Below are 288,358 nucleotides of genomic sequence, written 5' to 3'. Positions count from 1 at the left end.
ATTTTAGTGGAAGCTGATTGAACGGTAGCTTTTCCCTTGTTCTTGAAGCCTGGGGCCTTAGGGGTAAGGGGTTGGTGCTTCTGGGTCAAATTTCCTCCCTTAGGTGGGCCTTGATTCTATTGACCTTGGGCCCGTGGTTAGGCTTGCTGCCCATTACCACGGCGACAATGATTTTTTCGTCGTTTATGGCTACTAAAATTGGTCGCATGCACTTCAGACACGACGTTCGAGCTAGTGGGTCGAGCTTGATGATTTTTTTATCAAAAGATGGTTCTTCTTTTCAGCGAGAAGTAAAACAAAGATCAAATCCGAAAATTTGGTGAACTTATGTGCCCTATATTGTTGCTACAGAACAATATTGGTGGCATGAAAGGTCGAATAGATCTTTTCTAGGAAATCTGATTCGGTTAAGTTCACTTTACAGAACTTAAGCAGTGATCGAATTCTACAAACTTCATAGTTGTATTCATTTACGGACTTGAAGTCTTAGAAGCGTAGATGCTGCCAATCGTGTCTTGCTTCAAGCAAGTAAATGTCTTTCTGGTGATCAAAACTGTCGGCCAGAGTAAGCTAGAGGGTGCGTAGGTCCTCCTCATCGAGATACTCAGTCTGCAGAGCATCATGGATATGTATTCAAATGAAGATCATTGTAGTAGTTTTCTGAGCTTCATCGACCTGTTTGTCGTTGGTAAGTGCCTCGATAGTGGCTCTAATACCCTTTGTTGTAAGATGGAGTTTCACGTCTTGAACCCACTTCATGTAGTTTCTTCCAGATACTTTCAGAGTGGTGAAATCAAGCTTGTTCAAGTTCAACATGTCCCTAAAATGGAGGGTACAACAAAACGTGGTTAGTCATATGGTAATCCATAAACATACATCGTAGAACATTCGAGTTCTATAGACATGTATTGGTTTAATTTAAGCATGAAAGCTACAGGTTTCATGTGATAAGTTTTGAATGAAAACTTCGGGTTCCAAAGGCACTAAATATGAAACTACAGGTTCATTTTAGTTTTATGAATGCTTAGTTCATAAATGAGAGATTCCTGCAAGAACACAGAATGCAATATACTGATTTAAGTGTAGTGGATTTGAGTTGCATCGGGAACTCAAATGTGAGAACTTCGGGACTACAAAAGGATGTCAACGGTTCAAAGTATTTAAATAAATTATTGAATCGTTAATGTCTAAAAGTGATCTTTAGGTCAATAATTTTGGATTAATTATCAGATTAATGGACTACAGGTCACTTTTAATTAATTCAATAGATCGAGACCAAACGGGGTCGATCATGGAAGCAAAATAATGACAAACAGGTCATATTAGCTTCGGTTGGTGAAAAACCAAGTGATAATTAAATTAGAATTAATTAGCGTAAATCAAAGTGCCCAAAAAATGATTTTGGGCATGATTTATAACGCAAAGATGCCAAAAATTGGCATTGGGTAGAAAAAGTATCACGAGAATAGGCCATGTAGTTCGGCTACAAGCTTATTGGGTCACAGGAGGGCTGCAGGCCTCTGGGCTGTGTGGTCTGAGGAGCCCAACATAAAAAAGAAGCTGGTTTGGGCCTAAAAACCATGTATGGGTCAAGTTCAGCCCAAGTTTGGCTTGCGGATTAGTGCGAAGAAGCCCAACCGAAGTTGGGTTTAGGATTTTGGGTCAGGGCAGGTCAAGCCTAACAGTAAAAGGCTGCTAGCCAGTGGGCTGAGACTTGGGCAAAGCCCAACTAGCAACACAGGCTTGTTGCAGGCAGGCCAAGAATGCAGGACCAGGCCCAGCAACACATGAGTTGATGGTGATGAGCCATGAGTGTGAGGGCTGAGCCCAGCAAACGACAATAAGTTGTGCTGGTAGATGGGCTGGGGCTGCATGCCCAATCCAAACCAAACCCAAGCCAAGGAGGCCGGGTAATCTTTGCTCGCTGCAAGCCCAACGGGCTGTAACCATGGGTTAAACGTCAAAATGACATCGTCCTAGTGACGTGCTCGACGCAGTTAGGTTGCAAGCTAGCGCAGAGGTCAACGGCGGTGCCACGGTGGTGGTGCGGCGGCAAGTGGCCTTGGACGACCATTTTCAAGCCGTTTTCCACCCAAACCACGGTGATTTAGCCATAAAAAAAGGTACCATTCTCTTCGTCTCGTCGAGAAGTATGATTTTTTTTAATCACTTGTTTTCGTTGAGTATTGAAGAAGTTATGAACGTTTAACGTTTATCCAGTTTCCGGCGAATTTTCCAGTTTTCCCTCATACCAGTCAACTTTGAGGCTATTTTCCGGTCATTTCCGGCAACCATTAGGCTTCCAAGTAGGTATAATCTTATTCTACACTTTCCTATCTTCATTTTCATATATTATGGGTTGAATTTGGTTTAGAAACGATTGAGTTACAAAGTTTTGAAAATTGCCCAAACTTCCGGCCAAAAGCTCCCGGACACTTAACAGAGTTTTTTAACAAAAATACCAAAATGATGGATGGTGGACAATTTCAAGGACCACTTTTATTGATTTGAAATGTTAGGGACCAAAGTGATGAGTTATGCAAATCTCATGGACCATTTTGGCTATTTAGCCTAAGAATAAAGGATAGAAAACACCCTTGAAACAAATCGTCAAAATCACTCTAAACCAAGGTCTAATCTCCCAAAAGCGCTGTTACCGCCAAAAAGCCCAATTAAGCCTAAATATCACTTTGCCAGCTTTGCGCTCTGGTCTTTTATTTATTTACCATACATTAACGACTTGGCACAAAAATTTAAAACTTTGACACTAACAAGTTGAAAAACTTGTGAATGCCCTCCTATTGATATCATTCCAAAATTCGTCTGTTTGATATTTTTTTACTCAAGAAGAAGTGGCATATCCTACACAATTGTGCTGATTAATTTGTAGGACAGTTGGGCACACAAAGAGAGGACTCACCTTAAAAAGTTGTTCTCTCCCAGCTTAAAAAGTTGTTCTCTCCCTAAATTTCCTTTTTTGCTACTAAATTTTTAATCCTTTTTAACACTTTAGCATTTAATATTATTAATTGCCTTGGTATATGCTTTGCGCAAATGTCTGCTCAAGATTCTTGTTGAAAAAGTTACTTGTAGGTAGTGTCTCATTCCATGTGACTGGAACACACACCTCAACAAGATATGTGGTGTTCCTCATCAATAACCTATGGACACCTGTATTCTTATAACATAACAATTTAATACATTTAAATTTTATTAAAAAACAATCAAAATAAACAAACATGCACTGTTCCTAATAGTCCCATCTCCCCAAAGGCCCCCATCTCCTCCCGACTCTTCACCTCCCCCCATTGTAACCGGAAAAATCTTAAACGGAGGTCGGTGACGGCAAAATCTTAAACCACCCACCTCCATCGTCTCCTGTGATTTCACCTGGGATGCTATTTTTCACAAAGGTTTCCGATTCCATGCCTAATGCCTTGGCTTTTTGCTTCTTTGGGGTTGTATTGTTGCAAGAAAAATTAAGTCCCGAGTTTTCCAACCTGAGTGAGAAACTGCAGTCACTATGATTCAAACCAATTTGAAGCTAAAAATTTGAGGAAGTAAGACGATTCCCCAAAAAAAAAAATCATTATAACAAATGATTCTAAGCAATCTAACTAAATTTTCAGATTTTTGATAATAAAAGTTTAGATCCAAACATAAATTTGAAAACTGTTGTTACTGATGCAAACATCATCCGGACACCTCATGTTGACGATGCACGTATCGATACCACCCAGTTCAATATACATACAGTATCAAAAGAAAGGAATCTCATTTTTTTGTCTTATGACAAAGAATTTCGTTGTTGATGGCCTTGAGTAATTACGAATTAACCTCAGTCGTCTGTCTGTGAGTCCAAAAGCACATTTATAGACACCCGTTTTTTCCCAATTACAATTAAAGAGAAAGTTCCAAGTCATCAATTAGTTTGATGCTTCCACAGAAAAATATTACTACTTGATATAAACAATCTTCACCACAGGACATGGTAAGTATCCTACTCATCCATAAACTTTTACTGACTAGAATGCAGTACAAAACAATGCCATCATACCACTCTAACTTGAAATTTCGAACAATACCAGAGGCACCATTTGGTTTTACAATTTCAAAAAGGTATTGAAATTTCGAAAGGGGAGGGAGGGGTGGGAGCGCAACAATACAACCCCAAAGCAGCAAAAAGCCAAGGCATTAGGCATGGAATCGGAAACCTTTGTGAAAAATGGTGTCCCGAGTGAAATCACAGGAGACGATGGAGGTGGGTGGTTTAAGATTTTGCTGTCATTGACCTCCGTTTAAGATTTTTCCGGTAACAATGGGGGGGAGGAGAAGAGTCGGGCTAAGATGGGGGCCTTTTGGGAGATTGGGACTATTAGGAACAGTGCAGGTTTGTTTATTTTGATTTTTTTAATAAAATTTAAATGTATTAAATTATTATGCTATAAGAATACAGGTGTCCATAGATTATTGGTAAGGAACACTACCTGTCGTACTGAGGTGTGTGTTCCAGTCACATGAAAAAATTTCTCCACTACTTAACTAATAATATTGGCTATACATCATGTCATAAGCTTCTTCATTACTTTCAACTTTCTTGGAACATTAATAAAAATAAGGGGTGAAATCGAGTGTATCCCTTTAGGGGACCTATCATCATGTGGTCGCCTTATTTGGTTTTGGTCAGCAAGCGAAGAATATGTGGTTAAGTTTGACACTCTTTAGGGGAGGGTCTTCTATCCTCTATGGGTAAACCTCATCAATCTCACTACATCAACCCAATTTTTTGGAAACCATTTGGGGCCTCCATGTCTTGCCTAAGATCAAGTTCTTCTTGTGGAGAATTGCTAATAATTGCCTACCAACAATGTCGGGCTTGTTTCAATACGGTGCTCATGCCAATCTAATGTGCCCGTTATGTTCAAACATGCCAGAGACTGTCGAACATTGCATCCTCCTCTATCCGTAGACGAAAGCAGTTTGGTTTGCATCTCATCTTTCAACCGTTTGTTAATGGCACTGTCATCTTATTCTGTTGGCGTCAATGTTGATTGTGCCCGTTTTTATTCCCTTGTTGCTTTCACCTGCTAGGAAATCTGAAAGACTAGATGTCATGCCAACTTCAACGGCTCTAACCCATCCCCCGCTTTCACCGTCTAGAGGGCAACTTCGGCCATGGAGAACTTTTGGTCAGCTAACCCTTATCTAATGCCTACGGACCCTAATGTTTCGTCTCCGTCTCCTACTTGGACTCCTCACACTAACCCCTTGGTGAAAATTAGCTGTGTGATGCGATGAAAGTTAAGCACTCAAATTAAACCCTCTTGTTGTCAAATTGTAGTATAAATGCAAGTAGGGATCGTTCTAAACCGGGGATTAGGAGGGCTTGCTAAAACCTCTAAAATAACTCAAAAACATAAAAACAAAGTTAAACGTTTGAATAGACTCAAAGGACTCAAAACAGGTTCACAAGACTCAAAACAACTTAAAAACACTCAAAACTGCCTAAAAACACAAACTAGGCAGTTTCTGACTCTAACACAACTTTGGACGAAATTTGGGTTTTGACTTGACTCAAAACATTCTAAAACACAAACAAAATAGATTTTAAACACTTTGAAACAAGAAAGTAAAAGGGGGATTTTAGTTTTGATGAATTTGAAACAAACAAATAAGTTATAAAACTAGGCAGATTGTAAAACGAATTTAAGAAATAAGATGATGGATGGATTAGTTAGAGGTCCGTTCTTCACACATGACACACTTGTATATGAATCGATTTCCAATTGCTTTTCAATGAACTATGATGCTCAACACCCCAGATTAACCGTGATGCACAAATTAACCTTTAGATTTTCCTTTACTCATTGAATTTGATGAATGCATGCGACAACCCAAATCATTCTCTAAAAGTTCCCTATATGAATGTATAATAGAGATACAATCAGAGATCATTACGTTCAATGAAAATCATAAGTGTTGACGAGGCAATTATAACTATGAATGCATGATACAATTGCCAAGAATTCAATTAATGCGATTGTGATAAACAACCTTCACTACTCATGAATATAAACTTGTAACAATTAGGTGAAACTCATTTATATTCTAGCATCTAATTCATGCATGAAAACTAAGTATGCATCCTTAATAAACATACAAGAATTAGTTATGAATAAAATAGATAATTGAATTGCAATCACAACTTATCAAATCACAATTGGAAGAAATCAATTCAAATCTCAAGCATGTTCATGGCTTCAAACTTCCCCCTAACTAAATAGGGGTTTAGCCACTCATAATTGCAACAAAATTAGAAAATAACAAAGTAGACATTGAAAGCAAGAACGAAGTACACCTAAAACGCTCCAAAGTTCCAAGCTTGAAACGCCAAGGACCTTTGTTTTCACCACCTTGTTGTAGCACAAGTGTCTAGGATGTGTATGGATATATGGATGGAATGGATTTGCACGACATGGAAAATGGAAATGTATGGAGATGTGTTTGAATGTATGGATGAAATGGAATGGAGCTCAAGGCAAGGGACTTGTGTTTGTGAATGAAGCTCTTTTGATGGATCAAGATTTTTTTTAGGAAGGGGAATGGTGGATGTATTTATAGGCTAAGGAGAGGACCACTTCAATTCCTTGCATGTGCAGTTTGTATGGGTGTGTGATGTCCATGTTTCCCTTTACATTTGCACACACATGACCTCCATTAATTCAGCCACAAAACAAACACATTTTCTGCCCATGTGTGTGTATTTCCTTTGCCCATGTGTGTGTGTTTTTCCTTTGCATTTGCACACACATGTTCTTCATTATTTCAGCCAACAATCCACCCATTTTCTGCCCATGCCAAGCCCTCCATGCTGTGCAGTTTGCATGTGTGTAGCTGTCCATGTTTCTCTTTTGCATGTGTCATGCCTTCTCTTTCTAGCTGTGCATTTCCACTTTCTCCAAAGCCAAATGAGTGTAATCATAACCCCATTTTCTGCTTGAGTGTTGATGACAAAGAAAAACACAAAACAAGTGCCTTTACTTTCTCATTTTATTAGCCAAATCTGCTTAGCCCTTTTCTGAACCTTTCAGTGTTACAATGCCCGTAACTTCTTCTAGAAAGATGATATTAACAATCCGTGAATTGCTCCAGAAAATAGGCATCCGTAGCTTTCCAAGCATATAAGGCTCATTTTCTCATTCATTTTGAGTTGTTCGTAACATGCTTCCAGAGGCAGCTAATCTGCACAGGCAGTTTTGACGAATTTGTTACATAATATCTCACTTGTGCTACTTTTCTTTTCTTTGCTTGATAAATCACACAAAACACAAAAACATAGTAAATAGCTCAAAAATATAAGGAACTAACTAAGAAAAGACAAGTGAATTTTATGTAAAATATATATAAATATGAGCTTATCAAATACCCTCACACTTAGCTTTTGCTAGTCCTCGAGCAAAATAAAGAAAACAAAACACAACCTAAACCTTCCAACGTTTGCCTCAGGGATTTCCAACGCACATGACAAGTTAAAAATCATCATTCCCACATATTTTATTCAACTTAACACTTGAGCACATACTTAATCACAGTACCACTTACTAGTTCACATTTAACCAATTAAAACGATGTTTTGAATGTAGTAACATGCCTTAGAGAATTTACTCAATTCCTTACAAGATATTCTCTATTTTCACACACATTTTCTGACTACACACCCTACACTAGTTATATGTGAGAAGATTGATGTAAACATGAAAACGAACACTCACATATATGTATAACAAAGAGGGCACTTTTCTGGAGTTATTCAACATGTTTAGATATGATCTCATGAATGGAACGCTACTACTTAGATGCGAGAATCAGTGACACCATATGCTCATACCAATTTCAAACTCCACAAATTGAAACACATAACACTCAAGATAGAAGTCAAGGGTTGTAACGGGGCTTGGGGTATTGGCTAATAAAGAAAGGATAGGAATAACAAATGTTAGGAATAACAAATGTTCTTAAAGCGATAGCAAGCAAAGCAATGAAATAGACACTTTGGAATTCACTTTAGAATGCAGAATCAACTTTTAAATACAAAGGAAAGATTCATGCAACACTTAGGGCTCTTTTTCACAACTTTTCTTCTTTTCATTCTATTTTCCACGAATGTTTTTTTTTTCTTTTTCTTTTCTACCCATGCCTTATTAAGGACTTTGGTACACACACACACACAAGAATCACTTCCCCCACACTTGTTTTTCTGCAAAAGTTCAACAAAAGGAATTCCTTCTAGATTACGTTTTACTATGCTTCAAGAACAAGGGTATGGATGGTCCTAATCTAGGCTAGGTGAGGATATTGTGGGTTAACAAAGAACATAGGCTACACAAGGCTCAACGGGGTTAAACTTAAACACCTAATGAAATAGGGCACGGCAATTTGGCTGTGGTGGTCACTACACAACTTCATCTTGAATATGTATTATGCAAATCAATAACATGCTTTGAATGAAATAGGCATGAGTTCTAGCATTTGGAACTAACTGATGAAACACCTTCTAAGTAGCAACCAAGCAAAGAATAATGAGATCATGCAACGACTTTAGAAAACAATGATGCACAGACTATTAACTCTCCAAATAAACGTTTAGGCTCAAGTCTCACAAGGTTGTAGCGTACATTTAAGTTCCTTCTTTCAAGCATGTTACAAAACTGATTTTTCCTTTATGATTGCATGTGAATTCATAAATTATAACCACAACCAAGCATACACCAAAGAGTAAATCAAATTTTCATCCATGTTTATAACTCTCTTTAAAAGTCATGCAATTAAAAACCAAATCCTCATCATTGTATTGGAAGGTACCCTAAGACACAAATAAACATACAAAAACAACTCTTTTGGGTTTTTCAAAACAATTTTTCAAATTTTTATGAGATTTTCGGATTTTTATGTCAAAACACACAGAAACACTACAAAACAGCATAAAAACACTTAAAACAGCAAGGAATAACATTAAAAGTAATGGGTGATAAACTCCTACGAATTTCATGCAAAACAATGGTTACCCTCCCCCACACTTAAATCAAACATTGTCCTCAATGTTTCAAGCATAAACTCACACAAACAAACAACGAATAAACATGACAAGTATGGCAAAGTAAAAATTAGACAAAGTAGAGTTTAAGAACGCAAATCTGGTTTTGGATATAGACGATCTTGTTATCTTTCCACAGCTTTGATCTCGAACTGGTTTGGAATTCTGAGCGAGGAATATGAGAGTTCCTTGGTTTCAAATCAGACTCCTTCTGCTGGGTTGATTTGATTGTGCAGTCTGCATTCTTCTCTGCTTGTTTCTTCTGCATGGTGGGTAGGCACGAGGTAGAGATGTTGGTCTGTTTCTTTCTTCAATCTTTCCAAGTGCCCACCTCTTGCTTTCTCCTTGTCCCTAGCTGAGGATGAATTGGTAAATTGTCTCCACATGCTTCGAGGTATCATTTTCACTTCCCTTATCTGTTCCCCAAGCAAATGTGGTAAACAAAGAGGAAGCATAAAATGATGAAGATGAGTACTCGAGAGCAAGGCTAGGTAAGCAATCAGGAAAGGGTTCCAGGCAGTCGGTTCCAGATCGGAAGATTGATACCAAGTGCTGGCTGATTGCTCTCTTTCTCCTTGTCCCAAAACAACGACAAGGAGAAGGACAGGGAGAAAGCATGATATGAGATACTCTTGCTTTCAACCTTCATGATATGAAATACTTTTGCTTTGGATGAGTTGTTTGCAGAGGTACCCCAAGGAATAAGGAACACTGGGTGACTCGAAAGGGTTTGTTGGAAAGGCATTCTCGGATAAGAAGAAGGGTTATGTATGTTTGCCTTGCAATGGAGGGTGAAAGGTGACATTTATAGGAATTAATAACCGGTACTATTCTTTCACTCTTGTCAGCAACCGTTGGATGATTTAATAGTGAACTTCACGTGTTTTCTACTTCACAAGAGATCTTCGACAGATTGCCCGTAATTTCCGCAAGGCTGAATGTGCATGTGACAAGCGCTGACACGTCTGGAAAAGCAAGTGCCTCTTCGATATCTGGAATCGGCGCTTCGACAAACTGCCCGTGATTTCTGCAAAGTTGACTCTGCATGTGACAAATGCTGACACGTCTGGAAAAGCAAATGCCTCTCCGATTTCTGAGCTTGCCTCTTCGATCTCTGAAATCCCGTCGAGTGCAGAGGTTGCATGTGACAAGTGCGGACAAATCTGGAAAAGAAGATTGGTCGTGGTTTCTGAGCAAGCCCAGCTTTTGAGAAAGCTAGCGCCTCTTTGATTTTTGAGTTAGCCTCTTCGATTTCTAAGCTCGCCTCTTCGATCTCTGAAATCCCATCGTGTGCTAATTTTTATAAAGGTACGCATGACGTTCAAAGAACACTTGAATTTCTGCCTGTAAAAACTCATTTCTTGCACTTCTACGATCTTGACTTGTCCGACCTCTTCTTTCTTTAACACCTCTGAAAATGTCTGGCCCATCCGACTGTCGTTTTGACTTGAACCTTGGTGAAGAGGCAGTCCCGTCTTCTCCAGACAACATATGGCGCCCATCCTTTATATCCCCTACTGGTCCCCTTACCGTTGGAGATTCGGTGATGAAGAATGATATGACAGCTGCGGTGGTGGTCAAGAACCTTGTCACTCCCAAAGATAACAGACTACTTGCCAAACGGTCTGATGAGTTGGCTGTTAAGGATTTTCTGGCTCTCAGTGTGCAGTGCGCAGGTTCCATGTCTAATATGGCCCAACGCCTATTTGCCTGAACCCGTCAAGTTGAATCATTGGCGGCTGAAGTGATGAGTCTTAAGCAGGAGATTAGAGGGCTTAAGCATGAGAATAAACAGTTGCACAGGCTCGCACATAACTATGCTACAAACATGAAGAGGAAGATTGACCAGATGCAGGAATCTGATGGTCAGATTTTACTTGATCATCAGAGGTTTGTGGGTTTGTTCCAACAGCATTTGCCTTCGTCTTCTGGGGTTGTACCGCGTAATGAAGTTCCAAATGATCAACCTTCGATGCCTCTTCCTTCTGGGGCTCCGCCGACTGCTGAGGCTCCGCCGACTACTAAGACTTCTCCTAAACAGCCTTTGTGAAGACTCCCTCTTGTATTTATCTGCTTAATGTTCCTTTCTTTTTTATGAATGTAAAAATACCTTACATAACTATCAGTGTTTCAAAAAAAAAAAAAAACCCACACCAAAAACAATTAAACAATCAACAAATAAAAATAACAATCATGGCAAAATAAAACTACAGAAAAGGGGAAGGTTTTTAGAAATGCAAAACTGATTGTGGAGCAATTCAAAAATCTTCCTTATTTGAATACATGGGTTGCCTCCCAAGAAGCGCTTGCTTTAACGTCTTCCAGCCAGATGAAACTTCCTTCTAAACTTGGATAGGGCCCATAGCATGGAATTGATCCTTGAATGGACGGTGATACTTGACGTAATCCGGCAATGGTTTAAATTCTAGTGTAGGTGCCTGAATCATCAAAACCAGCAAGTTAGTATATAATAAAATTGAAGTTGGAGAAGATGGCTTACTTGCTTGCTCCAACACAACCTCAATTACGAACACCACATCTTTGAAGGTTGCAAGGATATGGGACTTGGCCAGATTTGGTGTTTTGAGAGTTATGACTTGTCCCGTGTCATAAAATCCAACTTCTTTGGGAATTTTCGTGTCTCAAGTGTATCTTCTTTGATGAATTCTAGACATTCCCCATCCACTTCTTGCTTTTGATTCTTTGGAAAGGTTTTGAAGATGCCTTTCTCACCCTCTTCTTCCTTGGATTGCATGATCCTGCAAGGAATAAGGACATTTGGTGAAACGGGGTCAAGACAAATTGAATTTAGGCTTACCTTGGTTGTAGTGGACGGCATAAATGGCATATGGGGTTACGGCAAAGGTGGTTCTTCCCTTGCCATAGCCTTGTTATTCTCCTCTTCTTCGATCAGTAGTTGTTCATCCATGTTTTGGCTTGGTTTGGATGTCTTGGGTTCACCTCCAACCTCCATAGCACTTCCCAAAGTGATAGCATCATGGATTTCAAAATCTTCCTTCAAATTTTCAATAGTTGAGTTGGAGAGTTCACTTTGCTCTTGAATTTGTGCCATGAACTCCATAATCTGCCTAATTTGCTTCTCCAATTCTCCCGTCTTCTTGGCTTGATTTTGCATTTCTTTGTTTCCATTTTCTACTTCCTGGTTCAAAGAGGTGAGTAACTTATTAAACATATCATTATCCAAAAACGTACCTGAATTGAATTGGGCAGATTGTTGTGGTGGCTGCATAGGTCTTGAATAGAATTCCTCTTCTTGCTGCCAATACCCATCTTTTTAGAATTGTTGAGGTTCTCCCCACATGTAATCTGAATAATCTCTCCAATCCGAATTGTAAGCGTTGGAAAACATGTTGTCCCATGATTGGCTATGGCCTTGATAACCCCAAGCATCTTCATTCGCAGCGAATTGAGAACATTGATGAGTTGGATATCCTTGCCCATAGGACATACCTTCTGTAGGGACACTTTGTATTGTGGTCATTTTGGCATCTTGTGACAATTGAGAAGTAAGTTTCGCCAATTGAGCTTGAATGGTAGCAAAATCCATGTCTTACTTCTCTAGTACCTGAAATCAAGGAAACAAAACTAAATCAAATATCATAAGTAAAAATAAAAGACACAAATAGAAACAAAGTCAGTAACTAAAACAAAAGACATGAAAAAGAAACAATGGGGGATTAGCAAAGTTGCTAATCCCCAGCAACGGCGCCAAAATTTGATGCGATGAAAGTTAAGCACTCAAATTAAACCCTCTTATTGTCAAATTGTATTATAAATGCAAGTATGGATCGTTCTAAACCGGGGATTATGAGGGCTTGCTAAAACCTCTAAACTAACTCAAAAACATAAAAACAAAGTTAAACGTTTGAATAGACTCAAAGGACTCAAAACAAGTTCACAAGACTCAAACAACTTAAAAACACTCAAAACTGTAAAACACAAACTAGGAAGTTTTTTACTCTAACACAACTTTGGACGAAATTTGGGTTTTGACTTGACTCAAAACATTCTAAAACACAAACAAACTAGATTTTAAACACTTTGAAACAAGAAAGTAAAGGAGGGATTTTAGTTTTCATGAATTTGAAACAAACAAATAAGTTAAAAAACTAGGCAGATTATAAAACGAATTTAAGAAATAAGATGATGGATGGATTAGTTAGAGGTCCGTTCTTCACACATGACACACTTGTATATGAATCGATTTCCAATTGCTTTTCAATGAACTATGATGCTCAACACCCCAGATTAACCGTGATGCACAAATTAACCCTCAGATTTTCCTTTACTCATTGAATTGGATGAATGCATGTGACAACCCAAATCATTCTCTAAAAGTCCCCTATATGAATGTATAATAGAGATACAATCAGAGATCATTACATTCAATGAAATCATAAGTGTTGACAAGGCAATTATAACTATGAATGCATGATACAATTGCCAAGAATTCAATTAACGCGATTGTGATAAACAACCTTCACTACTCATGAATATAAACTTGTAACGATTAGGTGAAACTCATTTATATTCTAGCATCTAATTCATGCATGAAAACTAAGTATGCATCCTTAATAAACATACAAGAATTAGTTATGAATAAAATAGATAATTGAATTGCAATCACAACTTATCAAATCATAATTGGAAGAAAGCAATTCAAATCTCAAGCATGTTCATGGCTTCAAACTTCCCCCTAACTAAATAGGGGTTTAGCCACTCATAATTGCAACAAAATTAGAAAATAACAAAGTAGACATTGAAAGCAAGAACGAAGTACACCTAAAACGCTCCAAAGTTCCAAGCTTGAAACGCCAAGGACCTTTGTTTTCACCACCTTGTTGTAGCACAAGTGTCTAGGATGTGTATGGATATATGGATGGAATGGATTTGCACAACATGGAAAATGGAAATGTATGGAGATGTGTTTGAATGTATGGATGAAATGGAATGGAGCTTAAGGCAAGGGACTTTTGTTTGTGAATGAAGCTTTTTTGATGGATCAAGATTTTTTTTAGGAAGGGGAATGGTGGATGTATTTATAGGCTAAGGAGAGGACCACTTCAATTCCTTGCATGTGCAATTTGTATGGGTGTGTGATGTCCATGTTTCCTTTTACATTTGCACACACATGACCTCCATCATTTCAGCCACAAAACAAACACATTTTCTGCCCATGTATGTGTATTTCCTTTGCCCATGTGTGTGTGTTTTTCCTTTGCATTTGCACACACATGTTCTTTATTATTTCAGCCAACAACCCACCCATTTTCTGCCCATGCCAAGCCCTCCATGTTGTGCAGTTTGCATGTGTGTAGCTGTCCATGTTGCTCTTTTGCATGTGTCATGCCTTCTCTTTCTAGCTGTGCATTTCCACTTGCTCCAAAGCCAAATGAGTGCAATCATAACCCCATTTGCTACTGAGTGTTGATGACAAAGCAAAACACAAAACAAGTGCCTTTACTTTCTCATTTTATTAGCCAAATCTGCTTAGCCCTTTTCTGAACCTTTCAGTGTTACAATGCCCGTAACTTCTTCTAGAAATATGATATTAACAATCCGTGAATTGCTCCAGAAATAGTTTTCCAAGCATATAAGGCTCATTTTCGCATTCATTCTGAGCTATTCGTAACATGCTTCCAAAGGCAGCTAATCTGCACAGGCAGTTTTGACAAATTTGTTACATAATATCTCACTTGTGCTACTTTTCTTTTCTTTGCTTGATAAATCACACAAAACACAAAAACATAGTAAATAGCTCAAATATATAAGGAACTAACTAAGAAAAGACAAGTGAATTTTATGTAAAATATATATAAATATGAGCTTATCACTGTGATGCATCCAGGATCAAGGAAACGGGCTTTGCGGGTCTTGGGGTCATCATTCGTGACGCCACAGGTTCGTTGATGGCTGGGAACTATGGAAATGGATTATCCTTCTTGGCGCTCCAGGCGGAGACCATGGCCGTTGTTTTGGCAGTGTAGACGACCATATGAAATAATATGATGAATGCAATTTTTGAGTCTAACTCTACTACTCTGGTAGCTTGTATAAAGGGTGATAAACAGAAGGCAAACATATCTATCTTTCTCCTCCTACACAAAATTTGGAATCTTCGTCACCACTTTCGCTCTTTCAAGTGGCGTTGGGTTTCTAGACAAGTGAATTCTGTTGAATTATAAGTTATGAGCTAATAGAATAAGTTTTTATGTTTTCAAATGGTGTATCCACTTGTACTCAGAATGCCAAGTGTAAAGGTTTTGTTTTGTAAAAAGCCATGAGAGCCATGTGAATTTCTTATGTTTTGATTACTTGTTAGATGTATGGCTGTGATATAATCTGAGAGTGAGAATAGATCCAACAGTCCCTAATAGTTTCTTTTTTTCTTATCTCACGACTTATATGAGAAATAAGATAAGAGAGATCAGAAATCAAAAGGAGTATCTCTACAACTTGTAGAGAGTGAGTAGAAACCATTTTCCAATACAAGAATAATCGCTGTTTTGATTCAATCTAACATGGCCTCAGAGCCAGGTTGCGATTAGAACTGGGCATGCATAGTGAATTCGAACATCAACGGCGCTGAGTTTTATGGGTTCGCACAAGCTCGCAATGGCTGGATCTGGAAGTGCTGAAGTGATGACTTCGATTTTCTCCAATGAGAACTATGAGTTCTGGAGAATCAAAATGGTCACCATTTTCAAGTCAAGTGGACTATGGAATCTGTTGGAAAAAGGGATTACGACTCCCGATTCGAAGAAGACGAAGGCGAAGACTGATGAAGATACAGACTCTGATGGTGACGATGATGAGAAAATGGCTGCAATCTTCATGAAAGATGCAAAAGCCCTCGACATCATTCAAAGCGTAGTCTCCAATCAGATCTTCCCTCGAATAGCAAACACAGACTCAGCAAAAGTGGTGTGGGATTTGTTATATGGTGAATATCATGGTGGAGATCAGGTAAGGTCTGTGAAACTCCAAAATCTTAGATGAGAATTTGAATACACTAGAATGCGTGATGATGAATCCTTGTCTAGGTATCTTACTCGTTTAAATGATCTAATTAATCAAATGAAGATGTTTGGTGAAACTCTCTCAAATGAAAGATTAGTACAGAAGTTCTTAATTAGTCTCACTAAGATGTATGAATCTTTATGTTTAGTGATAGAAAACACCAAATGTTTGGAATATGTTGAGCTGCAAGAGGTACTAGCTATATTGAAGAGTCAAGAGCAGAGGTTTGATTTGCACTCATTTGATGCTACTGATAAAGCATTTTCTTGTTTTACTATTAATCCAAAAGGACATAATTGAGGGTATGTTCAGTCTAGTTCATTTAAGCCACAGAGAAATTATAATCAGAAGGGTAAGAAGTGAGACTCAAAACCCAAGTTTCAACAAAAGCCATTTGTTAATGCTACACATAATGTTACTTCTGCTCAAATCATGAGTCAAGAAGGTACAAAACCTCAGTGCAAGGTGTGCTCCAAATTTCATTATGGTGAATGTAGGTATAAAGGGAAATCTAAGTGTTATAATTGTGATAGATTTGGGCACTGGGCCAAAGAATGTACTGTTGGAAAAGCTGTTTAGAAAGCAAACTGTGCAAATCAAATGGAAGTGACGAGAAACCTATTCTATGCAAATTGTGTTGTGGCTGAATCAAAAATTAATGGAGAATGGTATATTAACAGTGGATACAGCAGAGAAGTCATGTACTTACCTGGTTTAAAGGAGAATCTACTAAGTGTGGGACAAATGGATGAGCACGGATATTATCTTGTGTTTGGTGGAAGTATTGTACTGTTTTTTATGGTCCTTCTCTGGAATGTTAAATTATCAATGTGAAAATGAAAGGAAATAGGTGCTATCCTCTATCTCTTAGGTCCGAGAACTAACTTATGTTGAAGAGTAGTTTTGTTCACTGTACTTGGACTTGGCACAAAAGATTAGGCCATTTAAGTTTTGGTGGAATTAAACAGTTGAAGGATAAAGACATGGTTCATGGTCTACCATATCTAGAAGAGTATGATAGAGTCTGTGAAGGTTGTCAATATGGTAAACAACACAGAGAAAGCTTTCCTAGTGGTCAAGCACAAAGAGCAGGTGCTCCACTCGAATTAGTTCATGTTGATCTATGTGGGCCAATGAGAAATGAATCCACTGGAGGAAACAAGTATTTTATGCTGCTTGTGGATGATGCAACAAGAATGATTTAGGTATACTTTCTTAGATATAAATCTGATGTTTTCTCTTACTTCAAGAAGTTCAGAGCAATGACTGAGTTGTAAACTGGTTTAAAGGTGAAATGTCTGAGGAGTGACAGAGGAGGGGAGTTCATATATGCTGAATTCAATCAGTTCTGTGATACAGAAGGCATTCAAAGGCAACTCTCTCTTGCATACACTCCACAGAAAAATGGAGTGGTGGAGAGGAAAAATAAAAATATGGTTGAAATGGCCAAGTCTATGCTACATGATAAAAGGATGCCTTACTATATGTGGGCAGAGGCTGTACATACTGCAATTTATATTCTGAATCGATGTCCTACCAAATCTCTTGACAACATAACCCCCTTTGAAGCTTACAGTGGAAGGAAACCGGGTATTGCTCATTTGAAGGTTTTTTGCTCAGTTTGCTATGTGCACACTCCATCTGAGCTAAGGCGTAAACTAGAAGCTCAAAGTCTGAAGGGAGTTTTTGTTAGTTATGCAAAGTGTGAGAAATGGTATAGAGTTTTTAATACACTCTCTAAAAGGATAATATTATCAAGAGATGTTGTGCTTGATGAAGATTCAAGTTGGAACTAGCAAGGAAACACAGAGAAACATGCGATTATGCCTAACTATGAATGGTAGTCTATTGAGATACCAAGAAGTGAGTACACAGAAGATGAGACTCAAGTCTCAGATACCTTGTCACCTAGTAGTTTGAGAGAAAGTCCAAGTGATACTGATGACACTCAGATTACTCCACAAGTACAGTCGAGTGAGTCTTCTAGCAAATCAAGTGAAGGTGTGAGAGGCTCACAAGTTTTTTATCATACTCCATTGAAATGGAGAAACTTGGATGACGTACTTGCTCAATGCAATTTATGCATTATGGAACCTGAGAAGTATGAAGATGTTGCTGAGGATGAGTCTTGGATGAAAGCCATGAAAGATAAGCTCTCCATGATTGAGAAAAATACAACCTGGAAACTGGTAAACAGACCATCAAATAAGCCTATAATTGGAGTTAAATGGGTGTTTAAGACCAAACTCAATCTTGATTGAACTGTGCAAAAGAACAAGGCAATGCTTATTGCAAAGGGATATGCTCAGAAACCAGGAATAGACTACAATGAGACTTTTGCCCCTGTTGCTAGGTTGGATACAATTAGAACTCTTATTGCTTTGGCTGCACAAAAGAGTTGGAAACTATATCAGCTTGATGTAAAATCTGCCTTTCTGAATGGTGTTTTGGAAGAAGAGGTATATGTAGAACAACCTAATGGATTTGTGATCACATGGAAAGAAGACAAAGTGTATAAACTTCATAAAGCTCTCTATGGTCTCAAACAGGCACCTAGAGCCTGGTATGGAGAGATTGACACTTACCTCGCACAATGTGGTTTTATGAAGAGTCTTAGTGAGGCTACTCTCTACACCAAAGCAATGGGAGATGAAATTTTGATTGTTTCAATTTATGTGGATGACATAGTGTATACAGGAAATAGCAATGATCTGTTGAAAGAATTCAAGGAGGATATGATGGTCAAGTATGAAATGATTGATTTGGGTCTTCTTCATCATTTTCTTGGCATGGGAATTATTCAAACTCACTATAGTATTTTTATTCACCAAAGAAAGTATGATGCTTCTCTGTTGAATAAATTTGGTCTAAGTGAGTGCAAATCTGTATTCACACCTCTTGTCCCATCAGATAAGTTGTGTAAAAATAATGGTAGTGGATCAGCAAGTGAGGAACAATATAGAATAATTATGGGAAACTTGCTATATCTTACTACCACTCAACCAGATATAATGTATGTTGCCAGTCCCCTTGATATGTTCATGCACAGTCCCACAAATAAGCATTTTGGTATTGCTAAAAAAGTGCTAAGATACATTAAAGGCAACCTGGATTATGGCATGGAGTATGTAAAGGGAAAGAATGCAATGCTAATTGGGTTTTGTGATAGTGATTGGGGAAGATCAGTTGATGACAGTAAAAGCAATTCTGGATATGCTTTCTCTTTTGGTAGTGGGGTGTTTTCATGGGCTTCAGTGAAACAAAATTGTGTAGTTCTCTCCACTGCAGAAGCTGAGTATATCAGTGCTTCTGAGGCAACTGCTCAAGCTATTTGGCTTAGGTTTGTCCTTGAAGACTTTGGTGAATTACAAACCGAAGCAACCCCAGTGCACTGTGACAATACAGCTGTAATCGCAATCACTAATAATCCGGTATTTCATCAGAAAACCAAACACATTGACAGAAGGTATCACTTCATCAAGGATGCACTACAATAAGGGGTAATTGACTTAGTGTATTGTCCAAAAAATGAGCAAGTTGCAGACATCTTCACTAAAGCCCTAACCAAGGATCGGTTCAACTATCTCAGAGATATGCTCGATGTGAAATCAACTCAAAACTTAAAGGGGAGTGTTGAATTATAAGTTATGAGCTGATAAAATAAGTTTTTATGTTTTCAAATGGTGTATCCACTTGTGCTTAGAATGCCAAGTGTAAAGGTTTTGTTTTGTAAAAGGCCATGAGAGCCATGTGAATTTCTTATGTTTTGATTACTTGTTAGATGTGTGGCTGTGATCGAATCTGAGAGTGAGAATAGATCCAACATTCCTTAATAGTTTTTGTTTCCTTATCTCACGACTTGTGTGAGAAAGAAGATAAGAGAGATATCAGAAATCAAAAGGAGTATCTCTACAACTTGTAGAGAGTGAGTAGAAACCATTTTCCAATTTCATCATCTTCTTCGAATCCATTCAATACAAGAATAATCACTGTTTTGATTCAATGCAGAACCTTTTATTTCTAGCGTAACAACGGTGGAACGTAACAAAATATTACTGTCGTGTAACATAAGGGCAGGGGGTACGGTAAACTCAGCCAAACTATGACACCCAAGGGGCCGGACGCGCACAATCCTATCCTATCCGAGTCCGAGTTTACCCCTTGCACTTCGGACAGCCGTCCGTAGCATCATAAGGAGGACCCCCCTTTCGAGGTAAAAAAACGGTACATAGGAGGCTGGTCTTTCTCAACGTGGCGTGGTGTATAGCACGCAAAACCTTTCGATACAAGAAGGGGCCGTTCACATGAAAGAAGAGAAGAAAGAAAGGAGTGATTCTCTTCTTTCTCTTTCTTGAGGGGGAAAGAGAAATAGGGTCTTATGGAGGGAGGGGGGGAAAGGATTGGGCCTACCTATCCCGATAGGACCTCATAAAGGAACGGGAGCTGTTGAGAGGTTCCATATTGCCGAGCCGAAGGGCAGCACTTCTGTACGTGATCGTAGTATGTCACGTCGTCTCGTCCCCGCAGCATTGAAGAGTACCTATGCACTATTTCCGGTTCACTGATAAGGAAGATAGAGTTGGGGTGGGGGTCTACGATGTGATACTCAAGTATGACCCGGGGAGATACATGCTAACTATGGGTAGGAAGCAGGAACCATTATGTAAATAATTTTAGGGAGTTACGGATCTCTTATACTACCATCGATCGACAGAACGGAACGACTAGAAAAAGAAGTGAAGTTAGAAAGCCGTATGATAGGCGGTAACTATCTTGTACGGTTCGGGGGGTAATCGGCGTACTCCGATCAGTGGGGGAGAATTTTTGGCTCTATCGAACATACAGGGAATTGGAGGTAGCATTCTACCGATGTTAAGTCATGGACTGGTTCCTTCAGCCCTTTTTCTATGTGTTGGTGTTCTATATGACCGACATAAGACTCGACTTGTTAGATATTACGGAGGTTCAGTGAGCACCATGCCGAATCTCTCTACCATTTCCTTCTCTTCCACTTTGGCCAATATGAGTTCACCCGGTACTAGCAGCTTTATCGGGGAATTTCCCATCTTAGTAGGAGCTTTCCAAAGAAATAGCTTAGTAGCCACATTAGCAGCGCTTGGGATGATTTTAGGCGCGGCGTATTCCCTTTGGCTATATAATCGTTTGGTTTCTGGAAATTTAAAAGCCGATTTCCTCCATAAATTCTCCGATCCAAATGGCAGAGAAGTTTCTATATTTATACCCTTTCTTGTTGGAGGGGCGACCGTCCGTTGAACTACCAAAGAAAAAAGGGTAAACCAATGTGATCATGACATTGTAGGTGCTTGCGATGGGACGGATGCGACTTCCCTCAGTTGGTTTGGGTGGCATGGCCCGTTGCAGAAGTCCCCCCTTTTATTCTGCTGCCGATTGGGTTGCCTCGCATTGTAATAGAGGGATGTGTTCGGAAGTATGGGTCCCCAGACCCCCATCCGCTCTAATTCATATCCTATCCATTGACAGTATTCCATGTCACCACTAGAGTAGTTAATTGATTCTGGGGTCCTATTGGTGGTGACTGGAGCTGCGCTCCTAGTCTTCTTTTTCCATCCTTAGGCCCTCGGCCTCCCCTATCTATTTCTTGCTGGGTACCTCCTACTTTCTATTGCAAATCATTCTCGTCAACAACAAAAAAAAAAAGAAGAGATATATACATGTAAATAATCTCTACATTATTTTCTATTAGTAAGTTTTGAGGAAGGATTGTCTCCATGAAGGATACTATACATTGTAATCTTGAAACTCTCCTGGAAGGGTAGGTTAAAATCTATCGTTCACATTTCTACACATACGTAAAAAAAGTTAAGACTCTATCATAAAATTAATTGGTGATATAAGAAGTAGTTCAACTACTTAAAAACACATATAAAGTCATTTTTCTCTACTGTGAGATTCATATCCTAAAAATAGTACATTTTAGCAGCCCTCATACTCAACAAATATTAGGTGACTGTTATGTCTATTTTCGTCTTTATACAAAATTGTACTACTTTTACATTCAAAATGCATTTTTTCCATTGATTTGTTACTCACAACACTTTTCAAAATAAAGTTTATCAAATACTCAACTGTTTTATTTTACAAATGATTATTCTCAATGCATAACAAAAGCCTTCTTTTTTTTTTTAAATAGCACAACAATTCCAAACTAGCATTACATCTAATACATACAGAATATTATAATGAAAACAACATTTATTTTTCACTCTGTCGTGATAAACAAAACCGGATCTACGTCAAATGGAGAAGAAAATAATGTGCTAGGCTCATGTGTTGATGCCGAACCAACATCCCAAACCTGGTTTACTCGAGTTTGGACATCAAAATCTTTCACTGACAATTGAATTCCCTGCAGCTCCACTTCTACCTCTTTCATAGTAGGACGCTTTTTTCCATTCAAATTCAAGCAACGTCTTGCAAGATTAGCAACTACGATGATCTCTTCCTTCCTGGCATCTTTCAGAACTCGGGCATCAAGAATATCGAACAAACGATTCTCGTCCATGGAAAGAAGAGAATAATGTGATAGGCGGGTCCAAATAACCGAATGTTCCATTTACCTGTGTCATGGTACGTAAGGTGTGTTTTGTCAATGGCGACAGATCGTGATGTCCCAAAGTCTGCCACATTGGCTCTGTATTTTGTAAGTTGTGAGTGTCAAAGAACATGTGCTTACTGTTTCTTGACATACAGTAACTTGGTCAATCCGAGTTAATGGTTGAGAAAATTATGGAGCCTTATTTGGTTAGGTTTAGGAGTCCTTATTTAGTGCAATTAATTATGAAAACCTTATTTAGTTGACAAAGAGTTTGTTACCATTTAGGACTATAATGAAATCCTAATTGGTATGGAATATCCCTTTAATCAGTTAATAGGCCGGATTAAAGGGATGAGCGTCTATATATTAGGAGGTCCCTGCACTCACAGCATCATCCTATTCTAGTGCAAAACCCTATTTTTGTGCACAAGGAATCTCGGCTGCTAGAGTGTAGAAGTTCCTCCTTGAAACCCTAGCAGTCATGGCTTCTTCTTCTTCCTCCACTTCGGAAGATAAGTTTATTTCCCTTTTAATTGTTTGATTGGTTTATTGTAGTTATATTTGTTTTATCTGTGATTCTAGTAACTTGTTGATTTTCAGATTACATCTTACATGTGGTATCAGAGCCTCTCAACTCGCCTAGAATTCAGAATTTCGATCATGGTTGGTTTTGAATATATTGATACAAATCTGCTAGGGAATTTGCAAAGCTTGGGGGTTCGGATTATTGGTAATGAGTTTGAACAAATTCTTAACAAATTAAAGGCATAATTATTTGTTGTTTTGTTTAAATGTCTTTTACTTGTGGATCCTGAGGCTTCCGCTTAATCTTAGAATATTTTTGTAATTGCTTTTCTAACTACAGTTTTGCGGCATGAATCACAAAGATTCATGGCAAAATTTATATTGTGAATGACTGTTGACCAACATGTTCAATTAACTTTATGATTTAGATGTCAAGTTACATCATACGACATATTTATACATAAGATGTATGGTGGGTGAAAGATACATTATTCCAAAGATTTTGTAGATTTTAGTATTCCTTTTCTATCACATGATATCTCCGATGGAGTAAATTTGTTTGGTTGAAGGATCAGAGAGCTCTAGTATGCTGCCATGGTTCATTACCCATGCACTAGGGTTTATGCATTGAGCTTGAACCCCATTATGAAAAGCTTGCTGCCAAGTCTTGCATAATGAATTATTTGCCATGCTTTATTATGGGTTGAGCTTTACGAGATTTGCATATCTTGCTTTAATTTGATTGGTAGTGTTAGTGTTGGGTTTCCTAGGGCTCGCCCAAAACCCTAGTGAGCATATCCCGTTCAAAGGTGAGAATAAATTTTGACCCAACGGAAGTAAAATTAGTAAGTTTGCTCATATTTTTTGTTGTTGTCTAAAGCAACCTTTTGAAATTATTTTGAGTTGATGGATTGAATTAACCTTATGGATACTGACTTCGTGGGTGAGCCATTGTATAGGATTTTCATGATTTAAAATTCTGAATTTGGATACCATGACACTAACATGTTTTATGCAGGCACACATGTTCATTCATAGCTTAGATGAATGTGTGAACTCATTCTGCAGGAATTAGAAAGGTTTGAGATCCCTTTCAATTCTCAAATCTTGCGTCGCAAGGAGCTTGATCTATATACACATATTAATGCCGTGGCCATTTTGGTGTCACTTTTAAATTGTTTTCTATCTTAAAAGGAGATTTTGATATATCACAATGGACATGCTAAATGTTGTTTTAAAAGAAAAATGAAATTTTAGTAAAGTTATGAAAACAAGACTAGCTATGTTCATGCAGTTTAGCATACCTTGCAATTTGTTCTATTTTAGTCTCTGATTTTGATAGATTTTTCATAACTCCAAATTTTATGAAATTTGATCATGTCATAATATCAAATGGATTGTAGACGTTGGTATTTTTTTCACGTTTCTAGACAAGAAATGGATTTATGGTAAATTTTTAAGTTTGATACCATATTGCTGGAATTCTGCAGACTTCCGCAGAATAGTCTGCTTGTGATATTATTTTGACATATCTATGTGACTCATAAATTCATGAAATTTTAGTATGATATACATTGAGATATTTATTTCAAATCTGGAAATTTTGAAGATCATTGGTTTGAAAAAGAATTATTGGTGAATTTTTAATCTCGGGACTGTCCTGCAGAATGTATGCGGTTTCTGCAGCAAATTCCATTTCGATTTTATTTTAACCCACTTTTAAAATCGAAAAAATCATGGAATTTTGGGTAACAATAAATTTACATGTCTACTTTATTTCTGAAAATTTTCATACACATTGGAGGAAGATTGAAGTTTTGGTGAATTATTTAGACTCGGGTATGTTTTGCAGAATTTCTGTTGTTTCAGCAGCACAACTTATTTCAAATTTGTTTTTAGTACACTTGTAAAATCTCAAAAATTATGAAATTTTGGGAAATAACAGATTTTTATGTTTACTTTATGTCTGAAAATTCTGATCCAAATCAGTTGAACAATGAATATTTGGTGAATTTGTAATCTCAGGTATGTACTGAACATTTTCTGCTGTTTCTGCAGCACCTCTCTTTTCGAATTCATTTTTGGCTCACTTATAAGATTTTAAAAAAATCATGAAATTTTGCAAAATAGTAGTCATATATGTCTAGTTCATACCAAAAAAAAAAATATTTTCATGACAATCTAAAGAGAATTGAGTGTTTGGTGAATTTGCACACTAAAATAGTACTGAATTTTTTTGGTACTTCAAAACTAGTTTTGTTATGTGATATTGTTTCACTGATTTGTGCACATCTATTGGTACCGGTTATTATACAAGTTTATGGTTCCAATATGTCCTTATTTTATGCAAATTATCAACACTAATGAATTTTATAGACAACACTGATTAAATTTTGATTTAAAGATGTATTGGTTTGTTTTGCTTAAACCAATGTTTTGTTTGGTCATCAATTCTGATTATGATGATAATTGTCTTTTGAGAGAAAATTGGAAAGTGGCATCAGTTTACTAATTGATCATTTTGGTCCCTATCGAACAACTGAATAACCATGTTTCCTCTTTCGAGAACTCTATTGTTCAATGTCAACAACGACATACTTTTGTGTCTGATTGAATCTTTTGAGAATCATTGAATATCCAACAAAACGGTTATTTAATACTGTTCTAAAGGATTATTCTGAAAAATCAGAATTCTAATTTATATGGTGAATACTTTGTCCCAATGGGAATTTCAGGAAATCACTCACCAATTATAAATTAGTATTATAGCAAATCATAAAGTACTTCTAACATATTTTCATCTGGCCAAAGCTGTTAAAGCTATATGTATTTTGTGTATTTTATGTTTTGGCTAGCTATGCAGGTATTTTCTTTGCATGATTAGTTTCTGCCCAAAGGTGTAACAATCATGCAATTTGGAGTTGGTTCGATCCTCCACAACTCACTACTTCCATGATGAATCTTGCAGAATCAAGAATGAGTAGGTAAATTTGCCAATCTTTTTCCTTAATTTTCTGTGAGTTCTAAATTGGATTAAAATTATTATTAAAAAAATTGATGTTGTTGAGATATCTATGTGTTTACTTTAATCGACTTTGTTTTAGAATTAAAACATAAATTTTGAGTTTGGATTCTCTTATTAGGTTTCATTTTAATTTATGATCTAATATTTAACACATATGTGGGTCTTCTCTCATACACTAAAATAAATTTTGTAGCCATTGGTTTATCTAATCACTTGTCACTTTTAGATCAATTAATAATGTTGAGATATTGTTCCTTATATAAGCCTAATTTTGATACATATAGATTGGTTTATTATGTCCAAACCAACTATTTTGTGACTCAACAAATTTATTTAAGAATTTTTTTTTTTGTGTTTTGAGCATATTAAAGATTGTAAATTGGTTTTATTTAAATTATGATTAAATCTGAAATTGTGGTAGAGCTTGGGAAATACTGCTGCAATTTTGCATACCTTGCAACGTGTCCTATTTGATTACCATTTTGATAGATTTTCTAACTCCAAACTTTGTAAAAATTTGTCATCTTATATTATATAATGGATCGTGTATACTATCTTTATTTATTCAACTAGCCTATATTTTGTTATATGAAAACCACTTTCTCTAGTGTTTAATCTTGCAATTTTGAGTGTTTGCCCAAGTGGGAGAAATAATGTATTATGGGCTTCACACTCATCAATTTTGCATGCTTTTAATGATCATAGTTTTGGTAGATAAAACGTACATTATCATACTTGTTTATATTTTATTTGTTACATATGCAACTAATCTTGTAGGAAATTCAAGAAGGGTTAATGAGTATATTCTGCTCAAAAGTGTTTTACTTATTAATTCTTATATGTTGTTCAAGAAATTGGACTTGTGATTTATATGTTATTGATGAATAATTAATCTGCTCAAAAGTGTTTTCTTATTCAGTACAAATATAAATCAATGTATAGTGAAACATGAAATTGACAAGATTGCATATACTTCATCTGCTCAAAAGTGTTGAAGTTATATATGTTTGCCCTTGTATTTTGTGTTTTAGCTATGCAAACCTAATATAATTAGTTTCTGTCCAAAGATGATTATAGAATTATATGCTTTTGATGCAATCAGAAAACGTTCCGTTAAAGTTTTCTATTTCTGTCAAATGTTAGATGAACAAAACGGACCAAATGATTTTGTATAGTTTTTCAGTCACAATAGTCACTTCCCTACAGATATCTGGAATAAAGATGTTGAGCTCACAAATTTTATGTTTTAGATCCCATGACTAATGTCTTGCTAATGGGAGTATTGGAAAGGTATCTATTTCATTTTGTAGACATTTACAAAGTTTTTTTTTACTCTCTTAATCAGTGGGAGTAATATAATTTTGTCTCTTTTAATAAGTGGGAGTAAGAGATTACCTTTTGTGTTTAAAATTTGAAGTGTTAGTGGCTGATATTTTAAGAGTTTTTGTTTAAGTTTTGTTCATAAGTTTAATAAGAGGTCCTAATTTTGTAAATAGTATGTTATATTTTACTTGTCCTCTTATCATATTATAAATTGACAGAAAATATGAGCCATGCTTGCATGAGGCTCAGTTCAGGAGTTGATCTTTTGCTTATCAACCTGAATTTAATGAATGATGTCAAGCAACATTGTGCTCGTAATTTGATATTCGTGGTAATAGAGTAAACATGTAGAAGCAATTACATGTTATTTTCTATAATCCAATATTTAAACTACTAGTGACAAGTTGTTAAAGGTATAGTTGCAAATTTTGTGGGACTCAGTGATCACCTACCACTTAGCCAAATAAGGATCATGTTCTTGGACACTCAAGTGGGAGAATGTAAGTTGTGAGTGTCAAAGAACATGTGCTTACTGTTTCTTGACATACAGTAACTTGGTCAATCCGAGTTAATGGTTGAGAAAATTATGGAGCCTTATTTGGTTAGGTTTAGGAGTCCTTATTTAGTGCAATTAATTATGAAAACCTTATTTAGTTGACAAGGAGTTTGTTACCATTTAGGACTATAATGAAATCCTAATTGATATGGAATATCCCTTTAATCAGTTAATAGGCCGGATTAAAGGGATGAGCGTCTATATATTAGGAGGTCCCTGCACTCACAGCATCATCCTATTCTAGTGCAAAACCCTATTTTTGTGCACAAGGAATCTCGGCTGCTAGAGTGTAGAAGTTCCTCCTTGAAACCCTAGCAGTCATGGCTTCTTCTTCTTCCTCCACTTCGGAAAATAAGTTTATTTCCCTTTTAATTGTTTGATTGGTTTATTGTAGTTATATTTGTTTTATCTGTGATTCTAGTAACTTGTTGATTTTCAGATTACATCTTACATATTTATCATCCAACAGTATGTTCGAAGAGGTATATAGGACAGGAAACTGCCGAGTGTAAGTATGATAGTGCTCCTGCAACTTCGGTTGCAACTTGTAACCACATTTCCCATGTAAGAGGAAACTCCTCATTTTGGTACTGAATATAATGGGAGTGTTCCATTGTGTATAAACTCGTAAACCAAAAGGGGTACTTCAGTCTCCAAACAGCAACCCATTAATTTAACCACGTTCTTTTGAATAACTTGTGACAGAATGACAATTTCATTTGTCTCACTTCGTCTCCACTAACTACACTTTTCGACTTCTTGACAGCAACGATTTTCCCATTTGCTAACATTCCTTTGTATACGGTACCTTGGCCTCCCTGACCAAGAATTCTCTCTACACTGAAATGGTCCGTGGCGTTTTCTATCTGCTCTGCACTGAACAATTTATTTTTATCAACGTTAGCTTAACCGGGGTAAAGTAGGAGTAGCCGAAATTGTAGGAAATATGAGAGAAAATCGGCTCCGGTGATTTTGAACATGTGCAAAGAAGGCCGACTGACGCTCCGGTTCGAAGATGTGACTACGGGACAGAGGTTCAGGGCCGAAGGGGTAGAGGAAGACCTAGGACAACTTTGGAAGAGACTCTAAGAAAAGACTTAGAGTACTTGGATCTAACGGAGGACATGACACAAAACCGAGCGCAATGGCGTTCTAGGATTCATATAGCCGACCCCACTTAGTGGGAAAAGGCTTTGTTGTTGTTGTTGTTGTTGTTGTTGTAGCTTAACCGGAAGATAATTGCTGCCCCAACATTCGTTTAGAAAACTTCTGCTTGCGGTTGGTGTCTTTCCTTTTCATTTTGACTTTGTGCGACCACCATGCTCCAATGTGTATAAACAGTAGGCCAACAATGCAGTTGGTAACTGATAGCTCAATTGGAAGAAAAAATTAAATTGGACAGATATTATTGTTCCTTCTTATATATAATCTAAGTAATGCAGGGATGGGTTGAAACAAAAAAAGTTGTGTAATGGAGGAACAACACTGGAAATGCTAATACCAGCTGCCATAAAAACAGGTTATCTTTGTTTTTGGATTTGAAGAGAGCAACACTGTACCTATGACGGCCACATTAACCCGTGATGGTCGTGCAGGTGAAGGGCATTCAAACGACACAACCGTATATTGTTACAAATGTTGCCGAAACCGCATCTATTTGGATCTTTGCATTCATCAATATCTGCATTTCAATGATAGAGAAACATAAAACATCGATTGTCACTAACTTTTTTTGGCATGATGTGGATTTTAGGTTGACAATGATCATTTTAGAGATAGTGTCTATGAATTGATTCGTGATAATTAGGTGGTTAATATTTGAAGGATGACTACCCAAAATATTCGAAGGATGACTACTTAGAATATTTGAAGAAGAATTTAAGCATTGTTTCTTATATTATCGTTTTATTAAATAACTGTATAATGAGAAGAAAAAGTCTTAGACTCGTAACCCTAGAGTAGAGTATAATATATGACTAATAACTAAGTAAACCAACAATTTAATTAATCAATACCAATAATCATATAAGTTATCCAATAAAAAAAAATTCAATTAATCAATATTACTTATCGTATAAATTATTCAATAATCAATAATTCAATTCATCAATAATTAAGAATTCAGATCATCAATAATCAACGATTCTATTCATCAATTCATATCAATAAAATTATGTTTTTTTCAATTAAAATTTAGGGTAAAAGACTATTTACTATCATCATGTTTCGTTGTTTTCAACATTTAGTACATTAAGTTTTTTTCGTATACCTAAAGTGTAAATTTTAGGACAGTCTCATACATCCGTTGGTCAAACTGTTAAATCTACCGTTAATTGTGACGTGGCGCCCATGTGGACAATGGCTGGGCGCCACGTGTCATCCACATTTTTTTTTTCCTTCTTCTTTCTTCGCCCATGAGCGGTAGGTCTCGGGTTCGAGACTTGGGAGCAGCCTCTCCATAAATGGGGGTAAAGCTAGCCGACATTCACCTCTCCCAGACCCTGCGTAAAGCGGGAGCCTTGTGCACTGGGTACGACCTTTTTTTTTTTTTTCTTCTTCTTCCTCCTTCTTCTTCCTTCTTCTTCCTCCGACTACAACTTTTTTTTTTTCTTCCTCCTTCTCCTTCTTCCTTCCCTTCTTCCTTTTTCTTCCTTCTTCTTCTTCTTCTTATTCTTCTTCTTCTTCTTCCTCGGAATCTAGGGAAGATGAAGGTTTTTTTTTTCTTCTTCCTCCTTCTTCCTCCTTCTTCCTTCCTCTGCTTCTTCTTCTTCTTCCTTCGAATCTGGGTTGCAAATTCGTTTTTTTTTTCTTCTTTCTTCTTCTTCCTCCTTCTTCCTCCAACTGCAACTTTTTTTTTCTTCCTCTTTCTTCTCCTTCTTCCTTCTTCCTTCTTCCTTCTCCTTCTTCTTCTTCTTCTTCTTCTTCCTCCGAATTTGGGGAAGATGAAGGTTTTTTTTTTCCTTCTTCTTCCTTCTCCTTCCTACTTCTTCTTTCTTCTTCTTCTTCCTCCAAATCTGGATTGCAAATTCGGTTTTTTTTTCTTCTTCTTCTTCTTTCTTCTTCTTCCTCCTTCCTCATTCTTCTTCTTCCTCCAACTGCAACTTTTTTTTTCTTCCTCCTTCTTCTCCTTCTTCTCCTTCTTCCTTCCTCATTCCTTCCCCTTCTTCTCCTTCTGCCTTCTTCTTCTTCTTCTTCTTCCTCCGATTCTGGGGAAAATGAAGGGTTTTTTTTCTTTTCTTCTTCCTCCTTCTTCCTCCTTCTTCCTTCTCCTTCCTCCTTCTTCCTTCCTCTCCGACTACAACTTTTTTTTTTCTTCTTCCTCCTTCTCCTTCTTCCTTCCCCTTCTTCTCCTTCTTCCTTCTTCTTCCTTCTTCTTCTCCTTCTTCCTTCTTCTTCCTTCTTCTTCTTCTTCTTCTTCTTCTTCTTCTTCCTCCGAATCTCTTCTTCTTCTTCTTCCGACTACAACTTCTTTTTTTCTTCTTCTTCTTTCCCCTTCTTCTCCTTCTTCCTTCTTCTTCCTTCTCCTTCTTCTTCTTCTTCTTCCTCCGAATCTAGGGAAGATGAATGTTTTTTTTAATATATATATAATTTTTTTATTTTATAAATAATTTATTTTTAATTTCCACATGGATGACATGACATGTGGCGCTCAGTCATTGTCCACATGGCGCCACATCACAGTTAACGGGAGAATTAACAGTTTGACTAACGGACATATGAGATTGTCCCAAAATTTACACTTTATATATGATTCTGAGACGAAAAAAACTTGATATACTAAATGTTGAAAACCACGAAACATGAGGGTATTAAACAGTCTTTTACCCTTTATAAGTTTTTTTTTTTTTTGTTATTTTTATTCAAATTTAAGATTTTTTTCATTAAAGTTTAAGTCTTTTCATTAAATAAAGTTATAACATGATTTTTTGTTAAAATAAACTTAGCCCAAATCATTTTCATGAAAATTTCCTTAAGAGAATTAATTGTGTTTTAAAAATCATGGATCAAAAACCTTAGGAAGCAGGTGAGATCACACTTTTAAAAAGAGCGCTGTTTTTTGGGAGGAGGCGGAGTGAATAGTGCGCATTAATGAAACTTTCTAAACGACAACTCTACCCTCCTTTCTTTCCCTATTGCCTTCGTTCCTTGTCCCCGTGAAACGAGTTAGCCCTAATTTTGCACCATTCACAGCTCGCACCCTTGTCTCCAGCTAGCTCTCTCCCTCCCAACTTGTAGACAAAGCAGCAGAAATCTCTTGTATTATAACAATGTAGAAATTTTTGGGAGTGATGGGAGTGCACACCTCAGCAATGTAGGTGGTGTCCCCTTCCAATCCAATAACGCCATATGTCCCACTAAAGCCAAATAATTTTATCTTTTATAGAATAATCAATAAATGAATTTTTTTTATTTAAAAATAAATAAACCTCATTCTCCAGGCCCTTCCCCAACCTTCTAATCATTACCCTCCAATTCCTCTCAGCCCCCGACATCCACCATCGTCGCTCGGTGTTCTGGCCCACCGTGTCATCATCCCCTAATCATCCCACCTTTCTCCTGGTGATCAAGAACCGACGTCTTCAAATCATGATGATGAAGCAACATGATAGAAGAAGATGATGGTGCCAAATTGAGATTTTAGCGGTGTGATGGAGGCTGGAGCTTTCGTGGGTGTTCATGGTGGTGGGCATGACATGGTTGTTGGGTGAACGAAAGAAATTTTGGTGCAAGTGCTGGTGACCCCTTAGTCGGAAAATGCTTGGTTTCCTGTCTGCCATACCCAGACGGCAGAGGAAGATGGAAGAGAGAGAGGCACCGGTACTAATTTAATTAAATATTAAGTTTTTTAATTGCTTTAAAGGTGGGCCAGACTGTTGGTGTAAATTCCACCTTAAATGCACAGATGTCAAGACCTAATTGGTGAAACTTCAAGTTAGCAAGAGTTCCTGTCACCCCCAAAAATATCTCATAACAATGGCTACATAGGTCGAATCCGATTTTCTTGACTCAGACTTTGCATTTATTAGCCTTCAAATCTCCAATACCCTTGGTACCAGAGATTTTATTGATGAATGAGAGAAACAAGTTACCCCTGATTAGAGGGAATATAAATTTAAAATCCATGAATCCTGAACCCTAAACAAAACCTAAACCCCTGAAGGGCTTGAACTTTCAAAGGAAGCACAATGTTTGGGTCCGGTCGTTTATTTGGCGTGACAAGAGGGAGGTTTGTTTTGTTGGTCAAAGGGAAGAGAGATTTTTCAATATACTTGGAACATAAGTCGATGCGTACATCAATTACGTGTCATATTACAAATGAAAGGCATTGAATAATATAATCTTATCTCTATTTATATTATGACACGTGGTGTACTAGTTTATATTTTATGTACATGAAAAAGAATCTCTCTAGAAGGAGGTCACCAGGGATGGATGCAAACCTCTTCTTCCAGTTGATTATTTAAGAGGCGGCCGCAATAATTCTATATTATGTAGGTAAACTGTTGTGCTGATTAATTTGTAGGACAGTTGGGCACACAGAGAGGAATCACCTAAAAATGCTTCAGTATATTTAATCCTTTTTAACACTTTAGCATTTAATATTGTTAATTGCTTCAGTGTATGCTTTGTGCACATGACTGCCATGGATTCTTGTTGAAATAGTTACTTGTAGGCAGTGTCTCATAAGCCACTACTTGATTAATAATATTGGATAAGACATTATGTCCTAAGCTTTTTCATTACTTTCCACTTTCTTAGAACATTACAAAAATAAGGGGTGAATGGAAAGAGATACATACGGGTAAATAATCTATGCATTATTTTCTATTAGTAAGTTTTAAGGAAGGATTGTCTCCATGAAGGATACAATACACTGTAATCTTGAAACTCTCTTGGAACGGTAAGTGAAAATGGATTTGGATCCTCTCTTGAGCTCAAGGGGTTGAGCCTCCTGAGTAAAAAACACAGGCCGTTGGATTTTGATTCAACGACTACAATTATTATAACTTTTGGAGGGGCTCCTGTTTGTAGCCGTTGGTCCGTGTTCTTTGCTCAGGATGCTTAGCCCCCTGAGCTCATGATAGGATCCAAATCCAATGAAAATCTATCATTCACGTTTTTATACATGAGAAAGTTAAGATTCTATTATAAAATTAAAGGAAAACTAATGAAAATGGCTTGAAAACTTTGAGTTTTAATAATAAGGACAAAATAAAGGGTAAAGTGAATAATACTAGGATTGACTTTTTAGTGTAAAAATGTGGTTTTTCATTAAAGTGAACAGTACCGGGTGCTTTTCGTTAAAGTTCCCTAAAATTAATTGGCGATATGGAGAGTAGCTTAATTACTTAAAAACATAAATAAAATCATTTCTTCTCCAATATGAGATTCATACCCTAAAAATAAGTACATTTTAACAGCCCTAACTCACTACTTTTTTTTTTTTTTGAACAAAAGCAGCCCTAAACACTTTTCAAAATAAAGTTTATCAAATCCTCAACTGTTTTATTTTACACATGACTATTCTCAAAGCATAACAGAAACATTTTTTTTTAAGGGTAATGCTAGGAAGATTTGTAAATAGTACAACAATCTCATACTAGCCCTACATCTAATACACAGATCGCAATAAAAACATTTATTTTTCACTCTGTCCTGATAAACAAAAGCTGCTCCTCATCAAATGGTGAAGAAAATAATGTGCTAGGTTCATGGGTCGATGCCGAATCAACATCCCAAACCTCGTTCATTCGAGTCTGGACATGATCAACGTCAAAATTTTGTTGGACATCAAAATCTTTCACTGGCAATTGAATTCCCTGCAGCTCCACTTCTACTTCTTTCATGGTAGGACGCTTTTTTCCATTCAAATTCAAGCAACGTTTTGCAAGATCAGCAACTACCATGATCTCTTCCTTCCTGGCATCTTTCACAACTCGGGCATCAAGAATATCGAACAAACGATTCTCATCCATGGAAAGAAGAAAATAATGTGATAGGCTCATGGGTTCTTGTGACTCTGTCTTAAAAATTGGTTTTTTTCCTGTCAATAGCTCAACAAGGACCACTCCATAGCTATAAACGTCACTCTTGTCCGTAAATTGGCTAGTCTGAAAGTACTCCGGGTCCAAATAACCGAATGTTCCATTTACCTGTGTCATGGTAAGGTGTGTTTTGTCAATGGCGACAGATCTTGATGTCCCAAAGTCTGCCACTTTGGCTCTGTATTTATCATCCAACAGTATGTTCGAAGACTTGATGTCTCGGTGGTAAATAGGACGGGAAACTGCCGAGTGTAAGTATGATAGTGCTCCTGCAACTTCGGTTGCAACTCGTAACCGCCTTTCCCATGTAAGAGGAAACTCCTCATTCTGGTGCTGAATATAATGAGAGAGTGTTCCATTGTGTATAAACTCGTAAACCAAAAGGGGTACTTCAGTCTCCAAACAGCAACCCATTAATTTAACCACATTCTTTTGAATAACTTGTGACAGAATGACAATTTCATTGATGAATTGTCTCACTTCGTCCCCACTAACTACACTTTTCGACTTCTTCACAGCAACGATCTTCCCATTTGCTAACATTCCTTTGTATACGGTACCTTGGCCTCCCTGACCAAGAATTCTCTCTTCACTGAAATGGTCCGTGGCTTTTTCCAACTCCTCTGCACTGAACAATTTAATATTATCAACGTTAGCTTCACCGGAAGATAGTTGCTGCTCCAACAAGAAACCGCCATTTTGTTTAAAAAACTTCCGCTTGCGGTTGATGTCTTTCCTTTTCATTATGACTTTGTGCGACCGCCATGCTCCAATGTGTATAAACAGTAGGCCAACAATGCAGCTGATAACTGAATAGCTCCATTGGAAGAAAAAAAATTGGTCAGATACATTGTTCCTTCTCATATATAATCTAATTAATGCAGGGATTGTTTGAGACAAAAAAAAAAAAAAGTTGTGTAATATTGGAGGAGCAAACACAAGAAATGCTAATACCAGCTGCCATAATCATAGGTTATCTTGTTTTTGGATTTGAAGAGAGCAACACCGTACCTATAATGGGCACATTAAACCGTGATAGGCATTTAAACGACCGAAACGGATGTTTCCATTCATCGATATCTGCATTTCAGAGACAGAGGAACATAAAAAGTTCAATGGGGATGTAAAATGCATATAATTTCAAATGAAAGCCTCAACGAGGTGTTTCTTGTCCGGAAGGTCCGACCCAAAGTTCACCAAAAAAAATCATCCTGATGCGTAATATTCACCGGAAAATTGTTACGGACTCTTTGTCGCATTCCCTTTCATTTATAACATCAAATTCAAATTATGATTCCAAGGGTAATTTCATTTCAAAAAGAATTTCATACAAAATGAAAATTGAAAACTATTACCGAACAACTCTCAAATACTATTCAATGTTCTTGCTATTTTAAAGGTGACAACATATACCAAACATTAAACTTCCTGCTTTTTTTAAATTTAAAAACAAAAACTGAAATAAAAATCAAATAGAACCTTAGGGCTGGCTATCTTTTGGTGAGGAATTTTTGAGTCCCAAGGAATTGAGGCCAAATTAGTGAAGAATGAATCACAAAATATTGGATTGAGGGGATTAAAAATGCTATTCATGAGTATTACAAAGGCATGTGAGAGGGATTTACAAATCCTAACGGGAAGGAAATCCATCCTCCATGCTTTTATAATAATCATGAAGGGCATTTCTAATCCCTCTTATCTAACATTTTGAGGTTCGTCTCTTACTAATTTAACATCAATAATCTCTTGGGTCTTGGAAATCCCGCACCCAAACATAGCCTAGATGTCTAGAAAGTAGAAAAGAAAAGAAGTTTGTACGTCGTTTTGAAGTTTGAATAAAATGATAGCTAGACATGTACCTTGACATCCATCAACGACGTAGGGGTTTCCTTCAAGGCCGTTTCCGCAGTAGCAAATGTTGTTACTTGCGCAGACCGTGCCCGGGTTAGCATCCCAAAAGGTTGTTGATGTTGTTCCAAATATCTCCGATTCCGTATATTGACTCCAGTTCCATTCGAGCACTCCAGGGACGCCTACCAAATTAGTATAGTTAAGACCAGTCACCACCCCAAATGCTTCGTCTGCCAAGAATGCATACTGGCAACTTCCGGATCCAGAGGTGGTATCACTCGCCTTCAAGAGACCTTTCACTTCTTGAAAGCTAGTGTTGAAGTTTGTAAGATTGCCGGGAATGGTGGTCTGGCAGCAGTTAATACCATTGCAGGTATCAGGCTCATTTAATTGTTCAAGTAAACTACCCTTGTCACCACAAATCGACAAGCACCCTCCAACAGTCGAGCCATTCATCAACTCCATCCAGGTAATTCCACCACAGCTCACTGAAAAGAACCTGTTCCATTTCGAGAACACGAACGGGCTTCCTGTCAAGTTGGGTGCTTGCTCTGCAAGTGTCCTGTTAGTTCCGCAATCACCAAAGAAGGTAATCGGGTTTCTGACACTTAGTGTGCCATCCATAGATAACTCCAGCACTTCAAGTTGTTTCAGACTGGGATGGTTCAAGCGAGGTATGGGTCTGCGAGGGGAATTATATGTGGAATTGTCACAGGTTATTTCGAACCATGCGTTCATGAAACAATCTGCTCCGATTCCAAAAGGATATGGGATACTTATCGTATCATTACCACAATGTGCTGGACAATTTGGCTTTGCTAAACTGGGCTGCGAGGCTACTGCTGGTATTGCACTGCTCAAAGACCACAAAAACAGCGTAATTTGAATTAGAAACTGCACAACCTCCATTTTTTTTCTGCTTGTTCTTCCTCTTCTCTTCTTTACCTTCCTATATATTGAGCCGTGCCGTGTATAGTGAAGCTTGGAATAAACAAACCGCGTGATAAGACCAGTCGCAACCTTCTAGATCTAGAGAACTAGTTTTTCTACACCCATCGAAGTCGTTGGAGTCATTTGAGAAAAGAATAAGCTTGTCATTATTTTCATTGAAATGGTAAACGAGGAAATATGTTAACTGAAGACTTGACGCAAAATCAAGCAGTGGCAATTTCTTACATCCGATCTCATTTAGTAGGATAAGACTTTGTTGTTTAGTAGATGAGGAAATATGACACGTGCGTAAAAATAGCAGTAGAAATTAAGGTGGTGCGGGCTTGGTGAAGCTATACTTGACTAATTAATACATGATTAGTAGTCGTCTTTACAGTCAACACTCTAACTTTGAAAATTCTAAAAAGACCGATTCATAAGATGTTTGATACTGCCTCGACTATAAATGCTAAACAGAGACCATCTAGTTGCACCATATTTTGTAGACCACAGAATGTGACGGTTAATGATTAGACTCCTTTAATGACTTAGCGTTAAACCAGTAAACTAGTTTCAGCCATAAACATATATATATATATATATATAACTTAAATGAAACCTACCTCATGATTCTCGATATAGTAATTGAACTTGACCAGTCTGATTCATGATATGCTTTCGACTTCAATAAATAATAAATTACAGGACAAGATAGCATACAAAGTGCCATCGGACTCGGACATCAAACTCTTACAGTACGTGTGTTGTTCTACATGTTGCAGCGGTAGTTTCAGAAACAAGGTTCCTTCCTACTATAATTTACAGTATATAATTATACGCTGACATGCAAGCTTCAAATAGACTTTGCCTAAGCAGTACATCTCACTGACCACATAAAAGGGTAAAACAATGCTACCGATCCTTTAAAGAAAACACTACCAGCATAGTTGAACACTCACCATTCGCTGGCAATTTGATTAATTTTCCATTTTTAGCAAAGCATTGGCGTTTAGTAGTCGAGTGATCCCAAAGATGCAATCCCATTCCTTGAGTTTCTCAAGTCCTGTCGACCCACGTAGTCAACAGTGGTGTTGCTACCATTGGAAAGCTTATTGTTTGGGACAGAAGCCACACTGTTGAGGCCTTCCTTTCCCATTTGTTGCACTTCCAGAGGCGAGAGTATCTTGATGTAATACACATTGTTCACAAACTCCCTGAAGATAAACAAAGAATCATTATACCTCCAGCGAATCATGACAAGAATAGTTTCAAAACTCCAGAAGCCAATTGTCATGTAGAAATGCACAATAGTGACTTAAAATCTTGAAAAGGTGAGAAAATAGTCAAAGATTTTAGATGATGTAAACAAGTCCTAGGACACTTTGAACCTTGAAGCATTGGTCTAGCATTTATCGTTGTTGCTCTCTACAAATTGACATACAGCATAAAATCTTAATAGTAGCTGCTTTACTTTAAAACTTCGCATTCGCAAAGTGATTCGGCATGAAACATTTTACAAACTATCAGTAATGATTGAAACTCGTGGGAAGCTCAACCTGTAGGACTGCTTATGCAAACAGGCAAGAGTGTACAATAATTGACAAATACGAGAAAAATCTTGACAATTTGGGACTTACTGCCAAGGGTCGTCACCAAGGAGAAGAACATCATTCTCCCTGTCAACAAATACAAGCTGCCAGCCTGATCTCTGAGGGTCCTTCAGTTGGCCTTCAAGGCCAAACATACGTGCGAGCTCACTGCGCAGATCATCATAGCTGCTGAATTTAGAAATATCCAGTGACCTCCCAAAGGACCCTGACTTGTGAACCTGTCAAATTGCACCATTTTAATATGTAAAAAAAAAAAAAACAAGAGCAATCAATGACAGGTGCTGGTTTTGAAAAAGCAAACACTGATCATGAAGCATTTGCCTTGCCAAATACAATCACCGACAATGGTCCATACATCAGACCATCATGTTAAAGATAAATATGCTTAACTTACACAATTATCTCATCTTACCTTCACAAAGGTTCCAGTTGGATTTACTTGGTCCACATTTTCTGAAGACTGCAAGAAACCTGATTCATCTACACAACTTGATGTAGTCATGTCCGAATTAAGTGGAAAATCATTGCCGGTGCCACTGGCATAATTGGAAGCACCAAAGCACTAGACTCTACTCAGTTTCAGCGTTTGTTGTCCAAGCTTGGATTAATCAATCCCCTTGATCCAGCTTGAGAGGGTGTATTGAAACCGGTTTGTATGGATGGGTTGTATGTATGAGTTGTCATCCTCACTTTAGCTAAGTCATAGGCTAAAGTCACTTTCCATAGCTTGTCATTCACCTTACATCAACCTCACTTTCCATAGCTTGTCATTCAACTTACATCAACCTTTCCATAGCTTGTCATTCACCTTACACCAACCTTTCCATAGCTTGTCATTCACCTTACATCAACCTTTCTTAGTTGATTGTAAAAGCTTCTTTACTTGTAATTTGGTTTTTGCTTTTCCACTTGTTAGGGCAGATTTTAAGGATTGCGTTTGTGTAATTATCCTACAATCTATTGTAGCTTTCTTTTGGCTCTCTGTAAGAGTTGCCTTCACTCTCTTGTAACATTCATAATGAAATATACAACAAATATTGAAACCAAAACTCAACATAAACAAAAGCGGATCTACATCAAATGGAGAAGAAAATAATGTGCTAGGCTCATGTGTTGATACCGAACCAACATCCCAAACCTGGTTTACTCGAGTTTGGACATAATCAACGTCAAAATTTTAGTGGACATCAAAATCTTTCACTGACAATCGAATTCCCTGCAGCTCCACTTCTACTTCTTTCATAGTAGGAAGCTTTTTTCCATTCAAATTCAAGCAACGTCTTGCAAGATTAGCAACTACGATGATCTCTTCCTTCCGGGCATCTTTCACAACTCGGGCATCAAGAATATCGAACAAACGATTCTCGTCCATGGAAAGAAGAGAATAATGTGATAGGCGGGTCCAAATAACCGAATGTGATGGTAAGGTGTGTTTTGTCAATGGCGACAGATCGTGATGTCCCAAAGTCTGCCACATCGGCTCTGTATTTATCATCCAACAGTATGTTCGAAGAGGTAAATAGGACAGGAAACTGCCGAGTGTAAGTATGATAGTGCTCCTGCAACTTCGGTTGCAACTCGTAACCACATTTCCCATGTAAGAGGAAACTCCTCATTTTGGTGCTGAATATAATGAGAGTGTTCCATTGTGTATAAACTCGTAAACCAAAAGGGGTACTTCAGTCTCCAAACAGCAACCCATTAATTTAACCACGTTCTTTTGAATAACTTGTGACAGAATGACAATTTCATTCACGAATTGTCTCACTTCGTCTCCACTAACTACACTTTTCGACTTCTTGACAGCAACGATTTTCCCATTTGCTAACATTCCTTTGTATACGGTACCTTGGCCTCCCTGACCAAGAATTCTCTCTACACTGAAATGCTCCGTGGCGTTTTCTATCTCCTCTGCACTGAACAATTTATTTTTATCAACGTTAGCTTAGCCGGAAGATAATTGCTGCCCCAACATTCGTTTAGAAAACTTCTGCTTGCGGTTGGTGTCTTTCCTCTTCATTTTGACTTTGTGCGACCACCATGCTCCAATGTGTATAAACAGTAGGCCAAAAAAGCAGTTGGTAACTGATAGCTCAATTGGAAGAAAAAATTAAATTGGACAGATATTATTGTTCCTTGTTATATATAATCTAAGTAATGCAGTGATGGGTTGAAACAAAAAAAGTTGTGTAATGGAGGAACAACACTGGAAATGCTAATACCAGCTGCCATAAAAACAGGTTATCTTTGATTTTGGATTTGAAGAGAGCAACACTGGATTTGAAGAGAGCAACACTGTACCTATGACGGCCACATTAACCCGTGATGGTCGTGCAGGTGAAGGGCATTCAAACGACACAACCGTATATTATTACAAATGTTGCCAAAACTGCATCTATTTGGATCTTTGCATTCATCAATATCTGCATTTCAATGACAGAGAAACATAAAACATCGATTGTCACTAACTTTTTTTGGCATGACGTGGATTTTAGGTTGACAATGATCATTTTGGAGATAGTGTCTATGAATTGATTCGCGATAATTAGATGGTTAATATTTGAAGGATGACTACCCAAATTATTCAAAGGATTACTACTTGGAATATTTGAAGAATAATTTAAGCATTGTTTCTTATAGTATCGTTTTATTAAATAACTGTATAATGAGAAAAAAAAGTCTTAGACTCTTAATCCTAGAGTAGAGTATAATATATGATTAATAACTAAGTAAACCAACAATTTAATTAATCAATACCAATAATCATATAAGTTATCCAATAAAAAAAATTTCAATTATGTTGTAAACATTCCTAGTTTAAGTATGATTGTGTAAATCCTAGATAAGATTTGATTCTAGTTATCCTTTCCTATTACAACTTGTATTACTTGGAGGAGAAGGAATATCTTCTCTCCCTTTACTACTATAAATAAAGGCACAATGTAGGAGGGATAACAACACACACATTCCCCTACAATTCTACAAACACACATCTCTCTCCTCTCTCTCTCTGCCGCCGGCCCTAGTCCCTCTGTCAGATAAAATAGACCACAACACGTTATCAGCACGCTCTTCACGCTGTGCTTAGAAGAATTTAAAGAGAATTTATTCGTCTACAATCAGGGGAGTATTACGTTTCAATTATTTTTAATTGATTAAATCTTGATTTTATTGAATTCATATATTGTTATTGATTCAATTTATTTTTCTTCTTATGTTGAACGTGATACAAGCTTGAAGATGAAAGCCGAAATTGAAGAAATAATTTTTCTGCATCAAACCAGTTCATCTATATCATCACGCAATCAGGTTCTTTCTAAACAACGGCTTTTAACTCGATATTTTGCAAGCCCTGATAGCATGAACATTCACCATGATGCATGACCCAACTTTACGTTTTACGTATTTTAGATTCTACGTAAATTGTGTATGCTTCATAATCAAAATTGCTACAATTATGTGAATTTGATATTTGTCATGAATTGAATCTTACATATGTACATGCATTGAAACTATTATTTGCATATGCATCAACGTAAATATGTGATTCATTAAAATTATACATGCATATAATATAATTGAATACAAAAAAAAAAAAAAAAAAAAAAAAAAAACGAAAAAAAGATAAAAAATTTAGGGCTGCACACAGCAGCCCATTCCCCTCTTCTCACCCCGTGGGCCTGTAATTCCACCCGAGGGTTCTTGGCTTATACTTTTAGGCCCCGAGATTTTATTATTTAATATTTTTTTAAATATGGGTGTTTATATTTTCACCCACACTTTAATTTGGCCCCGAAGACCAAAAATAAATTAATTCACTTATCATTATACAATATTTCTACATATATTCTTTGCATATTTGTTTGCATATATATTTGTGTTTGCCTGCAGGAATATATGAACCTGAAGTTCATAATTACTTTGAAACCCGAAGTTTCTTCTAAACATGCCTTGTTAGAAAACCCGAAGTTTTCACTTAAATATATCACCCATGAAAACCCGAAGTTTTTCATGCAAAATTAAACCAATACATGTCTATTAGAACCTGTATGTTCTACTCCTATGTGAATGGATTGATTTTTCTCCATTACACTAACCACATCTTGTTCATCCATTTTGTGATAGGAACATGTCGAATTTGAACAAACTCGACTTCACCGCTTTGGAGGTTTCTGGAAGGAACTACCTCAAGTGGGTTCAAGATGTGAAGCTCCACCTCACTGCAAAGAACTTGCGTCCTGCTATTGAAGAAGCAACAGATAAACCTGTTGGCGAGGCTGAAAAAGCCACTGCTATGATCTTCATCCGAAGACATATTCATGACGCTCTGCAAACTGAGTACCTTGCTGAGGAGGATCCACGTGCATTATGGGTCGCTTTGGCTGATCGTTTCGATCACCAAAAGGACATATTCTTGCCTGAAGCAAGACACGACTGGCAGCACTTGCGCTTCCAAGACTTTAAGTCTGTGAATGAATATAATTCTGAAGTTTGTCGAATCCGATCACTTCTCAAGTTTTGCAATGAAACTTTGACTGAAGAGGATCTCCTGGAGAAGACCTACTCGACCTTCTCTGCTTCTAATATTGTCCTGCAGCAACAATATAGAGCTCAGAAGTTCACTAAGTTCTCGGATTTGATCTCTGTTTTACTTCTTGCTGAAAAGCAGAACCAGCTGTTGATGAAGAATCATCAAGCTCGACCTACTGGGGCTACTGCTGTGCCTGAAGCACATTATAGCACTAATCAGCACCCAAAACGCCAAAAGAGGCGTGGTAAGGGCGGCTAGAAGCCATCCCACCAAGGTCAACAGAGCCAAGGCCCATCCAAGGGAGGAAACAAAGCCCAGAAGCGCCCAAACCTCGCTCCCAAGGCCCCGAACTTCAAGAATAAGGGCAAAGCACCTGCCACAATGAATGACGATATGTGATATCGTTGTGGTTCCAAGGACCATTGGTCCCGTATTTGCCGTGCTCCCAAGAAGGTTGTGGATGCATATCATTCTCGTCGTACGAAGTTTGAATCAAACTTCCTGCAAGTGGACGAACCGGAGACTACAAAGATGGAGGTTTCTAATTTTCAGGAGGATACCACTCCTATGGAAGATTAGAATCTTAGGCATAGACTTATTTTTCAGTTAAAATAAGACAATTGGGGCCGAATTCCACCTTGTGGCCGAACCCCACCTTGTTTTTTGGTTGATTTTGAACAATTTTCCTTTATGTTTTGGATTATTAGTTGGCGATTTATTTTGGATATTAAGTTTTTAATCCTTGAAAAAATGAAATTAGTTTGAATTGATACTTGTTTTTATAAACTTTTATGCATGTGACCAATTCAAATTAATTTTTCATTCTAGGTATGACTAGTGGGAAAGTTAGTTGTCTGGCAGATAGTGCAACCACGCATACTGTTTTGCGTGAACGCATCTATTTCACTAACTTCGTACCTAAGAATGCACCTCTGACAACCCTCTCAGGCCCATCCAACCTGATCGAAGGATACGGTAAGGCACGTATAATGTTGTCCAATGGTACAATCTTGACCATTGCTGAGGCACTCTATTCTCCACGTTCCGGAAGAACGTTACTAAGTTTCAAGGACATTAGAGATAACAATTACCACGCTGAAACCACGTAGAAAACGGAGTTGAATTTCTGTGCGTAACTTCCTACGAATATGGCCAGAAGCGTATTCTAGAGAAGATGGAGCGTAACCCGAGTGGTCTATATACTACGACCATACGCCCCATAGAATGCCACTATGTGGCCGGCCCTACCACAGGGACCGCGCACGAAATTACACTTTGGCATGATCGTTTGGGACATCCTGGACGAATAGCGATGCGCCGTATCCTCAAAACTTCACACGGGCATCCACTAACCCGAAGCTTAGGTTCGATCCATGAAATTGCATGTCAAACATGTTCTATGGGAAAGCTTATTACTAAGCCTTCTTATGACAAGATTCGTTCGAATCCTCCCATTTTTCTACAACGGATTCAAGGGGACATTTGTGGACCGATTCAACCTCCCTGCGGACCATTTAGATATTTTATGGTTTTGGTTGACGCTTCTACACGTTGGTCACACGTGTGCTTGTTGTCCACAAGGAACGCTGCATTCTCCAAACTGTTGGCTCAGGTTATCAAGCTCAGGGCTCACACCCAGAAGCGTGTTGTCCACAACGTCAAAATTTTGTTGGACATCAAAATCTTTCACTGGCAATTGAATTCCCTGCAGCTCCACTTCTACTTCTTTCATGGTAGGACGCTTTTTTCCATTCAAATTCAAGCAACGTTTTGCAAGATCAGCAACTACCATGATCTCTTCCTTCCTGGCATCCTTCACAACTCGGGCATCAAGAATATCGAACAAACGATTCTCGTCCATGGAAAGAAGAAAATAATGTGATAGGCTCATGGGTTCTTGTGACTCTGTCTTAAAAATTGGTTTTTTTCCTGTCAATAGCTCAACAAGGACCACTCCATAGCTATAAACGTCACTCTTGTCCGTAAATTGGCTAGTCTGAAAGTACTCCGGGTCCAAATAACCGAATGTTCCATTTACCTGTGTCATGGTAAGGTGTGTTTTGTCAATGGCGACAGATCTTGATGTCCCAAAGTCTGCCACTTTGGCTCTGTATTTATCATCCAACAGTATGTTCGAAGACTTGATGTCTCGGTGGTAAATAGGACGGGAAACTGCCGAGTGTAAGTATGATAGTGCTCCTGCAACTTCGGTTGCAACTCGTAACCGCCTTTCCCATGTAAGAGGAAACTCCTCATTCTGGTGCTGAATATAATGAGAGAGTGTTCCATTGTGTATAAACTCGTAAACCAAAAGGGGTACTTCAGTCTCCAAACAGCAACCCATTAATTTAACCACATTCTTTTGAATAACTTGTGACAGAATGACAATTTCATTGATGAATTGTCTCACTTCGTCCCCACTAACTACACTTTTCGACTTCTTCACAGCAACGATCTTCCCATTCGCTAACATTCCTTTGTATACGGTACCTTGGCCTCCCTGACCAAGAATTCTCTCTACACTGAAATGGTCCGTGGCTTTTTCCAACTCCTCGGCACTGAACAATTTAATATTATCAACGTTAGCTTCACCGGAAGATAGTTGCTGCTCCAACAAGAAACCGCCATTTTGTTTAAAAAACTTCCGCTTGCGGTTGATGTCTTTCCTTTTCATTATGACTTTGTGCGACCACCATGCTCCAATGTGTATAAACAGTAGGCCAACAATGCAGCTCATAACTGAATAGCTCAATTGGAATAAAAAAAAAAATTGGTCAGATACATTGTTCCTTCTCATATATAATCTAATCAATGCAGCGATGGTTTGAAACAAAAAAAGTTGTGTAATATTGGAGGAGCAAAAAAAGTTGTTTTTGGATTTGAATTGAAGAGAGTAACACTGTACCTATAATGGCCACATTAGCCCGTGATAGGCATTTAAACGACCAAATCCGATGTTTGCATTCATCAATTTCTGCATTTCAGAGACAGAGGAACATAAAAAGTTCAATGGGGATGTAAAATGCATATAATTTCAAATGAAAGCCTCAACGAGGTGTTTCTTGTCCGGAAGGTCCGACCCAAAGTTCACCAAAAAAAATCATCCTGATGCGTAATATTCACCGGAAAATTGTTACGGACTCTTTGTCGCATTCCCTTTCATTTATAACATCAAATTCAAATTATGATTCCAAGGGTAATTTCATTTCAAAAAGAATTTCATACAAAATGAAAATTGAAAACTATTACCGAACAACTCTCAAATACTATTCAATGTTCTTGCTATTTTAAAGGTGACAACATATACCAAACATTAAACTTCCTGCTTTTTTTAAATTTAAAAACAAAAACTGAAATAAAAATCAAATAGAACCTTAGGGCTGGCTATCTTTTGGTGAGGAATTTTTGAGTCCCAAGGAATTGAGGCCAAATTAGTGAAGAATGAATCACAAAATATTGGATTGAGGGGATTAAAAATGCTATTCATGAGTATTACAAAGGCATGTGAGAGGGATTTACAAATCCTAACGGGAAGGAAATCCATCCTCCATGCTTTTATAATAATCATGAAGGGCATTTCTAATCCCTCTTATCTAACATTTTGAGGTTCGTCTCTTACTAATTTAACATCAATAATCTCTTGGGTCTTGGAAATCCCGCACCCAAACATAGCCTAGATGTCTAGAAAGTAGAAAAGAAAAGAAGTTTGTACGTCGTTTTGAAGTTTGAATAAAATGATAGCTAGACATGTACCTTGACATCCATCAACGACGTAGGGGTTTCCTTCAAGGCCGTTTCCGCAGGAGCAACTGTTGTTACTTGCGCAGACCGTGCCCGAGTTAGCATCCCGAAAGGTTGTTGATGCTGTTCCAAATATCTCCGATTCCGTATATTGACTCCAGTTCCATTCGAGCACTCCAGGGACGCCTACCAAATGAATATAGTCAAGACCAGTCACCATCCCAAATGCTTCGTCTGTCAAGAATGCATACTTGCAACTTCCGGATCCAGAGGTGGAATCACTCGCGTTCAAGAGACCTTTCACTTCTTGAAAGCTAGTGTTGAAGTTTGTAAGATTGCCGGGAATGGTGGTCTGGCAGCAGTTAATACCATTGCAGTTATCAGGCTCATCAAATTGTTCAAGTAAACTACCCTTATCACCACAAATCGACAAGCAACCTCCAACACTCGAGCCATTCATCAACTTCATCAAGGCAATTCCACCACAGCCCACTGAAACGAGCCTGTTCCTTTTCGAGAACACGAACGGGCTTCCTGTCAAGTTGGGTGCTTGCTCTGCAAGTGTCCTGTTAGTTCCGCAATCACCAAAGAAGGTAATCGGGTTTCTGACACTTAGTGTGCCATTCATAGATAACTCCAGCACTTCAAGTTGTTTCAGACTGGGATGGTTCAAGCGAGGTATGGGTCTGCGAGGGGAATTATATGTGGAATTGTCACAGGTTATTTCGAACCATGCGTTCATGAAACAATCTGCTCCGATTCCAAAAGGATATGGGATACTTATCGTATCATTACCACAATGTGCTGGACAATTTGGCTTTGCTAAACTGGGCTGCGAGGCTACTGCTGGTATTGCACTGCTCAAAGACCACAAAAACAGCGTAATTTGAATTAGAAACTGCACAACCTCCATTTTTTTTTCTGCTTGTTCTTCCTCTTCTCTTCTTTACCTTCCTATATATTGAGCCGTGCCGTGTATAGTGAAGCTTGGAATAAACAAACCGCGTGATAAGACAAAGTCTCAACCTTTTAGATCCAGAGGCCAGGTATTTCTACACCCACCGAAGTCGTTGGAGTCATTTGAGAAAACAATAAGCTTGTCATTATTTTGAATGACATGGTAAACGAGGAAACATGCTAACCGAAGACTTGACGCAAAATTGAGCATAATGACGGTTTTTTACATCCAATCTCATTTAGTAGGATAAGATTTTGTTGTTTAGTAGATGAGGAAATATGACACGTGCATAAAAATAACAGTAGAAATTAAGATATACTTAATTGATTTGTCCACACAAGGATATATTCGTACACGACAATTATATTAGCAGCTATACTTGACTAATTGATACATGATTAGTAGTCGTCTTTACGGTCAACTCTTTAACTTTGAAAATTCTAAAAAGACCGATTCATAAGATGTTTGATACCACCTCAACTATGGACTGGTTTGGTATTGCTATGTTTTGAAAAAAAACTGTTGTGAGAATAAGCGATTGTGCTGTGAGAATAAACGGCTGTGAAAAAAATCAACAGTGTTTGATAAACTTTTTTGTAAAAGTGCTTTTGAAAAAAAAGCAGTCTGATAGTAGATATTTTCATTAAAGGAACACTGTAGCTCCGTGTGCTTTGAAAAAAAAACCAGTTTTCCAAAGCTGCAAATAACAGCTTCAGCTTTTTCCTTTGATTTTAGTTTATTCTCACAGCAACTTCCAAAATAAGCCATTTTTTTTCAGTCTTAAAACCCTCACAGCTTTTTTTCAAATGTGCTTTTTTTTTAAGCACCTCACTCCCAAATCATCCCTATAAATGCTAAACAGAGACCATATAGTTGCATCATATTTTGTAAACCACAGAATGTGACAGTTGATGATTAGACTCCTTTAATGACTTGGCGTTAAACCAATAAACTAGTTTCGGCCATAAACATACACACACACACACGTGTATATATATATATATATAACTTAAATGAAACCTACCTCATGATTCTCAATATAGTAATTGAACTTGACCAGTCTGATTCATGATATGCTTTCGACTTCAATAAATAATAAATTACAGGACAAGATAGCATACAAAGTGCCATCGGACTCGGACATCAAACTCTTAACAGTACGTGTGTTGTTCTACCTGTTGCAGCGGTAGTTTCAGAAACAAGGTTCCTTCCTACTATAATTTACAGTATATAATTATAAGCTGACATGCAAGCTTCAAATAGACTTTGCCTAAGCAGTACATCTCACTGACCACATAAAAGGGTAAAACAATGCTACCGATCCTTTAAAGAAAACACTACCAGCATAGTTGAACACTCACCATTCGCTGGCAATTTGATTAATTTTCCATTTCTAGCAAAGCATTGGCGTTTAGTAGTCGAGTGATCCCAAAGATGCAATCCCATTCCTTGAGTTTCTCAAGTCCTGTCGACCCACGTAGTCAACAGTGGTGTTGCTACCATTGGAAAGCTTATTGTTTGGGACAGAAGCCACACTGTTGAGGCCTTCCTTTCCCATTTGTTGCACTTCCAGAGGCGAGAGTATCTTGATGTAATACACATTGTTCACAAACTCCCTGAAGATAAACAAAGAATCATTATACCTCCAGCGAATCATGACAAGAATAGTTTCAAAACTCCAGAAGCCAATTGTCATGTAGAAATGCACAATAGTGACTTAAAATCTCAAAAAGGTGAGAAAATAGTCAAAGATTTTAGATGATGTAAACAAGTCCTAGGACACTTTGAACCTTGAAGCATTGGTCTAACATTTATCGTTGTTGCTCTCTACAAATTGACATACAGCATAAAATCTTAATACTAGCTGCTTTACATTAAAACTTCGCATTCGCACAGTGATTCGGCATGAAACATTTTACAAACTATCACTAATGATTGAAACTCGTGGGAAGCTCAACCTTTAGGACTGCTTATGCAAACAGGCAAGAGTGTACAATAATTGACAAATACAAGAAAAATCATGACAATTTGGGACTTACTGCCAAGGGTCGTCACCAAGGAGAAGAACATCATTCTCCCTGTCAACAAATACAAGCTGCCAGCCTGATCTCTGAGGGTCCTTCAGTTGGCCTTCAAGGCCAAACATACGTGCGAGCTCACTGCGCAGATCATCATAGCTGCTGAATTTAGAAATATCCAGTGACCTCCCAAAGGACCCTGACTTGTGAACCTGTCAAATTGCACCATTTTAACATGTAAAAAAAAACAAGAGCAATCAATGACAAGTGCTAGTTTTGAAAAAGCAAACACTGATCATGAAGCATTTGCCTTGCCAAATACAATCGCCGACAATGGTCCATACATCAGACCATCATGTTAAAGATAAATATGCTTGTAAACAACTTTCACAATTATCTCATCTTACCTTCACAAAGGTTCCAGTTGGATTTACTTGGTCCACATTTTCTGAAGACTGCAAGAAACCTGATTCATCTACACAACTTGATGTAGTCATGTCCGAATTTAGTGGAAAATCATTGCCTGTGCCACTGGCATAATTGGAAGCACCAAAGGGCACGGACACTGAATCATTTCCATTGCCAATATTTCTCAGGTTTGGAATCCCATTATGCAGCATAAGAGATGATGAATCAATGTTCACCCCAAACAAAAGATTGCTTTGGGGATCAGTACCGCCTTGGAATGCGGAGTATTCTCTACCAGGAAATGGAGGCAAGGCAGTGATCTCAGAGAAACTTGACTGTGGTGTTCTCAACTGTTCCACCTGTGGAAGTACACATTGAGCAGCTCCAGATGATAACTGCGGTTCACCGGTGGTCTGCTTAGCTAACAAGGAAGAAGAAATTGCAGAGTTGGATCCGCTTAAGTTAAGTAAGTGGGATGTTCCATCCTGTGATAGCGAACCTAACATACTATGTACAGGGGGAACATCAGATGAAGGTATAGGATTTCCAACAGGGTCAGGAAAGCTCTGCTGCTGAGGTTGCGAAGAGATAGACTGCATAGATGCAGACTGGGATGGAGTGATTGAGGCAAAATTAGGAAGAGCAGACATAGCATTCGGGATCTGATGCTGAACAGACAATTGGTGCATATGACGGGATTGTTGAAGCTGATGTTGCTGCTGCTGCTGCTGTTGCTGATTCAGCTGCTGTTGTTGCAGCTGCTGATGATGATGCTGATGCAGCTGCTGCTGCTGCAGCTGCTGTTGCCTCTGATCACTATAGGGATGGTAACGCTGCGACTGTTGTTGCAAGACCTGAGCCTGAGCTGGAGCTTGGCTTTCTTGAAAGCTCTCAAGATAAGCATTTTGAGGCTGAGACTGAGGCAAGACCTGTCTTTGAAGCACAGCAGCTGCCCCATTAGAAACACTTGAAGATTGCTGGAAGGGCAGAAGAGACTGTGAAGAACATTTTGAAGAATCAACTGCCCTCATTTCTTGAAGTGCAGCGGCTGCCATTGCTTGGTATACATCGGGTTGTAGACCTGCCATAGACGCATCAAGCCTTGGTTGCATCCAAGGAGAAACTCCAAATCCCTGGAAGTTCAAAGATTGCATCCCCTGATCTCCGAGCCCTCCTTGCAGCCACATCAGTGGAGAATTAATGCCCATATCACCATCTTTTAGACCTGAAATGAAATACCACTAAGTATCTGAGGGGGGAAAAGAAACAAAACAATTTGAGAAAAGACACCAAGCACTCTTCAAGCAAAAAAACAAAGATACCGTGGAAAGAGGGAACGCCTGATGCCCATGGTCGCTTTAGTCTGAGGGGGAATGGAGATGGATACATTGGGAACGTTGTTAGTGGTTCAATCTCCCACAATGATACCCTTGGCTGCCTCTCCCCAGCAGTGGATTCATCCCAGCCAACCTGCATTAGCAGAAAACACGTTTATGGAAGTTTGAAAAAGTTGGAAAAAAACTGGCCCCACCTCAAAAAAAAATTGTCAAACTTATAATAAAAAAATAGTGGAATTCTAATAAACATCAAAATCAGCAAATGCTCTCAACAAACCTTCACAGAGCGCCAATGGGAATTTGGCCAGCGAACAGAATCTAAGTCACTGATGCCAGTTATTGTACCCATGTATCTGAAGGAAAACAAACAAAATAAATAAGAAAGGTCAATAACCTACATAATACAAGTATGAATAACCAGTTAATTAAATGTGAACCATAAACTACATATTGAAATCGAACTACGAAGATAACATAACCTACCGACGGACACTAGACTCTTCTGTCTCAAACAGCATCCTAAATCGCATGCCCACAGAAACCCGAGTATGATAGACAGCTTTAACATACTTGGCCAGGGGTATCACAAATTCAGACGGACTAGCCCTGCGTTGTAAGAAAATTGAGGAATAAGATGTAAATAGTAGTATTTACAATCTGGAGAAGTTGCAGATACTCACCTTGGATTATAAAAAATAGTAAAGCGACTATTTGTTGCAGCTGCATGAGCTGCAGCAGCAAGAAGACCAATGTGCATGCTGTCACTTGACAAAACTGATGAGGGCATGACAGTCTGTGGACGATTTGCTCGCCGAATACCTAAGAGCAACTGATTCTTTTCATTCCTGATTGAAGACAACATATCAGTGATGAGAAAAATGATTACAACAATCCTTCACATAATAAATACAACCACCATCACCCCTCCAATAACAGAATAACAGTTTAAAATTACCAGATAAAGAGGACCGAATCACCAGCAACAAGTCGTTTAGCACTAACGAACACGCTCCATCCTGTCGTGAGAAGGTGCCTCTTGGGCTGGCCTGCACAATAACATGGAAAAATGCAATTAGAAGCCATAATTACGTGTTCAGAATTCCAGACAGTATAAATTGGAAAATAAGAAATAAATAAGAGAAACTAGGTAAAGAAAGTAGAAACAATGCGATCAAGATCTTTGAAATTCTTGCCTTCAACCATGACAAGGGCAATTAGAAACAGAAAGTTCTAACATCATTGGTCAATAAGTTCTAAAGTCACTATTCCTCTGACCGAGCTTAATGTCACTATTCCTCCGACCAAAACAAAATAAGCTCTAAAGTCACTATTCCTCTGACCAAAATAAAAATCTCACTGGTCCTACCCATCAATTTCCTTGGACTATTATGTGCCCCGCTGATTTGCTAGATCGACAAGTATGGAGGAAAGAGGGATACTTCAAGTCAATATTTATTTTCCACATCTTCATTGGGTGTATATGCAATTAGTATTGCAGGTTGGTTCATTTTATAGATTTCCAGTGATACAATCATATGACATGGATACAGCTGATGCCAGTAAATAAAAAAATTTCTCCAAAATTTTCATTTTTGACATTTAGAACCAAGGAGTGTCTGAACTATGACGTACCACTGCTCTCAGTTACCTTACTTTGGCATCTAAGCTAGAGCAGGTAACTGAAGAATGATAAGTGAAAAACGATAAAAGATAATAACGGCAGATAAAAAAGAGAAATCTAAAGTAATTCATACTCACCTCGAAATATATGTCTGAATTTCCATTCATTATCATGTAGATCCCTTGCAATTAGTTCCTGGGCAGGGGGTTGCTGCGAGTAATCCTGAGGAACAGTAAAAGTAAAATGAACAAAACCAAGTTTACGATATGAAAATATAAAGAATCGAAAAGTGATGATCAAATGAGTTGAAGAAAAGGACACCTACAAGAGGAGGAAAGACTTTTTCAGCTGCACGGCGGGGAACTGAGAATCCTCCATGCGTGCTAGTATCACTTGCAGTCAAAGTTTTACAAAAATAGTTGGTTGGCTGTTTGTTGGCAGCACCCAACTCTGCAGGCAGTAGGTATACATCTTTTTGCTCTTGCTACAAAATAGTTTATGTCAGGACATGAAAATTACTTGACTCACAAATCAAAATTTAAAAACAGCCAAGTGCATTACCGGATTTAATGGTTGTAGGGTCATTTGAGCATATACTTCATCCGTCTCCACATCTGCCTGTACCATAGAAAATTAAAATTTCAAGGAGCAGCCTAGGAAATTGGTACAGAGAAGATGCAATTAGGCTGACACTTACGTGCATTGTCACATTGTGTAGCTGACAAATTAGTTGTGGAGGCAAGTTGGGGTAATTGGGAAAGTGGGCATCCACTTCTTTGTTGGTTGATGCAGCAACCTGTATAAGAAATACCAAGAATTAAAAACAAAAAATGAATTCATTCTGTAAAGTTAGTGTTCAGGACGAAATGATTAGTTAGACATTAGACGAGATGATTAGTTAGATATTAAACATTTCAGCTGTTTAAGCAAAAGTGTACTAAAAAAATTATGGACTCTATTATAGTAATTGAGGTAATGATTTGTATAAAATGCTTAATACAAATGGGATGCCCAACATCAAACAAAAACGAAGCAAATACCTGAAGAAAAAAACTGTAACTCGTCCTTTATTTATTTATCTATTTATTTTTGTATAGGAGTAAACCATCCTTTACAAATGAAAATATACATTTGATTAAACAACATGCTGACATTCATATGTATAGTAATTTTATTATCCAGATTCCAGACCACAAGAATAATTACTCAATTTAAGATCTGCTTTCAATAATCAAGACACAGGGAGACACAAACACAGAGTTGACACCCATTTCAAACTTATTAGACAAAAACTAAACAATGTTAACAAGAGGCTAAGAGCTCGTTTGGACGTGCTTTTAAAATGACTAAAAGCGCTTTTGGTGAAAATGTTTTTGGAACCAATCCTTAGTAAAAATGCAAGTAAATTCTGGAAAAGCACTTAGAGTGCTTCCTGGAAGAAGCACATAACTAGTGCTTCTTGCAGAAAGCACTTTAAGTGCTTTTGGAACCAAAAAACATTTTCTCTAAAAGCACTTTCAATCATTTTAAAAGCACATCCAAACGAGTCCTAAGTCCCTAAATCAACAAACAAACGTCCCTATTCTACAAACTGCAAACCAAACAATTGTTTTCTGCAAATACCATTCAGAAAGCAAAAGAAAAATTCAACAATTAGTGAGATAATGATGCAGTTGCCGACCTGCTCGCTGTGGCCCTGTGGAAAGTAGACTACACGACTTCCAAGAAGAGGCAGAGACACTAGAGGCCCAGCACACGCATGCCATAGCTCAGAATTCAAACATTTCATCTCCCCTGCACACAGGTTCTATGCTTGTGTGAGTATGCATGACATAAACATCCATATAATCAAAATCCTAACCGCTGAAGATAGAAATGAAAGCCTAGGTTTAGTGTTAAAGGAATGTTGTTAATTCTTTTACAGGAACAAAACTTCCATTCCGTACCCCTTCAAGCATTATGCGCAGTTAAGATAATTAAGATAATTGTACAATTACGCCTCGTTTAAAATCACCAAACTTAATTTCTCAAACACACAAGTAATGCATGCATAGAATGTCACTTTCTTTACCCTGAAATAACTACCTAATTAAGAAATGCACAGGTGAAATAAATACAGACTAGGTCTGTTCAATGACCTCATAAAGATTCCCTAAAACGTAGGGTCAATAACTTTAGACAAAATCCCAACCAAAAATAGCATAAAATCATGCAGGACAATGCCTCGGAGTGAAATAACAAACGCTTTGACAAAAATATTAAATTTCAGACGAAAAAAAATGGAAATAACCAAATAAAGGGAAAAAATGCAAACCTTCCTGAAGCTGATGGTTAAACCCCGGAGATGATGACGAAGACGAAAGCCTCATGGTTCGAAAAGCCGAAAACACAGCCTCCTTTCACCGCCTGCTGAAACCCAACTCAAAGATTCAAGTACCGGTCCAATCTTACTTCTTATTAACACCCATTACTGAGCCCCTTCGCCACTATCTCATCAAATGCTGAGAAAAAATGCCCACCCCCACCCCAAAATAAAACCAGAAGATTTAAACTACCCTTTTGGGAAAATCTCACCCAAAGCCAGTGCCAATACAAAACACAACTCCCGTCACCCTCATACGCCCCAGATCTTATTTACCCTACAAAAACCCTCCACATTTACTCTAATTGCAACCCTAAACCCTAACTCTCACCTCCAAAGCTCAGAAATTTATCGACTTTAGCAAGCTCCAGAGAAACCCTAGACAACCCAGATCTCAGAAATTGAAGAGCAACTTAGCAAGTGAAGTAAAACAGAGAATTGGGGAACTCTTACTGAGCTGAGAGCGACATTTTCAGAAGCTCCGATTTGACTGCCGAAAGAGATGAACTTTGAGCTTGAGAGAGCTTGTTTGCTCTTGCTTGTGAAGCTGCTGATGAGAGAGAAAGAGTTGGAGGTCAGAGAGAGAGAGAGAGAGAGAGAGCTTATTGGTCTTCGTTGAGGGCGTGTTTGGTCTACGATCAATTAATACAGTGGTAATTATTGCTGGTGGGGTAATGTAATGTTCATAGGGATGGCTGTCAGAAAAAGCAAATGGAAACAGGACCAAAAATCTAACCCCACTATCCTTTCCTGTTTTATCATGGCATTTTCCCCCTTTTTACATTCTTGCTCACAATACATATGTCGTGACTAAACTCTTGGTTCGATATCAAGCGTGGAGATTAAATGAACGTGCTTTTAGTGTTTTACTTAACTCATAATATTAGATTCAACAGTGGCTATAGGCATGGTCTGCTTGATTTTAGAATTTTTTGAACAGTGGGAATAAATAAGAGTTGTAATCAGCTAGAGATCTGGGAAGTGATCCGATTCTGGAATTCTAACCAGAATAAAAATTGTGAACGAAGGCCTTGATAGTGAGTGGAGGGTTGGATTAGGAATAATAGTGGGTGAAAAAATATTATCTTTATTTTTTAACTTTTTTTAACCGATGATATTATAATGTAATGAAAAAATAAGACATTACAATAGATCTAATAATCCTCTAAAATAATAAACAGCAAATCCTTAATCATCTAGTGACACAAGTGAATACCCATCTTGCCCAATTCCAAACAATTCTTTCTCTTTTTGCCTCATTTGGAAATAGCCAGTCTTTTTCATGTCAACTTTTTGGAAGAAAAAAAATTATTGGGGGAGAAAGATGATTAGGTTATCATTTGGTTGTCCATATGAATTTAATAAATGGGATTACATTTATAGGGAGGCCACTTATCTCCTATTGTTTTCTCCACAAAAGCATTGATCCAACTTCTATAAATATTGGTTAGGGAGGGCTTAATTTGTGCTTGGATTGAGTTTAAATGCTTACAAATTAATATAACTTCTCCTTGTGTGCCCACAAGAGGCAATTTCCTTTAAAAAGGTGTTCTGAAATAATAAAAATGGTTGTGATGGTTGCTGGTAATAGTTCAATGTGTCATCTGTCAGGTACTTGAAACCTTAGTTGTCAATTCAATCCTAGCTGCCACAAGTTAATGTTTGAAAGACTTCTTGTATTTTGCTACCAAATTATATGTCCTTGTTTTGGTACATATCGCTTCAACGTGATCTTTGGTTAAGCTCATTTTTTGTGTGAAAATTACGTTTTAGTCGTAAAAATTGTTTAGGAAGTTATGTCTTTTGCAAGGAATACGTGTATAATGAGAGTTTATCACTTAAGTGTAGGTAGGCTTTTCTCACTGTGTGCAAGTTCAACGATACCTATACCCTAAAGAATTTCTCTTAAATTATAAGAGATTTGACACTGCCTTATGTACTACAATATAATATGATTCTAAGAGAGATCTGCGACAGATATTTAAAAGAAAATTATTTTATTAACAAGTAGCTTGGAATAAACTAAGTATAGCATGGCTCTCCCGTGAGAACCATATCTTGACCACATTCAACAAAAGCTATGTGTGGCCATTTGAGAATATAGAAGCATTGATCCCCCATGCTTTTTGCTTTATTTTAAAGGAAAACTAATTAAAAGGACATTGAAAACTTTAAGTTTTAACGATAAGGACAAAATAAATGGTAAAATGAATAGTACCATGTTTGATTTTTTAGTGTAAAAATATGGTTTTTCGTTAAAGTGAATAGTATCGCGAACTTTTCGTTAAAACTCCCTTATTTTAACTCAATCTGTGGCCTTGGTTTCAAATTAACAATGTGCAACACCCCCCCCCCCCAAAAAGTTTAGCAATAAAAAAACCAGCGATACCAACATAATAAAAAATTATCTTCCTTACGGCTGCCGTCATAAATGACACATCACGCGTTGATTACATAATTAAACGTTTATGACGCATTAATTACATGATCATACAATTTTATATTTGGGTGGGAGGGGGGGAGTTGTTAATACAATGCAAAAGCTAATTACTCACTCGTTGCAATTACCATTCTTAGAAATGAAAAACGAGTGGGACATTACAATTTACAGAACGCAATCAATCGCGAGTTCTTCCTTAATGTTTGAGTAGCGAATTACCATTTCCTTGATGCACTCGCAAGCTTCATGCTTTTGTATGTGGTTTGAGTCAGCCATGTAAGATCTTTCACACCATGGCAACATTCTACCAGGCGGGCTACTTGTGCCATGGGTGAAATATGGAATGCATGAACTTACAGTCACTGCTTCCACGCAAAGGACCTTGGCTTTCCCGAGTTCGACCAAGGCCAACATGACCAGCGCCACCACCACCACCGCTATAGCAACACCCTTCATTTTTTAGGGTTTTTGAGATCGATTAAGAGCATTTCCAAATGAGATGTCAAAAGATAAATGTCAAATGTTAATTTGATGGTTGACGTGGCAATGTCAGATTTTCTCTACTTCCAATTGATATGTTTTTTTTTTTTTTGTTATAAATGATAATTGTATGACCCATTTTAAAAAGAAATCAATTAAAATAAATTTCAAAGATTTATCATTGGTGCATTAATGGGACCCACACAATAAATAATTAAAAATGATTTGACATCACCTTTTCTCAGAGCATCTCCAAAAAAGATGTCAAAATGTTCAAATCAACAATAACGGTAACAAAAAACAGTATTAATGTTTTCCAACCGAGAAGCCAAATCTGATATGACATGACATGGATTGACATCTCTCTCCCTTGCTGCCAAATTTGACAGCACCTTCAAAAAAAATTTAATTAATTATTAAATTCTTTTTATTAATTTTTTATTGGTTTAAAGTATTATCCTTTTGTTTCTTTTCATTCCCAATGCAAAGAAAATACATATGAATCATTATTTTATATTTAAAATTTGACATATCGGTTGGAGACCAAAATTTTAAAAGATGTCAAAATGCCATGTATACCTCCAAATTTAAATTTTAGGTTTAAAATTTGACATCTCCTTTGGAGATTGTCTCATATGTCAATCCACATAGGATTGACATATCGGTTAAAGTTTGCTCTTACCTTCAAATTTGATTACATGACATTTCACTTAGGATTTAACATCTTTGGAGATGGTCTTAAGTACTCTAGTGTTGACCCTAATCCTGAGCTTCAATTGTTAATGTACGGGAGCTTCTAGTTGTGGTTTTGGCAGGTCGGTTTGAGGTGTATTTATAGTTGGTAATGGTCCTGTTTATCTTCGTCTTTGCTCCCTAGGCTTTCGGGGAAGCTCTCTGTTTGTTGTTTGGTCTGCTGCCCTTCTGTTTCTATGAATTGTTCTTTCAACCAAAAAAAAAAAAAAAAAGGCGGATGTCTTCAATTGGTGCGATTTTGGGAGCGCATTGCATGCTCTCTAGCTACTTCTTACTTGAATCCATATCTCAAAACAATGAATCACAATTTAGGCTTTTAAAGTATGTGGACCGTTTTCCACTACTTGCCAATGTTAGGGAAAACAAGAAAACTTCCCAGTGTGTCCCAAAACAAGTTCGTCACAAGTTGTAACAAAATTATACATGGAATGCAATGCATGATACATTGATTTGATGATTTTTTCAGGCTTAAATTCACTTTCATCGGTAAAGTGTTTGTATGTGCAGGTGATATGGGACAGTCTAAATATTGGTCATATATATACAGAGTCTTTAAAGTAGTTGGTTTGAATCATTAAAGTTCAATAACAACAACTAAACTCTATTTTTTCAAAACATGAGAATTTCTTCGTTTAAAAGCTATGTGTCTAAATATAGAGTGAGTTATCCAACAGACAACTAAGAGTTCTTTATTTTATTAAATACAATGTTATCTCGTACATAACAAGTAGGTTGAATAAACTAGTAGGCATAGCATGGCTCTCTAGTGAGAACCATAACTTGACGACATTCAACCAAAAGCTAGCCAATGCAGCCGTTGAAGAAGATAGCAGCAACATCCCCCATGCTTCTCTCTCTTTATTTCAACTCAATCTGTAGCCTTCATTTCACTCAATACTGTTCGTACAAAACCAAAAAACATTAGCAGTAGCAAGCACGTGATGATCACACGTCGAAACACGTAGCACGTCCTAATCACATGGCCAGGCGGATTATACAACAATTGTTAGGAAGAATTTTTCAATACAGCACATGAATTACTTACTTGTTGCAGTCGACGCTCCTAGAAATTGGAACGTTGATCTGAACTCGGCATGCCGCGGGAAGGCCAGCCGCAGCAGCTTCCTTAATGTCTTGGTTTTGATTCGCTGCGTCCATGAGGCATTGGCAGGCTGTACGCCTATCTTCGGTGGTTTGAGTGAGCTGTCTCAGACCCGAAACACCACTGCAACATGCCACAGGAGGGGTGCCAGAGCCGCTGGTAAGATATTGAAGGCAAGGAGTCACAGATGACAATGCTTGTTGGCAAGTGACCGTGGCATGCCCCGGTTCAACCAAGACCAACATGGCCAGCACCACCACCACTGCCGCTATAACGACGCCCTTCATTTTTCGTACTTTTGATTTTCGAGATCGATTAATGAAGTGCTCGAGTGTTTAGTTACCTTAATCGTGAGCTTAAATTGTTAATGTAGGTTTTGGTATGTAGGGTTTGAGGGGTATTTATAGCTGCCAAAGGAGGATATGATCCAAAACGATGACGGGATTTTTGGTGTGAAGATCAGAAGCCGTTAAGGAATGAACTTGTGCTTTTCTTGCTCTGATATGGGAAGGTTGAGCATCCTTTGCATGCTTTCTACATCTTCACTGTGTTAGGCTTTTCATGCATGCCATGGTCGCTACAATTTTCTTCGAAAAAGAGAGTAGATTTGGTTTTATTGACAAGTGTTAAACAAATTGTTTATTATCCATATTATCATTAAGTAAGAGCATGTTTAAGATTGCTTTTGAAAAATGACTAAAATTGTTTTCTGACCATCAAAACACTCTGTTTTATAAATAAACTTTCTTGACAAAATACTTAAAAGTACGTAGGCGTCATAGAAGCACTTTCTAATCAAGTGTTGTCAGATGCTTAATAAAAAAGATTAGGATTCTCTCCCCTCCTCTTTCCATCCCCTTCTCTCACAATCTCTATTTTGTCTTTCTCATTCTATAAAAAATTAATATAAGATGTTGACGTGACTTAACCGTAATCATTCAAATAGGAGGGGAGGGAAGAGGAGGGAAAAAAAGAGAGCAGAGAATCCTTCTCCTAATCAAGAAGCATATGCCAAGTACTCTCTCAGAAAAACTTGCATTTTTAATGAAAATTTCAATATGCTTCTAATAAAAGCACTTTCAACAAAAGCGTACAAAAGCAATCTCAACCAACCCTAAACACTATCTGCCGAATCAGAATGTATAGAATGCGATTTTCAAACCGAATAGTTAAGGAAATTTAAAGATTTTATTGTGTTTTCGTGTACGTGGTCAGCTTTTAATTACAGAACAAGGAGTCTGCTAACCCAATGATGGGCAGGCTTTGCATTTGTATTATAAAAGCGTGATGTTAGGAAGACCATATTTCGAAAATAACATTTGAATCATCTCTCTAATTAAATAAGGCCCGCCAAACAAGTCGTTCCTACCGCTATTAGGAGACAAAAAATTGAACAAACAACAAAAACACACGAGGAGCTTTTGCTTCACTTGCAATCATTTTCTTTACTTCAGTATTAACAGTGATACTTTTACATCAAAAACCTAATTCTATGCAGATAAAAAAATTGATAAACACTTCTTAACCCCGAAAAAATATTGATGATGATTTCATTTGCAATTTTGATCTGCTTGTTTCTCTTTCACTTCGTTGTGATCCTTTCGACTATACAATTCATAGACTGTAAAACAACGACAGTCACCTCTTGAAGGCTTCCTTCAGAGATTCTTTCATGCAAAAATTCCACGCTAGCAATGCTGCTCCAACTGCAGGCTCAACCTGATGGTTGATTTACGAAAACAAATACCGCAGAATTGTAAGTAAAATGTTAGAAATTCAACAAGATAAAATGCGTATTACAGAAACAATTGTCATCTACTAGCTGAAAGTTGTTCCTTCCGCAGACTTCTTGTGTGTTATCGATTTTTCATGTACTCTCTAGTTATCAGTTTGATGAAGCTGCTTTAACGTTTTATTCAAAGGAAAGCGTAGAATTCAGCGAGAAGGAAGCCCGACACTGGGGACTACTCAAGAAGCCATCAACCGATAGTAGTTGGCTCACCATTTAAACCTTATTTGCTGAAAATGTAAAAAGTTGATTGAAGTAAGGCACAAGATGTGTTTACCTTAGGCCTAATTGGAACTGCCCCTGGGTAGCCCTTGGAGATGCATTTGATGACTTCCGTTCCTATATCCCACCTTTTGTTTGCTTCAAGAACACCACCAACCATGACGAGCGGAAAAGAATCTTTTCCCTCTGCATTCAATTTTAATCCAAAAAAAATGAAATTAGCATGCACGGTAGGGACTGCCTACCAATCAATTATTACTTGCAAATACATAAACTCCTTGAGTCTGATATGTATAAAGAATATCCCTCATGAACTCTGCAATAATAAAACCCCATATGCACAAGGAATGGGCATAGAACAAAGGCATTAAACTTAAAAATTAAATAGGACAGAAAGACATGACCATACAGCTGCCACACCATCGTACTTCAGAAAAAAACATTGCATGTTAAGATGGAAGGTCGACTAGGCGTACTTTCAATAAGCCATACCACTGCTACTGGGATGCAATAGAGCACAAGAGAGAGGGAACATAACACCTATAGGTGTCAATCAACTATAATGACAGTTAAACCCATAAAGTGAATCGAATCAAGGCCCTACACACTCAATAATCATAATAGAGGCCATGGGAAAAAAATGTTTTGCTCCCAGTATGCACTGTATTAATCCTTTTCTTTTCTGCAACGGGGTATTTAAATAGTATCACTACCCTACCACTAAATGATTAATGTTCTTTGAGGTCATGCTTAACCTCACGAGTCATGGCTTATTATGCATCAAAGAAATCCAAGAAAGATTTTCAAACAACAACCAAGCCTATCCCACTAAGTGGGGTCAGCTGCCAAGAAAGGTTTTCCTATAAAAATTTGAAGTTATTTGTTCAGTATGTCACACCTGGACCACACAAGCCAAGTCTTTGAACAACAGCTTTCACACTCAACCCTAACTCCTGGACTGAATCAAACAGAATCTTATTCGCAACTTCATCACCAGCCTCTGCACAAGAAACAACAACTGGAACAAGTGCTGCAATGCGAGCCCATGATGGGTCTGCATACGTCCACCTAAAATCCAATAGAAAATTATAGTTGTTATCTGATACCCCATACAATCAAACCCCTGGTACTCATTTGTATCAACATATATTGTATTTTACGTTTCAGATGTACGACTGACTTCTCAACTCATTTTTCTCAAGAAGGTTTGCAGAGACATACATAAAACACCAAAATTCCTTTTAAATAAATGTATTTCTATCAAGTATGCATGACAAGTGCAAACAAAAAATACACATAATTGCATTTTCAAGAGACTGTCCAATTTTTTAAAATGATTTTAAGGCAGTGATTGGCCATATAGATTGGTATCCAAACATTTAGGGGTGTAAGTATTGTTATCTAACAAGATCAGTCTCAAAATATGAAATGATTGTACTTCAATGGAACTGGAAAACTTTTATCATATACATTTAGACGAGATTTTAGCTACAATGAGTGGAAACCGTCTCACATATTTGCATCACATAACCAGGACCATTCAAGGTATGGAACAAACCTTGCCGTCTATTTTCGCCAAAACTGTGTAAAAGTTTTGCTGCAGGACAGTAAGATCTGAAAATGACAACTAGTAACTTCACCCATGTATGTGATGCTGACATTTATAAGTTTCAGATAGATACCCGATGAGTTCATCTGGAGAAGAAAGACCAAGCTCCTCTAAAATACTAGATGTAAGCTTTGTATCTGGACCACGACCATCATTGGCCCTTACCACAGCGGTTAATGCCTGTGCAGCTATACCGTATCCACTACAAGTAACAAAATATTACCTTCAATAAAACTGCTGGAAAGAGAAAGGGTGTGGAGAACAAGACACCTTTATCCTTATTGATCACATCCTAATTGCTATCAACTATAGAAATTCTGGTTAAAACTGATAAGTGTATTTAGCATATCTGCCTGATTTACATACGGCCATGACAACATATAATAAACATAATAGGATGAGCATAATGATAACAAAATGATGAGCAGGAAAGGGAAAGATGAAAAATGAAAAACGGAAAGAGCTATATGACAGTTCAAACTAAGCATTAAGTCCGAATATGATCAAAAAGTCAGATAAGGACCAAAAGGTTCCCGCTTTAACTTCCCCATTAATTGCTTTCTTCTCACGACCCTGGTATATTTCTATATGCTTCACGGTTAGGATGGTTCAAGCAACAAGGTATCCTCTATAAAGTGGATAAAGCATTAACCATGCTATCCCCTATAATTTTTATAAATTAGGAGCATCCTGAGGGAGAGAATGAGATAGAGAAGAAATAAGAACAAAGCAACAAGGTTATACCTTCCCCAATCACCTAAGGTAGGACCTGCACCGGCTGCCCGAGCTTCTCTACCGTCTTCTGTGAACCCGTACGCAATGGTCCCCGTGCCAGCAATTAGAACACACCCATGAAGCTTCCCCAAAGTCCCACAAGCTAGAGCAGCAACAGCATCATTCTGAACATACAACCTCACATGGCTGGGAAATATATCCCTGTTCACACCAAGAAAAATCAAACCCTTAGTACCAAACAACATTAATTCGACATTGATATGTGTCAAAAACCTGAAAGGGCCAAAAGGGTCCGATGAAGAAACCAATTGGAAAGCACACAAATGGGAACAATGTAGGAAATGTTATACACTGGAAAGTGTTACCTCAGCCAATCCAATATCCTCTGCTGATCAGTGGGGTGGTTGACACCGGAAATCGCCAAACAAACAGCCCGAACCACCGATCGGTTCGAACCAGAATTGGCCAACGCTTCCGCCATCACCTGCTCCAATGTTTCCCTCGCAGCGGCCTCTACAATTTCACCAAAAAGTGATTCCAATTGGGTAAAAAACCACCATCAAAACTTCAAAACACTAAAAATCAATTGAAAACCCCAAGAAATGAAGAACAATTACCGCCAACGCTGTTGTGGTTGGTGCAGCCAGCGACAGCTCGAGCGAGGACGGGAACCGGGTCGGGGAAAGGGTCGGAGAAGGGCAAAATCGGCATGCAAATGCAGACGGTGGAGGTGGTTCCGCCGTCCAAACCCAATATAACACCGCCAGCGCCGGCGGCCACCGGCATTTGGTGCTCGAAGTCCCAGATTTCTCCGTTCCTGTAGCGCTTCATCTGGATTTTTCACTGTGGGTCGGATTGGATTGGACTGGAACCCGATGGGATTGGAATTCGGCGTTTGTCTGGACGAATCCGAGGGGTTAAAAGGCGCCAATGGGAGCTCGGTCTCTCTGCGTCAGAGACGGAAAGGGATAAACGGAACAGAACAAGGAGGAGAAGGTTGGGGAGACACTGTTAAAAAAAATTAAATATTTTTAAAATTTTGTTTTTTTCTCGGACGGCAAAATTTTTTATTAATTAATTTTAATTTATTTGCTAATCATGATGATTATTGATAGTGTGGATTTTAGTTGAAGATTTTTTCTTCATTTTTTAGGGTTTCTAATTGTGATAGATTCTTTTTCTTTACTTGTGTCAAATTCTTTCAAATATTTTTGTTTAATTATTTGTTTTGGGGATATTTTAGTCGTATCGTGCGTTGATTTTTGACGCTTTCAATAATTGCAAATCCAAAACATGTTTCACAACCCATTGTAAATTAGATTACCCAATATTGCAAATAAATATTTATTTAAACAATTGCCGTCCCAAGATGTATAAACCAAGAACCCTTAGGCGAATTACCAGTTGTATACAATCATATGCGTTAATACCTCTCATGTAAAAGATCAAATTATTTTGGTTCCTAAATAGAGGCCACTCTTGCCAACGAGGGTTAGCTTAGTTGGTACGGTCTCTGCCTTATGTGTCGTCCCACCAAAGTTCGAGTCTCACTACCAGCAGTTCTCGTTGGTGTGCGATTTGTAAATTTCTACGTAAATCCAAACTCATGGCAGCTGATAGTTAGGTGCCACAAGTAAATCATTCCGACTCGAGGTTGTGGATATATCCTGTCACTGGTGGTGAGAATAACCAATCTTCGAGGCCACTGTTTGCATTATACCTCAAGAATGCAAAGGTGGAGACTATGTTTTGTCATGGTATACGAAAGGCCCCAAAGGAAAACGAAATATCGATGCCCTATGAACGGCACTTATGTACTTTCCATTGGTTATTCAGGCAAGATAATCAACTGTTAGAGAATATACAGAACTGATATCCTTGCTCGACTGGTTCATTCAATTCCAGAAGAAAAAAAAAACTCCTAATGCAAGAAATACACTTCAAATTGACAAGAATCCTACGTAAGTTCATGTTGGCGATTCGGATGTCAGCTTACAGAGAAGCGGAACTCAAACTAACCCTAAGAACGGCATTCTTAGTTAGACAAAACCCGGACCAACCTAAATCGGTCCTTTGAGTATTGATCCAAAGCCAAACCCAGCAGTGAAAGCGAGTTTCATAGTGGCTGAATTAAATATTGCAGCTTCCTCCCAATGTCACAGTTCTTTGTAATCTCAGTTAAAGCCAATTATTAAGACAAACCAGAAAGGACAATGACCAAGCTTCATTGTGTTCCTTGGGACCCAAGCTTAATATATTCCAAAACAAAACACATAAGAACAACGAAAAGAGATCAGAAAAACAAGTACAGCTGAGGATTGATGTAATGCCAATATCCAGAAATAGTGGTTGTCCGTGACATCATACATTTAGCAGCTCGATCGAAGACAAAGTTGTTTAGGAAATTATGGCTTAACCCTTTGCTCAAACTGTAAAAGCAGGCGTATGATCCACAGTGTGACTTCTCATATATTGACAGATTAAGCATCATGTCCGTTTTTAGCGTGTTAGGCCCAACTGCAACTAAAAGTGCATGCACAGAGTGTGACTTCTTAATTTGGTTAACTACGCGTCCAGACAACTTAGAACCATATCAACCAATGTTTAGTGTCTAATCACTCATCCCACTTGATTCGGAATGAACAAAAACTAAGCCAAAGAAAACAAAATGAGGTTCCTAGGTCAGTTTGTCTTCAAGTCACCCACAAACGAATTATTAATTCCCTACTTAAACAACATGCCCTAAACCAATATGTCAAGTAAACAGAAAACTAAACGATCAGACGACTGGCCAAGACAAACCGATAAGCACAACTACACTGGTGAAAAAGTTAATATTCCTACACATAACATAACATAACATATTGCGACCAGTACCACCTGATTAACTTCAGCATCATTTGAGAAACCTAAAAGCAAAAAGAATACCATGCAATGCATTCATCCCACTGTCGTTGAGTCTCCTGGGATTCAAGCAATGTTCTTATCTATTAAAAATGACATTCAGCGAATGATAATTCCGCAATGACATGGTAGTTGGACTGCATATATTCAATAGGTATCTGCATCAATTGACAACGGCTGACATCTCTTTAATAAAACAAAGCACGCTACAAGGCGCTTCTCGATGCCAAATTTAATCCCACAAAATCCTTCAAATCTTTGAATAGACTCACAGAAAGTCAAACAAAAAAAGCGTTGATCAAGAAAACTTGACACTGCATAATAAAAACAGAAAATTAATAAATAGCAACTATTTTTATTTAAAAACTCTTAGACAGCTTTCTTTATCGTTAAGGTTAAGGACATCTTTTTTATTATTAAGAACACTTTCTCTATTATTAAAGACATGTTATTTTAATTCAAAACTCTCATGACATGTGACTCCATTTTTATTTTTTGTCCTTATAATATAAAAAATGTCTTTAATAATATAAAGAAAATTTGTGAGAGACTTCTTGTTTAGTTCTCCCTATCCTTTCTTCCTCAGCAACAATAATCAGCCCATTTCCTTAGCTTCGAGTCAGACCGGCTTGGGCCAGGCTTTGAACCCTGATGGGATCCGCCGCCGATGCTACCATTAGTTTATCGAATAGGGATTTACGGAGATAATTATTTCGTTTAATTTTTGTTTTTTATTTTTAGATTTTTGAAATCTGAATAGTGAGTAAGAGGTGATTTTAGATGGATCATTTATTTGAATTATATTTTGTAAGCCATATAATGTGATATTTGATGATTGGATTCTTTGGTTAAATTATTAAAAAATGTATCCAACAATCAACCGCGACATTATATAATTTACAAAATATGGTCTAAAACATGACTTCCCTATATTTTTGTCTTTAGTAAGTTCAACTTGTCAATGAGAGTCTTAAGTTTGCCTCCTCTTAAATTCAACTTTTGGTATTGTGAGTTTGATGATTGTTCTGTTGACCCATTTTATAGTTGGCAAATTGGTAGTTATCCTAGTGTAAATATATACATACAAAAGGAATTAACTTGTTTCTTTAAAATTAAGGAGTTCCTCTAAAGATACTTAAGGATCGAGTCGAAGAATTTTGTGCTTATGATCAAAATCATCATAGTATTACTCTGTAAAGATCATTTACCAAAAAAATCAACAAAATACGAAATCGTTTAGTTAACAAACTATATAAAAACATATAGATGGATATGGTAAAAGAATTACGAATATGATTATTACAGAATAATTTATAATGTGAACGATTCTGATTGTAAAAACGAAGTTATAAAAATCTTAAAAAGTTGAGCCTTACTTTTTCAAAAATAAAATAAACACGAATTTCTGTAAATATTTCAATTTTATTTTGGACAAGCTCTCTCTTTCATCGTTTGTGTTGCTCATACATACAATTGGAGACATAGAGCAATTTTGTGAACATGTTGTTGATGAACAGTTAACAAGTTTGTCACATGATGTTAAGATATTGTCGCATGATGTTAAGATATAGTGACATATTATTGATATACCATTGGCACATAATTAATACATTATCGATACAAAATTCGACATTTAACAAATTACATAAATATTGCATAGCAAATTTACTACCATTTTCCTTTGATGATGGAGCTCAATTTTCACCTACACTCCAAACATTGAATTAAATAGCCAACAGTAAAAGACCAAACTCCCACAGTAATACTGGATAATCTAATCCAATGGGCACTGAACAAATAGTATCTGATCGTATCTGGATTTGGTTTTGACTGACCCGCCTTATCCCACCCAATGCATATCCCTCCCTCTCAATTTCCAATGCCAGAAACGCACAGCCTTTAGAAAATCCGATCCAAAAGTCGTTTCCAAACACCCACAATGCCACCGCCGGCGGCGCTCTCAGCTTCCTCCTCCTTCACTCTCCTCTCCCCACCTCCTTCCCCAAAACCAAAGCTCCCGCCTTTCTCCCCCAGAAAACACTCTTTCCCCATTAACCCCCGTCGCCACTCACTCCACTCCGCCCCCTCCTCCGCCGTCCGATGCGCCGTCATCGAGAAAGAGACTCCCGAAGCCCACCGCCCCGCCACCTTCCTCCGCGAGAACTCCTCATCGTCCTCCGTCCGGGGCCGGTTCGAGAAAATGATAAGAGACGCCCAGGACACCGTCTGCGCCGCCATTGAGGCCGCTGACGGCGGTGCCACGTTTAAAGAGGACGTGTGGTCGAGACCCGGCGGCGGCGGAGGCATCAGCAGGGTTCTCCAGGACGGCGCCGTTTGGGAGAAGGCTGGTGTCAATGTCTCTGTTGTGTACGGCGTTATGCCTCCCGAGGCTTACCGAGCTGCCAAGGGTGCCGCCGCAGCTGATCACAAGCCTGGCCCGGTTCCCTTCTTCGCCGCCGGAATTAGCTCGGTAATTTCGTGAGTTCTGCTCTGTTTGTGAACAAAGAAATGATGGGTTTTCTTATTTTGCGTGTGTAATATGTGGGGTTGCATTTTGGTTTTTGATTGCTTTCAGGTTTTGCATCCAAAGAACCCGTTTGCGCCTACTTTGCATTTCAATTATCGGTATTTCGAAACCGATGCTCCACAAGGTATGAATGTGAAAATTTCTCATTACTTTGTTGTTGATTGTACATTGCTTAGTTAGGTGGTGTTAGTTGGTAGGCAGGCTTGAATCCATCGTTTATCGAAGTACTAATGTAGTAGATGGTCTCAAATTGAAATAGCATTTTAGTTCATACTTGTGTAGGAGAATGCAAATGAAAGGATTAGACATATTGCCAAAGGATGAGGTTGAATTGGATATAAATGCGCAAAAGTAGTAATTATAATGAAAAGTGTGAAACCCAGAAACCAGAACCCCGTTGCCTTGCCACTGGGCAGTAGATTATGCTCACATGCTAGAAATGATATGTTGATAGTATGAGTAATACCTTTTATGGATTAATTAACTATGAATCTGCTAGCAGTTACGATAGCAGAAACAATCACTATACTTTCCTCATCTTTGTAAACATGTGTTGAGATTATGAGTAATACTTGTGTAAAATAGCTTATGAAAAGGAACGCTGTTTGGAGTCTATCTTGATTTGTCACATTTGTGCAGATGCTCCCGGAGCACCTAGGCAATGGTGGTTTGGGGGTGGAACTGACTTGACACCTGCTTATATTTTTGAGGAGGATGTTAAGCATTTTCATTCAGTATGTACTCAAAGCAGACAACTTTCCTCATGGCGTTTTGTGATTAGGCTCTGCTTTTTTAACATTCTCATTTCTTGTGAAAATTGCTGGGTGGCGTTAACTAACTGCATACTAATGTTAGCCTAAATTCTGTAGGTTCAGAAAAGTGCTTGCGACAAATTTGATCCTGCCTTCTATCCTCGGTTCAAGAAATGGTGTGATGATTATTTCTATATCAAGGTATTTTACTAAACCTGTTTTTACTGTTGTGTTATGAATTTATAATATGGTGTTGATGATGCGTTGATGTTTTCTAAACTGTAACAGTCAATTTGGATAACTTCTTAAGAATTAACAAAAGACGTGCCTGCAGGCCAAATAACTGCATTCTTGTTCCTGTTTGCTTATATAATATTGGTGACATTATTTTGTGAAATGAGTATGTTGACATTCTCATCGTAATGCAATTGATTGTGGGATTGTGATTATTGTTGTGTGTCAAATTACTCCAATTGTTACAATTTTGATGAGGTTTACCCATCACGAAGATCTTGATGGACACATACAAACATTCAATACTAAAACTACTAGGTATATGATGTCTGTATGTTCTCACACTTCATCTTAGACTCCTTGCCTGACAATGTTGTTGTAGTCACATGCTACTGGTAAGCTTAACTATATCTCTATAGTATCAAAGCATATTATATGTCTTCAATGTTGATAACTCAAAGTTTCTAGCTTTTGGTTTTGGGTTGTGTAATGTGCACTATCATGTAACATGGTCATGCAAGCTATCATTTTTACCCCCTTCAGGCTGTCTTCCCAATCAAATGAATAGTAAAATCCTATCGCCACTACCCAATCATTTACTCTTAAACTACTGATTTGGTTATAATCATGATGCTGACTAAATGGGATAAAAGTACTTGGGATTTCGGACTCGGTTCAGATGCCAAGTTGCTATGTTTTCCTGGTACTATTTTGTTTGATATTTGACAATCTTATCTGTATGCAGCATCGAGATGAGAGGCGAGGACTTGGAGGAATATTTTTTGACGATCTAAACGATTATGATCAGGAGATACTTCTTTCCTTTGCCACAGGTATTGCTTAGAAATATCTAATGTTCTTTCTCTGTGTATTTTCCATTAATTATTTCTTTCTAGTTGAGTGACTAAATCCTCTTCCTGCGCTCACTTATGTTGACGTGAAGAATGTGCAAATTCTGTGGTCCCTGCTTACCTGCCAATTATAGAGAAAAGAAAGGACCTGCCATTTACAGATGAGCAGAAGGCATGGCAGCAATTGCGAAGAGGGCGCTACGTTGAGTTCAATTTGGTATGAAAATAAGTCCTGAAGACACTAGAAGAATTTCATAACATCAGGACTTAAGTAAATGAGGTCTAATTCATATTTTTCTTTTAAACAAAAGGTTTATGATCGCGGAACAACTTTTGGACTAAAGACAGGAGGTCGAATTGAGAGTATTCTCGTCTCTCTTCCACTGACTTCTCGATGGGAATATGACCATGTAAGCTTACTGGATCTCTCTTTACGATATTTTACTTCTGATACTACTGAAAACTGAACAGTTTGAAGTTTTGAAGTCATCATTGAGGGAGTGATTTTATTGTTTGCTGTGCAGAAACCAGAAGAGGGAAGCGAAGAATGGAAACTATTAGATGCTTGCATCAACCCAAAGGAATGGGTTTAATGTTTTGAAATTTATCTTTAATTGTCTGATCTTGTAATTTTTACTTCTTTTCCCCACTCCTCGTTTTTCTTCTATCATAATCCGTTCGATTTGTTTCTTTAATAGTTTGAGAGTTAGAGGTTAGCAGTCGGTATCTTGATCAAAGTGTAATACGTGTACCACGCGATGTAAGTTGTGAATTGTCAACTTTTGTAAGATTAGAAACTCTTGTTGAATAAATCTCGGGATGATCAACCATTTTCGAACTTGTTTACATCCTGCAATATAATCTGAATATGTACAAGTTGATCGATGTACGGTTTTTCCAAAGGGCTCCCTGCTTTGCGAAGTTAAGGGGAAGACATTTATCGTACGTAGTCTTATCCTGCTTTGTAAAGCTTCCTAAAGAGTTTACACCATTTCATTTCCATGTCGGCTGGTTAGTGAGACTTTGCTTTCATTTCTGATAGCCTTACAAACTTAGGACTCTCGTCTGATTTGGGTTACAGGTTTTTTGAGGCCTTCTTATCAAGAAAAACTATGCCGCATCACTAGCATGTAACCATGAATTTATTAATCCCAAGCGTTTCAACTAACTCAAATTAAAAGTCCGTATGCTAAACTCGACAATATGATATTTCAAATGAAAATTTGCATAATATCCGAAAGAAGGAAAAAAAAAATGAAAGAGTCGCAACCTGATAGCTTTCGATCTGTGCATACTTCCCAGCTACGGGTGAAACTGAAGTCTCTGTGTACATAGCTGATTCAACCAGGCTGTTTCTACTCTCAAGTCTAATCCAATATGTATTTTGTCCCTCATATTGTAAACACGGGAATTCTTGCGATGAATGAGACAAGAACACGTGTACAAAATAATATTTGTATTAATGATTTAAGGGTTACAATCTCTTCTACAAATTTAGCCTCTGATTCTATCTTTGTAATGGGTAGATTTGATGTTGTTGATCCAAAAGGCCGTCGGGGCTTGATCTTTAGGATGAACGGATGATGAATGATGAACACTTTCGTCAAGGGCCGTCGGGGCTTGATCTTGAATTAGTGGAAGTTTCTTCAAGGGCCGTTGGGGCTTGATCTTGAAGGAGGATTTTGACGAAGAACGAAGAGGGCTTTCTTGATTCTTCGGGATTTGCTTGAGAGCTTTAGAGTTTCGAGGCTTCAAGGCTTTGGTGTGATGTGAATTCTCTTCCAATTTGGGAGTAGAGAGAATGTATGTAAAATCCTCCCTTTTGCTTGATGGAGAAGCTTATTTATAGGCTTTGAGAATGAATCACCACCATCCATTTGTTTGGTGAAGTAAGTGGATGTTGTAGGTGGGATGAGTGTGTGTTGTAGGTGAGGTGAGTGTATGATGTATGTGAAGTGAGTGTATGATGTAGGTGAGATGAATGGGGGTTGTAATTTTAATACAATTGTCAATACTTATTTCACCGAAATTTCAACTTCTACAAATGCCTCCACTTCAAGGCGCGTTGTTTACATGTGCTTGTCACGTGTAAAAGATGCGTTTTGAAGTCCTTTAATGTAGATGTCGATCCAAGGGCCGTTGGGGCTTGATCTTGAATTGGGCTGGGAGTTTCTTCAAGGGCCGTTGGGGGTTGAGCTTGAATTTTGTTTGAAATTTTTTCAAGTGCCGTTGAGGCTTGATCTTGGATGAAATTTGGACCACAAGGAGCTTCATGTGGTAGATGATCTTTGGCTTTGGTAATGGATGAATCGACACGTATTTTGTTGCGCTTGTTGACGTTCCACAACTTTGATCTTGAACTAGGTTGAAGGGTTTTTTGGTTTCCTTCAAAGTTTCGAACTTACTCATTTTATCTGGAGTTGATTTTGATTCAAGGGTGGCGGACACTTGATTTTGAATCGGACTTGTGATTTCTTCAAGGGCCGTTGAGGCTTGATCTTGAACTTAAACATGACCACGAGCAGTTTCAGGATTTGGACAGATGGTAGGTAGGCACGAGATGGAGGTGATGGTCCGTTTCTTTGTTCAATCTTTCAAATTCATATTGAAGAAGGTCAGGGGATAAGGTCAGATGCTGCAAAAAAAAATTTGCTTTGAAAGATTAAGGAAGTTCACAGCATTTTCATATGAACCCTGAGCAGTTTGGTGAATGGTATGATCTTCAAGGGTTGTCGAGACTTTGCTCTTCGGCGACAGTGCCAGCAAAAGGTTGTTGAAGCTTCTCGAGCTCTTTGATTATAGCAACGATGGCGGGCTTGGATTTGACTTAGACTCCTCCATCTGGATTATGCAGTTTTGCCGAGAAGGGTGTCCTGCTATAATGATTTGTTCTAGCTTATCGTGTTGCATTCTTCTCTGCTTGTTTCTTTCACTTAGCAGAAGTGGTGCGCAACCTTTTGCCTTTCAATGGTCTTTCAGAGCATCACTTTTCAGCCACTCATCCATGTTTGGCAGCTTCAGTGTAAAGATCCCACATCATATCAACTGTCTTGAAGTATTTGCTGAGGAAATTCAAGACCCGTCAACAGTTGAAGATGAGCATTCGAGAGCAATGCTAGGTAAGCAACCAGGCAAAGGTTCTGGGCAATCAGTTCCTGATCGGAGGTTTAATTTCAGGTTCCGACTGATTGCTTCATTTCTCCTTGTTCTGCAGGCAAGAGCAAGGGCAAAGGAAAGGACAGGGGAAAAGCATGATATCAGATACCTTTGCTTTCGACCCTGATGATATGAGATACTTTTGCTTTTGAAGAAATAACGGATGATCAGCACCTGTATTTGTTGCGCTCGTCTCCGCCTGCTTCGATGCATCACTTTCACTTTCCTCATCTGTTCTCCAGGCATCTAGTATCTTTTTTGGAAGCACAAGATGTTGAAACAATGGGTACTTCGAAAGCAGTACTAGATAAGCAATTAGGGAAGGGGTTTCAGGCAATCGGTTCCAAATCGGAAGGCTGATTCTAAGTGCCGACTGATCGCTCTATTTTTTCTTGCCCTGCAGAGAAGAACGAGGACAAAGAAAATGATAGGAAGAAAGCGTGCTATGAGATACTCTTGCTTTTAACCCTAGTGATATGAGATACTTTTGCTCTGGTGTGACTTGGTTGAAGAGGTGTTTCCAGAAAGGAAGAAAACTGAGTATGTTAAAGGGTTTGGTTGCAGATGCATTTGGCGAAGAAGAAGAGTCATGCGTTTTGGATGTGTTCCTTGCCATAGAGGATGGAGGTCGAACTATATAGTAATTTCCCCATAGCAAGTGGTAGTGCGGATGTGGCCTTGTCACCCACGCTTATCGACCAAAAGTGTGGTAGTTGGAATAATGAACTTTGCACGTTTTCAACTCTGTCAGTCATATTTGACAAAGTTGCACGTGATAGCCAAAAGATGAGATCGCGTCTGAAAAGTGTTGACGGACTTTACGCAGGAAAATCCGACTTTTAAAATTCGAAGAGTGGTATCTCTTCGATTTTTTGAACAAGTGGTTGTGTTGCCTTTCCTTTTAAAGCGGTGTCAATTGTATTCAACATGCACACTTTGAAGATTGCCTGCCCTTGAAAATTGTCTTTGTTGTATTTCTGAGATTTTACTCCCTCCAACCCTTTTCTTTTACCATTTTTGAAAATGGCATACCCGTCCAACATTTGCTTAGATTTGAGTCTCAGGAATGATACAAGTGCGCAGCGTCAGGGTGGGTAATATATGGCGCCCGTCCTTCTTTTCTTCTAATGGCCCTCTTACAGTTGAAGACTCTGTGATAAGGGATGCAACAACGGCTACGGTTGTAGCTAGGAACCTTCTCACTCCTAGAGATAATAGGCTACTTTCAAGGTGGTCTGATGAGTTGGTTGTTCAAGACTCCCGGGCTCTCAGTGTTCAATATGCGGGCTCTGTGTCCAACATGGGCCAGCCCCTACTTGTTCGAACTCGCCAAGTTGAATCATTGACGGCCGAGGTGGAAAGCCTTGAACGAGAGATCAAACATCTCAAGCGCGAGAATCGAGAGTTGTGCATGCTTGCAAATGATTATTCGACGAGCATGAAGAGAAAACTTGATCATCTGCAGGCATCTGAAGGTCGGATTCAAAGCGACCATCAGAAGTTTATGGCTTTCTTCCAAAGGCACCTTTTGCCTTTGCTTTCTGGCATTCAACCAAGCATTGAGGCGCCACATGATCAATCTTTAATGCCTTCTTCTTCTAGGGTTCAACCGAGTGCTAAGGCTTCACGTGAGTAACCTTTGTGAAGTCTCCGTCTTTTCTCTTTTGCTTTTTTTTTTTATACGCACTTGTAATTTCTTAGAGATATCAATGGACATGCTTTATTTTATTCAGTGCATTGTGCTAAGTACAAATAAAACATATAACTCACTAAGATGTGTTACTTCCCCCTCTTTATTTTTTATTTTTTATTTATTTATCTTTTTTTCAAAATGATGTCGTGCACCATCCCATAACCTTTCTTTTAGATGGTGCCTGATGCACAATCCTCCCCATTTTTTCTATCTTTCAATGATTTTGTTGCCACTGCCTTTTTTTTTTTACTTGCTAATAGTAGCATGCACTTGTGAATAGTGGCTTGAAGATGGCATGGCTGGATGCCTCAGTGGGCTTCCTTGCTGTACTGCACTCTCCGCATGCGGACCATTTTCATTTGCTTCTCTAGAGACCATCATTTGCACAGTCACTACACCAACAGTTTTTATTTTTTTTTATTTTTTTATGATTTATATATGGTGCTTTGCAGGGGTGGAACTTGACGGAGCAGCGGAGTTGAAGCCCGATAAGGCAAGAGACAGAGGAGGTCTCTGGGAGTGAGTTGACAAACTTTGGTTTTGTCAATCACATTCGGAGGCAGCAGCTATGACGGAGGTGCAGATGCAGTGGAGGATCTTTAACAACCATGTAGGGTCCGGCCTTGATGATGAAGGCGGGGAAGGATGAGGGTGACCTTGATGTCGGATCCAGTTAGGACCTAGAGTGCAGTCGGGTTGGAGTCAAGCTTGAAGCCAGGAGCGGAGCATCACCACTGGGCAAAGATGGCGGAGATGGAAGACTCAAGTCAGTCATCGATCTTGAGCACGAAGTAGCGCGACGAGTCGAGTATGGTTTCAATAGAGGTCTTGCGCTGGGACGTCGCGATGGAAAGAACTGGAGGTACTCGTCGTCGTCAGAGGTTGCTGGGTGAGAAAGAGACGACAGACAAAGCAGTCTCGCTCGGGGGAGAGGTTGAGGCTTAGTGACAGAAATGCGGCACTGGGCGAGGCCGTTGCGGCAGAAGATGAAGCACAGCTGCGGAGCATCGGTAGAAGAATGCTACGGTGAAGGATCCGAAAGAGGAGCCATGAGAGCAGAGGGCATCGCTGGCGACGGCTGGTGGCCACAACGGGTGAAGTCTACGGCAAGATGCAGATGAGAATTCGTTAACAGCTATCTCCGACGAAAACAGTAAAGTCAACGATGGTGACTGTAAATTGACATCCCCAAACGGCGTCGTTTAACGCGTGGCTAAGGGCTCTGACAGTTTGGGTTCTTCTGGTCTTCTGTTGCTACCGTGATTTGTGTCCATTTCATCTCGCCATGCTTTCGACAAAAGTGCTTCTCAATCCCCGTCAAGTCGTCGAGCGCCTGGATCGGGTTGCAGTGTACGCAGGTGTTTGATGCGGAAGAGCAGCAAGCTGGCGATTTGGAGTTGGTGTGGTGGAAGAGCTGCTGCTGCTTCGCATGAAAGCTCGAAAAGCACTTTTAACCTTGCTTTTGTGTTTATGGTGGCGAATCTGTCTAAGAACAACATTTTTGTCCAAGGAAGCTGCAGTGGGTGATTTCAAGTAGACATGGCTTGTGATGGAGCTTTGCGACTCAGGAGAAACTTCATGGCCATCTTTGATCTTCCCAGAAGCAGCTTCTGAGAGAGAAATGGTTTTGTTATGGTTTCGAGCCATCGCAAAGAGGCACAAGACGGCCGCGACGAAGAGCAAGACCCTGATTTCAACGCCATGGAGGAGTGCTATGACCCGGAGGAGAGAGAGCATGAATGGAGGTGTATCGAGGGTCTGTGCGGGAGGAAGAGAAGCTGGACTTCGGTCTCTAGGCTTCTGGGCCTGTGAAACGAAGCCTGGGCTTTGACTCTCTTTCTTGTCGGTGGAAAAGATGGATGATCAATTCCATTTCTTTTTTTCTTTTTTTTCTTTTTTCTTTTTTTTTTTAACTTTAATATATATAGATATATATATATATATATATATATTTTGTACGAAGAATATTGTTTTGTATTTGTCATAAAATTGAATTTTGCTAATCAAAACTCCTATATATATATTTTTTAATTTTGATCTGACTGAACTCGAAAATTGGATTGTTCAAGCTACATACGTACCCCTTCAAAGAAGAGATCAAGTCATAATGTAGTTCAAATGAGTGATGAATATATATATATATATATATATATATATATATATTATGGTTTTAGTAATGATTTTGATGATGATTTTGCCATACACAGTTTATGCTCTTGCGGGCCATGAGCGTTGGTTCGTGCGAACAAGGAGCATTAGGTGTCGCATTTTATACTCGTGCGGACCAGGAGCTTGATTGTTGTGATTTGTTAAGCGACTTAGGAGAGGCGTTCCTCATAATCCTCATAGCAAAGAGCTTTGACTGAGTAATTGAAAAAGTCTTCTGGAAAGAAATCACACATTGTGATGGGGATGAACGATCTTTGTGTCGAAATTTCATTATTTCCAACACTTTCACATTGTTTTGGAGGTTGACAAGAACTTATTTGCCCCATTTTCGACTGATGAACTTGTGAACGAGATGGTTGCTGCTTGTCCATTTCTTCGAAGCGATCTTGGACAGACATTCCTCGCGATATTCATAGCAAGGAGCCTTGGTCAAGTATTTGAATAAGTCTTCGAGGAAGAAGAGATCACACATGAACGATCTTTGTGCCGAAATTTCCTTATCTTCAACACTTTCACATAGCTTTGGAGGTTGGCGAAAGCTGCTTTGCCCCCTTTCTGATTGGTGCACTTGTGGATAAGACGTATGTTTCTCGTGCAGTTTCTTCGGAGCGACGTGAGTCCATCCTTCAACTTCACTTGACTTAGAGTATGCCCCCAACGGTCTAGGTGAAGACTTTGAGTCGAAAGAGCCAAAAGTGATGTCTTCCTTAGGGATTTCATATTCTTCATCTTTTTGGATTTGTTGGCGTGAAGATTGGCCGGTGTGGATGATGGTGCGCTTTCTTACTTTCAATGGTCCATTTGTGTCAACCTCCAAAGTTGCTTAACGCTTCATCCTTGAAGGAATTAAGCTTCGAATATCGCCTTTTTTCTACTAGCCTATCGAGCTTTTCTTCCTTTGACGTTGTCTCCCTATTTTTAAAAAACTTCATGTTGTCTTCAAGTCTTTCCAAAGCTGACTGACGAGGAGGAGAGCTAGCCCTGTTGCTTTGCTTCTTAGGTTTTGACAACCTTTCAAAAATAGAGCTTTGGGATGTTGGCATGTTAAGCCTCTTGAAGACGGAGGTTCGGTTTTGACCACCAATGTGATTAAGTGCTGACGTTCTGGGTCTTGAACGATTCATCCTATCGAAGACTGACGTCCGAGGGGCGAATTTAGGCTCCGTTTGATCTTGTTCAATGCTCACACTAATTTGTTGAGTGCTAGCATTTTTCGCTTTGCTTGAAATCTTCACGGGTGCATTTGGTGTGAAGCCAAGTCCAGCTTTGTTGTTGTCAACTCCGTAACCATGCTTCTTCAACTTCTTTTGAGTCTCGGTGAGGTCACGTTCTTTATCATTGATGGTGTTTGAAACCTTCTTTCTAGGATTAGAAGAAGAAGCGAAGTCGTACCCATTTTTTGACATGAGTTTGTAAGCGTTTGGATCAAAACCTTCTTCGGTCCTCTTGGTTGGGAGAAAGCTTGGTTCCACCCCCTTTGGTAGAGCTTTTATGAAGCCTTGTGGTAGTCTTGCAATCTTAGCGTCACCTATATGTGTTAGAGGTAAAACTGCATTCGTCTTGAGCAACTTTACATTATCCCTATGCCGCTGTGCATCGGCTTTGCTTGCTCCAGTTTCGAACGAAGATTGACCATCCTTTCTTGTCGACATCGGGATGTATCAGAAGACGAGTGTGTTTGGTCCATTTGAGGGCGTTCTACTCCCTTTGGTTGTTGCAGGTTTAGCAAGTTCATCATTGTTCTTGTTTGAAGACATCATAGCTTTTCCTTCTTACTTCTTGGGCATGGCTTGCCACTCTTACTTTTTAGGTGTTGTTTTGCCCGTGGATTTGATCTCTTTTAGAAGAGCTTCGAGCACCATGTCTTCATCTATGTAGAACTTGGCGTTTACGAAATATGATTCGGCTTCGATGAATGGTTTGGTTTTGCCATAGATCACCTCCACTCATTCTCAGTAAAATTTTAAGCATTGGTGGAGGGTGGATGGCACTACTCCATTCTCATGGATCCAAGGCCTTCCTAGGAGCAAGCTGTAGGAGGTTCTTACATCAATCACGTGGAATATTGTGCTTGATTTGAGTTCACCAATGGTCATTTCCACTCGGATCATGCCCATCGCCCTTTGTCCTCCTTGGTTAAAACCCTGGATTAGCAGATGGCTTAGGGACAGTTCATCCACCTTGATGCCAATTGTGGTCATTGTTAACTTTGGCATGATGTTTATGGTCGATCCACCATCCACAAGCATGCGGTTGACTTTGTGCTCCTTTACGTACCCAGAGACGGAGAGAGGACGGTTGTGAGGCTTTGATCCCAGCAGTAAGTCTTCGTCAGTGAAGTTGATTGCGTCATGGGCAGCACAACAAGTGGCATACTCATGTGGTCGAAGTTTCAAGCCTTCGCCCTTGTTTTCTTACGCTTCGTGGTCATTGGGACTTGCCAAGACCACTGCTAGTGCTCTTCCCATCTTATTTGGCAATCGTGGCGCTTCCTCAATGCTAAAGTGTATCGGCAGGCCTTCTTTGGGTGTGAGGGTAATTTCTCCCTCAATGGCGATGACTTTGCCTTTTGAAGGTTCTTCCATTTCTACTTCGACCATGTGACATGCAGCGATATTGCACTGTTGGAAGAAGTGTTGGAAATGTGCCCTAAAGCCAATCATGTGATGATACTTTACGGACATTTCACATGTTAAACTAATCCAGTTTAACATATAAAGGGTATACATTATTGTTTGAGCCGTCTCATATAAATGTTATATGCTTAAACAATAAAGTCCAAGGAATATGTGATTGGGAGAATGTAATCTAATGAAGTTAGATTCTTGAGACCATTCTTTCGTAGACACATCCTAAACGTTCCTGATCATAGGATTGCCAATTGGGCATTGACAGTCCGTCAAGATCGGTACGTACTATGTCTTCTCTCAGGGAGAGTGATTAGTCTCTAGTCATTGGTGTGTGTGACATCAAGACAAGTACGGTAGGTGCTCAATAGAGAATGAGTTCACTGAACGCGATCAACGAAGAGTTCTCATATTCCATGTCACATGAGAACTCATGGTTGGGATAATGCAAAGTAGTCCTTTGACCTGAGGCATCATAGTTGTCTTGTGGTTAAGACCTTGATCTTTGATTATGTCAAAGTCATCCCACCAGGAGGGTGTCCACGGCATCGTTGGGGTCAAGCCGCTTAGCTATGGAGACAAGTGAATGCGCAACAAGGGATCTCTAACCTTCAAACCGTTTGAAGGAGAATACTCTCTGATATGATTTGAATCTCTGGCCAGAGTATGAATGAGATTTGGGAATGCGTTCCTAATCACATTCAAGGTAATCATATAAGCACAAGACACACATTGGATAGTAGACATGAGAAAATAAACTATCAAACCAAACAATGTGGTCAAGAGTATTAGATTAGAGAAGGACCGTATTGCATTTGTAATCTCGAACTGAATAGGTTCTCTAACCTCTTCTGATTAGCTTGGGTAACCATGACATACGGCTAGGTGTCACTCATGGTTTGTGGAAGCCCTAAACGTGTGTAATCACTAAAGGGAGAATTGAAAATAGTTTCAATTCACAATCGATGTAAAATGGTTTTAATCGCCCACTACCTCGCTAAAAGGAACCTAATGGATCGTACACCGTGTAAGGTAGAAATGGACGAAATAAATGAAATGAGTAAGATTAATTGAATGGTTTAATTATTTATGGCAAGGATTAATTAATATGTTAATTAATCAAACGAATAAGTTCGTTAAAGACCACGGGATAGTTTTGGACCTTAAGGCCCAATGGGCTTCGAACGTCAAGCCCATTAACTTAAGTTGTATGACAATTTAATGAATAAAGATTCATTAAAGCCCAAAAGCCCATAAATCCCTATATGGCCGGCCATGAAGATGAATTAGGGTTGTTTGGTTATTTAGGTCACTTAAAGAAGTGACTATATAAATGACTTTATAACTAAATATTCATTAAGTGAAATAAGGGTTTATTTTTGGGGAAAATGGGTGAGAATTGTCTCTCCATTTTCTCTCTAAAGAGGCCAACACCTTGGAGGTGATTAGCTAGTCATCTAATCCTCCAAGGTCACTCATTCATCATCCAATCTCTCCTTGGTGTAGAGACTTAGAGGTTCTCAATTTTGGGAACTTGGAGAACCTATTCTTCCATCCAAATCCATGGATCTAAGAAGCAAGGAATGAAGGCCCTATCTCTTTGGGTGATTAGCCTTTGCTTATGCAAAGAGGAATCTACAAAGGTATTAATTTCAACTCACTTTGTTTTTGAGTTGATTATTGGTTCACCAATCTACTAGGCTTTGAATTTCATGGGTAAATGTTTTGTATTTGAGTGCATGTAAGCATGATTCCGCCTTTAATTGTTAATTGCATGCTATATGATGTTGCTCAAATGAACATGTTTTACAAAATAATTCCTTCAAGTGGTATCAGAGCCTAGGTCTAGTAGTTGGTGAATCCTTTTGGGTTTTGTAGTTCATAGTATGTGATCTAAAAGTTGTAATTGTTACAAGCTTTATTCTTGCTTCTTTGAAAGTAAATTTTGTTGGAAAATTTGCTATCTCAAATGTTGTAGATGTTGTTCATATGAGCATGAATATTGGAGCTAAAATTTGGTGCCATGCTTTTGGGAAAATTCGGCCAAAATCAAAGGGTGAATTTTTGGGTTCTTGTTTGACTTGTTAAAAGTGTTTTAATGTGTTCTTTGGAACCCCTAAGTACCCTAGTTTGGTTAGATGTTATTTCCCTTAAGTAAGAATGGTTTTGGAATGTTTTTGGGTGGAAAAAGTTCATGGAAAATTTTGGGTTTTTCATGGATGTTCTTCATTGTTCTTGATGTTCTTGTCAAGAACAAAAAGGTTTGGTGTTTTGATTCAAAGTTTTGAATTATTTCATAAAGTATATGTGATATGTTTTTAAATGATTTATTATGTATTTAAAGTGTTAAATATTTGTATAAATGATGATTGAAATAATTGTGTTTGAATTATTTCAAAAACATATCTTATCTTACATACACTTGCATGTTTTTGACAAAACTCACAAATCAACACACACACCAACCTTATCCCTCCCTAAAACCAGCCACTCCCTCAAAGGGAGTACTTTTGGGGCTTTTATGCAATTACATAAAGTTTTGATACTTTTGTGTATTTGCACTTTGGCCCAAAAGTTTACGTTTTTACGTTTAGGTCCAAAAACGCTAAAGGACAAATTGTTTTGTTCCTTTAATGATGTTTTTGCATTATTAAAAGTTTGGGTTCTAGTTGTATTTACATGAAGTTGTGACTTTTGTGTATTATACAAAGTGACCCCAAAAGTTTTTGTATTTGCAATATGGCCCAAAAGTTGAGGTTAATTGCAAGATGGCCCAAATAGGATGAGAACAAAATTGTTTTGTCTCTTTAAATGAGAATTGGATTTTCATTTTGTTTAGCTCCATTTAAATCAATTTTATGGATACAAAAACCAAATGAAAATGTTGCATTCAATTAATTAGTTAAAGTGTTAATTAATTAAAGGGTGATTATGAACCTAAGCCTAATATAATTGAGCTATGTGAAAGGCGTTTCAAATTTGTTTGAACCATGGGAATGTGTAGATTAAATTTTGGTTGTAATTTGATTTGATCAAATGTTGTAAAAGGGCTTAAGCTCTTCTTTACTTTAAAGTAATTTGTTATATGCAAATGTTGTAATGAGCATAAGCTCACCTTTACTTTGAAGTACTTCTTTCTTGCTTTATATGATATGCATGAAAATGAAGTAGTTGGGTCCAACGCCCATAAGACAACACGCCTTAATGTGATTAAACGCGTAACTAAAATCAATCTTCATTCCTAGACTGAGGTTCAACACAAGGCTCGTGTTGAATCTAAACAAAGGTTCATAATCATCCTTAGGCCCTAAGGCAACTATGTAGTCCATCAAATGAATGCAAAGTTTATGTTAGTAGTATCATATACTCTTGCTTTAAAAATCGTTTTAAAAGCATAGTGGGAGTATTATGTACAACTAAAACAATGAGATGGACCAATAGTTGTTATAGGACCAAAATAGTTTTAATAGAGATTAAAATGTATGTTTATATGTGATGAGACCTAAAACCCTCAACCAAACCAATATTAAGTTGATAAGCGAGAGATGTTTAGAATATCTCTTCGTGGCCTTCCACCGTGGTGGGATCCAATCGTTTATGACTTGTACACCGGCTTCACCCTATCATGGGGGAGTACACAGTGCATGCTTATACTCAGGAGGAATCCATATACATATGATGAGGTGAGTGTAGGCAACGAGGATAGCTATATATCGTATCATCGTGAGGCTATTCTTGAACCCCTTCACACACTAAGCATGGTGGGAAGAACTTAACTAAGTGCAATGGAACCAATATCATATCATTGTGAGGTTACATTCTCTAGAGGCCAAATAAGATGGGTACTTGCATGAGTTGCAAATGAGTAAGCGTACTCTCTCATTATTATTGTTGCTAGCCATATATCGTATCATCGTGAGGTGGGCTTGGTAATAGTGAGCCTCCCATAACCTACTAGGAGTTTCATCCAAAACTCTCGAATTCCTATGAGGGATATGGAATTTGCCAAAAATAGTGGGTGGTGCTATTTTGATTTAAAGACCCGAATCAAATGGCTTAAAATCAATCAATTTATATTCGTTATGTATTTGTTTACCAATATATTTGCAAACGCTATCCAACACTTGACAAAACCGAATGTTTTAGTTTCCGGACTTAGGTACCACAATCCCAAAGAATGTCTTAAAAGGATTGCATATGTATCTAAGTAGTCTCATCCTCACAATCTTCCTATTGATAATGTATCATTAGAAGAATATGTTAGAAAAGGTCTATCATAAAGAGGACAACACTTTTAATGTCATAATTCTTCAATTACAATTTGTTGTATGAAGAAATAGGAGTTGCTTTGAACAACTCTTAGTCAATGCAAACACTTAGTGCTTGTTTCTTTGTTAAATGAACAAAGAACTTGAGAAGAAAGCACAAAGGCATGAACACTTAAATGTGCCATGATTCTTCATTTACAAATTGTTGTATGAAGAAATGAGAGTTGCCTTGTACAACTCTTGAAGGTTTGTAATTATGTTTAGAACATAATGGTTGGTTGACAAAAATAGTCCATTAACATGGACTTATGATGATTTTGAATCATTGAATGTTGAAGTGATAAACCACTTAAACGAGACGGAAACTAGGCAAGGACTTCACCTTTGTTTCCCTATCCTAATCGTTCACTAAGTTTATTGTAAACTATATAGTGAACAATAACCACATACTCTCCAAAATGTTTGATGTGTATAACACAATTGAAAAAGGTTTCAAGAGAGATAGTGGGAGTTTAGGGACCATGACTAATGTAGTCAAAGGTGAAAGTCAAATAAAGAAGATAAATAACTCCAAGGGAACAAACTTTCTTTATGAAAGGATGGATATTGGAAGGGGTATTTGCAAGAAATGTCTTGCAAGTGTCAAGGACACACCTTTCGAAGGTGTTGTAAATTGTTCTTGAATAGTTCAAAACAGTTGGTTCTTCTACCTGAATGCATGATTCTGTATTAGTGACTATGTTTTACAATCGTTGTAAAAGTGTGGCTAATAAGAAGTAGAAGATAAATGAGAGAAGAGAAAGTACTTCACATTCGAAACGTGAATCAAATGTAGATCTCTGCGAAAGCAGATGGTACTTACTTCCTCATATGAACTACCAAAGAAATTGGAAAAACATAGATTGTCTTTGTATTCCAATTTTAAGGAACTAAATTCAGTCACTATGTGAAATGGATAAATGTTTTGTTTGACAAAACAATGTTCTTTATTAATCAATGATTGGATTATGGTAATCTAATTAATTATCTCTATAGTAGAGATAATATGGTGGTGTTAACTGTTTAGAAAATAATGATGCTTAAAACCCAAAAGGTTGCAAGGTAGTGACTAATCCCAACTAAAGTTGTGATACCTCTAAAAACATAAGTTATGAGTTGGTGAAAGATGGATGCTTTGGATCGTTAGATCCGGATCCAATACCTTCTTGTTAAAATTGTATAGAGGCAAAATGTTTGAATCTTTATTCTTTTGGAAAGAAGAAAGAATCACAAAGTTGTTGAGATTAATTCACTTAAATGTTAGTGGCACTTGTCCACAAACATAATATTACTCATGTTGAATTACATTCACCGAAGATCACTCTCGGTTGGACTATAGTTTATTTTGAATAAACACAAGTCCGAATACTTTGCAAAATGTTTCAAAGAATTCAAGTAATGTAAGTTGATGAGTAAGACGTCTAAAGTATTTACCTCCTTAGATTTGATCCAAGGAAAGGTAACACTTTAGATGAGTTTCCTTGAAAGATATCAAGGAAAATAGCATCATAAGATAATGTATTTCTCCATTAGGAGAAGAACGAACTTGAATAAGATTTAGTTCGTTAGATGTTATCTATTACCCATATATAGGATATATACTTCTAAAACAATATGATTGTCAATGAGAAGATCTTCCAATATTTTCATGACTCCATAAGATGTAGTTGGAAAAGAAAGACAAATCTTAAGCATGTTAAAGATTTGGGGTTGTGTGCTAACAAGCAATATTTGTTTGATAATAATCTTGTAGGATATCCTTAAAATAACTTTTGGATATCGCTTCTATAAACCAACTAACAAATGTTGTTTTGTTGGATAGTTCATTGTAATTCTACAATGTGATTTGCCTAAAAGCAAATGAACGAGAGATAGAACTCAAAGAATGGGTTCTTTGAGAGACAAGATAGTAATCAACAAATATAACAACCTAGTTCCTATACCACAAGCTCCAAGGTAGTCGATAAGGATTTATAAACCGTCTCAGTTGAATGGTTTTGAACTTTATGACTATGTCATAGAGTTGCACCTCTTAATTCGAAAGAAATAAGAATAAAAATCCTTATGACTACATTGAGTGCATATACGATATATACTCAAGGAAATGGTAAAGTACCATTTGACTCGAAATAATGAAACCTTCATAGCTAATTGGTAGCTTAAGGTGACTACAATCAAATAGAATGGTTGACTTTAAAGGAACCATTTTTGATGTAGTCTTAGTTTCAATTAATTCGAAGATTGCTAGCTACAACTAAATGGTGATTCAATGTTTTGACATAATATGGGTTTCCGAAACCATTATTAAGATAGTCTTGATAATATATGTCTAAAACTATAAATCACAAGACATGTAAGTTGTAGAGATCCATCCATCATGGATCTTAGCAAGTTAGTGGGAGCTATTTGCATTTTATGAGAAAAAGGATCAAATCGTTTGATTTCTCATAAAGATGTAAATGAATCTTTTGTTTACTAGTTTTACAAAAGATTAGTGGGAGTTAATCATGTTCCTAAAAATATAAATATATATGATATATTAATTTTGGAAATGAAAAGAATACTTCTTTGTTAAAGTTATGACTTTAATACATTATATGAAGATAGAATGTATATGGGAGATATAGTCTATATACATGGGATGAAATCTATAATGATATATTTCATGATATAATTGGATTATATCAATCCCTAATAATAGACAATGGATGCTAGGAAGTTTCTCATATGATGATAAACTTCAATTAGAAGGATGACTCTAGTAAGACTAGCAAGTTGCCCTTCTCAAAGGGAACGTGCCCCTTTGACTCCCAAAGAAATAATGCGTAAATTGAATCCTTTATGCATATGTAGAAAGGTGATTTATGTATTTCATATTGTATGAAAAACATTGATATGAGTTGTACCTAGAACGGTACAAGACGATATCAGTGCAAGCCCAGGATCAGAACCATGGCAACTGTCAAGTGAGTCCTTAAGTATTTAAGAAATACTAAAGGATAAATTCCTCAAAGATCGAGGAAGAATCAAAGTAAAGTAATGGAAGCGTAAATGTATTAGATTATGAATCTAATCCATCATTGGATGTTTCTTCATTATGAATGAAGAGATAAACGAATATCTCTTTATTATGACTAAATAGATATTTGGATGGAAACATTAAAGTAATGACTTTAGTGTGTTCCATTATGAATGCAAGATATATTGCCATATAGAAGTTTACAACAATGTTGTTTGGATGGGAAAGTTCATTTATGAACTCTCTATTCGGTTCCAACCAGAAAGTGTATGACACTAATGGGGCGATAGCTCAAGCCTGGGAATCAAGGTCTCATCAAGATCCGAACACAAATGAGAGACTGAACCACATGATTGAGAATCATGTATAATGGTGACGTCGTTATTCTCAAGGTTGCTTCTATGGATAACACATATAGATATCCACTGTCTAGGCCTACAATTCAGCCATTTATGAAATGACTACAGAAGAGATATCATCATTGATGATCAAGCTGATTGGCTCTAGTGCAAATGGGAGATTGTTGGAAATGTGCCCTAAAGCCAATCATGTGATGATACTTTACGGACATTTCACATGTTAAACTAATCCAGTTTAACATATAAAGGGTATACATTATTGTTTGAGCCGTCTCATATAAATGTTATATGCTTAAACAATAAAGTCCAAGGAATATGTGATTGGGAGAATGTAATCTAATGAAGTTAGATTCTTGAGACCATTCATTCGTAGACACATCCTAAACGTTCCTGATCATAGGATTGCCAATTGGGCATTGACAGTCCGTCAAGATCGGTACGTACTATGTCTTCTCTCAGGGAGAGTGATTAGTCTCTAGTCATTGGTGTGTGTGACATCAAGACAAGTACGGTAGGTGCTCAATAGAGAATGAGTTCACTGAACGCGATCAACGAAGAGTTCTCATATTCCATGTCACATGAGAACTCATGGTTGGGATAATGCAAAGTAGTCCTTTGACCTGAGGCATCATAGTTGTCTTGTGGTTAAGACCTTGATCTTTGATTATGTCAAAGTCATCCCACCAGGAGGGTGTCCACGGCATCGTTGGGGTCAAGCCGCTTAGCTATGGAGACAAGTGAATGCGCAACAAGGGATCTCTAACCTTCAAACCGTTTGAAGGAGAATACTCTCTGATATGATTTGAATCTCTGGCCAGAGTATGAATGAGATTTGGGAATGCGTTCCTAATCACATTCAAGGTAATCATATAAGCACAAGACACACATTGGATAGTAGACATGAGAAAATAAACTATCAAACCAAACAATGTGGTCAAGAGTATTAGATTAGAGAAGGACCGTATTGCATTTGTAATCTCGAACTGAATAGGTTCTCTAACCTCTTCTGATTAGCTTGGGTAACCATGACATACGGCTAGGTGTCACTCATGGTTTGTGGAAGCCCTAAACGTGTGTAATCACTAAAGGGAGAATTGAAAATAGTTTCAATTCACAATCGATGTAAAATGGTTTTAATCGCCCACTACCTCGCTAAAAGGAACCTAATGGATCGTACACCGTGTAAGGTAGAGATGGACGAAATAAATGAAATGAGTAAGATTAATTGAATGGTTTAATTATTTATGGCAAGGATTAATTAATATGTTAATTAATCAAACGAATAAGTTCGTTAAAGACCACGGGATAGTTTTGGACCTTAAGGCCCAATGGGCTTCGAACGTCAAGCCCATTAACTTAAGTTGTATGACAATTTAATGAATAAAGATTCATTAAAGCCCAAAAGCCCATAAATCCCTATATGGCCGGCCATGAAGATGAATTAGGGTTGTTTGGTTATTTAGGTCACTTAAAGAAGTGACTATATAAATGACTTTATAACTAAATATTCATTAAGTGAAATAAGGGTTTATTTTTGGGGAAAATGGGTGAGAATTGTCTCTCCATTTTCTCTCTAAAGAGGCCAACACCTTGGAGGTGATTAGCTAGTCATCTAATCCTCCAAGGTCACTCATTCATCATCCAATCTCTCCTTGGTGTAGAGACTTAGAGGTTCTCAATTTTGGGAACTTGGAGAACCTATTCTTCCATCCAAATCCATGGATCTAAGAAGCAAGGAATGAAGGCCCTATCTCTTTGGGTGATTAGCCTTTGCTTATGCAAAGAGGAATCTACAAAGGTATTAATTTCAACTCACTTTGTTTTTGAGTTGATTATTGGTTCACCAATCTACTAGGCTTTGAATTTCATGGGTAAATGTTTTGTATTTGAGTGCATGTAAGCATGATTCCGCCTTTAATTGTTAATTGCATGCTATATGATGTTGCTCAAATGAACATGTTTTACAAAATAATTCCTTCAAGAAGTCCTTTGGGAAGTATTTATGCAAGGAGACAGGAATGCGTGGCTCTTGATCCATAGGTTCCCTAGCATACGTAGGCTTAGCAGCTTTTACGTTTCTTTTGGGCTTCCTACTGTTGCGGCGACGGTGCTTTCTCACTTGTTCCCCCTTTAGCCTTCTAGCTTGTGGTCTTGGCTTCCTCGTCTTCTTATAGGTCACCAACGTCCATCCTTCTTCATCATCGGTAAGTGCATCCTGGTCGTTTGCCCTTGGCGATGGTTGCACAGAAGGTATCGTGCAACTTGAGCATTGATAAGAATGGTCAGGTGTCGCTTGGATAAGCACGAGATCGAAAGATCCAAATGCAATTGTAGTAGTATGTGTTGCGGCCGTGTCTTCGAGGTCGAGCTCGATTCGCCCTTGTTGTGCTAGCTTCATGATGAGCTCTTTGAGGACGAAAAACTTACCAACAGGATGGCTCACAATTCGATGGTACTTGCAATATTTAAGATCATTTACGTGATTCATTTCTTCAGGCCGCTTGCATTCGGGTAGCTCGATTACCTTCTTTTCCAGCAAGTCGTCTAACATTGCATCCATGTTTGAGTCAGGAAAAAGGTACACATTCTGCTCTAATTCCATCAAGGTGCTTTTGTATTTGTCTTGGGTGTAAGAAGGCTCACCTTTCTTTATCTCATTTGCTTTGGTTTTGGAGGAGATCTTGATAGACGCGGATGAGGTCTTGATGGGCGCAGTGTTGACGGTGAACGATTCATTGGGGGGCTTCTTCCCAGTTTTGTCTACATTTGGGAAGAACACCTTATCCTTCTTGAAGTCGATAATCGGCTCTTTCTTCCCGTGATTGGCAATACTTAGCTCCATGTCGTGGGAACGAGTTGCCGGCTCCTCGAACGTTCTTGGTTTTATGCCTTGAAAGATGTAATGTAACCCACAGTGCATGCCTTGAACACACATCTCAATGGCGGAGGTTTCAGAAAGCCGATCTTTGCAATCCAGACTTAACGAACGCCATCTATTGATGTAGTCAACGACAGGTTCATCCTTCTACTGTTTCATATTGGTCAGCTCCAACATGCTTACAGTGTGGTGGGTGCTGTAGAAGCAGTTGATGAACTTCCTCTTTAGCTGATCCCAACTGTTGACATATTCGGGCTCGAGGTCGGTATACCAGTCAAAGGCGTTACCTTTCAGCGAGTGCACAAACTGATTGACGAGGTAGTCTCCCTCTATTCCAGCATTGTTGCAGGTTTCAATGAAATGGACGACATGTTGTTTCGAATTTCCCTTTCCATCGAACTGCGTGAACTTTGGTGGTTGATAACCCCTCGGCATCTTCAAAGCGTCAATTTTCTTGGAGTAGGGCTTCGAGTACAGCACGGAGTCATGTGAGCTTCCTTCGTACTGTGCCTTGATGGTGCTGGCGATCATCTCCTGTAACTGCTAGATAGAAAGAGATCCCATGAGTGACACTGATTGGTCTAGCTTTAGCTTCTCTTCGACTTTCTCCGCAGGGGGCTCCTCATCCTCATCGTTTTCCTTCTTTACTGGATTATCCCCTTGCTCGACTTTCACGTCGGGCTTCGCATCCAATTGGTTGACGAGTGCGGCGATTTGCAGGTCCTTATCCTCCACAGTCCGTGTGAGCCTTGCGATCGCTTTATTCATATGAGCCAGCTGCTTATCGATTGAAGTCGCTCTAGTGGTCATGACTTGCATGGCTGAGCTGCCACTTGAGTTGGCATCGGAAAGCATAAAACCAGGGTACTTCCTTGGGCTTTCCTCCCTTGGCACCCTTAGCGAGGCCAGGGTGATCACAGGTTTGTGCCTCGAGTGCTCTTGTTCTTTCGGCGGAGTTAATGCAGGGGTAGAAGAGGCGACAGAAAGAGCTCTTGCCTTGCTTCGAGTTGTGACGCCCGAAGTGACACTGCCTGTGGTGATGACGCTCTTGTTCCTTGTTGCCTTCTTTGATGCCATTTGTGCTTTTTGCGGATTCAAAGATAGAGATGAGAGGTAGAGAATAGTCCCACTGGACATGCCAAATTTGTAAACATGGGAATTCCTGCGATGAATGAGACAAGAACACGTGTACAAAATAATATTTGTATTAATGATTTAAGGGTTACAATCTCTTCTACAAATTTAGCCTCTGATTCTATCTTTGTAATGGGTGGATTTGATGTTGTTGATCCAAAGGGCCGTCGGGGCTTGATCTTTAGGATGAACGGATGATGAATGATGAACACTTTCTTCAAGGGCCGCCAGGGCTTGATCTTGAATTAGTGGAAGTTTCTTCAATGGCCGTTGGGGCTTGATCTTGAAGGAGGATTTTGATGAAGAACGAAGAGGGCTTTCTTGATTCTTCGGGATTTGCTTGAGAGCTTTAGAGTTTCAAGGCTTTAAGGCTTTGGTGTGATGTGAATTCTCTTCCAATTTGGGAGTAGAGAGAATGTATGTAAAATCCTCCCTTTTGCTTGATGGAGAAGCCTATTTATAGGCTTTGAGAATGAATCACCACCATCCATTTGTTTGGTGAAGTAAATGGATGTTGTAGGTGGGATGAGTGTGTGTTGTAGGTGAGGTGAGTGTATGATGTATGTGAAGTGAGTGTATGATGTAGGTGAAATGAATGGGGGTTGTAATTTTAATACAATTGTCAATTCTTATTTCACCGAAATTTCAATGTCTACACATATAATATTAAGTCACCTCTAAGGTAGCTCATCAAAACTTTACCATCGTCTAAAACGTAGATATAGTTTGGACGGGGCTGATGATCATCCATTTGTATGAGCATGAGTCTGGTCCAAGATTCCTTCACTCCATATTCCATCATCACCCATATTTCCATATTTTCATCATCACCCCTAAGATAACAAAAAAGGTGAGAACGTGCCCGATATCCGCCCTCATATTTCTTCTTCCGTTAACAATATTCGACAAAGGTACCAACTCCTGAAATTTCTCCTCCTCCTCTAAATTGAAAGAGACGACTCTTGATTCTGAACTTATTAGCCCATGGTGTAGCCAATGTAGAGCCCCGTTCAATAGCAACCCCCGCTTCTGCAATTGAATATCATCATCTTGATTTAGACCTTCAACAGTTCTCCATGAACCCCTTTAAGGGTAAAGACCACGACTTTACAGATATGAATTGCATTGCTGTTCTCTCCCAGAGTCACTTTGTAATCGTCGGTCACAGAATCATAACCAAATCCGTAAAAACACGGACCAAATCCGTAAAGACATGGACGCAAAAGCTGTTCGGTAGGTTTTGGCAACACATTGGTAAGTCCAGTACAAGGGTTCCATATGAAAATGTCCACACAGTTTATTACTAGACATACGAGGCCATTGCAAGAACCGATGATGTTCACCCTTCGAATTTGACTTTGAGACGATCTTCGCAAATTGTGCGTTCTAGAGCTCCAGCTTGCATCAACTATGCTACTAATATCTTCATTCCTCACGAATAATGATGATAATGTTTCATAGTCTATGGACTGGAGATACCTCCTTTTGAAAAACATGAGCCTGAAGTTGTTGTCGTTGATGCGTCGGCAGAGCTGCTTTCTAACAAAATTTGAATCGGAGATTATAGTGCGCCATAGCTTGCACACACGCCGAAATCGTACTAAAGTGTTCCCTGGTAGCCATTATAGTATCTCAACAATGATGCCAGTGCTTTCAATATAAGGTGGTGTTAGCACACCGTCACCGGAGGAGACCAGTTGCTTCTGTCGATTCCGGAGGCCGCCGTCTGCCGTTGTAAGTTTCCGTGGCGCATCCCATCACTTTTATTTGGTATATATATATATATATATATATATATATATATATATATAGAGAGAGAGAGAGAGAGAGAGAGAAGGCCGTGGGGGATAAGGTTTCTAGTAAGGTTATGGATTACTCATCTCTTACCCTTCTCCATTCGTACTCTGATATATTTTATTTTGAAATTTTTTATTCAAACCATTTATTTTATCTCTACACTCAATTTAAGTTATAATATATTCTGTATTTTTTACCTTGTTTGCGATTACCGTTAAGATAATATGTTCAAAATAAAAAGTTATCAGAGATTCAGAGGTCAGGCACCACTCTCCTTATCGGCCGCCTGCCACCCTTCAATCATCTTCGTCAGAGAGGAGGGAAATAAATTAAAAAAAAAAAAAAACGATGTAAATGAGAGAGAGGAGGGAAATTAATACGTAGACAGGAAGGTCATTCTATGAACGCAAGGTATTTTAGGGTTCTTAATTCTAAGAAGACATAGGATTTAGATAATTTTTACGTGCATGGGAATGAAATTCATGGTTGTAATCTCAAGCTTTGCAGTCCTCTTTTATCCCCTCTGTTTGTAAGAAATTCATCAGCTTGATAACAATAACAAGTTATCAATGGATAGACTTCTTACAAAATTTCAAAGTAATTCGACAAAAGTGACGAAGTATCCTTAGCCATTACTGAAGTATCTTGAGTTCCTTCTGTTTACTAGATTCTGCAAGCATCCTGAAGGATCATGCTGACCAGCCTTTTGCATCAAATGTTCTGTCTAGAAGTAGATCATATCCCTCAGCTGAGTTTTGGATGCTTGCACTACCTCCCAGTTACCGGCGAAAGCAAAGTCTCTACGTACATAGCTAATTGAAGAGACCGAGACTTTTTAGGCTTAATAGCAATCCTATATCTGTTTTCCTTTGCATCATATAATATTAAGTCACCGCTACTTGAGCCGATGAAAACTTTATCATCCTCTGAACACATATAAAAGCCGTGGATTTATATAGGGTATATCGTTCAGCACTATCAGTTTGGTCCAAGATTCCTCGAATCCGTATTCTGCCATTACCCACATTATCATACTCCTGTTTCTGCAGCAGAAATGGGTAAGAACACACAAAAGATGAGAACCTCTATAATCCCCAACATCCTGTTGGTATTCGAAGTTTACTAATTCAATACCAAAATATGTGGGTGATAAGTTTTCTAACGCTATCACACATCACTCTTAATAAAATTGGACAAAGAAAGAAAGAAGTAAATGAAGAAGCAAGCTTCTGTGTTGGACAAACTGCACGGCAAACAAGCAAAACACCTTGATATATTTAATAAGAGTTTACAAACTCAATTGCTTACAAGCTGAAATGGAAATGAGATTCTGATGATCTTATTACAAGGACACACACCTGTCTCTATTATAGAGATTTTACAAGGCAACATAAAGCATGCAAAACAAAAAAGAAAAGGTGTACAAAAGTCTTCACACCGTTTAACACTTTCGGCTACTTTAGACACACACAAAAGGCTATCAAATAAAAAACAAGTATAGCTGTTAAAAAAACAGCTGAAAAGTGTTCCACCAATTTCTGAAAAGTGTTCCACCAATTTCGGCCACTGTATTTGATTTGAACTTCCAACACATCCGCCCAAATCATCGATTGTTCTTCAATGACAATGGGTAAGCGCACTAGCTCCTGAAAGTTTTCCTGAGCCAAATCGAAAGATATGATTCTTAATTTTGAATCTATTTGGCTACCTTCACCGCGTTTCCTGTCTAGCCAATGTAGGGCCCCGTTCAACAACTAACCCCGTCCAATCAATTCAACATGATTGAGGCCTTCAACAGTCCTCCATGAACCCATCTTCAGTGTAAAAAGAAAAATTTCATATTGACGATTTGGAGTTAGATTTTTGCAAATGACCTTGTAATCATCAGTCGCAGAATCATAACCGAACCCATAAAATGATGGAAGAACTGAAGAAGTAGGTTTTGGTAACTTGTTGGCATTTCCAGTACAAGGGTTCCACAAGACAACGTCCAAGCAGTTTATCTGTTGACATCAAGCCATTGCTAGAACCCATAATCTGCACGAATCTTCTTTGAGGCTCTACCAGTAGTAATTTGTGCTTTCTGCAGCGTGGAACAACTACACGACTAACATTTTCGTGCTTGTTCTTCGCTAATAATGTCAATAAAGATTCATAGTCTATGGACCTGAGATGCCTTGTACTTGTAAACGTTAGTAGCCTCAAGTTGTCGTTGTTGTTGTTGATGATGCGTCTAACTGCATGGCTGAGCTGCTTTCTGACAAAATAAGGATCTGAGATTAAGGTACGCCATGACTTGCATACACGCCGAAATCGTAGTAAGGATTTCCCTGGAACCCATGACGGTATCTCGATGATGATATCATTTGTGAAGATACAGGCACCATGATCCGATGGGACCAGTTGCGTCTGTCGCTCCGGCAGGCCACCTTCTGCCATGTTAATTAGATGATCAAATCTTTCTCCTGTAACTGTAAAAGATCCATAAAAGTATTAGAAAAAAAATTGAAGGAAAAGTAGAAAACCCCTAAAGCTTATATACATACAATCAACATGCCGCAAGAGCTAGGGTTTCCTATACTACCATCCAAAAATCTCATATAATTTGACAATCGGGATGAGGAAAGAATAATCAGATAAATAATCATCAATCATCAATCATCAATGATAGTGTTCCAGCAGCAAAAAAATTGCAGAAACATCACCCCCCAAAAAATATAGGTATAATTTAACTAAACAATCTAGAAAGATGAAGAGAAAAATAATGGAATTAACAATATATATGTGTAAAACAATCAATCCGTATACCTGTGGTTATCAGCAGGGCAGGTGAAGGGAGGAAGTGAGGAGGATGAAGAGATATATGGGAGAAAGGAGGATACTAGAGCTTTGTGGGGAAGATTTCACCGGAAAATGATTCTGCGTTTGCTGGGTTAAATGGGTAGGTAATTTGAGTTGTATCGGGTTATCCAATTTATTAGAAAAGTTAGATATTCTGAACAAACATAATCGGCTAGCAACAATGTGGTTCGAACTTGCATTTGACGAAAATCGAATCACACTTCTCACTTACAAGTGAAGCGTATTTTAATGCAAACCTAAAAATTATGTATTTTCACAATAAACTTTTTCACCAACTTTCAATTTTTCCTATGCCTATTTTACCCTTTGCGATTTTATATTTCGTCAACTTTATATATTAATTTAAGAACAATACTTGAGTGCTGACCAATCAGCACTGTTTGTACCATACTTGACCAATCTTGAAACTACTGAGTATCGGTTAACGTCATACCTTCAAGAACCCACTGAGGGGTTCATGCTAAGGCACTCATGCAGAAACACAAGAGTTTCCCTCCAACCAGAAGGCCAATCACAGCGCGACACATGTCAACGTCAAAATAAATCTCATAGAGTCTCACAGCGATCGCGGACAAAAGCTAAAGACTCTCCTTAACTAAAAAAGGAGACCATTCTCCTACAATTAATCCACAATGCCATTATTTTACTTAAACCAGTCATTAGAACCTACTAATGGTGATTATGCTTAGACTTATGTACTTGTGTGAACCCTTCACTATTAATGAGAACTTCTCTACTCCGTGGACGTAGGCAAACTTAGGGTGAACCACGTACATCTTGTGTTTGCTTCCCTATCTCTATCTGTTTACATATTATCCTCACTAGGTGACCAGAGCAACTGAGCGAATGTCACACACTTGACACTTTACGTTGTTCCAAAGTCTTTACTGATTTTGTGCATCAATAAGTACAATAATTTTACTGACCTCTTATGTGGATCAATTGAATATGGACATATGTCCTATCAAACCTCTCCAAACAATTGCTATTGTAATACCCAAACACGCATCCTTCACCTTATGTCCCTAACCAAACAACATCTTCTTCCTCTCATCTTTTCTAGATTACAAATTAATTTTTCTTCGTCGACCCCACCTCCATCCCCTACTCCAACCTCTCTTCTGTGCTCCACAACCGCAACAAGTCTGCAACCACGGGTACTTTGTCGACTCCGCCATCGTTTGCAAGATCCAAGCCCTAGGCTTCAACAATTGCGGGGCAATAAGGTTCTAAAAGATGCTAAGAGTTAGTAGGGCGGCAAGCTGGAGCCTAGCACCTAGGCGGCTAGGCGAGGTCTAGGCGGATTTAACTAAATCCATTATATTTCATATACTTAAAATATATATAATTTCATCATAAACTACAAAATAGAATGACACATTTATTATGAAGTATTGGAACATAATGAAAACATGGGGAACAAGCATATAATGTGTGCTCAATAAGTATTCAACAAGTCTCTTACAATTTATTGAAAAAAATAAAATGCAAAATGAAAGTTATCTATTTTCTGCCCAAGAGAGTCGCAACTTAGGCGAGTTTAGGCAGGCGCTTTAGCAGGTCTAGGCATCATTTCTTAATTTTTCAAACGCCTAGACATTAATCGGGGCGGTGGCCAGCAATCTAGTGCCTGGGCGGGGATTTTTAAAACAATACACATCAGGGTGGTCGTCCTCAGTAATCATTGTACTTGAGGAAATATGACAGGTCAGTTGATGCGGAAGAGAGGGATTGGAGGTAGACCGTTGGAGAAAAGAAGAATTGGTGATGGGGTTGGCCTATTAGGGTAGTTGGAAAAGGGAAGCATGTTTGGGCCCAAAAATTTCACACAAGGCCCAAGAGGATTGAAGGCCCAAACGTTCTATTCCATCATACAATTTCATGCTAATCCCATTTATATTATATTTATGTATCCAAAAATTAGTAGTTAAGTAAGGTTTTAACCAATTTTAGTTAGTTATCATGACTGGCCAAACAAGGAAATATACCACGTCATGTTGAACCTATTCGTTTAAACCCAACACCAACCAAGCTCACATGATCTACATGTGGTTTCACATGGCTTGCTCGAGAGGTTGAGTTGTGGAAAGTTGGGAAGGTCCACAAGACCCATGAAAACTGTTTGATAATGGAGACATTGGACTACTTTGGAGCACCAAAGTCCAAACCAAACTTAGAGTTATTCCATGCTGGCCCAACTCCACAATAATTTGTCCTCCCAAGAAACATTTCGCCTCATTCCTTCACCAAGTCATATGTTACCCTGAACATATTATTACTGCAAAGTCATCTCACAAACTTTGGTCTACAGGTTGTTAAATAGATTTCATTCCACCCTTTTACCCATTGGACATCAGCCGTTTCCAACAAAAATCTCTCTCTTGCCTACTGCAGGCTTCCTGCACCACCCATAAGCTTAGCCTCAAGTTTCCCATTCTCATTCCTCCAATTTTTTCCTTCATCTACTTTAAAAATACGAAATCCACAAACCAAGCTTCAAGCTCCCCTCCACATGAAATGCAACCATGCATTATGGTCAAACTCATCCAATATCAAATCACTTAGAAGACCTTATGCCAAACTTAAGCCTTGCCAACAGCAAATGTCATCTTATTTGCTAAACTGGTGGGACTTTAGCTACCACACCTTGAGCTCTCATGCCAAGTCACTATTCCAACAGCCGCCAGCAAAACTTCTACAAACACCTGAAGAACTTCAAAGCCGCCAGAAACACTTATCAGCTCCAGAAACATTCAACGTAACATCAAATCAATCACTTAGGAGTTGCTGGACGAACAACAAAGCATACCCTAGGACTTGTTTCTCATTTGGAATGGCTTGCGCCTAGTTCTCGCTAACTCAAAAATGGGGGTCGTAAAGGCTTTGTCTACCTATTTACAACACAAGCCCAACAAAGCCTTCGAATGAAAAAGAAGCCAACAAGCGATGCTAGCCATGACTTGGAAGATTTTGCAGACTTACTGGAGCAGGAAGACGAAGTGGCCTGTTTGGTTAAACGTTTAATAAGCGAAATGGCTGTTTGGTTACTTGGTTATAAAAACTTAAAAATCTAACACTTAGGCCTCGTTTGGCACACCGTATAAGACACCGGATAATACTAATAATCCGGGCCCACCAACTTTATCAGGTATACACCCGCTTGCTTATACCATCCAAAACCATGGTACAATTTAGTCGGGTTCTCTTCTTCCGCTTCAGACACTCTCTCATTCCTCTCCAGACACACGATCCTCTCCAGATGTTCTCTTTGCTTTGCTCTCTCTAGACGAGGCCATCTGCATACCACAGGACTACCTAAGAACTTGCTTTGTCCTCCTCGCTTCGCTCCTTACTCCATCATCTCTCACGTCATTTCCCTTCATCCTTGCCCTAAACCCAAAATCACAAAGTAACAAGACCTCAAATTTGAGTCTCAATTGGAGAATCCATGAGTTGCGTTGTCTAATTCACCTCCGACACAGATTAGACAAGGTCATCGATCGTGCCTCCATCCTCTTAGACCTTGATTTTCGATGGCAAAGGCTTTGGGCTCCGTCCTTCTCGACCTTATTGACTTGCTTCATCTCCTTGACCTTTATTTCTCAATACCATTTTCTGGGTTCTTCTAATCCCCTCTGATTACAAACTTGAAGCCCTTAAGATCCATTCCAACTCTCAGCAAATTAGCAGCATCTGCGGATGCTCAAAATCCCTCATCTGTGGGAGCATCTCAGCCATGCGGCCATGCCCATCTCAGTAGAAGCTTAGTAGAATCCCTCTTCCCTTTTCTTATCCAGTTCAATACCAAACATAGTATAAATAATCAGTTCTTAGTCCGATACTGCACCAAACGCCCGACTAATTTAGTCAGTACTATCCGATGATTATTTATCCTATCTGACAGAAATAGTCATTACAATCCGAGCTACCAAACGAGGCCTTACTGTTTTTATTAGACCACATAGGTTGATGAGTAAAATGAGTACTCATCTAACACGTGTCTTATTTTTATTGGCCATTTTGGTGAGTAAAGTCAGTACCAAATGGAAAAGGATGGTCGCTTGATCCTTTTCATGGGGATCTTAGAGACCCCATGATCTCACTCGTTCATTGTACATCGTGCGGTTAAAATTATTTCAAAATTTAAAATTTAAAATTAAATATGAATAGTACTTAACGAAAATTGAATCTCTAGGATCCCCGAGGATTCTTTTCCGTACCAAATATTGTCCCTAATTTATTGTTACTTCTGGAAACAAATTAGTCTTTAGGTCATCATATATATTGAATGAGGATTCTCTTTAGATTCTATTTATGAAGATTTCCGAAATTCGTAAATCGTTTTCTTTTATTGTATATCATGCGGTCAATTTTTATTAGGTATTGTTTGTGTTCAATTTTAAATAAAAAAATTAAACAAACTCGATTCACAGATCTTCGGGATCCTCACAAAAAGAATCCAGAAATGATCCTCATTCATATTATTAGATTTAACCTTCTCAATTTCAATACCGCCTTTTGTCAAGCCCTCAATTTCTAATTTATTCCTCCTTTTTCTTCAAAACCTTCCCCATCTCCATTTTCTGTTTTCTTTCTTCTTCTTCTTCTTCTTCGTTCTGCTTCTCTTGTTCTTCTTGCTTATTCTTGTAATGTCATATCTTGGTTCGAACTAATGGGGCTTATCTTATACTAACACATATGTAAAGCATTCGTCCTATGCAGTAGTAGGTACTTAATCCTTCTTCATCTTCTCCACAGTTGTATTTTTGTTACAGGTAACTAGTGGTGTCAATCTTTTTAGGCTTAATTCTGAGAAATTCGTATCACAGAGTTACACATACCATGAATTTCTAACATCTTTGTATAAAAGCATACTCAACCAGCTAGGTTTGAGCATTGATGTCTCGCCTTCTATCTACACTCTCCTTGTATTGGCCACTAAAGGAGCCGCAACCTCACCGTCGTTTAGATTGAGAAGAGGGAGAGAGACATAAGAGCAGAGGGAGAAGAGACGTAATACAAGAACAAAAAGAATCAAACATGTATAAATTGCATTAGATTCAACAGCAGTAATTGTACAAAACAATCAATCATGGTGATAATCATACACGGAGAAGTCATCATATAGAAGATGTCCGTCCTTATAGTGGAGGAGGTAGTAACAATCGTCGCAGAAGTAACACGGGTTCTCCTGAGCCCACTTGTCATCTACAGTTACCTTTGTTGCTCGAAATATTTTACAAGCGTAACATTTTTGTATAACTGGCTTCACTTGAAATAAGAGTATTGGATAAGCTGCCCTGTTTTGTATATCTTGGGGATGAATCAATCTCATGTCACGAATTACAAACGTATGTCTGCAGTCTCCCTGTCCCAAGTCATTCCCCAAAATCAAGTTATGCAGCCAAATCACAAGAACAGCACAACCATCGACATGTACAAAGACCAAACATGAAAAACTACAACGCCGTCCAACCAAAATCTACGATTTGTTATATATTTTTTATATATAATAAGACAGTTGAAAACAATCATGGTTTGAAGGCAAAATTCCCAATAAGCGTGTCCATTTTATCTTGTTGCTCAAATTAAACAGTTAAAAAGTAAAAATGCTTGTCTCTGCATCGTTGAACCTAAAATTGTCCAGACAGTTAAAGGTGCTGATGAATTTCGTATCTTACTACGAGGATGAGAAAATAGATCCTATAAGATAACTGACTCCAGTTTTAAATAATACTAAATATGCATATGGACTTCATAAAGATTCTCAACATGTAAAATATGTAGGCAAACCACAAAATAACATTTCCCTTCTAAAGCATGAACAGATGGTAACAGAGATCTGTACCTGGTGACAATACAGATATCCAGCACCAAGTCGGAACTTCAAGTCCGAGAATTTAGTCTTGTCCATGTCGACAGCTCTGAAACTAGGCAATTGTGACCCTGTTACATCTCCTACGACTGCCTTCTGCTTCTTTTTCAATTCTCCAGCTACAACGCTTTCCCATTTTTTCAGAGCAGCGCCCTTAGAATCTTTAAGCCAATCGAATATAGGTTCGCTATAATCTACTGAGGAGGGATCTCTCAAATCATTGCAAAATGTATCCTACATAGGATAGCAATATACTAGATTTTAGAGCAAATACTATCTTCATCATGAAAATAACGAGTTAATACATAGATTTCTTACTTCTACAAGGAAGTATCCTGAAGGATCATGCTGACCAGCCTTTTGCATCACATGGTCTGTCAGGCAGTCGATCTTATCCCTCAGTTCAGTCAAGGTTTGTTGTCCGAGGACCAACAACTCTTGGTTCTGCAAACAATCTTACTATGTCAGAAACAACAGGAACTTGAGGCAAGAACCATGAGAATAAGCAAAAAGAGTACTGCATAACAAAAGTGCAAAGGAAGGAAACCTAACTATTTTTTTCTTCGGCCTACAGTTTACCATTTCCCTAAACAATACTAAAAGAAACCAGATGGACGTATGTACATAAAAATCACAAGTCTATTGCATCATTTTTGGTCTTGCTCCACTCTCAGTGGACTACCAATTTATTGAAGGGGATTCGGCCACAAGGGACCAAAAACCCAAGTCTACAAACCTAGCGAACTCAAAGCAATTCCGAAATAAAAGGGGCAGATCCAGTTGTTCTTTAGGCTTAATTCCGAGAACTTCCTATCAGAGTTACGCGTACCATGAGTTTCTTACATTTTTGTATAAAGCATACTCAGCCAGCTAGGTTTTAAGCATGGATATCTCTGTCTTTGGAGTTTCTGGTCAATGTTTGTATCTTATGTAACGTATGCCTTGCAAAAATGAAGAATTGCATTTGCACACATCTCAATCATAGAGGCATGTCAGATATTTCAACCCTACAAATCAGAAGCCCAATAAAAATTCTAGCATTATAACTTGACTAGTAGGAACTATACAATTGAAAAACAACGAAACCAACATCTATTCAATATGACATCACCAAGAAAACACATTGAAGATGCTATACCTTCAACCTTTTTTGCACACTTTGGTAAACCTCAATGGAAAGAGCAACGTCTGGATATTGCGCAGGTACAAATTCCTGAATGCTGGATGACTTCACCTGATTTGCATAGGAGGGGAAAAATACAAAATCAACAATCTGAGAGGTCAGAGTCGGCAAATTAAATATGACTGCATGCAAACATGTATTTTAGAGTCAAAAGCAATCAATCGGCTTAAATGACATTGGTTTCAGCAATGAGATCTGAACAACATGAAAGTTACAACTTATTCTAGGTGCAACCAGCATTTGCCTCTAACGGACAACATTGGGTTTGAGATCTGACTCGAGTCATTCCTCGACCAGTTTTGAGGAAACAGTGGGAACAATTTGTTCAAAACACAGTATAACAAAATAACATAATAGCCATAAAACAAGTCCTGGTAATTTCTCATCAATCAGATAGGAGTGAAGGACATTCATTAATATGAATCTCTGTTCATTTTCATCTGAGAGTTATATCAAACGGTCAATTTTACTAGTAGGTATGGCACTTGATCACCACATATCAAAAGTTCAATCGCATGACAAACCATTTACTAACAAAGATTCAGTAACAATTTTGTTTGAAAAACCTCCTACAGTAACATGGCAGTGAAGTAAGTTGATGTTCCATCATAAAACCAATTGGTAATATGCGGAGTAGCCCAACTTACTTATAAGCACATGCAAGGTCTCTTATTCATCAAAGTGGGATGCATTCTCAACACGACCCTTCACGTGTGTCGAATTTTCAAGTCCAACATATGGACAACACAACAGGATGACGTGGTAGTGAAGAAGTTGATGTTCCACCATAAACCAATTGGCAATATGGGGAGTAGCCTAACTTACTTATAAGGCCATGCAAGGTCCCTCATTCTGCCAATGTGGTATTCATTCTTAACGTCTCCCCCCCCCCCCCCCATCTGGCGAATTTTACGTGCGACAACATGCTCTGATACCATGAAAAAAGTTGAGGTTCCACCATAAAACCAATTGCAAATATGGGAAGTAACCCAACTTATTTATAAGCCCATGCAAGGTCCCTCCTATCAATGTGAGATTCATTCCCAACAAGGTAGATAATAGCTTAAGAGTCAAGATGACTTATATAGAACTTGAAGCATTAGTTAGTGGATTTCCAATACAATCTAAAAGACATAATTAACAATAAACATTCACAATAGGCAACTCTTAAGCAAACCTTCACTGATGAACTTGCAGATCTGAGGGGTATCATCCTATCAATTGTCCTTGAGGATGCAATGGAAAGTTCAGTCGTCTTCGAACTACGGCTGGATCACCGTAAAGAAAAACATTTAGTTCAAAATGGAGAGACAAATCATTCAGCAAGTTACAGAGTCATTAAACTAACTTGAAAGAATGCAGAGTCACAGCCGATTTGTCTTCCTCTTGCTTTTCTTTTATTCTTTTAACACGCTCCACCCTTGCAATATAAGTCTCCTGGAATGTGGCAGCAGTTAAGTTGGTACTACAATAACAAATACAAATATATATATATATATACATATATTTATATATAAGCAAGGACAATGAAGACTGTAATGCAATGACTCTTCTACATTGCAATATCCTTTCTGCCCAACGTCACCAGGGTACTTATAAATAATTTTTCATTTCACACTCTTTCTCTTATAAACTTCCCTTTGGCGGAATATTATCCTTAAAACTAGATAGTTCTTCTCGTTCAAATTTTACTATCTCTTACGCCCAATTTTCAACAGCATTGGCCTAGGCTTTCAAAATTAAGGAAGATGTAAACTCTAGTATAACTAAATACTATACTAAGTACTAACAGCTTAAATAAATACATTAACAGCACCCAAGGAGAAGTGAAAATATCTTACATTAAGAGCATGCGCATTTGCCTTTGTTCGTTTTCCCTTGCTTGATGTCTTTGTACAAGCTTTATCATTTGATATCCCAGAATCACTTACTCTCCTGAAATTGGTGCATATAAAAATTCAATAATTAATAAAAAATAATACGGAAATTCCATGAACAGATAAATTATTAGAAAAAACTACAGGATATTTGTCCAAAGTAGATATGAAGAGTACAACAATAATGCCGGGCTTATATAAACAAGTACACTCGGTACCTAGTTCCAATCACCAAAATAGAGGTAATTTGCAGTACATGAAAAAGTCCAGGCGGTCAAGACAAAAGAACAAATGCATAGATAAGAAAATCAAATACATAAGAATCAAGGAACTACATGATCTTGGTCCATACTACATGATCAAGGAACCACTCACACAATTCCAAAGTAAATTTGCTCACTCATGTATAGATATGACTGACCTGGAAAGCTCTTCTGGAATAGGTGAAAGATTTGAGGGACCTTCATCGTCCTACAAACAAACCCATAATAAAACCGTAACTTGTTAAGACAAGCATCATAACTGTTAATGAAATCCATAAAATTATTCTCACCCTAACTTTCTCATTTGACCCTCATTCTCTTAAAAAATTCCCTTAGGTGGTATATTAGCCTTCAAACTAGATACTTCTTCTCATTCGAATTTGACTACCTCTTGCACCCAATTTTCAACAGCATTGGCCTAGAATCTCAAAATTAAAGGAGATATAGACTTTAGTATAATTAGATACTATACCAACTAACAACAACTTGGATGAACACATTACCAGCATACAATAAGAAGCGAAAGATATCTTACCTCAAGAGCGTGATTATATTCATTTGTTCGCTTTCTCCTCCTTGGTTTCGTTTTACAATCTTTATCATTTGAAGTCTCAGAATCATTTGCACTCCTAAATTTGGTGTATAAAATTCAAATAAATGAATAAGAATGAAATTCACAGAGCGGATCAACTATTACAAGAAAATAGAGTATATTTGTCGAAAGTAGACAATAAGACTATAACAAGACATGTGAAAGAGGAAGATAAATACTGGGCTTACATAAAAAAGTATTTCCATAATCTAGTTATAATCATCAAGAGAGAAGTAAAAGTTGAAGTGCAAGAAAAATTCAAGACAGTCAAGAAAAAGGGACAAATACATAGATAAGTTAATCAAATACATATGAATCAAGGAACTACATGATCTTGCTACATATGCCAATGTGTATGAGGTACTGCGATGACCGCACAATGACACTAAAACCAGCCACACAATTCCAAGGTAAATGTCTTCATGTATAAATATGACTGACCTTTCATTGGAGGGCTCTTCAGAAATAGGCGAGAGACTGGGAGCACCTTCATCATCCTACAATCAAACACATAATAAAACCATAATATTAAGATAAACACGATGTATGAGTCATCAAAGCTCCTTCAAATCACAAACAAAGAACTATGCACAAGTTGGAGAGTATTAGTGCACCTTAAATGCTTCCGTGATAGCCATATCGACTAACTCTTCCTCGGTCAAGATTTTAAGCTCATCCACCCTACGCCACAAACAATGCCACTCAGAATCCAAACCCACCAACCTAGAATCCAAATTGAAAAAGAAAAACCCAAAACATGGAAAGCAAAAGCAAAAATGCTTACGAAATATCTTCGTCACAGACTTGGGATGAATTTGGAGACACTTCCACCTCTAAATCCTGCAAAATGAACAGAACACAACTCTAATTAAACAAACCCATCAACAAATAGCAATGTGATACAAATTATAAACAATTCAACCACCAATGGAACCTGAAGTTCTTGGAGAATAGAAGACAGGAACAGAGGGACGCTGGTGAGGGGACCCACAACATTGGGAACGTAGATGGGCCCACCTCTGGGAACCGAGAGCTCCTCCTCCTCCTCCTCTTCCTTATCACCACCATTATTGTTGGCGCCGCCGCTGCCATTCTCCGTCATCATCTATCCGCCGCTTGCGTAAAGCTTTAAACTTTAATCGCGAGCGGGGTGCAGAAACGATGAATTTTCGGAATTTCGAATAAATTGAATGGGAGGAAAATGGGAGAGCAGCGTATGAAGGAAAAAATGGTTTCAATTAGAGGAAAAATAGTGTGAAATAGACATAGCTGCGAGGAGAGGGAAGTCTAGGGTTTGTGTGAGAGTGAGAAGGTGTATAGTTGGAGACGAAAGGGTGTGTCTTTGTGCCTGGTTGCCCAAAGGAAGCACTTCGTCAGTTCATTGGCAAGTAATGTTGTGGACTTACTGCTGCAGATGATACCGACGCAAGATGTCGTAGACTCGTAGTCTCCCATTAGTATCCATAGCCTTGGCCCCCAGCAACTCAACAAGGGAAAAAAAGAGGAAAAAGCAGGCCAATTTCTTCTTCTTATTATTATTTTTTTTTTTAGTCCTTTTATAAAAAATAATTATTAAAAAACAAGTCGTAATTTATATTAAATAAAGAATAATGCCAGGTAAATTAAAATTTTAAACCGAAATTTGTAAACCAAATGATGTAACTGTTTTTAATTGGATTATTATTTAAGTGTTGATTAACATGCTTATTTTTTATTGGTTACACGTTATTTGGTTTGCAAATTTGTTTAAAAATTAAATGCAATCATCATCTAATGATCATATATAATTAATGTGAATATATGTATTTAATACAATCAGCATATTGTAAACGTTGTGTCGTTTTTGACTCCTATAGGCCCAAAGGAACACAAGTCCAAAAGAAGACAAGAGAAGGAATACCAAAGCCCAACATAATTGGGAAGGATGATCACAAGGGCTATAGACGATCGCTTGGCGGTCTGGGTTGCCTGCCAATAATGAAGCCGAGCCTTTTTCCCATAAAGTGATTTATGACCATCGGCAACAAGTTGGTGTACGAACAACTTTATAGCACGAAATCCCAGGGACACATGGACAACCTACTCGGATGTGGATTCCCACCAACTTAGGGTCGAGCAAGGTGCTTGGGATGCATTGTCCTAAGAAAACATGCAAGTGGACCAAAACAGATATCACTTTGATGCCACATGTCAACTAAAAAATGAAGGGGTAGCTAGCAGGTCAAATTTACGTATTCGGTGCATTAAATGCAAATGCAGTGGAAGACTTGAGCCTAAAGATTTGGGGATCATGGAAGGCCTATATAAGGAGGATGAGCACTCCTTAGAATGGGTCGGACAAATTGAGAAAGAAAAGTGAATGTATGGAGCCGAGCGCTATTTGTAACATTCTATTCAATATATATGAGAGACTCATTGGAAGTGGTCCAATTTTGAGAGATGAACAACTTAAATGTTGTTGCTCAGTTCTTATCATTCTAATCCCGTACACACCAAGTGCAGACTACACGACCATATTGGTCTTTGTTAGCCTCACCAGATTTGAGCGTTAACATATATGACCATCGAAATGAAGATTGTATAAAATACATATAAGTACTGTAGTCAAATCCTTAATTTTATATTCATTATTAAAACTTATTAAATATTAAAAAGGTATAAGTACTAATTTCATACACTCTAGTTGATAGGGAGTGTTCTCTTGGGCTATCTCCAATTTAAAGGGTCAAAGTTAAAAGTTAGGGTAATATTAGGGAGACTAAATTTGCAAACTAAATAATGTGTCACCAATAAGAATAAGCACGTTTATCAATATTTAAGTAATAAATAAATCATCAACTTCTATGTCCTTTAGTTTTCAAAACTTTGTCTCTAAATTTAGTCTTCCTAGCATTATCCTAAAAGTTATAACTTATAATGTCATATTTGACTGAAAATGCGGTGTTGCAAATTATGATATTTATAATATTTACAATGCATCAAGACATCCAATTGTAGCGAATAAATAAACGAATACAATTTTTTTTCGAAAAAAACTAATATAACTACCATTTAATCTAATGGTCAAATAATTTTAAATTTGAGTGATTTTAGTAAAGATGATATTTGAGAGAAGACATAAAAAAGTGAAGGGTTAAATCGTTGATATATGATGTGGAGTAAGCCTTCACAAGTCATTTTGCTCTTTTTTTTATGCAACTATAAAGCCCAACTGTTTCTTTGGTTGGTTTTGGTTTTCACCTTCACACCCATCATCTTTCTTACCCCCCCCCCCCCCCCCAAAAACCAAATTTTCACCTTCACACCCTTCATCTTTCTTACCCCCCCCCCCCCCCAAACCAAATTTTCACCTTCACACCCTTCATCTTTCTTCCAACCCACCCCACCCCTCCCCCTCCCCCCCCGGCGGCACCCCCCCCCCAAAAAAAAAACCTTGAAAACGAATTGGTGTCAATGATCTGTACCAAGCAAGATGTTTCCTTGTTCAACATATCAAGTGGTTGTCGGTAAGTAAAAAGGTTAACACAACAGCTTCCCTTATCAATCAAACTCAGGTTCACCACATTGCGGTATGATAAACAGCAAAATGAAGCTAGTTGGAGTTTGAAGTGGCCAAACGAATACGGAATATGCGATGTTGATTATGTGTAGAGTGTGGGATGTATGTAGAAAGTGTGAGCATAATATGAGAAAATATTTAGTGTGTATTAAGATAGTTAATTAAAAAAAAAAAAGATGTGTGGTGTATTCAGTATATGAGTGTGTTCAATGTGGAACCTAAATAAAACAACTCTATATATATGTTTTTTTTTTCCGAAACTCTATATATATGTTGGGTTTCTACGCGTGGAGGTTTAACACACCCCATCTTCTAAATTATTGTGTTAGTTTTGAACTCTTCTCCCCTCTCCGTAATCATAGTAAAATTAAAACACAAAAACCCTATCTATATATGCTTAACAAGAGAGGAGTAGCACCGCGGATACCTAATTAACAATATAACATGGCAGACGGCCGCCGGAAGCAATAGAAGCAACTGGTCCCCATGAATAACGGGGCTCGTATTGACAGCAACGACATTATCATTGAGATACTGTCAAGGCTACCAAGGAACTCTTTACGACGATGTCGTTGTGTATGCAAGTCATGGCGTGCTTTAATCTCTGATCCTGATTTTATCAGAATCCATGCAGTCAGAGGACTCAACAACGACTTGAAGCTTCTAATGTTTGATATGTGGGGTAATCCCATGTCCATAGACTACGAATCATTTTCGTCGTTATTGGTACAGGCATGGAAATATTAGTGATGAAGTTGTTCCGCGCTGCAGACTGTTCCATGCTGCAGACATAACAAATTACGAAGACGATTTTGCATGTGGGTTATTGGTTCTTGCAAATCCCCACCTGTCTAGAGCGCCCTTGCAGTGTGAGTCTTTCGTTTCCTCTTTGTTTAATTATAAAAGAATGTAATTTTTCTTTTGAAACATCATATTAATTGTTGGGTGTGCAAGGTTGAAAGGTTGAAATTACTTAATTAGTGAAAGCAGATGCCTCCAGAAATATTTTCAAGAGTTTGTATTTGTGAAGTATGCTTAATTTAAGGAGTTTAAGAAACCTAATTAAAATATAAACCTCAGGAAATTATTATTACAAATGAAACTTGCATTTGTGCAAAATTTGACCAACAGTAAAGATTATATGCTGTTGTTATCACTAGCTTCTTGTTAGGATACAGCATCTTCCAATGCATATTATTCGCTTTCTATTTCTGTTTATTCTTTTCCCGGAGAGTTATAGACAAACCAAAAAAAGCTCCTAAAACACTGAAAATGTTCGAAAGTTTTAATTATATTAAATTGATCCTACAATAAATGCATTCATTGGGAGCTTTAATGAAAAGTTATTAAGATTAAAACAAAATTACTTAATAGAAAATTATTAATATTAAGGGAAACAAAAAGGCGGTAACATTCTTGTAAGGGTAATGTTAGGAAAACTAAATTTTTTAAATCAAATTTGCAAACCAAATGATGTGGTTGTTGGTGATTGGATTATTATTTAAATATTTATTAACGTGCTTATTTTTTATTGGTGATATATCATTTGTTTTGCAAATTTGATGTAAAAAAATTGGTATTTCTAACATTACACTTCTTGTAAACAAGTTAGTTTAGTGGTATTATAGTAAATAAAAAAAAAAAAAAGACAAAGGTATTTTCATAAATAAGTTGAAGTTTAGAAGGTGGTGACATTTTCTTAAATAAGTTGAACTTTGGTGCTGACTTTTGGTACACAATTGTGTCTTTATTTTAATAAATTTCCATTAAGTGTTTTTTTGTAAAAAAAAAAAAGGCTTGTCAGACTCTTTTAATTAGTTTTGTAAAGATTCTAAATGCGTGAAGCGAAATGTGAAAAATACATAGATACTAAATGCAGGGGCTTGAGTATCCTTAAATTGATCATCATGTCTCAATTTTAGTTTAGCAATCTAAACGAGGGAACAAAAAATTCCTTCCCAAGTATATAGCTCTCCTAAAATGAGCATTGTTCTAAAAATCCCTGCCTAGCGCCGTCTAGGCGTTAGACGGCTGGCCACTGCCCCGATTAATGTCTAGGCATTTGCAAATTAAGAAAGGGCGCCTAGACCTATTAAGGCACCCGTCTAGACCCACCTAGACACCTGCCTAGGTTGCAACTCACTTAGATAGAAAATAGATAACTTTCCTTATGCATTTTATTGTTTCCAATAAATTGTAAGAGACTTATTGAACACTTCCCGATATTTTCATTATATTCCAATACTTCATAATATATATGTCGTTTGTACTATACTTGACCAATCCCGAAACTACTGAACACCGGTCAACGTTATACCGTCAAGGACCCAGAAGAGTTTCCCTCCAACCAGGAGGCCAATCACAGCGCGACACGTGTCGACATCAGAAGCCAATCACATCGCGACACGTGTCGACATCAGAAGCCAATCATAGCGTGACACGTATCAACATCAGAAGCCAATCACAACACGACACGTGTCAATGTCAGAATGAAACTAGAAACTCTCTTCTATAAATAGAGATTATTCTCTCACAATATTTCCTAATGTCATTTGTACTAAATCATTCACTAATACTCACTAAAGGAGAGCTTGAACCTATGTACTTGTGTAAACCCTTCACAATTAATGAGAATTCTACTCTGTGGACGTAGCCAATCTGGGTGAAGTACGTACATTTTATGTTTGCTTCCATGTCCCTATCCATTTACATACTTATCCACACTAGTGACCGGAGCAATCTAGCGAATGTCACAAACTTAACATTTTCTGTTGTACCAAAGTCCTCGCTGATTTTGTGCATCAACATATATCATTCTATTTTCTAGTTTATGATGAAATTATATATATTTTAAGTATAAACATACACTTATTTACACGAAATACAATAGATTTACTTAAATCCGTCTAGTCCACCTAGGCTCCCGCCTAGCCGTCTAGGCGCTAGGCTCCAACCCGCTGCCCGATTGGCGCCTAACATCTTTTAGAACCTTGAAAATGAGTAGTCCTATAGAACAGCTGCAACAATTGTAGACAGTGGTCGAAATGCTGTCATGAAAACTGGACCTCTCGTTCTTACTAGCACAGTTTGCACATAAATTACAAGTCCCAAAATCACAACTCCCTACAAAACAATTTCACCTCATCAAATTTTCCATGGCCTGTGCAATAAAAACATTACACATTTAAAAATCCTTTCACTGTACACAGGAGCAAGAAGTGTAATGTTCTATGACAACCTCCAAGAGGATGCTTTGTGATCAAGAATCGCTGCCATGATCCCCGTGAGTAAATTCCCCGATATAAGCATGCGAATAATGTCAGAACGATCGGTGCTGGATCCATTTCAACTGTTACTGTCTGCATAAATCATATTGCATAAAATGAGTATTGATTGTAATAATTTCCATGCAACAAAAAGTTGTTCATAAAAGATGCAGGTTTTTCTGGCACCGGTGAGATGTAGAATGTTGACAATGCAAAATATGATACAAGAAGGACAAGCGAGCCCTTTAACTAGTTTCTGTCTGTGGATGATTTTGAGGTAGCTGCAGTTTGATGGAGCCTTCGGTGTGCATTAAAATCACAGCAATGCGCTTGTATAGGATCATTAGCGTTGCGCTAGCAAACCCGACAAGAGTCCCCCCAGTCTTTGCTTGCATACCAAGCTTCATCATATCGAATTTCCCGAGTACATCATAATGTAAATCCTTAAAACCCTAATGCAATAATCAAATATATGACTTCTATGTAATTAAATGGATTTCCTTCACCTGCAGAAAACTGCTATGATGAAGTAATACATGGAATAAGGTTGGTCACGGCACTTGCAAAAGCCGGTGAAGTGTATTCAAGTCCCATGTCATTCGATGTTCTTCCTAACAGTCCCTAACATAAACACGAAAATTTAGAGGATTAATCGAAATTAGATTACTTGTTCCGAGACTAGCAAGTCTCTCACCCAAGGAAGACCAAGAAGAAGACATTTCGCAAGACTGGAACGCTGATTTTGTTCTCCTTTTTATCTGCCAAGAGATAGGTTAACTAGAGGACGAATGGTTTTGGTCCAACGAGCCCTAATTTATTATTGGAACTTTAACGAAAAGCTTCCGGTACTGTTCATTTTAACGAAAAATCACATTTTTATACTAAAAAGTCAATCATGATACTATTCACTTTACCCTTTATTTTGTCCTTATCGTTAAAACTCAAAGTTTTCAAACCTTTTTTATTAGTTTTCCTTTTATTAAATAGTCACACTAATCAAATAATACTTGAGGTTGTAATCGTTTTAATTTAATATTTGTTCATCAATACATAAAATATTCGAACTTAAAATATCTTTCAATATTGAAAAATAAAATACAATTGATACATTCTTTATAAAATGTTTCAAGTTCGAATCGGCTCTCCTTAAATTAGTTAAAAAAACCAATCAAACAATAAAGAGAATTTATATTCAATCCATAATTGTTAAACCCTTTTCTAAAACCCTCCATTTTTAATTAGGAGAAAAACCTCGAAACAAGCAAAGCAGTAAACATGAGCGCCCATCTGTCTCTCCGCCACCGCTCTTTCGCATACCTCGCTCGCCACCTCTCCTCCTCACCCTTCTCCACCGCCGCCGCCACCTCCAAAATCCCCATCCTTTACGAACCCACTGCCGCCACCACCACCCTAGACGACGACGGCCCCACCACAACCCTCCAACTCCTCTCATGGGGCAGAGGCGCCTCCGGCCAGCTCGGCGGCGGCATCGAAGAAAACCGACTCTACCCAACCCCAGTCGCCTACCTCGTCGTTCCCACCTCATCCTTCACTCTTTCATCATCCCAGGGTCGAATTCAAACCCCTAATTGCTCGAATCAAGAGAGCAATGCCGACCGCAGCATTGTGGAGGTCGGCATTTCTTGTGGGTTGTTCCACTCTTCGCTGTTGGTGGATGGTAAGCTTTGGATTTGGGGTAAAGGCGACGGCGGTCGACTTGGTTTTGGACATGAGAATTCTCTGTTTCTGCCACTTTGAACCCGAATTTGGATTCGGTTCGCTTTGTGGCGCTTGGCGGGTTGCATTCGGTGGCGCTCACCGCCACCGGCGAAGTCTATACATGGTCGGTACAATTGTAAAGATTAGACATTTCTAGCATTTTATCACAGGATGCGTTGCATTGCATTTTGTTGATTGCTATTCAATTCAGTTTTCTTTTGTTGTTTTCAATCTGCAAAAATATTGACTGCTTTGATCTTACTGAAGGAGGAAGTTTTGTATCGAATTCACGGTTTACCTGTATAGAACATATTGTGGCAATGAGCAGAGTCAGCCCATAACTTGTAAAGTTTACATCTTCGCAAGAGTAATCGTTTCTAGTCTCAAGACTCTCAACTATATGCAGTTATTTATTTTTTTTTCAGTGAAATTGCCCAATTACATTTGCTTGTTATGAGTTGAAAGATCGATTTACTATTTAGTTATTCATACATTTGATAGAATTATATTGTTTTCGTGTCTACTGCATATTTTTTATGTTCTTTGACCATATTGCTATAACAACTCATGCTTCTGGTCGGATAACTTCATGGTTGTCATTAAACATGAAGCTTGTAGGGGTTATGGTGGTTTTGGTGCACTTGGACATTCTGTTTATACTAGAGAGTTGTTCCCTAGATTGGTAGAAGGATCATGGAGCGGGAAAATATGTCATATTTCAACTAGTGGGACGCATACTGGTGCCATCACGGAATCAGGTTTGTTAACAGTCATTTTTATTGGAGTAAATCTGGTACTGCCTGGATGCCACAAATTAATTGACTCCAACTGATAATCATAGGAAGAATTTAAACTAGTATGTTGCGGATGGCATGCTTTTCAGTTTCTCACTCCTTTCTGGCTTTCTGCATTTGCCTTCCAGTATAAAGATTATGTTTATATGTTTGATTTGTTGTTGTAGATAATAAGCTATCACTAATTTGATATAGCTTGTAGGAGAACTTTATACTTGGGGTCGAGATGAAGCGGATGGTAGATTGGGACTTGGTCCTAATCGAGGCCCAAACGAGGGTGGTGGACTTAGCATACCGTCCAAAGTAAAAGCATTACATATGCCAGTGGCTGCCGTGTCTTGCGGAGGGTTTTTCACAATGGCACTGACGGAAGATGGGGAACTTTGGAATTGGGGAGGTAAGATTGTCACCCTTATGTGGAAAGTGTTTTGCTTTCTTTTTTTATACATCTGAATTGATTTTATTTACTATAACCTAACCACATACTGTCCGTGACTCCATGCCAAGTAAGTGGTATAAAATTATTATTAGGAAATGGTGTTATTCTTTCAAGTGTTTTATAAGACATTGGATTCATTAGTCAACAAATTAGTGGAAATGAATTTCAACCTGCAGATTTGACAAAAATGGAGAAAATATAGCCATAAGGGGATGATAAGAAGTTGGATTTTGTTTATTTTAGCGATCCTAAGTTCATTGGAACTCCTGTCATGGGTAGCATTGCTGTTACTCTTCAATAAGGGGATTGGATAATTGGTTCTTGATATTATTGCCATCTTTGAGACTTTGACTGACTTTTAGCCGCTCCACTAGTATGAAGCTAATATGTTGTGTTTTCTGGGTGTTTCCTCAGCAAACTCTAACTATGAGCTTGGAAGGGGCGATAAGGTTGGTGGTTAGACACCAAAACCAGTTCCTAGTCTTGTAAGCGTTCGTATCATTCATATAGAAAGTGGTGGATATCATCATTCTCTTGCATTAACCGGTAACGTGATTGCAGCAGCAACTATTATTGCCTTTATTTCTGGAATGATTAAGTCTTATTATTGACCCTTCTTTCTTGACGTTTAATTTTCAGATGAAGGTAAAGTACTTTCTTGGGGACATGGTGGGCATGGTCAGTTGGGCAACTCTTCTTTACAAAGTCAGAAAACACCCACAGTTGTCGAGGCTTTAACTGATGAACGTGTTATCTATATTGCTTGCGGGGGTTCATCTTCCGCAGCTATAACAGGTAATGATTCGTGCTTTATTTGGTACTGTAATCAATTAGGTCTTAGAAATATTTTCTTTGGGTACTCAAATGCGTAAATTGCTTGCATCCTCTATTTTTACTTTCCACCGGAGCATTTATCATGAGTCTTAAATATGCTATTGTAGCGACACAGGTTTTTCTTTAAAGGTTAATTCCTACCATAGATTATTGTTTTTAGGAAACAATTCAAGACTTACAGGTGGTTTGAGAGAGCATTGCAAATTCATAGTTTCATAAATCAGAACATGGATGGGCAGATGTTTTGGTTTTTTGGTTCAAACTAGTAAGCGTGATACTTTCGTACATTCCTACTGAGTGCCCATCCTTTGTTTCGTAACAGATAAAGGAAAGTTGTATATGTGGGGATATACCAAAGATTCTCAGTTAGGAGTACCTGGGTTGCCAGAGATCCAACCATCCCCCGTTGAAGTCAAGTTTTTAATGGAGTATGATGGATTGGGAGCCCACAATGTGCTGTCTGTTGCAGTTGGTGCTTCCCATGCCATGTGCTTGGTTTCAAGGTCTGTTTGTAAAATTTCACGGTGATAGTTTCTATTGTTTTCCTTCTCTCTAACGTGGATAGATTTTTGTCAAGGGATCCAAAAATCTGTGGTTCTGAAGTAAAACTGATTCGAGATTATAAAGATTATCGCATGCTAGAGAGATGACGATGTCTTGTGAAGAGATATTGAGAAATACAAGAAACACTATGCACGAAATAAAATGTGACCACTTGGGTGCAATAAATCGCTGCCCTTCCTTCTTCTGGTGCAAGTACTACGTCGACCGTGTGCTGCAACTCAACTTGCTTAAAAAAACGCATTGAACCCTGCTCCCAAATGCAATGGGATCAGAGATGTGTAACCGTGTTGCAAGGATACCGACATTGACAGAACTCAGTTATTGAAAACACATGAGATTTTCTCAGGTTCTTTAAATTATTGGCAGAGGTAGTAGATATCTTGTTGTGCATTCCTGTAACGTATGGTTCTTCTTTGTTGTACCAGTTACTACTTGCTAGACTGCCCCAGCCCCAGCCCCAGGGCTGGCACTCTGGCCCAAACTACCCTACAATTTTTCGTCGGCTATTAAGAGATGGTGCGGCAAATTATTTTCATGAATTCCTTTCCAATTTAACTGGAGGTACATTTTTTTCATGATTTCTTTACTAATAGCTTTCGAGTTACTCTTGCTTATTTTATTCATCTTCAATGTTCGCTTGAGGAGAGATTCTGCCTTATCACTGTGATATGTCTCCATGTAAGTAGGTCATGATCACGTGAAATACTCACAACGAGATATCTCCAGGTGACGTTTATATGGGTGGCATCAATGGTGTCTATTGGTACCCTCTAATGCTGGTATGACAAGTATCGTGGTATAGGGAGTCTAGCTTACATGAAACAAGTTCACTATCACATAGTGTCCTAATCTAACAGTGCAATCATGTGAAAAGAAATGAACACATGATGTTATATTATTGAATTTGGACGTCACGATAAAGGCAAGGATGGAGGCAACTAAAACCCGATGGGGGCAGTTACCTCTACTAAACTTTTGTGTAGAGAAAAACATCAAGATGCTTACAAAACTTGAATTTATCATATTTAAGTACTTTAATTAATTAGTTGCCAAAGGCGAATTTAAACTACATTATTGCTAGCCTATTATGAGGTTAAGCCCACTTCCCTCTTCCTTAATGTAAATAATATCGTTTGTTAGAAAAAAAATTAATTAGTTGAAAATTTTAAATAATATATACAATGCTGTTTATGTGAAAAAATGTCTTCAATTGGCTTAATGAAATTAATTTGAGAAGAAAAGAAAAGCAGTGAAGTTATAGAAGAAATTATACTATCATGAATTTTTTTTTCTCAAGTCTGGAGATTAAGGTCGCTTCCGCTAAAGAAAGTTTCTAACTTCGTCCCTGGATAGAAGTGAACTTGTTCTGTGTAAGGCAACTGTAATTTTCACTGCTTTCGTAGTCTTTTGCCATGAAAGTTTGAAAACAACTACTTGGTGTGTTTTTGGAATATTATTTTCAAGAAACATTATTTGGGTATAAAATGGACCCAATGACTTCTGAACATCATCGTACATTCACTTGGCTTGCTATCGTCTGTTGATGTTGATGAGGCTTCACTTGCCGCGGTTGTTTTGTAACTTTCATGACAGATAGAGAAGCACGTCATTTTCCTATGCTAAACTTTGTAAAATGCTGGTTTTTGCCCAGCAGAGACCTTGAGGCCCAGCCATCACCACCACCGCTGTGAAAACATTAGCATCATTATTAACTTGTAGTTACTGGTGAGGAAACACCGCTTATAGGTAGTTTAGCCTTACAAGCTGAATGATCAGAACTCTAACACGAGAATCAACTTCCAATGTACACAACTCACTTTGATTAGATTGTCTTATTGAAAATTTTCTGCTAGTACGCGTATAAGATTCTTGACTATATGACTCAAAAGAAGTTGAGGTATAGGGTAATTAAGTAGCCAAGGGCAACTTACCAAAGTTGCATGCTAACTTCATCTTCACTAAGGTCGTACCCAGTGCACAAGGCTCCCGCTTTAGGCAGGGTCTGGGAGAGGTGAATGTCGGCTAGCCTTACCCCCATTTATGGAGAGGCTGCTCCCAAGTCTCGAACCCGAGACCTACCGCTCATGGGCGAAGACACTTGCCATCGCACCAAGTGCGACCTCTTAACTTCATCTTCACTGAGGAAAAAAAATCCTGAATTCGCCACTAACCCACCGAATAAGATCGTTGGTGCACGTTGTCGAGTAGTGAATATTATATTGGCTTTTGCATTGGACCTCTAGCCTGTAGATGTTTCTTGAGGTAAACTCCATTTCATTTTACGCATTGTTTGCTGTATAACTACTCATCTCCACAGGGCCACAGTCAAAGGAGACAAAGCATGAAATGAAAACATGGATACATGCATGCATGCATATGTGGACCACCAACCAAGCTTCTGCATGCTGATCGAGATCCGTTTGGTGCGTGACAAACTTCAATTATGCACTTAGTTTGGCTCCATCTTCTTCACGCTTTTCACGACAAACATTTACGGAAAATATTATTAGCCCCTCGATATTTTTATCTAAGGTATTTGTCGATTCTTCCCTAAAGCTTATAAAGAGTTGCTAATTTCTTTTATGAACATTAATTTTAACCGATTATACCCCCTTGAACTTTTATAGTTATTCAATATCCCTCCTCCGTTAGATGTAAGAATTTTTTACCCAATTTTTTTTATCTATTTTGGTCATATAGCAAATGTTGACGGCAATTACCTAATATTCCTTGTTTGAATTAGCCAAGGAAGGCTAATTAATTAGCAACGACAAAGTATTGGCTTAGTGCACAATTCACCAAAGCACAATTATCTTTTTGCCCGCCTATAATTATCATGTGATGTCCGCGAGACCAAGATGGATGGAAACTTGGATGAAAAGTTTGAAAATCTAACGCACAAGGGAAATTAGCTATTTATTAATGTTCAGAGAGGTAATCAGCTAAAATTTAAGTTTAGAGAGAGAAACTGACTGCTCTATACTAGTTCCGAAGGCAAATCAACAATTTATATTTTCTCCATGCTTGCATGATTTCAAATATAAAACGGAAAAGATAATGATTCCTTATGTGTTTAATTTGTCGCAATAATCTTGAAAAATACATGGCAGCTAGTAAAAAACATTTGCAAAGTAACGTTTCGTCGTGGATCCGTTCTCGGCTCTAGATATATCATATAACAAAAACAAATAGAGTAAAATATAAGAGGGGGCTATATTTCCTTTTATGTTTTGTCTTCGTCGATATTGAGTGAGAAAGTATTTGAAATATTTTTTAATTAACGTTGGGATAATAAATACTAGCATTTGTCTACATACTTTGTGTGTATGAATACATTTTTTTTAGAAAATAAGAAGAAGAGAGGGAGAGAGAGTGAACGGTGGGGGAGTGAGAGGTTTTTGTTTTTGTTTTTTTATTTTTATTTTTTTATTTTATATTTTATTTTTAATATTGAAGGTACATGTAGGTGAGATTTCAATAAAAAATAGTAAAACTTGAACCTGTTAAATTACATTATTACCCATCATTTTTTTGTGTGATAGAAGACTAATTTGTCTTTTTACCCTCTTTGGTTGACAAAAAGGGTTTCATTAATTAGTAGAGATTAACGTACTAAAATGTGATAGTTGATGTGTTAATTGATTACCAATTATAGTAGATGCAAATAATTAGTGAACTTATGAATATCTTGTAAACTGTTCACAAATGTAACAACTGATGCGTTATATTATTCGATATTTGGGTTTATATGATGGGCTAATTATACAATACCCGATATGTATACAAAATAAAAATATATCAATTAATTTTAAATTCAAATCTCATGAACGATAGTTAAAATTAACATAACATTTTCTTTTTACTATTAACACGTATATATGTCATGGGAAACTTCCTTACACGTTAACGCAAACAAATATGAACACAAAATCAAAACAAACATGGAAAATACAAATCTAAACTTCCCCAATTGGCTAATTGTATAGTGGCTTAATCATCATTGTACCCAAGTTAGCCGTAGTTAAACACCGAGCACTGTGATGCCGGCCGGGACAGCTCCGTTCCCGCGCTGGCCGGGCACGCCTCCATCCCCACGGGCGGCACCATGCAGTTGTAACTCAAGCACAACGACACTGTATCGGGCAACATCGACCCGGGCTCGACCGGGAACCGGGAAATGTAATTGTGCTGCAGGTACAGCGTTCTGGTGGTCCCCACGTAAACGCTCTTAACGTATTCCCTCGGCACCGTTCCGATCAGACGGTTGTTATTCAAATACAAGCTCTCCACGCCCGCCAAGATCGGCGACAGCTCACCCGTTATGACATTGTGGCTCAAATCCACGATCGAACCCTCACCGTACGATGGGGGCTGGGACCCTGCTTGCGGGACCCACCCCGAGAGATTGTTCCGTTGCAACAGAAGGGACTGGAGGGTCGTGCGGAACAGAGTTTGAGGGAGAGGCCCACTTAAACGGTTGGACCCGAGATTGAGGTGGACTAAATCGGCGAGCGAGTCAAAGACGGAGCCGATGGGGCCCGACATGTCGTTTTCCGAGAGCGACACGTAACGGAGGGTCGTCGGGAGAGAGGGTGGTAACGGGCCGGTGAGGCCGTTGCGGTTGAAGTCCAAGTGAAGTAGCTGGGACGACACGTTGTAGGGGACCTCGCCGGAGAGGGAATTGGATGCGAGGATCAGGACCTTGAGGTTGGGTAACTGGGTCAAACCGGGCTGGATAGGGCCGGCGAGGCTGTTGTAGCTGAGGTCGAGGGTGTGGAGATTGGTGAGGAGAGAGAGGGACTGAGGAATCGGGCCGGTGAGACGGTTGTTGGTTAGGGAGATGACACGGAGGCTGGCGAGCCAGCCGAGCTGAAACGGGATCGGACCGGTGACGATTCCGGGGAAGAGGATGAGCTGAGTTAACTCGGTGAGGTCGGCGATGGAGGGCGGGAGCGACCCGGCAAGACCGCGGGAGTCGGAGAGGCCAGTGCCGAGGGTGAGGGTAGTGATTCGGCCGGAAGCGCAGGTGAGGCCGGAGAAGGTGGAGCAGGGGTCGGGGGCGGAGAAGTCCCAGGTGGAGAAGAATGCGGCGGGGGAGCCACGGCGGGAAGGGACGTCGGTGAGAGAGTTTTTGATTGCGATGAGGGCGCGGAGATCGACGGGGGAGAGTTTCTGGGTTCGTTGGAGGGAGGGAGTGAGGAGTGAGAGGAGGAGGAGGAGGAGTGAGAGTGGGTGTGGGGAGTGAGAGTGTGGTTTGGCCATGAGTGACCAGAGTAAAACGACGAGGGTCAAAGTTTTTGCAGGTTCATGGAATATATGGTGGGAGTGTGAGGATGATATAATATAACCGTTAGGTGGAGTTAATGGCGTTATGGCCCAACCCTAAATTTATTTGCGTCACCTTCTTGCCCTATTATCGGAGCGCAAGTTCTTTTTGAAATTATGTAAATTACCTTAATTACTCACTACATTGATTGTTACTAAATATATTTTTCACATATAAATATAGGACCGACTAGTTGGAATAAGATACATCATACATGTAGAATTGTACATTATCTAGCTCCATGACATATTACACGCATAAGAACATTTTACAGGCATATATGGAGATAGTCACATTACTTAGAGCCAGTAGTTTTAGATATTGAGATAGTTATATTGATTAGAGCGGATCTTCTCCCACTATGCAGAATTCGAGTTCAAATCTCCTTCGTCAGATTGTTATTTGTATGCCATACTCTTCGTAAAGAAGAGTCATTCAATCACAAATGATTTAAATATTAGGTGAGTGATAGTCCACGAATATTTCCCAAAATACTTATAAAGACATATAAATTATGTTGTCCTCTTGTATTATAATTGGTGAAGAAATACCCAATAATGGTGTTCCATTAGTTGGGGGTGGTACCTAATATTGCAAATCGAAATGCATGAATTATTTCCTCTATAGGATAACTTTTCAGTAGTTAGGGATTGGAGGAGGGTGGTTATTGGTTGAACTAAAGTATTAATACTTTAAACTGGCCTTTGTCAAACTTCTAATTATCAGTGGTGGCGTGGGTGTCAACCTTTTTGCATCACTTAAACGAATAAAGGTGTATGCAATTAAGACTTCTCCATCTGCCTATGATGTTTTGATATAGATTCTAAGTTTTAGAGCAGATGCATAAGCACACATGCTAGCTTAATTCATCTCGTTTGGAAGAATTAGTTGTTCTTCAGGATCTTCTTTCAAACCCAACCATTCATTTCATCTCATGCGTATTGAATTGTGATTGAGCATCAAGAAGAAGGCTGTCATTTGCTCGCGTTTTTGTGCGTTTAGTGATTTTTCCTGTGTTTTGGTCTCCTTGCTTTTTTTTTTATTAAACTTAATGCACATGGCTTGTTTACAGAGAATCTTGGTCTTGTTGCTTGTGGTGGAGTTTTCAGGGATTATCATGGTCAGTTTCTTAGTGGTTTCTGCCAATGGAATGGTCATCGCAAATCTTCTTTTGCAGAATACCAGCAATTATTATTGGTATAGAGTTAACATAGCATTATCTTTGATTGGAAAGTGATGTTGTTTCTGCTCTCCAATGGTCTATTTGTTTGAGCCATTTAAAATATGACTTTCTACGACTCTCACATATATTGCGAAGGAAATATTGTTGTGGACAATTTTGCTAACTTGGACATGTCTCTCCAACTTTGGTATGGCATGATTCCCTTCTGCCAACGTCGTGTTGCTTTGTTTCGTACTATGTTGCCTTGCCTGGCTTTCACTTCTCAAATTAATGTGCACTCCAACATACAAGTTTGTCTCACTTTCTTGTATTTTTTTTCCTAACCTTGTGATGTTGTTCGACTTCTTTTGCAAGTTTAGACCTTTTAGATTTGGCTTCAGAGGAGTTAAGGGGTAAAAATTTTGTCCCCCCTTCTTTTTCATGTACTTTTATCATTTTTTTTTCCTTATATTATGAGGTATAAATTTTATGCCCCTGACTAAGGGCTGGTTTGGTATTGCTGTGATTTGAAAAAAAGCTGTTTCTGCTGTGCTGTGAGAATAAGTAGCTGTGAAATAAAACAGCAGAGTGTTTGGTAAATTTTTTTGTAAAAGTGCTTTTGAAAAAAAAAACAGTATTATAGTGTTTGGTAAACTTTTATGTAAAATAGATGTGAAAAAAAGCTGGTTTTTCAAAGCTGGGTTTTGCAGCTTCTTGTTTTTGGCTTTTTTTTCACCCAAAACTGTGAAAAAAAACTGAAGCTGAATGTTTACCAAACACAAAAACAGCTCCCAGCTTTTTTTTATATCAGTTTTTTTTTTCAGAATCATCTCAGTACCAAACCAGGTCTAAGTGTAACTTCTATTTTCATTATCATTAAAAATAATTTCGTACCGCCCAATGTTCTTTGAAAAAAAATAAAAAAGGAGCCATCAAGAAGAAGATTGTCACTACAAATTCAAGAGCAAGAATCGAACTGGAAGATTAATGAGGAAGCTGCATAAGTACAGGTTGTTATGGACTTAGTAGCTGGTAAAACTTGCATCTCCTTGTGATATCGATATTGCTTCTTGCATTCATAGTCGATTTTTCATTGGCCATAGAGTACCCCCAGTTTTTACCAATTGGTTTCTGGGTCAAGAAAAACATCTTTATGTTTGCTGATGGTATGTTAATGGTGATAATATCATGATACTTGAAGTGCACTCACATAGTTGTTGCTAGAACCACCAAATCCTAGAACGACGGATTGGCTTGAGTTCCTAGGTTGTCATATGCAGGGAACGCATTGAACTTGTTTGCAATTTGTGTTATAGCATTTTTGTGATCAAGGTGTTTATCATATAGGGTGGAAAAATTAGTATCCGATCCCTAGTTTCTAATGTTCATTGACTAAGATCTTATCAGTTTTTATATTTTGATCAAAGTCTGTAGCATTAATATATTAATGAATTACATGTAAGTTACATAATTTTCATAATAAAAATTAGTAATTGATTTAGAGTTTTAATACTCACACCCTTATTAAGCTCCTAATTAATTTTCAATTCAAACATTTCAAATATATAAAAAATAAAATAAGAATAAGTTTGTACCCATTAATTTTTATAAAAAATTGACATGTACCCATTCTTAAATATACCAATTTGTTATATAAAAATTGTACCCTTTTTAATCTAATATGTACCCATTTTTTATATGAATTTCATTCAATCTTTTCTATAATCCATTTTTAAACTTATAAGGGTATATTCTATTTCGTTGATTTGAGAATGTATCTATGTCAAGTTTAATAGAAGAAATTAATAATGTTATTAAGCCTAATATCTTCTTCTTTTTTTGAAAAATGTACCCATGTTTTGGTACAATAATTTTTTGGTTAGTTTTTTTATGAACGTACCTGTGTATATACATGTATATACATAATATATTGGAGAGTATAATTTATCTTTAATATTTTTAATCCCATATATTATGGATTTTAATTTAAATTTTGTTAATATAAATAACTACAAATTTTATTTTTAATTTAAAAATATAATACCTACATAGAAACACATTATTACATTAATGTCAGGAATTTCGATAAAAAACTAAAAACTACAAAAGTTTAAATCAAATAACATTGGTAGTTAGGGACCGTATCCAAAGTATCCCTTTTAAGTATACCTCTTCACCCCTCATTTAGGTAATTAGACTACTAAATAACGAAACTTCACATTCCTACTGAAATTACAAAAACTTTTTAGGGATACTTTGGATGCGGCCCCTAATCCTTAACATTCTTTGATTAAAATCTTAATAATATTCAAAGTTTGATCAAGGTCCCTTTACTTTGTACACCTCATTATATTACTATTAATATTTATAGTTTTATAGTTTTGACATTAATTGTTTGATATTTTATGAGATTTATAATCCTATAAATTTAAAATCCCTCATTATAATACTATTAGAAATGGTTACAATAAAAAAATTCAAACATTTTGATTGAATAAATGGATAAAAACTATGTATAAATAATAAATAATAAATGGCAAAAGATGTATCCATAGTGTTAAAAATATTGGTACATTTTAAAAAACAAATTGGTACATTTCACATATAACAAAGTGGTACATTAATAAAGAGGAATGGGTACATTAGAAATAAATTAGGGTATAAATAAAAGATTAAAAATTATGAATACAAATGAATTTTTAAAAATATAGGCACTAAAAGAAATTAATACATGGGAACAAAATAAAACTAAAAAGAAAATACTACAAATTAAAAAAAAATGTTGCAAATTAAAAGTAGGTACAAACTAAAAATATAAATATATGATACAAAGTTTAGGCATAAAACATAAATTTACCATATGTAATTTTTCTATCATTGATTAAATATCACGTGAAGGTATACACATGGGTACAAACACAAATAAAACTTTAAAAAATATGGCACAAAAAGAAACTAATATATGGGTACAAATTAAAAATGAAAAGAAAATTGGTACAAATTAAAAAATATTTGCAAATTAAAAATAGGTACAAACTAAAAATAAAACTATATGATAAAAAATTTATCCATAAATATAAAATACTAATTGTAACATTTTTATCATTAAAGGAATATATTTAAAAATAAAAATATTTTATTATTCAAATAATTAATGATGTTATTAATAACCAAGGACCTTGATCAAAAATTGAAAATGAATAGGATTTTAATCAATGGAGTAACAAAAAGAATGATGTGAACCTAATTTTTCCAACTTTTTAACTTGGATAAAAACGTGTTTATAATATGTGGATACGTAACACTAGCATTATGTAGCAATTTGACCGTCACACCTCTGTAATCACGTAAATGAAAATTCAGCAATGTACATATTTTCCATTTCGTTCTATTAGAGCATCCAAATGGATCTCATGAAAAATAATGAAAGAAAAGAGCTGACCTCTTTTGCCCACTTCCCAATCAATTAGTAATATCCTTTAAAACAGACCTAGGACATACAAAATTACAAATATCCTAAACTGTTACACATCCGGAGCTCAAATTTCTTTTAGTGGGGGCAACCTGAAAATCAATTAAGAAAACCTTATTATAATATGGTTTATAACCAATATGAAAATAGGGATGATTTCAAATGATAATGTATCACAATTCTAATGTTACAAAAATTTTAGTGTGGTAGTGGAAAGTGGCAAAGTGATAAGAAAAATATTACTACATAATTACGCAAGAGTGAGGTTTTTCAGTTTGAATGACAGAACAAGAGCACTTTTGCTCATATAGTATTTGATATGGAGTATACACAGTATGAAAGTATGTTGGATACTAGGTACATATATTTTCTTCAAAAAAAAAAAACGCGTGTGTATTATATAATTGTAGTCTGCAACTTACAAACAAATCACTTGAGTGGGGGCATATGCCCCCAATTAGTCTTCATTGGCTCCGTCCTTGTACACATCGGCCATCAGCAAATATACATTAAGATATCTAGAGATATTAGTTAATTACTGATTAAACCTAGTTAAATCAAGTACTTACGCTGATCCACACACCTGAAAGACTTGTTTGCTGCATGTTGACAAAAACTTGAACAAAAAACAAACAGTAGAAAACAAGAGACTAGCTAAAACTGATCACTGCTGCCCGATCGGGTTATAAATTAATAGGATGTCTTTAGATTCAAAACTTAGCTGGGCACATGGGAAGAGAGTGGGCAAAACATCAATATCCACCCCAACAACAGTGGTCAAACGATGCTTGCATTTTCTAATACTAGAACACATGTTACGTGACAAAATATATATAGTAATAATAATGGAAACTGCCTGACGGTTCCTTTTTTACTTACAAATTACAAATTATAGTATAATACATATATAAAAATAATATACTAAAATTACAAAGTAGAAAATTTATGCACATACGTATTGAAGTACGATTTTTTACATGCTAGAAGTCATGCTTTTTGCTTGCTAATCACAATATGATATGTATATAAAAATAATTTATACACGCACATAAAACTGTGATGTCTTTTAATAACGATGAACTCTTTACCCATAATTTTGGTACAAATAAACACTAGATAGAGATATAGATCCACAGACAGAGGTGAGATGGAGACTTCGTGACGCCACTGCTGGAAAGATGCTCCCTCCACTAGTTACTAATTTAATCATTGCACAGTTAAAGGTGAAAATAAGTACTGGTTTGATACTAATGTGCTTTTATAAAAATTGGGTATAAAAATGAGCTTAAAAATGTGTTTGATAAACACTTTAAAACAACTTATTTTAATAGTTTTGGGTAAAAAAAAGGTGAAAACGTGAATCAACAAAAATGAGCTTATTCTCACAGCACAGCATAATCAATTTTTTTTTCAAAGTACAATAATACCAAATCAGCCCAATAATAGTAAATATAGATACTGAGAAAGTGAAAAGAAAAAAAAAACTAATGTAAACGAAAGAAGTGGTTACAAGTAAGACTCAAAGAACTGTATTGTCTTTTTGCAGTTAAGTTTGAATCCCCGACTCTGTAGGTTAAAGTAAATGGACGACCCATGCGATTGCCAATGGTCCAAATGCTTTAGGAAATGGCAATGTGGGTGGATGAGCAGTGAGTGTGTGAGTTGATCCAGTGGGTGGATTTCAAAGGCTGCAAAACTGTTGACTGTAGAGAGCATGCGGAATGCCCCAAAATATATGAAACATGATGAAGGCTTTGGAAGCTGCTTTGGTCAGCCTTACTAAACTTATACAGTACTGGAATTCAGTGCTCAAGGAATCTAGCTACCAATGCTAGTTAGATTATTGTTAAATTGGTTTTTGACAAGTACTTTTAGGTCAAAAGGGCTTCAGACAAACATGCATGCTATGAGCCTATTGCATTGCATCTGTTCTTTTTGGCTTATGGGGTGTGAATGTGTGTGTATCATTTCAGTGCTTGTCACTTGAAATGGGAAGTGATTTTCACTCTTTTTAATTTCTCTCACAGTTCTCTTTATTTCTGGTCATTTATTCAAATGAAATAGATGATCATGGTAAACATAAGTGTATAAGAGCCTAAAAAGGTGTGAAAATCACTTTCCTTTGAAATAGAATAAACCATCATCCAATATTACTAATTCACTCATATTATAACATATATATTCATTTATTAATATTATATCTTATGCCTAGTATGTCGTCCGCTCATGTTATCACCCATGGCCATGATTGATTTAGTAACAGCACATGGAGAAGTGGTAGTCATGGTAAAAAATTCCTTGATATCAAGCATGGAGCTGGAGCCACCTAAAAGTTAAAAAATGTGAAAATTTCCCAAACTTGTGATGGAAAAAGGGTTTTGAGACTTGAAGAGAAAGATTTATATTAAACAAGTTTATAGCCGTCACTGTGTCCCAGATTATTAATTCGAGGTCATGGGTAGGACGGAGTCTTATACATTACCTTGTATTAGTGATCATGATGAATTTAAACTCATTTTATGTAAATCATTTTTCACGAAATGGTGCATCTAAGTGAAGGATATACTATGTATGCTTTATCCTCTCGGTCACTATATATGATTTGGGCCTATATTTTATCATGCTGTAGTCTTGAAGTGAGGAAAATCGTGGGCTGGCCCTAACTGTATACATTTCAGCAGCCTTCAAAGGCTTTGATGCAGGTGGGAATGAGAACTACAGAATTTTTTATTTTTTTGGTCAATGAGAACTACAGATAGCTAGATGTCGTATGGGAATTTAGATCTTGGATGTATGTGAGAGATTCTATGTCCAAATTTCATTAATGTAGAGTTCGAACCAATTTACTCCCTCACGTATGGGACCATGATTTTTTTGGCCCATGATACGAGGGAAAAAGACCGGAATGCTCAGCATCTATAAAGCGTAGTCCGGCAAATTAGGCTTAGGCTTATTAAAGATATTATATGTCTTCCAAGTAAGGAAAACCTAATTAACGTCAAATTGGGATATATAACGTATTAGGCAACATAATCAAGATTCTAGGAAGATTATGTATTTTATCCTAGATTTCCTCCTAGATAGTCTTCCAATTTTATGAAGATTACCGTCCCCACAAGGACTACTTCTATACACACAATATCTCTATGCAACTTAACAAAGGTCTTTACGCCGTTGTCTACGCGTAGACACGTCCATGGAGAACTCATCTCTCGACGCTTCGCCATAGGCTAATCGTTAAGGACAGTTCACTCTGTGCTTCATAAAAACTATACTCATAGTTTGATTCTCCTTTCCAGAGATATGTAGACAGTCCTATTCAGATTTAACCACACCCCCAATCAACCCTATTCTCCCCTCATCGGAGATTACGGGCTAGTCCGACTGGATTTCACCTCAATCTGCAGATGTGTGTGAATTTAGTTCCAACATCACATCTTAGTATAAATATATTGTTGTATTTCAAAAAAAAAAAAAAAATCTTGGATGTAGGTGGAAATGAGAATTATAGAAAGCTAAAAATGCAAGGGGTGGGTCCTTATACAAGGAAATCGTCAGAGTTTTTCGAAACCGAGATTATTTGTGGCTATCCCTAATAAGGATTTGGATTGTTTGCCCTCCCCATTCTATGCCCTTCTCATGCCCTCCTATATTCTGTGGTCAAGGTTAAGCCACGTCAACATTTTATATTGATTATTTTTATAGAAATAATAAGACAAAAAGTAATGGGAATATAAAATATTGATGTGGTTTAACCGTGATCATAAAAATAAAAGGGCATACGGAGGGTATGAGATAGGGAAGACAGACAATCCAAGTCCCCCTAATAACCAACAGGAGACAGCCAAGGTAATGATAATTGGGAACTTTAACGAAAAGCACCCGGTACTGTTCACTTTAACGAAAAACCACATTTTTACACTAAAAAGTCAATCCTGGTACTATTCACTTTAACCTTTATTTTGTCCTTATCATTAAAACTCAAAGTTTTCAAGCCATTTTCATTAGTTTTCCTATAATTTAGGGAATCAAACCATTAACTATCACACACATATGCCGATAACAACAGTAGAGGAATCCATAAGGACCATAACATCTGCTCGTTTTGGATTCCGATAATCTTCATACCGATGATCAAACAAACTGACGTTATCTATGCCACAAATCCTTCCCTATCATAGGTTAGCAATAGCACAAGCACACTAAACGTTCTTCTCAAATTCCGACATATTTGACTAGGAAACATTCTGCCATAACTTTCTCATATTAGAATCCTCTTAAATGAATGCCACACTTTGTGCTAGGATCCTTGCGGATCCAGGAAATATTATTAGGAGGTCAGTAAGAATAGTGCGCAATTTTTTTTAACAGAAATAACATTCATATCGCCATTTCTTTGAGTCTTAGTAGGCCTGAAGTTATTTGCAAAGGCATACTGTACACCTGTTAATGCCTCATCTGCATGGGTAAACTAACATATTTCAATGCTTCTCCTATATGAACACTTAACAAAGAAACACACTAATAAATTAATTGATATCATTGCATTGCATCTCATTAATATGTTTGTCCAAGAATGGTAATGCTTTGTTCATTATCTGAAATTACCATTTCATTTACTTTGCATTTTTTGATAGTCTTTTACCTGGTTTTTTTTTCTTCCTACAATTGTAATCATAACCAACAAACAAGTAAGAGGTAAATAATATTAGGACTAGACTGTAAAGGGGCATCACTTCTTTAATGCATTTTCTCAAGCAATTGGAGGGCATATATGAAGGGCAACTCCATCATTCAAAGGGACAACACATAAGTCATCCATAGAGATTCACGGGAGTTTGGAAGATCAGTTTGCCCTCTGCCCCTAAGTCGGTTGGCCCCTTCACATGGTTTTTTTTCAACCCCAATCTACTCAGCAACAGAAGTTTGCACATCTAGTACTGAAATCAATCTGCTGAGCGGCTGTAACTACACCATCTAGGCCTACTGTTACTGCAACAATCTGTAAGCCATTCCAGAAATCGAATCAACCAAACCCTAGACTACGTTTATCATTAATGACAATGCATGAAGAACATAAACCCTAGTATCATTTATACAGAAGGCTTTAGACTAACTTGCACTTGAAGACATGGTGTTGTAATAAGATGTTAGCCTTCTTTTCTCTTGCAACTACTGTAAGGTTTCCAAACTTTCAATGGGACAAGCCACCACATAATAGAGAACCGTGGGTTATCGAGAAAAGGGACCAAGCATCAATTTTATACATTGCAATTGCTTCCACCCATTAAGGAAGTAGTTGTCATCAGTTATTGCTCAAATTATAACTGCTCTATTTCAAACTTAATTGTAGTAATTAAGGGCCTGTTTGGTATTGGATTTGAGTTTAAAGTTTTTAACTCAAAAACAATTTTTTAAGTTTTAAGGTAAAAAAACCTGTTTGGTAAGCCCATTTTGTAAAACTGGACTAAAAAAAAATTGAGAACATGCCATTATAATTTTAAAACAACAAAAGTCAGGTTTTAGGTTTTTTTTTTCACCAATTCATATCCCAGTCTGAGTGACCTGCGCCACGCAGACCAGAAGCAGGCCTTGCGCCTCACTTAAAACGGACGACCAAGAGATTCTGGCCAATTGGAGGTCTGAATGACTTGCAATTCCTAATCCAATTCAAAGAGACCCTTTTCGCCTTGCGTATTTATGGCTCCAATTTCAGATTTAATTTTCTGTAACTCTCTCTCTACTTTCGCTCTCTTGTTTGCTGTATTATCTATTTGTCTTGAATTGCATGAATGTTTGATTGTTTGTATAATTGGTCAATTATGTGTTTTTATTGGTGGTTTCGGAAATCTGTTGTAGCTGGGTTTATTGGGTTTCTTTAGAATTAGGCAACTATTGGGAGAATTGGGGGAAAATGTTACAAAATTTGTAAAAATTGGGAATTATTATTTTATATTGCTATTAAAGGTTTTACGATTTGATTTGTGTGAAATTGGGTTTCTGTTTCTAATCTGAACGTGGTGTATAGCGTATAGGGGTGTTTCATTGAGATGACAAGAAGCTTAATATACCTATTTTTTGTTGTTGTTAGATCGAAGAAGGAAGTTCAATTTATCAAGGATCAAGTTTTGGAGTTGCAGACGCCATGCCACCTTCAGTTCGAGGTATGGAAATCTCGAACTTGAAATCTGGCTGCTTTCCCGTGTTTTTCTTTGAATGCTCCGGATTGTATGTATGAAATCAAAACTGAATTGCTGTTGCAATATTTGATGAATGGGGTTATGTTTTTACTGTTAAACCGGTAGCATTGCATTTAAATGGTATTTGGTTTATGTGTTTACGTATTAGTTTGCACTTGAAATGAGTTTTCTTTCAACTGTTCCGTAATTTTTGTGATCATATGCAATGTATTCGATTGTGTAATTTGTGTTTCAATGTATTGGTAGATAGGCTGTATATGCGCATATTCATCTCGAGAATTAAGATTTTTTTCTGCAATGATAAAGTGAAAAGTCAAACAACTTATGCTTTCACGACAGTTGTTTCTGAATTCCATGAGGATGGCCAAGCAGAGGTTCCAAGTCTCAATTTGTTAGGCGAAATGATTAGTAATTTAGTACACTTTAAATGTGGAATTACATTACATTACTAATTTGGTATGCTTTTTTTCAATTGCCTAAGGGCTTTTTATCTTTTTTCTTCATTTATTTGGGCTTTATCTGTTTGACAACTACAGATTAAACCTTGTTTAAGACACGCTATCCTGTTTGTGCATATTTTTTTTAGCACAAAGGTGCTAGTACTAATTTTTTGTATATGTGGGAATGAATAACTACTACAGAAGATGTAGATGATATTGTTTAATCTTTTATGGTTAAATAGCTTAATTGATGTTAATAAAGGTAGAATGTGTTTTGCTGGGTCGATTAAGGTGGTTGAAAACTTATGTATTGTGGATGAGAAATTTGGATTGCTTTCAATATAATGGGGCACAAACTGGGGTGCTTGTTTAAGGGCTAGTTTGGTATTGCTATGCTTTGAAAAAAAGCTGCTGTGAGAATAAGTGGCTGTGAAATAAATCAGCTAAGTGTTTGGTAAATTTTTTTGTAAAAGTGCTTTTGGAAAAAAAAGCAGTCTGATAGTGGGTCTTTTCATTAAAGGAGCACTGTAGTTCCGTGTGCTTTGAAAAAAAACCAGTTTTCCAAAGCTGCAAATAGCAGCTTCAGCTTTTTCCTTTTATTTCAGCTTATTCTCACAGCAGCTTCCAAAATAAGCCATTTTTTTTAGTTTACCAAACACCTAAAACCCTCACAGCTTTTTTTTCATGGGTGCTTTTTTTTAAGCACCTCACTCCCAAACCACCCCTAAGTGTGATTGGATGGTTTTATAAGACCTCATTCTTTTCTTTAATCTAAAAGGGACGGGTGATATGCACTAGTCAATGCGTTAGAGCAATTCTGTACATTTCTTAATCATAGTATGCTCTGTTACTGTATCCAACTTTTATTTCTAATGTTGGGTACTTCCCTTGTACCGCCTTCATCTGTGAGAATGATAACCGGTGTTTTCTCTGTCGTAATAGACATGGCAAAGTCTCTTGCTTCTTCAAATTTGTTCTCGTTAATAAAGGGTCTTGCATGTCTCTTGATGAGTGCGCTTCTTGTGTTGTGTTTATCATGAAAGGATTTGATGCTAAACCGATAGCATTGCGTGGATTGATTTGGTGTTGTGACTTTAGTTGTAAACATTTTCATGCCAACTCTTTTCTGGTTGGTTTTCAAGTGTTATCAAGTACAGTATTTGTTCATAGACTTAATTTGGTTATGTGAGGTTGAATCTATTTCAACTTTGCCTAAGTCCCTTGAGGTGGAGCTGCCTCTTATTGTTTTCTTTGATCTGGAATTTCAGTCATAATTGCCCCCTAAATTTAGTATGTTATGTTGTTTGGAAACAATCCTAATTACTCCCTAAATTTCTGATAGAGCGTCCATAGCCTCGATAATTGATCCCCGTCACCTGAAGTTGATGTAGAAAGATTGGCTATTGGTCTATTATCTTTAGTAATTTGAAAATAATGATGTTGATGTGGTAGATAAAGAAAGTTCGGGGGCGAATCAAGAAGGGGAAAACATGCATTTGAATGACGACAATGTTATGAATGATGTTAGAAACCACATAGCCGGATCAATGTGGTTTGATTACGTCAATAACAATTAGTGTCAAAGTTTATTGGTTTTTTAGAATGTTTTAATGTAATATTTATTGTCTAAGACTTGAAGTTTAATTTGATTGTCGAGCTTATATGTATTGTATTAGCACATGGATATCAAAAGAGTATGTTTAAAGTTTAATTTCATAATTTTTTGTATATCTTAAAACAAATACATAATTGGAGGGAAAAAAGAAAAAAAAACCTGTTTTCAAGAGTTAAACGAAACAAGTTTTCAAATTTTTAGATTCAAAAATAGTTTTTAAGTTCAATGCCAAACAGTTTTTGGAAACCTAAAAAAAACTATTTCCAAGAGATGTTCTTAAAAGTTAGTTTTAAGAACAATTCAAGCTTTTGAGTAGGATACCAAACAGGCTATAAGTTTCCCTCCAAGATGATTTTAGTCCGGTTACAAAACCTTAATTGAGTCCAACTTAAATACAACTCATTGTACTTATATTATTGCATCCTCTTGATGTTTGATAATACTCACCCAAAAATTTCTTACATTCTCCCACATGAGTGACATCGAACATTTAATCTTCAGTTGAACTTTAGAGATCTTGACATCAATAATTGCATCAATCCTCTAGAATCACTAACTGATCATATCAAAATATAAGTATTGTCCTCGAGGGATCATTATTTTGGGATCATTATAGTATACTGCCAGTACTTCCACATTTCTTTGTTCCTAAGACATTTTAACATATAAGTATCTTAACATGTTAATTTTGCAAAGATCACCATACATAATTTACATATTTCGATGTTGTACCCTTCATAATGAATGATTATTGGATCAATTCAATACATTCATAATACATCAAGATAACAATAAGACATTGATCATGATTGCCTCACTCCCACATTCAAACTTAATCAAATGAATCATGTAAACCCATTCTTGTAACATGTTTATTAAAACTCGTAAGAGGATCGACTATCATATCATGAGTGCTAATGCGCTTATTATCTATGATACCTTCCTTCACTTTATTCTGCACATTTAAATACTTAATGTCCATCAACCTCGATGTTTCAACCTCTTATTGTTCTTAGCAAAGAACACTGCATATGTGTTATCACAGAAAATCTTCACTAGTCTTTCAATGCTTCTTACTACTTTTACTTGTCTTGTTGCTTCAAAACATCTAATATACTCATACTCCATTGTTGACACTGCATTTGTTTGTTAATTCTTACTTATCCATGAAACTGCACTCCAGCTAGCATAAAAATATAACCACTAGTTGACATTCTATGATCAATACATCATCTAAGATCAGCATCAGTGTAACATGTCAGCCCTAGATTACCAACATAGTGGTAACACAGTACATGAGATTCTGTCTTCTTTAAATAGCATAGTACATGAGATTGTGTCTTCTTTGAATACCTAAGTACTTTCTTTCCAACATTTCAATGAGATAACCCTGAATTTGATTGAAATCTTCCTAAAACACTCAGTGAAAATTCTAAGTTAGGCTTAGTGCATACCTGAGTATACATTACATAGTCAACCAAGGAAGCATAAGGTTGTCTCTCATTTGTTGCACTTCAAATTCAATTATGGGACATTGGTTTGGTAAAGAGTTTATCTCATTTTCTAATTGAAACATCTCCAATACTACAATTCTCTATATTAAACCTTTTAACACTCTACTGATATTATTATTTTGTGCTAGACCTAGAACTCTTTGTTGTCTATTTCTTTGAATCTCAGTCCCCAATACATAGTGAGCCACTCCGGAGTCTTTCATGTCAAAAGTACTTAATAACATAACTTTTGATTTCTGTAAGCAATTGAACATTTGTGCTAGCAAGTAATATATCATCCACATAAAGTACCATGAAAATGAAATGAGACTTTACCATTTTTGTAAATGCAATTGTCCATCTTATTCTTAATGAATCCAAAACCAATCACAACTTGATTAGACTTCTTATACGATTGTCTTGAAGCCTGTTTCAGTCCATAAATTGATTTAACCCAATTTTCCTTCCCACTTTCAACGAATCCAAGTGGTTGTTTCATGAAAATATGTTCATCTAATCCTCCATTCAAGAATGTTGTTTTAACTTCCATTTGATGAAGTTTCAAGTTAAACTGTGCACTTAGTTGTAGGTTTAATCAAGGATCATTACCATTAAACCTTAATATGTGCATGGACATTAAATGACCATGCATTAACCTTAATAACTTACATAAAAGGTTCGCATTTGTAGAATCCACTGCTTGAGCAGCAGAGCTCAGTTATACCACTGCTTGAGCATCAGAGGCACAAACCTATATTTGATGCCATGAAGATCAATGTAGCAATACAATCTGTAGCTTTATTATTGACGGTTCCATTTTTGTAAGTAAGTGGATCATCTACATCACTAATATCATAATCAATCTCTTGTAGGTACACCATATAATCATCGGATATGCAAGCTGCAATTGACCCCCATGGTAGCAAGTGAATACCATATGGGAAATTTTATTTAAACCCATTTAACCTCTTTTTACACCCCATTTAAATTTAAATGTCAATTGTCTATTTTATCCTATTGCATAATTACTATTAAGTATCAAATGAAATTAATAATAAAACTCAAATTTATCAATAAACCTAAATATTATAATTAAACCCTACGATCATTCTTTGCTTATCCTATGTTGGCTAAAACTCTAATAACTCTCATAGAGAAAAATAATTTTTTTTTTATTGATAGATAGTGATTTTGAAGTTTTGAATCTTCCAACCAAGATATGACTCAATTTATGAATTTTTTGTTTGGTTGATGCCCAATTTCTTTTGTCAACTGCTCGAGGGGACATCAGTGTGGTAATATCGAGCTTGTAAACTGCAGTGATCCTGATTTGCCAACAAGATAATCACAATACTTCACAGTTTGATCTCGTGCATCTTTCCGGTTTTGATTTTATCTTTTCGATGTTCTGTTCATAACAACAATATTGTATTGCAGTTATCCTCTAAAAGATGCAACCAAAATAGTCAACGAAATTGGATCATCTATCAGAAGAGTTATGGGAGGCACACGTGGGATCCTGTATTCAACTTCCCCTGACATGAATTTTTACATCTCTATTCTTGAAACAGGTATGATATATTTTGTAAGGCAACCTACGTTCAATTGAAAGCAAGCACCCAATCAGTTGTCACCTCAAAGAATTGGGCTGAAGCGCTTGAAGCTTTCATTGCTGCAGTCAGTAAATATGGTGGTATATTGTTGAAGAAAGGGGTGTAAACTAAATCCACATATTGAATTGGGTTTATGAGGATATATTAGGTATTAAATTTGGGTTTAAAGAGATATTAATAGTTTAGTTAAAAATCAAATGGGTGAAAAGAGTAAGTTGGGTGTAGAAATAGGTTAGATGGGTTTAAATAAAATTTCCCATACCATATTCCTTAGAAGCTTTAGCTGCAAAAGAACCAATTTTGCTGGATGTGGATGCCAGCGTTTGCACTAAATAAAAACTATATGTCTTCTTCTTATGTTAAACTCATGTAAACAGTCTTCAAAATACCACTTCGGATCAAGAAAAAATGCACGAAGTTCATCCCTCTCTTTGGATTCCAAATTATCAAACATGTCACTACGCTGCCATAATTTAAAGAGACAACATCACATATAGACTCCAGAAGCCCTGCAGCATTACCATCACTTACATAATGAGATAAATCCGAGTGTTCAACTCCATAATTGGGGTTCTAGATCTTGCGACCAATTTTAACAAGTATTTCTTTCATCTTGTCAGAAAGCTTTTTTGCATCGATCAATTTCGACTATCTAGAGGTTTTGTACAGATGGCCAGAAGTAGTTGGCAAAAAGGGCCAATTGCTAAACAATGACAACTTCTCGTACTGATTTCGAAGATACTTCCAAAATAGCACAAACCATGTTAAAGTGGGGTGTTTATGACAACATTATGGGCCTCATAATACTTTGCTTTTGTATTTCTAATCAGCAGGTACAAATCTTGGATAAAACTGAAGGAAGCACTGCACTTGAAAATAACAAGATTCGCCTTTGAGGACTTAGCAATAGCAGAGAGTCTATTTAGTACGTTGATGGGAATGTTCTTGACAATTACTCTATCATATGAATGTTGAAGCAACATGTATTCTAAGTTATTGCAAACAAAGTATGAAATTCCTTTAGAGGTATCCGACAATGATCCAAATTCACCATTTGCTAGTGGAAGCAAGGGCAAGTTATATGCATGTGTTCCAACACCAGCATCAAGCAAATCTTCCAGACAATATTCCAACATTACAAGCTTGTGATATTTTCCCAGGGTAGAAACAGATTTACACTCTCTGGAAAAACAACGTACTGCATCATGAGTCACCACCTTCTGCTGAAAACTGGAAGCATATTTCGAAAGCGTGTTAAATAGACCATTGTGTAAACACACAACAGGCATTCGTAGATCAATCAGGGCCTTACTAAGTTCCTTACTCTTAGTAACTTCCTCGTCATGTAGAAAAGCTTCAATTGGTGACACCTATTTTCCACTGTCAAGATTTGAATACAGCACATGAGCACTAGAAATGTTTATGTATATATGCTTAACAAGAATATTCCACAGCTCTTCGAAGGAACCATTAGGCCATAAGGAATAGTAAAAGTTCCTGGAATCTAGAAGTACCTTTACACCAAGAAGAAGTTAAGTAAAAGGTGCCACAACATCTTCTAAAAGAAGCCTGTTCCATACAAAACATATTTTCCCACTTCTGTCCAAGTCAGCCCCATACTAAATGCCACGACGATTCGAAGAGATATTAAAGCATTTATTAACTTGGACGTTGAGGTCAATCCTTACGGGTAGAGGGAGAAAGCAGAATACACGACCAAGCTTGAGAGTATGTGCTGAATTATCGGATATAACTAATTTCCTAACTCTTGAAGACTTTCTTGTAGCTTGCAATGATGGCACAAGGAATGACAAAACTGATGTATGACTATCAGAAGGTAAATGGGAGCATATTGACTCACTTTCCTCCTCAAATGTATAGGAACTTCTGGATTGAAGATCACAAGCACTATCATCTTCAATAAACTTTGCATTATGACTTTCTGCTAATATTGTATAAGATTGAGGACAACAAAATCGAAATCCCTTGGATTTTTTAGCATCATGTGACATTTTGGATTTGAAAATCCTTTAAATTATGATAAAAAAGTATTCAAAATTTCCTTGTCACACTTAAATTAAAGAACCAGTAACACCTTTGGGCAAGAAACTATATATATATTTATGTATGTATGTATGTATGTATGTATTACTTTCAAATGTTGCATAGGCAAGTATAAACTACATGATCATATGTAAAACTATCAAGAAGAGTTACATAGTTGCATAAAGAAATTTCTTTGGAAATTTCTTGACTTGTTAACTTTATAAATTGCCTTATGAGTACCCATTATGAAACTCTAAGAGCATTAGACTTAATCGAACACTTTGGTGTAGAGATTAAATTAAACTTAGAGCATTAATATCAGAAATTGTCTTAAGTATTCAAACATGACATAATAATGTTTCATCATACTTTCACATTATCATATTAAATATTAAGCAAGAACAAATAATCCTAAATTAATCAAGTATGTGAGATTAGGAGTGATATCATGTATTCAATTTGCAGCAAAGAAAACCATTGTGCTATGCTTGTAAACATCAAACAGTCAAGCATAATTCGAACTAAACTGCACGCAGTTCAAGTTCATGCAGTCATATTAATTTTATGCGGGAAAAACAAAATTTTTGTTACATAAATTGCAATAGAAGATTCATCAATATTCTTGTGCATAATTTCGAGTTTAGGATTTGAAATTGAGTGGCTCTGATACCACATGTAAGTCATTCCAGAAATCGAATCAACCAAATCCTAGACTCCGTTTATCATTAATGACAGTGCATGAAGAACATGAACCCTAATATCATTTATACAGAAGGCTTTAGACTAGCTTGCACTTGAAGACATGGTGTTGTAATAAGATGTTAGCCTTCTTTTCTCTTGCAAGTACTGTAAGGTTTCTAGACTTTCAATAGGACAAGCCAACACATAATGGAAAACCATGCGTTACCAAGAAAAGGGACCAAACATCCGTTTTATACATTGCAACTGCTTTCACCCATTAAGGAAGTGGTTGTCATCAGTTATTGCTCAAATTATAACTGCTATATTTCAAACTTAATTGTAGTAATTAAGTTTCCCTCCAAGATGGTTTTAGTCCGGTTACAAAACCTTAATTGAGTCCAACTTAAATACAACTCATTGTACTTATATTATTGCATCCTCTTGATGTTTGATAATACTCACCCAAAAAATTTCTTACACAATCCACACAGAAGGATGCAAAAATCAGTTGAAGCAAGCAATTTAAACACATGATAATATGATAAAACCAATTTAATAGACAAACCACATGGATAGGTGCATTATTTATCACATTTTCAGGTTAATTATCCCTAAGTTTTGTTAAGGAATTGGTCTTAAAAGAGCCTTATTACTTTCCTTTTATCTATTTCAGCCAATCTGCGCATGCAGGACCATTTTGGTGATAATTCGACTTTCCGGAGGATTTTTGATGCAAGGACAATTGGAGAAGGAAGCTAAGAGGCGGAAGATCATTTTGTCTAAATTTCATAATTTTTCATAGAGCCAAACGTTCCAGTTTTCAAAGTTCATCATGCATAAGTAACTTTCCCGTCAGAATCGTGCAGCTGTAGGATAATGAATATTTGAAGGCTTTTCCGATTTTTCCTTACGGCATGCGATATATGCTTGGAAATTCAAGAGCTAAATCTACGTTTCCTATATTTTTACAGAATTGTCCAAAAGAGAAATCGACCTCAAATTTGACGTGCAAGTCAGATGCCGTGTTTCCCAAGTCAAGAAGGATTCTTAGTTTCTCTCATTGATTATTTAAGAAGTTGTTCTCGTTTAGAAGAGTTTTTTTATCAGAATTTTTAGGATTTTATTAGAATAAATAGAGTACTCTAGTTTATCTTAAGGAGGGGAGCTGAATACACACAAAAAATTCGTCCAAAAGGAAGGAGGACAACTTAGCGTACTCTTGCCATTTTTTTTTCTTCTGGGTTTTATCTTCTTCCATGACTTCTTTTGTGATTTTTATTATGACTATGTGTAACTAAACTACTTTTCTAAGGTTTATGATGAAGCCATGAGATGTTTATTTTCGAAGTATCTTGTTGATTATTATCTGATTACATGCCATGTTTAGTTCTTAATCTTTGTGCTTAATCTATTCTAGTTTTGAATGTTCTTGTGACTGGCCATCATTGTGAACTTGTTTCTAGATATTTAGATAAATCTAAGAGGATGACCAATCAATTAGGTTTATTGGAACTAAAATTAAGAAGAGTAGACAAACTAGTGAGGATGACCAATATCAAACTAGTCCTACTTGGTTGACATAATTCTTAGTGCTTAATGGGTTTTTATGTGTTTAACTATATGCCTAACCAATAGGATATGGTTGTCACGTATAGACACACGAATTGATGCCTGACCACGGATTTATTCATGTCTTAGAAAGAACAACCTTAAATATTGGCATGGTAATTGGAGAGTAATCGACTTGAAGAAAAGGGAATAGGATTGTTATTGGTGGGTTCATGACCTTCGGCTTTCATCATATTAATTTCTTTTAAACTTTCATTCGTTGTGTGTTTTCGTTATTCATATTTCTGGTTTAATTTTAAGTTGGAGTTTTACTTATTTTTCATAATCAATTCATCAATCATTCGTTTCCTAGTTAAGTAAAGTTTCACGTAATCAACTAGTTGAATTGGTATTAAAAGCAATCTATGTGGGATAGACCTCGTATTTGCATTTATTTCTACAATTGATTTGTGCGCTGGTGAGTTTAATTTGGTTTAAATTAATCTATTATTTAGGTTAGTTTAAATATATATCAAGTTTTTGGTGCCATTGCAATCGAGGTGGGTCAGGAGAGGGAGAGTTTGGGGAGAGAGAGAGGGGGAGAGGGAGAGGGTCGGGGAGGTGGTTGCGAAGGAAAGACAAGGGGGATCGGGGCTAGTTCGAGGTAGAGATTTGGTGGAACAAAGGGAGGGAGTGAGTGGAACGAAGGGAGGGGGAGTCGAAGAGGTAGCGGCAAAGAGGTTTTGGATTTGGGTTGCAGGGAAGGGGAAGGGGTCGGGGAAGATGGGTGTTGAGGTTTTATTTTATTTTATTTTATTTTTAAGGGTAAATTATTATTTTATAATATTTTATTAATTTTTTAATAGAAAATGGGCCCTGCCTCAAGCCACGTTAGCATTTAATAGATGAATTGACAGACAACTGATGAAATGTATGACATTGCAACAAATTCGAAGATAAGGTATGACATTGAATTTTTTTAAAGACGGGATATGAAATTGTGACTGACCTAATAGCTGAGGTAGTTTTATGTAATTTACCCTTTCTTTTATTATATTTTTACCTTTGTTTCTGTTCTTTATCTTGTTTTTGTTTTCATGTTATAATATATATATGGGTAAATTACACTTTACCACATCAGGTTTGAGGTTTATTGCAACCTCATACAACATCTTCAAAAAATTTCACTTTCATACCTCACTAACTATTTTATTTTAATATAGTACATCCGTTACATTTTCCAGCTATTGATCCGTTAAGACCTGACGTGGATGTCACATTTGTGCCACCTGGCTGCCAAATTTGTGCCACGTGGCAATTTTTTTTTTTATACATTTAAAGATAATTAATTAAAGAAAAGTTATTAAAAAAAAAAAACAAACAAACAAACCCAGATCCCATCTTTCCCCTCCTTCGACCCACGCTCCCTCACCCACCCACGTTCCCACCAACTCTCTTCCTACCCTGATGGTGAAGTGCTCTTGCATCACACCTCTTGGTCTTAGGTTTGAGGGTGTGTCTTGGTCTTGGGTTTGAAGGTTTATGTGCTTCTGCTGCTTTACTGTTGCCTTTGAATGTGATTAACCCACCCACCTTCCCCTTCCTGATACCACCCCGCCACTAAGCATTTTCACCTTCCTAAAACCCCTAAAATTCCCTGCCTTTCTTCTCTCCTTTGCACCCATTCTTTGCCCTAACTTTCTTCGATCCTCGGCCGCAATATGAAATCGAATTTCTCCGGCAACGAATCAGCCTGTGCATGCACCAAGGTGTCATCCAGTTTAAGAAACACCGTCATCTTCTATAGAGAGACTAGAGGCGTAAGCGATGGCTCGAACAAGAGCTTACGCCAGATCGGGTTTTCCAATCCGAGTTTGCATTCTGAGCGGTGGCCGTGGAGAGAGAAGGGATGAAGGGTTGGGTGGGCGGGAGGGATGGAATTTTGGGGGTTTTGAGGAAGGGGAATAGGCTTGGTGGCGGGGGTGGGGTGGGATGGGGTGTTTGGGTTGCAGGGTAGGGGAAAGGCTCAAGGAAGAAGATGGGTTTTTTTTTTGTTTTTTTTATTAATAGGGTAAATTATTATAATATTTTAAATGTATATAAAAAAAATTTTGCCACGTGGCACAAATTTGGTAGCCACATCAACACAAATGTGGATCCCATATTTGCCATGTCATCACTTAACGGTTTATTTAACAAATTTTCTAACGGATGTATGAAATTGAAATAAAATTATAGTAAATGTATGAAATTGGAATGGTTTAAAATGTTTTAAGGAATTGAAATTGACTCCAAACCTGAGGAGGTAAAATGTAATTTACCATATATATATATTGCTGGTTGCATAAATCATTGAATTGTCAATTAGACTTTTCCTTGTCTGACTATTAGTGTTCGGTTATCATATTCTGGTAGGATACCTTCTTTTGTCTTTTCATTCTCCTATACCACCTCGAGTCTTCTAGTTTTCCAGTTGGAGTTTTGTTTCTACCATTAATTGACATCAGTTTCTCACTAGTTTGTCTGAGTCTTTTCATTCTTCTTTAGCTAGTTGGAGTCTTTTATTTGTGGTGTAATCCGTGAGTTATTAGGAATTGGACTTCTCTAGTTTACGTTTTCTTTATGTTCGCTTAAACTAATCGTTGTTTGTATTAATCATCATTAGTTCTTTTGCAGCGCATTCACAAGCATATTACTGAAATCATTCTTTGGTTCCTTGTAGGTGAATAATCGATACTTGTTCCTTAGAAAGTCTGCTTGTGGAATTCAAACCAGAGATTGAACAAAAGCTTAGGCAAATTTGCAAGGAACAAATAGAAGAAAAGGCTAAGGAGAAGCACGAACAGGAAGAGATGGCTGTTAATGGCAATAACTGTGGTGTTCCTCAAACCATTCAAGATTTCTCTATGCCGCAATTTTCTTCTTGACAATCGTGCATAGTTTATCCTAAACTTGATGATACTTCTTCTAATGAGATCAAAGATTATGTTATTAACATGTTGCCCAAGTTTTCTGGTGATGAGAATCAAGATGCTAGTGAGCATGTAGATAATTTTCTGGATATTTGTGGGACACGGAATATTAAAGGCGTCTCCGATGAGTTCATTTGCCTAAAGCTTTTCCCTTTTTCTCTCATGGGTGATTCTAGAACCTGGTTCAAGACTTTGCCAGCGAGATCAATTAACTCTTGGACTCAACTTTCTAGTAAGTTCATTCAAAAGTTTTACACTCGGTCTAGAACATAGAGGTTGAGGGATCACATATTTCACTTTAGGCAGAACAAGGGAGAACCACTTTTTCAAGCATGGCAGAGATTCAAAGCTTTGATAATTAGTTGATCACACCATCAGTTTTTACCATGGCAGCTAATTTTTCAAGCATGGAGATCAAATTTAGATGAATTGATTTGTTTGATGGCCTTCTATAAATTTTTTGTTTTTGTCAATATCTTGGATCGACAAAATATGAATTCTGGGTTGGTTTCATTAAGATCTTCAATTTACTACCAAAGTGGTTTATTTGAAATTATGTTCTTAAGAAATTGAGTTTTGTTTAACCAGATTATGGTTTATGAATTGTAACAAGTAAATTAGCTTCCAAAGGGGATGTTTTTACTGGGATTAATGATAAGCTAATGTGTAGTGAGAAATGGAAAACTTGGATTATGTATTGTTCTTCTTACCTAAAGGTGTGGATTGACTTAATTTCTGGTGCTTTATTCTTTGCTATGTTTGAATGTTGATCTTAATATATATAATGGTTTCTTGCCCAAAGGTGTAACCAATTTCTATAGTTGAATATGGAGAAAGCTTATTCAACTTTCTTGTCATAGATATTATGAAAAACAAACACTTACGAAATTTTGAACAACTTTTAGGTCTCAATATTTTGAATCTCATCAATATTGAGAAATTGAATGGGAATAACTTCAAAACATGGAAGTAGCAAATTGACATGAATATGGGACTTTTGGAGTTTGTGATTGCTTTCAAGCAGCCTAAGCCACATGCCTTGAGTACTGAGAGTACAAGAGAACATAAAGATGCATTTGAAAAATGGGAAAAAGCAAATGAAATGCCCTTGGTTATTATGCAGAATGCTATGGAGGAACATATTGGATGAGGCATACCTTTATATGATTTGGCTAAGGATTATTTGACAGCTATTGAGGAAAAATATAAGATGTCAGATAAGGTGGAGGTATGGTCTTATTTATCCTTTCTCACTTCTACCAAGTTTGATGGGATTGAGAGCATCAGAGAACACATACTCAAGCTTGTCAAATTGCCAACAAGCTGAACAACTTGGACGTACCGATTTCTGAGCAATTTCTGGTGCACATGGCACTTAGTTCTCTATTAGCTGAATATGAACAGGTCAAAATCAACTACAACACACAAAAGGAATCCTGGAGTGTGAATGAACTGATTGCAATTTGTTGTCAAGAGGAAGAAAGGCTCAAGAAAGGCAAGGAAGAAGTTGTCAACCTTGTGAATATGGGAAAATGGAAGAAGGCTGTTGCATTCAACAAATTTGGAAATGCTGGGAATTTTCCAATCAAATTTGCAAAATTTCAAGCAGGTTATTCTTCTGGAAATACAAAGGGTGCTCAAAATTTTGGTGTCGCTAAAACTGTTCCTCCCTCTAATCTAAAAGTGAATAAAGATTGTGTCAGAAAATGTCATTTTTGTTAGTCAACTGAACATCTTAGGAGACATTGTGCTGGCTTTAAGGCTTGGTTGATTAAGAAAGGTATTCAAATTGTTGATGTTTTTGTTACCGTTGAATCAAATTTAGTTTTTGTAACTCAAAATTCTTGGTGGTTTGACACTGGTTGCACTGTTCATATTATTAATTCATTGTAGGACTTCAAAAGCCAGAGGGAACCAAGTAGAGAGGTCTACATAGTGGTTGTTGGAAATAGGACAAAAGTAGATGTCGAGTCTATTGGAAGTGTCAAATTAGAGTTGTCTTCTGGCTTTATTTTAACTTTGAATAATGTCTTATATGTACCTTCTATGAGAATGAATTCATTTTCAGTTTCTAAGTTTGTAATGAATGGTTTTTCTTTTATTGGAGATAATGAAAGCATTAAACTTTTTCATAAGAACCAATTTGATAATTTACCTGGTTATGCTTTTCCAAATGGGGATTTATGGCTGCTTCAATGTACTTATGTTTAAGAATGTTTCAATGTCAAAAATTCTGTTACTAAGAGAGTGCTCTCTAATGATAAGTCATATATGCTTTGGCATAGAAAATTGGGGTATATCTCCAAGGATAGAATGAAACGTTTGATGAAAGTTGTATGCTGCCAGAATTGGATTTTACTAATTTAGAGTCATGCATTGATTGTTTTAAAGGCAAAACCACAAGTACTAAGAAGTTATGTTCAACTAGAAACAGTAACTTATTAGAAATAATACACACAGATGTTTGTGGCCCATTTCCAAACTAAAACTATATGTGGTAATCTTTATTTTGTTCTATTTATTGATGACTTTTCACGGTTCACTTATCTTTATTTAATTTCTGAAAAGTCTCAAATTTTAAATTGTTTTAAAGTCTTTAAACTGGAAGATGAAAAACAATTAGAAAAGACTATTAAAGTTGTTAGGTCAGATAGAGGAGGGGAATTTTTTGGCAGGTACACAGAAAGTGGGCAACAAAAGGGACCTTTTGCCTTGTTTCTCTAACAAGGGATAGTGGCACAATATACAACTTCGGGAACTCCACATCAAAATGGAGTAGCAGAGAGGAGAAATAGAATGTTGAAAGATATGGTAAAAAGCATGCTATCTCATTCTCAATTGCAGGAATTCTTATGGGGAGAAGCTATTAAGATTGCAATTATATTCTTAATTGAGTGCCTAGCAAATCTGTTCCTTCTACTCCATTTGAAATCTGGACAAGCAAGAAACCGTACTTAGCTCATTTTCAGACTTGGGGTTGTAGAGTAGAAGCACGACTTTATAATTCTAATGAAAGGAAGCTTGATCCAAGAACTACCAATTGTTATTTTGTGGGTTATTCAGAGAAGTCAAAGGGGTTTAAGTTCTATTGTCCTCATTCTCATACTCAAATTTTTGAGACAAATAATGCAAAGTTCATTGAGGATTTCAATACACTCCACTGTCAATCCAAGAATTCATATGTTTTTGAGGAAATTGATGAAACATAAGAGCCATCTTCCAACAATATCGTATATCTACCTATTCCTATGGAAAGTGTAGCTTTTGAGAATCAGATTGCAGCCACTCAACAGCCTGAAATCAATGTATTTCCACCTCAAATTACTGATATGCAACCATTACAGTCACAAGAAGAAAATATAGTAATTGCACCAGTTATGAGAAAGTCTCAAAGACCAAGAAAGTCAGCAATTTCTGGTGACTATTTGGTTTACTTACAGGAAGTCGAATATGATTTGGGAGATGATGATGATTCTACTTCTTTTCAACAAGCTATGCAAAGTGATAAAGCTGCCTTTTGCCTTACAGCTATGGAAGATGAGTTAACATCTATGCAAAATAACAAAGTGTGGTCCTTAGAAACTCCTAATTCTACAATTAAGCCTATAGGATGTAAATGGGTTATTAAGACCAAACGTGACTCATAAGGAAGAATTGTGAGGCACAAGGCCAAGCTTGTAGCCAGGGGGTTTACTCAGAAAGAGGGTTTGGATTATAATGAGACTTTTTCACCAGATTCCAAAAAAGATTCTTTAAGAATAATTATAGCTCTTACCACTCATTTTGATCTTCACTTGCATCAAATGGATGTGAAAACTGCATTTCTCAACGGCAGCTTGGATGAAGATAATTATATGGTTCAACCACCCAGATTTGTTGAAAGGGGGAAAGAAAATCTGGTATATAAACTGAACAAATCTATTTATGGTCTCAAACAGGCTTCTAAACAGTGGTATCTCAAATTTGATAACGTGGTCTCTTCTTTTGGTTTTGTTGAAAATAAAATTGATAATTGTATCTACACGAAGATGGTGAAATCCAATTTCAATTTTCTTGTTCTTTATGTGGATGACAAATTGCTTGCTAGCTCAGATTTTCAGTTATTGCAATTAAGGAATCGATGTGTGAAGACTTTGGTACCAATAAAGCTCCCACATTTTGGCCCTTTTAATGTCATAGACATTCCAAAATTTCTTAATAGTTTTGCAAAACATAGTCAATAATAGTAGATTCACATGAAAATTACTTCATAAGAAATTACCAAGATAATGTAATTTGCTTACAACAAATAAAAAAAAAAAACAATACATTTCTCTATATCAATGAGCTTATCTCTGACCTTGTCTTGAACCACCAAATACTTGATGTCAATAAGCATTGAAGCTTCAGAACACTTGTTGTTCTTAGCAAAGAAAACAATTGAGCTATTGTCACAATGTAGCTTCAATGATCGTTCTATGTTTCTGACAATCTTCATATCCAAAATCTTATTCCTAAGCCAGTTAGAATGTCTAACAGCTTCAAAGCATCCAATATAATCAGACTCCATGGTTGATACTACTCGAGTATTTTATTTCTGACTCTTCCATGAAACAACACAATTTGTCAAGAGAAAATTGTATCCACTTGTTGACATACGATCGTCAATATCTCCACCTAAATCAGCATCACTATAACACACCAAATCAAGGGAATCTACGTGATTATATATCAGCATATAAGACTTGGTTTTCTATAGATATCTTAAAACCTTTTTGGCTGAATTCTAATGAGAGACATCTGGATTTTGTTGAAATCTTCCCAACACACTTACTGCAAAGGCCAAATCTAGTTGAGTACATACCTGAGCATACATGACACTTCCAATCAATGAGGCATAAGGCTTATCCTTCATGGTTTCGATTTCATAATATGTTTTGGGACACTGATCAACCGAAAATTTGTCTCCCTTGCCAATAGGAACATCACCACCAGAACATGCTTCCATATTGAATCTCTTCATAACTTTGTTTATGTAGTTTTGTTGAGACAATCCCAATGCTCTTTTGGCTTTATCTCTGACTATTTCAATGCCCAAAACATAATTAGCCTCTCCCAAATCTTTCATATCAAAATTGTTGGCTAACATGCTTTTTGTCTCTTGCAATAACTGAAAATCTGAGCTAGCAAGCAATATGTCATCCACATAAAGAACAAGAAAAATGAAATTGGATTTCACCATCTTCATGCAGATACAATTATAACAAAACCAGAAGAAGAAACCATGTTATCAAATTTGAGATACCACTATCTAGAAGCTTGTTTGAGACCGTAAATAGATTTGTTCAGTTTACATACCAGATTTTTTGTGTGGGAGAAAGGTACTGTTTCTTTTTTTGTTTTAGCCTTTCATATTGTTGACTAGCTAGTAGACTTATCTGTGATATAGATGAATTTTATTTCTTGTAAGCAAATTACATTATGTTGGTAATTTCTTATTAAGTAATTTTCATGTGAATCTAGTATTATTGACTATGTTTTGCAAAACTATTAAGAAATTTTGGAATGTCTATGACATTAAAAGGACCAAAATGTGGGAGCTTTATGGGTACCAAAGTTTTCACACATCGATTCCCTAATTGCAATGATGACACTTGATATGATTGCTAAGTGATTGTAGAGTGCTGGTACAAAATGATTGTGTCAAGTTTTCTATACTCTTGCAATTGTATTGATGTGGAGAGTTATTGAAAATTCTTGTATACATGAGTATGATTCGGTGATCACTATTGCCTTATTGGATATAATGCTATTTTGGAAATGATGAAGCTACACTCATGTGGGAGAATGTAAGATTTTGCCATGTGTGTGAGTTTGCCACATCATTTTATCTATATTATATTAAATAATAAATAGAATTATACATGTATTAGGAGATAAATAATATAATTATTTATATCAAAATTGATTGGGAATAGAACTCTGAGGGAGTGGTTTAAGCCCTAGTTTGGTACTGAGGTGATTCTGAAAAAAAAATGGCTATAAAAAAAAGCTCGGAGCTTTTTTATGTTTGGTAAATATTCAGCTTCAGTTTTTTTTTTCACAATTTTGGGTGAAAAAAAGCCAAAAACACAAAGCTGCAAAACCCAGCTTTGAAAAACCAGCTTTTTTTTTACATCTGTTTTACATAAAAGTTAATCAAACACTATAATACTGCTTTTTTTTTCAAAAGCACTTTTACAAAAAAGTTTACCAAACACTCTGCTGCTTTATTTCACAGCTATTTATTCTCACAGCACAGCAGAAACAATTTTTTTTCAAAGCACAACAATATCAAACCAGCCCTAAGCCACTCACATTATGGGATGACATTTTTTCTTAATAGGAGGAAACTGTCAACAATTGGATATATATGGATTTGGTCTCTCCTCTCACAATCAAGTTCATTAAGAAGTTTTCCCTATTGAAACTGAACACCAATTGCATAGAGGAGAAGGCTAATTCAAGAACCATTTACTATGAATTCATCAAGTAAGTTTTACAGATTGTTTCTATGGAGTCAATCCTGTATTTGATTGTGATGTTAATTGTAGTTCCTTGTATGTAATTGGTTTAGATCCTTGATTGAAAACTTTTACACTTGATGTTACTTCTTCTTATAAGATCAAAGATTATGTTATTAACATGTTGCCCAAGTTTTCTGGTGATGAGAATCAAGATGTTAGTGAGCATGTAGATAATTTTCTGGATATTTGTGGGACATAGAATATTAAAGGCGTCTCCGATGAGTTCATTCGCCTAAAGCTTTTCCCTTTTTCTCTCACGGGTGATGCTAGAACCTAGTTCAAGACTTTGCTAGCGAGATCAATTAACTCTTTGACTCAACTTTCTAGTAAGTTCATTCCAAAGTTTTACACTCAGTCTAGAACACAGAGGTTGAGGGATCACATATTTCACTTTAGGCAGAACAAGGGAGAACCACTTTTTCAAACATGGTAGAGATTCAGAGCTTTGATAATTAGTTGTCCACACCATCAGTTTTTACCATGGCAACTAATTTTATACTTCTACCAACACTTGAGTGATGAATGTCGAAATGGATTGGATGCTGCAACTGATGGAAATATATTGGGTAAAGAACCAGAGCAAGCTACTACTATCATTGAGAATATTGTTGCAAATTCATCTCAATGGGATGGTAGAGAGTTTTTATAGATAATAGCTAAAATTTAACACCAAATTTCATAAATGTCAGTTTTTCTAAAATCTTTCAAAAATAACATAAAGCCCACTTAAATAGACTTAAATATCCTCAAAATTAAAACCAAATAAACATAAGGATGTAATTGGTAATGTAATGGAAATTTTTCTGAATTGTGGCCTCTTCTAACTACATAGTTTTCAATAAGGAAAAATAGTCAATGGCAGACAGATTGGGATCTGAGGTTAGCATGCCTTCTTTTATACGCATTTGATAAGGAAGTTAACTTTTGACAGCTGTACGGTGATTTTCTACCCATTCCAGATGAGTGCCCCAGCCTGCTTCTAGCTAGTGAGGTAGATTAATTTACAGAACATAATACTCATTGTTTCAAACTTTCTCGTAAAAATTTTGGTTAATTTATTCATGCTTTTCTTTGCTTCTGCTCCATATATGTGTTACAGGAGGAGCTTTCAGAACTACAAGATCCCAATCTTGCTTCAACTATGAGGGAACAGCAACGCCGAGCCCTGGAATTTTGGGAAAAAATTTGGGTATTAATCAGCCTGTACATCTTGTTGTCATTATGCAGAAAAAAAAAATTGATTACGATATGTTTTACCTCATTTGGGCACTGAGTATGGCACAAACACGATGCATTGGCTTGCAAACGAGAATTGGTGCGGTTGTTCAAGATGCAAGTATGCTAATGGAGCAAATGGAGAAACAAAAATTCATTTCAGTCATCAGGTTTGCCAGGAAGACACAATGACTGCAATTTTGAATCCCCAACTTTCTTGAATTTCTTCTATATATGGATATGGATTTTGAGCGTATTTAGGTCTATTCACTTGCATGATTTTTCTATTATATTTAAAAAAATTTATAAAAAATGATATTTATGAAATTGAATGTTAAATTTTGAATATTAATGATAATTACTCCTGCCTTGTTTGCTCCGGAGTAAGGGCTTCGGGACAATTTGGGTAAACGGTGGGGATTGATATGGGCCTATTGTCAGGGATAATAGTATGGGCTTGTATTAGGTGGGGTAGTTCAAAAGTTTTTGCTCATGCAGCCCAATAATATTCAAGGATGTTTTTGAAAGTCCGATTTGAGTGGTTAAGTTTACAACTCAATATCGTTACTTAGTACTATGGTCTAGTGATATTCTTCTTTACTGGTAAGTGAAAGGTTTTAGGTTAGATTCTCATCAAAGGTAAACTTGAACCATATTATTGCTATTGTGAGACTTAGCCTAATCCCTCTCCCCTTTAGTGTAGATATCGTTTGTTCGTAAGTGGCCCCTTACCACAATGATGGAAAGTAGTTGAGCCCTTGCATGAAGACGTGTGTTCGAACCTCATCAGTGGCTAATCTAACATCTAATCTAGCAACATCTATCGTTTGACAAAAAAAGTAAAAAAAAATCGTTTGTTAAAAAAAATAATAATAAAAAAAAAAAGTTTACAACCCAATATCGTCTCTGGACACTCTTTTCCTTCAAAAACCCTTATCTAAAGTTTACAATGCTGTGGATGCCCATCTTTATTTGTGAATATTTCAAAACTAACCCTACAAACAATTTTGTTTGTTTTAAACAAAAAATAAAAGATTAATTCCATCAAAATGATCAGATAAAAAATTAGGGTTTACGGTTCATATAAAAAATTAGGGTTTAGAGTTAATATCAAAATTATATCTCTTAGCATTTTTTCCCTCTAATTGGAAAGAAAGAATGAGAGATAGACTAGAAAGAAAAATGAATGAGATAAAAAAACAAGAACGTATAGCTAGGGACTAGGGAGTCATCAAATGCCGTGCTAATTAAGTGGTGCCCTACAACAATGTGTTTACCAGAAGAAAGCAGAAAAAAAAACAGAGGCACAAAACTACCAAGGAAACCACATTACCTCATGATGCACAACTGATCAGATCCATAATTTGCTGGTCTTATTTTCTCCGCCCTTAAAATTTATCCTGCCATTCAACTAAGGTTACTAGAGGAGGATTATAAAAAGATGGAGAGGTTTTTGTGTAGCTAGGGCATTTGAATTGGAGGTGGTGTGAGAGGAGAATGAGACTAAAATTAGCCAGGTTAACATGATAAAATCAATGTGGGAGGCTGAAATGTCTCTGTGTGTCTTCCCGACCTCCAAAAAAGATAGATAATCGTAACTTGGCACCAGTTGTCCTCATTTTTTGAAAAAGAAAAAAAATGATAAAATCAGGGTTTGGGTAGGAGAAGAGTTTTTGTGTCTTGAATTGTTCGGTCGGATCTTAGAATTTCTCGTAGGAGTGACATAAGTGCTTTGCTGTCAAGAGGTTGGTATTGCATGGCAGCATGCAAGACATACGTTGCTGACAGGAAAGGTTGATTGAATTGGAACTTGAAATGTTTTAGTGACATTATTGAAAATGTTAGGTGATGACATGTCATTTCTTATTCTTTTTCCCTCTCTATTGTCGATATGATGGTTGATATCGATCATATGATCGTTAACCTGTTCTTTTCCGATAAATTGATCAAATAATTGAAACATAAAAAAACATAGCGAAATTTGAATAAAAATGTTGTGGAAAGAAAACATTAAACGAACAATAATTGAGTGCGATGGGGCAATTATATTCCCAATCCCCCTTGAATTTGGTGCATGTGATTCAGCTGTACTTGGATGCGGGAGAAGGCTCGTATTTTTGGAAGCCTTGGTATAGATATAGACAAACTTCCAAAATCCATAAGAAAGTCGTACGTGTTGCATGTATGATGTATCTTGCATGTGGTACTTGAGGTTCATATTTTATTCCTACTGATATCTGTCGTCGGGTAAAGTTTTCGCCCCAAGAGAGAACTTGGCATGCAAAACGACAACCTTTACGCAACTAACCTCCCAGCTTTCGTCGCACAAAGGTATACATTATAATTAGGGTTTAGGGTTTATATTTATAAGGCAAAATATAATATTTCGTCAGGCAAAGGTAAAAGACATGATCGGCATATTTAATTCCTTCAATGATTTTTGCTGTCTATAAAATTAATTTCAGCAATCCAATCGTTAAACTTGTTTGTTTAACTAAATATCATTTTGCCGACAAATTTTAAGCCAACAAAGCAAAATTTTGTCGGCACAAGAGTTCTTTCTCGACGAAAATTGTAATTTATCAGCTTATAGTCGTTGAACCTGTGCCGACTATAAATCTATCGGCATAAAATATTTGTACCGACGAATAAACTGACAGTCGCAAAAGCATGCAAGTTTGTCGAATCTGACAATTAAAAGAAGGGCACGGACTAAATCATTCTCTCCCCTTCTCGTTTTTGGTCTTTTGATTCCCCCGCTTATTTTCTTCGATAAATTACCCCTTAGTTCTATAACTGCTATATTTTTTTGGTAAAATAAAAAGAGAAAACATTGTATTTTCATCCAACCCTAATATTGTGGATAGCCCACCCCTCCCTTTCTCTTTGACTTCGTAACGCTATGCTCTTAGTCGATCTCGCTCCATCTACTCGTCGTCGCTCCATATGCTCATCATCGTCGTCGATTCGTATGCTCGCATCATCGTCAATTCATCTGCTCGCATCACCGTCGCTCTGTCTGCTCTCCGTGACCGTCGAAGTTGTTAGTGTTTGTGTGATGTTGATATGTATTTCAGTAGAGGTTATCTTCAATGGTGGAGAGAGTTTTCAGAGAGAAGAAGCTCAAAGATGACAATGTCTTTTCGAATTTCATCCACACTTTTACAAAATACATTCTAACCATTATATGAGGACATGAAGGGAGATCTTTCACTCACCAACATACAATACAATCTTAACCATTCATTGCTATCATCCTATGAGATGATGCCACTTGTCTTATTCTATTACTTAGGCTAGATACATGATTAAAATGCCATGTGGACTATGATCCAATGGCTCATATTCAAACTGAAACAAAAACATAAAACATGATCCTTGTTGCCAAGATTCAGCTGAAGGGTTACACACCAACACTCCCTTCTAACCCTTTGGTTGATTTAACTCCAAGTAGCTCCCTTAGATACACAAATCGATCTTTGGGCAAGGCCTTAGTAAGAATATCTGCAATTTGCTCCTTTGTCTTGCAGTACACCAACTCAATTTCTTTGGCTTGAATTGCTTCTCGGATGAAGTGGAACTTCCTGTTGATGTGTCTTGTCTTTTGATGAAAGACTGGATTCTTTGCCATAGCAATGGCTGATGTATTATCACACAAGATCTGAGTTCCCTCCACTTGTTCTTCTCCAAAGTCTTCTAGAACAAATCTCAGCCACTTTGCTTGTGATGTAGCTTCTGCAGCACTAACATATTCTGCTTCTACAGTAGACAATGTCACAGTGTTTTGTTTGATTGAAGCCCATGAGAACATACCAGATCCTAGAGTGAATGTATAACTTGAAGTACTTCTCATATCATCCTCACTTCCAGCCCAGTCACTATCACAATAGCCAATTAGGGTAGTTGCTTTTCCCCTTTCAAAGACAATACCAAAATCGATTGTTCCCTGGATGTATCTCAGTACCCTCTTAGCTGTTCCCATATGTTTCTTAATGGGATTATGCATGAACCTTGCCAATAGACTTGCTGCAAACATCACATCAGGTCTAGTTGCAGTTAGATAGAGCAGACTTCCAACAAGCTGCCTATATTCTCCTTCATCCGCAGCTTCACTTCCGTCTACTTTGCTCAACCTCTCATTCATTGCAAGTGGAGTAGCAACTGATTTGCATTCTTTCAGACCAAACTTTTCAATTAGTTTATGTGCATATTTCTTTTGGTGTATAAAAATATTGTTCTCAGTTTGTAACACACCCATTCCAAGAAAATGATGTAATAAGCCCAAATCAGTCATCTCATAGTGTTTCATCATGTCATTTTTAAATTCTTCAAGCATTTGTGGACTACTACCAGTATATACAATGTCATCTATATATAGAGAGACAATAATGATACCTGAGTCCTTCCTTGTCTTAACATACAAAGTTGCCTCACTTGAACTCTTCTCAAACCCTGCACTATTGAAATATGCATTAATGTCATCATACCAGGCTCTTGGTGCCTGTTTCAAGCCATATAGAGCCTTGTTTAACTTGTACACCTTTGTTTCTTCACTTTCCTCCACAAAGCCTTGAGGTTGCTCAACATACACTTCTTCTTTCAGTACCCCATTGAGAAATGCAGACTTTACATCTAATTGATACAAGTTCCATTTCTTCTGTGTAGCAAGAGCAATCAAGGTTCTAATCGTGTCCAACCTTGCCACAGGGGCAAAAGTTTCATTATAGTCGATTCTGGGCTTTTGTGAATAGCCTTTAGCTATCAGCCGAGCTTTATTCTTCTGCACAGTACCATCCAGATTAAGTTTGGTCTTATAGACCCATTTAACACCAATGACAAGCTTGCCATATGGTTTCTCAACAAGCTGCCATGTGTTGTTCTTCTCAATCATGTCCAATTCAGTTTTCATTGCACTTATCCATGAATCATCCTTAGCTGCATCCTCATAATTTTCTAGTTCAATAACACACATGTTGCATTGAGCCATGATTTCATTGATACTTTTCCATTTCTTAGGTGTATCATCATAAGTTTGAGATCTATCAGACACATTCTCACTTTGAGAAACATTATATTCTGCAGACTGAGAGTTTTCACCAATCTCACAGATTTCATTAGCATCCTTATGTTCAGTGATGACTGGAAATGTCAATCCAGTATTTATATTGCAGTTCCAATCCCAAGAGTTATTCTCATCAAATGTGACATCCCTTGAGAGAACAATCTTTCTTGAAATGAGATCAAACAATCTGTAGCCCTTCTCACTTGAACCATAGCCTACAAAGATACACTTGTGACTGTTTTCTTCCAGTTTTTATATATGAGATTGGAAGGTATATGCACATAACACAATGAGCCAAATATCTTCAAATGAGCTATTCCAGGTTTTCTGCCACTATAAGCTTCAAATGGGGTTGACTTCTTCAAGGCTTTGGTAAGACACCTATTGATCAGATAGACTGCAGTATTCACTGCCTCTGCCCAAAATGCATATGGAAGGTTTTTTTCATATAGCATTGACTTTGCCATCTCCACCACAGTCCTATTATTTATTTCGAACACTCCATTTTGTTAAGGAGTGTAGGCCATAGTCAATTGTCTCTGAATTCCTTGCCCATTATAGTATCTGTCAAACTCTGCAGAAAAGAATTCTCCCCCTCAATCACTTCTGAGACATTTAACCTTATATCCACATTGTAACTTAGTCATTGCCTTGAACTTTTTGAAACATTCAAATGCATCAGACTTGTTTCTCAGAAAGTACACCCATGGCATCCTTGTGCAGTCATCTGTAAACAACAAAAAGTATTTGTTTCCAGAATGAGACTCTACTTGTATTGGACCACATATATCTGTATGAATCAACTCCAGTGGATCTTTAGCTCTCTAAGTCGATTGAGAAGGGAATGAGTCCCTGTGTTGTTTACCCAACATGCAACCTTCACACACACTTTGAGACATTTCTAATTTAGGCAATCCATGCAACAACCCCTGTTCTTCAAGTACCTTGAGACTTCTTTCATTCAAATGACCCATTCTCTTATGCCATATCTGATAACAATGTGCGACACCTTCTTTTAGTGCATATTGTATTGCAGGTAACATTGTCAAAGGAAAACACCTAGTGTTGGTCATATGCACCCTCACTACTAAATTATCCAGTGACCAACCATAAAAAATATTAACTACATCACCTCTAAACAACAGATAGTAACCGTTTTCCATCATTTGTCCCACACTTAGAAGATTTTCCTCAAGTCCAGGAACAAGAATTACTTCTTGTATATGTTTTCTTCCTAATTTAGTTTCAATCACCAAGGTTCCCTTTCCTGCCACTTGACAAATTTCTCCAGTTCCCATCTTTACTTTGGAAGTCAAATCTCTCTGAACATTGACCAATAGTCTCTTATCTCCTATCATGTGGTTACTACAACCACTATCAATATACCATGAGTTATTAACTTTCACATCTGTCACTACATTGCAGGCATAAAACAATGATCCTGTATCTCCCAACTGCTTTACATAATTAACTTTCTGCACTCCTTTATTCTCATGACAATCTTTCATAGAATGGCCTGGCTTACCACAGCCTGTGCACTTTGGTTTACCTTCATACCAACACTTCCTATAGTGTAACTTGTCACACCATTTACAATCACTTTGAAAGTTGTTTTGCTTATGAGCATAATTAGGCATATGATCCCAATTCCTTTGAGTATTATTCTGTCTCTGAGAATAATTGGGTTTGTGATCCTAACTTCTTTGAGTGTTATTCGGCTTCTGAACAAAGTTTGGTTTATGATCCCAACTTTTTCCCCTTGACTTCCAATTCTCTTGAGACATCTGATTCCCAAAAAATCCACCACTTTTAGCACCCTTAGATGCTACATTTAAACTTGCAAATGCTCTCTCAGTTGAAGACTCAGTATGTAAATCAAGCCTCTGCTTGAATCCTTTTAGAGAAGCTACAACTTTTTGAACCTCAATAGTTTCAAGATCTCTAGAATGCTCAATCACAGAACAGATTGCACCATATGTTTTTGAAAGACTAATCAGTAATTTTTGCACAATTCTCTCCCTAGATAGTTCTTCTCCATAACTTTTCATTTGATTAATGATATTAAACAATCGAGAGAGATATATAGATAATGATTCAAAATCTCTGCGTAACCCTTGCAATTTTACATTTCTTACTTGTTTATCTCCTCGGAATTCACCCTTTAGAACATCCCAAGCTTCTTTGGATGTCTCTTCATTCATGATTCTGGGAAAAATATGGTCCGAAATTGCACCTTGTATCATTCCAAGCGCACGAGCATCCTTCATTAGAATCTCACTAAATGACACTTCATCGGTCGTCTCCTTCTTCATCTCGTCGACCACAGCTTTCTCAGACTTCAGATCTGGAGGTTCAAACCCATTTTCTACCAACTCCCACAAACCATACGATTTCAGTTTAGTTGTCATACGAATTATCCAAAATTTATAGTTCTTTCCATTGAAGACCGGAGCTCTAAGCTCGACATTGCCGAACCTAGCCATATTAGACTTGGATACAAGAAATCACAATTTCCAGATTCGATTGAAGCTCAAAGATGTAGCTCAATCGCACTCACAGATTTCACGCCTAGTTTAGACGATGAAACCAGGCTTTGAGGCCATGTTAGTGTTTGTGTGATGTTGATATGTATTTCAATGGAGGTTATTTTCAATGGTGGAGAGAGTTTTCAGAGGGAAGAAGCTCAAAGATGACAATGTCTTTTCGAATTTCATCCACACTTTTACAAAATACATTCTAACTGTTATATGAGGAAAGGAAGGGAGATCTTTCACTCACCAACATACAATACAATCTTAACCATTCATTGCTATCATCATATGAGATGATGTCACTTGTCTTATTCTATTACTTAGGCCAGATACATGATTAAAATGCCATGTGGACTATGATCCAATGGCTCACATTCAAACTAAAACAAAAACATAAAACATGATCTTTGCTGCCAAGATTCAGCTGAAGGGTTACACACCAACAGAAGTGCCCGACCATTCTATTTCCGAAATCTCCAATGCAGAGTGCTTCTCTGCATTTTGATCTTTAAAACTTTGGGTATGTTCTCAATCTCAATCTACCCTATCTTTCCCCTTAGTTTTTTTGTTTAGTCTCCACTTTATGGTGCTTTTCTTAGTTTTGTTCGACCACTGTAATTTTGAGGCATTTTAGTTAATGAATTTGGTTGAGAATCTCATTTAGGTTTGTTGTTTCTTCTGGGTTCCCTGGGTTTGAGGATGATTAATCCACTTTCTAAATTTTATATACTTTTAACTTTGATTTCTGGGAAACTGCAATCAAAATGCAGTTATGGTTATATAGTTAGAATCAATTATGAGTGTTTGCATCACATCAATCAATACCTCTGTGTAACCAATTGAATTTAGGGTCAGCTTTAACTAAAAGCTTGTATTATTATTATGTACGAGTAACAATTATGAGAAGATCAGCTTAAACGCTTCCTCCTAATTATAACAATAGTGCAATTTTTTTAGGCATTACTGCAAGAAGAGTTCATCTTCTCCTAATTTACTTTCGTTTTGAAATGTTACTTTATGGTGCCTATATAACTTATTTTTGGATTGTTGGAATAACATTTGAACTTGGTAAATGTTGCAATTCTGCATATGTAGCTGCTTTTACTTCATTAATTGGTAGTTGTTAATTATTACACTTATGGTTAACTTCTGTAATTTCCACTTTCCAGTAATATGAATGTTAGTTAGCAAGAAAAGTTTTATCCATACTCGGTGTTTTTGAATGGAAACATAATATTCCTAGGAACATATATCTATTAATAGGCCATAACTTGGTGATACTAGCTGGGGTGTTTTGACTGATATGATTTTGAAGTTTTATGCTATTCAATACTATGTTAAATAGTTAAGGTGAACTTTCAGAATCCTGGTTAAAGGTTTTGTACTGCATTGAAGACATCATGCTGGTTTTCAAGTTGTCTTGTATGGTTACTCGGCAATTGACAGGTGAATTCTTCACTCAATGCCACTTGTAGGACTTTAATTAGTGAAATTTACATGTTGTACTACTAGTGTACTGATTCTAGTGGTAATCATGATTTAAATTATTGGTTGTGAATCTTGTGATTCAAGTGAAGTACTCTTGGTTGATGAATTCTTCCTTCTTATTGGTATGGCTCCAACAAATTTCTTTGCATCAATTTCTAGATATACAGGAGATGAGAACTTCTGCATGTCGTTTTTCTGGCCAAGATCTGAGACCCTTTTGGCATGTGCTGCTTTCTTGTTTGTATGCTATAGTTTCAAGTGTTGTTGGATCATTCAAAGTGTTGTTTGCAAAATATATGTAAGTTAGTTTAGCAAGGTAGTTTTCTTTGTGTAACGCAAGTGGTGCAATCATGCAATTCCCTTATGTTTCTAATTCCTTTGTTTTTCTTGGCAGATCTAACCTGCTACGTTTGGCCATGTCTAGCAATTATGAGTAGCTGGTTTACATACCCCATGCTCCTTTTATTTCTATGTACAGCTGGATTTTGGGTATCGGTTATTACAAAATTAGGTTTAGATTGCTTGGTTTACAAATTGTTGCAATTGCATGCTATGGTGCTAGTTTTATTTAGTTATTATATATTAATACTTTCTACTTCTAATTGTGCAGATGGCTCGATTGAATGAAAGGTTATCCTTTTTCGATGCAATTCTTATTTTTCCTATATTTAGATTGCTTGGACATTCTTTTCCATTTGTACAGGATTTGTATAGTTTTAAGAATTCCAGGATTTGTATATATTCACATTCAGCCTCTAGATGTACATCCGGAATTTATTAATCAATAAAGTATTATTTCTTAACAATTTTGTGTATTGTATTTTGATATACATATATAGTAGCTGAGCATTAAAGCATTTATTTATTTTTTTTATATAAATTAAATGTCTTTCTTGACAAAACAAATTTTGTCGAGAGAGAGAAGACTATGCCAATGAAATATTCACGACAACGAACACATTTTGTTGGCTGAATCATACTATTTGTCGGCTTAAAAGCCTTGTACCAACGAAAATATTTATTGGGAACAATGAAAATGCCGACAAAAAAAAGTTTGTTGAGAAAAGTTGAACCTTAGCCGACGAAGTATCAAAATCTGTCGGGAAAACTCTTGTGCGACAAAATGGGCGACAAATTTTTTCATCAGGAAAGGATCTTTGCCGACAAATAGATTTTGTCGGCAAAGTCAAAATTTCTAGTAGATATACTCCAATATTGCACACAACAAAAATCACCAATATTAGGTAATGGGCGGAATTCTTCGACGGTTACAAACGAAAGATCACAATTAACGGTTATTTTATCTTAGATTTGATTTTATAAAACTATTCTTCGACTCTAGAAGAATACAGTGAACGAATCCAATCATCAATTTAAAATATTTACACTAGTGTCTCGATTCAATAATGTAATGTCATATATTTATTTATTACAAACGATGACCATGATGTCACCGACACGGTGATGGTGTTCCATGTAAGTCCTCTAGAGGAGAATAACTAACAGTGAATTCATCAATGTCTTCTTTAAACTCAGGTTATTATATATACTTCCAAGGTTCAAGAAAATAACATGACTAAATTACCATAGTATATCGATTTGATACACACTTCATGTAAACAAAACAAAACAAAAACGAATAACAGATTTATCCTTAAGTTGTTTTCACTTCCAAGCTTTGACATGCTTTATTATTAGCTAGCTGGGGCCACACAAAACGACAGTGTTTTAGCCAATTGTTTTAAATTGTTTTTTAATTCCCACCTAAAGTGTTTGTCCATTATTTTAAATCTCAGCCCCAACCCACATCATTCCCCACTGTCCCACCCCTCCCCCGTTTCCCGCTCTTCTGCTCCCCCAATGCCCAATAAAATATTCACCCAAATTCCTCTTCTGCTTCCCTTAATACCCAGCTTTAACATATTCATCCAAATTTCAATCCCCAACTCCTTAGATTTCAAAACCCTAAAATTCTAAATCCCACACCCAATCCCATATTATAATTTTATTACTCCAATATTATACCTCCCCAAATCTATAGGCCATTAATTGGTTCACAATTCAAGTAAGTTTTTTGGTATTCTAATCTAATCTCAATTAAATTATATTAGATATTGATGGAGATTTTTAGTCTATTATTGATATGATTGTTGATATGTTTTATGTTTATACTCATTTGAACATTAGAATTTAGATGGAATTTTTGTTTATTGGTTAATTGGTATATGTTTTGTATTTTTTTGTTAAATGTGTAGTTTAGAAATAAGAAATATGAATTTTTTGTTTATTGGTTAATTGGTATATGTTTTGTGTCTTTTGTTAAATATGTAGTTTAGAAATAAGAAATATGGAAAAAAAAAATTTCAAGCCAAAGCCAAAAGGACCATTTATTTGTTCGGGTAGTTCAAACTCAAGACAAAAGGACCATCTTTTCAATGTTATTTTTGTCAATAAATTTTTTTATCTTTATTAATAGGACCCCCGAGTTTAAAATGATGACATGATTAACAACTATTAACTATGATTTAGGAATATGATATGATGATCATCTATGCAGGACACTGGAATCCAGAGAGAGGAGTCTTCCCACAATCAATCAGCACCTGAAGAGCAATGGGGATGATGAGGTTAACATTGAGAAGCTTAGCCTTGATGGTGGTGCAAAGGCAAATAGCAGCGTCTAAGTCCACTAGTCCCTGAAGCACCGGACAACATGCATCTTTGGCACTGCTTCCAATTCCAATGTGGATAAGACCGCCCAACACATCTACACAAGCTCCCAATTTTAGGGTGTCAATGGGACACGTGTCCTTTGGTGGAGATGGTGGTGGTGGTGGTGGGGGTGGTACTACCTTGGTGGTGGTGGTGGAGGGCATGGTGTTTCAGTGGGTGGAGGAGGCTTCACTGGGACAACTGGGGTTGGTGGTGGTGGTGGGGGTGGTACTACCTTTGGTGGTGGAGTTGGAGGGCATGCTGTTTCAGTGGGTGGAGGAGGCTTCACTGGGACAACTGGGGTTGGAGATGGTGGTGGTGGTGGGGATGGTACTACCTTTGGTGGTGGAGCTGGAGGGCATGGTGTTTCAGTGGGTGGAGAAGGCTTCACTGGGACAATTGGTGTTGGTGTTGGTGGTGAGCTTGGCAATAAAGGTGGTGTAGGTGGTGGTTTTACAGTTGGGGGCCTAGGGGTAGATGGTGGAGGCAGTACAACTGGGGGTTTGGAATGGGGAGGTGGTTTCGGATAAGGAGGTGGCTTTATAATAGGTGGTTTAACATGAGGTGGTTTCGTGGGTACATGAGGAGGAGGCTTTGCATGAGGTGGCTTTGAAGGCGGTTTGGGAACATGGGGAGGAGGCTTTGCATGAGGTGGTTTCACATGTGGATGTGGTTTGACATGCGGTGGTGGCTTCTTTGATGGTTTAGGGTGGGAGGGTGGCGTTACGTGGGGATGGTGTTTGGGTGGCAAGTGGGGAACTGGAGGGTATGTTGGTGGTGGACAATAGGAGTTAGCAAGAGAAGTGAGCAAACTACCCAAGTTGAGAATGAGGACTAAGAGCAAAGGCAGAGCATAATTGATCTCCATGTCAATACTACAACTCCACAACTCTCAAGAGAGTTTGGAACTGGATATTGAATCCCAATACCAAGCAAATGGCTTTATAAAGGCTTTGTGGGTAGTGAGACAGACCTAAGTGTTAATTTGTATGCGTGACGGTGAGAGAGAGAGAGAGAGACTATTGCCCTTTTCTTTGGGGCAAGGATCCTCTCTAAATATTTTCACACTCTTATATAAGGGTGTTCAAAATAAACAAAATTCATACTCATTAATGTATAAGTATGAAAGATGTGGAAGCATAATAAACTTTCATAATTGCATCCTCAACACTTAGACGATGGTTACATGCTCGTTTAGATTTTTAAAACCCTCCAAATCTCATGAACAATGTTTTTTATTTAAGTGCAAAATTAATAATAATTATTGTAGAAGTGTGAAAAATGTAATCACTCATAATGAAAAGTTTTACAACTTTCATGAAGGGGTTAACTCCGAAATTTAATATATATATATATATATATTAATTTAGTATTATGTTTTACATTTTTTGGGTCAAATTATGTTTTTCATTTTCATTTTTATTGATTTAAAATATATTTTTCTTAAAGGGTAACGGGTCGGGTCATATTATCTAATAATATTAACAGATTGATTTCAGGTCGGGTCATATTATCCGTTTACTTTAACTAGTATTACACGACACAACCCATTAAGCTATCGGGTATGACACGAAAACAACATGAATGCTAGATCTAATAAATATGAAGGAAATAATGAGCATGCATGTATTGTCATCGTCTTCCTATTGCAAACAAGCCTGTGTACTGGCGTTTAATGGTGAAAGTCCAACCTCACGGTCACGCCATTTGAAGTATGTCTAAAAATTGTATTGCAGCTGGCCTACTTTTGGTGCAAGGTATCTTTGTTGACAAAAACATTGATCTAGCTAGATATTCTATCTCGACTCTTGAGAGGAAAAGAAAAAAGGAGTAATAATGCTAGCTGATTACGAAACAAGTTTCATTGGGTTTTTAACTATTAGTTTTTATATTTTGTTTGAGATATGGGCAAAATATATTGAGGAGATTAGGGATGAAGAAAGGTCGAGGGGGAGACAGGACAAAACAAAGAAGAATGAATGAAAACAAAATCTCGAAAATGAAAACAATTCAAAATATATAATTTTAAATTTTAGTTTTTAGATTTAGTTTTCTACACCTTTCTTTATACATTTTCTCTACATCTCTCCCAACATCACTTCTCCATCTTCTATGCCCGCATTTTCTCATGTTTTGTCTTTAAGAGACTCTAGAATGTTATATGAGACCAGCCTCATCATGATTTATTACTTATTTGTGGAACAAAAGCACCCTCCTTTTTAATCCTGCTAAATAAAAGAAATATTAGTGTAAGCAGTTTTTGGACAATCTGGAAATCTCAAGGGGAACATGCAACTGCTAGGTATACTCCGTGTACATAAAATGGACACCGGAAGACAGGAAGATCAATACAACTTCACTTTCACGTGCCACTACTTCTCTACAGCCAAAATTCCATTTGCACTCACAAATATGGAACTCCTCCTAAATAAAATGTGCTGTATACGTAGTGTAGATCTCTGCTGAAAAATAAATAAAATTTTAAGTTAACAGAATTTGATGCTAGAGAGACCAAAATTTGAAATTATCATTTGTTACTTACATGATGTGGCTATTGATAGTTAGACTTTTTCTTTAAATTATTTAAAAAATGAGTCCAACCTTCAACCGCCACATCATACGCCTACAAAAAATAGTCTAACAAATTGGATCTTCCTATCATTTTTTCTTTCTTAATCTCGTAATAGCTAATAGAGTCATATATATATATATATATATATATATATATATATATATATATATATGTTTCAAGATCATCCGTTGAAGAAGAAATTGCATTCATCATAACCTGCCATGTCACAATCATGCAAAGGATGTGTTAGCATCTTGTGTCACTCATCCAAAGCAACACCAATTTAAAGTAAAAGAGATAAAATTAAGCAAATTTAGTGTGGGGTCACGCTATGAGAAAATATAAAGTAATTATACTAAAGATATTGCTCACCACAATTAAAGTAAGAAAGATAAATATTATTAATTAAGTACTTGTTAAACTTTGTAAGCATATGTTTCATAGATGTAAGAGTCGTAGGAATTTAGCTAGAGACAGGATCTTTTGTAAAGGTCAAAAGATGCACATGATGAGCAATGACACCAATGAATAAAATGTAAGTTATTTGTTGGAGAATTGCCAGTAACATTGTCGCGTTATTGTCAAGTGTTGATGAGTGTAAATTTCGACCTATTAATAACTTGACAATCAATCAACTATTGAGGAGTACAAATTTTGATCCATCAATAATTTAACAACTATCTAACTATTAATGAGAATAAATTGCGATTCATCAGTAGTTTGACAGCCACCCATATACGTGCAGGGTTATGCTAGCTAGCTAGCAAAACTTTGAAGAATTAATTATTCCCCATTAGGGGTACACTCAATCAAATTGAAATCGATTGTGGGTCCAAATCAAAATGCAAAGTTCTGCATGGCTTTTCCTTGATTACCTTTTCCAACAACCCTGCTCCCTTACAGAAGAGAGAGACGTTGATTTTCATCCAATATTATTTCTTTGTTTCTGGATGTTACTATTTAAATCCTAATATATTAACCAAGACATCTACCAAACATTTAGTTTATCGTTTGAGGAAAAAGAGAGGAAAAAAAAACACTTACTTTTTGTCATGGTTCCTCATCCTGTATCGATGTCTGTAGCATGCGTTTTTTGCATCCAATTTTCCAGTCATCGAGTAAAGAAAGAGCTTACAGCTTACTGAATTATTATATGTTTCTTGAGAATCCAAAATATGTGGATGTGCTTGTAGGTTTACAAATTAAATGTGCACTCAAGGACGTGTACTTCTAATTATCTTCATCAAAGTTCTATAATTTGATTACCATTTGTTAGGGTAAAATTGGCAATCCCTGACAAAATGCCTGAGTCTGTAATAGCTTAGACTTGTTACATATTTACAATTGTAATAGTTTTAGTCTAGGGAGGTTTCTCACACTTTTGATGCGAAGATGTTACCGAAACGCGATACTCATTCAGGTACGTTTTCACGCATGCATCCAACTACATTCATCTATATCTCATGCTATTGTATTTGAGATGGGTCTCTTTTCACTGTGTGTTTTGTATCTTTAAGTTGACGTATCCTTTCTATATTAATTATTAAAACATGTTTTCATAATAATCTAATTGCACGATGGAACTTATCTGATTGCATGGGAGTTATCTGACTACACGGTTTGCACTATTATCGGTTTAATAGATGTGGGACTCTAAGTCCTTATAAGAGATGTCAGGGACTTTGAGAACGTGAGCCATATATTGCATGAAAAACTGATTTTATTGAAATGAATTTTTGAGAAACACCAGCTTGGTTTTTGAGTGCGTGAACAAAACAATTTGGATAGTGTTGTTAGCTTGTGGTTCCAACAGCATGGGTTTTTGAGAGAAATTGTTATTTTTCATGCTGTTTTCTTTGAGGTTTTAAATTGAATATCAATTATGGAAATGAGCTTTGTGATTTTCGTAATTGATTGTTTTTCAAACAAACACTTCATCATATAAACATTCTGCATGATCGAGTTAGCATCCTGCAAAGTTCGAGGGAAAAATGATTGACGACTGCGTTAGGGTTGTGCCACTTCAACTCGAAGATTGAAGAAAGATCGAGTAGCAAAGTGCGGAGACAAAGCTGCCAACTGGTATGAGTGTCTAGTTGATGAGTTTTGTAAGTCTTTATGTATTCTTTCTTTCTTAGTGCTTCCTGGCTTGGTAGCCCAAGGATTTTCCTAGTGGTGGGTTTTGCCTCGTAAAATCCTACATCTTGTGTGTGCTCTTTATATTCGTGCTAAATATTTGTGTAGGATTAAGTTTGCATAAATGATTATTTTAAGTCATAATTTAAATTAGTATTAAGTTGAAAATTATTTATAGTCTAGATTAAATTAGTACCCATCCTAGGACTTTCAATTGGCACCAGAGTAGGTCACTAAAAATATCTAGTGAGAGCCGTGGCTAGTCTAGGATGAATCGTGCTATGGGTTCAGTTTCTCATCCACCACATTTTGATGGTGACAACTACGCTGCATGGAAGGCAAAAATGAAATCATTTCTCTAGGCGCTTGACGACAGAGTATGGCTTGCGGTTGAAGAAGGCTGGGAACCTCCAATAGTTAAAGAAACCAAAGGCGAAGGACAGTCTTCGGTAACCATGTCGTTGCTTAAGCCTAGAAGGGAATGGAGCGAAGAAGAACGCAGCTCTAGCACATTCAATCAAAGGGCATTGAATGCGTTATTTACTGTCGTTTCGCCTGAGCAATTTAACTGCATTAGTAAATGCATAACGGCAAAAGAAGCTTGGGATATTCTTGAAGTTACTCATGAAGGTAACTCTACTGTCAAAGAATCTGAGCTTCAAAATCTCATCACAAAATTTGAAAATATCAAAATGCTAGATGATGAGAGTTTTTCTGACTTCTATGCTAAGCTTAGTGTAATTGTCAATGGTTGTCACAATCTTGGTGATAGCATTCCAGAGCATAGGGTTGTTAAGAAAATTCTAAGATCTCTTCCTTCAAGGTTTCATGCAAAAAGGACAGCTATAGAAAAATCGAAAGATTTGAACACTTACAAGTTAGAACAATTGATTGGATCCCTACAAACATATGAGTCCGACTTTACATAAGGCAAGAAAGGGAAAAATGTTGCCTTTAAAGTCAATAATGAAAAAATGAATGAGGATCCATTTGAAACCTTGACTCAAGACGAATTTGCCCTCCTTACCAAACAAGTTAGGAATTTTTTGAAGCTTAGAAGTTCTAGGGGACGTGAAAGTCGAAACAATTTTGATTCAAACTCTAAAGTCCCTCGTTCTAAAGATGTTTCTCATGGAAATACTCCCAAGTCTGTCAAACTTGGTGAAAAGAAAAGTTGGAATGATAAAGATAAGTGTTTCGAGTGTCAAGGGTATGGACATCATGCTCATGAATGTGCCAATACTCTTAAAAGGCTGAAAGATGAAAAGAACAAGGCTTTAACTTCCACGTGGAGCGACAGTGAGTCAGAAAAAGACACGGCATCTGAAGATGATGAGGAAGTGGTTGCATTTATTGGAACTTTTGATGGATATGAGACTGATGATTCGGAAGTTGAAGAGCCTGACTCCGTAGAAGTCTTACAAAAGTACACTGCACTTTATGATATCACCATGAAAGTGAAGAAGGAAAATGAAGAACTGAAAAATAAACTCGTGCAGCTTGAAAGTGAGAAGAAGGAAGCAGAGACCGAGCATCAATCTCAAATGGAACATGCAGAAAAGCTACGAGAGTCAATGTTGGAGAAGTTACATATGCTAGCATCAGACAACAAAGGTCTTGAAAGTGAATTGAATGACATAAAGAAGAAAGTTGAAGAGTTTAGCATTGGCTCAAGCAAAATTGACAAAATGTTAAGCTATGGAAAGATTTCAGGTGATCGAAGCGGTCTAGGTTTTGATATAACTGGAAGTTCTTCCACTTCTGTTACCAAGTTTGTCAAAGCTTTACAAGAACCTAGCAGGAAAGTGAGTAGTGATGAATCTTTTGGAAATTCGTGTATCACTACAAAAGAGTCAAATTCCGTGAGAAATTTTGTTGATCCAAAGAAGTTCATTAGGTCAAAAACTTTTATTCCTATCCGTCACTACTGTGAAAAAATAGGACATATCAGACCTAGGTGTTACACACTTCGAAAGGAAAATCAAACTAAACACACCACTTCTTGGATTTCTGAAAAATCAAATCTCAAAGGGAGATTTGTTGCTCATCCAAAGGGAATGAATAGAATTTCAAAAATAATGCCTAACTTCCTTACTCCAAACTTAAAGCAAGTATGGAGAAGAAAAGAGACTCAAATTTGGTTGTTGGATAAGGTGTCACCTTCATCTGAGGAGGACAATCTTACATGCTTGGTGGCCTTCACTGCTCTCTCATCTTGTCAGTCTGATACTTGGTATCTAGACAGTGGTTGCTCAAGGCACATGACTAAAGACAAAAGATGGTTCACAACTTTCACCGAGGATTGCAAAAATGGAGCAGTCACGTTTGGAGATGGAAAAAGAGCAAAGATCGTTGGAAAAGGAGAAATCAAAACACTAGGAATTCCATGCTTAAAAAATGTCATGTTAGTAGATGGACTTAAAGCTAACCTAATTAGCATTAGTCAAATTTGTGATGATGATGATGCTGAAGTACTTTTCAATAAGTTGAAATGTAGTGTAAAGGTTGCTAAAGAGGTTGACAGTTTGGAAGGAAAAAGGTCTAAAGACAATTGTTATTGTGTGAATGCAAATGAGTTACATGTGCCAGACATATGCAATAAAGCAACTGACGATGTTTTGGATTTATGGCATAAACGATTGGGTCACATGAACTGTAAGGATTTGATCAAGCTTTCCAAGAAAGAATATGTAAGAGGTTTACCGTTGTTGACTGGAGAACTTGGAATTTGTGGAGAATGTCAAATGGGAAAGCAAACCAAGAGTTCACACAAATCCACAAATTACATCTCAACTTCACGACCTTTGGAACTGATGCACATAGACTTGGTTGGACCAGTACAAATCGAAAGCATTGGGGGAAAAAATACATACTTGTTTTGGTGGATGATTTCTCACGCTTTACTTGGGTTGTCTTCTTGCGAGAGAAATCTGATGCGTTCACAGCATTTTTTGGTTTGTTGAATAAAATTCAAAATGATAGAGTGGCTTCAAATGATCGTGTGGTAAAACTCAGAACCAATCACGGAACTGAATTTGAAAACATATCATTTTCTAAGTTTTTTGATGAAAAAGGAATTTATCACAATTTTTCTGCTCCAATCACTCCTCAACAAAACGGAGTCGTGGAACGAAAGAATCGTGTTTTACTTGACATGAGTCGTGTCATGCTGACAAGCACTCGTTTGGCTAAGCATTTCTGGGCTGAAGCAGTTAGCACTGCGTGCTATACGGCTAATAAAGTCTATCTTAGACCCAGTACAAAGTGTACACCCTATGAGATCTGGAAAGGGAAGAAGCCAAATGTTAAGCATTTGCGAGTATTCGGTAGTATATGCTACATTTACAGAGATAGAGAAATGTTAGCAAAATTTGATTCTCGAAGTGATATTGGAATTTTTCTAGGATACTCTCTCACCAGTAGAGCATACAGGGTGTTCAACAAGAGAACTCAAAATGTTATGGAGTCCATTAATGTTGTTGTGAATGACTCTCTCGTAAGTATTGAACAATCTGCTTCAGATGAAGAATTCTTTCAAGTCAAATCAGTTGAAGGGTTATCCACTACTCAGGGTAAAGTGCATCAAAATATTGATTCAACAAAATCCTTGAGAAAAGGACACAAGCAAGTGCAAAAAGATCACTCCAAGTCAGACATCATTGGTGACGTCGAAGATCAAATGTTGACAAGAAGTAAAACTACTGCTCTAGTAAACTTCACGTGCTACATATCAAAGATTGAGCCAAAAAATGCCAAAGAAGCTCTACTAGATGATGACTGGATAACGGCCATGCAAGAGGAACTCAATCAATTTGTTAGAAATGATGTATGGTACCTTGTTCCCCGACCCAAAGAAACAAACGTTATAGGAACAAAGTGGGTGTTTCGAAACAAAACTAATGAACATGGTATCATCACAAGAAATAAAGCCCGTCTCGTTGCTCAAGGATACACCCAGGTAGAAGGTTTGGATTTTGACGAAACGTTTGCACCCGTTGCGAGATTGGAGTCCATTAGGTTGTTACTTGCTTTTGCTTGTCATCTGCGTTTCAAATTATATCAAATGGATGTCAAGAGTGCTTTCTTAAACGGAATACTTCAAGAAGAAGTCTATGTGGAGCAGCCAAAGGGGTTTGTTGATCCAAAACATCCTGATCATGTATACCGTTTGAAGAAAGCTTTGTACGGTTTAAAGCAAGCTCCGAGAGCATGGTACGACAAACTCTCAACGTACTTGTTACAGAAAGGATATATTCGAGGAGCTGTCGACAAGACTTTGTTTGTTAAAAGAATCAAGAAGGACGTGATGATAGCACAAGTATATGTGGATGATATAGTGTTTGGTTCCACATCTGCCACACTTGTACAAGAATTTACTAAGGTCATGCAGAGTGAATTCGAAATGAGCATGTGTGGAGAACTAACTTTTTTCTTGGGATTACAAGTCAAACAAGTTGAAGAAGGTATTTTCGTCTTTCAGACAAAATATGCTAGTGACCTAGTTAAGAAGTTTGGCTTGACTTCAGCAAAACCAGTCTCCAATCCCATGGCAACAACCACAAAACTTCACAAGGATCCAAATGGAAAAAGTGTTGATCAAACACTTTATATGAGTATGATTGGTAGTTTGTTGTACCTTACTGCTAGTAGGCCTGATATATCTTTTAGCGTTGGTGTTTGTGCACGGTATCAAGCTGATCCAAAAGAGTCGCATCTGGAAGCTTTCAAAAGAATCATCAGGTATATGAGTGGTACAGTTGAGTTTGGACTACATTATTCCTTTGAAACCAATTCTGAAATTGTTGGATTTTCCGATGCCGATTGGGCAGGAAATGCTGATGATCGGAAAAGTACCTCTGGAGGTTGTTTCTATGTTGGAAATAATCTTGTCGCTTGGCATAGTAAGAAACAAAACTGTGTTTCTTTATCCACTGCCGAAGCCGAATACATAACTGCTGGTAGTTGTTGTACACAATTGCTTTGGATGAAGCAAATGCTTCGTGATTATGGCATTCATCAAAATGCTTTCTCTATTTTCTGTGACAACACTAGTGCTACAAACATTTCCAAGAATCCTGTTCAACATTCTCGTACCAAACACATTGACATTCGTCATCACTTCATTCGTGTTTTGGTTGAAGAGAAGGTTTTAGTACTGGAATACATTGCCACTGAACATCAACTTGCAGACTTGTTTACTAAGCCTTTAGACACTCATCGTTTTGAAACCCTTCGCAAGGCATTAGGAATCTGTCGTGTTTCTTAACTTCTGTTTGTTTTCATTTTTTTTTTCTCTCTTTTCATTTTTTTTAGTTGTTTCTTCATAAAAATACCGGAAAAAAAAAACAAAGGATTTCCATATTTTTTATATACACAACTGTTGTCCACAAAATCCTCTGCTTTGTGCTAAACATGATATATTTTGCCTTGGTGGTTGATACTATATGTATGTTTTCTGATTAAACATGACTACTTGCCAGAAACTCCGCACCCTGTGAGCTTTGAGCCTCTAGTTAGTGTATGCATTTTTCATACATTTTTAATTGTTTCTGTGTGATCTATCTTATGTGATTTGACTCTCTAGAACTTGCTTTGAGATCTCTCAAGGCTTTGTATCACTCCTTACTCTCCTCTTGAGATGAAAGTAGGACTTACGTTCTTCATCATTATCCTATAAGCCAGTGCCTTTCTATTTTTCCCTATCCGCATTATTGAGCCTCTCCTTCAGTATATATTACCCTCTTCCATTTTTATACACTGATTCTCACCTCCATTGCAAAATCAAAGCCAGTTGCATCAATCATTTTTAAGGAGAAAAGTCCACGATTGTTTCACTACTGCAGACACAAAAATTGTGCTGACAGCAACTTTCCAAGTCAAGAAAAAGATATGAAAAAAAAAAAAAAAAAAACAAGGAATCAAGAGTCGTATGTTTGCCACACATGGTGGCTGTTTATCTCTGAAGACAATCAAAGTAACAGCTGTACATGAAGACCACGAATATATCAAATGTGCAAAGCACTCTCTAATGCTCTTGTGGTTCTCTCTGTCTCAAACTCTTTCCAGTTTTATGTCTCAATGACTCTATAGCTTCTCGGCCTTATGTTCTCCTTATCCTTTTTTAACTTCATCTAGTGCCTACGCCCTGTTACAACCCTTCGTAAGAACTTACTTCATCTCTTGAGAGTAGGTTGTTGATGTGTGGAGATGAGATTGATCTGCAAGCCTATGGTAGAGCATTCACATAATGATCTTTTTTAGTGTACACACTTCAACCCAAGCACCTTGAGTGATAATTGAGAATATTCCTTGTGAGTTTAGGGGTTGCTGTTGAGTTGGCTTGTTTAATCATATTGCATGTCTATGGTTTCGATTGTTTTGGCTGTCTCCCGTTCATATTATGTCTCTGTGGACATTACATCTTGTATTCTGTTTTATTTTTTATCTTTTTGGTATTTTAGTTGCTTTACAATTGGGGTCAATTTGTGGTTCTCTCTTATTTATTGTCGGTTTTTTTTTATTCATTGCACGTTGTACACAAACATTTTTTTGTCATGGCATCCTCACGCAAGTCTGCATGTCCTCAAGCTTCGAAAGGCAAGACTCCTGTTACTAATCGTTCCTTCTCTTCTCCCCGTACACGTTCTGCGAAACGTCGATTGTTTTCTTCCCCCTCTGATTGTTCAGCTTTGCCTGATGTTGATTTGTCACAAGCGGTCTTCCAACAAATGCTTGATCTGAGCAAGCAATTTTCTTTGCTGGAACGTTTTATTAAAAACTCTACAAATGCTCTCAGTCATTGAGTTTCTAATTTGGAGCAAAGTTTTCATCGCCTTCCCAACCACTTGTTTGCTCCTCTTATTCATATTTCTTCATCTGATGACGAGGTTGACTTCCGCTCTGATTGTGTTCCACCGTCTACTCGTACTCCTTGTCCCCCTATTCTGGACCACTCACCACTGCCCACTCTTACTCCAGAAGATGATCCAGAAGAGGATCCTGAAGAAGAACCCGAAGAGGATCCAGAAGAAGATCTCTACTGGGTTTCTGATGAAGACGGTGCCGCCAAGGATGATTGATTTTCTTTCTTTGGCTTTTCCTGTGCCAAAAAGGGGGAGAGACTATAGTTAGGGGGAGAAATAGATGAGATAGTTTTTAGCTAGAAGTTTTATTTTTATTTTTATTTTAGTTGTGAGAGTTCTATTATGTTCATTTTATATTTTTTTTTAATAAAGTCTCTTTTTATTTTATGAACGTTGTGCGATGTTGATATGTTTAAATGATTATCCTAATATTCTTGCAACATCTATCTTTTGTACGTCACGGGTGTTTCGTTTAACTGTGTGCAGATTACAGACTTAAGTGCATAAGGTTTACGATTTCTAAAATGTCGTAATTAAGGGTTTTGTCAAGGAAATGCCAAAGGGGGAGATTGTTAGGGTAAAATTGCAATCCCTGACAAAATGCCTGAGTCTGTAATAGCTTAGACTTGTTACATATTTACAATTGTAATAGTTTTAGTCTAGGGAGGTTTCTCACACTTTTGATGCGAAGATGTTACCGAAACGCGATACTCATTCAGGTACGTTTGCACACATGCATAAACTACATTCATCTATATCTCATGCTATCAGGGCCGGCCCAGGCCCAGTGCAAGAGGGGCGACCGTCCAGGGCCCAAAAAAATTAGGGGCACCAAAATTATTAGGACGGTATATTTATATATATTTTTATAAGAGTATAAATTTATAAAATTTGATTCAAAGACACAGAAATTTAACTAGAAGTGGTGGTTTGTCATTTGAAAATAATAAGGAGGTCTTGGGTTCAAAACACCATGTGTGCTTATTTACTTTCCTTTTTTTACAAATTTCTTTTTATAAGAGTATAAATTTAGAAAATTTGGTTAAAGGATCAAGAAGTTTAATTAGAAACAATGATTTTTGTTGTTTAAAATTAACAAGAGGTCCTAAGTTCAAAATGCTATGTGCATGTTTATTCTTTTCAATTTTTACAAATTTTTGTTTGGTTGGTAATTTATTTTTAGTTACTATGTAGTAGCTATGTGGGTTGTTATTTTTAAATATTCGTTTTAATTCAAGTCTAATCTTCAACAAAGAATAATACGTAGACCAAATTTGCAAATTATATGACATGTCATCAAAATGTTTAATTTAGTGCCCATTCATTAATAATACATATCAATTAAAGACTCGAAAACATCATTATTTTTTAGTCCCATATTGACAAGGTTAGTAAATAAGAAAAAAACACCTCACGATTTATTCAAAAACACATTCAAAGTTCAAATGGAAAACAAAACTCATCATCTATCTACTTGTAAGCCCGAAGTTTTTTTGTTTCCCTCTCTCAATACAAAATAAATTAGTCTTTCTGTGTTTCTAAATTATTGAGTTTGAAGTGTTTTTCTAAGTATAATTTTTTTCGATATCTTATGTGTGAAAATAAATAATTTTCTTACATAAAGTTAGGGCACTTTTTTTTACGTCGCCCTGGGCCTCAAAAATCTCTAGACCGGCCCTGCATGCTATTGTATTTGAGATGGGTCTCTTTTTCACTGTGTGTTTTGTATCTTTAAGTTGACGTATCCTTTCTATATTAATTATTAAAACATGTTTTCATAATAATCTAATTGCACGATGGAACTTATCTGATTGCATGGGAGTTATCTGACTACACGGTTTGCACTATTATCGGTTTAATAGATGTGGGACTCTAAGTCCTTATAAGAGATGTCAGGGACTTTGAGAACGTGAGCCATATATTGCATGAAAAACTGATTTTATTGAAATGAATTTTTGAGAAACACCAGCTTGGTTTTTGAGTGCGTGAACAAAACAATTTGGATAGTGTTGTTAGCTTGTGGTTCCAACAGCGTGGGTTTTTGAGAGAAATTGTTATTTTTCATGCTGTTTTCTTTGAGGTTTTAAATTGAATATCAATTATGGAAATGAGCTTTGTGATTTTCGTAATTGATTGTTTTTCAAACAAACACTTCATCATATAAACATTCTGCATGATCGAGTTAGCATCCTGCAAAGTTCGAGGGAAAAGTGATTGACGACTGCGTTAGCGTTGTGCCACTTCAACTCGAAGACTGAAGAAAGATCGAGTAGCAAAGTGCGGAGACAAAGCTGCCAACTGGTATGAGTGTCTAGTTGATGAGTTTTGTAAGTCTTTATGTATTCTTTCTTTCTTAGTGCTTCCTGGCTTGGTAGCCCGAGGATTTTCCCAGTGGTGGGTTTTGCCTCGTAAAATCCTACATCTTGTGTGTGCTCTTTATATTCATGCTAAATATTTGTGTAGGATTAAGTTTGCATAAATGATTATTTTAAGTCATAATTTAAATTAGTATTAAGTTGAAATTTATTTATAATCTAGATTAAACAATAACGAACAAAAAGGATAGATGAGTAAAAGGTGTCGATAAGATAAGCAGTTCGACTTTTATATACATTCAACCGAGCTGATTACAAAAGGTATAGTTGCAAAAAATTGCTCTGTTTCCTTGAGAAACAGAAGTAACATGCATTTAACACTTATATTGCCCTTCAAGTTAAAACGGCAAAATATATGTCCTACAGGCCAGGCACGTGTTTTAACAGCTAAACAAAAAAGCAAAAAAAAGTGGGTTGTTCTTGTTTCAGCAACTAATCTTTCAAGCACTAATGTTCAAAGCTAAAAAGATGCAGGATGCCTGTTTCCATAAGTTACAAAATAAATAGAAGGAAGATGTAGGGCTGGTTTGGTATTGCTGTGCTTTGAAAAAAAGCTGATGTGAGAATAAGCGGCTGTGCTGTGAGAATAAGCGGCTGTGAAATAAAGCCAGTAGAGTGTTTGGTAAACTTTTTTGTGAAAGTGCTTTTGGAAAAAAAATCAGGATGATACTGTGTCTTTTCATTAAAGGAGCACTGTAGCTCCGTGTGCTTTGAAAAAACTGGCTTTTTTTCAAAGCAGCAAATAGCAGCTTCAGCTTTTCCTTTGATTTTCAGCTTATTCTCACAGCAGCTTCCAAAATAAGCCCTTTTTTTTCAGTTTACCAAACACAAAAATGACCCTCAGCTTTTTTTCACAGTGGCTTTTTTTAAAATCACCTCAATCCCAAACGGGGCCGTAGTCCACACATATTTTGCCCTTGTAGTAAAGGTGGCAAAATACTTGTCCTGCAGGCTAGGCACCTGTTTAAGCAGTTAACAAAAAACATAAAAACTGTTCCGTTGTCGTTTCAGCAAGTAAGTTTTCAAGCACACATGTTCAAAGGAAAAAACATGGAGAGCGGCTTTATAACAGCTGATAAAACATAACAATCAACAAACTAAAGCTTTAAGCAGCTAAATAAAGCGCGGTTGGGTTTAACCTTGGGAATTAGGAATTAGGATAAGGGCCTAAATGTCAAACAAATTATAAGTATTGTATAAAAGGGTTAAGATAAGGGCCTAAATGTATTATAGCATGTTGCATAGATATGAAAAAACTATTTATATAGAACATGCACAAATTATTTATATTAAGTATATAGTAGTAGTTTATAGCTTAGCTATGTACACTGATATATACATATTAAGAGATGCCCAAAATAAAGTCGCTCCTATTTTACCGATGTACTCCAAACATTGGAGTACTTTGACTACTAAGTATTAGTTGGTAGCTTAGTTATATTTGCAGAACCTTCTATACGTAGAGAGTTGATAGGATTTACATAACTTGTTTAGTGCTGATTTTCAACGATATTGCACTCTTGAGCTCATTCTTTTTTCTCTTTGGTTCCTGTTACAAAACAAATCAACCAAATAAAGAAAAATTAGTATGTCAAACAAAGAAATTATAACAGCTAAAAAAGTAGTTGATCTGCCTACCACACAAATGGTTATACAGCAATGTGTAACAAATAATATGATTATTCACACTTAAAAAGCTATCCTGTTATAAATGGTTGGGAATTAACGTTTTCAATTAAGACTTTAAACTTTTTTTCTGTTGTTGGATTGCAAAATGAGCATCCCAAATTGCACATGTAAAGGATCTTGCACAGTTTGCAAAATTTTCTTCCCAAGCTACAGGAAACAAATTTTGGGAATGCAAAAGAGAAGAGCAAAGATTTCAGACTCAGAGCATGTTATTGACTCAACCACAAATCTGTTAACTATCAAAGACAAAATAGTACTTCTCTCTTAAAAATGTGGTTATCAACCCTTTTTACATATTTTTGTTAAAGTGTAACCTAATTGTTGATTCAATTACAATATCTGAAAACACCTCAAGTCAAGCCACCTGATTTTGGCATTTGGGTGAGAAGGGGATGCTAATATATATTTCAAAAACAACATTGTACTTTTCAGTCATTTTCATGGTTCTTACCAAAATTTAAAATCTGGAGACAGTGAGGGAATAAGACAGGAAATAAACAAATATTAGATATAATTCCAGATTCTAAAATAAATATCAGCAAGTCAAAAGTAAAAACATGACAAAATAAGAAATTTGATATTGTAGTTAAAGACCCATATAAGTAATCTACAACTAAAAAGCTAGATATTAAACCTAAAATCATGTAACTATGTATGAAGTGGAGAATAATGCAGAAAGATGGTTTTCTTTAGTGCTGCCAATGACAATTAATTTTTCATGAAAACAAAGAAAAGAGAAACAAAGGTATAAAAGTATATTATTTTTTATAGTTGCAAATATTATGAATTCAAAAAGAAAAACTACAGATAACACTTCAATCATATACCTAAGCATCTAAAACGCGGCGCCCAAGATACCATTCAAGACAGGGCTCAACATCATGGATGAATTAACCTGTCTGTGTCCCTGAGCTCACTGTATGTCATATACACCCGACCAACTGGGCATAGGAGCATAATGAGGAAAACTTTCAACACCACAATGTACCTAAAAAATTAAGGGAGGAACTAATTAAAACGTATCCTCAGTTAGAAGAAAATAATGCATGCATAATAGCCACATGGACCTTGCGTATATAAATTGTTGTGGCAATGATTTGCAATAGAAAACATTGTTATAAATAAGATATACGAAACACCAACATTGCAATGGTTTTTTTTTTTTTTTTCATTCGATTGTACTAAAGCATGCATCTTAGTGGAGAACAATTAAGTACTACGTGAGGTCTCTATAATGAAATGGGAGATTGAATACAGTCGAGGAAACTGGAAATTCAAATATGCCCACACTCCATAGTATTATCTTCACAACCAAAAGAAACGTTTATATATACGACATATGTTTGACATTGTTTTTCCCCACTCAAATCGTCTTGAGAAAATTTGACTACATTGAGAATAAGCAAAAGAGTACTTTTTACTACCTAATTTACTAACATCTACCAAATCTAAAAGCTACAAAACTTTGATTAAAGAATCAAATAGAATAGCATGAGAAAGTTATTAAGACACCATATCTGAATTTTTTGCAAATAAAAACACCTGTATTTCACCTGATTTTCCAATGAAATATAGATGCTTGTATTTCACCAGTACATAAACATGGTTTTAAATATTAGTCTCATCTATGATATATTTCGTACTGTCATAGATAGAGATTAATAAAAGACCTCTCGCAATGTTACTATGTCATAGTAATAAGGGGTGTGCTATCCACACACCCCTTGATAATTTCAGTCCATTGATCTTCTTCAATTCATCCGATCCGATGGCCGAAAATTAAAAAGGTGTGTGAGAAGTAAAATGAGGTGTGTGGATGTCACACCCCTAGTAATAATTTATATTACTTCTTTTATTATAACCAAACTTATACCAGTTTGTAATATTCAACCAACTTTAAACCTTTTGGATTAGAACACGGGCAAATGAAAAAATAAGTTAATGCAAAATCTTTAGCACCTCAACTTGCAAAATATTTGCAATATATTGAGATCTATCACAAACAAAACAATGTCGAAACCAAAGATGCTAACTCCCAACACAATCAAAACTACATATAGGAAAAAGGAAATGAAGCTTAAAAAGCTTAAATTAGGGAAAAGAGTTGGAGAAGCAACAACTGACATTATTTACCAAGGCTTTTCAAGGTTGGCAATATAATGGATATGCTTCCCAGGAGCTTCAACTAAAGCTTGATAAATTGTTGAAATGGGTTGGAGCAGAAGTAATTTGAGTGCCTTCTTTCTGAGTACCAAAAAAATATATATATTTTAAGATTAGATATTACAAACTGATGTACACATAGTAATAGAATCAGTGTTAATTTCTCCATTTTATAGCAATACCTCATAACAAATCATCGTCGACAAATGAAATGAGTTTTAGTTTTTCAATTAAAAAAGCCAAAACACATTTTCAGAGAGTCCGTTAGCCAGAGAAAATCAGAATAGCCAATAGCAGACAAATCCGGAAAAACAGATAGAAACAAATAGAATCATTCAAATTTTGTATATTGTTAGTTTCTCAAGCAGCCTTTACATATTCAATCTCCAAAACCCACAATTTAAACTAAAACCCACAAATTTAAACGAAAAACTCCATAAAATCATGAAAATTTTAATAAAATCCAAGTATATTAATCACAAATTCGATCACATAAATCTTCACATCCAATAAGTCTAAAAGGTACCTAGCTTCGTTGCAAAATCGTATCTATACATGCCAAAGCTCAAATTTCCTTGCAGCTGCCTTGATTCGATAAGGCCTGATTCAAGCAGACTTTAAAAAAGGTTTTCAATCATTACTTTTTTAATTTGTTTTGGAAATGCGGTCAGATCATGTTGTCTAAAACAATTGTTAACATGTTATTGTTGAATATATTATAGCAAGGAGTAAACAATTTAACACTCGAAAACCTGCAAGCCAGTGGCTCCAAGACGAAAAAAAACTGTACAAACCCAAATCAACTAAGTTACAAAACAACTAAATATGCAAACAACATCAGAGTCTGTGTAGCGATCTAGTTTTTTATTTTGTAATTAAATTTAATCTCAATTTTTTGCCCAACAATGGAACCATCAGAGGTTGTGCAGCAATAGTGCACAACAGTTTAGTAAACAACATAAGAGAATGGGGATAAATTGAAGATTAATACATATACATCTATTAGAATAGCTAAACATGTAACATAATTCACACCAATAAACCATCATTCAATTTGAATTTTGAAGTAATCTGTCCATATTGCCTAAACTACTTAACCGAAAGAGAACAAATTTACTGGAAAATTTCTAATTTTTCCTAATATGTTAGTAGAGAACAATTTCTTACATGTTTCAATATATCCACAAAAATGGTTCTTTTTCCTTATGAATCTGACACGGACACCTGCAACTCCCCTATAGAAATAAAAAAACAACCTGAAAAATTAAAAGGAAATGATTAGACCCAATACTCTCTGATGAAATCCAACAAATTGAATAGGGATTTACATAAATAGGCAGAAATTAAAAAAAAATCCATTCAAATACATGAACAAAAGATATTAAAACAACAAAAAATCAAGAGAAATCAACTTTGCAGTAAACTCTAGATCCCAAAACAAAAAAATTATTCCTTCTCTATTCCTTAGCTAGCCATCACTCTCAAAATTCCTCAATCCCTTATATCTCACAAAGAGAAACACATGCATGTCCATTTCCGCTCTTAAAACCGAAAGAAATGTTTCGGTTTCTTAGTTTCTTACCCAAATCCACCAATTCTAATCAAATTTTTGCAACACACATGTGAAATAGATACACAAAACACCAACATTACAATGGTTTTTTTTTTCATTCACAGATGTGAAACACATACACAAAACACCAACATTACAATGTTTTTTTTTTTTTTCATTCACAGATGTGAAACAGATACACAAAACACCAACATCATACATTCTTTTCTTGTGGCTTTGGTGGCTTTGGCAAATGGGTTTTTTTTTTTGTTCAAGGCAATGGACAGTAGCAGAAAAGGGGGAGAGCAGACAGGCAGCAGATAAGCTGCAGAAAAACAGTAGAAAAGCAAGAAATAATCAAATTGACCCGAACTTACCAATTTTTTATTCAAAAAGGAGTTGGAATCAAACTAAACCTGAAAAATATTATATATCCAATATTAAGTGCATACACCTATAAACTAATCTTTATATATACTTTAAAATAATACCGATCAATGTAATATAAAATGTTATTATATTCAATACGGCAATACCAAATTGTAAAGTGAACTCTAAAAAGTAAGGCCTATGTTAGACATCTGTATTATATAGCAACTTCATTTCCATCAGAGAGTACACATCATTGAACAAACTAAGAAGATACCTGTTGTAAATCGAGAAGCTTCCTCTCAAGATCTCTAACAGCATCATGTCGCTCTTGAATTTCGACCAGAGTGTCCATTATCTACAATTTGATACACAATTTTGGAAATGATCAATCTTAATCAGAAAATTAAGTTTTCAACAACCCAAGCTAGAAGAGTTAGGAGCTTAAAATTAATTGTTTAAGATGTCAAAAAATGTGTCAAGTTTGTGAGAGAATGCACAATTTCGATTGTAAAAAGTGCTTATCTGGGGGCAGAGAATAAAAAAGGATATTTGACAAATCTGGCCTCCCACTTGTTCTTGGATTGCCTTCTGGAAAATTTGTTCACCATCTCCTGTCTCAATTAATCTTTCAATTGTCTGTACAAAGTAAAATAATTAGAAAATGAGCTTTCACAGTGGTATAGATATACTGTAATTTCAACAGTGCAATAAGTTTTACCTCTTCATCAGCTCTTGCGCCCATCACTGAGATTCACAAAATGCAAGAGAAATAAACTATAAAATCAGATCATAGAAATTCAAGTAGAAGTTCCAGAAATAGCAACCACTGATGAGTGGCAAGTGAGGGGTTCAAACCTGTAAAAACTCGCCTCTCGACAACATGACGATACTCTGGATGGATGGTGTCCCTTAGAGTCTGCATGTTTTAAGTTCAAAATTTAGCGATGAAAGAAACAAAGATTATGAGATTAAAACAAAACTGACCAAAAAAGATACAGACTCGGCGACTTAAAAACCGATTCTAATAAAATCGAAAACCCAGTAATTCTGGTAGTCACTGTACCACTGAGAAAACATAAAAAAATGAACACCAAAGAAGTCAATCGCTGAGAAAACATCAAAAACCAAAATCAGACGCCAAAAATCCATAAAATTAAAATATGAGTTTTATTAATCGGGTAGTGAATCAATAAAATACCACGGATGCTGGTTCAAAAAAAACCCTTGATACCAAAGGACTGCAAAGGATTGCTTTGTCATAGAAAGTAAAAGAATAAATTGAATCAACTGAACATGCTTCTTGCCAACCAAAAAAGTAAAATACAGGGCAACAACCATTTCTTTTATCCCGTTTGTCCAACACCACCAGCATTTCAAACAAAAAGGAAGAGTTTAATAACTAATAACTTCAGGCACTTTCCAGTTGTCAGCTAGCAAGATAAAGACCATGGATAATTTATTGTGTTCATTTTCCTACCATCTTAAGTGACCAGAAACTGAAAATTTCTTATCAAATGTGTTAATGCTGCAATATATAGGATGACGGAGAAAATTCCAGTGAAGATTAGTTGAGGAAATTGACAGTGTCACTACTTGCCTTTGGAAAGATGTCTTTTCTGGAAACCCTTTCAAAGTGTGTAGGATCCAAAACTTGTAATCGATTAGAGTGTGCCGATTAGGGTGATTTGCTATCTAAGACTCACTTGGGAGTTGGGAGCGAAGTTATAAGTCGCAAGCTCTTGAAATGCAGTAATGAATTTGGATAATATTGGACATGGAAGAAAATACCACATGCACAGCAAGCTACAGCGACCATAAGAGGAAAAAAAAGAAAAAAAAAAGATTTTAAGCAAAAACCATGAATCCAACTCAAAAATGAAATCTTCCAAATAACATCTCAAAACCATAACCCAAATCAAATGCACCAAATCTCACATCAAAAAATAAATTATACAAATTGACATATTGGTAGAAACCCAACAGAGATTTTAGAGAGAAAGAGAGAGAGAGAGAGAGAGCGAGTACCAGAGGAAGTGAGATATGGTTGCACCAATTCTCCAAAACCCACAATTTAAATGAAAAAAAACCCACAAATTTAAACAAAAAATTCTATAAAATGATGAAAATTTTAATAAAATCCAATTACATTATTCACAAATTTGATCAATCAAATCTTCACATCCAATAAGTTTAGAAAGCTACCTAGCTTCCTTGCAAAATCGTATCTCTACAGGCCAAGGCTCAAATTCCCTTGCTGCTGCCTTCATTCGATAAGTCCTGATTCAAACAGTCACATATATCAGATACATATATACAATAAGTTGATGCGTTCAATGGGCATGAACTTATCAGAAGAGGCGCCTGCTCAGAAATCGAAGAGGACCGATCCGATGAAAATGGTGAAAGGTATAGAAAAGCGAAGCAAGAGGCGAAGAAAGCTGTCAGAGAAGCTAAGTTAGTGGCTTACGACGATATGTATAAACGACTAGAGACCAAAGAAGGAGAGTTGGATATCTATAAACTATCTAGAGCAAGGGAAAAGAAGACAAGGGACCTAAACCAAGTGAGGTGCATCAAGGATGAGGATGGAAAGGTTCTTGCTACAGAGAACGCGGTTAAAGACAGATGGAGAGGTTATTTTCATAATCTTTTCAATGAAGGACATGAAATGAGTGCTTCTTTAGGGGAGTTGAGTAACTCAGAAGAGTGTAGAAACTACTCTTTTTATCGTCGAATCCGGAAGGAAGAAGTGGTTGTAGCTTTGAAGAAGATGAAGCATAAAAAAGCAATAGGCCCAGACGATATACCAATCGAAGTGTGGAAACTTTTAGGAGAGACAGGTATAACATGGCTCACTGACCTTTTCAATAGGATTTTGAAAACGAAGAAGATGCCAAATGAGTGGCGAACGAGCACTTTGGTGCCTATCTACAAGAATAAGGGCGACGTACAAAATTGCATGAACTATAGGGGTATTAAGCTAATGAGTCATACAATGAAGCTCTGGGAGAGAGTCATTGAGCATAGATTGAGGCAAGAGACACGGGTTTCAGACAACCAATTCGGGTTCATGCCAGGGCGCTCAACCATGGAGGTAATCTATCTCTTACGAAGATTGATGGAAAGATATAGAGATGGGAAAAAGGATTTACACATGGTCTTTATAGATTTGGAAAAAGCGTATGATAGGGTCCCAAGAGACATTCTTTGGAGGATTTTAGAGAAGAAAGGAGTACGAGTAGCATATATCCAAGCTATAAAGGATATGTATGAAGGAGTAAAGACTGCCGTAAGAACTCATGAAGGACAAACCGAAAGCTTTCCCATAACTGTAGGATTACATCAAGGCTCATCCTTAAGTCCTTACCTTTTTGCGTTGGTAATGGATGAGTTAACAGGACATATTCAAGATGATATTCCTTGGTGTATGCTTTTCGCAGACGATATAGTGTTGATAGATGAAACTCAGGAAGGGGTAAATGCAAAGCTTAACCTTTGGAGAGAAGTGTTGGAATCTAAAGGTCTTCGCCTAAGCCGATCAAAGACAGAATATATGGAGTGCAAGTTCAGTGCAAATGGAGGCCAAAACGAGTTAGGGGTGAGGATCGGAGATCAAGAAATACCAAAGAGCGACCGTTTTCGTTACCTAGGATCTATCTTACAAAAGAACGGAGAATTAGATGGAGATCTCAACCATAGAATACAAGCTGGATGGATGAAGTGGAAGAGTGCATCCGGCGTGTTATGTGACCGCCGTATGCCACTGAAGCTCAAGGGAAAATTTTATAGGACGGCAATAAGGCCGGCGATGCTGTATGGCACAGAATGTTGGGCGGTGAAACATCAACACGTACACAAAATGGGTGTAGCAGAGATGAGGATGCTTCGTTGGATGTGTGGGCACACGAGAAAGGATAAGATTAGGAATAAGGATATCCGGGGTAAAGTAGGAGTAGCCGAAATTGAAGGAAAGATGAGAGAAAATCGGTTACGGTGGTTTGGACATGTGCAAAGAAGGCCTACTGACGCTCCGATTAGAAGATGCGACTATGGGACAGAGGTTCAGGGCCGAAGGGGTAGAGGAAGACCTAGGAAAACTTTGGAAGAGACTCTAAGAAAAGACTTGGAGTACTTGGATCTAACGAAGGACATGACACAGGATCGAGCACAATGGCGTTCTAAGATTCATATAGCCGATCCCACTCAGTGACTTGGATTTTCCAAGTCTCCAACCGAGAAGTTTTCCTCACTCGGAAAATTAAGGGAACACTACCCCAACCTACATGCTCCACTCAGAAAGCTTCAACATACAAGCTTCAACAAAAGAAAATTCAAAGAACTTAGCGAAGAAGGCTTTGGTGTATTTAACACAATACGTTGAAATGAATGAAAGCTTATTTATTGATATCCTCGATAAGATACAAATATGTACATATACATGAGTCAAAATAAACACACAAGAGGGAGCATTCACAAAGGTTGCTTAGGAGAAGTCTCAGCAGTCGGTAGAGCCCCAGAAAGAGAAGGCACCGGAGGAGGATCATTTGGAGCCTCAGTACTGGACAGAACCCTAGAAGGAGGAGGCATTAGAGGTTGATCATTTGGAGCTTCATTACGCGGTACAGCCCCAGAAGACGAAGGCAATAAATGCCTTTGGAACAAACCCACAAATCTCTGATGATCAAGTAAAACCTGACCATCAGTTTCCTTCATCTGGTCAAGCTTCCTCTTCATGTTTGTAGCATAGTCATGTGCGAGCCGGTGCAACTGTTTATTCTCATGCTTGAGCCCTCTAATCTCCTGTTTGAGACTCATCACTTCAGCCGCCAATGATTCAACTTGGCGGGTTCGAGCAAATAGGCGTTGGGCCATATTAGACACAGAACCTGCACACTGAACACTGAGAGCCAGCGAATCCTTAACAGCTAACTCATCAGACCGTTTGGAAAGTAGTCTGTTATCTTTGGGAGTGAGAAGGTTCCTGGCCACCACCGCAGCGGTCATATCATTCTTCATCACGGAATCCCCAACGGTAAGAGGACCAGTAGGGGAGACGAAGGATGGGCGCCATATGTTGTCTGGAGAAGGCGGGGCTGCCTCTTCAACAAGGTTCAAGTCAAAACGACGGTCGGAGGGGCCAGACATTTTCAAAAGTGTTGAAGAGAGAAGAGGTCGGACAAATCAAGATCTTAGAAGTGCAAGAATGAAGCTTCTACTGGTGGAGATTCAAGTGTGCTTTGGAACTTAATGCCAGCCCCTATAAAAATCTGCACTCGACGGAGCTTCAGAAATCGATGAGGCGCCTGCTCAGAAATCGAAGAGGCGTTTGCTTTCTCAAAAGCTGGGCTGCTTAGAGATCACGAGGGTTGATCTCAGAAATCGAAGAGGTGTTTGCTTTCTCAAAAGTTGGGCTGCTCAAAGACCACGAAGGCTGATCTCAGAAATCAAAGAGGCGCTCGCTTTCTCAAAAGCTGGGCTCCCCAGAGACCACGAGGTCCGATCTCAGAAATCGAAGAGGCACCTACTTTTCCAGCCTTGTCAGCACCTGTCACACGCACTCAGCTTTGCGAAAATTATGGGCATTCTGTCGAAGACTTCTGGGGAAGTAGAAAACACATGAATCTTACTGTTCAATCACCCACTTCCCACACGCAACAATAGCTCATGGGTACCACAGAAAACTTTGCCAAAGTTCTCTGCCAAAGTTGAGCACGTGAAGCTTGCAGCTCCCACTACATCGCTCTGACCAAGAAGGGTAAAAGAATAGCAAAGAAACAGCACTAACAAAGTTTAGACCCATAAATTTTGAAGGTCTAGCTACCATATTATTACCCACAAGGGTAAAGGAACAGTACCACTGCTGGATAATTGGAAAGTCCCTGTGTGTCAACCTCTGTGCTTCGTGGCAAGGTAGACTAGCAAACATGCCCAACCTTTACCCCCATTCGAGAAAACAATCCCAATAAGATTGCTTGCTCCAAAATCGAAGAGGCACCGTCCTCCGAATCTCGAGAGCCAGACTCCCAACATGACTACTTTCTTAAAAATCGAATAGAGGGTAAAGGAACAGTACCATTGCTGGATAATTGGAAAGTTCCTGTGTGTCAACCTCTGTGCTTCGTGGCAAGGTAGACCTGCAAACATGCCCAACCTTTACTCACATTCGAGAAAACACTCCCAACAAGATTGCTTGCTCCAAAATCGAAGAGGCACCGCCCTCCGAATCTCGAGAGCCAGACTCCCAACATGATTACTTTCTCAAAACTCGAAGAGACACTGCTCCCCGAATCTTTGAGAGCCAGACCCCCATCATGATTGCTTTCTCAAAAATCGATGAGGCATCGTTCTCCGAATCAATCGAAAAGGCGCTCGCTTTCTCAAAAGCTGGGCTGCTCAGAGACCACGAGGGCCGATCTCAGAAATCGAAGAGGCACCTACTTTTCTAGCATTGTCAGCACCTGTCACACGCACACTCAGCTTTGCAGAAATTATGGGCATTCTGTCGAAGACCTCTGGTGAAGTAGACAACACATGAATATTACTGTTCAATCACCCACTTCCCACACGCAACAATAGCTCATGGGTACCACATATAACTTTGCCAAAGTTCTCTGCCAAAGTTGAGCACGTGAAGCTTGCAGCTCCCACTACATCGCTCTGACCAAGAAAGCTAAAAGAATAGCAAAGAAATAACACCAACAAAGTTTAGACACATAAATTTTGAAGGTTTAGCTACCATATTATTACCCACAAGGGTAAAGGAACAGTACCACTGTTGGATAATTGGAAAGTCCCTGTGTGTCAACCTCTGTGCATCGTGGCAAGGTAGACTAGCAAACATGCCCAACCTTTACTCACATTCGAGAAAACACTCCCAACAAGATTGCTTGCTCCAAAATCGAAGAGGCACCATCCTCCGAATCTCGAGAGCCAGACTCCCAACATGACTACTTTCTCAAAATCGAAGAGAGGGTAAAAGAACAGTACCATTGCTGGATAATTGGAAAGTCCCTGTGTGTCAACCTTTGTGCTTCGTGGCAAGGTAGACTAGCAAAAATGCCCAACCTTTACTCACATTCGAGACAACACTCCCAACAAGATTGCTTGCTCCAAAATCGAAGAGGCACCGCCCTCCGAATCTCGAGAGCCAGACTCCCAACATGATTACTTCCTCAAAAATCGAAGAGACACTGCTCTCCGAATCTCGAGAGCCAGACCCCCAGCATGATTACTTTCTCAAAAATCGAAGAGGCATCGTTCTCCGAATCTCGAGAGCCAGATACCACAGACCACTTTTTCAAAGTGCTCTGACAGAGTTAAAACATGTGAAACTGGCAGCTCCCACTACTGTGCTATGACCAAGCAGGGTAAAGGAATAGCATTACTACTTGTTAGGGAGACTCCTATATATGTCGACCTCCATCCCCAACGGACAGGCAGACCTGCAAAAATGCTCAACCCTTCATCATATCTGAGAGGGCATTCCCAACGAAGCCTTTCGAAATATTCAGCTTTCTTTCCCCCCGATAATACCTCTGCAAACAAGCTATACTAGAGCAAGAATATCTCATATCATCAGGGTTAAAAGCAAGAGTATCCCATATCATGTTTTTTCCCTGTCTTTTCCTTTGGCCTTGTTTTTACCTGCAAGACAAGGAGAAAGAGCAATCAGTCAGCACTTGGAATCAAGCTTCCAGCCAGGAACTGACTGCCTAGAGCCCCTTACCTGATTACTTACCTGGCATTGCTCTCGAGTACTCATCTTCAACATCTTATGTTTCCAGGGAAGATTCCGCATCTGCTTGAGGAACAGATAGGGCAAGTGCGAAGGATACAAGGAAGCATGTGGAGACAAGCGTAAGAGCATACGTGCCGATACATCCATTACTCTGTCAAAAGCAAAAGTATCCCATATCAGCAGGGTGGAACGTACTCTAGATTTGATGGACTTGTTTTGACCCTCAAATTCTTCAGTCGGCCTTATACTCTGGAGGAAACCAGAAAACCCTCCAGCTCAGTTCAAGAATAAGCCTGTGGAAAGTTACTTCTTCAAAAGCAAAAGTATCTCATATCATCTCTTCTCATTTTTCTTCTCTTTATCCTTCATGCTGCTGCAAGATGGGGAGAAGGTGAACAATCAGTCGGAGCTCTGATTGCTTACCTTGTCTGTCACCTCTTTCAGCAGACCCCCTAGCTCGGCGACTTGGGGGACTCCTACTACATGGTTTGTATCGCGCTTGACCAAGCCTGAAACTACAAGTAAGCTTCAAGTGAAATTGATACATTACCTTGTGCATCTCCACCAGTTAAATATACCACCCCTGGATGGAGGAAGAGTACTTCCAGAGAAGATGCCACATCTACCTATGAGACAGATAAGGCAAGTCAAGACGACACCACGCTCCGATACTTAGAAGTTTCGTGATTACGAGATCATTCTCCCACAATATTTCCTAATGTCATTTGTACTAAATCATTCACTTGTACTCACTAAAGGAGAGCTTAAACCTATGTACTTGTGTAAACCCTTCACAATTAATGAGAACTCTTCTATTCCGTGGACGTAGCCAATCTGGGTTAACCACGTACATCTTGTGTTTGCTTTCCTATCTCTAAATACTTATCCACACTAATGACCGGAGCAATCTAGCGAAGATCACAAAAAGCGACCGTTTTCGCTACCTAGGATCTATCTTGCAAGAGAACGGAGAATTAGATGGAGATCTCAACCATAGAATACGAGCTGGATGGATGAAGTGTAAGAATGCTTCCGGCGTGTTGTGTGACCGTCGTAGGCCACTGAAGCTCAAGGGAAAATTTTATAGGACGGCAATAAGGCCAGCGATGTTGTATGGCACAGAATGTTGGGCGGTGAAGCATCAACACGTACACAAAATGGGTGTAGCGGAGATGATGATGCTTCGTGGGATGTGTGGGCACGAGAAAGGATAAGATTGGGAATGAGGATATCCGAGGTAAAGTAGGAGTAGCCGAAATTGTAGGAAAGATGAGAGAAAATCGGCCCCGGTGATTTGGACATGTGCAAAGAAGGCCGAATGACGCTCCGGTTCGAAGATGTGACTACGGGACAGAGGTTCAGGGCCGAAGGGGTAGAGGAAGACCTAGGAAAACTTTGGAAGAGACTCTAAGAAAAGACTTAGAGTACTTGGATCTAACGGAGGACATGACACAAAACCGAGCGCAATGGCATTCTAGGATTCATATAGCCGACCCCACTTAGTGGGAAAAGGCTTTGTTGTTGTTGTTGTTGTTTCAATTGCTAATTCTGATGAAGCAGCAGTAGTTCGACATATTGTTTCTGATGAAAATTATTATATATCAGTGGTGCAAATAAGCAAAATAATAGTGTCTTTAGACTTAAATTCACCAATTTCATAACCTTCTCCATCAGTACCTTCACCTTCTCCGTCCCCTCCTCCTTCATCACCTACTTCAGCAACTCTCAATATCACCAAAATTCTAAATGACTATCCAAACTTCATAATAATTTTTTTATTTAGCCTAAAATAGGAAAAAACCCAAAACATAAGATGTACAGAACTTTAGACACAAATATTTCAAGATATGAATTTGAGGTCTACTACACATCATCATATAGGACTAAATTTAAGATCAATAGGATAAAAAGACATGCATTTTGATATTTTCATGCATGTACTTCTTGTACTCAATGCATTTCCAGAGGAGAAGAGAAGGATACCATCTCTTTATCTACTTTCTTCCAAAATAGAAGCATATCTCTGGCTAGTTTCCTTGTACGAATTGTAGCCCCCTCATCAATTTAAGAGATCTACTGACCTTCAATTTCACCTACATAGAATAAAAGAGTCGACAGTTCAGTATAAACATTACAAACACCATCTGATGAAACCTAAACCCTACAAACGCCAGAAAAGGGTACAAATTTTAGAGAGACAACTCTGTCGAAATCTTATAGGAACAATCCTAGGTAGAGCAAATCTTTCAAAACCAACCCCACCCCTCCCTCACTCTCTCTGAAATTCTCACTCCCCCATACCCCCATATTCAGCATCACTACTCAACCCATAATTCTATCTCTGCATTCCCACTCCCCCATGCCCCCAAATTCAGCATTTTTTTTCATCTAAATTACCATGAAAAAGTGTGATTAATAATCTTAACAACGTGCTCAAAATCAAGCCCAAATTATCCGAAATGGCATACACTTCAAAACAAAAATTTAATTCTGCTAAGGGTAGGGGGAGACAGGTTAGGACAGTGGGAAATGGACCACTTTTTTTTTTATTCCTTGATTCCATCATTTTGTAAGTGGTCGGCCAACTCCTTAATTTAATAAGATTAGTTTAGGACTTTGTGAGCATAGGTGTTGCACGTTGATAACAAAACAATTTAAAAGTTGAGAAACCTTATCCACTCATCTATTCTATTAAACCTTAAAGATACCTCCCAATATAAACATAAATTAAATATAACTCAAAAAAATACAAATAAAACAAACAATAATCAGCAAACAAAAACCCTAAACATTCAGATTTTTCAGATTCAAATGAAACCCAATTTCCACACAATCAATTCAAAATCCCATCAAAGAAAATCAAATGCTAAATCCAAAACCTGCATTCTCATCAAAAAAAAAAAAAAAAAAACTTGATTTTAACTCTTATAAATGCAAAAGATGAAACCCAATTTCCACACAATAAATTCAAAATCCCATCAAAGAAAATCAAATGCTAAATCCAAAACCTGCATTCTCATAAAAAAAAAAAAAAAAACTTGATTTTAACTCTTATAAATGCAAAAAATCATATATGCAAAACTTAAAGGAACAAACAAAAGAATTACTTACAAAAATCTCAAAAGCTTAATCATGCGCTTGATGGATCCAGTGGAAATCTGTTGGACCTTTTCCCCAATTAGATAGAATTCGATGTTGGCTGCAGTAAACTGAAAAACACATTGTCACCAAGCATAAAAGCCGGTTTTCAGATGAAATGAGGGCATATATAAATATCACTCGGATTCAACAAACTGCATACTAATTCTTGTTTAGATTTTTTTAACTATTTAGTTACTATGGTAAGAAACATAATTTAAATAATTATGAGAATAATAGTTTAACACTCACAATAAATATCATAAATGAACTAATAAGACATTTGCATTCAAACAAAATACAAATGATTTAGTCAATTACTGACTTCAAATCTACTAATTTTGTGAGAGAGAGAAATAATTACAACATTTTTCAATGCATGACGATGATAAATATGACTCATAAATAGTTTTGACCTTAAATAAAAGAAAATGCTTAGGAAAATCAAATTTAACAGAGGTCAATACCTGTACCAGGGAAAAGAATGGATGCATCCCTTTCTGTAAATGCTGCACTGCCCAAGAAGTAAATACATTATGATGAAAGTACATTCATAAATTAATTAAAAAATGAAAGGAAATTATGCATCACGATTTCGACTTACTTTTCTGGCAACTTGTTGCAGTGAAGAAGAGAGCCAGAGGTACCGTATCAGGTACCCACCACCAACGCTGTGTAATGAATTTCAATATAAAAAAAATAAATAAAGAACACGTTAAGGGCTTGAATTGCAGGTGCACTCTCTCAGTTAGTAGCAAATAATATAGTCATGCTGCCTAACCATGATAAAAATTAACAATTGTGAAGATATATGTCAGCTCCAAGAATCAAATCAAATCCATTTGTATACTTGCCCATTCTATTTTCTCAGCTACTAATTCTGCATATACATAATCAAAATGAATTATCAGCCAAGTCCACTTCACATCATATGTTTTGAGATTATTTTCTCAAAACAGTTAGAATTCTCTGAAGATACAAATGCATGCAGATCTATAGTTTTCTTCAGGATCTGTGACAAAAACATAAGCACACTTCTTATTTCCAAGAATCATGTTGATGAAAACGTTTCATCTCTTCATATTTTATGTCCTGGCCGATAGTAAACTCCTCTGTTCTTCGGATTTTTCTGTTGTCTTGCATCTTGCGCATTTGGCCGGTCCCAAGCCCGGATAAAGGAGGAGGGGGAGGGCGTCAGGTAGTCGACAGCCGGCACTCCATGATCACGTCGAATCCTTATGAAAATGAATCCAGAACAAAATAGCGCTAAAGCTAGGGCGTCACCCGTAAGTGGCGCGCTGTGCGGCCCGAGCACAGTGATAAGTGAGCAAGGGTCGCTGTATCTCCATCGGCACCCGGATGCAGTGTTAAATGAGCAAGGGGGCCATAGAAACTTCTTTTCGAACGACTCCACTCAAAGTTGTTTGGGAGCATATGCTCCTATCAACTTTACCCGGGACACACAAAAGAAGTACTTTGATCCTATTAGACGGGGGAGGGTGAAGAAGCTAGGACAGAAGGGTAGAGTTCAAGAGAGCAAAATGCGTTTAGGAACGTGGAATATAGGAACCTTAACGGGAAAATCTATGGAAGTAGTGGAAGTTATGGTGAGGAGAAGGATAAATATTATGTGCCTACAAGAAACTAAGTGGGTTGGTAGTAAGGCAAAGGATCTAGAAAACTCAGGGTTTAAACTTTGGTATTCGGGCACACATAGAACGAGAAACGGTGTTGGCATCATCGTGGACAAGACCTTGGTACAAGATGTTGTAGATGTCAAGAGGGTAGGAGATAGAATCATGGCAATCAAGATTGTAATAGGACAAGAACTTATCAATGTGATTAGTGCGTACGCACCTCAAGTAGGGTTGGATACGAGGTCGAAGGAGAAATTTTGGGAAGATCTTGGAGACTTGGTGCAAGGAATTGCTCAGACGGAGAAGTTATTTATAGGATGAGATTTAAATGGACACGTGGGCAGGGAGACAGGCAACTATGGAGGTTTTCATGGTGGCCATGGTTTTGGGGAGAGAAACGAGGATGGGGAAGCTATCTTGGATTTTGCAATGGCATTTGATCTCTTCTTAGCCAACACCTTCTTTAAGAAGAGAGAAGAACATGTGATCACCTACAAGAGTGGATCGTCAAAAACACAAATAGATTTTCTTCTAATGAGGAAAGGGGATCGTATAACTTGTAAGGATTGCAAAGTTATACCAGGAGAGAGCGTGGCTAATCAACATCGCTTGTTGGTGATGGATGTACATATCAAAAGAGTGAGACAAAAGAACAAGACTTGGAAGTGCCCAAGGACTAAATGGTGGAATCTAAAAGAAGAAAAACAAGCCATTTTCAAAGAGAAAGTAATCACCCAGTGTGTGTGGGATAGAGAGGGGGAAGCTAGCCAAATGTGGGATTCCATGGCTAGTTGTATCCGAAAAGTAGCAAAAGAGGTATTAGGAGAGTCCAAGGGCTTTGCCCCACACCAAAAGGAATCTTGGTGGTGGAATGAGGAGGTACAAACAAAGGTGAAGGCTAAGAAGGAATGTTGTAAAGCCTTATACAAGGATAGGACTGATGAAAATGGTGAAAGGTATAGAAAAGCGAAGCAAGAGGCGAAGAAAGCTGTGAGAGAAGCTAAGTTAGCGGCTTACGACGATATGTATAAACGACTAGATACCAAAGAAGGAGAGTTGGATATCTATAAACTAGCTAGAGCAAGGGAAAAGAAGACAAGGGACCTAAACCAAGTGAGGTGCATCAAGGATGAGGATGGAAAAGTTCTTGCTACAGAGAATGCGGTTAAAGACAGATGGAGAGGTTATTTTCATAATCTTTTCAATGAAGGACATGAAAGGAGTGCTTCTTTAGGGGAGTTGAGTAACTCAGAAGAGTGTAGAAACTACTCTTTTTATCGTCGAATCCGGAAGGAAGAAGTGGTTGTAGCTTTGAAGAAGATGAAGCAAAGAAAAGCAATAGGCCCAGACGAGATACCAATCGAAGTGTGGAAAGTTTTGGGAGAGACAGGTATAACATGGCTCACTGACCTTTTCAATAGGATTTTGAAAACGAAGAAGATGCCAAATGAGTGGCGAACAAGCACTTTAGTGCCTATCTACAAGAATAAGGGCGACGTACAAAATTGCATGAACTATAGGGGTATTAAGCTAATGAGTCATACAATGAAGCTTTGGGAGAGAGTCATTGAGCATAGATTGAGGCAAGAGACACGGGTTTCGGACAACCAATTCGGGTTCATGCCAGGGTGCTCAACCATGGAGGCAATCTATCTCTTACGAAGATTGATGGAAAGATATAGAGATGGGAAAAAGGATTTACACATGGTCTTTATAGATTTGGAGAAAGCGTACGATAGGGTCCCAAGAGACATTCTTTGGAGGATTTTAGAGAAGAAAGGAGTACGAGTAGCATATATCCAAGCTATAAAGGATATGTATGAAGGAGCAAAGACTGCCGTAAGAACTCATGAAGGACAAACTGAAAGCTTTCCCATAACTGTAGGATTACATCAAGGCTCATCCTTAAGTCCTTACCTTTTTGCGTTGGTAATGGATGAGTTAACAGGACATATTCAAGATGATATTCCTTGGTGTATGCTTTTCGCAGACGATATAGTGTTGATAGATGAAACTCAGGAAGGGGTAAATGCAAAGCTTAACCTTTGGAAAGAAGTGTTGGAATCTAAAGGTCTTCGCCTAAGCCGATCAAAGACAGAATATATGGAGTGCAAGTTCAGTGCAAATGGAGGCCAAAACGAGTTAGGGGTGAGGATCGGTGATCAAGAAATACCAAAGAGCGATCGTTTTCGTTACCTAGGATCTATCTTGCAAAAGAACGGAGAATTAGATGGAGATCTCAACCATAGAATACAAGCTGGATGGATGAAGTGGAAGAGTGCATCCGGCGTGTTGTGTGACCGCCGTATGCCACTGAAGCTCAAGGGAAAATTTTATAGGACGGCAATAAGGCCGGCGATGCTGTATGGCACAGAATGTTGGGCGGTGAAGCATCAACACGTACACAAAATGGGTGTAGCGGAGATGAGGATGCTTCGTTGGATGTGTGGGCACACGAGAAAGGATAAGATTAGGAATGAGGATATCCGGGGTAAAGTAGGAGTAGCCGAAATTGAAGGAAAGATGAGAGAAAATCGGTTACGGTGGTTTGGACATGTGCAAAGAAGGCCTACTGACGCTCCGATTAGAAGATGCGACTATGGGACAGAGGTTCAGGGCCGAAGGGGTAGAGGAAGACCTAAGAAAACTTTGGAAGAGACTCTAAGAAAAGACTTAGAGTACTTGGATCTAACGAAGGACATGACACAGGACCGAGCACAATGGCGTTCTAAGATTCATGTAGCCGATCCCACTCAGTGACTTGGATTTTCCAAGTCTCCAACCGAGAAGTTTTCCTCACTCAGGAAATTAAGGGAACACTACCTCAACCTACATGCTCCACTCACAAAGCTCCAACAAAAGAAAATTCAAAGAACTTAGAGAAGAAGGCTTTGGTGTATTTAACACAATACGTTGAAATGAAGGAAAGCTTATTTATTGATATCCCCGATAAGCTACAAATATGTACATATACATGAGTCAAAATAAACAAACAAGAGAGAGCCTTCACAAAGGTTGCTTAGGAGAAGTCGCAGCAGTCGGTAGAGCCCCAGAAAGAGAAGGCACCGGAGGGGGATCATTCGGAGCCTCAGTACTGGACAGAACCCTAGAAGGAGGAGGCATCAGAGGTTGATCATTTGGAGCTTCATTACGCGGTACAGCCCCAGAAGACGAAGGCAATAAATGCCTTTGGAACAAACCCACAAATCTCTGATGATCAAGTAAAACCTGACCATCAGATTCCTTCATCTGGTCCAGCTTCCTCTTCATGTTTGTAGCATAGTCATGTGCGAGACGGTGCAACTGTTTATTCTCATGCTTGAGCCCTCTAATCTCCTGTTTGAGACTCATCACTTCAGCCGCCAATGATTCAACTTGGCGGGTTCGAGCAAATAGGCGTTGGGCCATATTAGACACAGAACCTGCACACTGAACACTGAGAGCCAGAGAATCCTTAACAGCTAACTCATCAGATCGTTTGGAAAGTAGTCTGTTATCTTTGGGAGTGAGAAGGTTCCTGGCCACCACCGCAGCGGTCATATCATTCTTCATAACGGAATCCCCAACGGTAAGAGGACCAGTAGGGGAGACGAAGGATGGGCGCCATATGTTGTCTGGAGAAGGCGGGGCTGCCTCTTCAACAAGGTTCAAGTCAAAACGACGGTCGGAGGGGCCAGACATTTTCAAAGGTGTTGAAGAGAGAAGAGGTCGAACAAATCAAGATCTTAGAAGTGTAAGAATGGAGCTTCTACTGGTGGAGATTCAAGTGTGCTTTGGAACTTAATGCCAGCCCTATAAAAATCTGCACTCGACGGAGCTTCAGAAATCGAAGAGGCGCCTGCTCAGAAATCGAAGAGGCGTTTGCTTTCTCAAAAGCTGGGCTGCTCAGAGACCACGAGGGTCGATCTCAGAAATCGAAGAGGCGTCTGCTTTCTCAAAAGTTGGGCTGCTCAAAGACCACGAAGGCCGATCTCAGAAATCGAAGAGGCGCTTGCTTTCTCAAAAGTTGGGCTGCTCAGAGACCACGAGGGCCGATCCCAGAAATCGAAGAGGCACCTACTTTTCCAGCCTTGGCAGCACCTGTCACACGCACACTCAGCTTTGCGGAAATTATGGGCATTCTGTCGAAGACTTCTGGTGAAGTAGAAAGCACATGAGTCTTACTGTTCAATCACCCACTTCCCACACGCAATAGTAGCTCATGTGTATCACATATAACTTTGCCAAAGTTCTCTGCCAAAGTTGAGCACGTGAAGCTTGCAGCTTCCACTACATCGCTCTGACCAAGACGGGTAAAAGAATAGCAAAGAAACAGCACTAACAAAGTTTAGACACATAAATTTTGAAGGTCTAGCTACCCCATATTATTACCCACAAGGGTAAAGGAACAGTATCACTGCTGGATAATTGGAAAGTCCCTGTGTGTCAACCTCTGTGCTTCGTGGCAAGGTAGACTAGCAAACATGCCCAACCTTTACTCACATTCGAGAAAACACTCCCAACAAGATTGCTTGCTCCAAAATCGAAGAGGCACCGTCCTCCGAATCTCGAGAGCCAGACTCCCAACATGACTACTTTCTCAAAAATCGAAGAGAGGGTAAAGGAACAGTACCATTGCTGGATAATTGGAAAGTCCCTGTGTGTCAACCTCTGTGCTTCGTGGCAAGGTAGACTAGCAAACATGCCCAACCTTTACTCACATTCGAGAAAACACTCCCAACAAGATTGCTTGCTCCAAAATCGAAGAGGCACCGCCCCCCGAATCTCGAGAGCCAGACTCCCAACATGATTACCTTCTCAAAAATCGAAGAGACACCGCTCTCCGAATCTCGAGAGCCAGACCCCCAGCAGGATTGCTTTCTCAAAAATCGAAGAGACATCGTTCTCCGAATCTCGAGAGCCAGATCCCTGATAGGATTGCTTGTTCGAAAACCGAAGAGGCAACACTTTCCCAACTACAAGAGCCGGATCTCCTTGGATAAAGCTGTCTGTAATCTTCACACGCAACATCAGCTTTCCACATACCACAGACCACTTTTTCAAAGTGCTCTGACAGGGTAAAGGAATAGCATTACTACTTGTTGTTAAGGAGACTCCTATATATGTCAACCTCCATCCCCAACGGACAGACAGACCTGCAAAAATGCTCAACCCTTCCTCATATATGAGAGGGCACTCTCAACGAAGCCTTTCGAAATATTCAGCTTTCTTTCCCCCTGATAATACCTCTGCAAACAAGTTATACTAGAGCAAGAATATCTCATATCATCAGGGTTAAAAGCAAGAGTATCCCATATCATGCTTTTTCCCTGTCTTTTCCTTTGGCCTTGTTCTTACCTGCAAGACAAGGAGAAAGAGAGCAATCAGTCAGCACTTGGAATCAAGCTTCCAGCCAGGAACTGACTGCCTGGAACTTACTTACCTGGCATTGCTCTCGAGTACTCATCTTCAACATCTTATGCTTCCAGGGAAGATACCGCATCTGCCTGAGGAACAGATAGGGCAAGTGAGAAGGATACAAGGAAGCATGTGGAGACAAGCGTAACAGCACACGTGCCGATACATCCATTACTCTGTCAAAGCAAAAGTATCCCATATCAGTAGGGTCGAACGTACTCTAGATTTGATGGACTTGTTTTGACCCTCAAATTCTTCAGTCGGCCTTATACTCTGGAGGAAACCAGAAAACCCTCCAGCTCAGTTCAAGAATAAGCCTGTGGAAAGTTACTTCTTCAAAAGCAAAAGTATCCCATATCATCTCTTCTCATTTTTCTTCTCTTTATCCTTCATGCTGCCTGCAAGATAGGGAGAATGTGAACAATCAGCCGGAGCTCTGATTGCTTACCTTGTCTGTCACCTCTTTCAGCAAATCCCCTAGCTCGGCAACTTGAGGGACTCCTACTACATGGTTTGTATCGCGCTTGACCAAGCCTGAAACTACAAGTAAGCTTCAAGTGAAATTGATACATTACCTTGTGCATCTCCACCAGTTACAGATACCACCCCTGGATGGAGGAAGAGTACTTCCAGAGAAGATGCCACATCTACCTGTGAGACAGATAAGGCAAGTCAAGACGATACCACATTCCGATACTTAGAAGTTTCGTGATTACGAGATCATTCTCCCACAATATTTCCTAATGTCATTTGTACTAAATCATTCACCTGTACTCACTAAAGGAAAGCTTGAACCTATGTACTTGTGTAAACCCTTCACAATTAATGAGAACTCCTCTATTCCGTGGACGTAGCCAATCTGGGTGAACCACGTACATCTTGTGTTTGCTTTCCTATCTATATCCATTTATATACTTATCCACACTAATGATCGGAGCAATCTAGCGAAGATCACAAAAAGCGACCGTTTTCGCTACCTAGGATATATCGTGCAAGAGAACGGAGAATTAGAGAGATCTCAACCATAGAATAGAAGTTGGATAGATGAAGTGTAAGAGTGCATCCGGCGGGTTGTGTAACCGTCGTAGGCCACTGAAGCTCAAGGGAAAATTTTATAGGACGGCAATAAGGCCAGCGATGTTGTATGGCACAGAATGTTGGGCGGTGAAGCATCAACACGTACACAAAATGGGTGTGGCGGAGACGAGGATGCTTCGTGGGATGTGTGGGCACACAAGAAATGATAAGATTGGAAATGAGGATATTCGAGGTAAAGTAGGAGTGGCCGAAATTGAAGGAAAGATGAGAGAAAATCGGTTCCGGTGATTTGGACATGTGCAAAGAAGGCCTACTGACGCTCCGGTTCGAAGATGTGACTACGGGACAGAGGTTCAGGGCCAAAGGGGTAGAGGAAGACCTAGGAAAACTTTGGAAGAGACTCTAAGAAAAGACTTAGAGTACTTGGTTCTAACGGAGGACATGACACAAAACCGAGCGCAATGGCGTTCTAGGATTCATATAGCCGACCCCACTTAGTGGGAAAAGGCTTTGTTGTTGTTGTTGTTGTTGTTGCATCTTGCGCATTAAAAAATGAACGGACTTAAAGGCTGCCACTTCTAAGAAGTCTTTGATGTCAGGCAGTGACCACCTGTAACACATGAGTAATTGTCTCTCAGTAATTCAGAATTCACCAGAAAAACAAAATATTATCAAATAAGTAATAATTGGAAAAACATAAACAACTTACAGCCTCTAGCTGTATGAAAATGCTTGTTTAATTTTCTTCTGCTGCTTTTAGGAGATGGAAATTGAGGCTTATTCTTGTCTTGTGCTCAATGATATCAATTTCAGCTTGCTCCCAAACGTACTGCAAAAGCTAAAAGAAAGTTACAGACTTTGCAAGTAAACAATAGCTGCTAATTTTTCTCCAAAATTTTCAGATACCTCATTCCCAACCATACATCCAAATAAAATAAAAGTAAAAACTCCATAGTACCAAAACACAACCAAAATTTGAACCTGAAAATCCATCTTCAAAGTTCTATCAAATGCGAGCATTTACTCAATTTTAAGAAGTTGTATTGTTAAAACTTAAATCCCATGATGAACCCACCTTCCTTAATCTTTTCTAAAGAAGCAATAATTCACATAATGTATCCAAATTAGAAAATAACATATGATTCATGATATCTTATACTTTCATATCCAAGTTATGTTTATGCAAATCATGAGAGCCACACATTTAAATCTCATCCCACACGCCCTAAGTAAAAAAGAAACCAGCTCCTCCATCATTCAATGTCCAAGCAGATTTAGCATGTGGAGTAATAGAATATCAAAACGCAAGTTACAATTTTTAATGTACTTTAATAATTATTTCTTCAACTTTACCTCCAAGTAGTTCTTCCGATGGAAATAATTGATTTCAAGTGCCTAACCAGTGAGGCACCCTTTCTTTCCCACACTCTCGTTAACAATCCATGAACCTGAAGAGAGAAGAATCAGTTATAAGTTAATTGATCTTAGTTGGTTCCATAACTTGCTAATACGAAAAGAGAAAAAAAAACAAAAAAAGTTAATCGAAGGATTTTACAAAAGCTACAAAAATTAACTAAATCCCACATCAAAAGAACCCAGAAATTTAATGAAGAATTCTCCAAAACCCACAAATTAAAACGTAAAATTCTACAAAATCATGAAAATTTTAATACAATCTAATTATATTAATCACCAAATTGAATTAGATCTTCACATCCAATAAGTAACAGAGTTTGAAAACATTATACCCCAAGAAACCCCAAATTTACAGAAATTGGGAGCAAAGATCGAAGAGATCTCACGAAGCCGACATCGAAATCGTCAATCGTGTTGCAGAGCACAGTTTTTTCGTTTTGGATTTCCAGATAAAGATTCAAACCCAAAACTGAGTAATTTATAAAAAAATTCACTGAATCAATTCGAGAAAGTGCGAAAATTATCAAACCTGAAGATCTCTTCCGCCGTTCGCGGACTCAAGCCCATCTCCCTACTCCTCTCCTCCATCTCACCGAGTTACAGAAATGAAGGCCAGTTTGAGTGGTTTTGGTTTTAGGAAGCAGGGAGCCGATGCTATTCCAGAGATGGTGTTGTGGCTGCTAGGGTTTCAGAAAGGGTAAACGAAGCCAAATGAAATCGAGGATCTGCAGCAATGGTGCTGAGATCCCCACTCCTCCCGCTCCCTCTCTCTCTCGCTCTGTCTCTCTCTCTCTATCGGAGGCATGGCCTCCCATCCCCGAAAGCCCTCACCGAATGACAGCAAACCTAAACCCACCCCAATCCGTCTCAAACGCACAGGACAAAATTGCCCTTCCAACCCACCCCCAATATCAGCCCAAACCTGACGGCTTTGCTGTAAATAGCGTGAAATCGAGTGGCTCCCTGATAAGCCATATAGACAAAATTACCCTCTGAAATTTTGAGAATTACCCTCCCAACCGATTCCCATTCGGCTGGTATTGTTGTAAATAAAGCAAAATCAAAACAAACGTGAACAGTGCCTGCCCTCCCCCTACTTTAGAATAAGTAATTAGTACCCATCCTAGGACTTTCACCATTACAGTTAAGGACAATATAATCGAGTACACGAAAGCTATCGTTTTGTCAAGTGATAGTACTCTCCTGCTGTTACCCGCCATTAACAACGATTAGGTTCTTAACCCAAAAAACAAAAATTCGGATTTGTATTAACTTTTAAAAACAAAGAAAACTGGATTTAGTAAGGAATTTAGACTACGTAGGCACACTTATTTAATTTTTTAGTCGCAATTTAGATTAATGTAAATAAAATAACGTTTGAAATTTTAAAGAACTGACTACTTGTCCTTGAATGAAACAACGTGTCCTTGAAGGAAAGTTCTGCGAAAATATCAAATGCAATATGCCAAAATAATATCTTGATATGGGGAAAATTTGGACTTACTTGGATCAACCGTGACAAGCATGGCAGTCCCTGCGTCACAAGTGCCTCCAGCGACCTTCGTGTTCTGCAAGTAACTATTGAAGGCATACGAAGCATGCCACAACAATGTGTTGGTAGCAGGACCCCATTGGGCCGGATTGACTTGCAGTCTGCCCCGGACCCACACGCATAGTCCAGGGCTTCTTGGATTATCGGGTCCGGCACTGTCGGCTTCACCACGCCTCACACGGCAAACTGTGGCGGCTTTTTCTGCGGAGGGGATGGCGGTCCGGACGGTGGAGGGAAAGCTATTAGCGGCGGAAGAACTGGTGGGCTCAGGACTGATTTGGGTGGGGTTGGGATTGTGGTTGGTGGGTGTGGGCTAGGCCCATTTTGTGGTGGGTTTGGGATGGGTGAGGAAGTGGGCCCAGATGGAGGAGGATTTGCAAGAGGTGGGTGTGGAGGAATTGGTAGGGATACGGAGTTTGGGGCTGGAAGAGGGAGATGTCCCGGTGCTGGTGAATCCAACGGTGGTGATGAGGAGGGAGAGCTGGCATCGAACGGTTGGAATTCAATATTTGGGGAAGCCAACGTAAAATGCAAGTCCAAGTGATTATTGCTTTCAGTCTGTTCTTCTCTAATTCGTGGATTGATTTGCTTTTGTGTAGTTTTGTGTCTTGGGGTTTAAAGAATTGCGCAAAACTTCTTGCATCTGCACTAAAACAAACCACAGAATTAGTTGTAAAAGTTGTTCAAGTTACTTAAGTTGTAGGAAGGGAAGTACGCATGCAATTAACACGTCACACTAAAACTATCTCAAGTCAATCACATGCTGCAACGTATCCTTATTCGGTGCCTGCATTCCCAATGGCCTCCATTGCATACTCAACTTGGTAGAGACGGCCCTCAGGGGAGAAGATTGTTGTACGGCTATCATATCTCCTAGACATCTTTGATGACAACTGTCGAGTAACTGTCGAGTAAATATCCAAACTTACAGTGAGAACACCCGAAAATCGAATACGAAAGGGAAAAAAAGCTCTTCTTCAATCTAACGTACGAAGTTATTACATATGTGAAAAACTGAAAACATTAGAACCCAGATACAAAATCTACATTAAATCTCATCAAACAGATAAAACCACAATATGCAAATAAAATTTCATCAGAAACTAATTAATAAGACAAATGTTGAAAAATGCGGATCTTGCCCAATTTCTCTGGCGCTCTGTTCGTGCAGATGGTCAAAGAAAATTTATGCTTTTAGCCGCTGTTCAGATCAGCGCCCTATTTTTCACCAATTCGTCGTCGTCTTCTTCCTCAAGAAATAACCAAGGTGGTAGTTCAAACGTTTTCGCGCATGTAACCCAATAATATTCAAGGATGTTTTCGTGAGTTTGATATGAGTAGTTCTGTTTACACCCAAACATTGCCTCTGGACACCTATTTCCTTGACAACCCTTGCCAAAGTTTACAATTATGTGGACGCCCATCTTTATTTGTGAATCACTGGATTTTTCAAAACTCGCCCTACAAACAATTTTGTTCGTTTTAAACAAAAATATAAAAGATTATTTCACCAAAATGATGAGATAAAAAATTGGGGTTTATGATTCATATATAAAATTACGGTTTAGGGTTCATATCAAAATTATATATCTTAGCATTGTTTCCTCTAATTGGAAAAAACAGAAAAGTAAAGAAGAGAGACTAGGAAGAAAAATGAATGAGATAAAAAAATAACGTATATACTAGCTAGGGAGTTATCAAATGGTGTGCTGATTAAGTGGTGCGCTATAATAATGTGTTTACCAAAAGAAAGCTGAAAAACTAGGCATCAAACTACTAACGAAACCACATTTACATTAATTTGAGTACTGCATGATGCACAAGTGATCCGATACATAATTTGGTGGTTTTATTTCCCACCCCCCCCCCCCGCGGGGCGGCCCCATGATGCACAAGTGATCCGATACATAATTTGGTGGTTTTATTTCCCACCCACCCCCCCCCCCCCGCGGGGCGGCCCCCCAATTCAAATTTATCCTGCCGTTCAACTGAGGTTCTAGAGCAGGATTATAAAAAGACTGGAGAGAGGTTTTTGTGTAGCTAGGACATTCGACTTGGAGGTGGTGTGAGAGGAGAGTGAGACTAAAAGTAGGCCAGGTTAACATGTTAAAATTGGGGTGGGATAGGGGAAGGGTTTTTTGTGTCTTGACTTGTTCGGTCGGATCTTAGATTTTCTCGTAGGAGTGACATAAGTGCTTTACTGTTGAGAGGTTGATAGGTGAATTATTTATCATATTTTCATAATAATTATCCCCATGTTTTGTTAAGGAATTTATTATAAAAGAGCTTTATTACTTTCTTTTTCTCAGTTTCAGCTATTCTGCACACTTAGGACGTTTTTGGTGATAACCCGACTTTCCGGAGGAGTTTTGATGCAAGGCTAATTGGAGAAGGAATCTAAGAGGCTGAAGATCGTTGTGTCCGAATTTCATAATTTTCCATGGAGCCATTCATTCCAGTTTAACAAATCAATCCAGCAAAAGTTGTTTTCCCGTCAGAATTGCACGGCTGTGAGAGAATGAAGATTTGGAGGCTTTCCTGATTTTTCCTAGTGACATGCAATATATGCTTGGAAAGATAAGAGATAAAGCTATGTTTCCCATATTTTTACAGAATTTTCCAGAAGATAAATCGACCCCAAAACTGGCGTGCAAGACAGATGACGTGTTTCCCAAGCCAAGAAGGATTCTCTCCTAGTTTGTGTCATTAATTGTTTAGGAGTTTGTTTTATTTTAGGAGAGTTTCTCCCAGACCTTTTAGGGTTTTTCTAGTATAAATAAGTGCCCTAAGCTCTCTAAGATATCATCCACCCCCGCATACCCATATCACCCACACCATACTACCATTCACCATCTCCGCAATTTGTGAAGAAGAGCTTAGGGACGTGCTTTGCTATGGGTTTCGGGTTCTATCATTCTTTTATTTTTATTTCTATATGTAACTAAGTTATTTTTTAAGGTTTATGATGAAGTCATGACATGAATATTTGCGAAGTACTTGTTAATTATTATCCGATTATATGCCATGTTATATTCTTAATCTTTGTGGGTATTTTATTCTAGGTTTGAGTTTCTAATGACTGATCACCTTTAGGAATTTGGCATCTAGATATTTAGATAAATCTATGAGGATGACCAATCAATTAGGTTTATTGGAAGTAAGATTAAGAAGAGTAGACAAACTAGTGAAGATGACCAATATCAAACTAGTCCTACTTGGTTGACATGATTCTTCTACGCTTAATAGGTTTTTATGTGTTTAATTGTATGCCTAACCAATAGGATATAATTATCATGTAGAGATACAAGAGTTGATGCTTGACTACGAATTAATTCATACCTTAGAAATAACAACCTTTAACATTGGCATGGTAATTGGATAGTAGTTGGCTCTAGGAAAAGTAAATAGGATTGTTATTGGTGGATTCATAAAATTAGGTTTTCTTGTGTCGTGTGTGTGTTTTAATTAATTGTCTTTTATATTTCTTGTTAATTTTAGTCTTAATCAATTACTCAATTATTCAACTCAATCTATCATTTGTTTGTTTAATTAAGTCTAATTTGATTAATCGATTAAATTGGTGTTAAAGCAATCCTTGTGGGATCGACCTTGTATTTGCATATATTACTACAATTGATTCGTGCGCTTGCGAGTTTAATTTGATTTAAATTAATCTATTATTTATGTTAGTTTAAATATACACCAGAGGTCGGACCTGGATTGTCTGCCCTCCCCATCTCATACCATTCACATCCCCTCCTATTTATGTGGTCACGGTTATGCCACGTCAACATTTTATATTCTCATTACTTTTTATCTTATTATTTCTATAAAAAAAAATTAGGGTAAAAGACTGTTTACTACCCTCATGTTTCGTGGTTTTCAACATTTAGTACATCAAGTTTTTTTCGTTTCAGATTCATACCTAAAGTGTAAATTTTGGGACAGTCTCATACATCCGTTAGTCAAACTGTTAAGTCTCCCGTTAACTGTGACGTGATGCCCATGTGGACACTGACTGGGCGCCACGTGTCATCCACGTTTTTTTTTTCTTCTTCTTCTTCCTTCTTCTTCTTCTTCTTCTTCCTCTGACTGCAATTTTTTTTTCTTCCTCCTTCTTCCTTCTTCCTTCTTCTTCCTTCTCATTCTCCTTCTTCTTCTTCTTCCTCCAAATATGGGGAAGTTTTTTTTTTGTTTTTTTCTTCTCCTTCTTCCTCCTTCTTCCTTCTCCTTCCTCCTTCTTCCTTCCTCTTCTTCTTCTTCTTCTTCTTCTTCTTCTTCCTCCGAATCTGCCCAGATTCAGTTTTTTTTTTTTTTTTTTTGTTCTTCTTTCTTCTTTTTTTTTTTCTTTTTTTTTCTTTCTTCTTCTTCCTCCTTCCTCCGACTGCAACCTTTTTTTTTTCTTCCTCCTTCTTCTCCTTCTTCCTTCCCCTTCTTCTCCTTCTTCCTTCCCCTTCTTCTCCTTCTTCCTTCTTCTTCTTCATCTTCCTCAAAAAAAAAAAAAAAAACAAACCTTCATCTTCCCTAGATACGAAGGAAGAAGGGGAAGGAAGAAGGAAGAAGGAGAAGGAGGAAGAAAAAAAAAACAAGAAGTTGTAGTCGGAGGGAGAAGGAGATGGAAAGAGAAGGATGAAGGGGAAGAAGGGGAAGGAAGAAGGAGAAGGAGGAAGAAAAAGAAAAAATTGCAGTCGGAGAAAGAAGAAGAAGAAGAAGAAGGAAGAAGAAAGAAGAAGAAAAAAAAAAAACGTGAATGACACGTGGCGCCCAGTCAGTGTCAACATGGGCGCTACGTCACAGTTAACGGGAAACTTAACAGTTTGACTAACGGATGTATGAAACTATTCCAAAATTTACACTTTAGGTATGAATCTGAGACGAAAAAAACTTGATATACTAAATGTTGAAAACCACGAAACATGAGGGTAGTAAATAGTCTTTTACCCAAAAAATTAATATAAAATGTTGACGTGACTTAACCGTGACCACAGAAATATGAGGGGATGAGAGGGGGATGGGATGGGAGAGGGCAGACAATCCAGGTCCCCAGAGGTCGGTATTGCATGTCAGCATGCGAGACATACGTTGTTGACAGGAAAGGTTGATTGAATTGGAACTTGAAATGTTGTAGTGACATTATTGAAAATATTAGGTGATGACATGTCATTTCTTATTCTTTTTCCCTCTGTATTGTCGATATGGTGGTCGATATCGATCGTATGATCACTAACCTGTTTTGTTTTTTTTTTTCCTCCAATAAATTGATCAAATAATTGAAACATAAAAAAACTTGGTGAAATTTGAATTAAAATGTTGTGCAAAGAAAACATTACACGAACAATAATTGAGTGTGATGGGGCAATTATATTCCCAATCCCCTTTGGATTTGGTGGATGTGATTCAGCAGGACTTGGATACAGGAGAAGGCTCGTATTTTTGGAAGCCTTGGTATAAATATAGACAAACTTCCAAAATCCATAAGAAAGTTGTACGTGTTGCATGTATCTTACATGTGGTACCTGACGTTGATATTTTGTTGAAAGTCTTGACGTTGATATTTTTTTCCTTCTGATATCTTACAAACGAATGCAGTTAAAATAATTCAATGCACTACAGTCTACACATTCAAGTGAACCTGCAAACACGCTATTATCAACAGATACAGACATAATAGCCACACACAAGGTTTTGCTAGACGAACGGTATTTCGTCGGTCAAATAGTCTTTACCTGACAAAATAAACGTTTGTCGAGCAAAACGATCAAACGTTTTGGTTTCTGCAGATGCTTTTGCCTGGCGAACAGAGTTTGACGAGCAAAGCTTATGTCATGGGTTAAAGTTTTCACACCAAGATAAAAGTTTGGCACATAAAATGGCAACCTTTACACGACGAACCTTGCAACTTTCGTCGTGCAAAGGTATATGTTATAATTAGGGTTTATATTTCATAAGGCAAAACATAATATTTCGTCAGGCAAAGGTAACAAACGTGATTGGCGTATTTAGTTCCTTAGATGATTTTCGATGTCTGCAAAATTAATTTCAGCAATCAAACTGTCAAACTTGTTTGTATATGTTTTAAGACTGCACACACCAAAAATCACCAGTATTAGGTAAGAGGACGAAATTCTTCGACGGTTAGAAATGAAAATTCATAATTTAATGGTTATTTTAGCTCTAATTTTCATGATTTTATAAAACTATTACTCGACTCTATAAGAATACAGTGAAGGATTCTATCATCAATTTAAAATATTTACACTAATGTCTCGGTTCAATAATATAATGTCGTATGTGAGTTTCTTTAATTACAAATGAAGTTGTATTATTAGACCATGATGTCATGGGCACGGTGGTGGTGTTCCATGTAAGTCCTCTACAGAAGATTAACGAACGGTGAATTAATCAAGGTCTTCTTTAAACTCAGGTTATTATATATACTTCCAAGGTTCAAGAAAATAACATGACTAAATTACCACAGTATATCGATCTGATACACTCTTCAAGTAAACAAAGCAAAACAAAAACGAATAACAGATTTATCCTGAAGTAGTTTTTACTTTCAAGCTTTGACATGCTTTATTATCAGCTAGCTGGCGCCACATATCACTAATGATGACATGATTAACAACTACTAAGTGTGATTTAGGAATAAGATATGATGATCATCTATGCAGGACACTGGAATCCAGAGGGAGGAGTCTTCCCACAAGCAATGAGCACCTGAAGAGCAATGGGGATGATGAGGTTGACATTGAGAAGCTTAGCCTTGATGGTGGTGCAAAGGCAAATAGCAGCGTCCAAGTCCACCAGTCCCTGAAGCACCGGACAACATGTATCTTTGGCACTGCTTCCAATTCCAATGTGGATAAGACCACCCAACACATCTACACAAGCTCCCAATTTTAGGGTGTCGATGGGACACGTGTCCTTTGGTGGAGATGGTGGTGGTGGTTTTACAGTTGGGGGCTTGGGCGTAGATGGTGGAGGCACTACAACTGGGGGTTTGGGCTGGGGAGGTGGTTTGGCAACAGGAGGTTTCGGATAGGGAGGTGGCTTCTTTGGTGGTTTAGGGTGGGAGGGTGGCGTTACATGGGGAGGGTGTTTGGGTGGCAAGTGGGGAACTGGAGGGTATTTTGGTGGTAGGCAATTGCAGTTAGCAAGAGAAGTGAGCAAACTACCCAAGTTGAGAATGAGGACTAAGAGCAAAGCCAGAGCATAATTGATCTCCATGTCAATACTACAACTCCACAACTCTCCAGAGAGTTGGGTACAAAACTGGATATTGAAACCCAATACCAAGCAAATGGCTTTATAGAGGCTTTATGGGTAGTGAGACAGACCTAAGTGTTAGTGTCTGTGTATTGGCGTTTAATGGTGAAAGTCCAACCTCTCGGTCACTAGACGCCATTTGAAGTATGTCTAAAAATGGTAAAGCAGCTGGCCTACTTTTGGTGCAAGGTATCTTTGTCGACAAAAACATTGATCTAGCTAGATATTCTATCTCGACTCTTGAGAGGAAAAGAAAAGGTAATAATGCTAGCTGGTTACGAAACAACTGTCATTGGGTATTTACTATTAGTTTTTATATGGGACACTTTAGATGTTGTCCCTATCTATCAATATTCTTTGATTGAAACCTTATTAATTTTTAGTTTTTTATTGAGATCCCTGACATTAATGTAATAATGAGATTTTAAATTAAAAATTAAAAATTAAAAATTAAAAATTAAAAATTGTAATTGTTTATATTAATGAGATTTTAAATAAAACCCATAATTTATGGGATTAAAATAATAAAATATAAATTATACTCTCTATTATATTGTGTGTGTGTGTGTACATATATGTATGGGTACATTAACCAAAATTAACAAAAAAAGTTATTGTACCAAAACATGGATACATTCTCAAATCAACCAAAAAGAATGTACCCATATAAGTTTAAACATGGATTAAAAAATTTGAATGGATTTTATATTAAAAAAGGGTACATTTTACATATAACAAATTGATATATTTGAGAATGGGTACATTTAAGATTAAAAAAATTGAAAAATTATATGAATGGGTACATTTAAGATTAAAAAATTGAGAATCTTTTTATATATAAAAAAAACTAATAGGTACAAACTTAATTTAATTTAATTTTTTTATTATTTTGGAAATGTTTGAATTGAAAATTAATTAGAAGTTTAATAGAGGTGTGAGTATTAAACCCTAAATTAATTACTAATTTTTATATTAAAAAATTATATAATAAACATGTAAATTCATTATCACATTAATACTAGGGACTTGAATCAAAATTTGAAAACTAATAAGGTTTTAGTCAATGAACAGTAAGAACTAGGGACCGGATACTAATTTTTCCTTTTTATATTTTGTTTGAGATATGGGCAAAATACATTGAGGAGATAAGGGATGAAGAAAGGTCGAGGGAGTGACGGCACAAAACAAAGAAGGAATGAAAACAAAATCTTTAAAGTGAAAACAATTCAAAGTACATAATTTTAAATTTTAGTTTTTAGATTTCGTTTCGTACACCTTTCTTTACACATCTTCTCTACATCTCTCCCAACATCACTTCTCCACTCTTCTATGCCCGCATTTTCTCATGTTCTATGTTTAACATATAGAATAAAAACTAAAAAAGGAATGATTATCCAACAGACTCTACAATGTTATATGAGATCATCCTCATTATGAGTTATTTCTTATTGGTGAAATAAAAGCACCCTTCTTTTTAATCCTGCTAAATCAAAGAAATATGTGTGTATGCAGTTTTTGGACAATCTGGAAATCTCAAAGGGAATATGCAACAGCTAGCCGACAGGTATATTCCATGTACATAAAATGGACACTGGAAGACAAGAAGATCAGTACAACTTCACTTTCAAGTGCCACTACTTCTACAGCCAAAGTTCCATTTGCACTCACAAATATGGAACTCCTCCTAAATAAAATGTGATGTATACATAGTGTGTAGATCTCTTCTAAAAAATAAATAAATTTTTAAGTTAACAGAATTTGGTGCTAGAGAGACCAAAATTTTAAACTATCATTTGTAACTTACATGATGTGGCGATTGATGGTTAGACTCTTTATTTAAATTATTAAAAAAAATGAGTCCAACCATCAACCGCCACATCATGCGTCTACAAAAAATAGTCTAACAAATTTGATATTCCTAGCATTTTTTCTTTCTTAATGTCGTAATAGCTAATATATATATATATATATATATATATATATATATATATATATGTATGTATGTTTCAAGATCATCCGTTGAAGAAGAAATTGCATTCATCATAACCTGCCATGTCACAATCATGCAAGGGCTGTGTTAGCATCTTGTATCATTCATCCAAAGCAACACCAATTTAAAGCAAAAGAGATAAAATTAAGCAAATTTAGTGTGGGGTCACCCTATAAGAAAATATAAAGTAATACTAAAGATATAGCTCACCACAATTAAAGTAAGAAAGATAAATATCATGCAAGAGATGTGTTAGCATCTTGTATCATTCATCCAAAGCAACACCAATTTAAAGCAAAAGAGATAAAATTAAGCAAATTTAGTGTGGGGTCACCCTATAAGAAAATATAAAGTAATACTAATATTATTAATTAACTACTTGTTAAACTTTTTTTTTTTTTTGGGAGTTGAGCGATATTGTCGTTAAGTTAGAAATTAGATTTGTCACTGACGGAGTTCAAACCCACGCCATCATGCAATGGCGTCACTCATCTCTACCACTGTGGTAGAAGGCCACCTACAACTACTTGTTAAACTTTATAAGCATATATTTAATAGATGTAAGAGTCATAGGAATTTAGCTAGAGACAGGTTCTTGTCAAAAGATGCACATGATGAGCAATGACACCAATGAATAGGATGTAAGATTTTTTTTTGAAGAATTCCTAGTAACATTTGTTGCGTGACTGTCAAGTGTCGATGAGTGTAAATCTCGACCCATCAATAATTTGATAATCACTCAGCCATTGAGGAGCATAAATCTCGATTCATCAATAATTTGACAACTGCCTAACTATTAATGAGAATAAACTGCGATTCATCACAGTCACCCATATACGTGCAGGTGATGCTAGCTGGCTAGCAAAACTTTGAAGAATTAATCATTCCCCATTAGGGGTACACTCAATCAAATTGAAATCGATTGAGGGTCCAAATCAAAATGCAAAGTTCTGCATGGCTTTTCCTTGATTACCTTTTCCAACAACCCTGCTCCCTTACAGAAGAGAGAGACGTTGATTTTCATCCAATATTATCTCTTTGTTTCTGGATGTTACTATTTAAATCCTAATATATTAACCAAGACAGGATAATGTTCTACCAAACATTAGTTTATCGTTTGAGGAAAAAGAGAGGAAAAAAACACTTAGTTTTTGTCATGGTTTCTCATCCTGTATCGACGTCTGTAGCATGTCTGCATCCAATTTTCCAGTCATCGAGTAAAAGAAAGAGCTTACAGCTTACTGAATTATTATATGTTTCTTGGGAATCTAAAATATGTAGATCTGCTTGTAGGTTTACAAATTAAATTTGCACTCAAGGACGTGTACTTCTAATTATTTTCTTCAAAGTTCTATAATTTGATTACCATTATGGTTAAGGACAATATAATCGAGTAAACGAAAGTTATCTTTTTGTCAAGTGATACTCTCATGCTGTCACCCCGCCATTAACAACGATTAGGGTACTTAACCCCCCAAAAAAAAAAAAAAGATTCGGATTTGTATTAACTTTTTGAAAACAAAGTACACTAGATTTAGTAAGGAATTTGGATACGTAGGCAAACTTATTTAATTTTTCCATCGCAATTTAGATTAGTCTAAAGTAAAATAGCGTTTGAAATTTTAAAGAAATGACTACTTGTCCTTGAATGAAACAACTTGTCCTTGAAGGAAAGTTCTGCGAAAATATCAAATGCAATATGCCAAAATAATATCTTGATATGAGGAAAATTTGGACTTACTTGGATCAACTGTGACAAGCATGGCAGTCCCTCCAAAGTCACAAGTGCCTCCAGCGATCTTCGTGTTCTGCCAGTAACTATTGAAGGCATACGAAGCATACGACAACAATGTGTTGGGCTGGTAGTAGGACCCATTGGGCCAGATTGACTTGCAGTCTGCCCCGGACCCACACGCATAGTCCAGGGCTTCTTGGATTATCGGGTCCGGCACTGTCGGCTTCACCACGCACTACACGGCAAACTGCGGTGGCTTTTTCTGTGGAAGGGATGGCGGTCCGGACGGTGGAGGGAAAGCTATTGGCGGCGGAAGGACTGGTGGGCTCAGGACCGATTTGGCTGGGGTTGGGATTGTGGTTGGTGGGTGTGGGCTAGGCCCATTTTGTGATGGGTTTGGGATGGGTGAGGAAGTGGGCCCAGATGGAGGAGGATTTGCAAGAGGTGGGTGTGGAGGAATTGGTAGGGATACGGAGTTTGGGGCTGGAAGAGGGAGATGTCCCGGTGCTGGTGAATCCAACGGTGGTGATGAGGAGGGAGAGCTGGCATCGAACGGTTGGAATTCAATATTTGGGGAAGCCAACGTAAAATGCAAGTCCAAGTGATTATTGCTTTCAGTCTGTTCTTCTCTAATTCGTGGATTGATTTGCTTTTGTGTAGTTTTGTGTCTTGGGGTTTAAAGAATTGCGCAAAACTTCTTGCATCTGCACTAAAACAAACCACAGAATTAGTTGTAAAAGTTGTTCAAGTTACTTAAGTTGTAAGAACGGAAGTACGCATGCAATTAACATGTCGCACTAATACTATCTCAAGTCAATCACATGCTAAAACCACAATATGCGAATGAAATTTCATCAAACAGATACAAACTCTACATTAAAATCTCATCAAACAGATAAAACCACAATATGCGAATGAAATTTCATCAGAAGCTAATTAATAAGACAAACGTTGAAAAATGCGGATCTTGCCCAGTTTTTCTGGCGCTCTGTTCGTGCAGATGGACAAAGAAAATTTATGCTTTTAGCCGCTGTTCAGCTCAGCGCCCTATTTTTCTCCAATTCGTCGTCGTCTTCTTCCTCAAGAAATAACCAGGGTTTTACTCTGCTCAGGAGTAAGGGGGGAAATTTAGATAAGGGTAGTTCAAATGTTTTCGCGCATGTAGCCCAATAATATTCAAGGATGTTTTCGTGAGTTTGATATGAGTAGTTCTGTTTACACCCAAACATTGCCTCTGGACACCTATTTCCTTGACAACCCAGCCTTGCCAAAGTTTACAATTATGTGGACGCCCATCTTTATTTGTGAACCACTGAATTTTTCAAAACTCGCCCTACAAACAATTTTGTTCGTTTTAAACAAAAAAATAAAAGATTATTTCCACCAAAATGATCAGATAAAAACTTGGGGTTTATGGTTCATATATAAAATTACGGTTTAGGGTTCATATCAAAATTATATATCTTAGCATTGTTTCCTCTAATTGGAAAAAAAGAAATGAAAAGAAGAGAGACTAGGAAGAAAAATGAATGAGATAAAAAAATTACGTATATACTAGCTAGGGAGTTATCAAATGGTGTGCTAATTAAGTGGTGCGCTATAATAATGTGATTACCAAAAGAAAGCAGAAAACCTGAGGCATCAAACTACTAACAAAACCACATTTTACACCACATTAATTTGAGTACTACATGATGCACAAATGATCCGATACATAATTTAGCGGTTTTTTTTCCTCCCCCCATTCAAATTTATCCTGCCATTCAACTGAGGTTACCAGAGCAGGATTATAAAAAGACTGGAGACAGATTTTTGTGTAGCTAGGACATTCGACTTGGAGGTGGTTTGAGAGGAGAGTGAGACTAAAAGCAGGCCAGGTTAACATGTTAAAATCGGGGTGGGATAGGGGAAGGGTTTTTTGTGTCTTGGCTTGTTCGGTCGGATCTTAGAATTTCTCGTAGGAGTGACATAAGTGCTTTGTGTTGAGAGGTCGGTGCGAGACATACGTTGCTGACAGGAAAGGTTGATTGAATTGGAACTTGAAATGTTTTAGTGACATTATTGAAAATGTTAGGTGATGACATGTCTTATTCTTTTTCCCTCTGTATTGTCGATATGGTGGTCGATATCGATCGTACGATCGCTAACCTGTGTTTTTTTTTTTTCCTCCAATAAATTGATCAAATAATTGAAACATAAAAAAACATGGTGAAATTTGAATTAAAATGTTGTGCAAAGAAAACATTACACGAACAATAATTGAGTGTGATGGAGCAATTATATTCCCAATCCCCTTTGGATTTGGTGGATGTGATTCAGCAGCATAGATTTAAAAATCGATATTTCGCGGATATTATCGTTTTTTTCATATAACGATATTTCGTGAGTATTTTTATAATTATCGTTAATATATCGCGATAATATCGATATTATCGCGATATTATATATAATATCGCGAGATGAACCTAAAAATATTTGAAAATTTCTGAAAAGTCTCAAACATGCACATAAAGGAATTCGAACCCCTCCCATCTAACTCCTTCAGCGACTTGACCACTATACCACTTACGTTTTTGTGAAAGCATGCTAAACTATTTATATATATGGTTTTGTTTTGAATTCTTTTTGCAAGAAACAAATTTGCACATATTCCAAATTTTTGTGGTATTATATTTTAAATTGTGTCAATTAATTACTTAGTCAATGGCATGTGGTTTTTAATTTTTCTATTTTTTATTTGGTCACTTACATGTATGGTTGGAAAAAATTCCCGAAAATCTCAAACCAAACCGAAAAAGTCCCAAACCAAAACCATCCCGAAAAATACCGAAATTTGCGATGTGGGATTGGTTTCCAAATCCCATTTGTTTGGTAATCCTGAAATCCCGAAAAATACCGAAGTATTCGGTTTCCTATTGACTTTTGGGTTTCGGTTCTTGAAAGTCATTGCCATGGTTGCTAACTACTCTTCACAATACACTTACTCTACACATAGTGATGATGAAGATAGTGAAAATTTTGAACCTCATAGGAACTCTATGTGGTACTTAGTCACTAATGTATCTTACCATGCAATGTATAAAGTGTAAAATATTGTACTAATTCATTATATATAAATGATTATGGTGTGTTTAAACTTCTTTCATTAATTATTATATATTTTCTACACTCACAATGTTTGCCAGCTCGCTATATAATCAACTTAAATCAGTTAAATCCATCATGCAATGCATTTCCTTCCAATTTTTTGTGATAAACTAATAGATAATTGACTAAATAAACATCTTGCAAAGTTTTAATAAAAATTTCCAAGTTTTTCTTACAATTTCCGTGGTTTCCATGTAATTTTTATCGATATCGATATTATCCCGATATTTCCATCGATATTTCCATGTTTTCGGACTACCGATATTTCCGATATTACCGATATTTTCTTCCTTGTTCAGCAGGACTTGGATGCAGGAGAGGAGAAGGCTCGTATTTTTGGAAGCCTTGGTATAAATATAGACAAACTTCCAAAATCCATAAGAAAGTTGTACGTGTTGCATGTATCTTACATGTGGTACCTGACGTTGATATTTTTTTTTAAGCCTTGACGTTGATATTTTATTCCTACTGATATCTTACAAACGAATGCAATTAAAATAATTCAATGCACTACAGTCTACACATTCACGTGAACCTGCAAACACGTACGCTATATCAACAGATACAGACATACACACACAAGGGAGAGAAACCTATATATATATATATATATATATATAATACACTACCAAAAATTATCATTTGTCCAACAAAGTTTTATCATACATAACCAGAAATTACCATTTTTCTGACAAAGTTTTGCTAGACGAACGGTATTTTGTCGGCCAAATAGTCTTTACCTGACAAAATAAACGTTTGTCGAGCAAAACGGTCAAACGTTTTGGTTTTTGCAAATGCTTTTGCCCGGCGAACAGAGTTCGACGAGCAAAGCTTACGTCGTGGGTTAAAGTTTTCGCACCAAGATAAAAGTTTGGCACATAAAATGGCAACCTTTACACGACGAACCTTCCAGCTTTCGTCACTCAAAGGTATATGTTGTAATTAGGGTTTATATAGTTGAATATCAGTGCGCAACAAACAAGACTAACAATTAATAAGAATATTATTAAACAAACTGAGAATGCCGAAGCGGCTACAAAACCCTAAGAGACTACATTGTGGCTAACTTATTGTCAAACTAAATTACAAGCTCTATTTATAGAGAACTAAACCTACGAAACCCTAACTCGGATGAGCTAAGCCCAAATCCTAAACTAACAAGCAAAACCCAAATACTAAAATAAACCTAAATACTAATATTTTCCAACACCTCCCGTCAAACTCATGGTGGTACACGACATGAGTTTGCCAACAAGCAGATGTGGATGCAAGCCTCCAAATTCCGATGCCGATGCCGATGTCGATGCCAATGCCGATGCCGATGCTAATACCAATACCAATGCCGATGCCGATGCCGATACCAATACCAATGCCGATGCCGATGCCAATGCCAATGCCAATGCCAATGCCAATGCCGATACCAGTACCAATGCCAATGTCAATACCAATACCAATGCCAAATTCCAATACCATGCCCAATGCCAAATTCCAATACCATACCCAATGCAAGAATACGAGGGCAACAAAACCTCAAAACAACCAATTTTTTTTCCTTCCTTTCCCCCCCCCCCCCCCCGCTTTTTTTTTCTTCCTTCTTCCTTCCTTATTTTTCTTCTGTGTGAACCAACCAGCAACATTAGCCTTTCTTTTTTCTTGTTTCTTTTTTTTCGCAGGTGTACGGTTGTGGACGGATCCAGATGCAAGGTGGGGCTGGGGAATGCAGAAATCTTAGTGCGATGGAGCATTTTCAAATTTGGGTGTGAGACAAATTCACCAAATTCTTTTTTTTCAAAAACAGAATTTTTTTTTCCTTTCTTGAAGACTACCAAGGACAAACTGAAAAACCAAACCAGAAAACGTAAAAAATTTACGGATGGAAACTGGAAAGAAATAAAACTGATACGAACAAACAGAAGCAGATTAGATCCCGAAGAATCAAACCTACTCTGATACCAAGTTGAATATCAGTGCGCAACAAACAAGACTAACAAATAATAAGAATATTATTAAACAAACTGAGAATGCCGAAGCGGCTACAAAACCCTAAGAGACTACATTGTGGCTAACTTATTGTCAAACTAAATTACAAGCTCTATTTATAGAGAACTAAACCTACGAAACCCTAACTCGGATGGGCTAAGCCCAAATCCTAAACTAACAAGCAAAACCCAAATACTAAAATAAACCTAAATACTAATATTTTCCAACATATATTTCATAAGGCAGAGGTAACAGACATGATTGGCGTATTTAGTTCCTTAGATGATTTTCGATGTCTGCAAAATTAATTTCAACAATCAAGCTGTCAAACTTATTTGTATATACTCTAAGATTGCACACACCAAAAATCACCAGTATTACTATATTAGGTAACAGGACGAAATTCTTCGACGGTTAGAAACGAAAAAATCATAATTTAATGGTTATTTGAGCTCTAATTTTGATAATTTTATAAAACTACTACTCGACTCTATAAGAATATAGTGAAGAATCCTATCATCAATTTAAAATATTTACACTAGTGTCTCAGTTCAATAATATAATGTCATATGTGAGTTTCTTTAATTACAAATGAAGTTGTATTATTAGACCATGATGTCACGGGCACGGTGGTGGTGTTCCATGTAAGTCCTCTACAGGAGATTGACGAACGGTGAAAAATGAAGGTCTTCTTTAAACTCAGGTTATTATATATACTTCCAAGGTTCAAGAAAATAACATGACTAAATTACCAGTCTATCGATCTGATACACTCTTCAAGTAAACAAAACAAAACAAAAACGAATAACAGATTTATCCTCATGTAGTTTTTACGTCCAAACTTTGACATGCTTTATTATCAGCTAGCCGGCGCCACATATCACTAATGATGACATGATTAACAACTACTAAGTGTGATTTAGGAATAAGATATGATGATCATCTATGCAGGACACTGGAATCCAGAGGGAGGAGTCTTCCCACAAGCAATGAGCACCTGAAGAGCAATGGGGATGATGAGGTTGACATTGAGAAGCTTAGCCTTGATGGTGGTGCAAAGGCAAATAGCAGCGTCCAAGTCCACCAGTCCCTGAAGCACCGGACAACATGTATCTTTGGCACTGCTTCCAATTCCAATGTGGATAAGACCACCCAACACATCTACACAAGCTCCCAATTTTAGGGTGTCGATGGGACACGTGTCCTTTGGTGGAGATGGTGGTGGTGGTACTAACTTTGGTGGTGGAGGAGGGCATGGTGTTTCGGTGGGTGGAGGAGGCTTCACTGGGACAACTGGGGTTGGTGTTGGTGTTGGTGGTGGGCTTGGCACTACAACAGGTGGTGGTTTCACAACAGGAGGTTTGGGATGGGGAGGTGGTTTGGGAACAGGAGGTTTCGGATAGGGAGGTGGCTTTACAATGGGTGGTTTAACATGAGGTGGTTTCGTGGGTACATGAGGAGGAGGCTTTGCATGAGGTGGTTTGACATGCGGTGGTGGGCAATAGGAGTTAGCAAGAGAAGTGAGCAAACTACCCAAGTTGAGAATGAGGACTAAGAGCAAAGCCAGAGCATAATTGATCTCCATGTCAATACTACAACTCCACAACTCTCCAGAGAGTTGAGTACAAAACTGGATGTTGAAACCCAATACCAAGCAAATGGCTTTATAGAGGCTTTATGGGTACTGAGACAGACCTAAGTGTTAGTGTGTGTGCTTGATAGAGAGAGATGTTGAAAATTTTGAGTAGAAATTTCATTGTCCCACATTGGTCATTATTAAAAAGTTCCCTTACTTTATAAGGTTTTATCCCTTATAGAAAGCAATTGAAGTAATAAACCATAGAGAATAAACTCAAATCTTGGAGTTGAACTTTGTGGTGTACTAATTGATAATTAATATATAATTGGAAAGTGTTATTGGCACTCCAAAAATTTCATTCTACACTTCTCATACGTGTATTTTTATTTCCTAATATAGAAAGTTTGGAGTGTAACATAAGATTTTTGAAGTGTTAATAACAATTCTCATATAATTAATTATCAAAAGATGGGCATGGGGACAAAAATAGGTTTTCAACTTAAAAAGGACAAGGTGTTTTTTTGGGGATGGGGTGTTCGTTTCCTTCCTTGGATAGTACTAGTCAACTAGTGTTACCTCTTTCTCAGTTTAAGTTTAGCCATTCCTATCCTATGAATGAGAAGCAATCGCATTCGCATTTGGGTGTCGGCCATACACATTATTATATATTTTTGAAATTAAATTTTGTTTTTTTTGAAATTTGAATGTAGGAACTTTCTTTTAGAGTAAATTATATTTTATCACTTTATTTGGGTCACATAACAAACTTATATCTCATCTTCTAATCCTTACAATGTTTACATCAATTAACTTACGAATTCGTTAAATGTTTGACCACTGTTAAAAAATCTGTTAAGTTAACCGTTAAGTGATTATGTGGATAAACGGCTAACTTGACATATTTTTTTTATGGAAGTTTGATATGAATTCGTAATTTAATGTATGACGTTGCAATGTTTAAAATATGATGTATGAGTTTGTTATGCGACATAAAATTGAGGTAGTAAAATGTAATTCATTCTTTCTTTTAATTTACATAGGTGCTAACCCTAGCTGCGTGAAATTGCATTTCAGAAAGTACAGGTGGTGTAAGCCGGGTGAGCCGACGTTGGTCCATGCATGGCATGTATATATATAACCATCATGTACATATATAATAGGTTGAATTTATTTTTTCAAGTTAAGGATAAGAGTAATGCTTCACCCGTTGTCACAAAAAGATCATTGAATGACATCTGAAAAGTCATTAGGGTTTGTATTATTTTGTAATGTGAAAAGTCATGTTCGCCAAAGAATTGCCTAAGGATAGTGTTTTTTTGTTTTTTGTTTTTAATAAACGATAATATTTACATTAAGGATAGTATTCTTAGCATCTAGTTTTGCTTTCTACACACCCTTATCAATTTTGGTGTTTGATCTTTATCAATTCATTCGTTCCGACTATCAAAAATTAAGATTGTGTGTGAACAGTAAAAATAGGTGTTTGGATAGCACTACCTTTGTATAAATATGGAGGAAATAATGAACACATGCATGTATTGTCATCATCTTCCTATTGCAAACAAGTCTGTGTATTGGCGTTTAATGGTGAAAGTCCAACCTCTCGGTCACTAGACGCCATTTGAAGTATGTCTAAAAATGGTAAAGCAGCTGGCCTACTTTTGGTGCAAGGTATCTTTGTCGACAAAAACATTGATCTAGCTAGATATTCTATCTCGACTCTTGAGAGGAAAAAAAAAAAGTAGTAATGCTAGCTTGTTACGAAACAAGTTTCATTGGGTATTTACTATTAGTTTTTATATTTTGTTTGAGATATGGGCAAAATATATTGAGGAGATTAGGGATGAAGAAAGATCGAGGGAGCGACGGGACAAAACAAAGAAGAAGGAATGAAAACAAAATCTCGAAAGTGAAAACAATTCAAAGTATATAATTTTAAATTTTAGTTTTTAGATTTCGTTTTGTACACCTTTCTTTACACATCTTCTCTACATCTTTCCCAACATCACTTCTCCACTCTTCTATGCCCACATTTTCTCATGTTCTATCTTTAACATATAGAATAAAAAATAAAAAAAGAATGATTATCAAACAGACTCTAGAATGTTATATGAGGTCATCCTCATTATGAGTTATTACTTATTGGTGAAATAAAAGCACCCTTCTTTTTAATCCTGCTAAATCATAGAAATATGTGTGTATGCAGTTTTTGGACAATCTAGAAATCTCAAAGGGAATATGCAACGGCTAGCCAACAAGTATATTCCATGTACATAAAATGGACACTGGAAGACAATATGATCAATACAACTTCACATTAAGAGAAATAGTGAAGGGTATGTCCTTACACAGTCCTATTATGCGGAAAAAATATTACGAATGTTTGGTTAATTTGACTGCAAACCTGATGCAACTCCTTTTGATGCTGGATTCAAGTTGGAGAAAAATAAAAGTAATGTCATATCTCAACTTGAATATTCTCAAGTAATTGGAGGTCTAATGTATTCGATGAATTCGACCAGGCCTGACTTAGCTTATGCAGTAAGTGTGCTTAATAGATATATAAGTAATCCGGCACAAGAGCATTGTGATGCTTTTGGAAGACAAATTTGTATGTACCATTAAATTTAAGTTAAATTAGTTAGAAATGCATTGTAAAAGATTAGATGAATGGATTTGAAATGATAGATACAGTGAATTGAGAGGGATTTGCAGAATGCTTACTTGAAGTTGAATGAATCAATACTAAATCCATTTGTTCATGTTTGTGTGCCTAAATTCATTTAAAAATTTTCAATCTAATATATTTGGAAACTTGCAAATTTCTATTCCAATCATATATGTGGTTAAGGATAAAGGTAAGAAATCAAGAAAACTCGGAAGGATTTTGATATAGGCAAAGTTTGAACATGAAGTTTGCTAGTCGATCGACCCGTGATTTGGGTTCATGATGCCAAAACCACCACATGTGATTCTTTCACAAACAAAATTTCCTTGTATAAAAAAAAAAAACATGGGGACAAAAATAGGCCCTAGACTTTTTCAACTTAAAAAGGATATGGTTTTTTTTTTGGGGATGGGGGTGTTCATTTCCTTCCTTGGATAGGACTAGTCAACTAGTGTTTACCTCTTTCTTAGTTTAACTTTAGCCATTCCTATCCTATGAATAGACAGAAGCAATCGCATTCGCATTTGGGTGTCGGCCATACACCTTACTGTATATTTTTGAAATTAAATTCAGTTTTTTGAAATTTGGATGCAGGAACTTTCTTTTAGGGTAAATTACATTTTACCATCTTATTTTGGGTCACATAACAAACTTATATCTCATCTTCTGATCATTCCAATGTTTACATCAATTAACTTACGAATTCGTTAAATGTCGGACCGCTGTTAAAAAATCTGTTAAGTTAACCGTTGAGTGGTTGTATGGATAAACGGCTAACTTAATAGATTTTTTTAACGGAAGTTTGATATGACAACGAATTTGTAATTTAATGTATGGCATTGCAACGTTTAAAATATGATGTATGAGTTTGTTATGCAACCTAAAATTGAAGTAGTAAAATGTAATTTATTCTTTCTTTTAATTTACATAGGTGCTAACCCTAGCCACATGAAATTGCATTTCAGAAAGTACATGTGGTGTAAGCCCGGGTAAGACGACGTTGGTCCATGCATGGCGCGTATATATATATAACCATCATGTACATATATAATAGGTTAAATTTATTTTTTCGAGTTAAGGATAAGAGTAATGCTTCACTTACCGTCACAAAAAGATCATCGAACGACCTTTGAAAAGTCATTAGGGTTTGTATTATTTTGTAATGTGAAAAGTTATGTTCGCCAAAGAATTGACTAAGGATAGTGTTTTTTTTGTTTTTTTTCACCAACAATATTATTTACATTAAGGATAGTATTATTAGCACCTAGTTTTGCTTTTCATACATCCTTATCAATTTTGACTTTTGATCTTTATCAATTCATTCGTGCTAAATCAAAGAAATAACTCATAATATCAATGATGAGATCATACTCATGATGAGTTATTTCTTATTGGTGAAATAAAAGCACCATTCTTTTTAATCCTGCTAAATCAAAGAACTATCTGGAAATCTCAAAGGGAATCTGCAACAGCTAGCCAACATGTATATTCCATGTACATAAAGTGGACACTGGAAGACAAAATGATCAATACAACTTCACTTTCAAGTGCCACTACTTCTAGCCAAAGTTCCATTTTCACTCACAAATATGGAACTCCTCCTAAATAAAATGTGATGTATACATAGTGTGTAGCTCTCTTCTGAAAGATAAATAAATTTTTAAGTTAACAGAATTTGATGCTAGAGAAACCAAAAATTTTAAATTATCATTTGTAATTGACATGATGTGGTGATTAATGGTTAGACTCTTTCTTTAAATTATTTTAAAACATGAGTCTAACCATTAATTGCCACACTATGCATCAACAAAAAATAGTCTAACAAAATTGATCTTCCTAGCATTTTTTCTTTCTTAATCTCGTAATAGCTAATAGAGTCATATATATATATATATATATATATATATATATATATGTTTCAAGATCATCCGTTGAAGAAGAAATTGCATTCATCATAACCTGCCATGTCACAATCATGCAGAGGATGTGTTAGCATCTTGTGTCACTCATCAAAGCAACACCAATTTAAAGTAAAAGAGATAAAATAAAGCAAATTTAGTGTAGGGTCACCCTATAAGAAAATATAAAGTAATTATACTAAAAATATTGCTCACCACAATTAAAGTAAGAAAGATAAATATTATTAATTAACTACTTGTTAAACATTTTTTTTTGGAAGTTGAGCGATATTGTTGTTAAGTTAGAAATTAGATTTGCCACTGACTGACGTCATTCATCTCCACCACTGTGGTAGAAGGCCACCTGCAACTACTCGTTAAACTCTATAAGCATATATTTCATAGATGTAAGAGTCATAGGAATTTAGCTAGAGACATGATCTTTTGTAAAGGTCAAAAGATGCACATGATGAGCAATGACAGCAACGAATACGATGTAAGATATGTTTTTGGAGAATTCCTAGTAACATTTGTTGCGTGACTGTCAAGTGTCGATAAGGAGCATAAATCTTGACCCATCAATAATTTGACAATCACTCAGCCATTGAGGAGTATAAACCTCGATTTATCAATAATTTGACAATCGCCCAACCATTGAGGAGCATATATAAACCTTGATTCATCAATAATTTGACAATCACCCAGCCATTAAGAAGTATAAATCTCGATTCATCAATCATTTAACAACTGCCTAACTATTAATTAGAATAAACTGCGATTCATCACAGTCACCCATAAACGTGCAGGTTATGCTAGCTAGCTAGCAAAACTTTGAAGAATTAATCATTCCCCATTAGGGGTACACTCAATCAAATTGAAATCGATTGTGGGTCCAAATCAAAATGCAAAGTTCTGCATGGCTTTTCCTTGATTACCTTTTCCAACAACCCTGCTCCCTTAGAGCAACTCCACCCATGGAGCCCTCCCCCTGGCAATCCACTATTCAATCCACCCTATTGAACAGTAACTGCCTTAAATGAATAGTAACTACCATTAATAAACAATAATTGCCATTTACATCTCCACCCTTGAAACCCTCCTCCCTGGCTATAAGCAATTAAAATAATTTTTGTTTGTTTAAATAATAAAAAACCCCTCTCTCTCTCTCTCTCTGACACAAAAAAAAATAAAAAATTGCAAAGCCCTCGGGCCACAGGCCCGTCGACTCCCCACCCCCCCTTCGCTCGGGCTCCCACCGTCGCTCGGCCTCCACACGGCTGGACCTCTCTCCACCGGGCCTCCGGCCCCTTCTTCTCCACTGTCCCCCGAGCAACCCACATGGGTGGAGTTGCTCTTACAGGAAAGAGATGTTGATTTTCATTCAATATTATCTCTTTGTTTCTGGATGTTACTATTTAAATCCTAATATATTAACCAAGACAGGATCATATTCTACCAAACATTTAGTTTATCGTTTGAGGAAAAAGAGAGGAAAAAAAAACACTTAATTTTTGTCATGGTTCCTCATCCTGTATCGACGTCTGTAACATGCGTTTTTTGCATCCAATTTTCCAGTCATCGAGTAAAGAAAAAGCTTACACAGCTTATTGAATTATTATATGTTTCTTGGGATTTGCATTAACTTTTTGAAAACAAAGAACACCGGATTTAGTAAGGAATTTGGACTACGTAGGCAAACTTATTTAATTTTTCCGTCGCAATTGAGATTAGTCTAAAGTAAAATAGCGTTTGAAATTTTAAAGAACTTAACCACTTGTCCTTGAATGAAACAACGTGTCCTTGAAGGAAAGTTCTGCGAAAATATAAAATGCAATATGCCAAAAATATATCTTGATATGGGAAAAATTTGGACTTACTTGGATCAACTGTGACAAGCATGGCAGTCCCTCCAAAGTCACAAGTGCCTCCAGCGATCTTCGTGTTCTGCCAGTAACTATTGAAGGCATACGAAGCATGCGACAACAATGTGTCGGGCTGGTAGCAGGACCCATTGGGCCGGATTGACTTGCAGTCTGCCCCGGACCCACACGCATAGTCCAGGGCTTCTTGGATTATCGGGTCCGGCACTGTCGGCTTCACCACGCACCACACGGCAAACTGCGGTGGCTTTTTCTGCGGAGGGGATGGCGGTCCGGACGGTGGAGGGAAACCTATTGGCGGCGGAAGGACTGGTGGGCTCAGGACTGATTTGGGTGGGGTTGGGATTGTGGTTGGTGGGTGTGGGCTAGGCCCATTTTGTGGTGGGCTTGGGATGGGTGAGGAAGTGGGCCCAGATGGAGGAGGATTTGCAAGAGGTGGGTTTGGAGGAATTGGTGGGGATACGGAGTTTGGAGCTGGAAGAGGGAGATGTCCCGGTGCTGGTGAATCCAACGGTGGTGATGAGAAGGGAGAGCTGGCATCGAACGGTTGGAATTCAATATTTGGGGAAGCCAACGCAAAATGTAAGTCCAAGTGATTTATTGCTTTCAGCTTGTTCTTCTCTAATTCATGGATTGATTTGCTTTTGTGTAGTTTTGTGTCTTGGGGTTTAAAGAATTGCGCAAAACTTCTTGCACCTGCACTAAAACAAACCACAGAATTAGTTGTAAAAGTTGTTCAAGTAACTTAAGTTGTAGGAAGGGAAGTACGCATACAATTCACACGTCGCACTAACAGTATCTCAAGTCAATCACATGCTGCAACATGGAAATTAAAACACATTGCTTGCATGATAGGCTTAGGATACTATCACATTGACATATTGTCATAATGACAGTATCTCAAGTCAACCACGCAGTACAAATTGAGAAGTTAAAACACATTGCTTGTGTGATAGTCTTGAAATATTAACATAATAACACTCCATATGCATATAAGTTTCTCTCGCTCACGAGTAGGGTGACATTAATGATTCTAGACACAAAGAAAAGAGCTTGCTTACCACATAGAATGGAGAAAGTAGTGATTGAAATGGAGATGTAGAAAATTGGTATGATGCTCAATCGCATGCGATACATCTTGAAATAAAAAACACTCAAAAAGACCAAACTGAAATTTCTGCTTAATTTAATCATCTCCCAAGAACACACTTGGAATATATATATAGGCAGGACATAAAGTGAAACTAATTAAAGGAGATTCCTCTTCACTAGTTTGTATTACTAAAGAGTGTGTCAATTTTTGGAGAGGTGTACAAGTAAATTTTCTCACTTTTTGTAGCTTCCTTTGAATATATGCTTGCTTGGCAATGGAGAAATATGAACATTGGAGATTTTTCTGAACTTTATTTTGCTTGCTTTTCACTCAAAAGAGCAGCACACTTCATTCCCTCTCACTCTCTATATTAGGTCCTGCATTTCTCCGCAAGTTATGGGTCCTTCGATATTTTGTTTTGCATCGTCAGGGAACGCCTTAAAAACCCTTAACTTGAAGAAGATGAATCTTGCTCTAAGCATTCTCAGCTATATGGGATATTAGTTAAACTTCATACCTGCCGAACTCTTGGTTCATGCTCATCATTGAACCTGATACCAAGGAGTTTTTGTTTGCCAATGTAACCGCGAAGGCACGGAGGCTGAAAGGCCACAGACACACACCATACTGAAGTTGGGAACAAAAGAACTGCATACAACTTTTACTCGTCGTCAAGGATAAGATGCCCATCTTATTTTCTGGCATGTCATACTCTCGTATATTTCATTGCAGACACATAGTAGGTACTGACTTTCTGTTCTAGCTAAGAACACTAGAAGGCCCTATGAATATCAAGAACACATAAAATTAAGTTCCACATAAACCCCCGTAACTTGATTTGCTAAAGAAGAAGTTATCTCCTTTACTAATCACACTTAGTTGGCTATAACTCCGTAGCTCTTGAAGTTATTCTTGTTGATAGCTTTTGAATTAAGCATTCGATGTCAACCTGTTATAATTTGGCAATCCTGTTACCATTTGGCAATGATATTTTGCTACTTGTAACCTAACTCTTCCTCCTTACGGCAATTTGGGAAGAAGTTACCTACCTGGTTTGTTCGATTATGTTTTAGAGTTCAAATTTAAACACAGCCACTAAACTTGGACAATAAGTTATATGACCGTTGCCAACAACCCCTTGCCATCTACGACAAGTGAGGTTTGAACTGTTCTCAAGTTTTATAAGAAAATCCAATCATGTTCATTATTCGGAATGTCAATTATTTTTTCGCTCAAAATGTTACAAAATTATGACACCGTTGGCAACGGACTCTTGCCATCTCTAGCATGTCTAGACTTGGTAGATTTCTCGCATTTGGAAAGCAATTGACTGTACTCAACGGTCCATTTCCAAAGTACGATTTTTACCTTTCTTATAACGTATAACCTGAAATGGCATGATAACCTGTTTTGGATGAGTAGATTAGGTAAACTCATAGTATAAATTTGGGTCTCTGTGTTCGAGTTAGGAACCATTGTGTGTTAGTTGCTAAGCTTTAGCCTCATTCGGTACAAAAACAAATATGGCTGCAAGCCCTTTCCTAGATATGCTATTTGCTAATCAGATAGTGCTTGCCCAGCACATTTCATGGACTCCGCCCCCCAATAATGCATGGAAGATCAGCTTCGCTGGTCACCATGAGCCAGAATCAGGGACCGGTTCTTTTGCTTGCATTGTGAGAGATCACAATGCTGTGTTCAAAACTGCCATTGCTGGACCTTCTGGCAAGGTCAGCGACGGTGTAGTGGCACATTTAACTGCTTTCTCCCGGGCAGTTGACTTTGCGATAACTGAAGGAATTGATTACCTACAGATAGAAGGTAATCATCCATTTGTGTTTGAGATGATCACAGGCGAGACCAAGATACCCGACTCCTTGACCCGGGGGCTTGTTTTTCGTTGCATTCATGACTTGCAAAAGTTGAAGAGTGTGACATTCCGCTCGGTCACCATGGGTGACAATTTTGCTGCTAACTTGCTAGCCAGGATTGCTACTGAGCGTCAGCGAGTTGAGTTTTGGCCTGACATCCCTCCAAAGGAAGTAGCTGAAAGCCTAGTACTGGATGTCATCGGCCGTTGGATGCCTCCTTATCTTCTGAGGGAGGCATCATCTTTTGCACCCAAACGTCCCCAAAGCAAGCTTCCTAGGAAAAAACAGAGGAGAAACTACTATACATCATTTGTGTGAACATGTTTAGGGAGAAAGATTAAGGTAAAACACATTGAGGTTTAACTCTTGTGGTTGTACTACTCATCATGTAATAACCAAGTTAAACTTTTCTTAGTTTTTTACAGTTCGAATTTTTTACAGTAGTCAAAAGAGGAGTGTTAAAATCATTCGCCTATTCATTTTTTGATATTTGACACTTGACACGACACCATGGGTAGACTCTTTTTATATAACTTTATGTTGGAATAGTAATTTTGACCCTCATTTTCTCCTTCTACACGACTCCCTTTGATTTATTCAATTCAAGGGTTAGGGCAAAAACAAGTGAGTTTGGAAATCACATCCCTTATTTTGAAGGGTCATACTTGTAATCTTGAAAAAAAAATTATAATTAGGAACACAAACCACGTAATGTATTATTTAACGTGTTATAATAAGGGTTACAATTTGAGTGGAAAAGTCACGCTACAAATTACTTGCAATCTTAATTTCTTAAGAGCAACTAGAAATGTAAAATCTCAAATGAGAAAAAAAAAAATTGTTTTGGGCTTTTCATATCAGAAAACCCAATAAAAACTGGGCTTAAATATAAAAGATCAGATGTTTGGGCCTAGATTCGACATATCAGAATGCTTTTTTTTTGGTCAGACACGACATTGTATTTTGGCCGTTCGACATTTTTAATATAGTCAATGTAACGGTAACTTTCCTGTCTTGTCTTCTCCTTCTTCTCCTTATATCTGCTCATATCAAGCACCAAAACTAAACTTCACCAACACAAAAGTTCTCATCTTTTGCGACCAAAAAGCACCAACTTAGCTTTACCCCTACAACAATGGCAGTAGAAGATGAAGCATTTTCTCTCACTTCACTCAAACAACAAGAAGAAGAAGAGAGAGAGAGTTTTTTAGCTTTGAGCAGCACTTGCAAAGTGGTGGAGTATCTGCAGCCAGTGATGTCCAAAGAGCTCCTCTGCAAGTTCCCGGACAACTCCGCTTTTGATTTCGACTACACGCAGAGCTCGATATGGTCCCCGTTGGTCCCCCGGGCTTACGCTCCCATGGATTTGGATATGGACTTGGATTTGGATTTCTGGAGACCGCGAAAGCTCAATTTCGAGATGGGGTTGGAGGTGAAGAATCAGAAAAGCAGCCTCGTTGACACTGGAGCCGGTTCGGGCATTAAGAAAAAGAAGATCTCCACAACCGCAACTTGTTTCAATCTGAATCAGAGTGCTCTGAAGAACAAGGTGATGAAGAGGAAGAAAAGCAAGATGGTTTTGGCCTCTGACTTCTTTCCAACTCCTGTGAAGGTTAACTGTAACCCCATTGCATCAAAGGTACTGCTTTTTTTTTTATCTGTGTTCTTAGATTTTTCGTTTTTCATATTTTATTGAGAATCTGAGATTTTTCTGGGAAAACAAATTAAGATTCAGGGAAATTTTGAGAGATGGGCCACATTTTACAAGCTCTTTCTGTTAAATTTTGGAAATTTTGGGGAAAGATTGAGAATTTAATTAGTTGATTTTGTAATTTCTTCCGTAATTTTGGTTTCTCTGTTTGTTTTTTTCTAAATTCTTACGTAGAGCCGAGCGCACTTGCGTTTTAGAATTCATACAGCCAACTCTACTCAGTGGAATACGGCTTAATTGTTGAAGTAGTAAATTTAGCATATGAAGTTTGTGTTATTGGTCAGGTGTGGAATAAGGTGCTTAAAGCTGCCTCAAAGCATTTCAAGAAAAAGAAGAGAGATCCCATGGATCATGTGAGGCTCTCAAATTATTTGAGATCAGATGGAAATATTTGAAGGCTTAATTTGTTCCTCACTTGCAATTCTTTATTGTTTCATTCAATTTGCTAATTTCATTTAATTGTCTCTGTCAATAAGAGCAAGCATTGCTTTGTAGGAGAAATATGTTCTCTTTGTCTTTCAATTTTTGGGTAGTGATTTTCACACGTTCTTTCAAAATTAACTATGTCACCACAAAAGAAATTTACTTGTGTTTTTTACATTCCACGTTCTCTTTCGGCACTTCTCTTGTTTACACTTCTTGATCTCTTTTTGTTTATTCAATTCAAATACTAAAAAAAAAAAAATTGAAAGACTGCATAGAAAAAAGAGTAGTGTGGAAATCACTTAAATTTGCTTAAAAATCCATGCATTAATAAAATTTGCACTACAATTTTCATTCAGGAGGCAAAACCAATTGTTTTCACCGAAGAGAAATGCTAAGATCAGTCGCACATACCTAAATGAGCCAATCCATTAATTTTTGTAAGTTCTCCAAAATAGGAGCAACTATGCTTGGCCCTAAGCACGTGTACGACTGATGCTACCATTCTTCTTTATTAGCAAGGCTTGACAACATAATGGTCCTCAATCAAATGTTGAAATTGTTGGAAAATATATATTATAATATTAATTTATAATATTTATTTTCTGTATAAATGAAAAATAAGAGGCAAGTGTTATGGTTGAATTTAAATTCATAAGTTGCATCTATTCATTGGAACTTTAGACAACATTCACTATATTTCGAAAGGGGTGGCTTGAGTTCTATATAAACTCAAACATCCCACATGTCTAATGAATCGAAGAAAAGAGTTTTCTCCAATGTCTTTTATTCTTTGTTAGTCAAACTCTGAGTCGTGTCCTGAGAGTACAAAATATATAAAGTTCGTCAGAGTCCAAAGATTGAAGTGCTTTGACTTCGGATTATAGATTGTTGAATCCTAGGAGACGGATACCTACCAAACTATAAGCACAAGAGTATGGATGAAATTCTGTCTTTAGGACATTGCATTTATACAAACCTCAACCTCCAAGTTTGTCAATCTTTCTTATGCAAACCTCAATCTCCAAGTTTGTCAATCTTTCTTACTTTCTCTCTAGTTGTTTGTATTAATCTTGCATACTTGATGTTTTTTCTTTATGATTAGTATCATTGAAATTCTTTTATTATTTTCATATTTTCTAATATTGCTCCAATATAAACGAAGTAGAAGAAGAATCACCATCTCCAACTGCCTTCCAACACACTTCACTCCTCAACAACCTCTTCCTCACCTCACCATCACCGTCCATCAGATACCCCACAGCCTTCTCGATCTCATCCGCCACCACAAAATGATCACCACCGTCCTTTCTGTAGTCCAATCTCAGCTCCACGGCCAACCCCAAATCACTCATCATATGGAGAGATTTTTCAGTGTGACCGGAACAACGGGTGGTACACCACGTGTTCTTATACAAGTGGTGAGATTCTTGTATTAAAAAAATAATAACGTAAAAAATAACATTTTTTCACCATTTATATAACAACAAGTGGTATACCGCTTATGTTATAGAAACAGAGAAAAATTTCTCCATCATCTGAACGGCTATAGCTGCTGCTCTGCATACATAGGCTAGGTCACTATAGGCACACCATGCCACAAGCTCTCCAATTGGGAACTTTGAGTCCAAGGTAGTGGATTCAAATGGTGTTTCATGCCACAATCTCGTCTAATCATTCCATACTTTTGTTGAAAAAATGTCAAAACATGAAGAAGATTAAATTAGGGGTATTTTGTTTGAAGTCAAAACATTTTTTTTCAAAATTATGATTAAGTCGACTGATATTTTGTGCTTCAATGAGATGTTAATAAAGAGAGAATTTTGACAATTGATATTAAATTTAGTTGAAGAGGAAACTTATGCTTGAGTGACTTTAGTTGAAGAAAATAAATTGTGTTGGAATAATTTTGATACTCATGTTTTAGTAAACACAGGTAAGTAAAGATTGAGAATAATTTCAAAAATCATTTATGCTATGTAAATTCTTCATTGATGAATTCTTGAATGCACATTTATTCATCTAGTGCATGTCGGACCACTTTTTTTTCTTTGTGAAGAGGGGAAAAAGGTTAGAAAATGAAAGTTAAATTTTCAGTTAAAGCGCACAAGCAGTTGAAGGAAGCATGAGGGACCAACCAAACAAAACAATATCCCAATCCACAAATAAGGAGGGAAAATAACAGAACAACTCACCCAACATTATAGCCATGGCCTCCTCTGCTTTTGCTCTACCTCTCTCCACACCCACCACCCCAAACCACCTCTCTTCCCCAATCATTTCCCTCCCAAAGTTCACAACCCACACCATCTGCTCCCGCCTCAGCAAGCTCTGTCAGGAAGGCCAACCCCACCATGCCCGCCAACTGTTCGACACTTTGCCTCGCCCCTCCACCGTGCTTTGGAACACCATCATCATTGGATTCATCTGCAACAACATGCCCAATGAAGCCCTCTTGTTCTACTCCTAGATGAAATCCTCTTCTCCTGGCACCAAGGCGTCTTACTATTGAAATAAACCGAATTCCAGTGCTAGTTGCTTGTATGTCACAAGTATGGTTGTAAACATCACTCTAGCAAAGTGTGGGTTAAAGTGATTTTCTCAACCATACTCTAGTCTTCCATACCTTGTCACCCACTTAGGTCATTTGTCAATCTTTCTTCCTTGTTTCTAGGAACCACTTTACTTGTTATTAATATTTGTCTTGTCCACTTGTTAGGACAGATTTGTTAGTGAGGTATGGTTGTTGCCTTCCTCTTGTAACTTTCTTTTCAGCTCTCTATAAGGGTTGCCTTTCACTCTTGTAAAGATCATGAAAATTACAATACAAGATTTAAAACCAAAACGAAACATGGTATCAGAGCAAGAACCATAAGGTCCTGACTCTGTCCACTTTTTTTTTCTTCTTCGTTTGCTCATCATCGAAAGAGATGGTAGAAGAAAATGTCTCTAGTGCTGATAGCTCCTCATCTTCACCCCCAAACTTAACTCAAGGGAGTGAGAACATCCCAAATCAACGACTGTGTTCGGTGCTACTAAATGAGTTCAACTAGTCAAGAGCTGTGTCGCTTGCCCTATGAGGAAAATCAAAACTAGGGTTTATCAATGGAAGCTCGGAGTCTCCAGAATCCACTTCATCAACTTATGATGCATGACAAGCTACTGACCAGTTGGTTATGTCCAGGATACTTAACTTTATGGAGCCAAAGTTGTCTGAGCTTTTCAGCTACTCAAAATATTTCCTTCTTCTATAGGAGTCTGTCATAGACATGTATGGTAGCCAAAATAACTTAGTTCGCATTTTTCAACTAAAGAAGAATATTGCTAGTCTGAAGCAAGGTGACCACTCATTTTCAACATCTTGGGAGCTTGAAATCCATGTGGAATGAACTCAATTTGTACTGTCTACACACGACTGATTTCGCTGTGTTTTTTAAGAGGGATGCAAAAGATAAGGTGTTTCAACTCTTGGCAAGCTTGGGAGCTAAGTATGAAGACCTGCGTAGTCATTTGTTAATGACTCCAGAGCTGCCCTCATTTACCAGTGTGTGTCATGCAGTCTAGAGAGAAGAAACTCGACGAAAAGTGATGAATGTTGAGCCCAAATCTCACTATAAGGCTAGGGTTTTCACAACCAATCACAAGACAACTGGTGATAGAGTGTTTGGGAAGAAAACTGACTGGAAATTTTCTTACTGCAACATGAAGGGACATTTAAGAGAAAAATGTTGGATCCTACATTTGGAGTTAAAACCTAAGTTTGATAGGGAAGGCCGGATGATCAAAGATGTAAAAGGAGTCACTCCAAAAGCCTTTCACTTAGCTTGTTCCTCAGCTGATGAGATAGCAAATTTCTCAACAAACCCCATTTCCTTGATCAATGAGTTTGTAGTTTTTCTTCAAAAGAAGCAAGGAAGCAATGAACATAAGGAAGTGATAACTGAAAACCTTACTGCAATGTTAGGGAAATTTGCTGGTTTCTTGGCTGACTCGGAGAACACATCGAAAGGTAACTTTCCAGGTATAATCAGTGCCATTTCCACTGCTTTTAATGCTAATGTTACACATGATTTTTGGATTATTAACTCAGGTGCCACTGATCATAAAACTAATAAATCCTCTAGTCTACATGAATTTAAAAAAAACTAGTGATCCAATTCATGTGTCTGTTGCAAATAGGAAAAGGGAACCTATTAAAGGGAAAGGGAAAGTTAGATTGCTGAGTAAGCATACTGATTCCACTGCCTTCTATGTACCTTCCTTTCCTTTTCAACTCTTGTCCATAGGAAGAATCACTAAAACTTTAGATTGCCTTACCATTTTCCCCCTCACAATGTTGTGTTTCAGGACCGAGTTACTCAGAAGAAGATTGGTGAAAGGTTCTTCTTAAATGGACTCTACTACCTCTCAAAGGAGTCCAAATTTGTCAAAAAACTCATTGTCAACTTAAGTCAAGCTCAGGAACATCAACTCTGGCACCAACGTCTTACCTATCCCTCTAACTTATGATGACCAAGCTGTTTCCTGTTTTTTATAAAAACACCTTGAGTGTGAAACTTGTTAAATGTCAAAAGCTACTAGGCTTCCTTTTGTTTCCTCTAATTCTAGAACCAGTAGACTTTTTGAGGTTGTTCACTCAGATATCTAGGGTCCTTCTCGTCTAGAATCCTTTGATGGGTATAGATATTATGTTACATTTGTTGATGACTATTCTAAAGTGACCTGGTTATATCTTTTAAAGTTTAAAAGTGAGTTGTTTGATGCTTTTAAAAACTTTCACAACCTAATCACAAATCATTTCTCATGTAAGTTATATATGTTAATATCAGATAATAGCACTGAGTACACTTCCAATAACATGAGTAGTTACTTGAGCACTCATGGCATTTTGCATCAAACTAACTATGTTGGTACTCCACAACAAAATGATGTGGCAAAGAGAAAAATCGAGACTTATTGGGAAAGACTCGATCACTTATGATCCAAATGAATGTTCCCAAGAAATTTTGGTCTCAAGCCCTACTCACTGCCACTTACATAATTAACAAACTGCCAACTCATGTTTTGAATACTAAATTTCCATTCGAAGTCATGAAGGGCAGGTCTATAAACTTGTCTTACCTCAGGACCTTTGGTTGCACCAGTTATGTGCACATTCAAGCTTCCCATCGTGATAAACTCGACCATCGGGCTATCAAATGTGTGTTTATGGGATACTCCAGTTCTCAAAAGGGTTACAAGGTGTACAATCCTAATACTGGGAAGCTGGCAGTCTCTAGAGATGTTCAATTTGATGAATATTCACCTTATTTCCACAAAGGTTTAGAGACTAATCCCAATATGGAAGATCTTATGAACCTATTTCCACTGCCTTCTCTAGCAGAAGTTAATGAAGTCACTCATGCCCATACCAATACTAAGAATTCTCACCCCACTGAGAGTGTAAGTGAGGGCATAGCTAACTCTTCAGGACCATCAGAACTTGAACCAACTCAGCAAGTTATAAGTGCACCAAAGAGAAATCCTGCACGAGATAGACATTCACCAGTAAGGTTGCAAGAGTACACTACTTACACTGCAAGGCATCATATCTCTGCATCCATTTCTTACCACAGATTCTCACCATCTCATGCTTCTTTTCTTAACAAATTATCCAACAATTTTGAACCAAGGAATTTTCATGAAGCCTCATGCATGCTTGAGTGACAAGATGCTATAACTTAAGAGCTCCAAGCTCTGAATGATAACCAGACATGGAGTGTGGAGGATCTACCAAAGGGCAAGAAATCAGTGGGAAGTAGGTGGATATATAAGACCAAGTTCAACTCCAATGGAAGCATTGTGAGACATAAGGCATGGTTAGTAGCTCAAGGTTTTACACAAAACCTATGGCATTGACTACAAGGAGATCTTTGCTCCAATTGCCAAAATGAACATTGTGAGGGTATTGTTATATGTGGCAGTCAATAATGCATGGCCTTTATTCCAAATGGATGTGAAGAATGCATTCCTTCATGGGGAGCTTGAAGAAGAAGTGTACATGAAGTTGCCTCCGGGTCATCCAAAAGAAAAGGAATCCAACAAGGTCTGCAAACTTCACAAAGCCATATATGGTCTCAAACAGTCCCCTAGAGCTTGGTATTCGAAGCTCAGTTCAGTTCTTGAAGCTGCAGGGTTCCAAAGGAGTCATGTTGACTTTTCCTTGTTTGTTCGAAGTGGTGATACTGGGAAATTAGTGGTACTTATATATGTTGATGATCTTATTATTATAGGTGATAATGTGGGTGAAATCATAGCTTTTAAGCAATCACTTCATCAAAAATTTGCCATCAAAGACTTAGGGACCCTGAAATACTTTCTTGGAATTAAGGTGGCCACTTCTTCCAAGGGGTTATTCTTGAATTAAAGAAAGTATGCTCTAGATCTTTTGGATGAAGCTAACATGATGGAGTGCAATCTAGCTCGGACACCCCTAGCTAGCAAACTTCAGTTGCATGAAAAAGGGAACCTCTCTCGGATCCTAGTGTTTATCAGCGAGTGGTTGGGAAACTCATTTATCTAACCATTACTAGGCCTGATATTTCTTATTCAGTAAGCCTAGCCATTCAGTTTATGCACTCTCCTACACTAGTTCATTGGGAAATTGTCAAAAGAATACTTCGTTATCTCAAGAGCTCAATAGGCAGATGAATACTTATGAAGAACAATGGTTCAAATCACATTATGGCTTACACCAATGCTAATTGGGCTGGAAATGTAATTGATCGAAAGTCTACCACAGGTTTTTGCACATTTGTTAGAGGTAATCTTGTCACTTGGAAAAGTAAGAAGCAAACCGTAATTGCACGATCCAAAGCAGAAGTTGAGTATAGGGCCAAGGAAACGACATCATGTGAACTTATATGGCTAAAAGGTATTTTTTTCTGATCTCGATTTCACAAGCAACACACCAATGTCTTTGTTTTGTGACAACCAAGCTGCCATGCACATTGCCTCTAATTCAGTGTTCCATGAGAAGACTAAACATATTGAAGTTCATTGCCATTACATTCGTGCTCAAGTTCAATCCAAGGCGATCGACACAGTGTTCACACAAAGCCACGATCAACTGGCTGATTTGTTCATAAAAGCCTTAGATTCTACTCAATTCCAGCGTTTGTTGTGCAAGCTTAGATCAATTAACCCCCTTGATCCATCTTGAGGGGGAGTATTGAAACAAACCGAATTCCAGTGCTAGTTGTTTGTATGTCACAAGTTTGGTTGTAAACATCACTCTAGCTAAGTATGGCTTAAAGTGATTTTCTCAACCATAATCTAGTCTTCCATACCTTGTCACTCACTTAGGTCTTTTGTCAATCTTTCTTCCTTGTTTCTAGGAACCACTTTACTTGTTATTAATATTTGTCTTGTCCACTTGTTAGGACTGATTTGTTAGTGAGGTATGGTTGTTGCCTTCCTCTTGTAATCTTCTTTTCGGCTCTCTATAAGGGTTGCCTTTCACTTTTGTAAAGATCATGAAAAATACAATACAAGATTTAAAACCAAAACTCATAGTCAAATAAGCATAATTTACATATATACAACCTAGCAGAATAAGCATAAGTCACACAGCTTTAGACTTTTAAACACACATTTAGACTTTTACATACATCTTTAAACTTTTTTTTTACACACTTTTAAACTTTTCACATAATTTTAGACTTTTGTTCACACATTTAAACGTAAACTAAGGGGCACTTGCTTTTGTAGGTTTTCGTTACTATTTTTATAATTTATGGGCCATGATCTGTGATGTGGTGCACTCAATTTTTTTTATAGGGAAAATTGCTCATCAAAGTGAGCAACTTTGTTACGTGTCCGAGATTGCATGCATTTTCAAGGCAATGAAACCAAGGATGCCTGCATAATTAAAGTAATCCCAGAGAAGATAATACCAAGGATGCCTGCATCATTAAAGTAATCCCAAAGAAGAAAATTAAAGTAGCTTTATTATGTGCTATTAATTCAAAATAATTGTGGGTGTCAAAAGTTAATGATGTAGTGGGAGCTGGTGAGTTTGTTTTTATGCAGACAAAACTTAACAAAAGAAAAAACAAAAACTTAATTAAGACTTGAGGGCTAAAAGTTAACGATATAGTGGGAGCTGATGTATAAACATTGTTCAACTTTCAGTTTTATCACTTCCTGAACCAAATAGTGTAGATGCACTGTGAAAGCATGCTGGTTTATTTGTTAATTATTAAGAGGTTCAGGATAACCTACCAACGTGAAACACGTTTGGATGATTTGTTAATTATTTGAGGGGCTCAGGGTAACCTATCAACTTGAAAAATGAAGCAAAGGTGTAGCTAGCTATCATTTTGTATTTTTCTGGATTAGTGGGATGTCTAAGATTTGGACAAAGGTTGCACTTTATGTTTTGTATAAATCTCTTTCGGACTACTTAGCCTTTTTAACCACTGGTCTTTTTCCTTGCTTTGTTTATGGCCTTTTCCTGGGGCTAGACTGCTTTTTAGCCTCCTTTGATGTACATCCCATTGTAATTCAACTCAAATTGTAAAGAGAGAGGATTGATAAAAAGAAAAAAGAAAGAAACCAAACCTTTAACCATGACATATAACAAATAGATTAACTCATGCACAAAAAGTCAATAAATTCAGTAAAAACTGAAGGCAAAAGGTAAATTCAAACAATTGAGAAACATACATGAAGCACACATTGAGAAAAAGTTAAAAAATTGAGTAAAAACGAAAGAAAAAAAAATGCAAACAATTGATATATATAACAGCTAGAAGCATGCAGAGAGAAGCGGTAAAAATCCCAAACTTATTTGATTATCTTGAAAACCCACCAGATCCTTCTCACAATCCAAAATCCAAATAACCACTTAAAATCCATAAAATTATAATAAAATCAATACCAGAATGCACCAAACAACAGTCAAAAAATGCAGTAAAGGCAAGGATGAATTCAATAGCCCAAATAAGCAAAAAGATTCATACCTCAATTGAATTTTGAACTTGATTCCCGCTTAAAAATCTTAATCTACAAAACCAAATTAGTATTATTAATAATAAAGTAACACGTTAATGTAGCAAACAACATTGAAAAATAAAATCTAGTAAAGGTAAAGATCAATTCAACAATCTAAATAAGCGGAAGCATTCATACCTGAACTGAATTTGCAGGTTGATTTTGTTGCTTAAAAATTCTGATCTACAAAACCAAATCAATTTTATTAACACCGATAATTTAAGATTTGATATGAAAAACAAATCTATAATACAGGCCTTAAAATACATTAAAAGGTCAATTAATACAAAGAAAGAAACAATACCACACCAAACAATTTCATCGACGCCATGCCTCATGACTTGACAAAATAAAATTTGAGGTTTTTTAATTTTAATCCTTTAAAAATATTAAAATTTAAAATAAATTGGTGTTAGATTACATATTGATCATAATCCCCTTATGTGTCCTTAATTCAAAATAATTAATGTGCATTTTATTTAATGTCTCCCATTAAATATTTAAATTTATTAATATACAAATTTTAATTCATTTTTTTGACCAATTTTTTTTTATTTATTAATTTTATTTAACATTCTTCAAACTTGAAAGAGTCAATTAATGTACTTAAATGTTAGTACCGAAATGTATGTACCAAAATATATGCATTGAAATGTATTAAATTAAATTAATGTACCTAAATGTATGCACTGAAATGTATACTGAAATGTTAGTATCAAAATATATTATATTGAATTAATGTACCTAAATAATGTATTATATTGAACTAATGTATTTAAATATTAGTACCGAAATGTATGTACCGAAATATATGCACCAAAATGTATTATATTAAATTAAGGTACCTAAATATGTGTATCAAAATCTACGCACAGAAATATTAGTACTGAAATATATTATATTGAATTAATGTATCTAAATGTTTGTATCGAAATGTATGTATGAAAATATGTGTACATAAATGTATGTATGGAAATGTATTATAATGAATTTAGGGATCTTTTGATATAGGCACTTCAGTTTTGAATTTTCTAGATCAAACATCCATACTTTTTAGTGATTTGATTAAACTTTTTTTTGTCATAATTTTGGTGCTAAATGCACATTATATTTTAACAAATTTCCTATAATCTAGCCTTTTGATTACACTCTCCACTGTTAGAGATAATTGTTAAAAAAATGGTAAGATTCAATTTATTTTCACAATAATGCTACAATTTAGCAATAATTATCTACGATTTAAGATATTTTCTTTCCAGAATCGTTTAAAATATTTTTAAACCCTCCAAAATCAAACGTACCGAAATAAGTTTTTCTTTCAGTACGTTAAGAGAAAATAGGATTGAGAATAATATAAACGTACCAATACACAATGTGTACAAAATAAAAATAATGTACCAATATTAACAATATGTATTGAATCAAACGTAACAAAATTGCAAATAAACCTACCAATTAATGATTTTTGTAAATTCAAACGTACCTGCAGATAATATATACGTAATGTATTGTATCTACTAGTAATTCGTCAACAACTATACTTAAAAAAACAGCCAAAAAAAAAATATATATATATATATATATATAATTTCACAAAAAATTGAAAAAAAATTACACGAAGCTTTTATGTTGATCACCAACTATTTGAAAAGGAAAAAATCATTTGGAAAAAGAAATAATATTAAATGTTTGCATAACAAAAAAAAAAACTATGATTGTAAAAACATATTTGGAAGAAGAAAAAATATAATTTAATTACTAATATCTCCACTAAATAAGGAAAAGTACATCATGCAGATAAAAGGATAAATTAAAAAATTATTTTAATTTAAAAAAATAGAGGTGACTATTGGTCAAAGCACTTTAATCAAATTTTAAAAAGGCACAGATGTTTAATCTAAATGATATAGAAAAACGGTAGGACATTCTAATTTTCCCATGAATTTAATGTACCTAAATGAAAAAGACAAAGTACATCAAAATATATTGTACAATAAAAATTAATTTATCTAAATGTTTACAACAAAATATGTTACTGTTTGGGCCCAAAAATATTGGTTTGGACCGAGTTTAGAATTGCTCTTGGCCCAGTATTGGTCGGGCCGAATTTAGAATTGTTCTCGTCCCAGAGGCCGTGTTTAGGTGTCATTAGGGTTTATCCAGCTCATGGGCCACGCGGTTGAAGTTGGCCTTATCCCGTTGAGAACCTGTGGGATGTGGGTGAGTCCTATTATGAGAAGGAGTTTTGACAGGATAAGGATGTTGGAGTTTGAGATTTAATGCGGCCTGATAACAAGTTAAGTTCAAAGTCCTAGTAGGAGTAGGACTGGCCGAGATAAGGTTGGATCGGGGGAATGAGTTCTAATCCGAGAATGATTAAGATTCAATGCAGGTTGGCTACTATAAATAGGGAGAGAGGACATCGAACAAACCCTCTCCAATTCAACACACAAATTGCCCTGCGCAAACCCTCGCTCTACGCGAAACCTCTCAGCAACCTTGAGATTTTTATTTTCTTTTTCCACCAACACATCTTCAGTTTGGATAAACATCACTGTGAAGGCAACCGGCGAACATCTTCAGTTTGGATAAACAGCACTGTTGCCGTAGAATCAGTCAACCGCGGAGCACCTTCAGTTTGGATAAACAGCACTGCGTCGAGGCCGATTGGTTTTCTATCCAAGTCTCGGTTAAGAAGGATTTTCGAGTCCTTCTTGGCAGATGTTATCTCATTAGCCTTCTCGACGAAGTGAGGTGTTATGAGTTACTGGGCTCGACACGTTGAACGCTGAGTTGTTTATGATTGGTTATTCTCAAGTAGGTTTTAGAGTTCGGCATTCTGACGGTCGAACCACCTTTACAATCAAGACGTACATTTGTTACCTGTGTCCCTATACTTTAGTGTCGATTCGGCGTGCTTATACTCTTACGAATATAATCATTGTGATCGAATCTGGCACCGACGATTTATGAACTTCGCATAACTAGTAGCCTTGTCTTCAGGCTCTAGAACTTGAATGCCGAGACGTGTTCCTTCCTCGGCCGCAGTCGCAAGATTCAGAAGTCAGCAGCGCACCCAACACAACATCAACAAATTTTACTCTTCGGCCAACGAGTTGGCACGTCTCGCATACAACCAAAGGACATAGTTAGCTTACTAATTACTCGACCTACGCGCCACGTAGGCTTAGTAGTTTTAGGGTTAACATTTTGGCACGCCCAGTGAGACCCAGTGCTAAAACTACAAAGTTCATGACCATCGAGACACGGTCAGTAAAAAAGAAAACAACCATGGGAAAATCAGCGACCGATCTGCTAGTTCAGAGTCCTGGACAAGAGGTGTCGCATGTGTAAAATCCTATTGTCACTTTGACCCCTAATGCTGCTAGTGTAAAACACTAGAAAAGGAAGTGTTCCTCGGTACTCAGCCTCAAAACACAGAAGTACCTAACCAAACCGCATGCGTTTTCATTGAATGAATATTGGAGGACTGCGACGAAGACGGTGGGGAAGGCTCTGACCCTCCAACTAGGTCGTTTCTCCGAAGATGACTTGATGAGCAATCTCGACAGGTTGAACAGACAGTTGTTCAAAAAATGAACAATTTGCTCGAGGTGATACGAAACAATGGTGAGATCCATACCAGACTGCTCGAACTATTGGTTTACAAAGCCTTCGACAGAAGACCGGTTGATCAGGCTTGGCAGCTTCCACTTAAAAGTACTCCGCCACAGGCTGAAACAGTGTCTACTCGGCCCAAAACGAATGATTTAGAAAAAAGGGGAGGATCAAGTAGTAGGTCACATGAAGCTGACCAGAAAGTGGAAACAACATCCATCGATATGACTGAGGTCCAATGGATGATCAATTCAGCTATGGAAAAAGGGTCGAAGTTCCTAAAATTCATCCACCAATATCCAGCTTATATGGAAAAGTTTGAATATCCTAAAGGTTTCAGGATTCCAGATTTCAGCCTTTTTGCTGGAGAATCGTCCTTATCCTCGTTAGAACATGTGGCTCGTTTCACTGCGCAATGCGGATATGTCAATTGTGATTTTCATAAACTACGGTTGTTTAACTTTTCGTTGACAGGTTCAGCATTCGCATGGTACATCAACCTCCTACCTAATTCTATCTAAAGCTGGGAGGCGTTGGTCAAGAAATTTCACGAACAGTTTTATGGGTCGGGGATGGAAATGTCAGTTTATTCATTGGCTAGGATGGCTCAAGCATCTGATGAGTCACCAATGGATTATCTTACAAGATTTAAATCGGCCAGGAATTGGTGCTGAGTACATTTCCCCGAAGTCGAATTTGTTAGGCTTGCTCTAAATGGGCTCGATGTAGAGTACAAAAAGAAATTCTTAGGGGAAAACTTTCGGGATATGTATGAATTAGCCCAGCATGTTGAGCAATATGATTATTTGCTCCAAGAAGAAAAGATCTCGAAATCTCCATCCCGATGAACGATTTACAAAAATCCCACGGTCAGCTACGTATTAACCGAAAGTGAAGATTCTCAATACGTCAGCGTGGACGCGGTCGAGATAGTAATAGATAAACCATACATTTGCAAGGCACCGACTCAAATTAATTCCAAGGATTCCAAAACACGCTCGGCCACTAAAGGGACGATGAAAACATCGAAAGTTTACATTTTCGATATCACAAAGGCTGAGGCAATTTTCGACCAATTGTTATTAGCAAAGATCATCAAACTTTGACTAGGACATAACATTCCCAAGGCCGAATAACTTAAAGGAAAGACGTATTGCAAGTATCATAACTCGATCAAGCATACCACAAACAACTGCGTCGTATTATGTGATGATATCCAAAGCTAGATTGACAAAGGCAAGCTAAAGTTTCCTGAAAAATGAATGACGGTCAACACTGATCCATTCCCTTCGGCAAAAGTTGGCATGGTAGACACCCGTTTGCCCAAGAGTATAGGGAAATGGAAGGTCGAGTTTGTCCTAGTACAACACATCCCAAAGAAACATTCCCAGCCATGACTCAAGATCGACCTATTTTCCAATGAACCACCTACCAAGTTCTTGGGACCGGTTGTAGTTGAATCCATGTCAGATTCCAGTGTAGAAGAAAGTGACGGGCCGATAGTTTTGTGCAGCAATTGTAGGGCACGCGTTGTATTAACTGAACCCAAGGAGAAACTGTCTCAGACTCAGGCACCGACATCGCGGCAACAATCTACGGCCACGGTGGCGCCTCCAAAGAAACCTAGTGAAGGCCAGCGCCAGAAAATGTTCGATAGGCTCGGCCCTCAGAAACAAACGGACGGCCCTACCTCGGTCAGACGGTACATTGATTTCGACGCATCGTTTTATAACGAGGATTATTATTCACGTAATTCCATTAGCTCAAGCTCATCAGGAAATAAAAAAACCTTCAAACCGCCCGAACCACGTGACCAACGTTGGTACAGTTACAATTCTCCCACCGGCATGTATATTGCGCTGTCTAAATCTAAAAAACGTCAACGTCAACGTCAGCGTATAAATTGTATGGCTCGACGGCAGGCGGCCCAGACTGTTTCGGCTACTAAATAGCAGCCGAAAGAGATGGTAGGAAGCGGAGACGACCGGCCAACCTCGACAATCATGGCTGAATTACAGGGGCATAAGGAAATCAATCGTGACTACGAAACTACCATCGAAGAGTCTGAGAAACGCATCAAACTCCTCCTTCGGCCCGGGGAGATGAAAGCTCGCTTTAAGCAGTTTAAGAAAGAAGTCGAAAGCCAACTTTCCTCGTTACCTCCGAAAGAGCCGCTAATAAGAGTTTGGCGGAATCTACACCCTCCATTCCTTGGTGAATCCCTGGAATACATGAAAGAGTTTCACAAGAAGTATTCCGCCAATGATTTGTATGGACTACCCAATGCGTGTCAAGAAGCTCTTTACCTAGCACTAACCTGCCGTGATGCTGAACAGATCATCAAAAAAACCACCGACCCAGCAATGAAAACTAGATTCTAGTACATACGAGAGGCTAGGGTTCTTGGCTTCGAGGTCGATCCATACACGGACATTGATATAGCCGAACTCTCTTTTTCTCTCGAAGACCTTTAACGCCTATGATATCACTTCGAAGTCTTTTTGGCCGTATCTCTATTCGATCTAACGACCGATGAGAAAGATCGGGTGACACGTTTGGATACCTACCTAGACACAAGGGACGCCCGAATCTCCTATGAAGAACGTGCTCGAAAAACACTGCAGGAGCAAAGTCAGGCACTGGAAACAAACGGGCTCAACAACTACAGTCCCAAGGAAACAAGGTTGGGATCCTGGACGCAAAAGCAAGTACCTGTTGAGACACCCGACCATCAGGCCGAGGATGCTCTAATGCACGATGTTATACTCCTCAATAACTCGGAAGATGATGACCAGGATCCAATGGGCCCTTCAGTCCTTGAGAATATGGAAATCAGCATGGTTCATGTTCTACCTGCTGAATTCCAGCCAACTACACACTAACCAAATTCCTTGGATGGTGATGTGGTCGCCGAGGAAGCAACACAAGTTGATTTCGTCACCACCACTGAAGATGAGCCAACAAACAATGACGACAAACTTAAGACAACCCTGGCCATCTTGTTTCCCCGCTCCTCCTCGGCTAATCTTTAGCATTTAAAGCCGTTATATGTCACGGCCTACATTGAAGGTTACCCAATCTTCAAAATTGTCGTTGATTGCGGAGCAACAGTCAATATCATGCTTGTATCCATCATGAAAGCATTACGACAATCCAATGACAAACTCATTCCTTCAGGAATAACCATGAGCAGCTTCGTTGGTGACAAGTCTCAAACCAAAGGAATACTTCATTTGGAGGTGAACATTGCAGGTCGCAATCACATGACCGTATTTATTATCATCGACTCCAAGACCGAGTATAATGTTTTGCTCGGCAGGGATTGGATTCATCAAATGAATTGTATCCCTTCTTCTTTATACCAAGTTCTCATTTTTTGGGACGGGAAATCGGTCATGGTTCACCCAGCCGATAATCAGCCATTTGAAACCAATATGATTCAGGCCCGTTATTATGATGATCACGTCGGCTACATTACCCTACAGGGTTTTAATGAAGATGGACGGTCGACTCGAATCTCAGTCCAGAAAGCCATCGAGGTAGGTGCCGAGACTATCCATCAGGATTCGGCAAGACTCGGCTTGGCCAACTTGATCCTTACCACTGATGATTACGTCGAAGGCGAGAGGAGTCGGGCCGCAATTTCATCCACGATGAAACGTCTTTTGGCCCATTGGTATGCTATTTCCAAGCACGCACATTCAGGCATCAACTTAATTGAATTTTTGGCCGAGGAAGATAATGGCCCAGTACTGTCGTTAAACAAAGTTCAAGCCGTACCGGCCAAACTCGAAGACAGTCGACCCCAAGTTAAGGACCCAGTAGAGGAAATAAATGTCAAAACGGTCGATGACCCTCGACCGTTATTTATTAGTGCACTGTTACCCCATGCTATGAAAGTTGAACTCTGTTAATTACTCAACGAGTTTAAAGATTGTTTTCCTTAGAGTTATCATGAGATGTCGGGCATTGATCGGACCCATGTTGAACATGAATTATGCATCAAAGCTGGTTGTAAGCCTTTCCACCAGCCCCCTCGTTGGTTTTCGACTAAAGTACAACTCGACATAAAAGATGAATTAGTTTGACTTTTAAAAGTCAGGTTTATACGGACCACTCGATACATCGAGTGGCTGGCCAATATCGTCCCGGTGCTAAAGAAAAATGGCGTCCTATGCATCTGTATCGATTTTCATAATCTGAACCTGGCAATGCTTAAAGATAAGTACCCGATGCCGATCTCCGACTTGCTAATTGATGTTGCAGCACATCACAAGATCCCATCCGTAATGGATGGGCATGCCTGTTATAACCACATTGTCATCGCCGAAGCTGATGTTCATAAGACTACATTTCGATGTCCCAGGGCACTCGGCACATACAAATAGGTCGTCATGCCCTTCGGTCTCAAGAATGTCAGTGCTACATACCAACGAGCTATGAACACTATTTTTTATGATTTAATTGGTACCATCGTCAAAGTCTACATCGACGATGTAGTCATCAAATCAGCACAACGGCAGACACATTTGGAAGACCTCTGTCAGGCATTCCTGCGCATGCGCCGGCACAATCTGAAGATGAATCCCACCAAATGTGTTCTCGGCGTATCAGCTGAAATTTTTTTAGGCTTCCTCGTACATCACCGTGGTATTGAGGTAGACGACAACAAGGCATGCGTAATCATTAATGAGCACCGACGATTAAGAAACAATTACAGTCGTTGCTCAGTTCTTTCTTCGACGATTTATTGCTAACTCAGCTTGGAAAATGAAAGCTTTTTCCATGCTTTTGAAACTCAATGACTCCGACACCTTCGAATGGCGTGTCGAGCACCAAGAGGCCTTCACGCAGATCAAAGTCTCTCTAACGACGCCACCCATCCTCGTTCCACCACGATAGGGTCGACCTCTTAAGCTATATATCTCGGTGGTCGAAGAATCCATCGGATGCCTTCTGGCACAAGATAATGACGTCGGGCGAGAACATGCCATTTTTTACCTTAGCCGAAACCTCAACCCGCCCGAGATTAATTACTTCGCGGTCGAGAAGCTTTGTCTTGCCCTATTTTTTGCCGCGTCAAAACTCAGACATTACATGTTCCCGTCAGTCACTCAGGTCATCGCCCAGACTGATGTCATTCATTACATGCTTACTCGGCCGATCGTAAAGGGCCAAATCGGCAAATGGACAATGGCCCTTTCTTAATTCAGCTTGCAATATTTACCCCAGAAAGCTGTCAAAGGTCAAGCCCTAGCTGATTTTTTGGCCTAACACCCTTCCCCATATGAGTTTGAAGGCAATGACGTTGACATCGACTTGATACAGACACGTGATAATTACTGGACGATGTACTTTGATGGTTCCAGTATTTCAGTCTCGGCTAGCTTTGGGATCGTTATTCAATCCCCCACTCATAATCGTTGGTATTTTTCTCTCCAGCTTGATTTCGATTGTACGAATAATTAGGCCGAATACGAAGCCCTTGTTATCGACCTCGGCGTGCTGCACGATTTACGGGCAACTCGTGTTCTTGTTCTTGGCAACTTCGAACTTGTCATTAATCAACTTAATGGGACTTTTCATTGCATGAGTTGTACTCTGGCGTCTTACCACATGGTTGCCAGCTATTTGGCCGAATCCTTTGACGGAGTAATTTTCAAACATATTTCACTAGTTCATAACACTGACTCCGACGAATTGGCTCAAATAGCCTCCGAGAGCCCAACTCATGGGGGGTAAATTAGGCCGAGAAATATCTGTGTCACGACAAGCACATTCGGCCTTGATTAATTAGCAAGTTCTCCAACCTGATTGCATGATCCTTACACGAGTCATGTCTTTACCTTCATTGTTAGAACGGAAGGATAGTATTGAGGTTAGTGTCGTTGAGTCATTACCAGACGATTGGAGAAGGATGATTATACGATATATTGATAACCTCAACGAAAAACACCACCGACGGACAAAGGTTCATGCCACAAACTATGTATTATACCAGAATGAACTGTATCAAAAAGGTAAGGATGGGTTACTGTTGCTGTGCCTCGGCCCGTAATAAGCTGCTCAAACAATGGCAGAAGTACACGAAGGAATTTGCACAGCTCATCAATCTGGACGAAAAATGCGTTGGCTACTTCGACGACACGGCTATTTCTAGCAAAGTATTCTGAAGGATTGTATTGAGTACGCAAAAGGTTGTGTACAGTGTCAAATTCATGGGCCTATACAGAGAGTACCGGCCAAATCATTACATTCGATCACCAAACCATGGCCGTTCCGAGGATGGGTCATGGATGTTATCGGTAAAATCACACCATCTTCTGGTGTGGCCAAACACGCGTGGATACTTGTTGCAACGGACTACTTCACCAAATAGGTCGAAGCTAAGTTATATGCCGAGCTAACATCTAAAGAGGTTTGTAGCTTCGTTGAAGAAAACATTGTAACTAGATTCGGTGTGCTAGAAACAATCATAATAGATAACAGTACAATCTTTACATCCGACAGATTTAAGGACTATACGGTAAATCTAAAGATTCGACTCGAGTAATCTACGTCATACTACCCGCAGGAGAATGGACAGGCCGAGGCAAGTAACAAGGTTCTTATTGGTATTCTTGAAAAGATGATAAAAGAAAGGCCAGGCATGTGGCACTTAAGGATAAACGAAGCATTATGGGCTTATCGAACCTCTTTGCGGACAGCCATTAGAACGACTCCGTACGCGTTAACTTATGGACACGACGCAATGTTACCAGTCAAGCTAAGTATAAACTCATTATGAATAATTGAACAAAGTAGTTTGTTCAGTGCTGAGTACAGTCAAGTCATGAGACAAGAACTAGATGATTTAGAAGAAGCTCGGTTTAATGCTTATAACTTATTAGTGGCTCAAAAGAAGATCGCTGAGCGTGCATATAATCAACGAGTTAAGCAAAAAATGTTCGGCGAATGAAAACTGGTTTGGCAAACCGTACTACCCGTAGAAATTAAAAACCCCAGGTTTGGCAAGTGGTTGCCGAATTGGGATGGGCCATTTGTTATTCATAAAGTCCTCGTTAAAGGGGCATACTATTTTAGAGATCGAACCAGTATTGTTCACAAATTGCCAATCAATGGAAGGTTTTTAAAGAAATACTATTCAGTCACATGGGAGATGTGAGAATAAAAGTTCATTTCATTTCATTAAGTCCATTTCATTGGTCGATCAAGTTTACAATCAAATAATTCTAGGGTGATGAAGGAAGAAGAGATTCAAGAATAGCCTTCAGCTCAAACCACCTCACCTCGCCCATCGTGACCTCAGCTTGCCGATTCCTTTTGTCCATCTTCAACTGCTCAACTCGCTTCATGCTCGCCGCGTATTCGGTTAAGCAAGATTTTCCGCCTGACTTAAAATCTTTCTCAAGCTCAGAAGCAATTACCGACCTTCGATTTTGAAGTTTGGCAATTTGACGGTTAAGGTCGGCCAGGGTTTCTTTTTTCGCCTTTAAAACTTTGACCTTCAGACGAAGAGCGTTTCAACCGGCTGTTGCAGCTTTCAAGTCATCGTCAGCCCGAAAAGCTTTCTAAAAAATACTGAAATATTCTCGAGTTCGTTCCAAGGCGGACGATGCTTGAATGATGGCTTCAGCGCTCAATTGACCATTAACTCCGAGATCGTTCAAACATACACCCACCAAATCAAGGCCCTTGCGCTCGAAAACTTTCAAAGCTGAAAGAGACAAAATCTCCTACAACCGAACAAGAACAGTCCATTTGGTGGGTTCAGTCGTAGCTGCCGAATGACCAGCCGCTCCTGAAGTGCTGGATAGGAGAGCATCAAACTCGACTTCCCATGAAGGCTGCACAAGAAAATAGTTTAGGCGCAAGGAAAATCCTAAAAGAATGTAGAATGGAGGATTTGTTTTAGACCTGCAGAGAGGAGACTTCGACCATGTCTCCAAGTTCATTATTGGAACCTAGAGAGCTTAATGGCTGAGCCTAATGTTTCAGACTGCTTCTTAATTCACGCGGCCGATGAAGGTTATCTACGTTCGATGGCCACTGAGGTGGCCAGGAAATATAGATAACACCCTTCGGCACATAGAATTTTCGGTGAAATGAATAACTAGGCACCTGACATTTAATATTTTTCTCGGTTCAGACTTGTTATAACAAAATTGACAAGAGAAAGTAGTTGAGCCTTAAAAAAGCCGAGGTCACTTACTGAAAGGGGATGCCGAGGTCCTGGTCCTGCGGGTGAATCAGAGTTTCCGACATCGCTTCAGTTCAATAATGGGCATTTTCCCACGATTGGCTGCAGGAGGATCAACCGGGTCGGCCGTCGCAACCATAGGAGAAGGATCAACAGGAGTTTCGGTCGACCAAGAGCGAATCACCAGTAGAGTCTCGTTACTCTCGTCATCCTGAAACAAAAGAGTTATTATAGTTGTGAATTTAATGAGTAAATGGAGTGGCCAACATAGTCATACCTCTTCTAAAATGATCGTCGATTGTTTTAGATTCTTGGGGAGACTTTTCCCTATCAAAGGGGTTGTCTTCCCCAGTACAGGTTCTACGGTCGACCTTGGAGCTGCAGGCGTGTCGACCAGCAGTACGACAACTGGCTCAACCACGACCTCGAAGACTTCAGGTGCTGGTTGAGCTTGGGTTGCCGTCTGGTTGAAGATGGCCGATTCTCCGCTGAGGCCTGAACAATAAGTGCAGGATGAGGGGCGCTAGGAGCAGTTGTCCTAGTGGTGTGGCTAGAGATAACATGAATCTCCCGTGCTCCTTTCTTCGCTAATTTCTTGACGCGTTTTGGGGGACGGGGAGCTTCACCAGCCTTTTCAGCGTCCTCGTGAAGTCGTTTGCTTGGTGTATTTTATGCGGCGATTTTGGATTTCTTGAAAGAATGGGCTGATTTTTTCTTGACCACTGCCGGGCCAACCACGTCCGCCTGTTTCAATACCCGACCGCCTAAGAAAGTGAAATCTCGTTAGTAAAACCGTTCAAGTGTTTGAAGAATAAAAGTAGAAACAAGGGTATACCTTGGAACGCCTCTTTAGATTTAGGGGCGGAGTTTTCTTGGGTCGGTCACTAAAAATTTTGTTGCCTACGACCTCGACCGAAGTGCCAAAAAAGTTGTGAACATATTTGTCCCACCAGTCGCTGAAGGTGTTGGTGCCGAGAAATTCAGGAATAGTCGGTCGAAGGCAGAATTTGTTACACCGTTCCTGAAATTCTTTCTCGGTGTCTCTACACTCCCTTTCTGAGGAACCAGAGACGCGCCATTGGCTTAGAAGGGAGCGGGAAGAAAGTAGAGGCACCAGAAAACCTTGGAGGTAGCCAAGTTGTTGGGCAACAAAATAAGGGTGGTAGACTTCCCAACTTGCTCGGCGAGCATCGCAACTGAGGGGAAAGTCGCAAGTTAACACGAACGACCCTAGTTTTGATGAAAACCAGTGTCTTCGCTTTCACTCCAAGTCGAGGTAGGAAGTCTGATGGAGTGGGGATATTCTTGACGACGACATATCAAAAATTCGTCATCAGAAATGACGTCCAAGCCGAATAGGTGTTTAAAGACTTCTTCAGCTCAGTGATGAGGCACTGGTCGAGGGGCCAACTAAAAGCCGAGTGCTACAGTAGACTAGAGGCCGGAGATTTCTGGCCGAAGTGTGGAGAAATAAACTTGCAGCCAGAGTTGGAACACCCATAGAGGTCCATTCTGGTGTGAGTCGATCTTGTCGATGGTTGTTTCGGGCAGGCAACGTAGAAGGTTGGCAATGATGGCGGGACTAAGCGCCACATAGTGACCACTAGCCAGGGCTTCCACCACCGGCATATTCTCGACCAAGCATTTATTCGACTTGGTACAACAGATGAACTTGTTGTACCAATAAAATAGGAAGGCCTCGTGTTCTCCCTTCCGTAGATTCGCTTCCGCCCGACCAGCAAAATTGAGGATAAGGGTGTTGTAGTTCAGAAAATTTTTGTGTAATTTCTAAACGTCCTATTTTGAAGGCTCTTGACCTTCTTGGCTCAACGCCTCGACGGCCCGTTCGTCGAACAGCGCCTTGAGGTCAAGGTTTGATGGGCATCCAATAAGGGTGGCGTCAATTGGAATGTCGGAATGAGGAGTCACGATGATAGCCGAGATATCGAGGATAGTGGGAGTTATAGGGCCGAACGGAAGGACCATGGTGTTGGTGGCCGAACACCAGAGGCTTAGAGCTACCATGATGAGTTCTTTATCCATGGTAATCTCCATGGTCGAGAACTTAATAGTGTCGTGGATACCAAGAGCCTCCCACTATTTTCCGAAGAATTTTTCCATTCGTACGGCCCAGGGTACCCAGTTCACATTGGTCGAAGGCCAGGATCATTAGGGTTTTGTCTGGCACCACTTTGACCAATCGAATCCTTGCAGCAAACTTGCCAAGCAGTGTTTTTTGAATAGGTTGATGATGGATGATGGCACCGTGTCTTTGAAAAGTGAGCCTAGAATTTGGTGAGTAGAGTTTAGTTCACCCTCGAAACGCAAAGTCTTGATGGTGTTCCGATCTTTGAAGTCCTTGCACTTGTTGCACTCGGGGGAGAGCTCTGAGATGAAGGAGGCCATTGATAAGGCTAAAAATTTCAGAGATGAAAGCTTAGGGTTTTCTGGTTTTTGAAGGTTTTGAAAGCAAGGTGGCGAGAAAATTTCAAGGGTTTGGAAAGTGTGAGGTACGAATGGAAGGGATTCGGGTATTTATAGACATTTGGGATAGAAGGCTAAACGTTTGATTTTCAAAATCAAGGGTAAAATCAAGTGGGAGAGTTACTAATCATTATACATGCTCAGAGAATCGAGGAGAGAAGATCGAGGTTTTTGCGGTTTGAGGACGCACGATGGCGTGTTGCGGCAGGTTTAGTGCAAGAGAGACGTTTCGGCGGTCGCATGTTTTTGAGGATCATGATTGAAGGCTGCTAGGGTAACCAGGGGGTTGACATATGGCAGGACAGTTGAGAAATCGAGATCGTGGGGTTACATCTCATAAATGCGCATAGTGGTATTTCTCAAGAGATTGTCCTTAGGTCGGTTTCACTTCTTCAAGGTCGAGGCTCGAACCAAGGAGTATAGGTCGACGACCTCATAAGCGAGGGGGCAATGTTTGGGCCCAAAAATATTGGTTTGGGCTGAGTTTAGAATTGCTCTCTGCCCAATATTGGTCAGGCCGAATTTAGAATTGTTCTTCGGCCAAGAGGCCGTGTTTAGGTGTCATTAGGGGTTATCCAGCTCATGGAAGGCACGGTCGAAGCTAGCCTTATCCCGTTGAGAACCTGTGGGATGTGGGTGAGTCCTATTATGAGAAGGAGTTTCGACAGGATAAGGATGTTGGAGTTTGAGATTTAATGCGGCCTAATAACGAGTTAAGTTCAAAGTCCTAGTAGGAGTAGGACTGGCCGAGATAATGTTGGATCGGGGGAAGGAGTTCTAATTCGAGAATGATTGGGATCCAATACAGGTTGGCTACTATAAATAGGGAGGGAGGACATCGAACAAACCCCCTCCAATTCAACACACAAACTGCCCTGCTTAAACCCTCGCTCTATGCGAAACCTCTCAACAACCTTGAGATTTTTATTTTCTTTTTCCTCCAACACATCTTCAATTTGGATAAACAGCACTGTGAAGGCAACCGGCGAACATCTTCAATTTGGATAAACAGCACTGTTGTCGTAGAATCAGTCAACCGCGGAGCACCTTCAGTTTGGATAAACAGCACTACGTCGAGGCCAATTGGTTGTCTATCCAAGTCTCGGTCAAGAAGGATTTTCGAGTCCTTCTTGGCAGAGGTAATCTCATTAGCCTTCTCAACGAAGTGAGGTGTTACGAGTTACTGGGCTCGGCACGTTGAACGCCAAGTTGTTTATAATTGGTTATTCTTAAGTAGGTTTTAGAGTCCACCTTCACAATCAAGACATACATTTGTTTTGAGTACCTGTGTCCCTATACTCTGGTGTCGATTCGGCGTGCTTATACTCTTACGAATATAATCACTATGACCGAATACGGCGCCGACGATTTGTGAACTTCGCAGAACTAGTAGCCTTATCTTTAGGCTCTAGAACCCGAAGGCCGAGACATGTTCCTTCCTCGGCCACAGTCGCAGGATTCAGAAGTCAGCAGCGCACCCAACGCAACATCAACAAATTTTACTCCTCGGCCGACGAGTTGGCACGCCCCGCATACAATCAAATGATGTAGTTAGCTTACTAATTACTCGGCCTGCGCGCCACTTAGGCTTAGTAGTTTTTAGGGTCAACAGTTACAATAAATGAAATGAAAATAAAAATTATAATGAAATAAAATTAATACAGTAAAAATTAGAAAGAAAAAAGAGAAATAATTAAAAAATCAAAATATAATTAATAAATGAGGTTATTAATGTATCAATAGACTAAAATTAGATTTTAATATTACTTATGATTTTAATCTAAAAATCATCTTTGCCAAGGATTCAAATGAAGTTTTCTAATAATTTTTTTTTAAAACAGATTGAAAGCAAGATTAAACTTTAAAGGCTGCACACAAAACCCTCATAAATAACTATTTCCCCCACGAAAAGACAACCAAATAATCAAGTTATAGCTAAGATCTAAACACAGAACAAAACCCTCTAACTAAATAAAAAAATGTTATCTTTTTTCACCTATGAAACACACCTCTAACTCCAACCAATGCCGCCGCTGCCATCTTTCTCTCTCTAACGATTATAAAGTGGACTTGGATTGTCTACCCTTTCATTTCGGTGCCCTTCTCGTGCCCTTCTGTTTGTGTAGTCACGATTAAGCCACGTCAACTTTTTATATTACTATTTCTTTTTGTTTTATTATTTTTATAAAAAAACAATATAAAATGTTGACGTGGCTTAACCGTGACCACACAAAACAGGAGGGCACGGAAAGGGCACCGAAATGGGAGGGCAGACCATCCAAGTCCTTATAAAGTACACCTCTACTAAATAAGATCAGTTCCGCAGTGATCTGAAAATAGGTTGCGACGAAAGGGGTGGAAATCAGCCAAAATTCAGGCCAGAACCCGGAAATCCCAAACGGAAAAAAGCACAAATAGTGTGAATAGATGTAGAACGGCCGTAGAAGCAGATACTTTACAGCAACAATTAACTTGCCCAGCGAGGGCAAAGTCGTCCTTTTACTGTGCAAAGGAGGACAAAAACAGAAAACCAAGTGCAATTAAAGGGCAATTGCGCCCTTTCACTGTTATTGAACAGTGCTTTTTGTGTTGGGTTTTATTATATGTATAATATGGATGATTTTCAGCTGAACTTTGCATTTCAATAAAATACTTCTTCCACTCTAAATCGAATGAAGAAGCCAGCAGAGCTAGTGTTCATCCCAGCCCCAGGCATTGGCCACATCATATCAACGGTTGAGATTGCAAAGCAACTCGTCGCTCGAGATGATCAACTCTTCATCACAATCCTCATCATGAAGCTCCCCTTCGACAAACTCTTCACCAACACAGACTCTTCAATCTCACACCGCATCAACTTCATCAACCTCCCCGAAACCGTAGTTGACATACCACTCGTCTTCCTCTCTTTCGTCAACCCATTCGTTGAGAGTCACAAAATCCACGTCAAAGAAGCTGTCACGAAACTACTCACTGATCAGTCAGCTCAGTCCGAGTCCAAAAACCCTAGGGTTCTTGCCGGGTTCGTCATTGACATGTTCTGCACCTCCATGATTGACGTGGCAAACGAGTTTGGAGTTCCTTCTTTCCTCTTCTACACATCCAGCGCCGCCATGCTAGGGCTCTGGTTGCATCTCGCGTCGCTTCGCAACGAACACGATAAGGATATCTATGAATTGATTAACTCGAGTACTGAGTTTGTTATCCCGAGTTTTGTCAACCCTGTGCCCACTAAAGTGTTCCCTAGTGAGCTTTCGGACAAGGAAGGCGTCGCGATCTTCCTCGACTTTGGAACTAGGTTTAGAGAAACCAAGGGTATTTTGGTGAACACGTTCTCGGAGCTGGAAGCCCCTGCGATTCACTCCCTGTCGGACGGTAAGACCCCTCCGGTGTACCCTGTGGGGCCCCTGTTGAATCTGAAGAGTGATGATACTCGTGTGGCTCCGGATAAGGCCAGAGAAAAGTCTGATATCCTGGATTGGCTTGACGATCAGCCCCCGTTGTCGGTGTTGTTCCTGTGCTTCGGGAGTATGGGTAGCTTCTGTGAGGCCCAAGTGAAAGAGATAGCCTGCGCGCTGGAGCACAGCGGGCTTCGGTTCTTGTGGTCCCTACGCAAGCCCCCGCCCAAGGGGACCTTGACCTTGCCAAGCGACTATGCGGATCCCAAGGCAGTCTTGCCCGAAGGGTTCCTTGATCGGACAGCCACGACCGGGAAGGTCCTAGGATGGGCTCCGCAAGTGGCGATATTATCTCACCCGGCGGTCGGAGGTTTCGTGTCGCATTGCGGGTGGAATTCCGCTCTGGAGAGTATATGGCACGGCGTGCCGATTGCGACGTGGCCAATGTACGCAGAGCAACAATCGAATGCATTTGAGCTGTTGGAGTTGGGATTGGCAGTGGAGATTAAGATGGATTTTAAGACGGAGAGTGAAGTAGTGGTAAGTGCAGAAGAAATAGAGAGAGGGATTAAGGAAGTGATGGAACTTGATAGTGATACAAGGAAGAGAGTGAAAGTGACGAGTGAAAAGGGTAAAAAAGCCTTGGAGTTTGGTGGTTCTTCTTACACTTCATTGGGGTGTTTTATTGATCAAATTTAACTTTTTATTCAACAAAGTTCAAGATCATTGTATGACTGGTTGCAGTAACTATTTTTCATATTTTTCTTTCGTTGTAGCAAGTTTGGGAGAAATGTTTAGTTGTGACGGAAACACACAAGTGGTACACCATATGTTTTAATATGAGTGATGAGAAAAATCTCTCCAAGTTTTCAAGTTTGATATAGAGGAATTTCATGTATGCCGCAACACTTGTCTTTGAACACTTATCAAAATGTTGAGAATGTTATGTATGGTACATCGAAAATAAAAATGTTCCATTGGCAATTCGATTGTAGGATTGAAAACATAATATAAGGTATTCAACCGCATAGTTTCACCTAAAAAATATAGGTGTTGCATAATTAGTACTTTCAATTTCAAAGGTATTTGACCTTTACACCTATTACTGCCGCCTAATGTGTTTTGGGTTATGCTATTCTGGAGGAATTGACTGTGAAGATCAAAATACTGTTTATAGGCCTTCTCTCAATTCTTCCTAATATGCAATCTTGGAACCTAACGAATGATGAAGAATACTTGAAAAAGATTCTTTTCCAGCTTGTGCTGTCATTCAATGTGGTAAACCTCGACAAGTCTGCATGCAAAATATCCACCATTCGATGCTCGTATTGCAGCATTCAATGTGGTAAACTTAGACAAATATGCATGCAAAATATCCACCATTCGATGCTCATATTGCAGCATCCACAACTCCTTTGCACAAGAAGTATATATCCGTGGAAGACTGTCCTTCATGTAAGTTTCTTAGGTTCAATCCTTTGTCATTGCGGATCCGACATTAATCCTCTATGTGGTGCATTTTCTCTAGCTTCTTAAAATTACATACTTAATGACTGGATTAAAAGCGTGAATTCTCCTACAACTAGACTGCCTCGTTTCTAGCAAGTCAGTGGGCACGTCTTCTTATTGAGTTTGTCTTCATCTTACATTTATGTCGTGTATCATGATGTTTGTTTCTGCAGCTAGAATATACTTTCTTTCTCATTTGGAACTTGGTGCAGGTCAGCAGTTGTTTATCGTAGATTCTTCTCCGATGCTGCTCAAGTCTTTCCACATGGTCTTTGGTAGTGAACTCTGGACAGTGGCGGTTAAGCCAGATCAAGTTAATATGATGCCATCTCGAAAAAACCTGTTACATATTATTCAGGTAGGATAAAAAGCATGATTTCTGCCTATTCTCGTTTTGCACATGGCCATGACTTAGTCTTGGGTTGTTTCTTTTCTTCCATTTGCCTTAATCTTGGGTGCCTCGTATTATATTGGTCGCTCTACTTAGAACTCTTGAAAATGTTTATGTTTTGTGATCTGTTTCACCATGAAGGCTACTATAACTGCCTTAGTTATGAGACCCTTGTTGGCTTTTGTCTCAATATTAATGTGGCTTTCTTGAACAAGTTGTCACTTGGCTTTAAATCGTTCACATCACCTTATGTTTGTAGGGCTGGTATCTGCCCATTAAAATTGACTTCCCAAGGTACAATGGTTTTCTTTTATTTGACTTATCTAGCACACTTGAACGTATGCATTTAGTTTTGCGCCGAGAACAATTAAGTAGTTGAGTAAGAGTCTATGTATTGGTACCACACCCGAAGTTCCTTGTCTTGTTCTGTGTATTGAAGCTTTGTATTGGCTTGTCTCCCATCTGATTTCTCTTATCTTCTTGATTGTGTAAGCTTGGGTGTATGCGGTATTCAGTTTGTGAGAGTTAAATCACTTTTGTAATCTCCTTTGTTAATACTGGAATTTTGTTGCCGTCTCCAAACTAAACGTAGGCTTATTCTCAACGAGTATAAATCGTTGTGTTATTTGGATTTCAGTATTTATCATACTTTGCCTTGCTTATGTATTGATCTCATATCTGTCATTTCTCACAACCACCCAAATACGGAATATGCCATCTGGATTCGATATGGAAGCTGTGAAGCAATATGTTACCTTGCACTGATCTTATACTTTCGTTTACGTATATTGTTAAAATAAAGCATGTATATTTGTTCTTGCGTTACCGAGTCACAGCCAGTCATGAACGAGGAAAATATTAAACTTTTCGTTCTTTTGGTTAAATTGGTTATAATCCTGTGACAGAAATTCTGTAATTTGGTCATGGTTACAGGGCAAATGAGGAAACCCAATATGGCCGCGAAATCTCGGTCAAAAAACTTAAACGGACGTGCACTGCCCGTTGAAGGGGAGTTCTAGTACTGCAGCTGCAGGCGGACATTTTCCTCTGTGCAGAAGTGGGAGGAAGTCCTTTCACTGGGTATTCTTTGTTGCCAAGACTTGCTTAATTTCAACTTCGTTGCGTCGTATGGAGATTTTTTCTTCTCTAACTTTCTACCTAAAGTGACTTTGGCGCTTTTTCCTTTCTCTCTTTATGGAAAAAATCGAGTTCCTTACTTATGTTAAATACATGTAAACTTCGTTTTGTTCGTGGCAATGCAGGATTCATCATCTCGAACGTCACCGGCACCGTCTTTGTCAGCCGGTAGTGCTGCAGGAACAGTGGTCGGAGGTCCCCACATTTTCACTTTAGCTTGGTGTCAGCAAGTCGTTGATGTATTTCAGTGATCAAAACCATCTATATTGTAGTACATTACACAGATCATGTCTGCAAAAAATTAGACAAATTCAAAGCCACTAAAACATTCATTTGAGTGAAGAAACTAGACGAATGCAGTTCTATAAAGAAACACTAAATTTAATCAAACGGTCAAATGGTTTCGGATTTTGATAATTTTTGGTAGATATGACCTGAAAAGTAAGACGTAAAATATAGATGGTTGGGTATTTGAAATACGTTATCGAGTGGACCTCATAAAAACATGTGTCTCCAAAGACTAAGCCCCATATATATGTATATGCATATACACTTATATGTATAGCTTTGATTCCATCCTCATTAACCAAGCACCTATAATTCTGTATTTTTCTCTATCTTACTACTTTTTTTTCTCCAAAATGAAGCAAAGCAGCAGGGCTGGTGTTCGTTCCTGCCCTAGGTATTGGCCATATTGCGTCCTCGTTAGAGATCGCAAAGCTCTTTGTTGCTCGATATGAACTTGGATCCTCGTCGAATTCTCTTTGTGAGGATCTCGGGAATCTGTTAATCGTATCCGTTCATTATACATCGCGCGGTCAGAAATTATTTTAATATTTTTATATAAAATTAAACAAAAACAATACTTGACAAAAACTGACCGCATGATGTGCAATGAATGCACACGATTCACGGATCCGGAGGATCCTGTTGGGCTCGATACGACCGTCTTTTCATTACCGTGATTAGTTGTGGGTCAATAATCTCACTTTACTGTCTTGGTAACAAAGCGGGTTTCCCATGATCCGACTCAACCTTACGACCGTCTTAATTGTGAACAAATCCCGACCCCAGCATTTCAATTGTGAACAAGATTCTGATTCAATGATGAATCTTTCGTTGCTTTTAGAAAGAAAAAGAAAGGGTTATCGAGGTCGAATTGATTGCACACGTGGCCCACTAAAGAATTTTTTATATATAATCTGCAAATTTGTTCATCGTTATGTTTGGAATATTTGAATTTTTATTTAAGTGAAAAATGAAAACGAAATGACTATCAAACAACTTCATAACAAAGGTAGAAAAATATATTTAATAGGAATATCAACAATTCAATTTATGAATAAATGTTAACAAATATTTCGATATTGATACCATTATCGTTGTAACATCCCACATCGTCCAGAGGAGTGGATCATGTAAGCCTTATATGTATATTCTCATCTCTACTTAGTAGGAGATCTTTTGGGAGCTCACTCGCTTTGGGTTCCATGGGAACTTCGAAGTTAAGCAAGTTCGCGCGAGAGCAATCCCATGATAGGTGACCCATTGGGAAGTTCTTGTGTGAGTTCCCAGAAACAAAACCGTGAGGGCGTGGTCGGGGCTCAAAACGGATAATATCGTGTTATGACGGACTCGAGCCCGGGATGTGGTGGGGGCCCGGGCCGGGATGTGACAATCGCTAACTGTTGATTGAAATGATATAAACTTGTAATTTTTGATTAAAAATGTAGGACATTTTTATTACCTAATAATGTATGTATAAAACATCCTAAAACACAATAGGTTCTAGTTGTACTCATTGGCGAAGGCACCAAGAACCTCGGTGGTCCTAAGCACTGTCAACTACTTAAATAGGAGAAAGGATCCTTGCCGGATCTTTTTGTGAGGATTCCAGAGATCTTCAAATCACATTTGTTCATCGTACATCGTGCGGTCAGAAATCATTATAAATTTTTTTATTTAAAATTGAATATAAACAGTACCTGACGAAAACTGGTCGCACGATGCATGATGAACGGATGTGATTGGAGGATACCTGGGATCCACAAAGAGGATCTGGCAAGGATCCTCTCTCTTTAAGGCCATCTCCAACCAAAGAATGGCTAGAAGGCTCGTTTTAGCTCTATAGCCCTCCAAGAAATTAATATTTTAATGAATAGTATCAGGCCATATTTCTTACCATCTCAAAGCAAGGGGTGAGAGGGCCATAGGCCAAATATAGTCCTGTGACAAAAAATCATCTCCAACTGAGAGGGCCATAGGGCCAAACATAATTTATTATTTTAATTGAATTAATATAGTTACTTAAATTAAACTACTTCAATAATTTTTCGAGATGGAATGTCAATAATTTTTTGAGTTGGAATCTCAATAATTTTACGTCTCGAATTTCGAATACCACGTGTCGATCTATGAGTAACTTAGGGCTGGGTTCGGTTCTAAGCGGTTCGGTTTTTTCCCAAAACCGAAACCGAACCGAAATTTCGATTCGGTTCGGTTCAATTTTTTTCGGTTTTTCCGGTTCAATTTCCGTTTTTTCATGACTTTTTTTTTTTATCTGGAACAAATCTGAAAAGATTGATTGAGCACTGAAGAGAAAAACACAGAGAGCCTTTCTTGAACAAATATGCCATGGATCTTGAACAAATAAAGCTTTTTTTTTTTAATCTGGAACAAATCTGCCATGGATCTGGCATTATTAGGTGTTAGTGCGCCTTTCTTGTTGTGGATCTGAGAGCTCTCGAAGAGAAAAACACACATGCATGTGTTAATTCTTTGATTTTTTCCATGAAAATAAACCCAATAGAACTAAATAGCAGCCAACCAGGAGAGATTTTTACCTTGGCGGTTTGTTTTTAGTCCCAAACCTCTCGTCAGCCATGGCAACACCTATGCATCTGTTGCCAAATTGGAAGATTATACAAAATCCCAACAAAATAAAGAAAAACCCATTTTAATTCAGTAAATCACAATATAAAATTATAAATCATATTCGTTTTGATTTGAAAATTACCTGTGAGAGATCGGAAAACCCGGATTAGAATCTTCCAATTTGGAGGGGGTTCCGATTCGAAAGGGGCGAGGGAAAATCATGGTGTGGAAGAAGGGAAAATCATGGTTTGGAAGAAGAGGAGGAGGACATGAGAAGACTGGAGAGAGAGTGATTTGGAGGAAGAGAGGAAGAAGAGAGAGAGAGAGAGAGAGAGAGAGAGAGAGAGAGAGAGACTGAGGAAGCAGCGAAAATGGGAAATGGGAGAGAGATAGTGTTTGAGATATGAAATGGGAAATGGGAAATGGGAGTGAGACGACTAGGGTTTGTAAAGTTAAGAAATTTTATAAAGCATTAAATACAAGAAACCTATAAATAACTTACTGGTGCAATTATTACAATTCAAAGCCTACAGTCAAGTGGGCTTGCAGCGACTAACCCCAACCTGCAGGGAAGGGGTTTAAACCTTGACGCCTGCATGTTTTTTAGTATTTATATTTTTTTTTCTGTTCGGTTCGGTCCAGTTTGGTTTCCGGACCTTAAAAATTGAAACCGAACCAGCCAAATTCGGTTCAGTTCGATTTGGCAGCTTCGGTTCGGTTTTTTTCGGCTTCGGTTCAATTTGGTTTTCGGTTTTTTCTGTTTTCGGTTTTTTGAACCCACCCCTAGAGTAACTTTGCAGGTTTATTATCAATAAGGAATCTCAATAATTTTACGTCTCGTATTTCGAATACCACGTGTCGATCTATGAGTAACTTTGCAGATTTCTTGTCGATAAGGAATCTCAATAATTTTACGTCTCGGATTTCGAGTGTCATGTGTTGATCTGTGAGTAACTCTCTAGATTTCTTGTCGATATGTAATCTCAATAATTTTTTGGATAGGATGATACATTTGCGTGCCACAAACAAGTACCTACAACAGGATCTTGTTGCACATCTTTGGGCCAAAAGAAGCATGGAGCAAGCGTTTAAGTTTTATGTTGTTAAGTATTTTTTTTATGTTGTTTAAGTTTCATGTTATTAAATATTTTTTAATGTTGTTTAATGTTACTTAATGTTATTTAATGTTGTTTAATATTGTTTAATGTTGTATAATGTTACTTAATGTTATTTAATGTTGTTTAATGGCTTAGGTAATTATAGGAAAAAAATTAATTTTAAAAAAATGTAAAAAAAAATTTATTCAAATTTAACGGCTAGCTGATGTCAGCAAGTAGCCATTGGGATTCAAAACGCTGGACCAACTGGGGTTGCCTAGCTGGCTAGTTTGGGCAAGCCAGTTGGCCCAATTCTCCTTTTGTGGCTCGATGAGGCCCACGAGCCATTTGACCTAACCTTCTTAGGGCTATTTTCGGTCCTATGATCCTCTGGCCGGATCGGTTGAAAATGGCCTAAATAGACGTGTATTAGCACTCTGAAATTATCACATGCATCATTTACGTTTTAAAATTGCATTCTTCAGATCCACATGCATCGTGTTTGTTGTAAACTTGTAATCCATGGATCCTATGCGAGAATATACGCTTCCTCATCAGAGATATATTACACACACACGCAAATATATTTATATATATGTATGTATGTATGTATGTATGTATGTATGTATGTATGTATGTATGTATGTATGTATGTATAGTTGTTTAGTTGTGTGGTAATCAAGGAACCACGAGGATATTCAGTTCACTGATATGAACTGCTGTCCCTTCCATCAGCTGGTATACCTAACAAATGGTCACAGCTAATTCTCATAACATTCTTCTTCTCTTCTTAATTTCTATTGATTTTCAACTGGAAACTGCATGTTCTAGTTAGGGTATTAATAACTAGCAAATGACAGCAAAGGCATGACATCATCACCTCTATCTGAAAAATTCCAGGAATTAAAACACCAGCGCCATACCACCGGCCATGCATGCACATGATATATAGGACATGGAATAATACTTGGCTATTGAAACGTTGAGGAGATATCTTCCTCAAATGCGTTGTTACAGATTCACACAATTTTGTACTTACAATTAGAATTTTTCATATTATACATCACTGTGTAAAGATCACCTCTACAAATAATAAAAAAGAGTGAGATCGTTGTGTTATAAAATTCAGTCAAAATTAGTAAAAGTATTACGAACTTTTTTATCCATTTGCTGAAATTGATTGATAGAACAAACTTTGTTTTAATTTTATTTTTTTTAGTAAAGATGATCTTTACATAATGATTTACATCATTAACTATTTCGATCATTATAACACGAAGTTCTGTAAATCGTCCACGAAACATTTTAAGGAGGAATTCCTCCTCATCTTTGAGTGATCAAGAATTATTCTATGATTTATATACCCCCAATGTACTGGTATTAGAGAACTCGCTAATACAAGTATAGGTCCCACTGTTATTTAAAATACCGTGCACTAAAATGCAGTCTACGTAGTATTATATATATAGATGATTTTCAGCTGAACTTAGCATTTCAATAAAATACTTCTTCCACACTAAATCGAAATGAAGAAGCCAGCAGAGCTAGTGTTCGTCCCAGCCCCAGGCATTGGCCACATCATATCAACGGTTGAGATCGCAAAGCAACTCGTCGCTCAAGATGATCAACTCTTCATCACAATCCTCATCATGAAGCTCCCCTTCGACAAACTCTTCACCAACACAGACTCTTCAATCTCACACCGCATCAACTTCATCAACCTCCCCGAAACCCTAGTCGACATACCACTCGTCTTCCCCTTTTTCGTCAACCCATTCGTTGAGAGTCACAAAATCCACGTCAAAGAAGCTGTCACGAAACTACTCACTGATCAATCAGCTCAGTCCGAGTCCAAAAACCCTAGGGCTCTTGCCGGGTTCGTCATTGACATGTTCTGCACCTCTATGATTGACGTGGCAAACGAGTTTGGAGTTCCTTCTTTCCTCTTCTACACATCCAGCGCCGCCATGCTAGGGCTCTGGTTGCATCTCGCGTCGCTTCGCAACGAACACGACAAGGATATCTATGAATTGATTAACTCGAGTACTGAGTTGGTCATCCCGAGTTTTGTCAACCCTGTGCCCACTAAAGTGTTCCCTAGTGAGCTTTCGGACAAGGAAGGCGCCGCGATCTTCCTCGACTTTGGAACTAGGTTTAGAGAAACCAAGGGTATTTTGGTGAACACGTTCTCGGAGCTGGAAGCCCATGCGATTCACTCCCTGTCGGACGGTAAGACCCCTCCGGTGTACCCTGTGGGGCCCCTGTTGAATCTGAAGAGTGATGATACTCGTGTGGCTCCGGATAAGGCCAGAGAAAAGTCTGATATCCTGGATTGGCTTGACGATCAGCCCCCGTTGTCGGTGTTGTTCCTGTGCTTCGGGAGCATGGGTAGCTTCTGTGAGGCCCAAGTGAAAGAGATAGCCTGCGCGCTGGAGCACAGCGGGCTTCGGTTCTTGTGGTCCCTACGCAAGCCCCCGCCCAAGGGGACCTTGACCTTGCCAAGCGACTATGCGGATCCCAAGGCAGTCTTGCCCGAAGGGTTCCTTGATCGGACAGCCACGACCGGGAAGGTCCTAGGATGGGCTCCGCAAGTGGCGATATTATCTCACCCGGCGGTCGGAGGTTTCGTGTCGCATTGCGGGTGGAATTCCGCTCTGGAGAGTATATGGCACGGCGTGCCGATTGCGACGTGGCCAATGTACGCAGAGCAACAATCGAATGCATTTGAGCTGTTGGAGTTGGGATTGGCAGTGGAGATTAAGATGGATTATAAGACGGAGAGTGAAGTAGTGGTGAGCGCAGAAGAAATAGAGAGAGGGATTAAGGAAGTGATGGAACTTGATAGTGATACAAGGAAGAGAGTGAAAGAGACGAGTGAAAAAGGTAAAAAAGCCTTGGAGTTTGGTGGTTCCTCTTACACTTCATTGGGTCGTTTTATTGATCAAATTTAACTTTTTATTCAGCACAGTTCAATATCATTTTATGAATGGTTGCAGTAACTATTTTTCATATGTTTCTTTCGTTGTATCAAGTTTGGCATTGTTTATGGTAACAACGGGGAAAGATGAATAAAGTTTTCAAGTTTGGTTTAATATGTAAAGAGGAATTTCATCTACGTTGCAACATTTGTCTTTGAATACTTATAAAAATGTCGAGAATGTTATGTATGGTACATCGAAAATAAAAATGTCCCATTGGCAATTCGATTGTAGAATTGAACACATAATATAAGGTATTTAATTTCACCTGGAAAAATATAGGTGTTGCATAATTAGTACTTTCAATTTCAAAGGTCTTTGACCCTTACACCTGCCGCCCAATCTGTTTTGGGTTATGCTATTCACAGTCGAATTATTGCCGCCAATGTGTATTGGGTCATGAATATATGTGCTTCACTTCACCTTGTCGATGTTGATTGAAAGAGAAATAATCAAGCATAAGATTGTAAAGGGCTAAAAGGTTGTGAAGGCACTACAGGACATAGAGTTGGGGACAAGGCAAGTGATTAATCATTTCTCTCTTATCAAAACTTGATAAGTAAATGTGATATAGTACAATCTTTCTATAATCATGTTGGACTAAAATAATTGTATAACTATGGGAGCTAGAGGTTATAACTAGGGGTGTGATATCCACACACCCCTTTTTACTTCTCTCACACCCTTTTAATTTTTGGTCGTCGGATCGAATGAATTAAAGAAGATCAAATGACAAAAGTTAACAAGGGGTGTGAGAGAAGTAAAAAGAGGTGTGTGGATAAATGTATAGTTAAAAAATAAAAAATAAAAAGAATAAGAAAAGGAAAACCTGATATAAGTCGTTTTTTTTTAACCAATAGTAGAAATTGTCCAGTTTATTAAAATAAGTCTAATTCCTTAAATCTAATTATTTTATTATTAAGAATTATCTCTTCAATGATAAGATTTATTATAAAAATTAAACTTCTTCCTAATTATCTCTTTGATTATTTCTGTTTTTTTTAATGTCTTGTTCTTCCTCGCTTTAAACCCCATTTATAGATTTTATTTTTAATTTTTATAATCAACGTATATCACAGATTAATTATATTTACCTACCTATATGACATATTCTTTTTCATAATCAACCTGTCACAGATTATTGTGTCTTGCTTGTAGGTATATTATGTTTTTTCTACCTTTTAGTTAGGTTTCATATCACACTTATATGTATAATATATATATATTCATATATTTGTTACTTGAGTTAGGATATAATGTTTTCAATATAGATTTATGTTAGTATATTAGTTTTTTTGTTATAGGATATTAATTAGATTCTTTGGAGTTGGAAAATGCATGATATTAGAAGATTTTAATTGATTTTTTTTATTTTTTAAAAATATAAAATGAGTAAAAGAAATAAAAACATGTAATTAGATAACTGGACTCACTCCTAAAATCTATATTGGATCTAAAAGCCCCTTAAGAAAAAAAAAATTCACGGTTATCCTTAATGAAAGTTGTATGAATACAAAAGGCATTTTAGCCAAAATTGTTCTTGAGATTGGCATAACTCATCACGTGGGTCTCTGAGATTTGAAATCCATAAAAGTGGTTCCTAAGGTTGTCTACCATCAATAATTTTGGTCCTTCCATGAAAAATCTTTCTTAATAAGGACCAAAATGACAAAAATACCCTCAATTTACTAAATAATAGGCCAAAATGATTTGACAAAAATTGAGAGTATTTTTGTTATTTTTTTCCTTATTTAACAAAGATTTTCCACGGAATGAACAAAATGATTGATGGTGAATAAACTCAAGGACCACTTCTTTCGATTTCAATTCTTATGAACCAAAGTGAAGAGTTATATCAATCTCAAAGACCATTTTAGCTCAAAAGCCTTAAACACATTCGTGTGATTTCCTATGATTTATTAATGAAATTTCATTGTCGTCTCCGAACTGGATAGGCTTAAGACGAACCAATAAAAATCTTTATGTTACATTTCAATTTCTTGGTTTGTCATGTTTTGTCTTGCTAGATTATCAATCCCATTTGTACCATTTTATGGGATTGGTAGGCACAAGCTGTTTCACGACTAATTCATCTTCTGTCTTTAAGGTGGACAAATGCAGAAGAGAAGCCAAACCTAACTTGGACATGGGTAGACGTTGATATCCATTTTTTCAATCAACATTCACCAAAACTAGTTATCCAATCCAATCCTAAACACCAAACGAGTTCTTTGGACTAAAAATGTTACACGCATAGGGATAACCATAGTAAGCTAGTGTTTAATTATTAAGTGGTTTTAGTCTCATATCAATTACTAGATACATCATAGCGCATGACCATTAACCAAACAACAAAACTGAACAAGCAAAAAGAACACAAAGTACAAGTTCAAGTTGGCCAAAATGGAAGCAGAAACGCAAAGGTAAATAGCACTATCATGTATAACTATGTCTCATGTAATGGAGTTCTAAGCACACTGGCGATGAACAAAAAAAAAAAAAAAAAAAAAAAAAAAAACAGGCGAAATTACACTAAACATATGTTTCGGACCCCCTTCTCAACCACGGAATTCATATATCATCAAACGGAACCTTATACCATTGTACAGAACTCCATAACAACCTACTACTCTACTTTCACATTCTGTTCTTTCTCATCCTTTTCTTTCTCCTTCTTTTCGTTCGCACTGTTCCCTTCTTTTCCATATACCTCTTGATAATATTCTTCATCGTCATAGTATTCTTCATCATCGTAGTACTCTTCGTCATCATCCTCATCATAATATTCTTGTCCATCATCGCTGTCCACCTTACCATTTTCCAGCAGATATTTTTCTCCCGACTGCTGCCCTCGTAAGCTCTCTTGAATTCGATCTCTGATGGCTGTGCCCTGAAACATTCCCACACCGCAGGGGAAGGACACCAAAATGATGAAGACAGTTTATACTTGTAGAAATATCAGTCTATATGTAAGTGGTAATGCATATATTGTCTTTACCATTTTATGGCAACCTTCTTCAAACATCTCAAGAAATCCAGCAACCCAGCGATCAGCATTTTCAACCCATTCATTACGATGCATGGCAACAGTTTGAATCTAGAATACCGAGTCAGAAATCCACCAGTAAGAAACATAAACAGTCATTGGATTGTGTGAAAGCAATTTACAATCTAGTAATTAGCAAACGGATGGTGATGGCTTAATGCAAGAACCAAAGTAATTTCTCTCATATCAGGAGGGAGGAATCTGTTACTTCAAGACAAAAACCTTTTGTTCTCGTAAATGTATGCATGTATGAGGGTGCATGCATAAAGATTGAAGATCATAAGACTTATTAATTATACTTCATCAAATCAAGCACCCAAACAAATGTTTGCAGTAGCTATCAAGTTTGCTCTAACAATTTTTACTACCTAATTAATAAACTTTAGTCCAGTCAATTTGACAATATTGCTTCATTCGTTAAGTAAAACGTTTTGACATTGTTTTTTAATTTGGTGAGATGGCTTTCTTTCCCAAAAATGGGTGATGGCTTGTGGGTACCTTGTGCCATTACATCATGCTATGCATATAGAAGCAGGGTTTAACATGTCTAAAAACTCAAGACGTGCCGTGTAAGCAGGAGCAACACAAATAATATCGAACTGGAAGCTGAGAACATTATCAGTAAATCAGTTCCCTCGTAATGCCAAATTTCTGAACTTTTGCAATCAGTAAATTATGATAAGGCGGCCAATTAAGTCCATGCAAATTCTCCCATTACATCCTGCAATTACAGCAGAACAATATATAGTAAAAAGAGAATGACATACCTTCTCTCCTACCTTCTCTTGATGTTCCTTCACTTTCTCTTGAAACTTCTTCAATCTCATGTTCACCCTTAATCGCTTTTCCTATTTATACCAAACAAAATCAGAAAGATGAGTTTTTTTTCACCATGGAAAGCTTACCGTCTCAACAGCTAGGTCAATTTGGGACGAGAACCCACAAAGCCATATTACATAGTAGGAAAACTGAATATATAAAAAACAAAAAGAATCTTGCCTTCACAAAACTAACACCAAGCTCTTTTCTTGTATATCCACGATCCAAGTTACGCAACACATACTGGTTATAATCTTTTACAATTCTCATTATAATGTCCGAAGTTGAAATCCCATCAGTTCTCTTTGTTTCCTTAAACCTCCCCACGGCTTTGACCTATAAGAAAAGAACCGCTTAACAAATTATATGTTAAAGATAAAAGGAAAATAGATACAAAAGAAAAGCACTTGTCTCGAGCTTACAAATTCGTACACGTCTTGCCCAGCTCCACTTGCATCAGCATAACTGTACAAAAAAAATGCAAAGTACAAAAGAATACATAACCATTGTCACTATTAAATTTACAATAGAAAAAATGTAACAAATATGCACTTACTTTTTAAATTTATTAATATCTAAGATATACCATGTATTTCAAAAGAACGGAATACTGAGAGAAATATACTGGAGAAAACGAAAAAAAAAAAAAGCATACAAACAAAACTGAAGAATTTCATAAATGTTCCAAAAGTACTTAAGGTACCGTTTGGTACGCAGACGGGATGGAACAGGACAGGACGAGACGGGACGGAACAGGACGGATCAGATGATGTAAATATTGAAAAAGATAAGGAGAAATTTTGTCATAAAATGTTATAAATTTGTGTTCCACGGATGTGGAACGGGTCGTTCCAGGGGAAAGAGGTGGAACGAAAAATCAGCCAAATTTCGTCCCATGGGACAACCCATTCCACAGTTTTTAGACGCACCAAACGTGGGACGGAACGGCTCGTCCCCTTCCGTCCCGTCCCGTCCCACGTACCAAACGGTACCTAAAGTCACCAAACAGCATAACAGTAAAGCTCAAAGGTGAGAACTTGGATAAAGTATCCTTACGGTAGAGAGTCATGGGCTACAAAGCCAATCTCATGCTTGTCAAGAAATTCTTGATTGATCACCCAAGGAGCATCAGGAATGACTTCATCTACCCACCTGCAAACAAAACACATATTTCCTGCCCTTGATCACATGACTCTCATAAATTCTATCGTGAAAATGTGTCATTAATACACATTACACACACGCAATACCAAGATTGTAAGGAAGAATTACGAGGTGGAGAGGGAGAAGAAGTAAGAGAGGGCGCTCATACTTGCAATGGCGAAGAGATTCATAACGTTCAGACTCTGTCATAACAGTTTTCCCTTTAAACTTGTGAGTGGTTTCATCATTACAACAACCGACGAGCAGATAGGTGTTTGGGAACCTGAAATGGCAATTCGAATTCATAAGAAAAAAGTGCAAAAGCAGACCACATATCCATTTCACAAGTTAACAGCAACAACGATATCAAATTACAGAAAAAGTAACATGAAAACAATCAAATAAAAAGCTAAGCCCCACAATTTTTAACCTAGGAAACATCTTTGTAACTATTCACATACTTCAAGATTGCAATTCCATAAGCTTTTATCTCATATGAATCCAATAAACTTAAGCAAAACGATGTATACGACAAAGAAAATGATTAACCAATCAACATATCCAATCAATAGACAAACGGAAATCATCGAAGAAGAAAGTAAATTTCACACATAAGCAAAAAATCACAGCAAAATAAAAGATACCCAGGTAATAAATAACACAAAAGCTACGAATTTCATGAAAAAACGAAATATTGGTCGGAAATAGGAGCAACCCAGATTTCAAAAACGAAGAAAAACACAGAACCAAAGCAGCAAATGGCAATTGTAAACAGAGAGAGATAGAGAGAGGTAGAGGGGTAGAGAGAGACTGACGATTTCTTGGCCTGCTCGAGCGAGCGAGCGTGGCCGAAGTGGAAGAGATCGTAGATCCCATCGGCGTAGACACGAACAAGGCGGTCCGGCTGATCGGCGGGGTTCGAATTCGAATTGGCACTACCGTTGCTAGTGCCGTTAGTATCTTTGGGCTCGACCTCTGCCATCCGAATCCAACAAGAAACTGGAGTTTGGCCTTCTAGTTTACCAATATGCCACCTCCGCCACCCACCACCACAACCTCTGCTGCTTCTCTCTCACCGCTTTCGTTCTCTCTCTATATTTGTTGTGTCCCCTGCTAAACCGTACAACCTCAGAATACGCGGTAATTCCGCGTGCCCTTCCTATTTGGTTTTATTTCCATTTTTTTCTTCTTCTGTTTTCCCGTGGCGGCACGGCAAAGGTCACAAAGGTAGTAGGTTAGTATGTGCCTTGATCCGTGATGTAAAAAGGGTAAAATTTACCATGTATATGCATTCCATAGGAAGTTAGGATGAGGATCCATGATCTTATGTGATCATATAAAACTTTACTATTATTTGGTATGTAGTTCTTTTAGGAGATGATTTGGTATAAAGTTGAATTGTGTAGCATCTTTCAAAAATGGATACATGTTTATTACGTGATTGAAGCATATTACGCATGGTTAGGGTTGGAAAAAGTTAACAACGCTATAACAGTTATTTAGAAGCGGAGCTGAGAATTGAAGTAAGAAAAACACTTGTTAAAATTCAAGATCTTTGTGTCACAAATTAGATTAATCTTTCATAAAACTCTCATTTTGTCTTTTTTTACCCTTTACTTACTAACCGGTAGGCCTGGCAATTCCTGACACGACCCGATAACCCGACACGACACGACACGAAATTAACAGGTGTTCGGGTCGACACGATAACGAAACGGGTCGTTATCGGGTAACCCGATAAGCACCTGTTAAGATAACGGGTTTGTTCGGATATACACGTGGGTAACACGATACATGATAAGCAGAATATTAATTTAATAATTTATAACCCTAAAAAAATACTATAATAATTATATATATATATATATATTAATTTAACAATTTTATACCCCTAAAAACTATAATAATTATATATATATATATATATATATATTAAATTAACTATAATAATTATAATAATTATATATACTATAATAATTATACCCTAAATATTAACTATAATAATTATATATATATATACATATTAAATTTTATACCCCTAAAAACTATAATAATTATACATACAAAATAAATAGATTTAAATCTACTTAATAAATAAATATATATATGTATATATACGCACACACACCATTGAACTTCATGGGATACGAATTATACGAAACTAATTTCAACGATCCAACCGTCAAACATGTTTGTATATACTTCGAGATCGCATACGCCAAAAATTGCAAAAAACAAACATTCAGAGAGCAAGTAACGGGACAAAACTTTTCGACGGTTATAAACGAAAAATCACGATTTAACGGTCATTTTAACTCCGATTTTGATGATTTTTTACAACCACACTCCTTGACCCTATATGAATACAATGATTGAATTCGATCTTCAATTTAAAATATTTACACTAGATCTTATGTTATACTTAATAAAAGTATGAATAAACTCTTAAGTATTAGTGAATCTATTGTTTTGATGGGATACTCATTCTACAAAACTAGTTTCAATGATCCAACCGTCAAACATGTTTGTATATACTTCGAGATCGCATACGCCAAAAATTGCAAAAAACAAACATTCAGAGATCAAGTAATGGGACAAAATTTTTCGACGGTTATAAACGAAAAATCACGATTTAACGGTTATTTTAACTCCGATTTTGATGATTTTTTACAACTACACTCCTTGACCCTATATGAATACAAGTAATGAATTCGATCTTCAATTTAAAATATTTACACTAGTGGATACCACAAAATCTTATGTTATACTTAATAGAAGTATGAATAAACTATTAAGTATTAGTGAATCTATTGTTTTGATGGGATACTCATTCTACGAAACTAGTTTCAAAGATCCAACCGTCAAACATGTTTGTATATACTTCGAGATCGCATACGTCAAAAATTACAAAAAACAAACATTCAGAGATCAATTAACGGGACAAAACTTTTCGATGGTTATAAAAAGAAAAATCACGATTTAACGGTCATTTTAACTCTGATTTTGATGATTTTTTGCAGCTACACTCCTTGACCTTATATGAATACAATGATTGAATTCAATCTTCAATTTAAAATATTTACACTAGTGCATACCACAAAATCTTATATTATACTTAATAAAAGTATGAATAAACTATTAAGTATTAGTGAATCTATTGTTTTGATGGGATACTCATTCTACGAAACTAGTTTCAATGATCCAACCGTCAAACATGTTTATATATACTTCGAGATCGCATACGCCAAAAATTGCAAAAAACAAACATTCAGAGATCAAGTAACGGGACAAAACTTTTCGACGGTTATAAACGAAAAATCACGTTTTAACGGTCATTTTAACTCCGATTTTGATGATTTTTTACAACTACACTCCTTGACCCTATATGAATACAATGATTGAATTCGATCTTCAATTTAAAATATTTACACTAGTGGATACCACAAAATCTTATGTTATACTTAATAAAAGTATGAATAAACTCTTAAGTATTAGTGAATCTATTGTTTTGATAGGATACTCATTCTACGAAACTAGTTTCAATGATCCAATCGTCAAACATGTTTTTATATATTTCGAGATCGCATACACCAAAAATTGCAAAAAACAAACATTCAGAGAGCAAGTAACGGGACAAAACTTTTCGACGGTTATAAACGAAAAATCACGATTTAACGGTTAATTTAACTCCGATTTTGATGATTTTTTACAACTACACTCCTTGACCTTATATGAATACAATGATTAAATTCGATCTTCAATTTAAAATATTTACACTAGTGGATACCACAAAATCTTATGTTATACTTAATAAAAGTATGAATAAACTATTAAGTATTAGTGAATCTATTGTTTTAATGGGATACTCATTCTATGAAACTAGTTTCAATGATCCAACCGTCAAACATGTTTGTATATATTTCGAGATCGCATACGCCAAAAATTGCAAAAAAAAAACATTCAGAGAGCAAGTAACGGGACAAAACGTTTCGACGGTTATAAACGAAAAATCACGATTTAACGGTTAATTTAACTCCGATTTTGATGATTTTTTACAACTACACTCCTTGACCTTATATGAATACAATGATTGAATTCGATCTTCAATTTAAAATATTTACACTAGTGGATACCACAAAATCTTATGTTATACTTAATAAAAGTATGAATAAACTATTAAGTATTAGTGAATCTATTGTTTTGATGGGATACTCATTCTACGAAAATAGTTTCAAAGATCCAACCGTCAAACATGTTTGTATATACTTCGAGATCGCATACGTCAAAAATTACAAAAAACAAAACATTCAGAGATCAATTAACGGGACAAAACTTTTCGACGGTTATAAAAAGAAAAATCACGATTTAACGGTCATTTTAACTCTGATTTTGATGATTTTTTGTAGCTACACTCCTTGACCTTATATGAATACAATGATTGAATTCAATCTTCAATTTAAAATATTTACACTAGTGGATACCACAAAATCTTATATTATACTTAATAAAAGTATGAATAAACTATTAAGTATTAGTGAATCTATTGTTTTGATGGGATACTCATTCTACGAAACTAGTTTCAAAGATCCAACCGTCAAACATGTTTGTATATACTTCGAGATCGCATATGTCAAAAATTAAAAAAAAAAACAAACATTCAGAGATCAAGTAACGGGACAAAAAGTTTCGACGGTTATAAACGAAAAATCACGATTTAACGGTCATTTTAACTCCGATTTTGATGTTTTTTTACAACCACACTCCTTGACCCTATATGAATACAATGATTGAATTCGATCTTCAATTTAAAATATTTACACTAGTGGATACCACAAAATCTTATATTATACTTAATAAAAGTATAAATAAACTATTAAGTATTAGTGAATCTATTGTTTTGATGTGATACTCATTCTACGAAACTAGTTTCAATGATCCAACCGTCAAACATGTTTATATATACTTCGAGATTGCATACGCCAAAAATTGCAAAAAACAAACATTCAGAGATCAAGTAATGGGACAAAACTTTTCGACGGTTATAAACGAAAAATCACGATTTAACGGTCATTTTAACTCCGATTTTGATGATTTTTTACAAATACACTCCTTGACCCTATATGAATACAATGATTGAATTCGATCTTCAATTTAAAATATTTACACTAGTGGAAACCACAAAATCTTATGTTATACTTAATAAAAGTATGAATAAACTCTTAAGTATTAGTGAATCTATTGTTTTGATGGGATACTCATTCTACGAAACTAGTTTCAATGATCCAACCGTCAAACATATTTGTATATATTTCGAGATCGCATACGCCAAAAATTGCAAAAAACAAACATTCAGAGAGCACGTAACGGGACAAAACTTTTCGACGTTTATAAACGAAAAATCACGATTTAACGGTTAATTTAACTCCGATTTTGATGATTTTTTACAACTACACTCCTTGACCTTATATGAATACAATGATTGAATTCGATCTTCAATTTCAAATATTTACACTAGTGGATACCACAAAATCTTATGTTTATACTTAATAAAAGTATGGTATAGTACTATTGTTTTATTTTTTTTCATAATTATTTTGGTAAACTTCTCATAATTTGAATGATTTTTAATGTTTGGTTTTTCTATGCTTAGTTTATGCAGAAGATAGTTATGACGTGGAAAACCTTACTGAAAACATCATCAACATAACTCTTGAAGGCAATAGATCAAGCCAAAGTTCCAATGCAATTTCATGATGATCGATGTAAATCGAGGATTTTGTAAATTGAGGTTTAAACTTTTGAGAAAGATTTCACAACCTTGAAAACAAAAACTGTTTCATTTTGCATATCCTTGCACATTTAAAATTTGTAATAGATTAGTAGTGTATGTATTATTTTTTTATTAGGCTCTTATTTTCGAGTGTAGATGTAGTACTTAAACGACAAATGTGTTTTAATGTTTTGAAGTAATATTTATGTGGCAATGTGTGGTATGTGCAAATTTAAGAAAAAAAATATATTTTTCTTAACGGATCATAACGGGTCGGGTCACTTTACCCGTTGGGTAAAGTGACACGACCTGTTAAGGACCCGTTAAGATAACGGATGTGACACGACACGACCCGTTAAGATAACAGGTGTTACACGAAAACGACACGAACACGACTGACACGACCCGTTTGCCAGGCCTACTAACCGGGGATGTAAAACTTAGGCTGAAAAAAAAATCGAAAATTCTGAAATCAACTCGAATTATCTTGAATTTTCGATTGGTTCAATTTTGAATTTGGTATAGGAAGTGAATTTTTGTTTCAACCTGAACTGGACTGATTAATTACCTAAAAAATAAGACTGGAAAGACTCAACCACATGAGATCTCACTTAAGATATCAAAGTTCTTAACCACTAAGCCAAATTTTAACATATGATATTAAAATGCAACTAATGTAATTCTATGTTATCTAATAACTATTAATTATTCAATTTAACATCCCCTCAGAACCCTATCCGCCATCATTTTGACTCTCCCTTTCGACTTCGCTTCAGTTGCACCACGATGACCATTCATTTCGTCTCCCTCTCTCTGTCTTTCCACCATGACAACTATCATTGTCACCAATATTTTTCCTCTCATCCCACTTCTCACCACGTTCACCACAAATCAAACGCCATCGCTACGATTCTAGGTTTCGTCACCTTCTTCTCAGTTCTGCAATTCGTCATTCTCTCAGTTGCTCTACCACACAACCATCACCGTCACAAACATTTCTCCTCTTATCCCCCTTCTCGCCACCACGACCATGAATTAGCCATCAGCGTCATTCAACTTCAGCCATCGCTACCACCGCACTTTATTGAACCAACCCGAAATCGAAATAAGTTTTGGTATTCCCAATTTTATGGATTCTGAACTTTTTGGTTCGGGATCGGGCAAAAAAAATATATCTGACTATTTTGAAATCGATTTCCATAAATGGTAGCGCTATGCACACACCTATTTTTATTTCTCAAATACCCTTTCAATTTTTGGTTGTCGAATCAAATGAACTAAAGAAAGCAATTGTTGTTTGAATAGCACTATCCTTTTAGAAATCCATTTTCGGTTCGGGTTCCAAATCAAAACCATACCCTATGTAAAACTCACAAGGAATTTAGAGTGAAAGAGAATAGAAAGGAAGAGAGAGGCCATGATACAAGAAGAACATGATACCTTTATAATAAGTTTGTAGCTGATATAATTAATAACATTAACCTCACATCATAACAATGGCACGTTAAAAGTTCTCTCTCTCTCTCAAAACTCTCTATGTGTTGCTGCAAAAATCCAACCTAGATTGAAGTTTCAGTTACCGCCCCTTGCTTTTGCTCGGGGTAGGCAACATCCCTCTGCTTCATCTCTTTTTTCCTCCTCCTTCCCTCTTCTCTCTTTTGCCATTTCCCTATTTTCCTCCTCTCTTATCTCTTTTGTCACTTCCCCTCACAGCATCCCACCCCCTCTTCCTTCCCCCATTTCTAGTCTTCTTCCTTCTTTTTTTTCGGTTATCCTCTGAGTTTTATTTTAGTTTTCCTCGAGTTTTGTCTCAATTACCCCTTAGCCTCACTTTCTATCCAAAAGGTACTTTGTATATATTTGCAGGGGTTTATGATGGGGGACTTGAATCCGGTGTCCATTTTCTCAGTTCAGAGTTTGGCTTTCTCTGAGGATGTGAC

At 37.6% G+C, this 288,358-nt stretch overlaps 15 protein-coding genes, 6 long non-coding RNA genes and 8 pseudogenes across 55 annotated transcripts; 9 read left to right on the top strand and 20 right to left on the bottom strand.

Moving 5' to 3' along the window:
* Positions 1–22,328: 22,328 nt before the first annotated feature.
* Positions 22,329–29,440, bottom strand: LOC126611795 (wall-associated receptor kinase-like 1; annotated as a pseudogene).
* A 5,173-nt stretch (positions 29,441–34,613) lies between these two features.
* On the bottom strand, positions 34,614–48,859 carry LOC126611122 (wall-associated receptor kinase-like 2). 4 transcript variants are annotated; one of them, XM_050279300.1, is made up of 4 exons: positions 48,148–48,859; positions 37,047–37,331; positions 36,199–36,267; positions 34,614–35,996 (listed from the first exon to the last, which is right to left on the bottom strand). In XM_050279300.1, the coding sequence occupies exons 1-4, from the start codon at positions 48,761–48,763 to the stop codon at positions 34,789–34,791; spliced, it is 2,178 nt and encodes a 725-aa protein (XP_050135257.1). In that variant the 5' UTR covers positions 48,764–48,859; the 3' UTR covers positions 34,614–34,788. The 4 variants fall into 4 exon arrangements, with proteins under 4 accessions (XP_050135257.1, XP_050135255.1, XP_050135254.1 ...); XM_050279298.1 differs by having other exon boundaries at positions 37,047–37,472; positions 48,289–48,856; XM_050279297.1 differs by lacking the exons at positions 36,199–36,267; positions 37,047–37,331 and adding exons at positions 46,600–46,848; positions 47,015–47,083 and having other exon boundaries at positions 34,614–35,747; positions 47,863–48,848.
* Positions 48,860–49,848: 989 nt separating this feature from the next.
* On the bottom strand, positions 49,849–57,189 carry LOC126611120 (auxin response factor 6-like). The gene is made up of 14 exons (XM_050279295.1): positions 56,507–57,189; positions 55,874–55,986; positions 54,890–54,988; positions 54,754–54,810; positions 54,518–54,676; positions 54,330–54,414; positions 53,527–53,617; positions 53,252–53,416; positions 53,055–53,177; positions 52,849–52,924; positions 52,557–52,704; positions 51,234–52,459; positions 50,848–51,038; positions 49,849–50,424 (listed from the first exon to the last, which is right to left on the bottom strand). Exons 1-14 carry the CDS (start codon positions 56,559–56,561, stop codon positions 50,220–50,222), a joined length of 2,793 nt encoding a protein of 930 aa, XP_050135252.1. The 5' UTR covers positions 56,562–57,189; the 3' UTR covers positions 49,849–50,219.
* Positions 57,190–61,268: 4,079 nt separating this feature from the next.
* On the bottom strand, positions 61,269–61,616 carry LOC126611119 (non-specific lipid-transfer protein 1-like). Its single transcript, XM_050279294.1, has one exon. The coding sequence runs from the start codon at positions 61,614–61,616 to the stop codon at positions 61,269–61,271; it is 348 nt and encodes a 115-aa protein (XP_050135251.1).
* Positions 61,617–62,748: 1,132 nt separating this feature from the next.
* LOC126611118 (uncharacterized) lies at positions 62,749–66,713 on the bottom strand. Of its 2 annotated transcripts, none has more exons than XM_050279292.1 (7): positions 66,302–66,705; positions 66,050–66,197; positions 65,694–65,885; positions 65,023–65,151; positions 64,239–64,408; positions 63,396–63,526; positions 62,749–63,048 (listed from the first exon to the last, which is right to left on the bottom strand). In XM_050279292.1, the coding sequence occupies exons 1-7, from the start codon at positions 66,513–66,515 to the stop codon at positions 62,968–62,970; spliced, it is 1,065 nt and encodes a 354-aa protein (XP_050135249.1). In that variant the 5' UTR covers positions 66,516–66,705; the 3' UTR covers positions 62,749–62,967. The 2 variants fall into 2 exon arrangements, with proteins under 2 accessions (XP_050135249.1, XP_050135250.1); XM_050279293.1 differs by lacking the exon at positions 62,749–63,048 and adding an exon at positions 64,899–64,954 and having other exon boundaries at positions 66,302–66,713.
* A 3,703-nt stretch (positions 66,714–70,416) lies between these two features.
* On the top strand, positions 70,417–73,785 carry LOC126611116 (oxygen-dependent coproporphyrinogen-III oxidase, chloroplastic-like). The gene is made up of 8 exons (XM_050279290.1): positions 70,417–71,058; positions 71,164–71,239; positions 71,755–71,849; positions 71,985–72,068; positions 72,847–72,934; positions 73,045–73,169; positions 73,264–73,362; positions 73,477–73,785. The coding sequence occupies exons 1-8, from the start codon at positions 70,528–70,530 to the stop codon at positions 73,543–73,545; spliced, it is 1,167 nt and encodes a 388-aa protein (XP_050135247.1). The 5' UTR covers positions 70,417–70,527; the 3' UTR covers positions 73,546–73,785.
* A 22,792-nt stretch (positions 73,786–96,577) lies between these two features.
* LOC126611117 (F-box/kelch-repeat protein At3g06240-like) lies at positions 96,578–99,047 on the bottom strand (annotated as a pseudogene).
* A 4,933-nt stretch (positions 99,048–103,980) lies between these two features.
* LOC126611115 (snRNA-activating protein complex subunit) lies at positions 103,981–110,233 on the bottom strand. The gene is made up of 13 exons (XM_050279289.1): positions 109,678–110,233; positions 109,528–109,583; positions 109,358–109,424; positions 109,185–109,240; positions 108,687–108,780; positions 108,310–108,359; positions 107,853–107,946; positions 107,360–107,448; positions 107,189–107,279; positions 105,967–106,062; positions 105,147–105,272; positions 104,802–105,062; positions 103,981–104,321 (listed from the first exon to the last, which is right to left on the bottom strand). Exons 1-13 carry the CDS (start codon positions 109,846–109,848, stop codon positions 104,040–104,042), a joined length of 1,533 nt encoding a protein of 510 aa, XP_050135246.1. The 5' UTR covers positions 109,849–110,233; the 3' UTR covers positions 103,981–104,039.
* A 6,537-nt stretch (positions 110,234–116,770) lies between these two features.
* On the top strand, positions 116,771–117,674 carry LOC126611114 (RCC1 domain-containing protein RUG3, mitochondrial-like; annotated as a pseudogene).
* Positions 117,675–117,745: 71 nt separating this feature from the next.
* On the top strand, positions 117,746–120,987 carry LOC126611112 (RCC1 domain-containing protein RUG3, mitochondrial-like; annotated as a pseudogene).
* A 2,771-nt stretch (positions 120,988–123,758) lies between these two features.
* LOC126611111 (probable inactive leucine-rich repeat receptor kinase XIAO) lies at positions 123,759–125,278 on the bottom strand. The gene has a single exon (XM_050279288.1). It carries the CDS (start codon positions 125,178–125,180, stop codon positions 123,930–123,932), a length of 1,251 nt encoding a protein of 416 aa, XP_050135245.1. The 5' UTR covers positions 125,181–125,278; the 3' UTR covers positions 123,759–123,929.
* A 23,481-nt stretch (positions 125,279–148,759) lies between these two features.
* LOC126612709 (small nucleolar RNA R71) lies at positions 148,760–148,866 on the bottom strand (annotated as a pseudogene).
* A 6,532-nt stretch (positions 148,867–155,398) lies between these two features.
* Positions 155,399–155,505, bottom strand: LOC126612711 (small nucleolar RNA R71; annotated as a pseudogene).
* A 279-nt stretch (positions 155,506–155,784) lies between these two features.
* LOC126611110 (uncharacterized) lies at positions 155,785–157,782 on the bottom strand. The gene is made up of 3 exons (XR_007618716.1): positions 157,580–157,782; positions 156,289–156,372; positions 155,785–156,196 (listed from the first exon to the last, which is right to left on the bottom strand). It is a non-coding gene; the product is annotated as an uncharacterized LOC126611110 (long non-coding RNA).
* A 9,906-nt stretch (positions 157,783–167,688) lies between these two features.
* On the bottom strand, positions 167,689–169,048 carry LOC126611099 (36.4 kDa proline-rich protein-like; annotated as a pseudogene).
* A 12,602-nt stretch (positions 169,049–181,650) lies between these two features.
* On the top strand, positions 181,651–234,468 carry LOC126611107 (uncharacterized). The gene is made up of 3 exons (XR_007618713.1): positions 181,651–181,911; positions 209,657–210,078; positions 234,271–234,468. It is a non-coding gene; the product is annotated as an uncharacterized LOC126611107 (long non-coding RNA).
* On the bottom strand, positions 183,245–211,081 carry LOC126611104 (uncharacterized). Of its 27 annotated transcripts, none has more exons than XR_007618688.1 (20): positions 210,438–211,081; positions 208,655–210,320; positions 208,063–208,157; positions 207,419–207,538; positions 199,419–199,517; positions 199,242–199,308; positions 199,105–199,146; positions 198,611–198,708; positions 197,483–197,592; positions 189,964–190,038; positions 188,617–188,677; positions 188,480–188,505; positions 188,036–188,397; positions 187,767–187,805; positions 187,610–187,714; positions 187,005–187,093; positions 186,364–186,452; positions 185,808–185,918; positions 184,502–184,662; positions 183,245–183,534 (listed from the first exon to the last, which is right to left on the bottom strand). XR_007618688.1 is itself a non-coding variant. In XM_050279284.1 (13 exons), exons 4-11 carry the CDS (start codon positions 199,419–199,421, stop codon positions 188,487–188,489), a joined length of 465 nt encoding a protein of 154 aa, XP_050135241.1. In that variant the 5' UTR covers positions 199,422–199,517; positions 207,419–207,538; positions 208,063–208,157; positions 208,655–209,163; the 3' UTR covers positions 187,487–187,714; positions 188,036–188,116; positions 188,480–188,486. The 27 variants fall into 27 exon arrangements, 2 of the variants coding, with proteins under 2 accessions (XP_050135241.1, XP_050135242.1); XR_007618689.1 differs by having other exon boundaries at positions 210,499–210,513; XR_007618695.1 differs by lacking the exon at positions 210,438–211,081 and having other exon boundaries at positions 188,036–188,116; positions 188,332–188,397; positions 208,655–209,170.
* On the top strand, positions 193,167–206,546 carry LOC126611106 (uncharacterized). Its single transcript, XR_007618712.1, has 2 exons — positions 193,167–193,255; positions 204,304–206,546. It is a non-coding gene; the product is annotated as an uncharacterized LOC126611106 (long non-coding RNA).
* Positions 211,807–212,670, top strand: LOC126611109 (uncharacterized). The gene is made up of 2 exons (XR_007618715.1): positions 211,807–211,895; positions 211,987–212,670. It is a non-coding gene; the product is annotated as an uncharacterized LOC126611109 (long non-coding RNA).
* LOC126611103 (36.4 kDa proline-rich protein-like) lies at positions 216,088–216,980 on the bottom strand. The gene has a single exon (XM_050279283.1). It carries the CDS (start codon positions 216,905–216,907, stop codon positions 216,344–216,346), a length of 564 nt encoding a protein of 187 aa, XP_050135240.1. The 5' UTR covers positions 216,908–216,980; the 3' UTR covers positions 216,088–216,343.
* Positions 218,890–235,134, bottom strand: LOC126611101 (vegetative cell wall protein gp1-like). Of its 3 annotated transcripts, none has more exons than XM_050279278.1 (3): positions 234,885–235,132; positions 233,821–234,519; positions 218,890–218,993 (listed from the first exon to the last, which is right to left on the bottom strand). In XM_050279278.1, exons 1-3 carry the CDS (start codon positions 235,015–235,017, stop codon positions 218,959–218,961), a joined length of 867 nt encoding a protein of 288 aa, XP_050135235.1. In that variant the 5' UTR covers positions 235,018–235,132; the 3' UTR covers positions 218,890–218,958. The 3 variants fall into 3 exon arrangements, with proteins under 3 accessions (XP_050135235.1, XP_050135236.1, XP_050135234.1); XM_050279279.1 differs by lacking the exon at positions 218,890–218,993 and adding an exon at positions 231,496–232,004 and having other exon boundaries at positions 233,821–234,524; positions 234,885–235,134; XM_050279277.1 differs by lacking the exon at positions 218,890–218,993 and adding an exon at positions 231,496–232,004.
* Positions 220,945–222,147, bottom strand: LOC126611108 (uncharacterized). Its single transcript, XR_007618714.1, has 2 exons — positions 221,622–222,147; positions 220,945–221,380 (listed from the first exon to the last, which is right to left on the bottom strand). It is a non-coding gene; the product is annotated as an uncharacterized LOC126611108 (long non-coding RNA).
* Positions 226,488–227,457, bottom strand: LOC126611102 (36.4 kDa proline-rich protein-like). 2 transcript variants are annotated; one of them, XM_050279282.1, is made up of 2 exons: positions 227,275–227,457; positions 226,488–227,235 (listed from the first exon to the last, which is right to left on the bottom strand). In XM_050279282.1, the coding sequence occupies exons 1-2, from the start codon at positions 227,381–227,383 to the stop codon at positions 226,742–226,744; spliced, it is 603 nt and encodes a 200-aa protein (XP_050135239.1). In that variant the 5' UTR covers positions 227,384–227,457; the 3' UTR covers positions 226,488–226,741. The 2 variants fall into 2 exon arrangements, with proteins under 2 accessions (XP_050135239.1, XP_050135237.1); XM_050279280.1 differs by having other exon boundaries at positions 226,488–227,457.
* Positions 235,135–237,834: 2,700 nt separating the features above from the next.
* LOC126611098 (uncharacterized) lies at positions 237,835–239,098 on the top strand. The gene is made up of 2 exons (XM_050279276.1): positions 237,835–238,426; positions 238,783–239,098. The coding sequence occupies exons 1-2, from the start codon at positions 237,923–237,925 to the stop codon at positions 238,891–238,893; spliced, it is 615 nt and encodes a 204-aa protein (XP_050135233.1). The 5' UTR covers positions 237,835–237,922; the 3' UTR covers positions 238,894–239,098.
* An 8,414-nt stretch (positions 239,099–247,512) lies between these two features.
* LOC126611097 (uncharacterized) lies at positions 247,513–248,214 on the bottom strand. The gene is made up of 2 exons (XR_007618686.1): positions 247,924–248,214; positions 247,513–247,807 (listed from the first exon to the last, which is right to left on the bottom strand). It is a non-coding gene; the product is annotated as an uncharacterized LOC126611097 (long non-coding RNA).
* Positions 248,215–259,726: 11,512 nt separating this feature from the next.
* Positions 259,727–261,827, bottom strand: LOC126611793 (uncharacterized; annotated as a pseudogene).
* Positions 261,828–264,915: 3,088 nt separating this feature from the next.
* Positions 264,916–266,560, top strand: LOC126611096 (UDP-glycosyltransferase 71A16-like). The gene has a single exon (XM_050279275.1). The coding sequence runs from the start codon at positions 264,929–264,931 to the stop codon at positions 266,351–266,353; it is 1,425 nt and encodes a 474-aa protein (XP_050135232.1). The 5' UTR covers positions 264,916–264,928; the 3' UTR covers positions 266,354–266,560.
* Positions 266,561–274,147: 7,587 nt separating this feature from the next.
* On the top strand, positions 274,148–275,754 carry LOC126611095 (UDP-glycosyltransferase 71A16-like). The gene has a single exon (XM_050279274.1). The coding sequence runs from the start codon at positions 274,189–274,191 to the stop codon at positions 275,611–275,613; it is 1,425 nt and encodes a 474-aa protein (XP_050135231.1). The 5' UTR covers positions 274,148–274,188; the 3' UTR covers positions 275,614–275,754.
* Positions 275,755–278,046: 2,292 nt separating this feature from the next.
* Positions 278,047–281,839, bottom strand: LOC126611094 (choline-phosphate cytidylyltransferase 2-like). Of its 2 annotated transcripts, none has more exons than XM_050279272.1 (8): positions 281,464–281,839; positions 280,818–280,931; positions 280,562–280,657; positions 279,928–279,970; positions 279,686–279,841; positions 279,454–279,534; positions 278,639–278,737; positions 278,047–278,530 (listed from the first exon to the last, which is right to left on the bottom strand). In XM_050279272.1, the coding sequence occupies exons 1-8, from the start codon at positions 281,628–281,630 to the stop codon at positions 278,267–278,269; spliced, it is 1,020 nt and encodes a 339-aa protein (XP_050135229.1). In that variant the 5' UTR covers positions 281,631–281,839; the 3' UTR covers positions 278,047–278,266. The 2 variants fall into 2 exon arrangements, with proteins under 2 accessions (XP_050135229.1, XP_050135230.1); XM_050279273.1 differs by having other exon boundaries at positions 279,466–279,534.
* Positions 281,840–288,358: the final 6,519 nt, after the last annotated feature.

The sequence above is a fragment of the Malus sylvestris genome, chromosome 17 (genome assembly GCF_916048215.2).
Source record: "Malus sylvestris chromosome 17, drMalSylv7.2, whole genome shotgun sequence".
In the NCBI taxonomy this organism is placed as follows: Eukaryota; Viridiplantae; Streptophyta; class Magnoliopsida; order Rosales; family Rosaceae; genus Malus; species Malus sylvestris.
The sequence above is the reverse complement of the archived record's forward strand: the minus strand, read 5'-3'. Positions and strand labels throughout refer to the sequence as shown.

Excerpts from the sequence above, each read along its gene's own strand:
- LOC126611122 (XM_050279300.1), bottom strand. The coding sequence starts at position 48,763 with ATGGAGGTTGTGCAGTTTCTAATTCAAATTACGCTGTTTTTGTGGTCT. Across the intron at positions 37,332-48,147 it reads TAGCTTTCAAGAAGTGAAAG|GTCTCTTGAAGGCGAGTGAT; the intron begins GTCTCTTGAACG and ends AAGAAGTGAAAG. Across the intron at positions 36,268-37,046 it reads CGTCGTTGATGGATGTCAAG|ATATCGATGAATGGAAACAT; the intron begins GTACATGTCTAG and ends TCTGAAATGCAG.
- LOC126611120 (XM_050279295.1), bottom strand. The coding sequence starts at position 56,561 with ATGAGGCTTTCGTCTTCGTCATCATCTCCGGGGTTTAACCATCAGCTT. Across the intron at positions 54,811-54,889 it reads TACACAATGTGACAATGCAC|GCAGATGTGGAGACGGATGA; the intron begins GTAAGTGTCAGC and ends TCTATGGTACAG. Across the intron at positions 51,039-51,233 it reads CAACTGGAACCTTTGTGAAG|GTTCACAAGTCAGGGTCCTT; the intron begins GTAAGATGAGAT and ends GCAATTTGACAG.
- LOC126611119 (XM_050279294.1), bottom strand. The coding sequence starts at position 61,616 with ATGAAGGGCGTCGTTATAGCGGCAGTGGTGGTGGTGCTGGCCATGTTG.
- LOC126611118 (XM_050279292.1), bottom strand. The coding sequence starts at position 66,515 with ATGAAGCGCTACAGGAACGGAGAAATCTGGGACTTCGAGCACCAAATG. Across the intron at positions 65,152-65,693 it reads ACCTTAGGTGATTGGGGAAG|TGGATACGGTATAGCTGCAC; the intron begins GTATAACCTTGT and ends TGTTACTTGTAG. Across the intron at positions 63,527-64,238 it reads ACTTGGCTTGTGTGGTCCAG|AGGGAAAAGATTCTTTTCCG; the intron begins GTGTGACATACT and ends AATTGAATGCAG.
- LOC126611116 (XM_050279290.1), top strand. The coding sequence starts at position 70,528 with ATGCCACCGCCGGCGGCGCTCTCAGCTTCCTCCTCCTTCACTCTCCTC. Across the intron at positions 71,240-71,754 it reads CGAAACCGATGCTCCACAAG|ATGCTCCCGGAGCACCTAGG; the intron begins GTATGAATGTGA and ends ACATTTGTGCAG. Across the intron at positions 73,363-73,476 it reads CTCGATGGGAATATGACCAT|AAACCAGAAGAGGGAAGCGA; the intron begins GTAAGCTTACTG and ends TTTGCTGTGCAG.
- LOC126611115 (XM_050279289.1), bottom strand. The coding sequence starts at position 109,848 with ATGATGACGGAGAATGGCAGCGGCGGCGCCAACAATAATGGTGGTGAT. Across the intron at positions 106,063-107,188 it reads CTGCAAGTTCATCAGTGAAG|GTGAAGTCATCCAGCATTCA; the intron begins GTTTGCTTAAGA and ends TATGCAAATCAG. Across the intron at positions 105,063-105,146 it reads CAGGATACTTCCTTGTAGAA|GATACATTTTGCAATGATTT; the intron begins GTAAGAAATCTA and ends TATCCTATGTAG.
- LOC126611111 (XM_050279288.1), bottom strand. The coding sequence starts at position 125,180 with ATGGCCAAACCACACTCTCACTCCCCACACCCACTCTCACTCCTCCTC.
- LOC126611104 (XM_050279284.1), bottom strand. Across the intron at positions 199,152-199,241 it reads TGCAACAAGTTGCCAGAAAA|TGCAGCATTTACAGAAAGGG; the intron begins GTAAGTCGAAAT and ends CTTCTTGGGCAG. Across the intron at positions 198,709-199,104 it reads CATTCTTTTCCCTGGTACAG|TTTACTGCAGCCAACATCGA; the intron begins GTATTGACCTCT and ends TGTGTTTTTCAG.
- LOC126611103 (XM_050279283.1), bottom strand. The coding sequence starts at position 216,907 with ATGGAGATCAATTATGCTCTGGCTTTGCTCTTAGTCCTCATTCTCAAC.
- LOC126611102 (XM_050279280.1), bottom strand. The coding sequence starts at position 227,383 with ATGGAGATCAATTATGCTCTGGCTTTGCTCTTAGTCCTCATTCTCAAC.
- LOC126611101 (XM_050279278.1), bottom strand. The coding sequence starts at position 235,017 with ATGATTAAATTAAGCAGAAATTTCAGTTTGGTCTTTTTGAGTGTTTTT. Across the intron at positions 234,520-234,884 it reads TACTTTCTCCATTCTATGTG|GTGCAAGAAGTTTTGCGCAA; the intron begins GTAAGCAAGCTC and ends GTTTTAGTGCAG. Across the intron at positions 218,994-233,820 it reads GCTTGTCACAGTTGATCCAA|GTTATGATGAATGCAATTTC; the intron begins GTAAGTCCAAAT and ends GTGACATGGCAG.
- LOC126611098 (XM_050279276.1), top strand. The coding sequence starts at position 237,923 with ATGGCAGTAGAAGATGAAGCATTTTCTCTCACTTCACTCAAACAACAA. Across the intron at positions 238,427-238,782 it reads GTAACCCCATTGCATCAAAG|GTGTGGAATAAGGTGCTTAA; the intron begins GTACTGCTTTTT and ends GTTATTGGTCAG.
- LOC126611096 (XM_050279275.1), top strand. The coding sequence starts at position 264,929 with ATGAAGAAGCCAGCAGAGCTAGTGTTCATCCCAGCCCCAGGCATTGGC.
- LOC126611095 (XM_050279274.1), top strand. The coding sequence starts at position 274,189 with ATGAAGAAGCCAGCAGAGCTAGTGTTCGTCCCAGCCCCAGGCATTGGC.
- LOC126611094 (XM_050279272.1), bottom strand. The coding sequence starts at position 281,630 with ATGGCAGAGGTCGAGCCCAAAGATACTAACGGCACTAGCAACGGTAGT. Across the intron at positions 279,535-279,685 it reads TTGGTGTTAGTTTTGTGAAG|GAAAAGCGATTAAGGGTGAA; the intron begins GCAAGATTCTTT and ends TGGTATAAATAG. Across the intron at positions 278,738-279,453 it reads AAGAGAAGGTAGGAGAGAAG|ATTCAAACTGTTGCCATGCA; the intron begins GTATGTCATTCT and ends TCGGTATTCTAG.